Genomic DNA, 288,358 nt, shown 5'->3' with positions numbered 1-288,358 from the left:
TGTGGTGAGAACAGTTTTTCAGAAATGATAACATGTTTTTCATATAAGGACAATAATGAAATCATTGTAGTTACACTCAGCAGATAAAGATTAGCAAGTAACTTGAGCACATCATTTTTTTTTTCGAGCGTTGACAACAATGATGGAATATAAGAAGATATTCTGCAGGGAAGTTTTGATGTGGAGAGTGCTAGAAGCTATATTGTGGACCATCTTCTGTGAAGCACTCTACATGTGTACATTTCTAATTATTCTGAACTTCAACCCCATCCATCCTATTACGTGGATTAGGTACTCGATAGGTACGACTGCATCCTTTTCCACTTGGAGTTGGTTCTTGTTCTTAGTGCTGGGAATATTTGGACTTGGTGTTATGCTAAGTAATGAATTTCTTGGACCTAAACCATACTATGGTACTCGATTTTCTGTATTATGCAGTACATTCTTACCAAGTAAAATCTTTGTGCACATTTTACACCTCCTTTTAGGGGGACTTACTGTTCGAGTTTATCTTTCACTTTTGGGAGGACCTTATGGAAGTTTGACAACTTCCAACGAGGATGGAAAACGAAAGATTGTTGAGGCTAACTTCTTTTTATTGCTGTCTGGAATGTGGACAGGTCTTTGTTATTTTTTGTACGAACATGTTCTTCACCATTATCAAAACCGTATTAAATTCCCAGTTATACAGCAATCCAAGTTTTTACAAATAAAGTCAGGAATTTTATCAAAGTTGAAATCAACAATGCACAAAGCGATATATCCACCATTGTGCTTCATTTGTATATATTATTGGAATGGTGGCTCAGCACGTGACACATTGTGCAGTGTTATGCATTGGCAAATGGAGGATAGTCCCATGGATTCAGTAAGTGGTATATTAAACCCAGTGTTACTGTTTTACATGTGGATATTTAGCTTCATAATATTGCTTACTCTTTACACTATGGAACTTATTTTTCAAGTTTATCTAACAGAACACTGTCTTTTCCCAATATCCAACCCTGTGAAAGATGTAGATTGTGTTAGATTGGAAGATGCCTTGTCGATGATGGAGTTTCCAATCTTGCATTATTTGGGGTATTTGGACTTTGTGGTGGTAGCGGAAAAGAGCCCCAATAGACGTCAAGAGGTGTTTTCCCTGAGTCATCCTGGTGGTCATCCACATAACTGGAATGGGATCGTTCAACAGTGTTTGGAACTTCTGAACTTGTTTTCTATAGAACTGACCAGTTCGTATGACACTGAAGTTTTGGCTAATCTCGATGGACATCCCGAATTGGCTGTTAAAACAGAGACATTACCCATAGGTCTTCTTCCCCCAAAACGAGCTCTTCACGGCATGAGAAATTTAGTTCAGGAGTGGGGCAGTGAAAATGTGGCGCATGATCCTCAGCAGCGGAAACAGGTTCTCCCGAGATTTAAGGTTTCCCTCCTAGTGGACGTTTTGAAAGACAGGGGTTTCCTCTTTTGGTATTGGCTACGAAGGAAACCTGGCTTTTCGTACCTGTTCAGCGAGCTTCCCACTGCACGTAGCCGGAGACTCTTCTCGTACAGTCAGCCAGTCATTTGGGCATGCCGCGGCTTGAGCAGCTTAGCAGCAGCGTCATTCACAGAAGACCACTTCGGCGTGCTTCAAAAAGATTTGCCTGCAATAATTTCCACCATTCTTCAGTTGAAACTAGCACTGGACAGGCAGCAGAAGCTGGGAAATTCATTCAGAAGATCACAGACTGATTATGATCTGCTCATGAAAGCAGCACTGAGATCCACTGTCAAGAGAAGTATATACAAAATCTGTGTTGTGTTTGACGAGTATGTGAAAGATCTCCCATTGTCAAAAGAAGCTCTGGATCAACTTCAGTTCTTTCTGGATTTCAAGGAGGGATAAAGTGATGTGTCTGCATGTGAATATCTAAGGGAGCATACATTGTAGTACTGAAACAAAGACACAATGTTCATAAGTATTTAAGATTGCACATTTGTTTGTGATAGGTAGGTAACATGACAAACCAGTGATCTATTGGTACTATTTTTTGTACTTAAAAGAAAGGAATGAGTGTTAATATGTCATCCTGTGTGCTCTCCAGATTGTGCCATTGTGTTGAGGATTAATTACGAATTTTGTGTTTTTTTTAATATCAATCAAAATAAACAAACACCATAATTGAAAATATTTTCTTCACCAGGTTTTTGTAAAAAAAAGCTCATATTTTGAAACGTTATTGTGATGAAGTATAGAGAACATATGAGAAAACCTAGTAAGAAGTAAGGATAATAGTGTTGACATTATGAAAGATAAGCATTTTGTATGAGAAAAGGTGTGGTTATTGCGTGAAAAGTGTTTTTGAGGGACTGTTAACATAATTTGTACATTTCAGTAACTCTTTCTATAAGCGTATGAAACTTGTATTAATACATATCTACTTTTATGTTTTGTCGCCGAGTTAATGCATTGTAGTAATTTAATTTTATGATAAGCATGCAGGGAATTTAGTGTGCATAATTTTTTTTTTCACTAATAAGACCACTGATATCAAACGTGTTGTTTTTCTTTTAAGTTTTGTACTTTTCTTTGTGTTGCTCTTCTTGACTAACTTAGACCATGAGGATGAATGATAATTGGATGATTTTGAAGAATTGTTTTTGAACCTCACACCTTTGGTGGTGAGGTTGTGGGTTACCTCCTCAATTTGTGGTACCCTTGAACCTCTGTTCCACTGCTAGAAAGTGAAAATTTTTGCATGGTTTGAAGATTATGTTGTTTATGAACATGCTTTAAGCTCGCGGAGATGTGTTATGGTTAAGGGTAGTATCTGCAAAACGTATTTCTTCAATTTTACAGGAGAAAGTACTTACCAAACTGACTTTCCGTACACTTTTGAAAAGGTCCTGGAAGTTTTTATTTCCCATCGCTTAATTTATTTCTCTGGTAAATCATGTATTTTTGAAGATTAATGTCTCCAATACACGAAAGCTGTTGCCTCTATGTCCTACTACGTGAACCAAATGTTGCATGCGTTCGACGATAACCCCCGGTCAGTTTTTCCAACCACGCTGTTGTTTTGCAAGAACATGACAATTTTCAAGATGACAATTTAAATGTTTGCCTAACCTAACCTTGCCATGCATGGTTCGTGGGGCTATTTATGAATGGTTCGTGAGGCTTTCCCTGCATGGTTTGGGGGCTATTTATGAATGGTTTGTGGGGCTATCCGTGCATGGTTCGTGGGGTTTTCGAACCTGGAAAAAAAATACAAAATCTGTAACATGAAAGTAGGTATTTTTTTGTGAAGAAGGTTGGAAACACTGCACACCACTGATCATAGACAATGCTAGTCAAGATTTGCCTGCCATATTGTGTGTAACGCAACTGAAAAACCAACGAACAATAATTACTCGATATGTGGAAAATTGAAATTATTGTTGTGAAAAAAACAAAATCCCACCTTTAACAATCCTTAGCAATGCAGAATACGTAAGTACCAATGTGAAAAACAAGAAAATAAAGGAATTTCAGATGTTTGGCGGATACTAAAGTTTTAATTAGTGAAGTAATGTATGTCTGTTATCTTAGTCTAAAGGTTTCACACAAGTGAATATAGCACCTGACATGACAATCCAAAACAACACCAAATGGAACGTTACCTACTACTTCATAAACACAATATGTTAGAGAAAAGTCAATGAATTTACAATAAATGTAAATGTATTATAAAATTAGGTAAATCAAGCACAAAGAATTGAAAACTTGAAATCAAAATAGAAGCAAAATTATCATTAGGAGTGTTAGATATAATGCCGTTAATAATATTAAAGTGTTTATTTAGGTGTGTTAGCTTTGATGTTGATGGTAATTTTTGACATTTTTATTATGTTAGAATTGCTAAGTTCAGTAAAGTTGTACTTGTGCTGTGCATGACACTGTTGATGCAACACGTGAGGAGCTTTTAACCTCTCTCCTACCAGGCACCCAATAGGGCTTATGCAGTACCATAAATATAAGCCTAACATCCTCCACCAGGGGGATTCAAATTCATATCTCTGCATGGTGCTCTAAAGCAGTTTTACTGACAACCTATTTACACAATTATGAGTAAAATAAGGCTGTAAATACAAAATAGCATTAACGCTAAGTTGGTACATGTGAACTTTTCATGGTTAAGGATAAGTTGTGTTTTTCTATATGTGAGGTTGCTTGCCAGCAAATAAATTTCCGAAAATTTTTCTTCAGAGAAATCACTTGATATTCCAAAATTTGAAAAATTACATCTGTTTAGAATTCCTTCTAGAGTAGTGGTTCTCAAACTGTGGTACGTATACCCCCAGGGGTACATGAACGACTTGAAAGGGGTACGCGATCAGCTCGGAAGAGAAATGTCAAGAATACCCATACAACATTATTTTTGCTGCAGGTGTGTAGAGCTGACTTCATAGCTTTAAGGCTGATTTTGTCTGTTTCATATGTTTTGAAATAAAATACTCATTCGAAATCTGTAATATACTAAATTTGGATCCGAATCTCAGCTTAAAAGTTTCAAGTGCACAACGAGACCTCAAGATACTGTGTCAGGCTATGCAGGCACATCCTTTTCACTAGAAACTGACGATTTACAATAAAAACTCCAAAATCGTGCTTGACTGTTTGTTTACAAATATCTTTTTGATCTTTACTTTTTTTCAACAAATCTGGAAAAAAGATATGAAAATTGAAGTTTTTTATATGCATCTTAGCATACATGTGTTTCCAGTGACGTGCACTGAGGAGTAACTAGTCTAGCAGAGATAGATCAATCAATCTCACAGCTCTAATTATTTTCAAATCACAATATTTATTGTCTTGTTAAAGCCACAGTTCATATCAGAAACGACCGCCTGAAGGGAAAGGGAAGATTTCTGCCTCTACCTCCCTTGCCCCGTCACCCCCCTCCCCTGCTGCAATGGTTGAAACCCCTTGCTTTCAGGTCCTCCAGTCTATCTCCTATAGGAGATTTCTTTGTATATCCTCTAAAGAACCTAGGGGAAAATTATCTGCAGTACTTATGTTCTCTGTATTTACACCACAACTTTTTACATGTTGTACAATATGTATGTACAGGGAAAGTCAAAATGATGGACCCGATTATAGAAATTTATTCTGTGAAATCTAATAAACTTATGTTATTGTGAGACATGCGCTTCGAAAGGTTAACTTTCAAAGTTTAGTTTCCATGCAGTGTTTCCACTTTCTACCGCTAGGAGTCAGCAGCGAGCAGGAAAATGGCGTTGACTGGAGAACAGAGATCTTTCTGTGTGCTTGATTATCATGTGAACAAGTCTGTGATTAGTGTGCAACGGCATTTTCGTACCAAATATCGTAGAGAACCACCTACGGGGAAGGCCATTCGTAAGTGGTATGAACATTTCAGAGATTCGGACTGCATCTAAACGAAAATCGCCTGGCCGTCCGTCGACTGGGGAAGAGACAGTGGAACGAGTGTGGAGTCCACAGAAGTCCACCTACCGGGCAGCGAGATAACTTCAACTTCCACAGAAAACTGTCTGGCGGGTTCTGCGGAAACGTTTACAAATGAAACCCTACCGCTTGCAACTAGTTCAAGCCTTAAAAGACACTGATTATGCTTTGCACGTGTCCTTCTGTTCTGATTTCCTTGCATTAATGGAAACGGATGGGTTCTCTGAGAGGTTAATTTACAGTGATGAAGCAACTTTTGCATCACCGGAGGATTGACCTCTCCTTCATTGGCCACCTCGTTCTCCCGATTTGACCCATGTGATTTCTTCATGTGGGGTTTCGTCAAGGATCATGTTTACGTACCACGACTTCCAACAACACTGGATGACCTGCGTGCCCGCATCACAGCAGCCATTGCTGATATTGACCGCAACATGCTACACAAGGTTTGGCAGGAGATAGACTATCGGCTTGATGTGTGTCCTATTACTCGAGGTGCTCACATAGAACACTTGTGATTTGTTTGAAAAAAACTTTTGACACTTTACCTTTCTTTGCACATGTCTCACAATAACATTTGTTTATTATATTTCACAGAATAAATGTCTGAAATCGGGTCCATCATTTTGACTTACCCTGTATAGTATGGGATGTATTTTTATTATTTATGAAATGGAAACTTATTATGTGCAGACAATAATGTTATGCTTTATTTTTTTTTATGAAATATATAATGATTAAATAACAAATATTTGCTCAGGCTTCCTCTCGCTCTCGTAAACTAAACAGTCGTAAATACGGACGTATTTATTTGGGCAAGAGAACGCATGTTCATATGGTTGTTGTTGGTTTGGTTAATTTTACTTCGCTTCTCTGCCACATTTGGTTATCGCAAAAAGGAGGATGAGTGATGTGATGAAATTGATGAAGGGACCTCACAAAGAACAATCCAGGCCGGGATTCGAACCTGTGATGAGCATGCATTCTTGTTCCTATGTGTTGTACTCTGCATTGAATAATGAAATAATTTGGAATGAAAAATTTATCCCAGAACTCAAAAAGCAAAGTGAATATTATTGAAGAAACTACAAAAAAGTGTCTTTTGTTTCCGGTTTATCTCCTCTAATATGTTGAATTTTTGCCACTTCCCATCACTTTTTCTAGCTGTATAGATTTAATCGCAATAAGTAGCTAATGAGCTTAAGGAAGTCATGAGGGACAATCGTAAACAGAGAACTCTAGACTCCTGATTTCACATTGCCCTGCAGTTGCACTGGGAGTGATTTTTTATTTTAAAAAAAGCGTTGCTCTTCCATCACTTTACCTACCTTCTGCCATGACGATGGACTTTGATTAAATTGAACAGGTGAAGAGTAGATACAAAGGAACACTCATGCACGGGCCAGGGCTCGATCCCGGATCCTTCAGTAACGAAATCGTGGGATGGAGAAATTAGGGAAATCGAGTAATGTAAATATTTGGAAAAAAATGTTAATCATATACAAAGATGATGTTTCAAAAATCCAATTGAAAATTACCACTGAGGAAAAATTCAGTTTGTTTTACCGATATGTATTTCCACTCATCTTTGTTGTCAGCGGACCTCTGTGGGTGAGTGCAAGTGGTCCCGGATCGGTACCCGATGGAGGCACATATTGGTTCGGATCCCACTTTAAACTGTAGGTTCAGTTCCGATTAGCCTTTCTGTGCATAAAGTGGACTTAAAAGCACCAAATCGACAAATAAATCAACCAACCGTTGGGGAGTGGTTATCACAGCGTGCTACGACACCAGGAGTTCCGGGTTCGAACTCCAACCTGGGCATAGATGTTATTTGTTCTTTGTCCCTTCATTAATTTTATTGCGTCATCTTCGCAATTAATGAAATGTGGCAAAAAAGCGACCCTAAGTAACAAAAATCAAATCATTGATTGATTGCTTGATTAGGTATATTTTACTCCGCTTTTCCGCCACTTTTAGCTATTCGCGAAGATGATACGATAAAATTGATGAAGGGACACACACACAAAGAACACCTATGGCCAAGCCGAGATTCGAAACCGGGATCTCGTTTTTCATTTTGGAAAGGGTGTGGGAGTTGTGTACTTTTTTTTAGTACTCATTCATCAATTTGCAATCATTTCCTGTTTTTGACTTTTTTTTTTTTAGGAATACCGGACCCTAAAGGGGGAGGGGTATGACCTACACCAAATCCCCTTGGGCACGCCACTGATTGCTACCCCAAGTGTCGACGTCACCGCACATCACTGTGTGTTCCCCATTTTTATTTTTGAAACTAATCATAACGATTAAAAGAGTAGGAACACCCAATATAATAATAAGCATAGGATTCTAATGTTTATCATTTTTCCATATATAGCCCAAATGCCATTTTGCTCTATTGCAGATACATGCATGCATCCAACATATCAACAATGCCCCACCAATCAGGCAACCAAAACAAAATCTCCAAAACCCAGTATTCGGAGAAAACCTATGGTGGGGGTACATTAGACATTTAGTTACGACTAAAGGGTACAAATAGAAAAATGTTTGAGAACCACTGTTCTAGATCATTTTTGTGAATATTCATGTGATTTGCTTTCGCTGTCTAGACATTTTATTTGTGATAGTTTATTTTATATCACGAACGGTAATCTACATAACTGCTGAAGAAAACTACATGTTAGAATTGCAGTTTTTGAGAATTAGGAATATCATGGCAGTTTTTCTAAAGGAGAGGGATTTTAGAAATGACTTAGTTGGTGCAATCCGAATATCCAGCGTAGTCTTGATATTCTCTAAGTTCAGAACTTGGTATTACAGAAAGCAATTGTTACTAATATGCTAGTTTGTTTGCAACTGTAGTTGTAAATTCCACACAATTTTTCTTCACATGGGGGATGTGTAAAAATACATTACTTTAATCCTGTGTTGGTCGCACACGGTCTCTAGTTCCAGGTGTGTGGTATTAACGTTGCCATTTATCAGTGATGGTTTTGTCAGCACTCTCCCTCTGTCTAGCTGACTTTTTGACGTTCCGGTTTTGCATCACAATTTTGTGTTCAGTGTAAGTCAGATCTGTGAGCCACTATGTGAGGTTCATTGAAGCCCCCTGGTCTCAGAGTCCATGTACGACTAGCAGTGTACCTAGTTTTTACTGAAAACCCGGTCTGTCGTTCTGTGCACAACTAAGGAAGAGTGTCTTTTTTTTTTTGTTGTTGTTTATTTGTGATTTCTATTAAACTGTGATAATTGTGCCATAACTGAACAGTTGATGTAATAAGATGGACATAAGGGAAGAAGAGTGGATAAATCAGCTATTCCTGAAATTCCGAGAGAAAGTGACTCGATAGAGGGACAGTTTGATTCAGATGACCATTGATACCCATCAATCTAACATCTGTAAGAGTGCTGTGTAAAATGAAAAAGATTTTCAATCACTAGTTATTTTATTTGTAAAAGATATATATTTTTTCCAATTGCCTCCCCGATGTTACAGTGATAACATCTTGACATTGTAATAGAAGTGTCCTAGGTTCGATACCCGGTGGAAGCACATAGTAGTTCTACTCTCTTTAAGCTGTAGGTCCAGTTCCGCTGTGCATGCAGTGTACGTGAAACAAAAACTGAAAAAAAACAACTCATTTTTCCAATTTTATGGTCGCACATGTAACACTGAAAATTTTTTGCAAAAAAAGATATAAACAAAATCATTGAGGGTTTGGTGTTTTAGTTCTTTAATTGAACATATTTGAGAACCTGGTCTCCGAGACTGTGCACGACCATTCACATAATTTTTCTCGCGTGACCCATGGAAGGTTAACGTCACAATCTGAGGTGGGTTCAAAATTGATAGCTATGAAAATCAATTGGACTATTTTGTTTGGAGTCTATTTTGAATTGTACTGTTTTTGTAGCATTTCTCATCTTGATACCTAACCCATTAGATAATCTGGAAAGATTGCCACCATTTTCGGTGCAGGTTGGTGGATGGAACAGTTTGGCGTATTCCTATGGCTTAACTAGAAATGTAACATGAAAACGAAGAAAAAGAATGCCATTTAACTCCACAACTTTGCAGGTAGTAATGCTGAAGTTTACAAACTAAAGTAGCCTGGTAAATTAATATTCAACTTTTGTTACAGATGGGACGAGATTTTTACCTGCCTTTGTATTGTAATGATGATAACTTCACTGATCTCCAGTGCTAATGAATATTTTAATCTTTCATGGTTTTTGAACCTAAAAATCAGAGGTGCTTTAGTACTCCTGTTAGAGATAGGGTGACCATACGACCCATTTTGACTGGGACAGTCCTGTTTTAGAAGCATGTCCCGGTCATCCTGTTGATGATATTAAAAACCCACCTTTTGTCCCCTTTCATAAAAGTCTAGGAGTTATCTTGAAAACCTAGTCTAAATTTAAGAGACATTTGATGCTAAAAAAGATGTATTGTTTTGTGTGTGTTCCTTTATTTGTAGAGCAATGAATAAGCATGGCCAAGATGTGTACATGGAGTTTCAATACGGAATTAAATTCCTGCATCTTGACAAGCTGGAAAGACAAATCTCGCGTTTTGTATCTGAAATGTGGGGCAAGGTTTTCGGGGAGATTTATAAACTGTTGGTGAAGAACAAAACTGCTCTCGAGAAGATTGGTTCTTCTGATAAATATTTCTTGTACTCTTCAATTTCAGTGTAGGACTAACGTCAAAGGTTGATCAGAAGGAACCAGAAACACTGTGCAAGTCATCCGAGATTATAATAATTAACACCTTTCGACAACGAGTGATCATATTTCACTTATTGTTTATGATGTATCACTTACATGATCCATCCTTTAATAATAATAATACGTTAATTATAACATTATTTTTTTAGTTAGCACTAACCGAATTTTCAGGAGGGTGGGGGTAAACTGATCTTGAGATGTCCCATTTTTGGGTCAAAATATTATGGTTACCCTAGTTAGAGATGAGATAGAAAGTTACATTACAATTAACTTATTTATCAATATGCACTTCTGTACATTAGGCATTAGGCTTGATTTCTCCTAAAAAGAGACCATTATAATAATTGCAACTTTATCAATGACACTTTTATTCCCAACTCAAACAGTAGTGTGCACACACACACACACACTCCAACTTTCGTTGTAAATTTTAGGTTACTTCATGCACATGTCAATAGGCTGTGCATTTGTTTTTGCTTGTGCACATATTTGACCATCAGTCTTTTATTTGGTTTTTGTTATTAGTAGGGAGACAAATTTATGGTAAATAAAAACTGAGGAGAGCGGTAAATAAAATGTTAGATCAGCGGTATATACCAGCGGTTAAAGAAAAATGGCACACACTTTTTCATCAAGAGAGGAAATCTAAATTGCATATTCGGGGGAAGAAAGGAATGCAGCTTGACAGGGAGCGAAGCTTTCGAACTGAGATGATGTGCATGGGAAATCCCAATTTGCAGCATCTTCCTGATGTGATGGAAGATAAAACGTTCTTCAGCTGCAAGTGGTAAGAAACGTTAGGCAAACGTTTCGTTACAAATCGACAGTTTGCGTTCACAACCTCGATTGCCGGTTTTTGCATGTTTTCTACTTTATTTGATGATATTTCATGCTTATTTCGCGAATAAAACTCATGCATATTTCATCATTGGGGGTGTAGTTACTTGCAGAATGTTCATAATTGCATCTTTCTTTTTTTTTTTTTTTTTTTCCACATTTTGCGATTTCGTGAATCGCGAAAATTTAATGTCCCTAGTTATTAGTGTTCTCTTTTACAGGGTGTCTACCAGTCAAGAAATCAACAAATAGGTCAAGAAAAAGTCAAGAAATTCTGCTTGTGGTTAGGAATTTTTGCAATTTTTTACAGTAAAGTGAATTTACATTGTTTTATTCCTGACTGGGATTTAATAAAATTTAATATTTGGAAATTAAAATTGTATTGAGTTGCGTTTGTTAAGATTTGTTCACTTTTTTGTTTCTTAAGAATTACATTCTTGCATGTATAAAGTTTTGAAAAATATCAAATACAGTAATGTGTCCATTCCCCATCCAGGATGAAGTCTGAAGCATTAATTTTTACATGCCTTAATAATTAAAGCAATTCTAAATCTCTGCTTAAGTACAGCTTCATTGTTCATTTTAACCGGCCTTGTGGTAGGGGTTTTTCAATGAATAAAAATATATATTTTCTTAATTTCCAACTGTACCTAAGCAGGGGTCAGGGGAGGGATGATTAAATAAATGTTGAGAAAGGAAAACTGCCAAGAAAAAGTGAAGAATTTTGGATTTGTTATTTCAGTAGACATCCTGTTTTATGGCTAATCTGACAGTAAGCATGAGTGATGAATTTGACAAGGAACACTCACAAAGACCATGTCCAGCCTGGTATTCAAAATCTGGACCCTTGGCACTGTAGCACACTGTGCCAACCATTCTGCTCGGTGTCCATCATCAGTCATTTATAGTTGGACCTCCCTGATGACATAGTGGTATTGTCATAATCAAGGGGTTCCAGGTTCAATACCTGGTGGAGGCACATGGCACAGTTGTTTGGATCCCACTTTAAACTTTAGGTCCTGTCCTGATTAACATTTTTGTGCATAAAGTGGACTTAACAACAACAATAATTCAATCTTTTCTCATTCTGCAGGGTGAACATGACTGCACCACACTAATTTTGCACCAAAGAAGGACAGCATCAGTGATCCATTTTTTGTGGTCTGAAGGTGTGCCAGGGGCTGAAATCTGAAGGCCTGTATCGCTGTTCGCTTTTCATTGGTGAAAAGAGTGTGTGGCATGGCCATGTTTACCCTGCAACAAAATAATTGATGAAGGTCAAATATGCACTAAAGGAATGACAAGTGCACATAGATAATTAATGATTGACCCGTGTGTGTGTAGGCTATTATTTGTTTGAAAATCAGGACATGAAAACACAACACAGATAAAAGGGTACAAAAAGTTTCAACATTTTGAGAACATTTCATGCCTTTCAGTAGGATGTAAAAAGTGTAAAATCTCAAAACACTGCAAATTTTACCTTTCATCCATATGATACATATGCGGTTATGTGCGCTAAATGAATTACTAATGAATTAGTAAAAAGAAACTATTAACTTGAATGACACTCTTGTAGCAACTTTTTGTAGCATTCTTTGAATGTTAATGTCAATGGTTCTTTATTAGCATGTAATGTTATTGTACTTTATCTATTGTCTAGTGCAGTGGTTCCCAAAATGTGCACCACGGTGCCCTGGGATGCCGTGGCTGGCTTACAGGGGCACCGCGAAATGTTCCAATATTTTCACTGAAATGACCCCTAACTTGTTAGTCTGCACATTGTTTTAGGATTGTAAATTGAATCAATGATATGATTGTTCAAAATGTGTGCTCTTTTTTTAGTACTTTTTACATGAAAATGTTTCTGAATTTGGAATATATGTTTATTTTTTAACGTAAGGCAAGCAACCTAACCGCATTAACTGAGCATTGCAAGTGTTAGACAGGCCTACATTCTTTGGGTGCCGTGGAAAAATCTTGATACAATAAGGACACCGTGAAACAAAAAAGTTTGGGAACCACTGGTCTTGTGCTTCTACTATACATATGCAGGGTGTACCAGAAGTGATAGTGCAAACTGAAACAGTGAAAAGTACAGAATAGTAGAAGCAAGAAAGTCTCTGTAAACGTGGGGTCGGAAACAAACCGATTGCAATAATTGGAAATGTATGGTTAGAAACCACCACTGACTTGATTGTTTGAATGCATTGTACGCTTGTCTCCTTATGCGCTCGGAGTTTTCTCTGTTTAAAAGTGAACATGTAACATATTGTACAGTACAATAGTCCTTGGTCATAAAAGGAACAGTAATGTCTAGCAAGGTGAACTTTTTAATTCTGTTATTTGTTACTAAGTAGGACGACGGCACCTCACATGTGAAAAGCATACGATGTGTACAAATAAACCAGTGTGTATCTCCACTTCAATTTTAACCCAGGACCCTTGGAAAATGTATGAGAAGCTAAAGTTATATATTTCACGCAAATAATTTCATTTCAATTATGGTAGTTTATATTATTATTTTGGTGTTTTTTGAGGGAGCAATGCTATTATGGGGACAAATATGCCTCACCCCCCCCCCCCCCTTTGCTGTGAAAGGAATCTTGCAGGTGCCCTCATACACATTTATTCTAGCACTATGTTTCAAGTCCCACACCATGGCCATGTGGTCTAAGGCTCAAGCTTTGGTCTCCGGCTATGCGATACGTGCAGGTTTGAGTCTCCTAAGGGAAGTGGAACAACTTTTCCTGAGATTTCGGCCTGTGTATGGTACCAGTGGCCACCCATCACCGTGAGGAAATTGGGGAGCTATGAATGAGTAGCATAACTGAGTCATAGAAATCCTACAACAATGACTGGTCATGCTGACCACACGTCACCCCATAACTGGTTGGATGATCTCCCACCTCTGGTGCCAGGATCAACAGTCGGTAGGTAGGTACTGGCCTTCGTGAGCTGTTTATTATTGTTTACTATGTTTTCAGAGAGTGTCTTTTCTCATGTCTTGAGGTAAAGAATTTCTTTGTGCCAGGGTGGGGATTGAACCTATAATGAACCTGTGATTTTGTTATAAAGCCATTGTACAGTCATGTTCAAAAAATCTGTCGCATGGATTTTTTCTAAGTCCAACGTCTTACGAAATTATGTTGGTAGCTCTGAAACAAGGAAGTGTTGTGAAATATACAATCCTCCAATCAGAGTGAAGTTTGATTCGGAGGCGCAGGAGGCGTGACTCACGGTCTTGTACACAGGAAGTTCAACCAATGCAGCATTTCCAAATATGAGATAACATCCCCATTGGTTAAATATTGTTTCAATAATGCAAATCTGCAGAAAGATTGCGCAAAAGTTTACTTTGTCGTTTTAATTGCCTTTAAAAGTTTCAAATTAGTATTAAATTGTCCCAATTATAGTTCACGAGCTTAATATAATGTATTCATGTATGTGTTTGACAATCATATATCACTCATTAGAACAATTTTCACATTGTTTTCACTACGTGAGATGACATTCCATTTACATTTACGATAAAATAGTGGTTTGGGTGTAATAACAGTTTTCATTAATTAATTTAGAGATGCATTTTTATTTGTTGAGTTAATGATTAGGTTAATTCGTTATTTCTCGCAAAAAGAGGGAACCACAGCTGAAAGAAAATACACAAATTGCATTATTGAGGTCAAGAGTTCGTTTTAACATCACTTTTTGCACACATAGGCTAATCACGACTCGGGATACATTTAAATTGGAATCTGAAACATTATGCGACCTGACTGGAACTTGGAAAAGGACACACTGATTACAAGACGTCGATACATTACCACTTGGTCTGGCGAACGCCAATAATAATGAGGGGTTGTGGGAGTGGGAGAGGGATGAGAAAGTAGAAAATAAATAGTATTTTTGGGGGTATTTAATGTTATATTTGTACACATACAAACCTAAGAAAATATTTATTTTGATACATGTGTGTGGGGGGTGGGGAAGGGGGAAAAGAGAGGGACAGAAAGATATTGGGAGAGATGGGACGAAGAGGTGATTGTGGAAAATGTTTTATTTGACGTTCAGTAATAAAAACAATCAAATCAATGATGATTATCTTATAAATACCATATTTAATGTAAATTTGTTTTAAAAATGGGGGCGGGGAGCTGTTTGTTTTACGTTCAGTGCAGGATAACAAGTGGAGACACATAGTGGTTCGTATCTCACTTTAAACTGTAGGTCCAGGCCCCATTAGCCTATCTGTGTATAACGTGGATTTAGAATTCAGTAGAAAATAACGTCGATCTAGTATTTTGGATTTTAGATGCGTTGAGACCTCTAAAATTTCCAATTTTTATAATAATAAACCTGTCCTCATATTACCATTTTGAAAGAGAGAGAGTTAATTGTATAATCTTTCGTTGTTAGTTTCATAGAAGACTAATGCAAATAGTAACAATGGGAACGAATAAAGCTTACGAAAAGTTTTTGCCACCGTGGGGATTTGAACCTACGACCATTACAGTGACAACCCAGTACGATAACCACTACCCCACGAGTTCGTTCCTTCTCATGGCATGATTGTGAGTTAAGACCAATTCGTTCAATATGCATTAGAAATATAATCTCCACCTGCCTATTTATAAACAACACACCCAAACGCTCCTTTGTAGCAAATGAAATAAAGGTGGTATGAATGTCACAAAACATTTAAGCAAAATCTACTATATGGCTACAGCTTCGAGAATTGAGGTTGTGGTTTGACTGTAATTGTAGGATACCCCATAGGTATCGATAAGCCAAGATTGGTTCATTTGTAGTGACGTGCTCAGGAATTTGTAAAGAGGTATGTGAATATAAAAATGTGTTAATGCTTATTTTTTAAACAGTGAACTCATAATTTAATATCTCTCTGTCCATCTCATTATCCTACTTAGGAACTAATTAGTACTGCAGGAGTCATACTGAAAAGAAATCTCACGTGCCAATGACGAGAAATTAGATTTACGGAAGGAATAGTTTTCATATTTTAAAACCTCGAAGGGCGATGGGCTATCTCCCGACTGTCAGTCTCCCTTCCACAATCCTACCTAGAGTTATCTTCAACTGGCAACGAGGTGACGTTGGTCAGCACGTCGAACCCTCAGCCGTTATAGAAGATATCTGAAACCAGGATACACCAGTCACTCGTAGCTCCCCAATTTCCTCACGATGGTGGGTTGCCACCGGTCCTATACAGATAACAGGCCGAGAACCCAGGACAACTCGAATCCTTGCCGTCCCCCTGCAGTCGGAGTCCAAAGCACAGAGTCTTAGACCGCACCGTTACGGAGGAGGAGAGTTTTCATATTTTGTTTCTTATAAATGTCGACAATACATTAAATATATTGTGCACCAAAAATTAGTGTCAAAAAATAGCCGGTTCTATAAGAGATTCGAACCTTCGATCTTCACTCAACTAGGTGCTATTTTTAACAATTTCCCATTTTCTCACTCAATAACCTTCGTTGAACGTTTGTCTTAAGAGTCGTTAGGAATCTTGTAAACCTTATTAACCTATCTGCTGTCTATCACAAATGTATTTTACAACCTGGAGTAGATTTTGATGTCTGCAATTTAGAACTTGACTTTCGTGGTAAGTAATTCTCTACCGTCTACTATAATAAATAAATCAAAGTCTACATATCTCATATTTTGTAAATGCGAAATGTCATTGTTAAATGTTACAAACTATTTCTTATTCCACCGTTAGTTCCAGATTTAGCCACAGCATTCTGGAAACCAGCGTGAAACGTGTTTCCCACACTTCCAAGGTCAGGTGAACCCTTATCAGTTGTATTGGATGCCTGTGAACATGTTACTTCATAGGTCATGGTACTGTGGTGGATTTCTTCCCCTTCCCCTTTTACCTTGAACGGAAGTAATCCCCGACTGGGCACGACGAATCAATCACAGAAAAGCAGACTGTCTAGTAAATCGCATGCCATGTATTATTTCGAGCTCCTAGGTTTTGGAAAGTGAAATTAAAAAAAGTATGTAACATTAATTCATAATGGTTGACTTCTTTGGGTATTATTTCATGACTCTTTTCTACTTACTCCAATGAAACTTTTGTCTACTGTTTTCAGTAGATCAATAGGTGTTTTGAAACATCTACTGTGTTCAGATTTTCAAAAAGATATAAATACAAAAAATAATAAGGGGGTATGAAATTAATATTTACAGCCAAAATATTAAACTTAACATATTATACACTATACTGAATAAATTATTTTCACTTGCAGTTTCTCTACTGTACTGGTTTCAGTAGATCAATAGGTGTTTTTAAACATCCATGTTAAGATTTTTTAAATTTGAATTACAATTTGTGTGCCTGAAAACTTAGGGTATTTTACACCCATCACGCTATACGGGGTCCAGCCCCTTATCATGACAAAAATGAAAGCGTGTCTGAAAACTAAAATATCCTTACCTGGGTTAAAAGCTGAGCCTGTAAAGCGACAGACATACAGCACAAACAAGGACAACACACACGCAGTCCTACAAAGATTATACTAACAGTAGGTCCAGTCATCAGAGCCTCGTTAGTCTGCAAAATGCAGTTCAGGGTGTACTACATGGAAGTGAGGTTGGTTTAAATGTTAAATAGATATAAAAACAAATTGTTAGTGAGGAGGAATAAAAAGTTACATTTACAGCTAACACGCCGAGCTAAACACACTACATGGGTGTAAGGGATGACCTTCCACGAAGTATGTACACCAAATTGTTGCTTCCACATAGTACACCCTGGACTTCAGTTTGCAGACGAACGAGGTTCTGGCGACTGGCCCCATGGCCAGTATAATTTTCTGTGTTGTCCTGTGTTTGGTCCTTGTGGGTGCTGAGTGCCTCTTTACAGCCTCAGCTTTTAACCGAATTCAGAATATTTTAATATTTTAGTTACAACACGACGTTACAGTTATGTTATTTCAGTTCTGGTAAGGGGCTGGACCCCGTATAAAGTGACAGGTGCAAAATACGGTAGCCTAAGTGCTGACGCACCCAAAATTTTGAATTCAAATTCAAACACACTACATGCAATATTACATGTAGTACTGAAGATAATATTTCACTTGTAGTTCCTCAATTGTAATTGCACATTAGGCCTACTGAAAGTGTTCAGTAGGAAATCATTGATTTTGAGTAGATTTCCGAGAGACACAGTAGAGTACTACAATTGATAACAGTAGATTTTGTCCACTGTAAACAGTAGAAATTATGTAGGTTTATAACGACGATGAGAATGAAACAGAGGTAAAAACAATGATAATGAAATGCAGAAGCGACCTGGAGCAAACAGGAACGTAGAATGTCTGGGAGCGAGACGCAAGAGATGATCAAGCGATTTAGCTTAGAGCTCATAATTGATATTTCTACATGAGCTCAACAAACAAGTTACATACAATGAGAGAATTGAATTGAGTTTACATCTCACATGATATGAGTCGAAACTATTGTTGAACATTGAACTGTGAAGTGAATCAATATTCAATTCGATTAACTAGTGAATGGTGATGTGCTGAGATTTTGTAACGAGATGTGCCAAATGGCTGACAGTATAATAACTTATGGACACATTGATTTAATATATTTGAACAATCTTATAACGTGCGATTTTGCATGAAATTTTATTACTTGAATCTACATCACTTCATTGCAAAGGCTACAAGGCATTTTATGGGTTGTAAAATTCTGTGTTCGATTCACCGTTCGGTTAACTCTGCGATTTTTATTTCTTATTAAACCGAAAAATTATTTATTGCATTTTACTTATTACGAAAATTCGTATACAATACAACTATGCTTATTGAACAAAAAATAATGTAAAATAAATACTATTCACAAAAGGATGTCACTAGTATTTATTTGTTTTCTTTCTTGATAATTTTCCCTAAAATAAAAATGTATAACTTTCGCTGTACATGACATTTCGTCGAATATGACACATGGATCATTTCTATGCAAATCCTAGTAAAATGATGAGAAATTCAAAAACATATTCTGAAAAATTATTTTCAAAAATAACATTCAAAAATCATTAGAAAGGAGTGTTATTTTTTAAAAAATATATATAACATTTTTATTTCTTTCAATTATTAATTAAATACAATACTTAGTTGCTATATATAATAATAATAGGGGTAATTGAACAGAAGTCAAACCTATAATCTTCGGCGTGTAATACTGATAGCCTATCACCGAACCAATTTACCATCATAAAAAAAATTGAAGTTTTTTTCTCGGAAATTACTGGCTAGTGCACGCTGGAACCTTGCCATACGAATATCTACCCTACCACTACAAGAAGCCACGTCACAACCTCAATTTTCGAAGCTGTAGCCTCTCCATGTAAAACGATTGCGTCGTAAATATAGTAGATTTTGCTTAAATGTTTTGTGACATTCATACCACCTTTATTTCATTTGCTACAAAGGAGCGTTTGGGTGTGTTGTTTATAAAGAGGCTGGTGGAGATTATATTTCTAATGCATATTGAACGAATTGGTCTTAACTCACAATCATGCCATGAAAAGGAACGAACTCGTGGGGTAGTGGTTATCGTACTGGGTTGTCACTCTAATGGTCGTAGGTTCAAATCCCCACGGTGGCAAAAACTTTTCGTAAGCTTTATTCGTTCCCATTGTTACTATTTGAATTAGTCTTCTTTGAAACTAACAACGAAAGATTATACAATTAACTCTCTCTCTTTCAAAATGGTAATATGAGGACAGGTTTCTTATTATAAGAATTGGAAATTTTAGTGGTCTCAACGCATCTAAAATCCAAAATACTAGATCGACGTTATTTTCTACTGAATTCTAAATCCACGTTATACACAGATAGGCTAATGGGGCCTGGACCTACAGTTTAAAGTGAGATACGAACCACTATGTGTCTCCACTTGTTATCCTGCACTAAACGTAAAACAAACAGCTCCCCGCCCCCATTTTTAAAACAAATTTACATTAAATATGGTATTTATAAGATAATCATCATTGATTTGATTGTTTTTATTACTGAACGTCAAATAAAACATTTTCCACAATCACCTCTTCGTCCCATCTCTCCCAATATCTTTCTGTCCCTCTCTTTTCCCCCTTCCCCACCCCCCACACACATGTATCAAAATAAATATTTTCTTAGGTTTGTATGTGTACAAATATAACATTAAATACCCCCAAAAATACTATTTATTTTCTACTTTCCGTCACCCCTCTCCCACTCCCACAACCCCTCATTATTATTGGCGTTCGCCAGACCAAGTGGTAATGTATCGACGTCTTGTAATCAGTGTGTCCTTTTCCAAGTTCCAGTCAGGTCGCATAATGTTTCAGATTCCAATTTAAATGTATCCCGAGTCGTGATTAGCCTATGTGTGCAAAAAGTGATGTTAAAACGAACTCTTGACCTCAATAATGCAATTTGTGTATTTTCTTTCAGCTGTGGTTCCCTCTTTTTGCGAGAAATAACGAATTAACCTAATCATTAACTCAACAAATAAAAATGCATCTCTAAATTAATTAATGAATACTGTTATTACACCCAAACCACTATTTTATCGTAAATGTAAATGGAATGTCATCTCACGTAGTGAAAACAATGTGAAAATTGTTCTAATGAGTGATATATGATTGTCAAACACATACATGAATACATTATATTAAGCTCGTGAACTATAATTGGGACAATTTAATACTAATTTGAAACTTTTAAAGGCAATTAAAACGACAAAGTAAACTTTTGCACAATCTTTCTGCAGATTTGCATTATTGAAACAATATTTAACCAATGGGGATGTTATCTCATATTTGGAAATGCTGCATTGGTTGAACTTCCTGTGTACAAGACCGTGAGTCACGCCTCCTGCGCCTCCGAATCAAACTTCACTCTGATTGGAGGATCGTATATTTCACAACACTTCCTTGTTTCAGAGCTACCAACATAATTTCGTAAGACGTTGGACTTAGAAAAAATCCATGCGACAGATTTTTTGAACATGACTGTAAAAGCCAATTACTCCATGGTGTTGGAACATAAATTATTTTCTTCTTTGCATTAGCTTGTCACTCAATTCTCAAACATTATGTTACATAAAACAAGTGAATGAGCATGGATGTTGGACAATTTGCCTACTATTAATATTTGCTGCTAACTGTACAAGAAAGTATATGAAGAATCAGAATAATTCATTCGTGAGGCATTAGAGTGAAACGAACGTTTAAATTAATGGATTTTTTATAATTAATCTTGATCAATAACCTGTTTCCATGTATGTATATTGCTAATATAATGCCTCTACATAGTAATAGTTTTGTGGTATCTGTTTGATGTGTTGCCAAAAATTGGAGTAAAATGAAATTATCAAGAAACTAAAGGTGTCTTTATACCTGTTTCATGTCATGGTAAAAATTGCAGCCTTGACCAGGACTTGACCCTAAAAGCCTGGATAGCTGTCTGTGTGTGTCCCTTTAATTTTATCTTATCATTGTAGCATCATTATACATGCTCATCATTGCAATTAACCTGGCTTTTCCAGAATTTTCCATCTTTAAGGGGGAGGGGTGTAGGCCATAAATTATACCTCTAGGAAAGATATTAGAGGTTATGAGCCGATAAATTACTGATGTAGATACAGTATGTAACATCCTTATTCGTACACACGGATTTTCAAAGAAAATGCTTTAATATCTGAAAGGAAATACACTCTTTTGAAATTGTTTCTTTACAATTCAATAACTAATATCATTAGGAACATAAAATATTGCCCAAATTCTGTATAACCAATGACAATACTAAATTAAATGAATCTGAAAGAGAAACATGCCATCTTTTGTACAACTTTTCTATTCGTACACTTAATAATATAAAAGAAAAAAGTATATTCAGAGCAAATTGACTGAAAGTTCTAATACTTTGATGCCTATCCTTTGGCTTTAATTACTGCTTGACACCTGTTCTTCATAGAATTAACCAGTTTCCGACATGTTTCAGAGCTATTTTTTTTTCTTTCGGGTTGCACAACAGTTTTCAACTCTTGTTTGGACTTGACGTCTGCTTTATGGACTCGCCTCTTCAAAATTGCCCATAAACGCTCAATGGGATTTAAGTCTGGACTTTGAGCTGGTGTTTGTAGTAGTTTGGGCACATTCCATATTAGCCAATTCATGTTAACTCGCGTCTTATACTTACTGTCATTGTCTTGTTGGAATCTGTAGATAGGTGGCATGTCCATTTTTTGGGCACTCTGCTTTACATTGTTCTTCAATATGTCCAAATAGACATATGCATCCATGATAACATCAATAAACTGGATGGTACCAACACCTTTGGACGACATACAGGCATAAATCATTAATGATCTACCACCGTGTTTAACTGTTGGAACTGTGTTAATGTGATCGTTGTCTTTATTTGATTTTCTCCAGACCCTATTTATCCCATCTGACCCGTATATATTAATCTTGGACTCGTCTGACCATATGACACTATCCCAAAATTCCTGGTCCTTGTGGATGTGCTCTTTCGCGAATGAAAGTCTATTCCTGCGATTCACCTTATTTACATACGGCCTCTTTCGTGGTATTCTGCCATGATATTCATGCTTCCACAAGGCACGTCGGACAGTTTGATCGGACATCATTTTGCAAGCAACATTTTCTACTAACGATCGTAACTGAGGAACACTTCGTCTGGGGGTTTTCTCGCACTCTTTTTAAAATAAAACGTTCATCACGTTTATTCAAGAGTCTCTCTTTTGGTTTTCTCGGCACATTCTGTGTTGAACTTTCCTCTCTAAATTTGTTTACTATGTATTGAACTGTGGAGTGTGATTTATTGACTGTTTGTCCAATTTTTGTTAATGAATAACCTCTAAGGGTCAAATTTGTAATAACATCCTTCAGATCGGAACTAAGTTCCTTCACCTTGTCCATTTGGAACACGCTGATAGATAGACGATAGGCCTACAACAATACCTACGCTAGCATTCCGCTTGACGGGGAGCGCGCCTGCATGTTCAAACTTGTTACGAAGTTGCAAAGTGCACGAAATCGCCCGAATAGCGGTGGCGCTGTATGCGAGGAAGATAGAAACTCTTGCCTGTACGAATAACAATGTTGCATGAAACAGCGTGTTTTTCTCTTTTCACACAAATTATATGCTCTGTTTATACACTTTGAACATACAATTTTATTGACATTTGTTTGTGAAACCTACATTAACATTAATTTCCATTTACATATGAAAATGGTTATATTTACTAGTTGATATGACATTTTTTCCTCGTAAATTCTATGTGTACGAATAACAATGTTACATACTGTATACGAATGCTTATATCTTGTATACAGTATGTAACATCCTTATTCGTACACACGGATTTTCAAAGAAAATGCTTTAATATCTGAAAGGAAATACACTCTTTTGAAATTGTTTCTTTACAATTCAATAACTGATATAATTTGGAACATAAAATCTTACCCAAATTCTGTATAACCAATGACAATAATAAATTAAATTAAACTGAGAGAGAAACATGCCATTTTTTGTACAACTTTTCTATTCGTACACTTAATAATATAAAAGAAAAAAGTATATTCAGATCAATTTGACTGACAGTTCTAATACTCCCCTCTTCAAAATTGCCCATAAATGCTCAATGGGATTTAAGTCTGGACTTTGAGCTGGTGTTTGTAGTAGTTTGGGCACATTCCATATTAGCCAATTCATGTTAACTCGCGCCTTATGCTTACTGTCATTGTCTTGCTGGAATCTGTAGATAGGCAGCATGTCCACTTTTTGGGCACTCTGCTTTACATTGTTCTTCAATATGTCCAAATAGACGTATGCATCCATTATACCATCAATAAACTGGATGGTACCAACACCTTTGGACTACGTACAGCCCCAAATCATTAATGACCCACCACCATGTTTAAGTGTTGGAACTGTGTTAATGTGATCATTGTCTTTATTTGATTTTCTCCAGACTCTATTTATCCCATCTGACCCGTATATATTAATCTTGGACTCGTCTGACCATGTGACACTATCCCAAAATTCCTGGTCATTGTGGATGTGCTCTTTTGCGAATGAAAGTCTATTCCTGTGATTCACCTTATTTACATACAGCCCCTTTCGTGGTATTCTGCCATGATATCCGTGCTTCCACAAGGCACATAGGACAGTTTGATAGGACATCGTCTTGTCAGCAACATTTTCAACTAACGGTCGTAACTGAGGAACATTTAGTCGGGGGTTTTCTCGCACTCTTGTTAAAATAAAGTGTTCATCACGTTTTATTCAACCGTCTCTCATTTGGTTTTCTCGGCACATTCTGTGTTGAACCTTCCTCTCTAAATTTGTTTACTATGTATTGAACTGTGGAGTGTGATTTATTGACTGTTTGTCCAATTTTTCTTAACGAATAACCTCTAAGGGCCAAATTTATAATAACATCCTTCAGATCGGAACTAAGTTCCTTCACCGTGCCCATTTCGAACACGTTGATAGATAGACGATAGGCCTACAACAATACCTATGCCAGCATTCCGCTTGACGGGGAGCGCGCCTGCATGTTCAAACTTGTTCCGAAGTTGCAAACTGCATGAAATCGCCCGAATAGCGGTGGTGCTGTATGCGAGGAAGATTGAAACTCTTGTCTGTACGAATAACAATGTTGCATGAAACAGCGTGTTTTTCTCTTTTCACACAAATTATATGCTCTGTTTATACACTTTGAACATACATTTTTATTGTCATTTGTTGGTGAAACCTTCATTAACATTAATTTCCAGGTACATATGAAAATTATTATATTTACTAGTAGATACTATGACATTTTTTCCTCGGAAATTCTATGTGTACGAATAACAATGTTACATACTGTATATATCCCATACCAGGCTATTCTCACATAATTTTGTAATTTTATTCTGATTTTTTATTTATTTTAAATCAATAAAATTTAGTAATATAAATGACCACAAAATTGCATTTGGGTATTGTTTTTTGAAAGTTTGAGTTCAGGGACATTGCATAGATAAAATAAACTTAGAGTGGTGTGGACTTTCTAGGTAAAGATTTACAAGATCTCATAATGCAATGATGAAAAGTGAATTAGTACGTATACACTTGAAAGAGAGAGAACCATTTTTACGTTGCATTAATTATTGAGAAAAGTGACATTTTGATCAGCTCTTGGTTAGCAGTGTCTGCTGCCACGTTCTTTTTCCGCTAGGATCTCAAAAGAAGAAGAAGAAGCCAGGCCAATCATATGATGCGTAACAAAATGTGGGCGTGTACAAGCCGCAACGATAGAACACGTGATTCAAGATGGCGAAACTAGGATCGACGGCGTAATGAGCTCCTGCTCGCTCTCTCTCTCTCTCTCTCTCTCTCACTCTCTCGCTCGCTCTCTCTCTTTGTCATGCGTAAGAAAGTGGTCCCTCTCTCCTAGGAAGCCAAAGTTTAGGGTGACATGATTTCCGTTCTGTAATATTGATTGATTTAGTTTATTTTACTTCGCTTTTCTGCCACTTTTGGCTAATCGCGAAGACGAGGGTGAGTAATATGATGAAATTGATGAAGGGACACTCATGGGTCGACCGGCATTCGAATGTACCATTTGATTTTAACTAAATCTGGGATTAATTATTAGGAAAGAACGTGTCTCATTGAGTTTTGAGTTGTTTTTTTTATTATTATTTTATTCACAGATAGGCTAATTGGGACTGGATTTACAGTTTAATGTAACTTCGTTCTACCATCCTTTCCAGCGGCTCTGCAAACTACTCTTTTGCTACTTGATGTTGACTAACGCCACGTCATACCTTTTTGCTAATATTTGTCATCAGTCAGACTCATTTCAATGGCACAATAACCCCCTTCCCCCTCCGCTCTCCTTCAAGTAACTTTCTCTGCATTCATGATGTGTGATTTGATTTATTTTCATCATATGTGTGCAGTGGCGCAGGAACGTTTTTAATTTAGGGTGGTACAAAATTCAGTCTCCCATATATATATATATATATATATATATATATATATATATATATATATATATATATACACACACACACTCCTGCACGTATGTAGAAATACATTTTGGGGGTCCAACCAAGTGTCGCAATAATAATACATAATTAGAATAATTAAATTAAAATATTAATTAAATATGTAAATTAATTAATGTTAATTATTATTACATGAATAGGTAAAAGATAGTAAAAGAATAGATGTATAACAGCACGTACTCATTATCTAGCTTTCGTGTAGTTAAGATCGCCAAGATTTGCATAAAAATAACTGCCTTGGTAAGCATTTAATGTCAAATAGAAAAAGAATTGAATATTTATTGAATAACAAAAAAGGAGTTAGATCCAATTAACGAAAAGTAAAGTTGCTGATCAATATTTTATGGATATCATCATTAGTATTGTGCATAAATATTTGGAACCCTTCAAAGCCGTATCAGCGAAATTCCTTGCCTTCCAATAAGTTGAGCGGAAATAGCCATCGATTATATATTTAATGCTACACAATTATATTTTGATTATTTACTTTTACTACATGGTAAGTCTTTCGGGGGTGGGTCCGGACCTCTTGGACCCCCTCCAAATAAGTCCTTGATACCTAGGTATAATGTGAAGCCATGAGAAACATTCTATTTTAGAACAGCACACACGAATGTCCTGTTATTTAATGCAAAATTTGCATAAATATATTTTTCTTTGTTTTTCTTAGATTTTTTTAACAGATTTTAAAACCTGATAACAATTGTGAAACATATAAAGCTCTGGACCTCGTTCTGGGGTTATTTGGATTTAACGGAACGGAAAATCAGGAGTTCGAAATGTGAAAATTGCGAACCAAGATACATGTATTCATACATCTTCATATCGTCTCCTGTGTGGTGAAGTCCTTCTCATTCTTGTTTGTGCTTATTTTTGTTTCGGATTCCAATCTGAAGTTGTTAGAACATATTCTAGATTCACTTCATGCTCAGGTACGCTAGTCTGGACTCTATTTTGCAAAAAAAAATCTCTTAATATATAAGTTTAAGTATAGTTTTCCGAACACCCCCTTACAAAGTTATGAAAAATATGGGTGAGGTACAGGAGTGTATTGTACCCCCCAAGTTGGTCTGTCGTGCCTCGTCTCGTTCTGTAAGTATTTCGTTTAGGAAAATTCCATTTTAAATATTCAAAAGAAAATGGGGTCAGTCATACACTCTTCTGATGAAGATTTGTATTTCATCTTCGAATCGACGTGACCACTTCTTTAGAAAAGTGTACCCCCCATACGCAAAGGAGCATTCGTATGCAGCGTGATTGTCTGAGAGCAAATCTGATTCCATCGTTCCACAAACATTTTAAACAATTTTCGTCTCCTTAAAGAGGTATCCAAGAACATAGGTCAATGAACTAACTAGTATCAAGAGCAATGTAGTAGAATCAGTTTACAATGGTTTGAATTTCTGTGGTAAAGATAATGCTTATCAGTTATAAAAAATATTCACTTTTTTATTGGGCAAATTTAAAGTAGGTTATTTTAACAGTAGTACCTTGCGTCTGTTGTCAAATTACCAAAGGGGGGTACAGGGGGTACAACTCGATTTACGGGTTTAGGGGGGTACAGTACCCCCCTTCAAAAATTTTGGGAGGTACAATGTATCCCTGTACCCCCCCCCCGTTCCTGCGCCACTGTATGTGTGCAATGCATTTGTAATATCGGACATGTCAATGAATAGTGCAACGTGGGGCGTATTATTGAGCAAAGAACTAGGTACATGACCATCAATGACCCCTGAGAGACAATAGACGTATTAGAAGTTCCAGAATGAACCTGGCTGGCTTCCCAGCGATCTCCACAGTGTGTCTCTTTAGTCGAGCTGCGAACCATCATATCATATTATCTTGAAACGGGGATGTAGAAAGCGCAGTAGACCTACTACAGCACATTGTAAAAAGAGCGGAGAGGGATGAATACACGAGACAAGACTGGTTGTGCAATTGTTATTTTACGTTGCTTTTCTTCCTGTTTAGGCTAATCTAGACAACGAGGACGAGTGAGTGTTGATATGATGGAATTGATGAACATTTACAAAGAACAATCATGCCCGGGCTGGGATTCGAACCCGGGGCCCCTGGCCTCGTAGCGCGATGTGCTAACCACTAAATCGCGGAGGGTCGGCACGAGACAAGAATTGGATGGTAAAATGGAAAATGTAACCAAATCAAAAATATGTTTGTATGTTTGTTTAGGTAGAACTTAGAGGAAAAAAATTAAAACAAGTAATCAAGCAAGCAAAGCATCACCGGAAAACATAGGTGCCGATTTCTAGCGATATTAGGGGAGCAAAGTTAAGCAAAGTATGAATACAATTTCTTTCCGCGTGCGGGTAGGTACACTGAAAACATAAAAACATGTATCAGCAGGGCCGGATTAACCTATGGGCAACTGGGTCAATTGCCCCGGGACCCCCACCAAGAGGAAGCTTTGAAGGGCCTCCACCAAAAAAAAATATTTTATCCAGATGGCTAGGTCTTTCGAAAATCTACAAGGAAAGAGGTCCCGAAGGTAAATGGCTCAATTATATTTTTGGTTTGTCTTACTTACCTCCCCATGATGTCTCTGATTGCTTCGCAATTGACATGTTCGAAGATAAGCCATCAGATGAGAAAATTACAAAGTTCTGTGATTATTTGGTAGAAAACTATATTGCAGAAGATTCTACGTACCCTCCACACATATGGGCAGATTTTTCTGCCTCGGCCTATCGCACAACAAATGCATGTGAAGCCTTTCACAGTAAACTGAATGCCATGTTTTACACCAACCATCCTGATATTTTCAAATTTGTACATGCATTGATTAACCTCCAGACCGACACTTACCTTAAAATAAATGGCCTCGAAAACCCCGCTCGTAAGAGGAGCGTTTTAAGAGAAAAATACCTCAAAATTGAATCTTACATTGATCAATATAATCGCAAAGCAATTTCACGCATGCATTACGTGAAATTGATCTCACATGCCACAAAGGTTCCATTGTAAGAGACTGCAGTTTGACAAGTGCAATTTTGTATACTTATGGTTGGTGGTGCATAAATTTTAACCACGCCATCTCGGTGACTGTCCGCAGCCTGTTTAAGTGGGACGGAAAATCATGCTTGCCAACCTAAGTCATTGAATTACGATTTTCTGTAGTGGCGGAAAACCATGTACGGAAAGATAAGGATCCGGTAATTATTGGCGCAAAACCAAACCATTTTCCAGAGTGATTGGCGCAAAGCCGTACACCCCGTATAAGTACCGGGTGTCCCAGAAGTCTTTCCCTGATTACAAACTTTATTCATATCCGCTATATGCAATGTAGAGATGTGAAAGTGGTGCCAAAATATTGGTAAACTAACCAAGTTTATTTGTTGCAGGTTTCAGTAATGTGGCTGTAGTGTAGCAGTCAGTGCCAAGGAATCCGGAATTAATGCTCTTGACATCGGGTGGCATCTTTCCCTACAATGTTTCTTGGACTTGACAGGATTTGGGAATGAAGATAAATTCCATTTTTTTTAATACCAACTTATTGATGGCAGATATTCTAGACGAAATAATTCTGTACATTTGAAAGTTCCTCTGCACTGTTATTGGTGACCGGGTCTCGTGATACCAGAGGACATGCTGAGCTTTCTCCTGATTTGTGAACATTTCCGGTTTTCTGGGCACTGACACTGCTACACTACAGCCACGTTACTCAAACCTGCAACAAAAAAACTTGGTTAGTTTTCCAACACTTTGGCACCACTTTCACATCTCTACCTTGCATATAGCGGATATGAATAAAGTTTGTAATCAGGGAAAGACTTCTGGGACACCCGTACCTATAACACTGCCACTTCCAGCTACACACACATGTTTACAGGTATAAATGAAAACAACATTGCTACGTAATCTTGATTAAATAACAACAGTGGCATATTTCAGCAGAACATATACTTTCAACTTCTACTCGACTTTTCCGAATGAGGATATTCTTCAATCACAATTTTCAGTGCAATCTTCCATTACTTCTTTAGTGCCAAATATATCCAGATTTTCCTTATGCAGTTGAAACAGTGCTACAGAGATAATACGCTTTGGGTCACCGTACTTCATTAGTAGTTCTTGAAGCGATGCAAAGGATTGAAGCTAATTGAAGCCTCGGAAGAAGTTTTTCTTTTTATTTTTCGACATAAAATCTTATCTGCTCTGTCACGTAACCATTTTCAAATTGATAGTACGTGTAATATATCCCACTAGAGTAAGCTATTTTGCAGTACATAAATAAAAATTAACAAATAGCTCCTTTTAGACCCTGCAGTCAGGGTCTTTTACAATCTCTTTTTCGTTATTACATGCAGGAGTGGATAATGAATTTTCCATCTGGAGGAGTGTAAGTTCATATTTCGGGGGTGTAAGAGTAAGTTTTGAATCAACGTTACTCATAAATTTAGCGCTGGTGAAACCTTATAGGGGATGTTGAGGAACTTCTTGAGGGCGTGATGTTTGATAAATTTTAATTTTGTGGGTGGGGGGGATACCAATAAATTCTTGTGAAGCATGGAGATGTAAATGAGAGGTACACGTTGATCCTTTTTCTATGGTTGAAAGTTTTGCACAGAAGTGGAATGCATTTGTTCTGTGATCATGCAAGCATGGTGCGAAATCCTGTGAGGGATTTCCCCTCACCAATAATTTTGTCCTAAGATATTTCCAAGAATTTCGTGGGGGAGAATTTTTCTTACAACAACAAAAGATAAGCAATTAGTCTTCATTTCAAATACTTTACTAAGAATAATATTGATAACGCATACAAAGTAGTGTGTTTGGAAGAATGACACAATGTTTGCTACATTCCAACTGCAAATTATTTATCAGTATCTGCAAAAATAAAATGCGGATAAGGATTACGTGAAATGGGTGAAAGGACAATCACAAACACAAATAGACAACCCAACATGAGTCCCACGGAGGATTATCCTGGCTACAAGTCTAGGTGCCAGAGCCTCGTTAGTCAGCAAATGCAGTCCAGGGTGTAGTGGAGAACAGGGCCAATTGTAACACAGAGCAAATGCAGCATTCGTTACTGTGCTCCTGTCGTGAGGCATCTGCAGAAAGAAGAACTCAGTCGTGAGTGTCTCATGTGGCGGCGTTGCCTATGTCATGATTACTGCAGCTATTACTCGCATTTTCTCCCAATTTAAACATGTAAGTAAAAACGTAAAGCACTCCTTTATTGTTTAATAGTACTTTCTCGATGTCGTCTGATCAAGGTTTGTCTATACCATTGCAATACGCCTTATTTTATGTATTTGTTAATATAGATATGAATTTCTGGTGTCGTGGTCGTGGTTAGTAGCTGCAAGCCCGCAAACAATATGGCGTCAAACCGGCCCCCGTGACTGAGTGGTTAGCATATCGCGCTACGAAAGCCAGGGGTCCCGGGTTCGAATCCCGGCCTGAGCAGGATGTTTGTAAATTGATTGATTGATTTATTTATTTATTATTTTAAGTCTACTTTATGCACAGTAAGGCTAATCAGGACTGGACCTACAGTTTAAAGTGGGATCCGAACCACTTGTGCCTCCACCGGGTATCGAACCCGGGACCCCTTGATTACAAGGCGACGACGCTGCCACTGCGCCATTCATGAATTTCATCATATCATCGCTCATCCCCATCTTCGCAAATTAGCCAAAGTGGCGCAAAAGGCGAAGCAAAATAAAGCAAATCAATCAATATGGCGTCAGGTGGGGCAAAGGTAACATTTAATTGTGACAGTTGTAACACTGTTACAATTGCCCCTTGTCCTGTCCATTTCCCATTTAAAATATTCGCTTGTTTTGTAATATGAAACATAGCTAGTACAAAATTTTGAAATATTACATTCTATTTGATTGAGAATGGTAAGAGGTAGAAAAATAAAGGACGAGGCCCTTCACAAAATAACATAAAATAACAATGAAAAAGCTGTAAAGTTAGTTCTGGAACACAATGTTTCAATCACACACTATTTGTCATGTGACATTGACCCGTTTTAGTAAGAAGAAAAAGGGACAAAAATGGAGTTTACACCTTTGAGTTTACGTGGACTCTTGTAGCCAGAGTATCATGTATGTGTATTGCATAAGGCAATAATGAGAAAAGGAGAGACTGAGAGAAAGATACCGTGATAGAAAGTTAAAGAGCAAGAGCATAATGAAAAAATGGGGGAGAAAGTGAGAGAAAGATGACGAAACAGAAAGAGATAGGGAGGTAGAAGGAACAAACGCATATATATACTATATATAAACACACACACACACACACGTACATACATGTATGTATGTATGTGTGTGTGTGTGTGTAAAAATAGAAATATGCTGTTTATAATGATGCAGATTCCTCATGAATTTATTATCATTGTCGGAAATAATTTTAAATGTTTTTGTCATAAGACGTAGGTAAGGTAACCCATTAACATTAGACCATTGCAACTATAATTTCTGGATCCGCTACTACGTACGTACGTAGGCAACGCACATTCCAGGAAAAAGTAAAGTGCTGTTTTGAAGGGAAAATGTCGGTTTGAACAATGTCATCTCCTATTCAGATGAGTGCAAAGTCAAAATTCTTAATAGTGCACAGCTGTTAGAAGAGGAAGTTAGTAAAAAGGGGAATAATAATGGGGATGAGTGATGATATGATGAAGGGACACCCACAAAGAAAACCCATGTCCAGGCCGGGATTCGAACTCGGGACCCCTAGCGTCGTAACGTGCTGTGCTAATCACGCTACCATGGTGCACACAGGTGACGTCGGCAACCGGTTGGAGACACAAGAAAAACTTTCAATATTAATTTTCAATATTTTAGCTTGTATAAAAATACATGTTAATTTTTAAACACGTTTGATTAATTTCAAACGAGGGAAACTTTTTCATCATTCACGAGTGTTATTGGAACTGTTAGCATTATCCTGTTATAGCTATTAGGGAACGGGTTTTTTAGTACATAATAAGTATAAACTGTAATACCTGGATGGAAGCTGCACGCAATACTCTTTCAAACGATAATGACTTATGGCCAGGCATGGATTCACGGGGAGGGCGATAGGGGCTTTTAGATATATTATTATGCCCAATATTTTTGAAGATTCAAATGATTACCAAGTTTAACATATCTGGTCGTTCAGTTTACTGTAGCAGGAATTATGATAACGACAATAAAAAACATCTATTCCAGCCTTGGAATCCTATTTTTGCAAAACAATAAGTCTAGTCTCTAGAACTTGGTTCCTATTTATAGTATGATATCTCGCTTATATAATACAGAGCAAGTGTCGGTTAGAATTGATTCTGGGTGAGGTGAGATACCCGACTGAAATTCGCCCCTCCCAACTGTAACTTCTGGATCTGGATCCGCCACTGCTTATGACTTGAAACTTTTTGGAACATTGAACAAGCAAGCGTCCTTTCTCTGGGATGTGTTTTCTTTCAGGAAGTAAAAATAGAAGTATCTCCAGATCTTTATGAGGACATGTTTATTACAAAGGGAAGAACAACATACCCAATGTGGTGAAGTTTCCAAGGACACGAGGGACGGCATGTCCTCAAATTTGGAGACCATATTACGGTACCTGCATCCTCTCGAGCAGTGGTTTATGACGGGCAACCAGTAGAAATCGGCAGGGTCACAAACAACAGAAGTGTCGCTTATTGCTCCTTACCGGCGAACTTGAACTAACTGGTAGTGGTAGCATGCCAAAAATGAACACCGTTTTCCGAATCAAGAAATTCAACTGTGTTGCGGATAAAATTTTAATTTCGCATGTTTTTATAGCAATAATGTTGATTTTTGGCTGTTGCCATATCTTGCTGTACCCGTTTGAAATCACTTCTACGTGGCGGAGTGGTTAGTAGAGCGCGCTACGACGCCAGGGGTCCCAGGTTAAAATCCAGGCCGCCAGGATATGTGTGTTCTTTATGAGTGTCGTTTCATAATTTCACCATCCTCATCTTCGCGATTAGCCAAAGGTGGCAGAAAAGCGAAGTAATCAATCAATCGTTTTATGTAGTAGTAGGGTTGCTAACATATGAATGTTGTTGTTTTTTTTCCTCGTTTTTTTTCCCTCGTTCTATTTGAATGGGATCACGCTTTCACAATAAATGAATGAATGAATGAACAATTCGATAGAATTGTACTTTGGGAGCGCGAGGCCCTGTGTTGTGACACGCGTCGCACATCTAATGGCGGCGCTGACTGTTGGACAGAAGTTGAACTACGCCATCATTCGAGCATCGCTGCTTTATAAATAGAATTGTGCAGACTGCCAAGGAAATTATAACGGGTAATATGTATTATTTGGTTGTGGTGGTGGTGGCGACCTATTAAGTCTTAAATTGTCAGGCGAATTCCGGTGCGAGAGATTGAGTATTTTTTCGATGGAAAGAGGGGAATATCAATGTTAATCTTAGGTTATATCGGGAATTTTGGTAGGGCGACTGAACATCAAATTTGGAGCACTAACTAAAATTTAACCAACTCTCTAAGACTCTAACCTTCTTAAATTCGAAGGTTTATGGCTCCAACAACCAAAGCTTTCCATCTGTCCCTATCCTGGGCAAGATCAGTACAATCTTTTCCATCCCATACATATTTCCCTTAGGTTCTTCTCAACGTTATGCCTCCATCTTCGTCTTGGTCTTCCTACAGGTCTCTTACCATCAGGTTTTCCCAACAAGAATTCTGTAAACTCTTCTTTCCTCTCCAATTCGTACCTGATCGCGAATGTTTTCTTGATTTAATTATTATAATAATGTGGACATGCATACAAATTATGCAGTTCTAAATTACCTTCTCCACTCAGCTGTCTCCCCTCCACTATGGAAAAATTGCTTTCAAAGAGGCCACACAACGAAGAAAAATGGATGATATTTGAACTCTCATGTAAAAAAAAATTACTAACGATTTGACATAATTTACCTTAGAAGTAATAATTGACTGTAGGCAGTGCTCGAATTGAAGAAGAGGAGGGAGGGGGTTGAGTCATGGAGTTTTGTCGTTCCCACATTTTATTTTCCAACCTCTGCAGGTTTAAATTAGTTTCGAACGAGGGAATGACTTTTTCTCCATTCCGCCATTGTTGTTATTAATTTTATAAATTGAAGTAATAATTATCGTTTAATTTCAAGTCAATTCACAGTAATAAAACAGACTACATTGTAACTTTTGTACTACATTTTACATTAAAAATCAATGATTGTAAAAGAAATCTATGTAATATTACCCTGGTCTGTAGGTGAAACATTTTTTTCTTCTAAAAGTTATACGAAAGTATTGACGCCATTAAATTACTATTTTTGATGGTTTACCATATGCATAAATAGCAAATATCTTACTGTGAAATTTATCTGATTAAACAAAAATTTCGATAGAAGTAATAGTTCACAGAAACCCTCGAGATATGGAAATAAGCAGGCCATAAAGTTTGAGATAAAGAATTCTTGACACCTCCAACCTCCGAAAAAAATTCTGCCTGTACCTTTGGCTTCCGAAGAACTACATATTAGGCAACAATCTCAAAATGTAAAAATAGGAAGCTCTGAAAATTTACCCTCCTTCCACGTTTACTTCTAATCGAACACGGGGGAGTAGGGGAGGGGGGGGGGGAGGGCTCACGTTAGCCTCCACATAAATCTGGGCCTGGCAATGAGTGAGTTGAAGTGAAAACGTTGGGACTGTCTTCACAAATGCATCTTCATGATGGGCATCGCGAGTCATCTCATCTACAATGTATGCAGGGAATCTTCTGGAGCAAGGCCGCGCATAAGGGTAAAAAGCTAGTGCGAGGAGCGAAGCAGTACGCGCTGCTGCAGAGGCTGGTAACTGCAGTTGCTTCTCTGCCCTCCACGAAATCCCGTTCCCTGGCATGTTTTCACTGGTTGAGCCCTTTCACGTCATGACTTGTGCAGAGTTGCTTTCCTTCGCTCCTGAGATTCCCTGGACAGAGCATAATGTATAGGTTATGCGGCGGCATACGTTAGAACAATTATCACCAAATAACCTATGCCACCAAATTACGTTACTTTATCGTGTTATTGTATTATCGATTCCTGTAAAATGTAATAATTGTACTAAGTACACTACATAGTAGAGCCTTGTATATAAATTACTCCATAAAATTAGAAAAATAAATAATATTTGTGCCTTCATGGCGTGTTGCTATGCACAGGGGAGCACTTTTACTTTCTTTTTTTTTTATTTATTTGCATTTTCCTTGTGCGAGCTGTACGCTGTACGCACTAGATAAATTTTACTTTACACACACTTTCTCTTCCCTTACAGTCATGTAATAATATTGTACTCTCTTTACGTTAATGTAAAAATACTCTTAGTAGTTGATCAGATATAAGAAAATTAGACATAATAAGTATAGTTTAGCAATCCAAATCTTGTACATGCAAATAAAGTTGTATATCTGGTTTCATTACGCAGAGTCCATTTCTAACTTCTTGTCGGGTTACACTTTTATTTCAGGAAGTGAATTTTTCGCTTGAAATAAAACACATGTAATTTTTTCTACAGATTACCAGAAGCAGAACGCGTGAATCTGTACAAGAGACACCAAATTCTATTCCATTTTTAGAAATCTGAGTACGGCACTATACTATATATAAGATGTATGAAACAATATTTGAATCAGTCACACAAGCAATCAATGTGCTAAAAATAAATTTTAACTCTGTTGCAAAATAATAATAATAAAAAAATATCTGTGCACCCTATGTCTCCAACATTGCAGCATGTATATTTGTACCTACAAGTGAAAGTGAAGGAAATCCTGACAGGGATTCTTCAGGTGCGTAGCTAGTTCCCTTTAGATTAGTACAAAAGGTATACAGAATTCTTCTCACCATTCGTTCTTCACTCTTTTATTCCCACGAGAGTTGAGGCTGCCTTCTACCACAACTGTCACGTCCTATTTCCGATGATATATCGAGCTAGGCGTGCAAAATGGCCACATGTGCCCACGCACCCACTAATTTTAAAACAATCAATCAATATCGAGCCAGACATTTACTAGATTCTCAAAATATACAGAGAATGAATAAACGTAATGTCCATTATTTCCCACTTTAAAAATTATAGTTTTTGATTCTTCGGCAAACATCAAACGTACAATAATCGGTGCTGCTGAAAACGATAGTTATCATATCCTAAGATGAAACCATAAATACACAAGTGAAATAAAATAAAAAATCAAGTAGCGAAATTCATGGAATTAATACTTGTTGCTTCTCTTAACTATCTTATTTAAAGTTTATGATATGGTAGTAGTCTGTGTAATTCATGGAATATTAGAGAGAAAACCAAAGCTTTGAAAAAATAAATTATAAAAATAATTTCTAACAATTTATCTCAATAGATAAGTTTCAAAATATGTTATTTTGCAGCACAATCTATGTTATTTTTCGCTGTTTAGTGTGAAAATAAGGGTTATTATTATTTTTAAGTGACCTTATTTTAGTGTTATTTCTATTATTATAAAACACTATGCTTTGAGTCTGGAACACTGAATCGCGAAAATGAGGAAGCAAAGGCTCTGAGGGCCAAAATTGAAAACATATGGTACCGTTGTGGCTATACTACCCGTTCCAAAACCTTTTGGAATCATTTTCCCTCCTTCAGATAACAGGCTCAAAGATTCCAACAAAGACGCAGGACACAACTGATCATGTTTCCTGGGAGCTCTGTACCCGAAGCTTTCTAGAGATATGGCTTTGAATTCACTTTAGAGGTCGTTTCCAAGTCATTTGCAAATCTGTTCCATTGAAACAGACAGTACGTGACAAGGAAGACATGTAAGATATGTATTATTCTTGTCAACATCTATGTTATTCTTTTCCATTATTATTTCCAGCATCAGGCGTTGGAATGGTTCATTAGCGGCAGCGGGACTTTTCTGCCGATCCCTCACTTCCTACAGGAAGTAGCCAACGTCCAGCATTTCCATCTCCGCAATGCACAATTGAAATCTGATGAGAAAATCATTCCTTACTCACTGTTATTTTGTTTAATACGTATTAATTTTCTGTACGTAATTCCGTACTTATGACTGTAAAGCTGTGTCGGTCTCAGAGGAAAGTTGAAAATGACGGCGATATCCAAAATGGGTCTCCGGCAAAAATAAAATAAATAAAATATAATTAAATTAAAAACAAACTAGGTAACAATGGCGACGAGACTCTATGCACCGTCCACGGTTTAACAAACAAAAAAAAACGTATCAATAGATACTGATTTTCAAAGGAGTTTTATCACTGAGTTAAATTTTGCGTTTCTGAGTTAAAAAACAAACAACCAACAAATGATAATGTAGATTTTTGCAGAATGTATTATTTCGTTCACTGACATGTGGTTTAAGGTTAACCCATCAGGTCCCAGTGATCTCATATGAGATCACCTAACAAAACTGACATTTTAGTAAATATTTTGCAATAATTTTTTATAAATGCTCTTTCATATCTTTTTCAAAGGTCCATGAATTGTGTATAATGTAAATATAATTTACTAGTTTCTACTAAGACAATGATTTTTAGTGTTCAAAAATTTCATTCTATTAAGTTTCACAGAAGGGTTACCGAGAATTTTTGTTATTCATTGTTAATGTGGTATACTGACGTATTTCTGCTTTTATTTTATCATCAGTAGTTTGAAGTATATATAAAGCAATTTTGGTCATTCTATATTAAAAACATCCTAGATATTTCCTCGCCAAGAAAACGGTGATCTCATATGAGATCACTGGGACTTCGACATTTCGGAACTGGCAACAATGATGTTTGGTTTATCATACTCCGCAGTTGTTTTCGTCGAACGATTAGCAACACGTACTGCTGCGTTTATGTACACAGCCAGCTGTTGCATTTATTGTTGGTGATTGTTCGAAGAACAATGTCGTGTTTTTCGCACATACAAGCATGTACAATTGACGAAATAAGGGCTATCCTAAGTGATCTTAGTGAAAACGAATCAGTTAGTGATACCGAAGTTGTCGTTCTTCCACCGGACAAAGTAGATTATCTTACTGATGAAGATGAAGGTGACGATGATGAGATTGGTGCAGCTAATGTCAGTGAGGTGTCAGGGCCACTAGAAGTGTGTTATACCCATTCTGTTAACAGAGATCATGCTGGTACGTGCAATGAAGAAGAGGAAGTCAATGAAGATGGTTCTAATGCAGTTTTAGGGGATCCAGTTCAATCATTATACCTAGATGGCTCAACTGTTGAAAATGACGCAGTGCAAGTGAAGAAGAGGAAATGCGTTGACACCCTAACCTGTGCGAAGTGGAGGAAGTGCAGCCCCAATTATAATGATTTGCCACGTAAATCTGATATTGCATCACAGAAGCAGGCTGCATTAGTATCTCAGTGTAAGAATTTGTCTCCTGTAGAAATGTTTGAACTTTTTTTTTCTCCTGACTTGTTTGATCATATCGTACGTGAGACTGTCAAATATGCAACAACGTTTAAAAATGATACCGGTTTTGAGTGTAGTGTAGAAGAAATGAAGGTCTTCTTTGGCATTTTGTTATTTACAGGCTACCATAAGCTCCCAAACTTGAAACATTATTGGAGTGAGAAAGAAGACTTAGGCATTCCGTTGATTAGGGAAAGCATGACTCGTAATCGTTTTCAGAAATTGAAATCTGTTGTGCACTTCAATGATAACAGCAAACTAAGTGAAGAGACAAACAAAAGAAATGATGACAGACTGACAAATCAAAAAACTGTTGACAAATCTTTTAAAATACGTCCCCTGCAAGACATACTGAACCGAAATTTCATGCAGTTCGGTGTCTTTCAGGCTAAATTGTCCATAGACGAAATGATTGTAAAATATTTTGGGCACAACACGCTGAAGCAATTTATAAAAGGAAAACCTGTGCGTTTTGGATACAAATTGTGGGCAATATGTGATTCAAATGGGTACTGCTATAACTTTGAACTTTACCAAGGACGAAGAGACAATTATGATAAAACTCCTCTTGGACCAAGTGTTGTGGAGTCACTCTTGCTTACTACCATTGATGAACCAGAAGGGTATGAAGTCTATTTTGATAATTTCTTTACAACATTTCCACTTCTGATTGAGTTAAAAGAAATAGGATTCCGAGCAAGTGGTACAGTTAGGGAGCAACAGATGCACAAGTGCCCAATTACAAATGTTAAGGATATGAAGAAGATGAAACGTGGGGATTTTGATTATCGTTTCGACAAGAACAATGACATTTTGGTTGTCAGGTGGAATGACAACAGCCCAGTTACTGTTGCCACAAACTTTGATACAGTGGAACCACTTGGTAATGTAGTTCGATATTCCAGGAAAGAGAAGCAAAGGATTACTGTGCGCCAGCCAAAACTAATCCGGAGTTTCAACAAGGGAATGGGAGGGGTGGACCTCCATGACTGGTTGTGTGCAAAACATGCAGTAAGTGTTCGAGGGAAAAAATGGTACTGGCCTCTCGTGATTAGAGCTCTGGATATGGCAGTGGTAAACAGCTGGCTCATATATAGAACTGTCAACAAAAAAGAAATTTCGCTTTTGGAATTTCGCAGGCAAGTGACATTGGCTCTTATAAAGCAACACCGCCCAATCGCTCTGTCATCAAGAGCCACTTCCAGGCTGGTTTCTCTAGCAGAAATACGCTTCGACAGGAAGGACCATTTGCTGACGAGAAGAGATCAACAACGACGATGCCAGAGGCAAGGTTGTTCTGGACGACCTCGTACTTATTGCATGAAGTGTAATGTTACCCTATGCGTGGAATGCAATGTGCCATATCATACAAAGTTGTAGACGTTTCAGTAAAGCTGGAAAATTTCTTTGATATTATTTCTAAAATGAATCTAATGTGTTAATTTACTTTGTCATAGATATACTGTATTGTATGACTTGTATTATTTTAAGACTTCAAATTACATCAAATATTGGGTAGATGAGGTATGAAAAATAACATTATAATATTCTTTTCTTACTATTCCAATTATTAATACCATAAATGTGCTACTAATTTGAATAAAATAAAAACAATAAAATTCTAAAATGCATAAAATAAAATTAATCTAAGTTGTCCTTTTGTAACAGCGCGCATGCGCGCGCGCGCATACTCACACACACGCACGAACGCACGCACACACCCCTACACGTGCGCACACACATACCCACACACTGTATATTATGCATAAAAATAAAATGTCAATATATATATATTGTGTTACGTTTTCTATTTCTCATGTTTAACTTTAACCCCCGAAGTCCCAGTGATCTCATATGAGATCACCTACTCCCTAGGGAATAACGCATGGCAAACAAAAAATTTCGATTAGGTAGCTTATATTCCATCTTCAGAAGTATATATACGAAAATAAATTAAAATCCAAGCAAAAAAAGTTCTCTGGGACTTCATGGGTTAAAATTTAATGTATGGGGAACTTGGCGAGGGAAAGGGTCATTTTCCTTCCCTGAAATTTTCAGGCCTAGTAAAATTTACAAGTTCAGGGCATTTTCTGATGAACAAAGAATGAAAGAGTAATTTTAAATACCAAATAGTAGTTGACGCTATTTCCACAGATAAACGTATATAGGTTTATGTGTCTAGGTTTATAAGTTTATCTGTGCTATTTCTATGGGGTAAACAACTTGTCGATTCTGCCCCTCCCCCTTTCCAAAGTTAATCCCGAAGTTCGATTTTGCCTCCCCAAACCAAGTTTCGCAATGCATTTCTGCCTAAGGCTAAAGCCGTACGGCCTCCCCTTTAGACAGAAATCTGTGACTTTGATGAATAATTCACATTCCTTCCATATCTGCAACAATAGTTAACAGCTTCCACGTTTGGTGAACGAAGGGGAGTTTCATTGCTTCGGCCGGAGTGTAATGTACAGTATGCACTAGAATTCAATACTGTACATTTTTCTTGTATGATATAGACATATAGATATCTGTATCATCAAAAGTGGTCTGGAGTGTGTAGTAAGGGATGATGCCAGTTGATTTTGCATTGCTTCTATTCATGTAAATATTAATTATTTTGTTGTAAATGCACTGAAAATAGTACCTGCTTGCCAATAATAAAATTAAGGAAGTTGAAAAAAGTTTAAATTAATTCCATTTCACAGGTTTTAAGCTTCAGGATATTTGCAACGATTTTCGTAGCCTTTCTTAGTAAACTAATCCTGCATCAAAGAACAGCGAAGATGCCTGTTGTGAACATTTTTTGAATCGACAACATTCGCAAGGATATTACGCATGAAATCGAAACCAGATCACATCTTCCGAAAATAAGAATTCGTTTTGAGTAGGCAGTTGCCCACCCGCGTCCACACCTGACGCCGATATAACATGAACAGCGGTTTGTGGAGGCTGAGGTTGATCCTTTATGAAATGATAATAAGTTACACATTCGCTATATTTCTGAATGTTTGCACCTGTGTTCAACAGAGCACATCGCTCTATCTCAAGCACAATAGAGCCTATCTTAAGACATGAAGGTGTGTTCTGTATGCAGGGATAATTCATTGGCTGAATCTAATGAATGTATGCCAGTGATCAGTGGCGTAGCGCAGTTCCCTGGATCCCCCCTTCAAGTATAATATTGGGGCCCCTCAGTGAAAAAATAAATAAATAGACGTACAATAACAATAGTTAGGTACCCCTTCCCCCGCCGTTTAAATCAAATTAACTTTTACCGCAAATACCCTGCCTTCCCATTTTTTGTCATCGACATAGGCTATATATCAGTGTTTCTCGGAACTAAATCAAGATGGTCTAAATCTCTGATCAATAACTTTATAACGAATTTAGAAATATTTTATCTTGCAGTGGCACAGACAGGATCAATTTTCGGGAGACTTCACACAGCCAAATATTTTACTCGTGATCATTTGTATTTTTGGCTCGAAACATTTTTAAAAAGAAACAATTAGGTTACATATAATACACATGTATAAATACTGTTTATGGAACGTGATTAATAGATAGTAAGCCCAGAAGCCCTCCTCTTTTGGACTTTGAGGTGGATGCGCCTTCAGCCCCCATACAAATAGTTATATACTCAAGAAAACTTATGATTTCAGTTTTGGGGGTTGAACCGGACCTCTAGATTGTCGATGGTGACCTAGCGCCACAAGGTCAATTGCAGTCTGCTACGAGAAAATAGCAACGGACTCCAGTCTTGAGAGATAGATAATAAAGCGGCGATGGGACTTTATTCACTGAAAATTTGTCACTCAATGAAATGCCGATTGGAAAGACTGGGCCACTCACAAAAAACAAGTTGTTGCCGCACGGGCAAGGTGTTTAATTTTGATGTTAATGGACATATATTATTATTCATAGTTTTAACGATGCCATTTCTTTCCGATAGACCACTCATATTTCTTTGAGACGTTTTCATGAAAGAAGAACCATTTTGTTATTAGATCATCAGTGCTCGAAGAGCGTGTGTAAGGGGGGAAGGAGTGTAAAAGACGCAAAAAATAATAATCATAAAGCATCCCCCAGCTAGGGTAATTTGCATAAGCATCCTCCTCCACCTTCTGCATTGTCTTCACGTTGATCCATGTGATGATCCTTCCTTCTATCCTCTAACTCGAACAAGAAAATTCGCAGCTAGGAATTTTCACTTCGAGCACTGTATACACCCTTTGCGAAATAAGGGCAACTGGACCTCAGAGCAAAAGGGATAATTGCCCCCGGGCTCCACCTCCTGATTTTTTAGGCCCCTTTGAAGTAAAACATAAGGGGTGTGGACAATGTGGGATATTTATCTCTGATCTTATTGCAATTTCATATTGAGGCTACGTTTACGATAAACTTTGTAACTGTAAAGGTACGAGACGAGAGAATTTTCCTACCGATTGCCATATGTGAGTAAGTTCATTCTGTACTTCGGTAGAGACCAAGTTGTCAAGTTGCCCGGGTCCCTCAGGCTGAGACAATACCGCAGACGTCGTCATATCATATATTACTGGGAACCAGATTTCTGTTTCTTAAAACCATTTTTTATTTAAAATAAACGACACAACCTGCTGAATTTTTGGGATTATATAAAATTTCAGATGCACAGAGAGAGAACTTAGCGGGCCCCTACAATTTAGAGCTCCCGACATTGCGGGGGCAGCCGCTACGCCACGTCAGTGATCGACAAGTTCAATCTGACATGTCGATAGTTCCTTTGACATTGATTTTGGAAGATACTAATACGCTTATTTATGTATTTCTAATTTATTCCATTTGCGTTGACGTTCTTCACCATTTAGTTAACAGCGACGATGAGGATGAATGTTGATTAGACGGAACTGCTGAAGGGTCACTCACAATTCACAAAGAACAAATTACGCGAACCCGGAAACATCAGGAGATAGGTTCTGATTACCAGCGAACCAGTTATTGTGCGTGTCATAGCCCGGGTCGCCGATAGGGGTGTGCGACGCGTGCCACCGCGAAAAACATAATTGTTGTGAAAAGAAAAATTGCGTCATAACAAAGTTGTATTTCTGCTAACGGACAACTATGTCCCCTTTTGTCAAGCCACCAGTGAAAATTCACCGACCCATTTGTGACTCCAACTTTCCATGATTTCGTGCCTAATGTTCGACCCAGGACAGGCATCATAAAATGGTTATTTGTCTGCAAACTGAGGCCCAACAAAATTCAGGGTGTGCCGTTCTGCGAAAAGACAAAAACAAGAGTCGGCATCAAAGCCTTGAAGGTCGCCTGAGCTCTTTACTACAACCTCTCGTGTTTACAACCGCAGCGGCAAGATGAAACCGTCTACCGAGTGTGTAATAAATACTCCATTAGTGCAAAGCACGGAACGCTTTTGTTTTCGAGAATAATGGGTAGGGTTGTGGATTTGTAGTCAGCGAAAACCTCTGAATCAAATAGGCAAATAGGCACCCAAAGGATAAAAATGCATTTCTCTGTTTTCTGGCCTGATCGTGGCGACGATGATGAATGATGATTAAATGAAATTAGGATAACGTTATTTTATATTAAGAAATAAATTTAAGCGTACCTATTACTGTGAAGAGGGCTCCCGCGAAGTCTACTGGTTAGCGCTCTAGATTTTGGTGCGAGTGGTCCCGGGTTCGATTCCCAGTACGAACTCTCAAAATTTCGGTGTCAACCCAGCATCGTGAGAACAATTAAGGAGCTACTTGAAAAGAAACAGTAGCGGGCTCCAGTCTCGAAAGCCAGAAAATAGCAGCGATGGGATTCGATGCGCTCACCACGGGTCACCCAAAGAAAAGCTGAGTGGCAGGCTGTGCCCCTAAGACGGCTCTTGCGCCACGGACTTGTTTGTAGCAGCATTACTGTGAAGAATTTCTAGATTAAAGATAAGTTCAGTTCGTTTGCTTCACTCACATGATCCCATTTTTTAATTCCTACTATTCAAATATCTAATTCTCAAGAAATGCACTCGCTCGAATCCTGACGTGGGCTTGGATGTTCCTTTGTGAGTGTCCAGTCTTCAATTCTATATATGCGTCATTCGTGCTCATCGTTACGATTTAACTGAGGCAGAAAAGTGGCGTAAAATAGAAAAGTAGCAATAAATATAGTTTGATTTGCTTTATTTTACTTCGCCTTTTGTGCCACTTTTGGCTAATCTGCGAAGATGGGGATGAGTGATGATATGATGAAATTGATGAATAAACACTCACAAACATCCATGTCCAGGCCAGGATTCGAACCCGGGACCATTAGCGTCATAGCGCGATGTGCTAACCACTCCGCCACAGGGGTCGGCAATCAATATTTTGCCTGCGTGTTCGCGATATAGTCCAAGTCGTATGTATCAGTGGCGGCGGTAGCTCGTCTGTGAACCAGATGCCAAACTACTTGTACCCGAGGCGGGTGGGGGGGTATGCTTCATGTCATCTACTGAGCCAGGTGACAGATCGCCTCTGCTTTTAGATCAAGGTGAGTGGACCTCAGTTTTAAACAGTTCCGAATTTGACTCAATCATTCAAAAGGACCCTGTTCGCATCATAAATCATGATTACCCAATTATTGGTGATAATTTACACTTTTCACCTGGATATTATAAGCGTGTTATGCAAAATGGGGATACGGTCGACAGAAGGGTTGGTGTACTCGAAGAGGAAAGATAAAATTTTCTCTCCTTTTTGTTGTAAGCTGTTTGGGGAGAAAGGTGGGGGCATGCTGGCAAATGAAGGATGCGATGATTGAAGGCATTTAAGCTATCGACAACAAAACCATGAAATATCAGATAGTAAAATTCAATGCCTTAAAAAATGGACCGAATGTGAATTTAGAATGCAGAAAAACATAACTATTGATGAGCAACAGGGACTGTTGATTTCACAGGAAAAGCAGGACTAGTGTGAGATCTTCAAACGAATACTGTAGTATGTCCTTAAGTATTTGGCAGAACATAGTCTTGCATTACGGGGCCTGGGGCATAAAATATTTGCGGGAAGTATAATTAATTTCTTTTTATTTTCAATTTTTGTTCCTTAGTCTGAAGTACAGGCGTTGTCCTACAAAATCATAATGTAAACACTATTACATGTCCATTTCGTTTTCATTCTGATGTATGTCGTTGCCTTATAACCAAGGGGTCCCGGGTTTGATACCAGGTAGAGGCAAATGGCATAGTGATTAGGATCCCACCACTTTAAACTGTAGGTCCAGTCTCGATTAGCCTATCTGGGCATAAAGTGAACTTAAAACAACAAATCGATCACTCAATCAATCTCATGTACCCCTAGTACATATTTAATTGCAAAACCGGAAAAGCTCAAGATCATATTGTTAGTTTAACTAAAAAAGTAGCAATATTTATTCATATCCAATCACATAATTGTTTTCTTTACTCTTCATTGAATTTTGACACTGTAGTGAATTTGCATTGTTTCCATAAAATAATACTTTCATATATTTAATTCTATAAGTAAACAAACAATATATGTTATGTATGTTTGATACAAACATTTGGAACACTATATATATGTAGTAGCTAGTTTGTCAAAATAACATACGAATGCAGGCGATATCAGATTAGTTACTTAATTGGAAACACCAGCATCCTATAAACTCGTAAAAAACTCACATAAACTATTATTTTTATCTAGCGCGGTGTCCCCTGGAGGCCGGGGCTTCGGGTGAGCGCCCGAGTTGCCACACTCTGGGGCTGGCTCTTGCTGTCATGATCCCCTTTTCGTACTTAGTGCGTTTTCTGGCAGAAAAAATACATATCAACAACAAGAGTAAATTTACAATACATGGCTGCGAACACACAGGATAACATTTTTTTTTCCTAGGGCATGTATCGCTAAAACAAGGCCTCAATCAGCAGTCATTAAGAAAAGCTGGTTGCCAAATTTTAAATTTTATTACTGCTAAAAGGCGATACTGCGAACGGTAATAACCAGGTTGGCGCTAGAGAAGAATTTTACGAGAAACTGTTGTTATCGATATTTTAACATTACATAACACAAAGGCCTCGCGGATATAGTTCGCACAGGGCCTCGCGTTCCCTAATGGCGGCATAGGCGTGCGCACAGGCGGTAATTGCCCCCCCCCCCCAATCATAGACGTCCGCAGATTTTTTTTCTCCATGGAGACAAGCAGGGTAATTTTCCATGGGGGCATATTACCCCGATAATAGTGTTGCCCCCTCAAACTTCCCTTTTTTTTTTACTTGAATTTGAAGCTATCGCATTAATGTATGTAAATTACTGTGACTGAAATCAAATTATACGTGTGAAATATATACTTTTTTGGTTCACATTCGATTTCTAAGGGGGAGGTGTGGTCATCCTTGCACCCCCCCCCCCCTTCCAGACATCCATGTTTCTACATTATTATACTTTCACCTATAAATTTGCAATTTCCCAGACCTGTACAAAATCCGCAGAAATGACTCCCCTGCGAAGAATGTGTAGCTTGCATAATGAATGGTTAGAGAGGGGCGTACACTTGGACATATTTGCTAAATTTTCTGAGTATAAACGCTATTTAATGGACAACACTCTTACTTAATTTTATCTTTTCCGTTTTCTTTCTTTACCTGCTTTATGTGTGTATATATACGCACACATACATATATGAATGTAATTGTGTAAGATTTGATTCATTTTTATCCACGGTAATGTATAAGAATGATATATGTAACCTCTATATGTATTTTTTTTATATCTGAAAATGTGTATAAATATTATTTTAAGTGTACTGTGCACTGTAAAAGGGCAGATGCCTGTTGTGCGCAGGATAATAATAAATAAATAGTGTAGAGGAATCTTATCGCCTTTATTAAATGATAATATACTCTTAAAGAAAATGAAGTATTTTCAAGCCGATTAAATTTAAAGCAACAACGGGGGGAAGGGGTGGAATGGCGCAACTTCAAGGGGGCAATGGGCATTGCCCCTCCCCAACCTTGGATGGAAATCAATTCTAGAGGGGCAAGGGGGGGGGGGGGCAAACATTGAGGTAAAAGTAAGCAAGACTAGTATAATCTAAGAGTAGAAGACCAAAAGAATACTCAAGATGGAATTAGTTTTCACGTCTTTCTTGTATTATTTCTTCCAGACGGCCGAGCACCTGCAGGGGCAATTGTCCCCCTCGACATCAAATGTTATACACATAAAAATAGATTTCGTAAAATTTTCTTGCTCTCTTCGCAAGCATTATCTTCTTTTCTTGCAGTCTTGTCAAGTTCAAAGTCGTAGCTAGGGGGCGGCGGGAGTTGGCCTTGGGCGACGAACGATCGAAATGAAAAAAATTGAAAAAAGAATGCCATGGCGCCCCATGATATTTGTTGTGCCATGTTAAATCAATATTGTTTTCAGTTTGCAAAAATTTGGATCTAAATTTCTTTTTGCTCGCTTTGCTAGCAATTTTATTGTTTTCTATAATGCATTGTAAATTACCAAAGAGGGAAGTTTACCTCAGACTCTTGCTACTAAACAGTTTTGTGTTAAATGCATGAAAACAATTGTTTGGAAGAAAATGAGCGCGGCACATTTCAGGGACAATTTATTTATTCGTTACGGTGCGCCTATGTTGCTGCATATATATATATATATATATATATATATATATATATATATATATATATATATATATATATATATATCGATGCAATGCAACTAATAACAGTGAGATAAAGTGAGGTCTAATCAGAGGGTCTGCGCACGCGTATGGTGTGTGTGTATTTTAAAATAGAAGACAATTACAAAACGGTTTTGATAAATTGGTGTTATTTTACTTTGATTTTCTGCCACTTCGAGCTAAGCGCGATGATGCTGAATGTGCTCCACAGGGGGGCGTTGCCGTCAACCTTAGACGGAAGTCAATTAATGGGGAGGTCAAACACTGACTTCCAAGGGCCCCTTTGATCTCAAATCTTATGCAAGTAAAAATACATCTCGTAAAATTTTCTTGTTTGCTTCGTTCGCAATACCTGCTTTTCTTGATCTGATAAAGTTCAGACTGTAGTTAGGATGGCGACGGGAGTCGGCTCTTGACGGTGAACGATCTAAATGATAAAATTGTAAAAAAGAGAATGCCATAGTGTCCAGTGAAATTATTTGAACTCTATTAAATCATTATTGTTTCCTGTTTACTAAAAATTGGATCTAAAAATTTTTTTGCTCGCTTCGCTCGCAGTTTTGTTTTCTGTAATGCATTTTAAGTTACCAGAGAGAGAAGCAAGATTTATCTTCATTGATTTTCTCTTCAATGCATGAATAATTATTTTGAGGAAAAGGAGCGTGCGCATCTCAGAGACAATTTGTATAATTTTGGGGTGGATGAAATGATTATGTAATGTATTTTAAATAATATATGTTGAATATATATGTATTAAAGAAACGTTGAATACGTACACGTAGTGTTAGCGAATATTTTTCTAATTTTACGTCGCTTTATGTTGCATATGTGGTACATGAAAGTTATGCATGTTACTAGGCCCGTACCCAGGGAAGGGGCCCCCTCGAGTCATGAAATTTTAAAATGCGAACCAATAAAATGCTACGAAAATAACATCGACGATTTTTTCAAACTTGAAAAAAATTCAATTTTGTCCTTGCATAAATGAGTGTGTTTGTTGTGTAGAGAGGCAGTCTCCAGAAGTCTGCAATCATTGATGCAAGGCTACCAGCAGTGGCGGCGATTGGATGGGCAGTGCTCCCTCCACATACACACACAGTGGCGCAACCATAGGGGACAGGGGGCATTGCCCCCAACCTCGGACAGAAATGAGTTCTAGGGGGGCAAACATTGACGTCCAAGTGTACCTGCAGGGGGCAATTACCGCCCACAACTTCAAATTTTATGCAAATAAATAAATTTTCCATAAACTTTTCTTCTTCGCTTCGTTCGCAATGCGTGCTTTTCTTAGTCTTATCAAGATCAGAACGGTAGCTAGGGAGGCAGCGGGAGTCGACCCTGGGCACCGAACGATCTAAATGAAAAAAGCTGTAAAATTGATTGACCGATTGATTTACGCACAGAAAGGCTAATCGAGACTGGACCTACAGTTTAAAGGGGGATCCGAACCACTGTGCAATTTGCCTTTACCGGGTATCGAACTCGAGACCCCTTGATCACAAGGCGACGATGGTACCACTACACCATCGGGGAGGCACAAATGTTGTAAAAGAGAGAATGTATTGACGTCCCGTGAAATTATTTGCGCCCTATTAATTCAATATTGATTTCAGCCTGGAAAAAAATTGGATCCAAAAATTTTCTTGCTCGCAATTTGTTATTGTTCTTTGTAATGCATTGTAAATTATTACCAGACGGAGAAATAAGACTTGTCTTAATTGATTTTCTTTTAAATGCATGAATAATTATTTTCAGGAAAGGGAGCGTGCACATTTCAGAGACAATTTATGTAATTTTTGCTGTTGGTTTATTGTGAAATGGATGAATTGGTTGTGTAATGTATTTACATAATATATGTTGTATAAAATATGTGTTAAATAAACTTTGAATACATACACGATTTTATGTCCACTTTGCTCCATGTTGCATATGTGTGAAACATATATCGTCCATGAAAGTTAGATGTTAATGTAAAAAAGAATAATATTTGGAATGCATTTATCAAGCATTTTGTGTCTTTATAAATAGTTTGTGTACTTGTTTTCCATTATTTATGTGAAATTGAACGTGTTGAAAAAATAATTGAAATAGTTTGTTCGAACACAAATGCTATGGCACCAACTTCTACCACCTTTTTGCATAATTTACGAGGGCAATAACGTCTTTGATACTACTACTACAACTAATAATAATAATGTTGGTCCTGGGTTCAAATCCCGGCTTGGGCATGGATGTTTGTGAGTGTCCATCAATTTCATCATATCATCACTCCTTCCCATCTTCGCAAATTAGCCAAAGTGGTACAAAAGCAAAGTAAAATATAGCAAATCAATAATTACATTATTAAAATTATTATTATTGGTACGTTTACCCTGATACTTGCCCCCCAGACAAAAAATCGTGGCCTCTGCCCACACACATACATACATACACACACCTATTTCCACTTTGCTCCTGCACTGTGGCCTCTTAATGCTATGCCTTGTCTACCCAGACCCGGTGGAGGCATATAATGGTTCGGATCCCACTTTAAACTGTAGGTCCAGTCCCAATTAGTCTATCTGTGCATAAAAGTGGACCTAGAACAAAAGCTCAAACTTGTCTAATAAGAGAACGTAAATTGTCCTTGGTCCCCAGTTTTGGCACCCAATCGCAGCTACTGGCTACCAGGTGAATTATTATTTTTTCTTTAACCTCACTACGATTCTTTGTAGCGAGGTTAAGCAATTGTAATAATAACTGCTAATGCGTATGATTTAATTAACTTGGCTATTCAATGGTTCTGGTTTAAGAAAATAAAGGAAATTTGAAAACATTTTTAATTTGTGGAACTCTCAATTATCTGAATAATTCTGATCAGTAGGTATCGGCGATTAATTGCCAAAACTGGGAAAGGAGAGGGGAACACGGACAGTTATTTCAAGGTGGCAAAAGAGTAGGAGCAACTGCCTCCAGGTGCCTAGAAGGGACTTTTTTGTCACATTGCCTTGATGGGAATATACAGGGTGATTCAAAAGTCCCAGGACACCCTTTTTCTTCTGAAACGGATGCGGTAATGGCAAATCTAACTTCACCTGGGTACATCAGGGTAAGGGACCCATGTGAGGATGCTTCCAGGACATGGCCGCCATCTCTAAGTCGGCCATATTGGATCGAGGTCAATTTTTTTCAAATGGCATGTTGGGAATTAAAATACATTAGAATTTTCCAAGGAATGCAATGCTGTAATTAGTTTTGTGATAACTGTAAAGGTACAAGAGTTATTGACACTGAAAGCTAGCAACTACATGCTGTGGTACCCATCGGTATTTCTTGAGGATGTGCTCAACGTGGTTTTCATTGTGCCGAACACAATCTTTCAGGCGTGAGATCCACTCTGCATGGACCCACATGAGCATCTGTGGAGGTATTTGATAACAGGCCCGCATGATAAGGTAGTGAAGGTGGTGTGCATCACGGATTTTCTTGGCATACTCAAGCTGTTTCAAAGTAACACCATACAAAAAAAGTCTAGGGGTGTGTGTTCGTCACAATGGAAACCACCTTGAGCACATCCTCTTCAACATACCGGTGGGTATCGCAGCACTCCGTTGCAATTTTACAGTGTCAATAACTTCTGTACCATTACAGCTATCACAAAACTAATTACAGCATTGCATTCCTTGGAAAATTCTAATGTGTTTTGATAATCCACATAATAATTTTGATAATGCCATTTGAAATATTTGATTTCGATCCAATATGGTGGTCGTCCCAATAGTACCCTCACACATGGCTCCTTACCCCAATGTACCCAGGTTAAGTTGAATTTGCCATTACTGCATCCGTTTGAGAGAAAAATGGGTGTCCTGGGACTTAAGATGTGCACATTATACTCCCAGTGTTATGCCTGCCCCTCCCGGAAAAAAAAAAAATATCTACATCCACCTGTGCAAAATGGTACCTAGTACCCTACCACTTTTCTCACTTGTTTCCAAATTCAATATTGCAGACTGAAAACATAATTTTATAAATAAATACTTTGCAGTTTCTTAATATTCTCTTCTTTACCAGAAACACATATAATTAAATTGACTGGTTACACATTAAATAACCCAGAAAAAAATTGAAAATGCTACCACCGATTCAGATTTTCATGAAACTTTGTGCATTTTTAATACTACCAAGGCATAAACACATGCAAACTTTTTCTTCTCTACACCTCATAGTTACGGAGTAACAGGAGGCTAAAGTTTCAGAATTTTGCACAGATCGATCATTGTCGAGGCCATGGCAGTGCCCTGCAGTGCTTAACAGAAAAAGTTAATCTGAGAGAGAAATCGATATATCACTTCGTTTTTTATTCTAAATTTCATAGATATATGTATCTACCATAAAACTTGTCACCAAGATTCCCTTGCACTGAGAGTCAGAAAAAGTTTTGTGTTGTAAATAAAGTTGATTTTTTGGTATCAACATCTGGCGTTATTAAAATTGCATTGTCACTAGCAGGTACTGCAGTAATCATGCCAATTTTTTTTTTTTTTTTTAAATTGAAGCTTCAAGTATGTTCTAAAAGGCTATAAAATAAAATTAGTTTGCTTTTTTACTGCTTATATTAAGAAATCTTCATTAAAACAAATTTTATGTACATTCATATGAGTTATTCCATGCCAAATTATCACACAAAAAATAATAATTAAGAATTACTGTATTAATGTACCCTGGATTTCATTTGGCAGACTAGAGGCTCTGACATCTGAACTCGCAGCCAGTATTACTATATGTGGAGCTCGTGTTGTCGTCCCCATCTTTTTGCGCAATATATAGAAAAATAAGTACACCAGGGTTCCCATGTGAACTTGAAATGTATTTTTCCGGAGTTTTCCAGAATCTTCAATTGTTTTCCAGAGTAGTCAATACACAGTGTAGTATTATTTTCTTTTTTACAATAGCCTCCATTTCCCCTTATAGCCATATCATCACCACCTTGTTCTTCTTATTATTATTAGAGACAAGTTGGACTAGCTGATTCATTGACTTAAAATTTTTGGGTGCATGGCACAATGGCACCATTGTTGTATGCAGGGGCAGTATAAGGCCTTCATGGCACAGTGCTATATACACAGGACAGGGTGCTATATACCTTTACCTATTATGAAACCCTATACTATTATTATTCAATCAGTCACTGTGATAGGAAAAAATTCTTGACCACAAGCATAATTTCTTGACTTTTTATTGACTTTCATGAATGGTAAGTTAATGTCTGGGCTCTTTTCTCTTCTTTATTAGTTCTAGGTCCTTTATAGAAAACTTAAAACTATAAAATAAGTTAATACTTAGAAGTTGTTGACAGTTTTTAGGTTTAGGACCTTTACATAAAATTAAAAACATAAAGTAAGTTGATAATTAGTAGTTGTTGATAGTTTCCTGATTACATGGCTTTTGTTACCTACTGAGAAAAAAAGTTCATGATGAATAGTTGATAATCTTCTCTTCTGTAGCAACAGCCTCCTCTTCCTATATCTTGTGTAGTTATTGGAGACTCACAGGTGAAGTATGTGTCCCAGGTGTTGGTTTGCTGGATACAAGTTACAAGATCTGGAAGAAGTATTTGTGGAGATAACTCCATTATTTTATGTTGTTGTCTCAACATGGGGACCAACAATATACCCTGCTATTCCTTGAGGAGAATTCTGGATATGTACAGGCAGTTGGTGGCAGCTGTCCTGATGTTTCCATTGTCGTCCCAGGGATTTAACCCCACCACAGCAATTTGTTTACTGCAGAAGGTGACTGGCACGTAACTGTTCTCAATGAAACAGCACACATTTTCAATAAAGGTCTTTCACCGTTTGCCCAGGAGCTCTCTTGTCAACGGAAAACATTTCTGAGTTGCAGAAAAATTTCCCAGGATGGACTCAATCCTTCTTTTTCTAGATACAAGCTTCTGACAGATGCAGTTATGCATTCTGTTCAGAAGATAGATTCATCAGATAGGTTTCGTGCGTCAGACCTACAACAGTGTATCCTCAGTAAAGAATGCTGAACACCCCCTGCTCATCACATCATCACTACAGATAGGTCTAGGTATACACACAGCCATCAATCATATAATAGAAAACAGAACACACATGCATCATCTGTTAGTTTGTAGACCAGATATTTGTATTGTGAGGATGACACTGCAGCGATATGCTAAAGTGGGTTACCTTGCTATACCGCTGCTTTGACTCACGTAGCTGCCACGAATGGTGACATGTCTGGCAAGAATAGTATTAAGTACAGCTTCTGTCATTCTTCAAGAAGGATGCATAAAAATAACCAAAAAATACCAAGGAACATGTCAACGGATTGCCAGTCTTGTTATATACACCAAAATTTTCAACAAAAATAAATCTTCCAGTTTAGAAAAAAATGCAAAAAAGAATTGCAACTCTCATCATAAGAAAATAAACCCAAACTCAGAAGCAACTTCCATAATTTGCCAGTCCTTCAAGTTGCCCCTCACTGTTCACTTAACAGGGAACCACCAAAACAGACTATGAAGCACACCAAAAGAGTAAGTTATTGAATAAACATTTGAAACAAATAGCAACGAAGTAAGTAGAAATCGAAACTACAATGTCATAACTTTATGTAATTGTTACTGTTTATGGCATACTCATTTCATTTTTTTCAATTTTGAACTGTAATTTGATTTTAGAGCACATTACGGTTTTGAACATTTTGCCTCAAGGTCTCGTCTGAATTTTAAGTAAAAAAAAAAGTGGCATCCTTCTTTCACCAATTATATTTATTGTTAAGGCCAATAACCATTGTTTCGCGAGTGATTAAAAATGTCAAAATGTGATCCACCATGTGACTGCATGAATACAGGAATACTATGGAAGTTCATTGGGAAGAAATTTTACAGCAGTTAAGAAAAGTATTTCACAGAGTCACTTTACCTTCTGTAATGTCACTTCAGCTTTTCACAGGTACAGCTGACAATAAAATCACTCCTTTCAGGCTCAACTTTCATTATTGGTTTCAGAAGTTCAGATTTGTTTTCTTTGCCCAAGTATGTGCGAAGGAAGTGTTCCTTAACGATTTTATTAATTGCGTGAATGGCTCTTGTAAATGGAAGACAGACAGGGGAATGAACAGAAAGAGGAAAGAGAAGGAGCTTCCTCCATCACACACACACAATTCTCAAATTTTAGTGAATCTTACAATGTGGAGACAAAAATAATTATTTTTTCAAACTATCACACTTGGTGTTGCATAATGCCTTTGACGGCTCCATATGAATTTCACAGAATATCAGAGAAAATTTTTTCCTGGTACCCTGTCCAAAGTTACAGAAGGTGAAGAATATACACATGTAACAAGATCTAAATCTTCATTAGGAATTATTTTATATGTGTATTAGGGACCATACCAATCAATAGCCAAGAGAAATTAACAACTCCAATATTGAATGACGGTAACGGCTCTGAATGTTTTATGATTTCTCCTAGCACAAAGACTAATTATTATAGAATTCTGGAAATCATTGTCACATGAAATTTGAACCTTCCTTAAAGTAATGAGCACTGTTTGGACTCGAAAAAAGTTATGTATGTTGAAAAAAAACAACTTGAAAATTACCTTATGCACTTCTCATGGACAAAATAGTCTCAGTCGACAAGCGACAGTAAATATCGTAGAAGCATGGGAATGAATGTAGAAGTAAATCAGAACCTTAGTATAATGCATTTAGGGACTTTATGTTAATGCTAAGGGAACCAAACATACCTGCCTAACCTAAACACGAAAGCATATATTGAACAAAATCTTAAGTAATTGCTAAAACTCCGCAGTATGTGTTAACAGATATACATCGAAATCGAACCATGTAAAAATTGCATTTGTAGCATGATGAAATCGCAATAAAACCAAATGAACTTGGGCCGCTCTAAGTCCCAAATTAGTAAATACGGAAACACAGTGTTCGAGTGCCAATTTAGAAACAGATCTGCTTTTAAAGAAAATAATATGCAGAGCTACAGAACAATCCATTCAAGTGTAGACAACAAGGTGCTCGCAGCCGTATGTCAGCACTGTAGACTGTCTGTGAATCAAGTGCGCAAGTTTCCGTAACTAGTTTAAAGAGTAATTTATTTACTTATAATTTATGTAAGAAGGTGTTGAAACTGGGAGCCTTCCTTGCCCACACATTTTTGATGGCTTTTGATGAAGTTACCCAAAACTCGCTCTTTGCATTGATTAATGTTGGTAATTTCTTGTGAATGTCACGTTTCAGTTCTTTCAACATGCGCGGATATGACTTGTATACAGCATTTTTTTAATCTACTCCAGAGATAAAATACTCCTCCATGGCCGTGTGGCATAAAGGGCTGTGCTTTGGACTCCGACTGCGGGATGACATGGGTTCGAGTCCTCCTGGGTTCTCAACCTGTGTATAGGACCGGTGGCAAGTCACCTTTGTGAGGAAATTGGGGAGCTACAAGTGAGTAGCGTAACCCGGTCTCGGAAATCTACTATAACTGCTGAGGGTTCGACGTGCTGATCCCACATCATCCCATTACCAGTTGAAGATCTCCACACCTCCAGGTAGGATTGTGGGAGGGAGACTGGCAGTCAGGAGATAGGCCAAGGCCCTTTGAGGGCTGTTGAGTCATGGGGGTAGAGATAAAACTCACAATATGTAACAAGTATCCAAAAACTTCACAGTCGCCAGACTAATAAATAGGCACACAATAAAAAACGTCTGTAAAAACCAGTTTCTAACTCCCCTCACCAGCTTATTTAGTGGATGTCTTTATCAAGAATGTGTGCGCATCAAAGGTGACTAGACACGTACAACAGTTGTGTCGTACTGAAGACAAGAATTAATTCAGTATTTGAAAAATGTAAATGATTGTATTATGATATGGAATAAATGTATAAATTTAATATATCTAGGAAAGATAAGCTTGTTTCACCAGAAAAGCAAATAATCTCACGAGATAATGCAATGCAGTGGAGAGACATTTTGGTACAATCACAAGTTTGCAATAGATACAGTGTGTGACATTTCACACATAAGATATAAGCTTCTAGACATGTAACTAAATTAAAACATACATAATAGAATTACTTTGTGGTGTTTGCTAACAAATGAAAACAACTTGTATATGACATAGCCTGAATGGATTAAGGAAAATGTATTATTTATTTATTTTTATTTATTTGAAAAGTGTTTTAAAACTGCCGAGAACAGCTTTTCAGCCTTAATACAGCAGAATTACATGTTACAAGGTATCCAAAACCACAGTATTGGACAAGAGAGCATTCCAAAATATTTAGCAAACATAACCTAAAACTACAAGAATTTTAAAAATGCATTAAAAAATATACAATATGTGTATGATCTTTACAAATGTAGTAAAATTTGGCTTCAATTATTTGTGAAGCATTTAGGCTATAGAATATACTTATTTTTGTTTGCAAAATGTACAAATTATAAACACTTGCAAACATTTAAACTTTAATGTAATTAAATACAACAATAATTTCCAGAATGATTTACTTTGGTTTGGTTTGAGTTGGTGTTTTAAGTCCACTTTATGCACAGTAAGGCTAATCGGGACTGGACCTACAGTTTAAAGTGGGATTCGAACCACTTGTGCCTCCACCGGGTATCGAACCCGGGACCCCTGGATTACAAGGCAATGACGCTACCACTGCGCCATGGGGGAGGCCCAGAATGATTTACTTTACATGAAGAAGCACCTCTTTTCGTGAAATGTTCCAATATGGAAAACCAATAGATTGATTTGCTTTATTTTACTTTGCTTTTGTGCCACTTTTGGCTAATTTGCGAAGATGGGGATGGGTGGTGATATGATGAAACTGATGAATGGACACTCACAAACATTCATGCCCAGGCCATATTCGAACCCGGGACCCCTGGCATCGTAGCATGATGTGCTAACCACTCCGCCATGGAAAACCTATTTGGCCAATAGAATTATCAATAGTTTCCAATTATGTAATATGGGAAAAATAAATTTGCTTCTATTTACATTCTTGAGACATTTATCACGGAACAATTACTTGCACCAAAAGTAGTAACAATCCTCATAAATTCTGTCAATATGCACTACATGAACCAATTTGCTTATTTTGTTTTATATTTTTCAAAATGCATAGAAACCGTCACTACTGACAAAATTCATGAATACATGGACAACATAAGATACCTATTTATTCTTTTACAGGAAAGGCACACGCTCATTTACATATCTGGTATAAGAAGAAACTAGGTTAGGTAGGAGAAATAACTCACCCTGCAAAATGTTTATGCACAAAAAGCATTTAATTCTGTGTAGAAATGGGTGACTTACAATTATGAAACCGATTATTCTTCAAAAATCTTACTATCCAAATCACACTCATGGAGATCTGAGGGAAGCTAATTAAGCAGATGAAATAATTTTCTCTCATAACAGAATGTAAGTGGGTTAGGTAGGTTGTGTAAGATTGGTTTAGAATGTCTGAACCTTTTATTGTAATTTATGTGTATAATATTTGTTAAAAGCATCACATATGTGCTTCTAGGTGCTAAAATTTACAAGCACGAAGTTCCCCAATGTATTTTTGGTGCAAAATTACTGTCAGATGTGACAATTAGAAAACATTTTTTTTTAGGTTTATTTATCTATTCAAAGTACATTACAACAACAAACACTTGGTCATAAGTGCAGAACATAAAAAAAAGAATTAAATTGAAGTTTGGCATTAAAATTACCCTGCACGCTGTTACTACTGTATGAAGACATTTTTTTTATTATTTGGTTTATTTTACTTCATTTTCCTTCCATTTCTGGCTAATTGAAAGATGGGGATGAGTGATGATAGTGAGGCATTTCATGAAGTGCCCTTACTCCATGTAAATAACAACATGAACTAATCTGGAATAATTATTGTTTTTAATTGCATTATTGTTTGTGAATACGTATTTCACAAACAAAAAAATATTAGCTTCTGAAGTCAAACGTTCTAACATATCACATTTTCATGCATTCAGGCTAGATCATCAACTCCAGTATTTTTTAAAATTCGTTAGCAAACAGCAAAATGTACTTTATACTTCTATGTGAAATCAGTTCGTTATGAAATATTTTAATCCGATCACATTGCTAGAGCCTTATATTATACAAGTGTGAAATGTCACACAAGAACACTGTAATGCCCCTGTAAAATAAAATTGATGACAGGACACTCATAAACAACACACATGCCCAGGCCAAGATTCGAATCCAGAACCCAAGACCGAATATTGTCAGTTTTCTAGTCAAGAGGGTTGAAGTGTCAATTATGACAACATTATAATAACCTAACCACTTAAATTACATTTTATGGGCACTTAAATACAAGGATATAGCTACTTTTACTTGAAAATTAAGCACAAAAAAAAAGGAACCAAACTAAAGTTTGAGATCGAAAAACAATAAACAATCCCAAGCTTGCAATGTAATTGCCAGCTTTGATTTAGAACTTAATAAAGTAAAAGGATTTCACCAGCAAACATTCTGGCCCAAGTTCCTTTTGTTTTGTTGCAATTTCATCATGCAATTTTTACATGGTTCGATTTTGATGTATGTCTGTTAACACATACTGCGGAGTTTTAGTGATTACTTAGGATTTTGTTCAATATATGCTTTTGTGGTTAGGTTAGGCAGGTTAGGTTTGGTTCCCTTAGCATTAACATAAAGTCCCTAAATGCATTATACTAAGGTTCTGATTTACTTCTACATTCATTCCCACGCTTCTACGTTATTTACTGTCGCTTGTCGACGGAGAATATCTTGTCCATGAGAAATGCGTAAGGTGGTACTACTTTACTATACCGGAGACACCTATCAATGATTTATTTCACAATTTTTTACATTGCTAACGTACTATTCTGCATTGCGGAACATTTCTTTAGGTGAAATAATGAATTTCTAACGAAAATAATGTCTTGGTAAAAATTTACTATCCTTTGGACACCTCTAATTTTTTCGTTTCGTCAATTTTTGACATTCGTACTTACGTATCTGCTTCGCGGAACATTCCTGAAGGTGTATCAACGTTGTTTTGATGAAATTAATTGCAATTTCTCACATTACCAGTATGTCTTTCTGATAGGCCTTTTCGCTTGCCTGAGACGAACTAACCTAACCACGCGCCAATGGTTCGCAATTACTTCCAATTTCTGGATCCTGATACTAACACGACACCAAATTTTAACTATGTTTCCTAACCTAACAGAACTAACCTATCCACGTGCCAATGGTTCGTGGGGCTAGCTATTCTCCGTCGGAGAATTAATTTTCAACAAACAACATGAATTTCAGCTATGAAACATTCCCACATCACACAAAACACCTTCCCGATATTCGACAATGCTACAGGAACTTATTACGGTAAGTAGTTTCTTCTGTAAAAATAAATAAATGTATCCAAAGGATAGTAAACAAGTACCCCAAAAACCATTGATGTTAGCCCAAAAATTCACGATAGCCCCAAGAAAAATCACGGGGACGAGGTATGCCTACTATGTTAGGTTAGGTTCCATTAGCACTCCTTTTGTTCAATTTAGCATACACGGACAACATCGGTTTTTCTCGATGAAAGAAAATAGCTACATGGAATTCTTTTAATTTTAACCTTCCACGTCCTGCACTCCACTTCTTTCTTCAAGATTCCATGTTGAATTACAAATTCTACAGCATCTTCCACACCCGGCAACAACTTCACGACGCATCCTAGACACGTCATCTTGTAAAAGCAGCAATAGCGCGTATTGTGCTCTCGTGCAGAAAGCAAATGGCGGCAGCAGCAACAGCGCGTCGGAAATAGATTCTCGTAGAAAACCACATGCATTCGCATTAAAATTGTTCAAAACTACATTCCCGAACATCAACAACGCTACAGAAAATATTTTGCGTAAGTACTTTCTCCTGTAAATTTGAAGAAATCCGTCTCCGGTATAGTAAAGTGTTACCCGTACGGTAATTTTCAAGTTTTTTTTTTTTTTCAACATAAATAACTTTTTTCGAGTCCAAACAGTGATCATTACTTTAAGGAAGGTTCAAATTTCGTGTGACAATGATTTCCAAAATTCTACAATAATTAGTATTTGTGCCGTTACCACGTTTGTTACCTTCCTGTGACGCAGAACAGTCTGAAGACTTCCGAAAGGGAACATAGCACCAAACATGATATTCTACAACAGCAACTATTATTTTACATCATTAAGTTTGGAGTTGTTAGCATTTGTCGACGTGTTCCTTCACTACTTTAGTGTGGATACAACGTTTTTTACAAACCAATTTATCTTTGTTTTATAGCGATTTCATCATGCTATGTATGCAATTACGTCTGTAACACATACTGTGAAGTTTTAGCGATTACTTAGACAAAAACGTTTTAAGATTTTGTTCAAAATCTAGTAGTTCTGTTACGAGAGTCAAGTTTAGGTCCCTAGTAGGTTACGATCTGTTAGAATTACCTAAAGTAATATCGCTAAATGCTTTCTAAAAAAAAGTTCTAAATTACCTGTACATTCATTCCAACTAGTCTACGATACTCCGTGTTCTAAATACATAATAAACTTGCATTTTTGGGGGCAAAATTTTCACTTCAATTAATGTAAGAAAACAAAAGTGTTAACTGAAACTCATTTTGGGAACACGTTTGTATCATATCGTCAATTTGTGACAGTTCGGTCACTCGTCTTCATTTGTTCTTAAGATTTGTAACATCCTCTGTCATTGGTTAGCATTGGTTAGCAGACGAATTACGTGGCAGCAGCAAATTTGAGCCTCATTCCTGCTGCTGCCACGCGCGTGGCAGCAGGAAATTTTTTTCAAAGTGTAATTAACATTTTTACATTTTTTTTTCTCCTGAAAACAAGAATTGGCAGCAAGAGTTATAGAGTCAGTGGCGGCGATTGGGTTACAAAACTCGGAACGCGAAATTCCATAACAGGGGGGGGGGATAGCATAGTGCGGGGCAATGGCTCCCTCGCCCCTAATCGCAGACACTGGTATGAGTTGTTTGTGAGCATTATAATTCGGCCATTTTCCTACAATATATGACCATGCATTGAAATAAACACGTCAATAAGCAGAGGTCAACATATCCTTCGCCTCAACAGGATTTCATATCTTAAAAATACAACACAGGATATATAGAATGAACGTGGCCGTTCTTTTGTGAATATTTACTGTACCGAGCCAGCCGTCGTCAGAATTCAACCCCTCCTCCCCCTCTGATTTTTGTGGCAACGCCATTTAGGTGTGGAAAATTATGTAGTAACATTCATTCATATCATTTAGTCTAATTACAGTTAGTCTTTTTATCAATATATTTCTTCTTTGAAATACTTTGCTTGACTAGGGAAGAGAAGATATTTGAAGATATAGTGATGTATATATTAGTTTTATCTTCCGTTCAGGCAAACTGGAGAGTACGCTGTGGTCGCATGCATTCTGTTTTTGTTCAAATACGTGTTATGAAACGAAATAAGCATTTGACACTTAAATTAGTGGTTTAGTCTGCGGAAAATAAGTTGATTTGGAATAAAAGGAAGGTGTTGTGATATTGTTGAACGTTGTTTATGTTGAAGCAGGCGAAATATGCTTAGCGTCGAATGTTCGTATTATAATTGTAGGAATGGAAACGTATTCTACTCTTTTCCTGTAGACGACAAGCAAAGGTATTTTTTTCTTCTTTATAGTTTATTTCTCTCTCTTTCTGTGTGTATGTGTGTGTTCGTATGTGCGTGCGTGCACGCTAAAATAATTACAGGTGTTGAGATAGAGTGGGAAATGGTCCACCATGGGGAGAATGAAAACTTGTCAATTCTGGAATGGTCGGACTGTGTCTTTGAGACTCGGAGGTTTGCTACTACTGAAACATCTAATAAGCATCGCCTCATCGCTGATGAATTTCAGTAGGTACTAGTTTACCATCCTTCGGACAGATTTCTTTATTTCTACAGAAGAAACTACTTACCGTAATAAGTTCCTGTAGTATTGTCTAACATCTGGAAGGTGTTTTGTGTGATGTGGGAATGTTTCATAGCGGAAATTCAACCATTGATGCATAGCCCTACGAACCATTCATACATAGCCCCACGAAACATTTCCGGTAAGGTTAGGTTAGGTACGGTCACAATAGGTTACAATAGTTAAAAATTGGTTTCGAAAAAAATATGCGTAGCCCCACACCATTCTCGCATAGCCCCACACACCATTCTCGCATAGCCCCACACACCATTCTCGCATAGCCCCATGAACCATTGACACATAGCCCCACAGACCATTTGCGGAAACGTACGTTCTTCAGTTACAAAATCACTTTTTTTTAAAAAAAATGATGAAAATAACGTGAATACACGTTAAAAAATGATCCACGAAGCAGATAGGTAAGTAGAAATGTCAATAATTGACGAAACTCAGAAGTTATAGGTGTCCGAAGGATAGTAAACATTTACCGAAATAATACATAGCTGGCAAATAGAAAAATATGAATGACAAAGAAGTAATGTAGTTTCCTTGAAATTAAGTGACCCCAGGTTCGGTACCCAGTGGAGGCATATAGTGGTGCGGGTTCCACTTTAAACTGTAGGTCCAGTCCTGATTAGTCTATTTCTGCATAAAATAGACTTAAAAAATGAAAAAATCACAACTCAAATAAGATATTTGGAATGTGTTACTTGTTAACCAATTTCATCAGATTAGTTCGCAGCTCAGTATAGTTGATACGAGGACCCGGCATGGGTGTCCTCAGAAATTTTTGCAAAAGGGGAGGGGGGGCAAATGATAAAAGTTGAATAGAGACCCCCCTCCCCTTTTGCAAAAATTTCTGAGGACACCCATGCCAGGTCCTCGTATCAACTATACTGAGCTGCGAACTAATCTGATGAAATTGGTTAACAAGTAACACATTCCAAATATCTTATTTGAGTTATTTTCTTGTAGTTTACGGTTATTACAAGCATAAGAAAACAGTTTTTCTTTGTGACGTTTCAGGAGAACACACGCTCCTTTCATCAGACATTTATTTTCATTTTGACTAAAGATACAGTTATAACAATGGTTAGTAATTTTTAAACAAAAAGAATCCGTTATATAATGGATGTTGTCAATGTTACATTGTTGTAATATAGCAACTTAACTGTGAAAAAAGCAGTCTGTTGTATTTTTATTTGAGACTTTTTAAATTATGAATCCAAAATATCATCAGGCAATTCAAATTCATCATTGTTTTCACAAAGTCTTTTGATGTTTTCTGTTACATTAAATTTCAAAGATGGTGGCTTACTCCATTTGTGAAAAAGAAAACTCCATACTGGATCTACGTTACCATTTTCATTATTTAATTTATTCCAGTGTTCTTCTGCAATGAACGAAGCTTCCCAGACATTCAACTCTGTGTTTCCCGTTAATCTTTTTAAAACCCTTCTCTTTTTAATCAAATGTTTCTCTTCGATGATATGAGTTGACAAACCTGTTCTTGGGTTTAGATTTATAATGTCCAAATCATGTTCGTGCCATCTTATTGCCATTTTCCTTGCTGTTTGTCCCACATAATCCTTTGAACATGAACAACTTATATTATATATTCCTGTGGTTTCTGCATCTGGTAGAGAGTTTCTCATTTTGAATTCATTAAATGTACCTTCCAAACTTCTTGGTGATTTAAAAACAATTTTGAAATCAAAACTTCTGAAAATTTTTGCAATTTTATGTGAGAATCCCTTGTGGAATGGAATGCACACAAATTTCTTTTCAACAGATTTTTCATCTTTGTCTGTATTTCTCTTTTCCTTTAGTTTTCTTGCTACTTGTTTTTTGATTTGGTTTATTCTGTTAGTGTGAAAGCCATTTTCTTTTGCTATATTAAAAAGCCTTTCTTCTTCATTTTTGATATCCTCATTATTAGAACAGAGTCTTTGTGCTCTCAGGAAAAAATTTAAAAATATGTTATCCATTGTTATACGTGAATGTTCTGAATTGGTATGGATGTATTTTTCACCCGCTAATTTTTTTCTATGGACTGATGTTTGAATTGTTGAGTCAGTTGTCTTAATTTGCAGATCAAGGAAAGAAATTACATTGTTATTCATGGGTTCACAAGTGAATTTTATGCGACGATGTGATTCATTTAACAATTTAAATACGTCCATGATGGTGTTATCATTTTTAGCAATAATTAGCACATCATCTACATATCTGATGTAGAGTTTGATATTCGCACCTATTGCATTAACAATTGGAGATTCTATGTAATGAAGGAAAATGCTGGAGATGATTCCGGATACTGGGTTTCCCATTGATAGACCATTACTTTGCTGATAGATTTTGCCATCAAATATAAAGTAATTGTAATTTGCACATACAGTAAACCATCGAACCATTTCCCATGATTCTACTGGGTTAACTTTCATCTCAATAAGCCATCTGTGTAATGCATCTGTGGCACCTTCTATTGGGACACTTGGATATAAATTTTCAACATCAAAACTTGCAATACGATACTCATTATTCCAAACAATATATTTTTTTTTTTTTATATATAATGCAAGCAATGCGTACATACAAGAAAAAAACTATTAATCTTATTTGAGTTGTGATTTTTCATTTTTTAAGTCTATTTTATGCAGAAATAGACTAATCAGGACTGGACCTACAGTTTAAAGTGGAACCCGCACCACTATATGCCTCCACTGGGTATCGAACCTGGGGTCACTTAATTTCAAGGAAACTACATTACTTCTTTGTCATTCATATTTTTCTATTTGCCAGCTATGTATTATTTCTATTTTTGAGAATTTATTTATCAATATTTAATTTCATGGTACATATTAATTCATACATAAAATCTCAAATACTGGAAAGGTATTTACAAGGAAAATTCTTGGACTGAGGGCATTGACTTTAAAAAAAATACCGGGACATGGTGTCGCGTGCAGCTTGTCCCTTTGGTGTGAAACTCTTGTGTGGCTTGTCGCGTGTCGCCTGTTTCTTCGGCGTGAATTCTCCCTTAGTCTAAGCAAACTTGAAAAATTTGAAAGGAGTGGTCAGTTGTACACTCTTCTGATGTAGATACATATCTTATAAATCAGTAGACTACTAATTTAGAAAACTGTACCCCCTCCCCCACTTTACAAAAAGAGGCATTAGCCAGCAGCATGACGTCCTGAAACTAAACTTTATCTTATTCCATCTCTCACTCTCCTTTTAAATAATTTTCATCTCCTCAAAATGGTTTCAAAGAGTACTGATGAAGTGAACTAACTAAGAGTATCACAACATACTGGAATAGGTTTACAGTGGTTCTATTTTGTTCCTTTTTTGAAAAGGAAGGTAATATTTGTAAACAATATAAACTTTGTCGAGTTATTAGAAAATAGGTTTCTCTTTACAGCAGCACCTTGAATCTTTCAAATTATTTTAGGGGGTTACAGGGGGTACAACTCAGATCCATTTTTATGCTACAGCTCATGGGAAAGGAGTGTGTGATGGTCTGGGCAGTACTGTGAAAAGATGTGCAGGAAGGTCAAGCCTGCAGCGGCCCTATGATGATCAAATAATTACACCATCACAGCTGTTTACATGGTGTGAGGAAAACATCGACTCCATACAGTTCTTCTTCAATGAAAAACTACACAATGAAGAATAAACAATACTTGCAGATAGATTTCTGTCTGCAAAACCGATACCAGGTACACATAAATTCCACAGTTTCATCCCGGTGTCTGATACAGTGTTGGTGCCAAAGGTATTTTCAACAAGTGAACAGTCATGCACTTTTACTATGTTAGGAGCAGGCATGAAACAGAGGCTGCAACATGCAGAAGTGAAAGGATATGTGACATGTGAGTGAGAACAACAATCATTGGTGGCTTGCTGTAGTCTTGGACAAGATTGAGAATAGCCACAGGCTGAACCTCACCCTTTAATAAAGAAAATTTAAATTTGAAATACGGTGGAAGTTCAGTTTCTGCACCCTGCTGGTCCTTTTCCATAATTTAATTTCAAAAGCGACTATGCATATAAACTACAAGTGCCTGTCTCTCAGATCCTCACCCTTGTGGAAACCAGATGTCCCACTGGCACAAGTTACTACTTCATTTCCTACAGTTTAATTTATAGTTATCCCATTTTTGTACTTTTTAAGAGTTTAATGAGCGTTATAAAATTTTGAGCGCAATCAAGGTTCGCTATTCGACTGTCAAGAGTCAATGTGCTAGCTATCACCAGCTCATTCCAGATCTGTTGCAAAAAAACCACCGACCTTCTTTGCCTGCCGCTGAGGAACTTTTCTCGTCATCCTACAGGCAGATGTGTGAGGGGCAGTGCAAGGGAGGGTGGGGGTTGCCCAGTACGGTCCACGAGGAAGGTCCCGTGGGTTCCTCAACAATGATGCCAACTCTAGCATAATGGTTCGAAACCTAGCAAAATTTGAACTTCGTTGGCACCTAGCACTCTGTGTTTGGCATAATGGAAATCCAGTATCATCTCAAAAACGGGCATCCCTGGGAAACAGAGAAATTGAATTCTAATGAAGATATTTTGAGGAAATATTTATTTTTAAAGAAAATCTCCAGATCTTGTTTGTACTTCTCTAGCGGACTTGTTTCAAACAAAAGGAAGTATGACCATGGGACAAGCTTTTACAGGCCCTCATCCATCCTCTTATTTTCATCTTTTCTTTATCCTCCCCAATTTAACAAGGGAGGAACATTTCATACAAGGAAATCGGTAGAAAGAGTTGGAGGTCACAAAAAAACAAAGGGATGCCGTTACCAGTCATGGAATTTTCTTAAACTTTTTTCAAGCACTATGCTAAACCCATTTTATTGAATGGTCGAAATTCCTAATGTTGCTTAACTACAATAAATAATCAATAATGCAGTTCACAACTCCAAAATAGTAATATAAAAATTGAACTTTAAACTACTACAGTCATCAGAAAATGATGATAATAAATTAATAATAATTGTATTATAATAATAATAATAAACCGTAGCATAATTTTATCACATTTAGCGTAATTTATGAGTTGAAACAGCACCTTTTCTTATCAGGAGGTTGGTATTGGCAAAGCTGTTCTTAATCCACACATGACAGGCAGGGAGGGCCTGCAGCTAACATTACAAATCCAATGGCTAATCCAAGGTACAGGTGATACATGTCACTGTATAATTTAACGCATTTATGAAAACTTTCCTCGGTCTGTTTACCATAACTTCCTACACCCCAAAAATTCCACGAGTCGCCACTGTTATACCTTTTCAAAGGAAGAAATGGATGCAGCAACCATGGCTCTTGAATATTACAGTACAGTAAATTAAAGTTGTTGCCATGAAAGAGAGTTTAATGAACTTTTAGATTTAATTGCAATATTCCCATGTCATAGGTCTTACCTAGTGTATAGTATTTGTTTATACATGCCAAAAACTATGATCCCATTGCAATCCCATAACAAAACTTCTAAGACTTGATGTTGAAATATGTATGTTTCTATTTGTATTTTTTAAATATTTTCAAAAAATTTTCAAAATATAGGTTTTTGAAAAATTTGATTTTCAAAAAAAGTTTGAATGACCTTGAAACGAAAAAAGAAAATTGAAAAGTAGTTATGTGATATATCTAATTAAAGCTCATAGCAAAAGCAACAATTTGGTTCTTATCCCAACCTTCTATGTCAATTCTAGCTTGATTTATGACTTTTTTTGTGATTGCATGTATGCGGCAAATTGTGCTATTAGAGGGCTCTTACTAGAAAAGTACGACAGATAAAAATCTGAAATTTTGCATTTTTTCCTACCTTAGGTAGTACTTCATGACAATTAAGTATGAATAAAATTAGAGATGGTCAGGTGTTTTTCATTGGTTCACTTTTGTAATCAAGGGGTCCCGGGTTCGATACCCGATGGAGGCACAAGTGGTTCGGATCCCACTTTAAACTGTAGGTCCAGTCCCGATTAGCCTTACTGTGCATAAAGTGGACTTCAAACACCAATTCAATCAATCATTGGAGCACTTGACATGGAATGACCCAGTACTCACTCAGTCCAAACACCCTGCTTCGTATATCAGATGTTTTCCCTTTCCGCTGTATCCGTATTATTACTGTAGTCGCTGCGTGCTTTGTAGTTAACTTCCCTCCAAATATTGAACAACATTAAATATTACGTATATTCTTTTGCTGTGTAGAGTTCTCACTTTCATCATGAAGTCAAACACTTTGCACTGAAACAGGAACGAGCTTTTGACAGTGTAACAATTTTTGCAATTGCAACGCATGAATGGGTACACAATGAAAACAGCTGACTGATCAACGATCTCCTCTCCGCGCGTTGATTGACTACAGCGCCATAAGGACAGTTTATTTTGACCAAGCTCCTGCACTAAGCAAAGGCAAAGCAAGAAATTGTTTAAAACATGCATTTTGCTCTCAGTTTGTTCCCCTTCTTTCTTGCGCCTGCCATGCTCGGAACAGTGTGAGCAAAGATACCATAGAAATGTCTCTTTTTTAAAAAAATCCCTCAATTTACAATGATGTTTGGGCTGTCTCCACTCTGCCACACGATCTCGAATGGAATGGCATTGCAACACTTGTGAACACAGCACTAGTAGTGCTCGTCAAGCCCATAATACTGCAAGCTACAAATGCCAATCTGCATGCTGCAAACAGCAGCATCTGAGCACACTGCGACTTGTGCGAAATGAACGCAGCTGAATCTCCAGGCGCTCATAATGATCACCGATGGAGCATGGGAACGTTTGATGTTTTGAAGGATATAGTGTTCAGTGAATAAGTATAATAAAAATTGATTGCATTACAGATGTATTTGGGTGTGCATGTGCAAATAGGCAAAAGCTGCTACTGCCTAGTTGTTAAATTGATTTACATTGTCTGGCCTGGGCCAATTTTCCTTTTTTTTTCTGAACTAATCATGGCATTTTTAACACAGTTTGAGTTCTATTTATATCTGCTAACATATACTTCATCAGCTTAGCGATTACTTTCTGTGTGTTTTCTGGAAAATTATTTTTTTTCCTGCTTACTACAGAGCATTCCCTGACATTCGCTACGAGACTCGGCGGCAAGCAGCCCAGCGTTAGCGCTTGTCTTTCCCGTTGTACGGGTCCGCGACAGTTGCATGCTGCAGTCTGTTTTTTTTGCTCTCCCTGCCTTCGCTCTCTTTCTGTTGACGTTGCAGACTGATGCCAATATAATCCTCCCTCGGAAGTTGTGTTGTGTCCGTGTGTTGAAGATTGAAGATTGTGGCTTAATATGGCATCAGAAAAGTTTACATTACAACAAAGGATTTATCTTGTCGAGTGTTACTTCGGAAAGAGGAATTGTGGAGAAGTGCGACGACGTTTTGCAACGAAATTTGCTGGTGTTCCCGTTCCACATAGGACCACTATATTAAACCTCGTAAAAAAGTTTAGAGTAACAGGGTCAGTTCTGAATAAAAGTGAAAAAAAAAAAAACCCACGTGTACTTACTGAGAAAAAACTCGATGAGATAGGACAAAGGTTAGAACAGTCTCCTTGGAAATCTATCTGCTGCCTCTCACAAGAAACGGGTGTTTCATAAACCCTCTAGGTCCCCCGATTTGTCAGCCTACGATTTTTATTTATGGGGAAGTCTAAAAAATAAAGTATACAAAGACAATCCGCACACCATCCGTGAGTTAAAAGAGAGTATTGTACGAGAAATCGGGAGAATTACAGTAGACGAACTTGCACATGTAAATGCCAATTTCCTTCGGAGATGCCAGGAATGTGTTGCAGCACAGGGACATAATTTTGAACACCTTCTGTAGTCAAGGTTAGTACACAATATGAAAACTGTAATTTTAATAGCCGACGCTACTGACTGTCGTCGACTCCGTTCGCCGGGAAAGACAAGCGCTGACGCCGGGCTGCTTGCCGCCGAGTCTCGTAGCGAATGTCAGGGAATGCTCTGTACTTTATGTGTATTTGATTGCAAGCACCAATACAAACGGCTTCTGTCATCATCTTCATGCGCTGGCCCCCGTAGCAGAGTGGTTATCACATCGTGCTACCATGCCAGGGGTCCCGGGTTCAAATCCTGGGCTTGGCATGGATGTTTGTGAGTGTCCATTCATCAATTTCATAATATCATCACTCATCATCATCTTCGCAAATTATCCAAAAGTGGCACAAGTGAAGTGAAATAAAACAATTTAATCAATGAATCATCTTCATGTGCATAGGGCACCAAGATGTTTTCTGTTTCAGACATGCTTTCGACTTGACTTGGGCAGGTCAGATTTAGGGCTCTTAGCATTAGAAGAACACCCATAAATGCTTTCAACAGCTGATCATGTGGTATCTAGTCCCAAGCGCACTCAGTGGAGGCGATTGGGTCCCAAAGCTGTGGGGGGGGGGCAAGGTGCCAAAACTAGGGGGCAAGGACAGTATATTTCCTTTTGTAGATAAGATTTAGCATAGTGCAAAGGCAAACGTGCCGAAAATGGGGGGGAACAACTGCCCCCCCCCCTCGCCGCCACTGGTGACACTGCTAATATGACAGTACCCAGTATCCAAGGTGACTGTAAATGTGGAATGGCTAATTGCTGGGAAGCATGGGTGCTTGTGCGAGAAACTTTTTTTTTACATTATATTTTTGGCCGTGATCACTTTCACCAGGTGTTGAGAATACCATCCATGACTATTTTCACCAGTTGGTAGGAATAGCATGTGGAGCTCCTTTCGCAGGGTGGTGAGAATACCAGAAAGTGCTGAAGACCAGAAATCAGATGTTGGAAGTATTTACGGAAGTAATTTTAAAGCTAACAGACCCAAAACTGACCTGCCTAACCTAACAACAAAAGCACTTCGGAATGTAATACTCCTTCATACCTACGTCACATGATACATTAACAGTAGCAGTCCATACCAGAAAACCTTCCAGTAAATAGTACTGATTGCCTGCACAAAAATAAATACACAACATATGTTTTGTACCTGCCAACAACTAAAGAACACACAAATTGGTGTACAGACCAGAGTAGGTCATAGTTCATGTGCATTTTGAAACCTGGTGAAAATAGCTCAAATGCTAACCTCACCACCTGGTGAAGCTAGTGAATCTGTATATTTTTTCTAATAAATAGTACTTGCGAAACACTAAACTGCACTATTTACTTTTCTGAAATTTCAAATTTACTTTTACAATTATTTCCACTATTCTCTATAAAATGTGTGAAAATCATTACATGGGCTGGCATGCTTAAATGATGGACATGGATTATACGTATTTTAAACTGAAAGTTTAATTGTGTGCATAATTTCTATGCTTCATTTTTGTTTGTTTTCAGGTGCAAACAATGGTTACTGAAAAGTGGAAGAAATGATTTACTACAGTCTCCTATAGAAATTTTGAAAACTAAATACATATGTCAGGGTCATTTTGAAGGCAACTGTAAGTTGCCAAATACGCAAATTCTATTGGAAGATGCTGAGCCAGTGGACTGTGGAAGCAACAAATGTTCATCAGGTTAGTTATTAACAGTTGTTTGATTTGATTTTAATTTCTTATTTTAAGTCAACTTTATGCACAGAAAGCTAATCGGGAATGGACCTACAGTTTAAAGTGGGATCCGAACCACTATGTGCCTCCACCGGATATCAAACTCAGGACCCCTTGATTACAAGGCAATGGCGTTACCTTGTGTCCATCCTCCACCCACCCACATTTGGGGGTGTGCTATTATTGTGCTGGTGCCATAAATTTAGACCAGGATGCCTGTTCCGCAAAAGTTGTAGGATTCCCCCATTTGTTTTTATTAAATACCTATTAATATAGTTACAATATGTTACAATATTTTTTTTCTAATTAATTACCGAATCTGTTCTGGTAACCAGTACAGGCTTGGTTTACATGAGGCTTGAAACTTGTTTGTCTCAATTAAGTAATGTGAGATTTTTAATTTTTTTTTTATTGTTGGGTAGGTGATTGTTCGGGAAAGGGACTACGTTACAGAACCTAGATTCAGTAAGGGTAGGGAGTGAAGTTTAAGTGGGGATGGAATAGCTAGTACTGGTATAACCTAAGTACAGTTTATACCAAAATTATTGAAATGTCAATATTTTTTTCACTGTAGTACTTAAAGTATCAATCTAAAAATTAACTCCCATGTTGCAATGACTCTCTGAAGGCTAGGGCATGTCAGAGTGTCTTTTTCATTGGGCAACGTGTAGTCAATGCATTCAGTCTCATCGCCACTGTTTTTGGCTTTTGAAATGAGTCCGCTACTTTTGTTTTCAGGTAGTTCCCCAATTGCCCTCATGATGTTGGGTCAACACTGAAATTTTGGGGATTCCCACCAGGAATTAAACCTGGGACCTTGCACCAAAGGTGGAAGTGCTAACCATTTTGCTACGCAGAGCCCAGTGTCAATCATTTTGTGCAGTTTACATGTTATTTCACTCATTATCACTTATTTATAATTTAAATGACTTGCAAGGGACCATAAAGAATGGATCAATAGAAAGATAAATATTCTTATTCTTAGAGAGAATCATTAAACCTAACTGGCAATTAAGACCGAATCATACTAAATTGGATTTTCAGTAGGAATGTTCTAGTTGGCGCTGGACTGGCTACCCATCTGCTAGTTTTCGCTTCACATGATACTTGTTACTGTACTTATCGGTATACTTTCGTTCCCATAAGATATTGCGCATAAAAATATGGGAGAGCAATTTGAGAAATGTTGTAGGAGAATTACTGCTGTTATTAAAAATTAATAAACATAAGTATGAACTAGAAATTGACTCGAAAGAAAATATCGTAATCAATGCGTACTGAACAAGCTTTTTAGTGAACTCGGATAGGCATATGAGATTAGCAGGATTCATTCATAAAAGAATATATTTTGTTCAACTAAATATATCAAGCATTTAATACACTTTTAATAATAAGGATTTTCATTATTGGCTAATGATATTTGTCATTTACAAATCTCATCGCTTTGCACAAAATACCTAAATATTAATGAACTGAACATGAATGCACATTATCTCTCTTACTCTTTCTTTCATCGAGAAGCGAACAAAAACAATCAACACACTGAAACCACAGACAAAAAACTTTCCTTTGGTGAACTCACAGATTATCTTCATATGGCCAAACTTTGTTCCGATTGGCAATTCCACAGAATCCAGTCAAGGAAACCCAGTTGCAATTAGAACATGGCCTATTCCTCAAAACCAGTCAAGCAGCCAGCCCGGTGGTCATGAATTCCACCCAGGTAGCCAGTTCATCGCTAACTAGGGTGTTCCTACTGAAAATCCAGTTCCGTGTGATTTGGCCTTTACTCACGTAGTAATTAGAACCAATAGTTTCTAGGGAGAGGCATTGATTGTAGCTGCCTAACCTCGTAACTGATAAAAATAAGTGTCTTAAGAGATAATCCTTATTTAAATAATAGAATAGCCTAACTGGGGTGTTCCTACTGAAAATCCAGTTCCGTGTGATTTGGCCTTTACTCACGTAGTAATTAGAACCAATAGTTTCTAGGGAGAGGCATTGATTGTAGCTGCCTAACCTCGTAACTGATAAAAATAAGTGTCTTAAGAGATAATCCTTATTTAAATAATATAATAGCCTAACTGGGGTGTTCCTACTGGAAATCCAGTTCCGTGTGATTTGGTCTTTACTCACGTAGTAATTAGCACCAATAGTTTCTAGGGAGAGGCATTGATTGTAGCTGCCTAACCTCGAAACTGATAAAAATAAGTGTCTTAAGAGATAATCCTTATTTAAATAATATAATAGCCTAACTAGGGTGTTCCTACTGGAAATCCAGTTCCGTGTGATTTGGTCTTTACTCACGTAGTAATTAGAACCAATAGTTTCTAGGGAGAGGCATTGATTGTAGCTGCCTAACCTCGTAACTGATAAAAATAAGTGTCTTAAGAGATAATCCTTATTTAAATAATATAATAGCCTAACTAGGATGTTCCTACTGAAAATCCAGTTCCGTGTGATTTGGCCTTTACTCACGTAGTAATTAGAACCAATAGTTTCTAGGGAGAGGCATTGATTGTAGCTGCCTAACCTAGGAACTGATAAAAATGAGTGTCTTAGGAAATAACCCTTATTTAAATAATAGAATAGCCTAACTGGGGTGTTCCTACTGGAAATCCAGTTCCGTGTGATTTGGTCTTTACTCACGTAGTAATTAGAACCAATAGTTTCTAGGGAGAGGCATTGATTGTAGCTGCCTAACATCGTAACTGATAAAAATAAGTGTCTTACGAGATAATCCTTATTTAAATAATAGAATAGCCTAACTGGGGTGTTCCTACTGGAAATCCAGTTCCGTGTGATTTGGTCTTTACTCACGTAGTAATTAGCACCAATAGTTTCTAGGGAGAGGCATTGATTGTAGCTGCCTAACCTAGGAACTGATAAAAATAAGTGTCTTAGGAAATAACCCTTATTTAAATAATAGAATAGCCTAACTGGGGTGTTCCTACTGGAAATCCAGTTCCGTGTGATTTGGTCTTTACTCACGTAGTAATTAGAACCAATAGTTTCTAGGGAGAGGCATTGATTGTAGCTGCCTAACCTAGGAACTGATAAAAATGAGTGTCTTAGGAAATAACCCTTATTTAAATAATAGAATAGCCTAACTGGGGTGTTCCTACTGGAAATCCAGTTCCGTGTGATTTGGTCTTTACTCACGTAGTAATTAGCACCAATAGTTTCTAGGGAGAGGCATTGATTGTAGCTGCCTAACATCGTAACTGATAAAAATAAGTGTCTTACGAGATAATCCTTATTTAAATAATAGAATAGCCTAACTGGGGTGTTCCTACTGGAAATCCAGTTCCGTGTGATTTGGTCTTTACTCACGTAGTAATTAGCACCAATAGTTTCTAGGGAGAGGCATTGATTGTAGCTGCCTAACCTCGAAACTGATAAAAATAAGTGTCTTACGAGATAACCCTTATTTAAATAATATAATAGCCTAACTAGGGTGTTCCTACTGGAAATCCAGTTCCGTGTGATTTGGTCTTTACTCACGTAGTAATTAGAACCAATAGTTTCTAGGGAGAGGCATTGATTGTAGCTGCCTAACCTCGTAACTGATAAAAATAAGTGTCTTAAGAGATAATCCTTATTTAAATAATATAATAGCCTAACTAGGGTGTTCCTACTGAAAATCCAGTTCCGTGTGATTTGGCCTTTACTCACGTAGTAATTAGAACCAATAGTTTCTAGGGAGAGGCATTGATTGTAGCTGCCTAACCTAGGAACTGATAAAAATGAGTGTCTTAGGAAATAACCCTTATTTAAATAATATAATAGCCTAACTGGGGTGTTCCTACTGGAAATCCAGTTCCGTGTGATTTGGTCTTTACTCACGTAGTAATTAGCACCAATAGTTTCTAGGGAGAGGCATTGATTGTAGCTGCCTAACCTAGGAACTGATAAAAATAAGTGTCTTAGGAAATAACCCTTATTTAAATAATAGAATAGCCTAACTGGGGTGTTCCTACTGGAAATCCAGTTCCGTGTGATTTGGTCTTTACTCACGTAGTAATTAGAACCAATAGTTTCTAGGGAGAGGCATTGATTGTAGCTGCCTAACCTAGGAACTGATAAAAATGAGTGTCTTAGGAAATAACCCTTATTTAAATAATAGAATAGCCTAACTGGGGTGTTCCTACTGGAAATCCAGTTCCGTGTGATTTGGTCTTTACTCACGTAGTAATTAGCACCAATAGTTTCTAGGGAGAGGCATTGATTGTAGCTGCCTAACATCGTAACTGATAAAAATAAGTGTCTTACGAGATAATCCTTATTTAAATAATAGAATAGCCTAACTGGGGTGTTCCTACTGAAAATCCAGTTCCGTGTGATTTGGCCTTTACTCACATAGTTTCTAGGGAGAGGCATTGATTGTAGCTGCCTAACCTAGGAACTGATAAAAATAAGTGTCTTAGGAAATAACCCTTATTTAAATAATAGAATAGCCTAACTGGGGTGTTCCTACTGGAAATCCAGTTCCGTGTGATTTGGTCTTTACTCACGTAGTAATTAGAACCAATGGTTTCTAGGGAGAGGCATTGATTGTAGCTGCCTAACCTAGGAACTGATAAAAATGAGTGTCTTAGGAAATAACCCTTATTTAAATAATAGAATAGCCTAACTGGGGTGTTCCTACTGGAAATCCAGTTCCGTGTGATTTGGTCTTTACTCACGTAGTAATTAGCACCAATAGTTTCTAGGGAGAGGCATTGATTGTAGCTGCCTAACATCGTAACTGATAAAAATAAGTGTCTTACGAGATAATCCTTATTTAAATAATAGAATAGCCTAACTGGGGTGTTCCTACTGGAAATCCAGTTCCGTGTGATTTGGTCTTTACTCACGTAGTAATTAGCACCAATAGTTTCTAGGGAGAGGCATTGATTGTAGCTGCCTAACCTCGAAACTGATAAAAATAAGTGTCTTACGAGATAACCCTTATTTAAATAATATAATAGCCTAATAATAAAATGTGAACATACACAAATTGGCGAGACTTAGCTAGCAATGATGCTGCACTTATCACTATCCAAGGAATATACGGAAATATACACATAGGGATGGTGTGGTTGTTATGTTTCAGATTACTTTCTAGATATGGGTTTGGTTTGGTTTGAGTTGGTGTTTTAAGTCCACTTTATGCACAGTAAGGCTAATCGGGACTAGACCTACAGTTTAAAGTGGGATCCGAACCACTTGTGCCTCCACCGGGTATCGAACCCGGGACCCCTTGATTACAAGGCAATCTAGATATGGGTAGGAGGGAGATATTCTCTCTTTCTGGTAAAAATGTTGAGAAAATTGGTGATTTATAAGGTGATTCTCAAATACTCTACTCTTTTTTTCCTGTTGGTTTGAATTTACAAACATTAATCTGTGCAATACATACATTTTGCAAGTGCATAAATTTTATACTGATAATTACAAAATTAGTTTTGTTATAAAAGTACTTAAAACATATTATATCATCGTGAGTAAATCACACACGCCTTAAATATGAATTAGTTTTGTTTTAGACGTGTGTTTGCATGCACTTTTGTTTGAAATATTTGGTCTAGGAATTAATTCGTGCTCCTGGACAAGAGATGGCGTAACGAGCGTATCGTTCCACAGTTCCGTGTAGCCACACATGCGTTGAAAACTCCTGTCATCGCGCATCGTTCGTAGTATAGGGCAGTTGATTGTCACGTCAACAACAGCATTTTGTAGTCAACTGAACATGGTGCAGTTCGTGCCAGATAAAGTGTTTTTGCAGGGTGTTCTGCTTCATTACTTTAACATGCAGAAAAGTGCTACCGAAAGTCATCGTATTTTGGTGGAAGTGTATGGTGACCATGTGCTAGCTGAGCGAACGTGTCAGAAGTGGTTTGCACGGTTTAGAAGTGGTGATTTCGGCCTGGAAGACCAAGAGCGACCTGGACAGCCAAAAAAATTTGAAGACGAAGAATTGAGAGCATTGCTCGATCAGGATTCGTGTCAAACGCAGGAAGAACTTGCAGAAGCATTAGGCGTTGATCAAACAACAGTTTCCAAACGCCTCAAAGCCATGGGAATGATTCAAAAGATGTCACATTTTGTTCCACATGAATTGAAAGACAGAGACGTTGAAAGACGAAAAACCATTTGCGAATTGCTGCTTCAAAGACAGAAAAGAAAGGGGTTTTTGCATCGCATTGTTACTGGCGATGAGAAGTGGATCCATTACGAGAACCCGAAACGAAAAAAGGCCTGGGTGAAGCCAGGTGAACCAGGTCCATCACAACCGAACCGAGATATTCACTGTGCAAAGGTTATGCTGTGCATATGGTGGGATATGAAAGGTGTGGTGTACTATGAGCTGCTGCAACCGGGTGAAACTATTAATGGAGAACGTTATCGACGACAATTAATTCGTTTGAAGCAAGCTCTGGCCAGGAAACGACCAGAATGGGAGAACAGACATGATAAACTTATTTTTCAACATGATAACGCTTGCCCACATGTCGCAAAACCGGTCAAAACCTATTTAGAAAATGTCAGATGGGAAGTTTTACCCCACCCGCCGTATTCACCAGACGTTGCTCCTTCGGACTACTACTTGTTCGATTGCATGAATAACGATTTGATTGGACAGCGGTTCACTTCTTCAGAAGATATCGAAAAATGGGTCTCTGACTGGATCGCTTCAAAGGATGAGGACTTCTTTTGCCACGGAATCTGTAACTTGCCTGACAGATGGGCGAAAGTGGTGGCTCGCGATGGACAATATTTTTCTTAAGGTATTTATGTATTTTGTGTTTGAACTACAGCTTCAATGTGTGCGTAACAACTGCACGAATTAATTCCTAGACCAAATAGCATTGAGTTAATCAGTATGAATGTGTTGTTCTTAGAGAAATATGATTTTTAGTGATACTGGTTGTTTCAGAATTTCTGCAACTATTTTTTTATGAGTTTGATGTGGACTGTGGACATTTTAAGATATTCATACTTTTTCTTTGTTTTTTTTTGCCATTGTAAAGCTTCTCTTTTTCTTTTTCGAATTACTATTATTATTATCAGGGTGGCGACAGACCTGGAAAACTGGGAAAAGTCACGGAATCTGAGAGGTTAAAAAAAAGTCTGAGAAATGTCAGGGAATGTTGTCTTGATTGACTTTTTTTTATGCAATGGAATGAATGTGCCAGCCATTTCCTTTGAAAGATGTCATTATTGAAGTGCTGCATGGGAACAGGAAATCTTGTTGCTTGGTCTGAGCATCAACTTTTAGGCCCCTTTTATGCAGAACACAATTACAGTGCCAGAAACTAATGATGGTAGGGGGAGAGAGAGAAATTTCCGGAGGGACAGGGAAATTGATAAACCTCTAAATATTACGTGGAAAATACATTGAATTATAATTTCTTCTTGTCTGTGTGAGAGCAGTAAGGGAACAGGTCTGTGAACAAATCGAGGTGATGGATGAGTGGGGTGGGGGCAGACTACTGGCTCCGTCCGATAGCTGTCGGACATCGTAGTACGGCATTTTGTCAAATATTCTGAAGGAACATGGAAACAATTAGGGGCACTATGCAACCCTGTAATTTGTCGAATGTCGTGGTACAGCATTTGTCTGATGAACATTTTAGGCTCAATTCATGCATATTATTTTTGTCGAATATTCCCGTCCAACTATCGTTGAAGTTCAACAAAATGTCTCACTACAACATGCAACAAAAATCTCATGCATGGCACTCTTATGGAATTGATTGTTTTTGGATGTCTTCAGACTGGAACATCCGACGAAAATGGCATACATATGTAAACAGAGCCTTGCATATCCAAGTTTGTCTGCTGTGGTACCACATTTCATTGAACGAAGTTTTTCGCTCTGTTTATGCATGAGATTTTTGGCGAACATAACAGTTCGATATTTGTCATTCTGGGACATCCTACAAATATTTGCATGCATTGCACAATCCGATGTTTCTTGGATGTTCCAGTACGATATTTGTTGAAGTTTACGACGTTTGTCGGATGGAACATCCAACAAAAATCCCATGCAAAATTGGAGCCTTAGCCTGCTGCACCACTGGAATTTTATTACTCTTTTTGGCTCACTTAACCTTTTTTAATGTAGCAATCCGTACGAAGGTTTTCTTTGTTCCCCTTGGCGTAATACTGGTTTTGCACAAGTTGCCATGCATTTACAATGACATTGAACTATTCTTTGATATCAAGAAGAATCCAACAAATCACGATATATGTTGAATAGTACCACAAAAAGTGAAACAGAAATCTGCATTGGTAAACGTTATACAAATTTGACAAGCGCATGATCCCAAGTTTTCTGCAATACTCGTATTGCAATTACGTTTCCTCTGTCCTGTCTGTTTAAACTCTTGAGAGTTGGATATTAATCTGTCGCGAAGTTCAATGTGCAATGTTATGAAATATCATACTAATAATAAATACATAAATATTTTAATATTATAATTACACAAATCATTCAGTCCTAAAAGCTTATATCTTTCTTCAGTAATTGACGTTTCATTGCCAACCCTGCTAAATTTTCATATTTCATCTACTGATTTATATGAGGGGCATCCAGAAAGTACGTTCCAATTAGCAGGGACCCGCAAAAGCGATAACAGTGTACAATGTTAATTGCTGTATAGTAGTGTTTATGAATGTGCAGAGATGTCTGGACACATTTTACACCCATTCAAAATTGCGAAATAACGCGAATATGGCATAAAATACATTGTTGGCATTTTCCGCCAATCTTAAAGAATGTACGAGGTGCATCGAGAAAGTAAGTTTCCCTATTTTTTTCCCGTGAAAGTAAACATAATGAGCCGTGTAAATTGCGCATGCGCTGCAGAACTAAGACGTATCAATCATATGCCAGGCGGACAGATCCCGCCCGGCAGCAGTAGCGAGGCAGCAGTGGTCCGAAGTGGAAGCTCGTATTCCTTCTCCCGCCGCATGTGAGGTTCGGTCGGTGATAAATTTCCTGAATGCACAAAGCATTGCGCCAATTGACATTCATCGTCAGCTCTGTGAGGTCTATGGGCCGAACATTATGAGTAAGCAGATGGTGCGTCGCTGGTGTCGGCAGTTTTCGGAAGGTCGTCAAAGTGTCCATGATGAAGAGCGCAGTGGGCATCCGTCCCTCATCACTGATGATCTGGTTGAGCTGGTGCGGCAGCGCATCGTAGAGAACCGTCGCTTCACGATTACGGTGTTGAGTAGCCTTTTTCTGCAGATATCGCGATCCGTGTTGCATGAGATTGTCATGCAGCACCTGCTGTTCAAAAAATTGTGTGCCAGGTGGGTGCTGAAAAACCTGACACCCGAACACAAAATGAAACGTTCAGGAGCAGCACTGACATTCCTGCAACGGTACCATGATGACGGCGATGATTTCCTCTACAGGATTGTCACGGGCGATGAGACGTGGATTTCGCACTTCACCCCGGAAACCAAGCAGCAGTCAATGCATTAGCGGCATAGTGGATCTCCGGTCAAGAAGAAATTCAAACAGACGCTGTCGGTACAGAAAGTGATGTGCACCATGTTTTGGGACAGGAAGGGCATTTTGCTCATTGACTTCCTCCCCAGAGCTGAAACGGTGAACTCTGACCATTACTGTGAAACACTAAGGAAATTGTGACGTGCCATTCAAAACAAGAGGCGTGGCATGCTTACTGCAGGTGTTGTGCTCCTCCATGACAATGCTCGTCCACATACGGCTTGGCGCACAGCAGCTGTTTTGACGGAATTTGGCTGGGAGTTGTTTGATCATCCACCTTACAGTCCTGATCTGGCTCCCAGCGATTTTCACGTTTTCTTGCACCTCAAGAAATTCCTGTCCTCCGGTGAGCATTTTGGCAACGACGAAGAGCTGAAGACGTCTGTCACACTCTGGTTCCATTCACAGGCGGCAGAGTTCTACGACAGTGGGATCCAAAAGTTGATACCACGATACGACAAGTGTCTCAATTCTGGTGGTTGCTATGTTGAAAAATAGCTGAACCTTTGCTGTACCTGTTGCCAATAAATGGTTTCCTGAAACTGTGTTGTTTTTTTTTAAAAAAATAGTGAAACTTACTTTCTGGATGCACCTCGTACTTAAACAACAAAAAATGCAACGAAATCTAACATAGGCCTACTTGCATTTTTTTAGGCTTATAGAAACAAAATGTGCCATATTTGTGTGTATAGAACATGCAAGTTTTCCAACATTTTATCAAAGAGAGAACTATATTGCATGTTATACATGGAAAAATTCCGATATACAAATTAGATCACCATGAAAGTGTAATTTTAGGTATATTCCCCAGAAAATGCACTAAAATGAAAATGTGAATTGGGGGGGGGGGGATGGCACCAATTTAGAAAAAATGACGAAAATCAAGATCCCTACCAATCAGGCATAAGTAAAACAAGAACATCAGTAGTAGTTGATTTTATTTAGTTTATTTAGTTAATTGTCAGGGAAAAATGTATAATTTTGTCCTGGAAAATCTGGAAAAGTCAGGGAATTTCATTTCTGCTTGTTCGTAGCCACCCTGTATTATATATGTGTGTTTGTGTGTGTGTGTGTATATATATATATACACAAATGATTAAGGAGACTGTAAACACTTACCACACGAAAGGAAATAAGTTGATATTTTGTGAGATTACCGTATTGTCATTCGAGAAGAAAGAGATGCACAGTTTCACGTAGTACAGGAGCACAGAATATTTATTTTTGTGTTGTGTTTACTGTCTCCTTCATCATTTGTGTTTATCTGCCCTTCTGGCACTTTTTCTCGTTATATATATATATTCCGGCTGTCGGCTAATCGGGCCTGTCACAGCCTACACCTGGGTGGTGTGGCTGCCACCTGTGGGTTCTCAGCCCTTGTTTTTCTGTCGGGATTCCAACTCCCTTAGCCTTTCTGGATCCCTGCAGGCCCACAAGCTGTCCATGCCACTGGACACTCTCCCACACTCTGATAGCCTTGCCGGTCCAGGACTGCTTATTTGGATTTCCCCTTGTTCGCAGCTTCCCCTCATATCTGAGATAGTGAAGAATATTACGAGAAGAGGACAAGATTGGAACTCCGTAGAAAGAGAGGAGTGGTGGAAGACCAGAAAAAATTGGAGAGGCTTGACTTCTATGCTGACCCAGGAAGATGCAGGAAACGGCGAAAGATGATGATGAAAGCTACAGCTAATTAAAAGTATTTGCTTTATTTGGCAACACCGTTCATAAATATTTAGTAGTTAATAGGTCATAGTGCAATTTTCTCTCCCAATATGTGCAAATAAATAAAAGAAACCTCAAAATTTTCACAGTGGTGGAATTTGAAGTGCCATATGATGTAATACTGTGGTTTACCATGTAAAACTACCTGGTATGTTGTCTTTTGAAATGCAATTATATGGGAAGAGGAATGTTCTGTTTTAGTGGAATATAATATAGGCTGGAAACACTGCATCTAACATTTATTCATGGGTATATGTAGCACTCTATTTGGAAAATATATTTGCACGCAGAATTGTAATGTTACAATCATCATAGGCTTGTGGGTCTGAAATGGCAGTGTGGAAGGTATTGACTTGATTAAAATAATGCATATTATTTGTTTGAGAGTTCTTAGGTCTTTTCTTTTCTTTTTTAGTTGAACAAGAAAGTTTAAGTGGGGAAATTTTCTGTCGCCTGTGTGCTCAGAAATCTACTGATACTGTTTCAGTTTTTAAAATGCACGAGGGTGAAGTTTCCTATGATGCAATTATCAATATGTGTTTACCTATCAAGGTAAGTTATAGTATTTGATCTATGGTAATAAATAGTATTTCACAATATATCGTCCAGACGATGTATCGTGATATTGAAAAAATATCGTCCAGGCGATATCAACTAGACGTTATATCATTTCGATATTTTGGTGATATACTGGGTGTCCCACGTACAACCAGCCTGCCTGTTTTACATGGAAACGCATACTGGCTGGTTTTATGTGGGACATCGTGCTATACGAGGGTCACTATTTATATTTTTAGCCTAACAATGAAAAAACAGGAATTTGGCATTGAAAACTGCTTTAATGTTTTTCGAAGTATTCTCCTTTATGGTCAATACACTTTTGCATTCGTTCGAACCATTTGTCAAAGCAGTTTTTTCAATCTTCTTGAGACACCTCCATAATATTGTTTTTGAACGCATCAACGGCGTCTTCCGCCGACGAAAATCGTTGTCCACGCAATTTATTCTTGACATTCGGGAACAAGAAGAAGTCATTGATGACCCATCAATTCGATTTTTTAACTGTTCATAAAGTCGGTTGTTAGACGAGATGTGTGACAGCTGGCATTGTCTTGATGAAGAATGATCCGACGGCGTTTGTTTGTTTTCCGTATTTGACCGAAGACCTCTGGCAAACAAATTGTTGTGTACCATTCAGAGTTGACCGTTCTACCTTCCTCTAAAGGCACAGTTGCCACATGACCAGTTTTCCCGAAAAAACAGGCGACCATTTGTTTCGATGTGCTTCAAGCGCGAACAACTTTTGTTGAATTGGGTTCATCTTGAAACACCCATACAATCGACTGCTGTTTACGTTCCGGCTCACATGCATATATCCATGATTCGTCACCTGTTACAATCTTATATACGTCTTTTGAAGCACCACGATTGTATTTATTGAGCATTTGTTTGCACCAATTGACGCGAGTGTCTTTTTGAGTTTTTGTCAAATTGTGTGGGATCCAACGAGAACATACCTTTCTCACAGCTAAATGATCATGTAATATTTTATATATGCTGGTGGAACTAATGCCTATGGTTGCCTCAATCTCACAGTATGTCACACGACGATCTTGCAGTATTAGGTTTTGCACAGCATCAATGTTTTCTTGAACAACAACTGATTTTGGACGACCTTCGCGAATGTCGTCGGTGAGCGAATGGCGGCCACGATTAAATTCGTTATACCAGCGTTTCACAGTGGCCAAGGATGGGGCTTCATCGGCAAATGTGGAAGTAAGTTGATCGATGCACTCTTGTCTTGATAATCCACGTCGAAAATCATAAAAAATCATCGCACGAAAATGTTCACGAGTTAATTCCATTTTACTGTTGTCGCGCAATCTCCAAGGCAACATAAGGAACACAAATGAAGCTATTGACAAAACATTTGAAGTACGTTATGGTCAATAATGCCAGACGACTCCGTGCAAACGTCAAATCGCGCCTAACTTCAATCAGTGTTGCCAAGGCTCAAAATATAAATAGTGGCCCTCGTATCATGTGTTATATCATCATGATATTTTGGTGATGTATATCATGTTGGCGATATGTCATTACAATATTTTAGCGATATATATATAATGTTGGGAATATATATCATGGATATGATATATCGCCGATATCACAATATGGGAAAAAAATATCGTATCGTCTGCGACGATATTTTCTTGATGATATATCGCAATGTCAAATTTCCGATATTGTCCATCCCTAGTAATTAATTTGCTTGTATCTTCTTTGCTACAGATGTTGATTATATTTTTTTTACTGAATTTATTAGCAGGGAATGGCAAGTAATGTTTTCCGATACTAATAACGGATGAACCACCAAGGTCTAGTCTCTAGGGTGTTTTGACTGTCATGCGGGAGACCCTGGTTTGATTCCCGCTGGCTGTGATCTAAGGTTGGAATTTGCATGACAAATCACAAATCATTATTCAAAATGGCCACCCTTAGCACGCACACATTCCACAAGTCTTTGTGGCCACGCATCAATTGAATTACGCAACACATCGACTGGAAAATCAGCAACTGCCTTCAAAAGAGACCGACCGCTTTAAACTTTCAATATTGGGATCTCTCTTCTTCCAAGCCATCTCCTGAGGCTTGGACCACAATTTGTAGTCCAAAGGGTATAGGTCCGGACTTGCAGAAGGCCAATCCGAAGTGGAAATGAAGTCTGGAACATTTGCCTCCAGCCACTGTTGTGTTGTTCGGGCCTCATATGCTGGGTCTGAATCCTGCTGGAAGCTCCAGTTCTGACCATGGAAGAGAGTGTTGTTGAGATTCTTGACTAGTCTCTCAAGCACTGTCTGCGGGTACACTTTGGCTGATGTTTTTACCCCTTTTTCACAGAAATGGAGCGTGCCCTCATAGCAAATGCTCCAGACTTCATTTCCACTTCAGATTGGCCTTCTGCAAGTCTGGACCTGTACCCTTTGGACTACAAATTGTGGTCCAAGCTTCAGGAGATGGCTTGCAAGAAGAGACATCCCAATATTGAAAGTTTAAAGCGGCCGGTCTCTTCTGAAGGCAGTTGCTGATTTTCCAGTCGATGTGTTGCGTAATTCAATTGATGCGTGGCCACAAAGTCTTACGGAATGCGTGTGTGCTAAGGGTGGCCATTTTGAATATTGATTTGCGATTTTGATTTGCCATGCATCCATTTCAGTAATGTTATTAGGATATTAAAATATCTCTCAGCATTTTGTGTCAATTTACTTAAAACTTTGTGAGAGTATTTATGGTAAGACTAGGTATATTATATTGCTTTTGTGCCACTTTTGACTGATCGTTACAGTGAAGATGAGTAGTGATGAGATGAAATTGATGAAGGGACACTCAGAAGGAACATTCATGCCCAGGGTAGGATTTCAACTCTGGAACTTTAGTGGTAACATCCTAAGTTTACAACTTAACATGCTCTGCCACAGAGCCAGCAGGGTGTATTGTTATCTAGGACAAATAAATAGAGAAACTATTTGCTATTTAACACCATGCAACTGAACAGAATTCTATAGATAAAGCTGCAGAAAGTAATCGTCCAAAACCATTGACCCCTTCAGAACTTGTTTTAAATTCTAGCAGAAAATATTCAAAGTGTGCTTATTGTTTTCTTTGTGTTGTCCTGGCTGCCCTTACTGATTTATAGCCCTTGGTTTTGATATGAAGTTTCTGTATAACTATAAATAAACTTTAAATGTTGGTTAATTTTAGGTTACGAAAGCTGACGATTTGCCACTGACAATATGCAATAAATGTTTGGGAAGATTAGTCATTTGTCATAAGCTTTCTCAAAGCTGCAAGATGGCACAAGATGTTCTGAAGAAAGTTATGGAAGAAGGAACAGAAATTGCCAAGGTAAATAGTTGCAACTGCGTAACGGAGCACTTTACTTAAAATCCACCATTAAAATATTTCAAAAATCGAAGCAAGATATTGATGTTTGTGCATCAAATTAATTGTGTATTATAGACCCAAGACCAACAGTGTTGCCTTAGAACAAAGTTGTATTTTTTAAAAAAGTAACTTTATAACATCTATATTTTTATTTCACATTTCTAAGGACCTGTAACTAGGGCTGCCATAGCCACCCCATTTTCCTTTTCAAGTTGCAAATTTTCCCTTAGTGTGTGCAAAATTTCCCTTTTACAAGTTAAAATTTCCCTTCGAGAGGTGCAAAATTTCCCATTTAAAGATGAAAATTTCCCCGTGAAAGATGTAAAATTTCCCTTTTTAATCCAGATTTACCTTTCAACTTAGAAAAATTGAAATTATGTTCACAACTTTATTTTGTATTGCTATTTTTTCCATTGATTTATAGAAATATTATGGTTGATTGAATGGATGGAAATAGACATGAGAATACAAGATAATGAAGGTTATTGAAAGAAAAATGTGTACTTTCAGAAAAATAACAAAAATTGAAAACTGATAAATATTATATTTACACTAGCTGTGTTATTCCAATAACTGTAAAAGTGGAAATATATTAATTGTTTGAGGAAAATTTTAATTGTAGTTTATTGGGGGAGAAGGCAAGGGGAGTAAATTACAGACAAAGAATTAGAAATGTATTTCGTCCTAAGTGAAATTGTGCTTTCCCTATTTACCTAAAATTATGCCTCAATTTCCCTGAGGGGAATTTACCTTTATGTGGCAACACTGTCTCTGACTGGTCAAATGGAATTCACAAGGTTATTTTTATTGCAGTTTGTCAATTGAAAGTCTTTCAAAAACCCCAGAAAATTACTTATGTGTAAGAAATGAATTTGCGTTAGGCAATGAATATATTATACAAGTACATCTAACAACTGTTTGTACTTCCAAGAGACCAAAACAACTGGGTTTTGTCAGCAACAATTAACGATCTTGGTACTGATTCAACAAGCTATGTAATATGTAGTACAGTTGTTTTTCTTACAATTCCATTGGGTCTGATCATCCTAATGAGAGATTTGTGAAACCCAAAAAAACTGGATTTTTTTAAAATCCATGTATTTTTTCTTTTTTACAAAACAACCTTATCATCTTCAAAGTACTCTCCATGACACTTAATATATTTGTCCAATCTGTGATTCCATTCTCGGAAAACATTTTTTTTTTAAACTCATCTGTTGTGACGGCTGACAGCTCATTCCTCGTCTTGTCTTCACCTCTTCTACGTCGCCAAATCACTATCCCTTCATGTCCCTCTCCATTCGGGGAAACAAAAAAAAGTTGCACGGAGCGAAGTCAGTTGAGTAAGGGGCGTGGGGCAAGAGAGTCATGCTGTTGTTTTGCCAAAACCTTGCTTTTGGAGCTCTTCTTTCAAAGCACTCGACACTCTTTTTGCTGGTCACAGATTCCGAGGCACAAATTTCGCAGCGACCCTTCTCATTCCCAAATCTTCTGTTAAAATTCGCTGAACCGAGCTCCAAGATAGTCCAGATAATGTTCCCAGCTCTTCAATGGTCCGTCGTTGGTCTACGAGCACAAGTTCACGAATTTTGTCAACATTTTCGTCCATTCTGGAAGTTGACGGACGTCCAGAACGAGGTTTGTCATCAATCAATATGTCACCTTTTTTGAAGCGAGAAAATCATTTGTACACTTGAGTTTTCCCTATTTTGCTGTCCTTGTAAGCTGTGTTCAACATCTCAACAGTTTCTGCGGCATTTTTCCCGAGCAGGAAATAAATTCTCTTACATCAGCCATCACAAAAAACGAGGTGCGAGTAAAACTGCTTTTACGAAAAAAAATAAGCGTGAACAGAGACGACCTTCCCCGGCGAAGCCACTGGGTGCACTGAACTCACAACGAGTTGCTCGACGCTTGCCTAGCCGGAAAAATTCGTACTACGGAAGCTCTGCCCAGCGCAGCGCTATTCCATTTTTTTGGGTACCCCCTCGTAAGGTGCTGTTTATAAATATATAGGGAATAATATATTTTCCAGCACAACACATAATACAGTTTCTTGTGTCATATTTTCTAGTATTTAATGTTGTGACTTAATTCAACTTTCTGCTATTGCAGGGAAATAAGACCACCTTGGTTTCACAAGATCCAAGTGCTCTGGAATCAAGTGATGAAGTATCAAGTAATTCATCTGGTGAAGACGAAGCAGCTGTAAAGAGGTGAGTAGTGAAGCAACGAGAATTTTCGCAATGCTCATGTTGGTGGCATTTTGCTTTTCATTCAGCATTCTTTACTTTCTTCTGTATGGTGCAGCAGGCCTTTCAACACCACATCTTAGCTTTTCGTTGGATGATGCATCGTCCCATTTCCATCCTCTGTGTCAGAGTGGTTAGCACAGCATGCCACGGTGCTAGAGGTCCTGGGTTCAAATCCTGGCCTGGGCGTGCGAGTGTTCCTTCATCAATTTCATCATATCGTGACTCATCCTCATCTTCGCAATTAACCAAAAGTGGCAGAAAAGCAAAGTAAAATAACAAGCGAGCATCATCCCATTACTACTGTTATCTGCCTCTATATTGTTCGTAAGAGCTCTGGAAAAGTAGGTGTGAATTTATGGTATGGTGCCTTTATATTACGAGGGTAAGTCATTAAATAACAGGAATTTTATTTTAAACTTTATAGAGATTTATGCACAACAAAAATTTGTATTTCGGGACTTAAAATGGTTCCTTAGCAACATGCCATAAAGGTGTCATGACGATCGAGCAGTATGCACCTGCACAGTAGCTCGTACAACATGACCACTCCACTGTTGACTTGAACTGTAGAACAACAAAGTGTTATTAATTTTTTGTGGTCAGAGGGAGTGAAACCTTCTGAAATCTACAGCAGAATGAAGGTTCAGTAGGGAGACAATTGTTTAAGTCGGGGCAGAGTATATGAATGGGTGGAGAGATTTCAAAATAGAAGTTGAATTGTCAGTGATGAGCAACGGAGCGAGAGACCAGTTTGCGTGGCAATTGAGGCAGTGAAACAGCAGATTGATCAGCGAATCTGTTAATTTAGAACGTTCTCCCCTGACAAACAATTGTCTCCGTATTGAACCTTCATTCTGCTGTAGATTTCAGAAGGTTTCACTCCCTCTGATCACAAAAAATGAATAACACTGCATTGCTCTTCTACAGTGCAAGCCAACAGTGGAGCGGCCATGTTGTACGAGCTACTGCTCAGGCCCATACTGCTCGATTGCCATGATACCTTTATGGCATGTTGCTAAGGAACGATTTTGAGTCCTAAAATACAAATTTTCGTTGTGCATAAATAAATCTCCATAAAGTTTAAATAAAATTCCTGTTTGTTAATGACTTACCCTTGTATTATAACTTGAAGAGCAAATTTGAAGGCACTTATGTAGAGACAAGACTTGACACTCAAAATGTTGACCAAGACAGAATTTATTGTAAAATAACACACTATAAATGTAACGTTTCCGTGCTCTAACATTGGGTCTTCTTCAGACATAGATTCACACACACACACAAAAACACAAAGGACAAAATATAAATCACATTTCATGGATTTTGTAATTAAACATGCAGTTCTTTATCAAAAGTAATATCCTATGAACCATTCATGTTTTTCATGGAATATTTGCGATTTCGTATCAGATTGGTAATTATCGGTAATATTTTTATTGGTAGTTTTATCAATATCAGAAATTTCATATCAGTCCATCCCTACTACAATGGAATAAAATAAACAAAAATCCACTCATTAATTATAACCATTAAAGTTCAAGTATTATTTACAGGTCCGAGGGGATACAGTCAACTGTAGATAATAATAAGGAAGCTAATAAGGATATTAATGAAGACAGTAGTGTAGAGGAAGCATCAGATGGGAAAATAATAGATAAAGCAGATTCACAAGTAAGTTTTTAACAATATCTTTGGGTACATTTTACCTGATTTTTACTTCTGTTGTATTTCTGTCAATTATAAGTTCTAAAATCAATAACAATTTGGAGCTAGTCCTAGCTGGTTGGAATTATTGTCTATATAATAATTTTGTATTAGCCAAAAGTAACAAATGACCATGCTGATGACATAGTGATAACATTGTTGCCTTATCATCATGGGGTCCCAAGTTTGATACACTGTCCAGTGGTTTGGATCAAATTTTAAACTTTGGGTCTAGTCCTGAGTAGCCTATAAAGTCGGCTTAGCTTTGGCTTTCAACTTGTAATTAAAGGGCCCCGGGTTCATTACACAGTGATTCATTTCCCACTTGAAACTATATGTCTAGTCCCAATTAGCCTATCTCTGCATAAAGTAGATTTCAAGCAAGCTTTGGCTCTTAATTTTAAATCAAGGTCTCCCAGGTTCAATCCCTGATGCACATGATTCAGATCCCACTTTAAACTATAGGTCCAGTCCTGATTTGCCTATCTGAGCATCGAGTGGACTTAAAACAAACTTTGGCTCTTCTCAACTTGTAATCAAGGGGTCCCAGGTTCGATTTCCAAATGGAGGCAAATTTTTGGATCCCACTTTAAACTTATTTTCCTGTAGTTTACGGTTATTACAAGCATAAGAAAACAGTTTTTCTTTGTGACGTTTCAGGAGAACACACGCTCCTTTCATCAGACATTTATTTTCATTGTGACTAAAGATACAGTTATAACAATGGTTAGTAATTTTTTAAACAAAAATAATCCGTTATATAATGGATGTTGTCAATGTTACATTGTTGTAATATAGCAACTTAACTGTGAAAAAAGCAGTCTGTTTTATTTTTATTTCAGATTTTTTTTAAAATTAAGAATCCCAAATATCATCAGGTAATTCAAATTCATCATTGTTTTCACAAAGTTTCTTGATGTTTTTTGTTACATTAAATTTTAAAGATGGTGGCTTACTCCATTTGTGAAAAAGAAAACTCCATACTGGATCTATGTTACCATTTTCATTATTTAATTTATTCCAGTTATTAATTATTATTAATTAATTTCATATTTTAATTTATAATCTGATGGTTTAGGAATCCAGAACAGCGGTATGGAGATAGTCATTTTTGTAGCACAGCCGAATTCTGCACTATGTTCTGGCAGATGTTTTGCGGAGACTAATACAGGATGACATAAGTGAAGGCATCTTCCACAGCTGCTCTTAACTCTTGTGTTGTGCGATAACTGTTATTTCTGGCTCTATTAATCATGAGGTGAGATTAGGACTTCTTTGAGGCCAGGCTAATGTAGATGGGTAATCTTCAGAACCTCTTCCAATTCACTGCCTTGGAAAGTCTTATTCAGATAATGACACACTTGCAATGCAAAGTGTGCCAGAACATGGCACAGAATTTGGCTGCGCTACGAAAATAATGGTCTGCATACTGTTGTTCCAGACTCTTAAACCATCAGGTACATGTCCATGTCAAGCATTCAACCATATAACCATCGCAGTGTCAAAAATAAAGGCGGGTACGCCCACTTTGTGACCACTCTGTACATTAGATACATAGATAGAGACTTTTGCCAGTGCAATTTACCTGGACGGGCATCCTGTTTCTTAGTTCTGGGGTTTACAGCAAATTGTCTCTTTGTTTAGCAGTGACTCTTATGCCTAACTCCACTTCCTCACTTTTGCCTGTATTGGGTTATCACTGTATCCCATAATTGGTTTTTGGGCAATTAGCCTTATTTTATAACCACATGATTCACAATACATCTCTATTTCCAGAGATCATTGAATACATGTGAGTTCACCTTTTATGGTTTAGCCACTCCCCTCTCTCTTCCAACCTTGGCTTTTAGCCAATGGGCTGACTTCGGGATGAAAGGGTTTCCAGTTGATATCATGGCTGTCACTTGCCAATGTCTAAGAGCTCAGATAATTCAGTAAAGAATTTATTATGTAAATGGCTCCTTGTAAGGATGGTTGGTAAAATCCATCTGTTACACTTTGGCTACATAGAACTCAGTTTCTTAGTAAATATTAGGAATGCACAAATTCACCAATATCATAAAAATCCTAACAAATATTCCATTTTGTAGGAAGACTAACCTGAAGGTAGAAAAACAATATTAAGATGGATGTGAAGGAAATGAGTAAGGATGGTCTTTTCGAGGATGGAAACAGATCGACCACCAATTTTGCTACATCAATAAACCTTTGGGTTTTAGAATACAAGAGGGGTTTGCTACTTTTGAATATATATATATATACACAGGGTGTTCCAGGAGGAAGCGGAAATACTTTGGGAACTGGTAGTATGGATGATTGTAAGCAAAAAAGTTCATATGAACATGGGTCCAATTTTGAACGATAACAGAGATATGATCAGAAATAAAAATTATGTAGGAAAACGTAAACAAAAACAGTAACAAGTAAAACATGGCAATGTAATGGTAATTGTGTAAGTAAATACTCATGTTATTCGATGCTGGATAGATGCCGGAGCCTCTTCCACCGTCAGAACAATTCCAGATTTCCACGGTCAGGAGTCGAACCCATGACCCTTGGAGTGGTAGTGGAACGCCGTACCGATCGAGCTACCATGGCCCCTTAGTAAACCATACCATTACCTGACAATTTCGCAAGATTGCCAACAGGTGGCAGCACACGTGACACAGTTACTCATCGAAGAGTCTTACCTGCAGTGCTGCGAGAGTGTGTACTTGGAACACGTGCACATTTGTGAGATGCTGTTATCTGGGTTGTTTCCGTAGCAGTTCACAGACAGTTACTGTCAAATGGCATATGCGGATATGGTGTTTGTGTACGGGTTTTGTAATGGAAGTGCGCATGTGGCTGTTAAAGAATACAGGAGGCGTTTTCCATTACGAAGGACACCAAATAAGGTAGTGTTTACTAATACGTTTCGTGCATTGAGAGAGTGTGGAACACTTCCCAGTGCTAAAGTGACTTCCGAACGTGAAACCAGACAATCTGTTGACAAATGGGAGGAAATACTTACCATGGTGCAACAAAGTTCTACCACTAGTATCAGACGAATTGCAACATGTCTGGGTATTCCACATGACATTAACTGGGGAACATTTGTATCCATTTCACAACCTAACAGTGCAAGACTTACGTCCTGGTGACTACGCTTCCCACCGTCGATTTTGTCATTGGTTACTTCAGCATGCAGTACAAGTGCCATACATTTTATTCACTGATGAGGCAACCTTCACTCGTACTGGTGTGAATAATACCCGTAAGAGAGACACTTGGGCTCGGGACAACCCTCACGAAACCCTTGTCACAGGGCACCAAGACAGATTTTCCATAAACGTGTGGTGTGGCATGGTTGGCGACATTCTTCTTGGCCCAATTATCCTTCATGAACGCATGAATGCACAGCCGTACCTTCATCTGTTACAAAATGATTTGACGGACCAGTTAGACGATGTTCCTTTGCACACAAGGCGGAACCTCATCTTGCAGCATGACGGAGCACCTGCTCATTCCAATCGGTTGATCATTCAACATCTGAATTCCACCTACCCTAATCGATGGATTGGTTGTCGTCGTCGTCGTGGTAGTGTCTGGTTCCGTGACCACCTCGTTCTCCCAACCTAACCCCTCTTGATTTCTGTTTATGGGGGTGGATGAAGCAGGAGGTTTACCGGGAAAGGGTGAATACAAGGAATGAACTGCACATTTATTTGCATTATGATTGCTGCTGCGTTAATCCGGGAACATCATCGGGAAATTTGTAGTGCAACACAAAATGTCCTCTGACGTGCTCAAAAGTGCATTGATGTTGGTGGTGGTATTTTTGAGAATGTCCTCTGACCTGCTATCATGTCTGTGGCCTTTTCCCTCCTTACATTCGTTCATGTGAGTACTGACCAGCAGGTGTTAACATTTCATTTTTCTACATTTATTGCTTGCTTCATCACTTAATTATCGTGTACTAATACTGCTACACCACAAATTCATGCAATAAAGATTAGTATCAGCATGTCCCTTCTCGTATTTACTTACACAATTACCATTACATTGCCATGTTTTACTTGTTACTGTTTTTGTTTACATTTTCCTACATCATTTTTATTTCTGTTCATATCTCAGTTATTGTTCAAAATCGGACCCATGTTCATATGAACTTTTTTGCTTAGAATCACCCATACTACCAGTTCCCAAAGTATTGCTGCTTCCTCTCAGAATATATATATATATATGTGTGTATGTGTTTTTTTTGCAGAAATTGTTCAATTTTTTCTACAATTGTGGCACATCTCATTTTAGGAAAAGCAGACCACTTTCGTTGCAGAAGATGAAAATATCATGCTTACAAGTGATTCTGATAATGATGATGATCATTTGTCAGTGGATATGGCTGTAGAAAATGACTATGATGTGGAGAAGATTGCTGTCATACATAGGTAAGTGTTGATGTGACGTTTCCCCAGAACCCTCCACTTTTTTCCCTTACATTTTGGATAATCCAAATATCTGGATAATTTGGATAATCAAAATATCCAGAATATCTGGATAATTTGGATAATTAGAAATATCCAGATTATTTTAATATCAGATATCTGGATAATTCAAATATTGGATATCCAGATATCAGAATATCTGATAACCAGATAAAATTTTATCTGGATTTGACCATTCCTAGTAGGAATTTCACCATGGTTTTCACTCCTGCTCCATGCCAAGAAGTCATCTAGGGGATGCGGAGGTAAGGCTGCACACATTCACGATCTCTGTAATTTTTGGAGATCATATGATCAATGCCATGCTCTGTCAGGCTTTACTCTCCAGAGTTACCCGCAGGTACTAATTTATTAGAGGCTGGGTGAACTCCAGAGCTGCTCCTAGCAGGGGCACTGCTGTAAAATTCCCCCATTACCTTTAGCCACCGGAACTCTCGCGTTCCTGTATTTTCGTTCATGGCGGTGCATTTTCAAGCGCGTGATTTTCAAAGTTGCCGTGAAGTACAAAAATAATCATAACTCAAGAACTAATTCTCGTAGATAGATGAATTTTTTTTCTTTTTTCTTAAAGACAGGGCTTTCAGCAGAGGTAAAATTTGTACATTGTGCCTACCATGAACAAAGTAGAAGACGAAAGTTGATTTTTTAAAAAAAAATTGGCATACAGCATGCCCTTGTCTTCCCCTCAATAGACCAAAGTGAATGAAAAAGTGTAGTATGTAGCGGTGGTACATTCCTACAACCGTACAAAGTTTCATTGAAATCATACTGATACCTCTTTAGTAAAAAATAATGACATAATATTAAGCGGCAGTGTTGCCAGTTTCATGACAATGTCCAGAATTTCGCCTATGGCCCTATGGATGTTATATAGACCAAAGTTAGAGGGAAGCATGGCAAAAGACCACTCTATGAGGATATGTAATGCATGTGCAGCAACTTTTAAAAAAATGAAATTATGCGGTTCGGAAATTTTGTGTAATTACTGAAAATTTCGAACTTTGGGCCTTTGCCCAGACTTCCCCCCCTGGACCTTTAATTTTCTTACTTAATTTTTTGAAGTTTTTCTTTTTACTCATTCTTACATATAAAGTTTAAATTGTTGAAAGAGATGCAGTGGTTCATTAGTTATATCCTTTTATCTTCAATTTATCCCATAGCAACAAAAGGGAAACAAAGGGCTTTTTCAAACGGTGTTTGCTAGTAATAGTAAAAATGGATGTATTGTTTTTGTGATTCGAGTATAGGATACATTTAGACGTAAACTAATGAAAAAAAAAAGACAGAACTGAAATATAGTGTATAGTTTTCAAGAAATGGCGGGTTAATAGCTGCCATGTGCTAACATGTGGACGGGCCAAATTTCGACAATCGGTCCTTTGCCCCTGCAGCTCCCCTAAATCCTTGATTGTCGGATGTTGCTTAAATTGTTGCTTTTTACTCATTCTTGCTTGTAGAATTTAAAAGTTTCAAAAAGATCCAGTAGTTTAAAAGTTACACTTTTTGAAATCTATCTCATAATTCAGGTACTCATGTTTTCCGCAAAGCTGTTTTAAGTAATTTTCTTTCTATTTCGGTAGTGAGTACCTGAATTATCTATTACAGCATCTCTCATTCCCATAGTGTGAATATCCCATAATAATATTGCAGTAACAAAGGGAAACAAATTGAAACAAAGGACTTTTTGAAATTTCAACAATATTTTCAAAAACAAACAATATTGCAGGCTTCTACTATAAAAATATTTTATATTAATTTTTTTACCAGTATTACATGAACTATATTTTTGTTACAGCTGTGAAGAAATTGCATCTGACTCTGCTTCTGATGAGAAATGTATGAAGGATGTTGGCCTTACTAAGAAGCAGACATTACGACTCATTAGAACAAGGAAGTTAGCTTCCCAAGTGAGTTTGTACAATTCATAACTGTCTGGTATTTTTCTCTTTTTTTTCTGTCCGGTAGTCACAGAATGTAAATTCGACAGTCCTCAAAATTTTGATGTTTCAAACTGGATGCACCACTGTGTTTGTCCCATCCCATTGTCATGATTGTCATTCAATGCTGATCAAAAGCTGAGTATTCTCTCCAGGTGCTGAACATTTTTGAGTAACATTAATATTTTTTTTGGAACTGATGTTGACTACAATAAATGAGAAACTCATTTTTGTACACACTAAAGGTTAACGTTAATAAAAATAATAAAAATACCACTGGTGTTCTTAGCACGTGGCGTCCACTTCTACAGAGCATTCTCTGCCATTCGCTACGAGACTCGGCAGCAAGCGGCCCGGCATCAGCGCTTGTCTTTCCCGGTGAACGGGTCCGTGACAGTCGCTAGAGTCGGCTATTAAAATTACAGTTTTCATACAGTGTACTAACCTTGACTACAGAAGGTGTTGAAAATGATGTCCCTCTGCTGCAACACATTCCTGGCATCTCCGAAGGAAATTGGCATTTACACATGCAAGTTCGTCTACTGTAATTCTCCCAATTTCTCGTACAATACTCTCTTTTAACTCACGGATGGTGTGCGGATTGTCTTTGTATACTTTATTTTTAGATTTCCCCACTTTTCTTTCCACTTTTATTCAGAACTGACCCTGTTACTCTAAACTTTTTTACGAGGTTTAATATAGTGGTCCTATGTGGAACAGAAACATCAGGAAATTTCGTTGCAAAACGTCGTCGCACTTCTCCACAATTCCTCTTTCTGAAGTAACACTCAACAAGATAAATCCTTTGTTGTAATGTCAACTTTTGTGGTGCCATATTAAGCCACAGTCTTCAACACACGGACACGACACAATACAACTTCCGAGGGAGGATTATACTGGCGTCAATATGCAACGTCAACAGAAAGGGAAAGAGAGCCAAATCAGGGAGAGCGAAAAAAACAGACTGTAGCGTGTGACTGTTGCGGACCCGTTCACCGGGAAAGACAAGCGCTGATGTCGGGCTGCTTGCTGCCGAGTCTTGTAGCGAATGTCAGGGAATGCTCTGTATATGCTGCTTCCTTGGTAATTTTTGCTGTTGATGTCTTTCATAGTACATGGGACCATGTATTATTTATGAGTAAAATTATGAAAATCATGATTGATCTGATATCATCAAGTGCTTTCTTCTTTATTTTGTGGAAAGCAATTATGACTATTTGCAACACAGAATAACTTTGATTACAACGTGCACTCTTTTTAATTTGAATTTCAAGGGGACACGAAAAGAGCTCCAATTATCCAAAATTCGAATTAACTAAAACATGCATTATTAAAGAAAATAAAAAGATGAAAACTACTCTTCTACAGTAATAACAAAAAATAAAAGAAAAATGAACACACCATTAAAATTGCCGTATTTTGTGTGTGGTCCTATAGTGCAAGCAAAGAGCAATTCCTCTCATAGTGGTAATTAAGCTACAAGTAAGTGGAAATCATGTTGAAGTAAGTACAACTGTGCTAACACACAAAATCACATATTTGTGAGTAGCTACTTGTTCTCACTTAAAGAAGTTCGTGATTTTTGTTTACTTTAGTTTGTTTATTTTTACACTTCCTTATGCCTCTCTCCACTTCTCTTAGAACTTCTATTTTTTTTTCCTCTAATATTAATCTAGCATATGCACAATGCTTCAACCTTGTGAAGCACGTACCCTGACTAAGTACCACTGACAACTGAGGGAAGATGTGGAGACTTTCATAAATCATTGACTAAAGTAAGAATCACGAACCTTCCGACCCTCTGTAAACAACCGTCTCACTTCGAGTAACGTATCACTCCGTGCCAGCTGTTCGTGAATGGTGCGGCCATCATATGCTGCTCACTCGCAACCTTTAATTTTACGTAACATGGAAAAACGTATTCGTATTTCAACTGATAATCTACACATTGAAGTATAATACATTTTCTACAAGTGATTAAATACGTGTTCTTATTCAAGAATGAACATATTTTTCTACGCCAAAAGTCCGATTTATCTGACACTGGGTTAACAGATCCCCCTTTTCCCCCTCCTCTCTCATTATGACAGCGCCAAAGTTATACAAGAGAGTGAGATGAGAGATTCGTTTCAGTAAATTCAAGCCTTTTGGTTTTATTGCTTCCTCTTCCACCAAATTATTGCCGAACATTGTTGACATGTAGAGTATTGTTTTCTCCTTTGTGCAACAAATATGCTGCCAGTTTTAGCAGAAGCTAAACAAAGATAAGCCGGGGAATAAAAAGAGATTGTTTATCTTTCTCTCTGTTTCTCGTGCACTAGAAAACAAGAAGACAATAATAAGCACATTATTTACGCACGTCTCATGCAAGTAACGTATTTTCTTACCTTGATTCAGCAGTTCCTTTTTGAACTTGAGGCATTTTCGGCGCTAGACATCATCCTGTCAGAGTACGGTCTGTCAAATTTGCTTCCCAAAAAGGAACTCAACATGGCACAAGAGGTGATTTAACGTCAACTGCTAAAATTGGGGAGATTGTCATCAATCATCACTATCAACATCTTCCCCACAGTGGACAGGACGGCTCTTTGATTGAAAGAATACGAAAGCACCTCGCATTGTATTGCGCTTATCTCAAAATCGCTGTACTTGTTTATACGAGCAACAACGTGTTCTTTTACGTGGGACTCCCAACTTGACCGGTCGTTTTCCTTTCTTTCACCACACCAAAAACACAAAGACGCAGACACACAATTACACTTGGACACCAACTTCACAGTTTGCTCAGGATAGCACTGACACAACGTCACATAAACATTAAGAACAACCTGCTTCTTGCCACTTTTCAAATGGCTGTATTTCCGAAAGACTACTCTGAAAACACGGAAGACCTTCCTGCATGCATGGAAGTTCGAAACTGGCGCTATTTTCTTGCTGTTCACGTGATCGATTGTAATTTATACAATAATCACGTATTATTATTATAAACAGAAACCTTTAATGAAAATATATTTTAAAATGTATAATCCAATGCAATTTACACGTTTTTCTTCCATTAGTGTACTTTCATAGAACGGACTACATGATGCGGAAGAAATCACAGTAAAAGGAGGAGGGGGTCATTGTTGTCAAAAGTGTTTGCGGCGATAACTTTTCATCAGGTGAAATCGATTTTGCACAATGTTTGGTTCAGAAGACAACCACTCCTTCGGAAGGAAAATGAAAGGCAGGGGGGAGTAAGAGGTAGGATTGGGGCTAAGAATAACTCATGTAGTTTTTCCAGCTGACTGTCCCTTATATTTTGAAATGAACGCTTCATTTGAGTTCACAGAGGCATTGCAGTAATGTCGTTTGCATAGTTTTTGCATGTTTGCGAGTGGAGTGAGATATTTTTTCATGTTTTGGTTGTCATGGGAGTGAAGTGAGAGGTATTTTTAACTTCTTTTTGTGTGTGTGTTGTGCGAACATAAGTTTGGCTAAAGGATTTGGAGCAGGAGGTAAACAATATACTAGATGGTTTTGACACAGATGGGGAATTGGAATGGGACGAGGAGTTTCAGGAAATTGCACATGATCGGGGTGAACATGTTAGTGACTCAAGTGAAAGTGAATCAAGCCATTCAGAGGATGAAGAACTTCTTCCAGAGACATGGCAGCGGGCAGTGTGGGGCAGTGTGTGTTGCCAACCCTTGTCGAAAATAACTCATGCACTTCATTGTGCATATTGGCAACTCTTGTCGAAAATAACTCATGCACTTCGTTTCTTTTTCATTTTTTTCTTTGGATGGCAAAAGGCATTAGGAACAAAATAAATATTGAATTACGACGGCTATTTTTTTTTTTGACCTCCGATAGGGCACGAAATAAAAACCACAGTGAATAGCAAAATGGGTTTATTGACAAATATTACGTACACGTATCATCTACTTTTCAAGTAAGCACCAAGAAGATTCAAGGCATTTATTGTATTTACTGATGCATCAACTTTCTAATACCCTCTGCAAAAAAAGGTGCTGCCTGTCTGTTGAGCCAGGTCTGCATGGTGTCCCAAAGCTCCTCATTGCTGTGGAAGCACCGTCCTCCCAACCACTTCTTCATCGCTGGAAAAAGGTGAAGTCACTCGTACCAGGTCTGGTATGTAGGGAGGGTGAACAAACACTTCCCAGTGGAATCGTCGAAGAAGGCCTTGGGTTGATGCAGCAACATGTTGTCGGGTATTGTCATGAAGCAAGAAAATACCTGAAGACAGCATGCTTCTCCATTTGTTCTGGATTGCTCTGCGTAATCTGCGCAATGTCTCACAGTATGCATTGATTGTGGTCGCCGGCTCCATAAAGTCGACCAGTAAAACACCTCGTGCTTGTCTGGAGAGTCTATTGTAGCAGACATCTCTACATGCCCGTCGTTCAGCTTCAACTGAAGCATTGGCCTTGGCAGTGGTGGTGGTAGTGGCGGGAGAAACACCAACCATGCCCTCATAAAATGTAGACATGTGGTTGCAGATAGGACATAGAATTTGTTCCTGTCTCATGTCTCAAAAGGGAGGGGCAAAATTTTGTCTTTTCTTTTTTCAATTTTCACATTTGAAGCCACGAATAATAACAAATACATACAGCTAGCAACACTTTGTCTTTTCTATGTCAAAGTAAATTTTATTCTTAGTAAAATGTTTCTTGTTTCACTAATTATCTGCCATAGGAAGGAAGCTATAATGATTTTTGGTAAACCTTACAAAAATCGTTTAAATGGCCTGGGTCATAGATAAAAAATGCGTAAGCACCATGGGACTTTAAAGGTTAATGAGTTAAAACGTGTTGAGGCTTTCATTCCAGAAATTGGTTAAAGCCGAACGTATGTCATTTGAAAGTCATTCTAACTAAACGATCAAAATTTGACATCCGTAATAGTCAGAGTGTCTCGTAGTTGAAAGTATTCGAAGTCTCAATTATATCATTTGCTTCTTAATTTTAAAATCTGTTATTCTGTATTTCACGTATTCCTTTTCTAACATGCCAACTACTTCTCCTTTTTACTATTATGTATATCTTTTAGAAGAATATAAATAACAATAGTATATACCTATTTATAATTAGTAATATATTTTGCAGGATTTAGAAAAAGATGTTTCAAGAAAGGACATGAAGTCATCAAATAGTGTGTAAGTATAATTATATGTAATTTTTGCTACTGATATTCTTTCGCATTTCTAAAGATTAAAAATACTAAATTATTTATTACTTTCGTAAAATGAGTATCTATTTTGTACACCGACAACGTTTCGGGAGCCACTGTTCCCTTCTTCAGATCCTATATCTCGGCATGGATCACTATTAACAAAATATGGTTCCTTAACCCTTAGTCCGCCGCTGTTGCAGATATGCAACAAAACAAATATGTCCGTTGTCGCTGCCATTGCAGATGTGCAACAAACAGCTTTAGATACAATTATCGAGGGTTTGCCACACTTATATTTGTATATTGAGGTTGAAACACTGACAGTTCGTTCGGGAACATGTTTTGCAATCGTGTTTACGAAAATTCCAAAATTCCTCCCCCACCCCCTTCTCGGAATATGTCACGTGTTTTGGCTCCTCAGTTGACAGACACAATAAATGATTGGTATTTACGATGCTGTTTTCCTCCAAGCTTCCAACGATGTGATTTAGCACTGATAAGGCACACATTCTTTGTGTTTGGACCTGGTGATCCAGCTTAAGTGGAGTCGGGGGAGGGGGTCCAGGAGAGGGGGGATTGGATGAGGTTTGGCAGTGTCAGCTTTCTGTCGCCTCTATGTTAGAAATGCAATGAAGCTTGACGATAGTCAGAGGCCAGAAGCGTGAGTCTATCCAGAAGTATAGACAAAACAAACTATTGCAAAGGCTCCCTCCTCTCCTCTGTTAGGAAAGACCTTCGCCATAGCCATAATCTTTCTGAGCAGTGGCTGTGAAAGACCGTATCATATAACAGCTCATCGATCTCCCTAACGCACAATCGTTTCCTTCCGGACATATTTCCACAAAGAGCCGAGTCAACAGGGTAGAAATAGATTCACAGTAGCTACACAAGATGCAAGTGCGAACGAAAAAGAAGCAAAAGTTCGGGTTTTCTCCCCAAAGTAGCTGGAGAAGAGGGGGCAGACTCCACATTTTTATGTTTTTTTCATTGAAATTCGGGGGATGCAGCCCCCGCCCGTAACCCACCCCCCCCCCCCCCCCCCCCCCCGTGGTTGGGGCATCCAAATTTTACATGGTTGCATGCACTGATGTTCTACCTGCAAAACAATAGTTATCTGAAGTAGATTGGTCCAATAGTGTCCAAGTTATAACAAAATTTTATGAATAATATTCAAATTGGCTAAAATTCGCTGTTTGAATAAAAAAACAGAGTTTTACGTTTTGCCTTATTATTCAAATTGTATTGCACCCACAAACATGAATCAAGTTTCATTCTGTTGCAGAAGGTCCATTCTTTGAAAAAAAAAAAAAGTTCCAGTTTTCTCCGCAAAGTAGCTGGAGAAGAGGGGGCAAACTCCACATTTTTATGTTTTTTTCATTGAAATTCGGGGGATGCAGCCCCCACCCGTAACCCCCTCCCCCCTGCGGTTGGGGCATCCAAATTTTACATGGTTGCATTCACTGATGTTCTACCTGCAAAACAAAAGTTATCCGAAGTAGATTGGTCCCATAGTGCCAGAGTTATTACGTTTTTTCTCAATTATATATACGAATTGAAATTTCACGCTCAAAGCCTCGGCGACACTGGGCTTACTTTCGTCAGACTGCACGGCGTACTAAGGGTTAAAGAGTGTAAGAGGTTGGGGGTGGTGACGAAATTTCTCAAATGGGGGTTTCAACCTTTAAGCATTAAGGGGCATGATCAAAAAAAGAAATATCAGATGGGAATGTTAGGTAACTGCATAAGAGAAGCGTAGGCAAAGTGAATACACTTAACAATGAATGTTTAAAGCTACATTTAGAGCTAAGCTCTATTATGGAGGGGGGTGACATCATAAATATGTTAAAGCAGCTAAGAATGAACATAGAATAAAAATTCAGAACAAATTGGCTAGGATAAGGGGAAATGTGAATGAGGGCAACAGAACAAAGGAAGACTGGGGGGGGGGGAGGAAAATGAAAGGAAGGATATTGTGCTTAACTTGACAAAGATTGAATGACCCTCTGATTTGAATATAATTATGGGAAAAGATAAAAAAATTTGCAATTGGGAGGGGTGAAATTAAAAAAGAAGAATTTAGCATTGCACCGGAAGGGATAGGGACCATCTTGGATGAGAAAGATGATAAAAGGGAAGTCAAGAAGAAGATACATGATATTATCGAACAACAAATTAGGAAGGAAAATATAAAGGGTTATGATAAAGGAGATGAAAAAGAAAGGAATAAGTGGTTTAAAAAGAAGTTAGATAACGTAAAGAAATGGGTCAAAGAAAATGACGTATTTCTAATACGGTCCGACAAAGAGAACAAAATGGTTGTCATAGACAAAGGGGATTACAAAAGAAAATTGGAAGAATGTTTCTTAAGTAACGACCTCAAAGAGGTAGACAAGGATCCGATCAATAAAATAAGAAGGGAAACAAGAAGAGAAATTGAAAATAGTATCACGTTAAGTAGGATAGAGAAAAAAAGACTAATCGATGACTGTAAAAAGGGGATCATCCCAGTGGCTTTTCGAATACCAAAAATGCATAAAGAAGGGACTCCGTTAAGGCCGATCATACCCATGTATATGCACCTGGGGTACAAGTTGGCAAAAACTCTGGTTGCGAAAATCAAAGAAGTCAGGGATAACACGGAATAGTGTTAAAAATTCATGGAATGTAAAGAGGGACATCCCCACCTAGTGGTTGCAGGACCTTGGAGTTGGTGGTGGGGCTTGCGTGCTCTGATGATTCACTAGGCTATACCGGCGGTAGCATAGCTACTGGCAGGGTCTCCCATGCCGGGCAGGCTAGTGAAGAGGAGCCAGACTAAGAAGCAACCTATCGGTCAACGGCTCCAAAGGCGGAAGAAGATGGACGATCATCTCAACGGCGGAGGAGGCGGATGAACCAAGAGGAGTAACACCTCTTTAAAAAACCATGGTTCAGCTGGCTCCGGCTGATAGTACCATGTAAGGGCCCCTTGCCAGGGTTACGGCGAAGTCCTCAACGGCAGATGCGGCAGAGAAGGAATCCTTCGGTACGGCGCAAACGGCGGAAGAGGCAACCCATTCTCTTGGGAGTAATAAAGAGAAAACCACTGCCTTGTGGTGAAGAGGGATCTTCAAAGGTTAAGGGAGAAAACCCCTACAGAAAATCGTCCTGCTTGGAGGTCCAGGTAGCAGCCCTACCACCAAGATCGGGTGCTGTGGGTTAATAACCCGCACACCTTAAACTCCACTATTAAAGAAACATCCACGAAGAATAGCCGGACTGACTCTAAGATGACGACTTTTGGCATGAAAGGGAAAACGAGAATTGGGTGTTGGAATGTGAGAACTTTAAGAGAGAGTGGTAGACTTCAGCAAGCAGTAGCCCAAATGCAGGCCTACAGGTTGGACATATTGGGGATCAGTGAGACAAGATGGAAAGGATTTGGAGAGATGAGAACTAAAGATGGATTTACATTCCTATATTCAGGAAGAGAAGAGGAGGAACAACATCGGGATGGTGTAGGTATTCTCTTGAGTAAGATAGCAAAGAAAAGTTTATTGGAATGGAACCCTGTTTCTGAAAGAATTATAACTGCGAAGTTCAAAGCAAAGGTGAGAAACATTAAAATAGTACAATGCTATGCCCCAACAGAAGTTTCAGACATAACAGAAAAAATGGAATTTTATTCAAAATTGCACCAAGTACTAGTACATAATAAGAAAGACATATGCATCTTGATGGGAGATATAAATGCAAAAATTGGATCAGATAATGAAGGAATAGAGCATATTATGGGTAGACATGGACTGGGGGAAATGAATGAAAATGGCCAGTTATTTGTTGATCTTTGTGCAGAAAATGACCTGATCATAGGTGGAACTGTTTTTCCCCACAAAGATATCCATAAAGTGACATGGGTATCACCTGATCATGTGACAGAAAATCAAATTGACCATGTTTGCATTACCCGTAAATGGAGAAGATCCCTTCTAGATGTAAGAAATAAAAGAGGAGCCGATATTGGTAGTGATCACCACTTGGTAATTGCAGTCTTTAAAGTTTGGATAATGGCAGCATGTAAAAAGTTTTCAAAAATGGGAAAGAAATTTGATTTGAAAAAGTTAAATGATAAAGATACAAGAAATAGATTTGTATTGGAACTTAGGAACAGGTTTGAAGGTTTACAAATGGAGCAAGATGAAGATATAGAAGAAAGAGAAGAGGATACAATAGAGAGAAAGTGGAAGAAGACCAAGAATAATTTGATAGAAATAAGTGAAAACATTTTAGGATATAGGGAAAGTAATCAGAAAGACTGGATGTCAACAAACACATGGGATAAAATTAAAGCTAGAAAAATGAAGAAGGAAGAATTAAACACTGCAAAAACAAGAACCCAAAAGAGTTCGCTACAAAGACAATGTAAAGAGCTTGATAGAAAAGTGAAGAAGAGTGCTCGAAATGATAAACGCAATTGGATAGAACAGCAAGCAAGAGTAGCAGAGGAAGCAGCAAGTAAGGGTGATTTAAAACAACTTTGTTAAACAACACGCTTACTATCAAAGCGACATTTTAAGAAAAATATACCAGTCAAGGATAAGAATGGCAGGCTGTTAACGGATAAACAAGAACAAATGAAGAGATGGAAAGAACACTTTGAAGAGGTATTAAATAGGAACATCAGAGAAAATGACAGAACGAGAGAAATAGAGAGTGAGGCTGAAGAAACTGAAGAAAATGAAGAGCGTACAGAGATGAGAATTTCAGACCTTCCTCCTTCAATTCAGGAAATCAAACTAGCACTTAATCAACAAAAGAATGGGAAAGCAGCTGGAATAGACCAAATTCCACCAGAGATTTTGAAGGTAAATGTGAACTTGATGGCAGAAATATTATATGAAGTGTTTACGGCAATTTGGGAAAAAGAGAAAATGCCAGAAGATTGGAAAAGAGGTCTTATAATAAAAATTCCAAAAAAAGGCGATATGACAAATTGTAATAACTGGAGAGGAATCACGCTGTTATCGGTCCCAAGTAAAATACTAACTAGGGTTATATTAAATCGCATTCAAGATAAAGTAGAAGCCAAGATTAGGAGAGAGCAAGCAGGATTTCATTCTAGTAGATCCTGCACAGATCAAATCTGTACATTAAGGATTATCATTGAGCAATGCATAGAATGGAATACTAGATTGTATACCATCTTTGTAGATTTTGAGAAAGCCTTTGGTTCTATAACAAGGGAAAAAATGTGGCAAATATTACAGAAGTTTGGAATACCACTTAAGATAATAAGGATAATTCAGGAGTCATATCGACAATACAAGAGTCAAGTTATTCATGAAGGAGATGTTACAGAACCCTTCGAGACTGAATCTGGAGTGAGGCAGGGATGCATTCTGTTGCCTCTTATTTTTCTTCTCGTAATAGATACAGTAATGAGGGAAACCGTAAAGGGAAAAAGAAGAGGAATGCAATGGGGCCTTATGGATAGATTAGAAGATCTAGATTTTGCCGATGATGTGTGTCTGTTGTCAGAATCTTATAGAGATGCAAAAACTAAATTGGAAGATTGGTTGTAGAAGCTAAAAAATTCGGACTGACATTAAATAAATCAAAGACTAAAACAATGCGAATAAATGCAAGAATCCAAGATTACATTCAATTAGAAAATGAAATATTAGAAGATGTAGACAATTTTACTTACTTAGGAAGTGTAGTTGCAACAAATGGAGGAGCAGAACATGATGTAAAACAACGCATCAAGAAAGCAAATGGGGCCTTTGTACAACTCTGCCCAATATGGAAAAGTAGGATTATAACTACAGAAACAAAGTTAAAGATTTTTAGAAGCAATGTTAAATCAGTATTGCTGTATGGAGCACAATCCTGGAAAGTCACAACTGAAATCACAAATAGACTACAAGTTTTCATTAACAGATGTCTCAGGAGAATATTAAATGTACATTGGCCAGAAGTAATCACAAATCAAGAACTTTGGATACGAGCATCAGAAGACCAGATTAAAAACCAAATTAAAAGAAGAAAATGGAACTGGATAGGACACACACTAAGGAAAGCAGACAACACAATTGAAAAGCAAGCACTTTACTGGAACCCTCAAGGTGCTAGAAAAAGGGGAAGACCCAAAAACTCATGGAGACGTACTGTTGAAGAAGAAGGAAAACAACAGGGGAAAAGTTGGAAAGAAATGAAGAAGATCGCATGCAATAGAGTGAGATGGAGACACTTCGTGGATGCCCTATGTTCAAATAGGAACAAAAGGAATTAAGTAAGTCAAAGAGAGACATAGAAGGATTGGAAATTAATAGTACAGATATGATATCGAGTTTTGACGTTATCAACTTGTACCCCAGCGTACCAAGGGAAAAGGCCGCTGATGGTTTACAGAGATGGCTGATGGGGAATGGAATTGATGTGGTAACCGCATGGGAGTATGTAAGATGGTTAACACATTCGGGTCTGGCCTCATAATACAGCATTTTTACCTCTGGACTGCGGTTTTTCGTTGCTTTTCAAAAAATCATAGAAAAAACATTTTTAATTTGTTTTTATCTACCACACATTTCTTAAATCTACAAAACTTCCTCTTTTCAATGAACAAAAATTTGTTAAATTTTATTTTCATTATCAGACATTTTTGAATATTTTTTTTCAGCAATGTTTTGTGAAGAAAAAAAAAGTACAACATTGTAACAAATGTTAATATAGAGATATTTTAAGTTCGTAATCTGGAAATTTCAATAATTAACTACATAAACTATCAATACATCTTTTGAATCTTGCATAAGAATACTTCTTATGTGCACATAACAAAAAATAATTACAAAAATAATTACAAATTACAGGTAATTAGCTTTTGTATGAAAAAGTGGCTGCAGGACAGGACCAGACGATGTATCAGTTGGTTCTGCGTCATCTGTAAAAATTAAACAAATAAATAAATAAACTAAATAAATCAAATAAATTTTGATTTGACATACACTATCCAAAATAATAAATGGAAAAACTAAAAATACATCAGTGCATGTAGGAGAATCAAGCAAGAGGCAAGATGAATAGACCCAAAAAAATTACCTCTTCTAACTTCATTCATAAAATACTAGAGTTTGCAACACTCTTTATATTGTCAACAATTAATTATTACGAATATAACCTACCTTCCAAATCTTCAAATTCATCTGCATCATCAAAATCGTCGCTAACTTCAAACTCTGAGGCGGAATTTCCACTATGCAGTCTGGATCTAACGACGCCATTCTAAACAATGCAATGTACATCAACCCGAACACAAACAGTCCCAGGTGCGAGATAAAAATAGCACATGAGTCACCTAGCGGTCGGAATTTCAACAGAGCAGCTTGAATGAACAAGCACATGAGACGAAGTACGAACATAGCCCGTAGTTAATCGGCGAAGCGATTCCATACTGCAGGATGGGCTATGCCCGTCGTTCGTCCACATTGACTTTAAATGCCCTGCGGGCTATGCCCGTCGTGAGACCCCAATGTGTTAACATATGTACGGAGTACAATTACTTTTGCTGTAACGGAAAAATCTTTGTCCAAAAAGAGGGATTAGCTATGGGGAAATCCCGTTTCAGGGATAGTATCAAGTATATTCCTTCACTTTATTGAGAGTACAGCCTTGAGCTTAATAGGAAATGAGGTTAAATTCTATGGGAGATATGTCGACGATATTCTGGTTATCGGAAAGAAGGAAAGATTAGAAAGTTTATTCATTGCATTAGGGGAACAAGAAGAAAGAATTAAATTCACAGAAGAAGAAATGAAAGATAATAAGATAAGTTTCTAAGATCTTGAGATTGCAAAACAGACAAGAAAATTAGGATGGGTGTATATCATAAGCCTTTGTCAATAGAAATGTATATCAACAGGGAATCCGTTCACGCAAATAGGACTAAGTATAATGTTTTCGTTTTTTTTTAAATTTCTTTGTGCGTGCAATAAGATTATGTAACTTTAAGGAGAATTTAAGGAAAGCTATTGAATGGATAATGATTGTAGGTAGAAAGAATGGCTACAAGGAGACTGAAATGAGGAAGAATTTAAGCAGGGCACGAAAGATATGCGAGAAAGATGATAGCAACAAGAGAACGGACAAGGATGTAAAGGAAGGGATAGAAAACAAAAGGGAAGAGGAAGAGAAAATTAGTTACGTAGGAATCCCATATTTTAGAGAAGTGTCAGAGAACGTGGAAAAAATAGTAAAGGAGTACGGAATCAAATGTGGGATGAAAGCGCCTAGAACCTTGGAGAAATATTTTACGAATTACAAAAGGGGGGGAATGGAAAAAGAAGATAATAAAGAAGGGAAGAAAGGGGTGTATAAGATTAAATGCCAATGCAATAAAGAGTTGTACATATACAGGGTGAACAAAACTTCAGGAGGTGATTCCTGACAGGTAATGGAACAAAAAAGTTCATATCAACATATGTCCGGAAATGGACGGTGAGTCTGGAATAAAGCAATTAGTACCGGTATACAGTACATGGCATGACTTTCATCCATGTTACAACAGGTGTTGAAAGTGGCCTCCATGGGATACAATCCAAGCATTCACACATCGCACATGGATTGCCTCACTTGTTCGAATGTTCCAGCCTGTACCCGAATAGCATCACAGGCTACACGGACACGCTGTTCAAGGGTCTGCACTCCAGGAACTGGCTCAGCATACACAACACCTTTCAGATACCCCCCACAAGTAAAAATCAAGGGGGTTTAAATCTGGTGATGGAGCGGGCCATGCCACAGGGTCTCCTCGTCCGATCCATCTTCTGGGAAAGATGTTGAGGTATTGATGAACAATAATGTGAAAGTGGGCTGGTGCTCCATCCTGTTGTATTGCCAAAGGCACATTCTGAAGCAAAAGAGGCAGTGTTCTGCAGGAATTCCAGATCTGTCTGTCCGTTAAGGCGTTGTGGAAGAACAAATCCCAATAGGGTGGTGGCCTGTTGAAAAAACCAGCGACAAAACCGTTCCCTTGGAGGAAAATCCAATGGTGATAATCCCTGCACAGGTTGCAGGTGATAGGGATAGTAGCGGTTTTCATGCAGGATACACAACACCGTCGTTTGGCTTACACCATGCTGGCAGGCCACTTGCCTGGAGCTTGTGCTGGGTTCTCAATATTGTGTTCGCACATGCTGCGGCCGCCCTCCATGTTCGCCTGTATGAATGGACCCATGCTCACACAAATGCCCATAAATGGCTGCAAAGGTTTTGTGGTTTGGGTGGTGCTGTCTGTCCGGGTATGGGGCTCTATAAATCCGTGCGGCCTCTCGACCGTTTCCATCTGCTTGACCGTATATGAAGACCATCTCGGCTTGTTCCTGGTATGAATAACGGACCATGGTGCTTTGACGTAGCTCCAATTACACAATCTGCAACACAAAAGGCACACTGTGAGTGTTGTTATGAGAGGATGATGTTGTTCTTCAGTGCCATCTACCTTGGCAAATATGCGTTTCCGGACATATGTTGATATGAACTTTTTTGTTCCTTTACCTGCCAGGAATCACCTCCTGAAATTTGTCCCTATAGTTTCTGTTCACCCTGTATAGGATAAACAGGTAGAAGCATGAGCATACGTTGGAAGGAACATGATAAAGATATAAGGGAGGGGGTTCCACGTACCGGACTACCAGAGCACATTATAGATGAAGGACACCAAATAGAAGCACGAGAAATAATAAGGGAAGAGGAAAAATTGCTTAGGAGGAACGTCTATGAGGCCACGTACATTTGTAAAAATAGAGAGACTAAGCTTAACAGAGAAGATGGTAATATTGATGAACTATGGATTGATATGCTCAAAAAATGGGAGAAACGGGAATACGAGAAAATTAGATTCCAGATCACCTCGGACGTAATACGCGAAGCCCAAGTTATTCGCGATTTTGATCTTGAAATGACGTAACGAGGAGGAGAAATGTAGGGGCAAAGTAGGGGAGGGGAGAGTTGACATGCCCGCAACCTCACGCATAATATAAGGAAAGCACAGGCAGACCGCATGGGAATAGTGAAATAAGAGGGCATCTTTTTTTTTTTTTTTTTAAAAAAGTTTTAACTTCCACTGGTTTTTTAGCGGAAGGTTTTATAGTGATTATTTTAACAAATAACAGTGAGCATGGGTTCAGCAAAGGTTTTAGCCTTTTCCAAATATTTTACCTTTACCATATTGTACCAATTCCTTTTCCTGACGAGTGTATGAATTGTCGAGTCTATGGCAATTTTTTGATAGCAGTGATATAGGACCTGAAGAAGGGAACAGTGGTTGCCGAAACTTTGTCGGTGTACAAAATATATACTCATTTTACGTAAGTAATAAATAATTTAGTATTTTTAATCTTTAGAAATACGAAAGAATATATATAAAAGTGAGTAAGTCGCACAAACCTGAAGTATGGATGAAATTCTAAAGATTGTAACTGATAAATTTTTCTGTTAATACGTGGGCGAATCAAAAAGTAAGTTACACCCGAGCCGTGTTCCTGTTCTAAAAGAGATAAAATAATCACGTTTGGTGGCAACACTGTCTGGAATGTATTCTCCCCATACCCAAAGCAGCCATGCTGCAGCTGCTTTAATATGAGAGTAGTCACCGTATGAGTATGGCGCATCGTATTGAGGTGGCGTCCAAAATTAAGGTGCGCTCTGTTCTCCGACTGTTGTGGACATGAAGGCATAATCAGAGTGAAATCCATCGCCAAATTGTCGAGGTGTATGGTGAGAATGCAATGTCACACCCCATGATCAGGAAATGGTGCCAGATGTTCGAAGAGGAAAGAACAAACGTGAAAGATGAACAGTGTGGTGGGCAGCCTGCAACTGTGAACACTATCGAGAAAATGGAGTGTGTGAATGCAATCATCCTTGCACCTGCCACGTGAAAATTAAAAGAGATTGCAGTTGAACTGAACATATCCTACGATAGTGTGTCTATGCTGGTTTATCACCAGTTGGGTGTATCGTAAACTGTGCTCTCGCTGGGTGCTGCAATTGTTAACGGATGAGCACAAAAGTAAACTCAATTGAAATTGGACGGAATTTTTACACGCAAGAAATAAAAAAATGGTCACACTATTCAAAAGTGCTTGAAATACTTTGGTGACTATGTTGAAAAAAAGTTAAATGTTCATACATTTTTGTACAAAAATTATTTTCTTCCTAATGTGTTTTGTTTGTTATATACAGGGGGGATGTAACTTACTTTTTGATTTACCCTAGTGAAACTATTTTTTTTGTATAGTTCAAAGTTTATGTATATATTATATGTGATTCACAACATTTTTCATTCCCTGCAATATTAATATTTTTTTTTTTTTTGTGTTTTCTTTCAGTGTAGGAAGTTCCTTGACAAAAGTATTGACAACCAGAAAATCCACTTCTAAAGTTTATGAGAGGAAGAGATTGAACCTGTCAAATCAGGATTCCTCGTCTGTTGACAATGAATTAAATCAGGTGATTTTTTTTCTGAAATTATACTTATGTGTTATTGTTTTCTGACTCCTAGCTTTTGTAAGAAGGGTGTCTACCAACCAGGAATTTGCTGAATTCTGGAAAGTCTACATGAACGTGAAAAATTACCATATTTTAATCAAAATGCAGTTTTTTTTGTTTTTTTTTGGGGGGGGGGTCCCTTTTTTTGAGTTGTTTACCTCTAGCTTAATTGAAGGTTTATATTATTAAGTGGAGACAGTGCATGTGGGGTGTTGGGCAGTCAATTTATTTTAGGATGGGGGACAGCTTTGCCCAGTCCAGTTTTGCCCCAGTTGAAACCACCTCTAAAAACATTAACAACAAAATATCACATGTAGTTAGGAATTTTCAGTTCAAGTTTGGCAGGATTCTGGATTTTCTGGTTCATCTTGACTCCCACAGAAACACATACATAACTACTACCACGATGCAACTTACACAAAAGCTCTTGGACAGCTGACTCATACCAGGCTACCTTGGATGCTGGCTGCGTGTCCTCCAGCTGACACAGTATCCTTTGTAAATGGACTGTTGCAGAAGCGTATGACAAGAGTATACACAAACTTGTCTTCTGGACGTCTTTCTGGACATGACTCGTATGTAATTTTAGCCTGATGTTTATTTTCCAGGGTACCCATCTGAGATGAGTATGGCCTCTTTCTGGCCTCAGCGGTCATGTGGTTAGTGAATTAAACTGTAAATACAATAATGAAAGGGTAACTCGGAAAGTTTTACCTGGCAATGCTGTTCTCCCCACATTCGTGCCTTGGATATTGAGACTCGCATGGAAACTATTCAAGAAAAAGCAGTGTGTGTACTTTGGGTTTGTACGAAACTCAGTAGGGAGAAGCTCCATCTTTCGATATTTCAACCCAATGTTGATTCAAGAAATTTCAAGGGAGTGACAGTGTTCATCATTGTTGGATCAAAACTAGGGAGTGTGTTCTAGAGTTATTTTTCATTCCACAGCGTCGATCTAATATGTAATAAATAGGAACAGCTTTATACCATGTTTACGTGGGTATGATACACACCCTGGGTTTTTTATGGGGAAAAGCGACTAACAATTATATCTCATATATAATGCACAGTACAATTCAGGTTCAAGAAATGGCTTTCTTAGTTATATGTCTTAAAGATGCTGCTATGCCAATCAAGGGACCAGCAAGTGTGTCTAACATAACTTGTAGGGCCTATATGTTAGCCACATTGATGTGGTTACATAAGTCACAGCTTTACTTGGTGCTTTGGAGCAATATTTCCAAATATAGTTTGAGGTCATTTATTGGTTATATTTAGGCTCTAACTTCGGTGTAAGAATTTTACTCGTTCCTTTACTTTTTTCTAAAAAGAAAAATCTTGAAAATATTTTTTTTCTGTGACTAACGTAACATCTATACTTGGCACATTCAGGACCCTCAAGCTAACAGTTAGCAGCACAAGATTTCTTCCATTAAGGCATTTCCACACTCCATATATGTCATATTATTTGACCAGTAATACATTTTAATTGTTCGTTTCTTTTTCCGTATCTTTTCTTTCATACAAAGTATCATAACAATCAGGACTTCATTTTGTGATGAGCTTATTTCAACCGCATTGCATATTAGTGCCACTATCTTCAATGGATACTGTTACCATATTCAGAAACTGTAGAATTTAAGCTTTACAATGATATTTAACATGACAGTATTCCATAAGTATGAAAAATCAATGCAAGTGTCACAAAATCATGGAATGACCCTGTATGGTTCCATGTTGACTGTCCGAATTATTCCATGCATAATACGCACTACAGTTTTTGGGGGCAAAAATTTTGGAAAATAATGCACATTATACATGAGTAAATGCAGTATGTACTAAAAAGACATAAATGTGAATACAAATATGCATTAAAACAGATAAAATGTAAAATATAAATTTTAATAACATGTTCCAAAAATTGTGTATTGTATTTACGCGTGTATAATGCACACCCTGGTTTTTGAAGGGGAAAAGTGACAAAAAATTATATCTGATATAACGCACAGTATAATCCAGGTTCAAGAAATGGCTTCCTTAGTTGTAGGTCGTAAAGCTGTTGGTATGCCGATCAAGAGTGAATGACATCCTACCTATTCAATTAGCAGCCTGTGGCTGTGTGGACCAAGAGGAGAATATCCTCTTGTGTAAACAAAAAGTCATCATGCAAACATCTGTCCCCCAGTAATAAAATATTCACATTTACTCTTTTATTTGCTGAAAAAATATTTATAAGGCCAAGCAATAATTTTGAATAACCATATATATAAATGGGTTGTTTGTACATGATTTATTAATTTTAAGTGGTTATGATTATGGCTTGGAAGTTAATGGAAAATTGTTTTTCATTTTTCCAAACTTTAAGCATAGTGCTAAACATAATGTTGGTCGATTTTTCTTTAAGCTAGAACCAGAAAACATTGCTATATTTGACTTTCCAGGGGCCTTTTAGGGGGATATTGCATGTTGCTCTTCCATGGTCAGAGGAACAAGGAGGGAGACGGATAAATTCTTTGCAATATTAAGATCATTTTATGGTAACTTTTTAGAGAAATTGTAGTTATCAAATTCTGAGCTGTGATTCTACCATTGCATATGTATAATCCTTTTCTTTCAGAAGTTAACATTTATATTTATCTACACAAATATTTAGATATAAAAAAACTTTCTTTCCACAGGAAACAAGTAAAGAGGCATTGGCACCTGAAGAAGCCTCAGATAAAACAAAAAACACTGAGGTTTCTGCAAGAATTGACTTAGCACCACAAACTGATGATCAAAGCTATAAATTAGAACAGTTGCTATACCCTGCTATTCACAGGTACGATTATCACATTATGTATTACCTCCTGTATATTTTTCTTGTAACAGTTGTATATAATTGGAAACGCCACGTTTTCTTGGTTACATGATATCTTTTAAGAGTACATTGAGATTTTAAACAAACTTAATTCAGTAGTAACACTGTTAAGCCTTGCTTCCATGTTAATAAAACATTAAAATACTGACCAAGGCAGAATTTTTTGTATAAAAAAAATGTATACACTAAAAAGGTAACGTTTCCACCCTCTAACATTATCTTCTTCAGACAAATATTCAGACTAGAATGATGAAAATTACAAAACATCATCTTATATATACACACTCCCAGACAGGGTCAATACACAAAACAACATGAAGGCACCAGTCCTTATCTTAGAACATTTCCTGTCAGGAATTTCTGAGTGTGGAATCTACTGACAGGTAATTGACTCTACCTGGTGACGTAAACAGAAGAAGAAAGAAGATAAAGAAACAGGAGAGGGGGAAAAGAAGGAAAAAGAGAGGTGGTTTGGTATAAGGAGTATTGGGAAAGCCACAGAGATGATAAGCAAAGTGCTTAGAAAAGTGGGTATAAAAACATACAGAAAGAGAGGCTGCAACATTTTAACGATAGCGAACAAGAAGGAGGAAGAGGAGAGGATTATATATGAGGTTCAGTGCAAGGAATGTGATAGTGTGTACATAGGGGAAACAAAAAAAAGATACTGAAAGACAGGTTGAAGCAACATAAGGATGACGTAAGATTAAAGAGGGAGAAAAATGCTATATTCAAGCACACAAAAGAAACAGGACACGACATAGAATGGGAAAAGGCTAGGAGGATAGGGAGGGAGAAGAGGGGAATAGTGAGAAATTGGAAAGAGGCCAAGGAAATAGAGAAAAAAGGAGAAAAAGAAAGAATGAATTGGAATGGGGGGCTGAAAATCAACAAGGAATGGAGAGGAGTGTTAGAAAGAGTTGAAAGGATGAGAGAAAGGAAGGAGGAAAGAAGAAGAAAGAATAATAAAGAAAGAAGAGAGGGGGAAGGAGTCTAGGAGGTAAGGAATCTGTATAAGTCCATTAGTGGAGGAATTGATAAGGCACAGACTCTCACCAGGTACCTGTCAATTACCTGTCAGGTAGTGTCAATTACCTGTGAGGAGATTCCACACTCAGAAATTCCTGACAGGAAATGTTCCTAGATAAGGACTGGTGCCTTCATGTTGTTTTGTGTATTGATCCTGTCTGGGAGTGTGTATATATATGATGTTTTGTAATTTTCATCATTCTAGTGTGAATATTCGTCTGAGAAAGACCCTGTTAGAGGGTGGAAACTACATTTTTAGTGTATATTTTTTTTTATAGAATAATTCTGCCTTGGTCAGTATTTTAATGTTTTATTAATTCAGTAGTGTTACTTTTCTTTAATAAACTTTTACTTGTGCTGTTGCTCCCATAGTTGTAAATAGTTCTGTCAAGGTCCCTAAGAGCTTGGCTGCAATGGTGATTGGATTTGAGCAAAGCATGTGTACTCCTGAAATGTTACATCAAAAATTGTGTTCATGTTCTTGTTAGAACCATAATCTTCCGAGAGAAATGTGCAAATATTGTTGGCAACCTCAACTTTTGTGGATGTAGTTTCTTGATTTGATCACTGCAGCAAATTGTGCTGAGTATGGTGTGAAATCTTTAAAATATTGTTGAAATTACCTTACAAATTTTGCATTTGCTATTAGTTATGATGAATATAATCTGAAATGTATTTTTGCAGCATTGAAAATAACGAGTCGCAACCTAAGAACATAAAGAAAACTCCTACAAGGACATCACCTAGAAAGGCAGCTCGCAAGCAGGTAAGATTTTTAACATTTCATTTTTCTTGTATTTATTTTGTGAAAATGAGGATACGAGCACTACAAATCAGCCATCATTACAGGATCATCTAGCTAATTCTCATGTCAAGCAACTCATTCCCATACTACTCACCCTCACACCCCATTATTTATACTACTGGAGCACTTACCCACACTGAGAATTCTGATATCATTTGGCTTTTGTACACACAGACTTATCCTCCACCACCAGTTAACATTGTCACCTGGTAATCAAGGGGTTCCAGATTTGGAACCCTGTGGAGAGAAATAGTTGTTTGGGTCCCATTTCAAACTGCAGGCCCAGTCTTGATTAGCCTATCTGTGCATAAAGTGTGCTTAAAACAAAAACTCAAAAAAAACTCCCAACACTTTCAGTATAGCCAATGCTGCAAAATAATTTCATTTTATTATAGTGTGTTCATTTTCTCACCCTGCCACAGGAAGCAACCTGGAAGTGGACCACGATCATCAAAGAAGAACACGAACATCATCTTACGAACAAAGTCGACTTGTCTACTTTTCTTGGGTCTCGGGGACGATGGGTGTTTCCACTCCTTGTTGTCGCGTTTACTCTTTGGCATATACCGGCTGAGAAGATCTCGTCCATTGCCACAATGCGCTCGAGGAAACCCTCGCCCTCTGTCGAGTACCGCAGGAGATGTGTGAGACTCTTCCCCATCCGTGTAGCCTTTTGCTCCTCTGTGAGCATCTTTGGCACCCAGGCTGCACACACCTTCTGGTATTGAAGGTGTTCATGAACAATAGTGCATGCTGTACCATGACTAATGCCAAGTTCAGACTAATCCCCCCGACACTTCTGTATGAGTTCAACGGCAGAAATGGACTCATCCGTAATGGCACATTTAGGGTGCCCACTACCCGCCGCATCAGACACTGTTGTGTGTCTTGTTCAAAACCGACCCGTCCACTAATTCCTTGTATGCACTCACCACCATACACAGCAGTCATACACTCGTAAATGTTCCCTGGTGTTTTGCCCTCTGCTGTCAAAAACTGTATTACGGATCGCTGAGGTGCCATTGGTGGCACCTGACACTGTGAACGCCTCACTGAATGACTGACTGGCACCTTGGAGGCACATTGCACATACACAACCTCCCTTCCCTGCCAGTGCTGCCACCTAGCGACGTGGTCTGGAACTCGTTTCTCAGACATGTGGCGTACCCCAGCCTGGCCTACATATCCCGTAAGTTTCATCGCTCCGTCACTTTATTTCACTTTTTCACGGCATTAATCCAATTATTTATTGACCGTACCAAATACAAATTAACACTCAGTTTAGTTTGGTGCATCTCAAAGGCATTAGCGGTAGGCACAGAATCAGATGTAGATATGTGCAAAACCATAGAGATCTGTTTCATAATTTAATCATGGTGTTAATGCTTTACTTATTTAATTTTATTAAATATTATTTATTTAATGCTTTACTTATTTAATTCCGTTTTGGTTTCAGCCTGCTCCCAAGAGAACTGTATCCACACCAAAGGAGAAAGCAAGATCAGGCCAATCCTCAGAAAAGAATGTTCAAAAGGGAATGAAGAATGCATACCTGGTTGGAAGTCATACTAGCCCGTAAGTACTAAATTAATACACACCAAACTATCTTGCTGCATAAGATTAAAGTATAACTGATAAAATGGAATTAAACTCTATGGTGTGAGTGCCATTGTGAGCTGAGAGGATTTTCATGGGGTGATGAACGAGTGGAAGTAGTCTGTCAGTCCCCCCCACTGGCCAAGAAATGTCAAGGAAATCAATTTTGGAATTAAGAATGTCATGTAAAATTCTTCCGACATCTTTCATCATCTTGTGGGTTTATTGAAGACACTTTCTGTTGTCCAATTTTTTTGTGAATACAAGATTTTGGTGGTATACTTCCTTCGCCATACATATTCTGAAATGCCCTTTGACATTGTTTAAATGAAGTAGTTCACCAGTATTCATGAACAATAAAGGTGTACTGTTCAACTAAGTACATCTTGTGAAACAGACCGAGTAAACCTATATTTGGTGTTAGGAGTGACCCTTTCCCAAAACACCCAAATGAGGTGTTCAGAGCACAAGTGGTGTAACTCCACTTTTCATGGAAATAGAGTTACGCATATAACTTAGAACTGTGAGGTATCAACATTTCAGTGCTAGAAGTAAGTATCTCCTAAGTTCCAAATTCTTGCTCATAGAGGTACCACTATGTCTCTTCTTCCACGTAGTACAGCCTGGACTGCATTTTTCAGACTGGCGAGGCTCTGCCATCAAAACTCACAGCCAGTATAATTCTCTGTGGGACTCGTATGGTATCGTCCTTATGTGTTTGTGAGTGTCCCTTCATCCATCTCATCTTAGCACCATTCGTCCTCATCTTCGTGATTATATCCAGAACTAGCATAAAAGTGAAGTAAAATAAACTTAATCAACCAGCCAGATGCATGTCAACATTATGGTAGAATCCATTTGTTTGAGAGGTGTGGTGGTTCTGTAAGCTTTGCCTATGTAAATTTCACAGCAAAATTTAGAGTTATTGAGGAAATATTCATTTTTCTAGTGAGAGAACCACCCCTTTCTGATGATGAAGCAAGTGGTAACTCAGATTTGTCAAACACAACTTTTATTTCTTCCTTGCAGTGTATTGAAGTTTGTTGTGGCAGTTGAATCAAAGTCAAAGAAAGCAAGATCAGGAAGCAAGTTGCCTGTTAAAAAAAGCAGCCCAGTTTCTAAGAAGAGGAAAGAAGCTTTCAGAGATGCTAGAAAATCTGACACAAGCGATAGTGAGATGAGCGATTCTAATGCTTGCAAAGGTTGCGATGTTTTTGGTCCTGATGTGCATCAGGTAATTTCTACTCCTTTACGTAAGAATAGTTAATGTAATGCATAAGCACTCTTAAAGATGTTGATAAATGGTGGTAGCATTAAAATTCGGAGAAATTTCAAGGGTGGCAAATGGTCTATAACGTTATTTTTTAAAAATATGATCAATACAGTCGTGACTAGAATTCATGAATTCTTGTTTTCATTATTTGATTTTGTTGATACATGATTTTCCAGTGAAATTACAGATATATCAGGCGCGGCTCGTGCATTATTTTCCTGGGGGTTCACCGAAGTCATATGACACATATTCAGTTTCTGCAAATAGAATTTCTTCGGGAAACAAAGAGATGGGGGGGTGGGGCTTAAAAGATTAGTACATATTTTTTTCATAGAAATTTCGGGTTTTATGGACGTCCTCAGGATTTGTTCCAGGGATGGGAAGCAAGATCATTTTTTTCCAGTGGGGACAAACAAGGCACATTTTTCCTTGTAATAGAGCTGTTCTCTCAAAAAACACTCCTTCAGTCCCTGCAACGTCTTTATAATAATCATCATAAATTACTGTGACTGAAATGAAATTATATGTGTGTAATAAATAGTTTTAGGTTGACATTAATTTTCCAGGTGGGTGTGGCCCCTTTTCCCCTTCCGGACATCCATGCCTGCAATTATAAAACGACTAATCACAATGGTCCTACAATTATTAAAGGGAAATGGCAACCAATGGCATGTACATACTAGAAACCTGAGACCCTTTCATTGGAACGCTACAGTTTTTTTTTCTTTCTTCAAATTTGGAGTTGGTCGACCAGCACGTGCTTTATCTCTAATTCTCTTTCAACAGACGAGAAGGTATGTTTCCTTTAATTGTATGAATTTTAGCAGCTGTTTCTTACCTGCGCTGCGCAGACAGCAACACCTACACTGCATCAAATGACGTTACATAGTCCATCCTTTGGAGCATCAATACTTTGCAACAACTGTCCAAGCACTTTGAAAACTTACAACCTTGAAACATTGACACCGACAGGGTTTGTCACATCTTCGTTTCTTGTCTAAGATCACGCCATTCTTTTACTTTCACATATCCGAAGTGTTTCCATCTTTAAGGAAAAAGTCTGAATGCACGCACCAGTTATTTTAGTAATGTATTTCTTTTATTTTAATTCAGTGTGTCTAATTCCAGCTTTCATTATTTCTACTCATCCTTCTCTGTCACAATTTTGCATTTATGCCAAGAAGTTCGGCACAAAAATTATTCAACAGAGAAGATAGAATATGTAATGAATGCGCTTCAAAGTTGAACCTCACAGGGCAACACTGGAAGGAAGGAACCAATTGGGTCTCACTCGCAGCGAGGACTGTGCCTTCTGGTTTCTGCTGCTGCTTCTAAGAGAGCACAAACTGCGCATGACCGTTGGTTGGAGATCGAGGTTCCTCAGTATCCTTTGCCATGTATTTTGCCCATATAATTACCCCGAGCTTCTGCCTCCTGCCTGAACCTTCACTATGGCAGGAGCCCTCCTGTGGGGGTTCAGCTGAGGGTCTGCACGAGGGCGGCCGATTCGCGATTTCTCTTTCTCAGCAAAAGAATTTGCCGTGTTACGGACACAAATACATGACTTCTTGTGTAAAAATTTTAGCGAAAAATTGTCAAAAGTTGAAGACATTGTTTATTGTCCATTCTTGAGGTAAATGCCGTATATTACTGGAGGTTCACTGATCCTGTGTGCTATAAGGCCAACCACGCCTGAGGTATATTTACAGATCAATTAAATATAATATATGCCTTTCATCAATTTTTCTTAACCTAGTAATAACTATTACTGAAATAGTACATTACATCATTTATATGAGCAGCAGCTTACGTATGTGCAGTATAGTTCACATTGTGGCTACCTTGTAATGAATATCAATGTGTTACACTTGTCAATTCTAAAGGTTATTGAAAAACTTTTCTCTTTTCCAGCATGATTCAGTGGAAGATTCCCACAGCAAAGACGCTACGGAGGCTAACATGCAGCAGAGGTAATAGTCACCTTTGAAAACAAACCTTGAGTTAATAAACACCTACTTATATGTAAATATCTGTATCTCTTATGTAAGCTATCAACATTACAGGAAAATGAATTGCATAATCAGCATCACAAAATTGATCAGAAAACCATGAAAAAGAAACAAAAACGTAAAAATTTTGTTGTGTAGTTTTATTTTTGGTATATGGTTCAATACATCTTCTGCCACTAGGAAGAGTCAAAAATTATCTGCACTTTTCACCACAACTTTCTTTAGGCTGGCCACACTTACTTCAGTGCTTGAATGCTGAAAGGTGGTACTCTGTGGTAAGTAGCTGAGGTTTCATATTAATTATTACATTTTCTTTCCTTTGTAACAGATTGATGGCAGCGCTGCTGGCAGTGTGCACCAAGGAAAAACAGATACCAGTGATCTGAAGCTTATCGTGGATGCTTTCGCACACAGAACCAACCATGACTAACAATGGCGTGCCAAGAATTTTCGAAAAAGGGTTGGGTTTTTTAGTAGTCTGTCCTCATTTTGCCATCTTACCATGCCTTTGTCGTTCTTTTTGTTTAGGAATACTGGGTCAAAGGGGAAGGGGTTATAATTCCCTCCAACACCCTCCCCCCTTCAGGCATGCCACTGATGACTAATTTGCAGAGAGCATGCTACCTCATCGACTGCCACCGTGAGACCTGTCTGTTTGTCAGAATCATCTCTTGAACTTGTTGAATTTTCCTGTCAGTGGTGGAGATTTATTGGCATCCTGCTCCTGTTTCGTGCTTCACGCTTGAAAGGCAATTTTTAAACCTCTCGATCCACTCATACACACTTCTGCGTGGTAGAACCCTGTCCCCGTATCATACTGAAAGCGTGCAGTGAAATTCAGCCCCTGACACCTTCGGAGCAGAGAAAGCATTGCTCTGTTCTACCTTGGTGCACACTGCCAGCAGTGCGGCCATCTTTACACCGTTACAAAAGAGAGAGAAATGAGCGATTAATATGAAACCTTGGCCACATATCCACAAGAGTACCACCTTTCAGCACGTGAGCACTGAAGGCAGTGTGGCCAACCTAAAGAAAGTTATGGTGAATGTGTGTATAATTTTTGACTTCCCCCTCTTTATACAAATTTAGTGATTTGTTGAAAGAGTATTTGCATGTTAAAGTACATAGGTAATTTATTCTTGATTCATGCTTTCATAACCAGATTAGTAAAAAAAAAAAATCTTCATTGGAATTTTGCCCCTTTACTATAAGCTATATTAATTATGTGAATTATAATATTGTATTTATTTATAATTTCAGTGCAGCAAATATGGCCAAGAAGGTTTATCAGGGAAAGAAATCCTCTCCAAATCAAAAGTCTTCTAATCAGGTAGGCGTGTATTGTACAATGCAATTGAGGTTAATATTGACAATGGGGTGCTTCCAAATTTAGTGACAATAAGATTGTCTGTAGATTTTGATTTCTATGATGAACATGTACATCCAGAGGAAATTAAGGAGGTGAACGATTAAGAATTTCTTCATTAAACATTGGTCATTTTATATTGGATGTAAGAAAATTTTATGTCAGTATTCTAACATTATTGGTAAAAACTTCCAATTTGTTCAGTCCTTAGTTTGAAACATTAATCATGGGAATAATTTTTAGTACTCTTAATAATGTTAAATATAGGTTTCTCCATTCAAAACCAAAATTCTGATTTATCAACAATTCAGTACATACATACAAATAAAACATGAATTAACAATAAAAAAGGAATGGGGTATTTGATCACTATATATTTATGTCAAAGTTCATTCATTACATGAAGATTGGGTGTATAACAAGTATGTAGTCTTTAGAAATTAGTATCAGAGAAATGTAATAAGTGTGTGTTTAGGGTGTCCAGAAAGTCACGCTACCGACATGTTAAACATATGTAACTTTTGTGCAAAATGTCATAGAGACATCAAACGTGCACTGAGTATTAACTTTGTGTGGATATTTTTTTAAACAGTAAACAAGAAAATTATGCTCTGCATGAAAGTTCAGTATGCAGAAAAAGTTACTAAGGTGTCAAAAAGTTTTTGTTCGAAGTAAAAACAATACATGAATTATAGACAGCTGTGGAGTTGTTTGCAATAAATTTTGATGTGTGTCAACAGTCTCTCTGAATATTTATTGAATTGGAAAAAGAACAGCCTATTTTTTTGTACGATAAACTTCAAATCTTTTCTTTAATTTGGGCAGATAGAATAACATAGCCAGATGTCGGGCACACCTGGTACTGCCTTCTGACACAACCAATGTTACCAGTGCACCTCATAATCTTAAAAAAAAAAAAAAACACCACTTTTTATGAGTATGTCGTAGTTCACCCCATAAATCATCTGTATTACATAAAATGCGTAAAAAAAATACCGAGAGAGACCATCAATACACATTTAAAATTATTACAAACGACTCGAGCTGTCTGTTATTCATGTTTGTTTTTACTTCCTACAAAAACTTTTTGACAACTTAGTATCTTTTTCCACATACTGAACTTCCATGCAGAGCACGATTTTCTTGTTTAAAAAATATCCACATAGACAAAGTTTATATCCAGTGTGTTTCATTTGCTCACCTAGTTGTTGCATGACCTTGTACTAGGTGGTGGGGCTTGCATGCTCTGATAATTCGCTAGGCTATACCGGTGGTATCTGCTACCAGTAGGGTCTCCCGTATCGGGAAGGCTAGCGAGGAGGAGCCAGACCAAGAAGCAACCTACTGGTAAACGGCTCTAATGGCGGATGGTCATCTCAACGACAGAGGAGGCGAATGTACCTAGAGGAGTAACACCTCTTTAGAAAGAAAAACAAAAACATGGTTCAGCTGGCTCCGGCTGATAGTGCCATGTAAGAGCCCCTTGCCAGGGTTACGGTGAAGTCCTCAACGGCCGATACAGTGGAGAAGGAGTCCTTTGATATGGTGCAGATGGCAGAAGAGGCAACCTGCTCTCTTGGGGGTAATGAAGAGAGAACCACTGCCTTGTGGAGAAGAGGAATTTTTAAAGGCTAAGGGAGAAAACCCCAACAGAAAAATCCAGCCTTGGTTCCAGAGGCTGCAAACTTTACCCACTGGACATCTTATCGCCTGCCAATGCCGGTCCCAAGCCCGGATAAGAAAGGAGGAGGGTTGGAGTGAGTAAAGAGACTCCGTAAAATAGAAAAAGAGGAGCACCAAGATCTAATGCTCCGTGCAAGCCAAGAGGCAAAGAGGAGGCAGCCCCTCCACTGGGATAGGATGCTGTAGGCCAATTCCCTGCACATTCATATTTTACATGATTAAAAGAACAAACAGAGAGCTAGCTAGATTACAAGGAAGATGAACTGGAGAGGACATGGTACGACGACTTTTGGAAATGGAATGTTAGAGGCATAAATGGTAAAGAGTGTGAGTTAGTTAAGGTAATCAAAGGGACAAGAATAAAATATCTAGCCCTGACAGAAATTAAGAAAAAGGGTAAGGGAATAGAAGAAATAGATGAAGGCTTCCTTCTGATATATACTGGAGTAGATCGAAAGGAATGAGCAAAAGCAGGGATAACATGCATGATTCACCGAGACAAGAAAGAGAACATATAGGAATGGAAATATGCCAACGAAAGAATAATGACTGTAGATATAACTGAAAAAAGGAAGAGATAACATTAGTTGTTATATATGCTCCAAATGAGGATGAAATAACACAAAACAACAGTTTTATGAAACATTGCAAGGAACAATAGAAGAAATTGAGAAACAAGTCATTCTTTTAGGTGACATGAATGCCAGAGTTGGAAACAAACCAGAGGACTGGGAAGGGGTAATAGGAAAATATGGGAAAGAAGCAATTAATATCAATGAAAAAATGTTGCTGGAATTTAGCTTCATGAATGACTTAGTTATTTTAAATACTATGTTCCCACAAGCATGTACATAGATATACTAGGGAAGAACCACGAAGGAATGGTAAATCTATTATAGATTACATAATGGTAGAAAGAGATAGGAAAAAGTTTGTTAGAGATGCTAGAGTTAAAAGAGGAGCAGAAATAAATAGTGACCACAAGTTATTAATATTAGAGAAGGTCTTTACAATGCATAGGCAAGAAACCACCAGAACAAAGTACAAAAGAAAAGGAAATGAAAGAGTAAACACACAAAGGAGGATTAAAGGTTTTAAATTAAAGAAGGCAGATATACAAAAAAAAGTATAGAGAAGCAGTAGAAGAAGCACTCAAAAAATGTGAATCCTGGGAGAGAGAAGAGAACAAAGTTATGGATTTAGCTGAAAAACACCCTCCTCATGAAGTAGCACGAGATTGTGGAACAAGTAAGGGCCTCCCCTATGGCGCAGTGGTAGCGTCATTGCCTTGTAATCAAGGGGTCCCGGGTTCGATACCCGGTGGAGGCACAAGTGGTTCGGATCCCACTTTAAACTGTAGGTCCAGTCCCGATTAGCCTTACTGTGCAAAAAGTGGACTTAAAACAACAACTCAACTCAAACTGTGGAACAAGTAAAATAAATATGAAAAGAAAAATGACAAGCTGGCATTAAAATGAAAGTGGAAGATAAGAAAAAGAAATGGAAGAAATATTTAATGATACGAACATTGGAAACATTTGAAGAGTACAGAATTCAAAGAGATAAAGTAAAGAATATAGTCCAGAAAGAAATTTGGGAAGATTTTGGAAGAGCTATGGTGAAAAATTACTCAGATAACCGAAAGCTGTTCTATAAAGCCTTCAGAAAACCTAAAGAATGCCCATTAAAATGTATATATTATGAGAGGAAAAACTCCCAACAAATTCTGAAGAAATTATAAAGAGACGAAGAAGATATTTCCAAGAATTTTTGGAAACTACTGATGAACAGAATGTTACATATGATGGCGAAGATTATAGAGAACAAACAGTAAATCAAGAAAATAGAAGAGACGAAGAACAGGAAATCACTGGAGATGAACTTCAAAGAGCTGTAAGAAAAATGAAACTAGGGAAAGCACCAGGACACGATGGTATGCACCTGAAATGATTAAACTGTGGGACGACGAGGAAAACAATTATTATTGAAGATAATAAACATATGCTGGAAGGAGAAAAGAATAGTGAAAAACTGAGAAGCCTCAATTATAATCCCTATTTTTAAAAAAGGGGACAACAGAGTATCTAAAAACCATAGAGGAATTTCCCTGTTGAGTGTCCCCAGTAAGATATATTCTAGAATTCTATAAACAAGACTTGAGGAAAGAAATAGAAGATAACTTGGAAGAAACAGAAAGGGGATTTAGGTCAGGAAGAAGTGTGCAGAACCATATATTTACTTTAAGACAGATCATAGAAAAAGTCATTGAATATGATAAAGAATTATACTTATGTTTCATTGACTTGTCTTTGATAGAGTTCCTCGGCATGTGTTATGGAAAGTATTAAGAAAAAAGGGAATAATCCAAGAACTAATAAAAGCCATACAAAGTATTTTCAAGGAATGCAGAAGTTATGTAAGGACGAGCAATAATAAATCAGAGGAGTTTGAAGTTACAGCCGGAGTAAGACAAGGCGATATACTATCACCTTACTTGTTTACCAAGTGTAATACTAGTGAAACTTGGCCTATATCTATATCTACAAACCAATCCAACTTAAGTATGCCTAACAACATCATCAGTATCACTTCTTCATACTCTGAACAATCAGGTGTTAATTTTGGTTTTGAGAATTCTCATGGGGAAGTTAGAGCATGTTGTTCTCTCATACTTCATTGGATTTAAAGATAGGTTATCTCAATATACAGGGATTTGGCAAAAAACATGAAATTATTAATGATTTTGCTAATGAAAATAGTTTTGATGCTGTTTGTCAAAGTGAGGAAACTTTAACTATGTGAATAATAAACCTACTAGGGGTTCAGCATGCCTGGACGATATATTTACAAACATAAAAACATCTCGTATAACATGTGATGTAACTTATTTGCATACTCAGATCATGATTCTCCTTGGCTAAAAATACATAACTTAGAACCGTGTGACTGTAACTGTAAGGAATCTAAAATAGTGATCTCGAGACCAATAACGGATGATAAAATATTAAACTTCAGGAACTTGCTCTGTAATATAAACTGGTTAGATCTGTTCAGTAAACCTCAGTCCTTGGATACAGAACACACATTGGCTGATGTAACATTTGAAAAGTTTCTAACGGTATTTTTAGATATTTATGATAGGAGTATTCCCCAGAAAAAGTGTAAAGTTAGTCTCAAAGTTAATAAGAAGAAAATACCAAAAAGGAATGCTGATTGGTACACTCCTAAGTTAGCCGGTATGAAATGTAGGGTTTTATTATACTTAGATTTATGTAAGATGGATAAGACAGATCTGGCTAAATCAAAGAAAGGAATACAAATGGGCTATAAATGAATCAAAGAAATTGTATAATCTTAACTAATATTGAGGCATCCAGGAATAAATGCAAGACTGCCTGGAAATTAATTAATTCGATTGCCAAATACAGCAAAAAAGATGTTATAGAAATCTCCCCTAATGACTTTAATAAGTTTTGTATTAATTCTGCTGAGAAAATTCGTAACAACATTGTACGACCCTCTGCAACAGTTTCCGACTTACTTGAACAGTATAGCGTAAGACATTCTGAAATAACTCCAGAGATATTATAGATGATATGAAAAAGCTGAAACAATCAGATAGTGTGGATATCTATGATTTATCCAGTAATCTTGTTAAAAATGATCATAGATTGTATAAGTCTTCCACTGACCTTTTGTATAAATATGTCTTAGGGAAGGAACCTTTCCAAATGTATTGAAATTATCAAGGGTTGTACCAATTTATAAAAAAGGTGAGGAAAATTGTTTAGCCAGCTACCGTCCCATCTCACTGACACTAGTGTTTTCAAAAGTTTTAGAATCAATTATGCAATTACTTGGACCAATATAACTTCATTTGCCAATCACAGTTTGGTTTCAGGAAGGGTAAGTCAACAGTTGATGCCATGGACTCTTTAATCAAAAATGTACTTAAGGCCTACGAAACTAAGGACTTTGCTCAGGCCTCTTTCTGTGACCTGAGCAGGGCTTTTGATTGTGTAGAACACACTTCACTTTTAAAAAAGATGACATACTATGGCATTGGTGGTACAGATCTTAAACTATTTCATTCATACCTTCAGAACCGTAAACAAATTGTCTGCATAGGAATGGAGAGGTCAAATGTAGCTGAGGTCAAATGCGGTGTACCTCAAGGTTCGGTTTTGGACCTTTATTGTTTGCTCTCATGATGAATGATTTACCATTTTGCGTCACTGCTCACACAATACTATATGCAGATGATACTACCTTCTTTAATGCCAGCTCTGACTTTAACACTCTTAAAGCCATAACTGATAATACCCTGTATCAATCTTCTTTATGGTTCAGAGCTAATGGTTTTTTGCTGAATGAAAGTAAAACCCAGCATATGTTTTTCAGTCTTACAGACATCCTGATCGATAATAGCTCAGACAATGTGAAATTTCTAGGTATTGTCATTGATAATAAATTATCATGGGAGACACATATTAAATACACAACTGCCAAGCTCTCCAGGGTTATATATTTGTTAAGGAATCTAACCAGTCATGTACCTGAAGATTATGTAAGATCAACTTACTTTGCTTTCTTTCAAAGCATTATTTCATATGGAATTTTACTTTGGGGGAACTGCAGTTATGTACAAGAAATTTTAATACTGCAGAAAAAAGCCGTGAGAATAATTACAAACTCACACAAATTAGTTCATTGTAAGCCACTGTTCATTAAGTTAAAATTTATGACTGATAAATCTATATATTTACACTGTGCTGTTGTATGTAAAGAAAAATTTGTCACAGCTATAAAGTAGACAAGATGTACATTCCTATACTACAAGAAACAACAGACATATAAATATACCATATCATAGATTCTCAAAATCCCAGAATAGTTATGAAGCTCTAAGATTAAGACTATTTAATAAGCTACCTCTTGATGTGACAAGTATTCCTATGAATGTATTTAAACATAAACTGTATGCCTGGTTAGTTGCTACACCATTGTACTCAACTCAAGAATTTCTTGAAATTAAAAGTATTGTATTTTAGTGCAACTTAAACATAAAAGGGGTTATAATTTTATAATATTTTACAATATATTTCACATGTATTTTGCTCTTGACGTTGTCTATTGCTGTACAAGCTTAATGGCAATAAAATATTATTATTATTATTATTTATAATTTTAATGGACGATGTGCTAAAAGAAATTAAAACAAAAATGAGGAAGTTTCAAGTAGGATATTGAAGAATGAAAGCAGTAAATATTTCAGAGCTGCTGTATGCAGATGATATAGTTCTCTTTGCTAACTCACAAGCAAACTTACAAAGAAACTTGAACATTATAAATAATAGCCTATTTAATAAATCAATGAAAATAAATAAAGATAAGACAAAAATTATGAGAATAGCCAAAGATGAGAAACCATGCATAATAGAATTTGAAAATGAAGAACTAGAACAAGTTAAGAGTTTTAATTACCTCAGAATCACCATCAACAGAAATGGAAGAATAGTTGGAGATTTAAATATAAGAATACAAAGCACAAACTGCTATCAATCAGGGGTTTCTAGGAAAGAAAGAAATCAGCCAGAAAACAAAAATGGCAAGATATAAATCAACATATTTACCAACTATGCTATATGGGAGCGAATCGTGGGTATTGACAAGTAAACAGATACAGACAGTGGAAATGAAATATTTAAGAAGAGTGGTTGGAAAAACAAGAAAAGATAGAATTAGAAATCAAACGATCAGGATAACACTAAATTCTAAACCAGTGGAACAAATGTCATAGAGGCACAACTGAGATGGTTTGGCCATGTTAATAAAATGAAGGATGGAAGAATTCCAAAGGAAATATGGGAGGCAAGAGCAAGAGGAATGGGAAAGAAGAGGCCCCAAGGAAGACCGCGGCAAACATGGAACAAGAACATTGAACACACCCTGGCCAGAAGAGTCATTAAATGGGATGAAGCAAGCAAGATAGCAAAGGAGAGCTCTCTGCAAAACCTCAACACCTTTGGGTTGAAGAGGATCGGAGTAAGTAAAGTAAGTGTTTCATGTCTCTATCGCTTTTTGTTCGAAACTTATGCACTAAAATTTTCTTTTTCAGAGTACAAAATATAGCATTTTAGACACATTACAAAATGTAAATAGTTCTGCAATCGATTTGTGTCCAGAGAATGAGAAACATTGCATAGATGAGAAGGCATTACTGGAAGGGGACTTGGACAGGTAAGTGCTTATCCTTACATATCTTTATTTACATTTATATTAACAGTTATTTCAGAATAATTGGGGGCCTTTGAATATGAGATGAACACATTGGATTGGATAAGATTTAAATGACAATTATTCAGATACATTTTTTAAGTACAGTTTTAAAATTGTAAAGATTTTCTATCAGCCTGTCTTCATGTTTTGACATGTTGAAAGTAATGAAAAAGTCAAGAAAATTTGTTATTTTGGTAGACACCCTGTCATGGCATTTATCACTAAACAAACTTGTACATGTCCTCTACCTGTTGGCGCACTTTCATTTGTGTTCGAGTCTGATATTGCATGGCCATGATTCAAAAAATCGTAGAGGGACTTTTGAAACACTGTGTGTGTGTGTGTGTGCATTTCATTTTGATTTGGTTTTGGTGTTTATTGTCACTTTTCTGACACTTTTGGTTAATTGCAACAATGAGAGTTTGAAGATATGATGAAATTAATGAAGGGGCACTCACAAAGAACACCCATACCTAGGCCAGGATTCCCAAGACCTCTGACATCGCTCATTCTGTAATAAAATTTGGAAACACAATTGTTTTTACACTGAAATATCTATTGAAACAATACAGTTTAGATATTTTGGTAACACACAACACCAGGGCTGAGGGAAAAGGGGGGGGGGATGAAAGGGAGTGGCATCTGCCGCCACTGCCCAGGGTGGCAAAATAACTAGCGCCGGCCCTGCGCAACACACAGTCATATTTTTAATGTAGTACCTAGTTCTTATTCTTAAATGATTAGCGAATAACTCATTTAAAGTACAGTAACCTACGTAATACGAGATATATAATAATAATAATAATAATATACATATAATAATAATAATAAATATTGCAGTTTCTTATGAAGTTACACTTAATCAATTTACAAATTCGACTTCCGTAAAATTCAAGTTATACATGCAACTCCATTTCCACTTGTACACTGAACCCTTCATATTACAAAGACTAGCGACTGACTATGACACCTTATGATCTATTAAATCCAATGATATTCTCTTCATATAATTATCCATGTACACTTCACTGTGTTCTTGGTGTGGTGTCAAGTGTTACTTCTGAACATTCCTTTTACCCCCACACCCCCTATACGCCTTCATGGCATGGTGCTAAGCACAGGGGAACACTTTACCTTTTTTTTTTTACCTTTTTTACCAATTATATTCGATGTTTTTAACTTCTTATAAACTTATGTTTATGTGCACATGTTTTGAACAAAGGATTTCCTGGGCATGGAGATTTATAACTATGTCGAGTATACAATACATATCCACATATTTTCACGTGTGACAGCTTATAATTAAATTCATATTTATTTCTATTATATTACTAATATCATTAATAATATTATAAATAAAACATCCATTATCAATAGGAATCATACTACTAATACAAACCATCCTGGCTTGCCTAACTACCTATATCAACATTTCTAAAATCCACATGACTTTGCCATGAATTATTCTTAATTATTTTTAGGTGCAATACAGCAGTTTTAATTATTTATAGGACAAGTCTTACTCGAAATGAAGTATTTAAATTAGGAGTAAAATTATTAATAATAAATATAATTCCAATAATATTAGCAACACTACATACATTTATAGACCCATTATTAATTCCATCTATTAAAATTATACAATGAATCTATCATAATAATAACCATCATAACAGTAACATATATATTTATTACATTAATTGCAATTGTTAATATTACCAAACTACTACAAGGTCCATTAAAACCAATTGAATAAATTACAAATGACAAAGCCAACACGAACATATCACCCCCAATTAAAATAGTAGATAACACCTTAGTAGACCTACCAGCCTCATTAAATATCTCCTACTGATGAAATTTTGGATCATTACTAGGAATGTCATTCAATTCAAATTTTAACAGGATTATATCTAGCAACGCAGTTTACTTCAAGAACAGATCTAACTTTTATTAGAGTAATTCATATTTGCCGAGATGTAAACTATGGATGATCATTTCGAACCATTCACATCAACAGCCCATCACTAATTTTTTTTATCTGTATACAGGGTTTCTATAAATTAGTTATACAAAAGTAACCGTTAATTGTGAAGAAAGTGTATGTGTAACAGAAATGGTTTGTACGTTAATGAATACAGCATATCTTCAAGTTTATTGTCACACGTCATTTGCTTCCAGTTGTTAGTTTCAGATGCTGCCACTGGAGACGTGAGAATTTGCTTACCTTCCCTAGTATTGCACCAGTCATCATGGACTGTCTGAGCCATATCATACCTGGACATGCTTGAGAATTATCTAATGCCACAATTGCGTGAAGATATGGGTGCTGATTTCATTTTCCATTTTCATTTTTGGTATGCATTTTCATAAAGAAGTAACCACCTACTTCAATCGTGAAGTACGGATTTGGATTGGTCATGGTGGAATGATTCCGTGGCCACCTTGTTTGCCTGGTTTGACCCCATGGGTTTCTCTATCTGGGGTTACATTAAAGAACGTGTGTTTGTTCCCCCTCTTCCCAGCAACATCGACGAGCTGCGGGTCTGGATAATGCAGGCAGCTGCGACTTTCAATGAAGACATGCTTCAAAGGGTTTGGCAGGAAATGAAATACCACTGGCACATTTGCCGTGTGATGAAAGGATCACATATTGAACACTTGTAGAGAAAACTTGAAGATGTGCTGTATTCATTGATGTATAAAACATTTCTGTTACAAATACACTTTCTTCACAATTAATGGTTACTTTTGTAGAACTAATTTATAGAAATTATATGTTGGATGAGGAATATGGTATGGATCATATTTATATGTTCATACCTGATCTATTGGAGTAATTATTATAACAACAATAGAAACAACATTTGTTTGGTATGTATTACCCTGAGGACAAATATCATTTTGAAGGGCAACTAACTAACTTACTATCCGCCATCCCATATTTAGGTAATACTTTAGTACAATGAATTTGAGGAGGATTTGCAGTAGATAATGCTACACTAACCTGATTCTTCCCTTTCCACTTTCTACTACCATTTATTTTAAGAGCAATATCAATAACAGATCTACTATTTCTTCACCAGACAGGATCTAATAACCGTTCCATTTCAGTGGACAACCAAACTTCTTATTCAAACAAATCACACCAACACAAAACATAGTGCTGTAAAAAATGAAGGTTGCTACGCCCCTAGGGGTACGTACTTAAATGTTATTTATGCCACGGCTACAGATATCTTAATCTCAGGGGATAGGTTCTTTATTCAAGAATTCCAAATAAGAAAGCGTTTTATAGCCAAGAGGATATAGTTAAATGCAGATCTATATTCTGAAAACTATACACAATACAGAGAAAATATATAGCGAAGCTTTGTATATACATTGAAATATAAATATATGCTGATTCCAAATTTTACGTCGGTTATATTCTTCTTGAAAGGAAATCTTCTTCTTTCTTCTCGTAATTTATGGAAAAGGCTTCTTCTTCCTTCCTATCTTTGATTTGGGAAAAGGCTTCTTCTTCTTTTCTTCCTTCTATTTTGGAAAATACTTCTTCTTCTTTTCTTCCTTCTATTTTGGAAAATACTTCTTCTTCTTTTCTTCTTTCTATTTTTGGAAAGGACTTCTTCTTTTTCTTATCTTTGATTTGGGAAAAAGTCTTCTTCTTCTTTTTGATTTGGGAAAGGCTTCTTCTTCTTTTCTTCCTTCTATTTTGGAAAATTCTTCTTCTACTTTTCTTCTTTCTATTTTTGGAGGTTTATTCTTCTTTTCTTTCTTCTAATTTGGGAAAAGGTTTCTTCTTCTTTTCTTCTTTCTCCTTTTGAAAAAGACTTCTTCTTCTTTCTATTTTTTTTGGAAAAGACTTCTTCTTCTTTTCTTCCTTATATTTTGGAAAAGACTTATTCTTCTTTTTATTTAGGAAAAGGCTTCTTCTTCTTTTCTTTCTTCTAATTTATTGTCTTTCCTTTTAAAGCGTAATCTTATTTATTACATATATGCGCTCGCTTTCCCCGCTTCTTAGGCATTATACAAACGACACAAGCTATAATTGTAGAAAGATTAGGGTCGACTAAACTGACAATAGCGCCACCTCCTATGTAACGACCAAAAGGGGAATAGCCCAGGATCGCTAACAGCAAGCGCTGCCTATGGCCCAGTGTGTCTAATAAGAAGCGCAACCGTAAGTGCTTCGGGGCATCTAATTTGACCACAGTGCCACCGAGGTACAGACAAATACAAAAGCTGATGATGTTCTCTTCGTCAGAGGTTCAAAAAGGAGAGAGAGATACATTTCTGAATTCATCTGCTCACTTATTAACTTTCCTAATAGTTTCATATATGAGCATATTCTTAATTATCTTAATTTGCTATATACAACATTTCATTCACTCCTTCTATAATTTTTATACTCTTTCTTTATGTATTTTTCATTTACTATAATATATATAATCGCTCTTCTCCGCCCCAAGTTTCTACAATGAACTCTGCTCTTATATGGCATGCTGCCATCTGTCGTCGCTCTCAGGAAACATTTCTTCCTTGCATTTCTCATTGTGTCTTCCGAACTGGCACGTGACAAGGTTGTTGCTGGTTAGAGTTTTCAATATTTTTTTTTCAAAACGAAATTAATATTCAATATTTATACTTCCACTTACCTGCAAGGTTTCTTTTGTACTATTTATGAAATATAATTGTACGTTGACTACCGTTTCACATGAGGCACAGAATAACCCAAAGGACTATCCTGTGTTAATTTGATGTATCCAGTGCATTGGTACCCTTGCACTGTAGTAGAGGTATTCCATCTAACAATTGCAAAAAATTGCATTCATTTATATTTGCACTTGACCATCAATATTATATTATTTAGCAAAGCCTTATCTGTGTTTAACTTCTGTACCTCACATTTATACATAACATACAAGTCCTAAAAAGATTTTTTTTAAAAATGTAAATTGTTAATTAATTATGGATGGTTTATTATTTTTTTTCTAGTTGTCATATTCTTCTCCATTTAAATTAGGGATGGGACCGATTAATCTGTACTCTATCTGTATCGGCCGATATAGGCATATCGGTGTATCGGTTTATCGGTAAAATTACCGATTATTTTACCGATCCGATATATCGATAAATATCTTATAATTTAGTGCAAAATTCTGCCATTTTGTTGACATTTTTATGGATAATCTCTATGCCCTTCTTTCTAAAAAAGTAAATGTCTAAATATTCAACTCCTTTTGCACTGCAGTCACCTCGAAACACACATTTATTAAGGAGATCAATGAACATTTCAGGTTCTTCAAGGACCATTTCTAATTTTATATCGGATCGGTAGAATATCGGTTATCGGTATCGGTAAATTTTATATCGGTACTTTATCGGTATCGGCCAAAATTTCATATCGGCCCATCCCTAATTTAAATTAATTTGTATGCACTGCTTTGCATGGAGTTTGAATTCTATTTAAATCTATAAACAGCATATTTCTTCTATTACAACAAGTGATGTTTCACAAACTTCATGTTTGCATCATCACACCCAATTGTTTTAAGTACATCAAACTATATTACATTGTAGTTTTACAATATACTGATTTCTTCTCTTGAGTCCAATGTAATGTGCTGTTTATAATTTTAAATAGTAAATAAAATGTATTTTCCAACACAAGAGAATATATTAGCCTTTTTTTTCCACATGCAGTACTCTTTTTCTATATAATTGACTGTTAAATTCAGTTAAAGAATGTACTAAATTAGCTTGTAAATAATTCGACTTGTTAATGGAAAACAACAATATCAGTTGGAAGAATTTTAAAATATATTTGTTACTGGGCAACTTCTCTTGCATGTAATTTGAAACTAATAAGTAGTTTCAGAAGTTGCTCAGAAACTATACTTAATTGTGTGTTGATAATTGCAATTTTCATAATTATTTGTGTAATATTAATGGTTTTTATTGCATTCTTCAGCTCAGTGAATGACAGTAATACATGTTCTGTGCCATAAGATATAGTGTAGACATTTCAGGTACAAAAAGTTTAGTTCCCATCATTATGTGATATGTTTACAAAATAGTTAAACAATCTAGCTCAATTAATAAAACAGTTAAAATTTAGTTAGTTTTTTGCATGATTTCTTTCACATCATCATTGTTTCCAATTCTCGGTTGAGTTGGTATAGAAGTTAGTGTGTGTTCCTGTACTCTTATTTTCCTACTGTATTCTGATCCTGCTCTCATCTTACGCTTTCCACACCTTCACCTTTTGTTATTACAATTCACCTCTCTTTTTACTGTTTCAATCCTGTGTTCTTCTTCTTACACTATCCACTCTTGTCTGTCTTCATTTCTTGTTTGTGAACCCTTTTTGTATTGCATTTTGAACCTGCCTCCTCCTTACACTCAACACTCTTCTTTTCTCAGTACTTCTGTCTTCTGAGGATTCACTCTTACACAATATATTCTTCTCCACCATCTTCTGTTATTCCACCACTTCTCTCCTTCCACTATGTTCCAATCGTGTTCTCACACTCTCCATTCTTCTCATTTTCCATCACTCTTCTCTTCTCTCATCCTCCTCTTGTCAGTTTTCATTACCTTCTTTGCTCTGATGCCTTGGCCTTTTTCTTAACCCCATTCCCCATTTTTGAAGTGTATGCTATCACGGGCATCTTGTCCCATTCTTGTTGTACACCCTCAAACAAATCATGAACAGTCTATTCTGGTTTGTAAACTTCACACTGTCAAACATCCTCTTTCCGTAATTTGTCTCTTATGGTCTTCCCTAACATTTTTCATAAGAATCTCATCTTCTGCATGCATCCTGCTTCTGTTCCTCTGCTTACCTTCTTATATTTCATTGCCTTATCCTTGTTCCTTATCACTCAATCATCTTGCATTCTGATAGAATCCTTCTCCCAATTGTTCCTTTCATTATGCTTCATTTATATTTGTAACTTTAAGTATGCTAAATAGCGTTCTAATTTCCTTTATATGTAATAGGTATCAGGAAACCACCAATGTACCTGAACCATCACAGGATACTAATGAAGATCCAGCACCACTGTCCCAGATACTAACCACATGGAAGAAATTTTCTTCCTCAGCTGAGATCACCACCAATGCTTGTGTAGTTCTTCTGGATGCACCGAACAAGTGTCCAAGTTGTAGAATGGAGGTGTCTGGAGACGAAAGTGAGATGAAGCGTCACTATAAAGAATGTACAGCAAAAGAAAACATCACCTGCAAGCACTGTAACACATATTGCAAAACGAAGATTTTCTTTCAGAAACACATGCGTGCTTGCTACAGGGCAAGGGGCTATGTAAGATGCAAAGGTTGTACAGAACATTTCGCAAACCGAGCAGAGCTAAAAGATCATACTTGCACTTTAAACCCACCAGAAAAGTTCACTTGCATGTATTGCGATAAAGTTTTCACTTCTGAATCAGGCCGTTCGAAACATATGAATTCGAAACACACCTTCATTTGTTCAGTTTGCAACAAACAGTACAAGTCAAGAGAGGGTCTTATAGCACACAAAAAACTGCATCGTGTTGCACAAAAGTTGCCACCAACACACAAAGAGGAAGTTTACTGTTTCCTGTGTAATAAGAACTTCTTTGTGCCAAGCAGGCTGAAAGAACACCTGTACACGCATAGCTTAATTAAACCGTATTCCTGCAACAAGTGCAATTGGGAAGGTGCTACAAAGACACTTTGGGATCGTCACAGGAAAAAGCATAGTGACGTGAGACCCTATGCTTGCGACATATGCAAGAAACAGTTTCACTCCCGTGCACATTTAGCTTCCCACAAGAGGCACCACGTGAATCACAAAGCGTTCGTTTGCGAAGTGTGTGGGCTCACCGTCTCCTCTAGGAGTTATCTCGAAAAGCATCAAGAACAGCACTCGGAGATCAAGAAGTACGTCTGTGAAGCATGCCCAGAACGTTTCAACACGCTGGAGAAATTGGAAAAGCATAAAGTTATTCATTTTGGAAAACCTTTCGTCTGCAAGATGTGCGGAAGAGGATTCTCTAGATCTACAAACCTACAAAAGCACATCGCAACCCACGAGAAAGAGAGAGCAAGGTCTTTCACGTGCGAAATCTGTCAGAAATCCTTTTATGTTCGTAGGAAGTTCTTAGTGCACAAACTCTTACACAAAGAGGGAGCAATAGTGTCCTTGTCTTGCAGTTCTTGCAACGAGACCTTCAAGGACAAGAGTGAACTCGAGAACCATAATACCTTGTTTCATACATCAGGAATCACAGTGGAAAACAGTAGCCAGGAACAGCAGCTGCCACAAGTTCTGACACAAGGAGAGTTGGATCTAGCATCTACCATCACAGTTACAATGCCCAGTGAGTATTTTGATTCTGTTGATAATATTTTGTCAAGGGAAGAGATTATTTAATTCTAAAAACAGATTAATATCCAGAATGTTTATATAATGTAGAGCTACCAAACATTGACAAATTGAAATGACATTTTAAAAATATATTGTAACTAAGCCGACAGTTTATTAGGACAAAGGTAAAAATTTTCAGAAATAATTCCATGTCCTTTTTCTAGAGCTGTACATATGAATTTAACTGCCATGGGACATGCTTTTACAAATACCATAATTCTAGTAGTTGTATGTATATGGATAAAGGAAGGATGGATTTGTTGTAACTGAAATTGGAATGGCCTTTTGTCAGTTTTTTGAAATGTTAGTGATTATTGACCTGTTGTGATTTTTAGATGAAGAGATCAAATAACTCCAATTAAAGTAGAAAGTTCAAAAAAGTTTTAGCCATCAAAAGTATGAATATGTTGATATCATAGTCAATTGTAACTTTATTATAAAATGCCACAAAAGTACTTTGAAATTTACTTCAGAATACAATAAAAAAAAGAAGTGTGTGTGTGTGTGTGTGTGTACAATGGGTATCCAAAAGTATTATCAAACAAATTGTCCATCACCATGTTTATTCTCATTGTTTTCCATAGTGAAAGAATGAAAGAGTGCATACATATACAGGTGTCAGAAAAGTCATGCAACCAAGACTTTGGCCATCTATAACTTTTGAACAAAAATCAAGAGAGACATGAACCCTGCACTGGGTTTTATAAATTTATCTATGTAGATACTTTTTTAAACATTAAACAATGAAACTACTACATCAATGTTCAGAATGGGGAAAAGTTACTAAGGTGTAAAAAAAGTTTTTATACCAAGTGAAAAGTAATATGTGAAAGATATGTAAAAATAGGTTATATTTTTTTGTACGATAAATTTCAGCTCTTTTCTTTCATCTCGACATTGATTGAATAACAACCAGATGTCTTACACACCTGCTACTGCCCTCTGACATGACCAGTGTTGACAGTGCACTTGGTAATTTCAAAAAACGTTTATATGAAAATGCCATAATTAACCCCATAAATCCATTTATAATGCATAGATTTTTAGCATTCTTTTTCCAATGCCAAATCATTTTTTTTGTATTGAAATAAATGTTAATGATAGTTACAGTCAATGCATATTTATAAAGAAGAATCAACTGTTCTTTTTGTAGTGTGATTCTTTTTTCTCAACATTTCAATGCCACAAAGTCAACTAGCAATGAAATACTGTTCTAAATGCTTAACAGTTATTTTGGAGGCACAATAGGTATTTTTGTAAGCAGTGACCAAACAAAAATCATTAAAATATCTGCATTTCACATGAAATTTCAATGCTTGTGGATATTATATTATTGCAGAGACCCTCCATCCTCTAGTGGAATCTGTGTCCTGAACTATGTACATCATTTCAGAGCATAGAACACAAATATATATCCTTTAAAATATGCTTGTGCATATGCACACACATGTATGAATTTTTCAGTTTTTCAAAACTGTAACTTAATTTTGCAGTTTACAAACTGGTAAAATAAGCAACTGCAAAGATTTCCCCCCATATTTACTGCATTCTTGTTGATATTTATGGAATGCTTCCAGAACCAAAAATATATGTTTGTGCACTTTTATACATATTGCTTCTTTGAAATTTCAGGTTATTGAATAATATAATATTGCATTTCCTTTATGCTGTTGCAATGTGTAAATAAACACTTGTTAATATTATTTGTATTTTTATCCTTAAAGTACTGTGTATTTTTCCATGAGTATTGTGTAGTTTGATGAATTTAGTGACTAATAAAATAATCATGATGAATTAGTTAAAAATGGCATACTTAGCGATTTATTAACATTATTTTTTTTTAACAATTACCTATTCAATTACTTTTGAAATGCACCCACAATCATTTCTTCAGCTCTCTTCATTGTAAAATTGTTAATGTCTACAAGTATTGTGAATAAACACAGTTTGGGAAAAACAATGCATGAAATTTTGAAAGTGATATCCTTTGTGTATGATAATTTTCAGTAATGTACTCTTCGCAACATCTTATTTGACCGCCTCGAAAGAATTCTAAGTCCCGAATTCATAAACTTAGCAACATTGCACTTTGGCTCCAGGTGAGAGTAGCCAACTTTGAGTTGGTCCTTCCACTAGATGAAAAACACTGCGGTGATATGTTTTTAATTTCGCACTTTCCATGAATTTAGAAACTATAAACCGCTATTATAACACACAATCAAACAGAGATAATAAATTGAAAAAGAACCTTGAGGAATTTTTACGATTCTGCTTGCTCGAGTTAAAATTAGAGGGGTTTGAAAAACTGAATACAGTTTTTCTCCACCTGCAGGAAATCGCCATCAATTTTGTGCAGAAAGAAGCAAATTTATGAGGAGTTTATGCGACATTTTATTTACAATACCTTGGATAATATCGAACAGTTCTCAAAAAATAATATATTTTTCAGGACTTGTCGAGAAAATGTGCTTGGAACACATGAAGGTGAGAGTCTTCATAAACGTCAACATGTTTTTAAGGGTATATCATTGTGAAGTTAACGTAGAGCAGTTGGTTAGATGCTACTATCCTTATTTTTCATCAAGTGTGAAATGTCGTGGGTTCAAATCCCACCCTCTCCTCTTTTTTTTTTTTTTGGTTTGCTGAACAGACCGTTGATAATAGAATATTTAAAAAAATGAATCCAATGCACACTGCGTATTTTTCCCCTTAGAAGTTGCAGATTTCCAGGATTTAAGGTTAAAACTTTTTTTTAGTTATTCTTCATAAGTTGTGTTAACACACACACATCATGATTAATTCACAAATCACATATATGTATTCAGGATGCAAAATGTAATGTTATTTAAGTTATGTATTGTTTATGTTCTTCACTGACACCTAAAAAATTTGATTATTTCGATATACTAAAAAAAACACATACAGTTATGTTAAGTAGTGATGTAGTGCATTAGAGTGCCACACACGTAAATTTGCCGTTGCGTAGAAACGAATTTTCGTTTCGTCTCCCTCTCTCTTAGCATCACGTGTTCTACCCTGCTCGAAAACCTTCGCTATTGTTGCCATATTGTCATTCCATTCCTGGACACACTCGCGCAAACTTCATTGAAAACAATTGAACAGCGCTCCAGCTCGCGGTTCCCACCGGTCAGCAGGGACGGCAATGTGGCAATATAGCACGGCGTAGTCGTTGCTTCTTTTATGCAGTGCATGTTCATTGGCTAGCTAGTAACTAGTGTTGCCAACTGTAATAATGAAGCACTATTTCTGTCACGGAAGGGGAAAGCAGGTAAAGTGGCGGTGAGTTTTGTTGGATTGGAAGCACCATATTTTTATTTTATACTAAGTATTTGACCGGTTTGACGTTGTGTGCGTGTATTGCGTGTGTGTATGTAAAAGTGTGTGTTTGCTAATGAACGTTAAATTCCATAATGCCTCCAGTTCTGTCGAAGTTGAAATCAAAAACCTTGCATAGCCAAGCTCGGGAAATTCTAAGCAATTCAACTCTGGCTCCGGCAGGTGTTCTTGTAGAAATTGCATAGAGGAGGCTGTCATTTTTGCTGCTTAATGCGATACATATTGTTTTCTGTGTTAAAATTGCCATGCTTTGATGGGTGACCAAGTTCATAGCAGGGCCGGCGGAAGGGGAGGGCGAACCGAGCGGCAAAATTTGAAGAGAAGAAAAAAATAAGCCTATTGAAAACTGTGATCGAGCGAGATATTCTTTTGCGCTGAATAGTATTGAAATAGCATAAGAAGTCACATTATTTATTTTATATTTTGATGTTTTAGTTAGGAATATATTGATTTTCAATTTTCCGTTGCTGCGTAATGACCGGGGGGGGGGGGGGGGGTCGAAATAGAGCGGCATCTGACTAGCGCTGGCCCTGGTTCATAACAAAAGAAAAAGCCGCGCAGCTTATCCTCTAGTGGCAGTATATGTACTTGTTATTGTTGTCGAAGCCGGCATCCTTTGTAAATGTACAATAAAGGCAACCGACTGTCGCAGATCTGAGAGAGGAAATAATAATACTGTTTGAGGAGGAGTGTTATGGTGCAATTGTAGCGGTTTAACACGTTGGCATGTTATTATCTGCCGTTGCAGTTCCATACCAGTGTATACGGGTTTTGGGAGTGAAAAGTTAGAACGCCACCAGTGCATTAATGCAATGAAAAATAATATATATATATTTTTTATTTTGTTTGAAATCACTCAAATAAGGAATCGTATGAAGAAGTCTTCTTTGCAGCATTTTTGGTAATTTTACTTATGTGTTAGTTCATATTTTGCGAATTTTTAGTCCATATGTATGTAGCTACATACAAAGCCACTTGTTAATACATATTAATCCTAGTCCTGGTATAATGCATGACGTTTAAAACTCAACGTTAGATAGACCTGAATTCTCTAATTTTATTGTTGTACGTAACAGCTGTGCATCGGCGCACTGCAGCGATTTTTCTATCTGCTCCATTAGCAACACTGCTTCCTTAGTTGTTTCGCGCATCGCACGGCAGAATTAACTGCGCTGGACTCTACTGTAATGAAGGAGAGAGTTCAATCAGTTCAAATTGCTAAGATTGGTACTTTTCTGTCCGTTCCTTCGCAATGACTGGTGTCAATCTCCTCACCACCATCTTACCATGCGTCTAAAACTAATAGTTAATCACCATGGCCGTATTTAGAGGGGGGGTTTCTAGGGTTCAAACCCCCCCGAAACTTCGGACATGTTGGATTAATGGAAGTTCAGAAACCAAAATCTGTAACAAATTTTCAATTTTTTTTTCGAAGCATCACAAAAATACATGGAGACAATGTTGATCGAGCTAGAATTTTCATACATTTGGAATTCTGAAACTTGAGTGAAACAGGATTTATTCTCAGAATCATGGCCCACCCGCGACCCCTCCATTATCACTTCTGCTGTCATCTTTCCAGTGTTGCTCCTGCATCACAAGGAATATAGACTGAAGATTCCCTTATGATTGTCCCAAAATTCCCTTTCCAGCTTTTAAATTCCCTGTCCGATAAAGTCGAAAATCCCCCTTGATAGGAGTTCAAACCTAGGATCTCCAGTTTTGTAGTGCATTACGTTCGCGATTGAGGTTACAATCCATGCACCAGGCTAAGTTTTTAAAAAGAATAACTGGTTCCACACTTTTCAAAATTCCAAAAATTTAATTTTAAAGTCAAACAAGAAAAGCTTTATGACTAAAATTTCCATCTAACTTTTAAAGCTTTTCTCTTGAAGGTATCTAAAGTTTAATGATGAAGTATAATAACGGTGCATTTCAGTACACACTCTATGAAACAGAAAAAAAACAAAATCAAACTTGTGCTGGAAATTCACTCATCTGCTGGATTGAGTAAGCCCCCTCAAGAATATAACAATAATATAATAATTATTATTATTAGTATTATTATTATGGAATAAAATTGTTTGTTATGAAATTTTAATTATTATTGTTATTATTTCTATTCAAATTTCTGGCGACGCCCATGGGAACAATTATGAATGAACCCCCCGAAATTTTTTCCTGCACCATGTTATTCACCAATTAACATAAGTAAATGGTTATTGCGACGGAGGCTGATATGATAAGAAACTACTAATAAGTATTTATATAGTGAGTGACAAACAAAAAATTCAAAACCTCAGAATGATCGTTAATTCGTCACTGCTTTGTATCTAAAATGTTTGTCTATTTGAACAGAAAGTACGAGTATCAGATCTAACAAACTTTCCCCACTAACTTTGCAATATTCGAAACCACCATCACAGACTTGGCTCTACATAACTTGATTCTGCACATTCCACGTGGCATGTGATTTCCTCCCATCATCGAAATAACTTCCTCCTACTATTTCATTTCACCTCGTGAAATACAGAGACCAATGTTAACTTCTTAGCACAGTGGATAAACTTTACACCCAACGATATACTCCTGAAAAAATCCTGCCTAGGTGGAGAATCGAACCTACGACCTCCCTCGTGAGAATCAAGCATGCTACCGCTTCTCCAGGTAGCTCATGTTAAAATTTGCTACCAGTTTGAAGAAGCCAATTCACATATAATGTCATGTCCATAATTTCCTCATGGCAATTTTTATGACTAAACAAATTCAGAAAAAATCGAGACATGCTGAAAGGGAAAATTTCTATTGGTGTTTTCTCATATTTTGTAAATTGTGTGGAAATTCCATGTTTTAAACAAGCAATTGTTTAGTTACGAAGTCTTTTGTTGTTTGTTAAAGTAGGAACCGGAGAGCGAAAAGGAGTCATTTGAACCAGACCTCGGTTGCCAAGAAACTTCCAGCTTTTTTCCAAAGACTGTAGGAAAAGAGAGAGGAAAGGGATATTCAATGTGTGAAATTAAAACAATGGAAAACCTTGCAAGTGCATCCTAACGAACATCAAACTATGAAAAACATATTTTCGTGGTGGAAAACTGCAAGTCATTTTCGAAATATGAACCTGACTTTTTTCTGCATTATAAAGTAGAGATATGGGACGATACCATCCGTCAGCAAGCAAAATTTAAGTAAGCCATCTCTTTCCATCGAACTTTTTCAATGGTCATAATTAGTAATTAGGGTCCGGAATTTGATGAAAGATCAACTTTTTTTTTCTGACCCTTAAAAACAATGCTAAACCTTGTATCATGTCAGTTACCCTTCAGTTAGAGCCTGAAAACATTTTCTATTTTACACTTTTCAGTCTTTCTTGGCTTTTAGTTTGTCAGTATTGTTAACAGTTTCTGTTGCATTTTTATTTATTTTTGAGGTTTATTTTTCTCCTCCCCTGTTGTTTTGTGCTTTTACTAGTAAAACTTACATATTTAAATTCCCTGATATGGTCCTTTTAGCAAATTCACCATGAATCGAAAATACAGTCAATGGAAAAGCACAATATTATTCTTAACTCAAAAGTTTGGCAATCGATAAAAATATTTTGTGTGAAGACTGCTTTGAGGTTCTTTTTCTGGACACTATTATCGCTTTAATCTGTGGTTTTAAAGTAAAATTAGTCAAAATATTAAATGAAATTATACTCTGGTGTACGCGAAGCAGACCTGTATTTTCGGATGCTGGCCGACTACAGCATCGTAGAAGGCCCACTCTGAAAGGAGATGAATTTATTGATTTGGTGTTTTAAGTCCACTTTATGCACAGTAAGGCTAATCGGGACTGGACCTACAGTTTAAAGTGGGATCTGAACCACTATGTGCCTCCACCGGAAAGGAGATGAATGATTTATAAAGAAAAACTTTGAGGTATATTTTATGTAACCTTGAAGTAAACAAAGAAAACTACATTATCACTTAGTTGCTCTTTTCCCTTTTGCTTCAGTACTTCCAACCACCAAACAACGGGCTTCAACGACTTATTAGATGACTATCTTGTAATTTATGAAAAAAATCCAGGTTTAATTTTTACAGCGAAAATTATTTTATAATATTTTTTTTTTACTATTTTTAGGTCATCTTTTGAATTTTTTTTAGGTCATCAACTTCCGAACCCTAGTCATAATGTTTAATCCTACAAGCATTCCTCAGCTATCCTATCGAGCAAACACCTACTAAAACTTTCCACTTCACAGTGCACTACACCACAATGGAAATGTGTACGTCTTCATCCCTCGAACCGAAGGCATAAAATAACTGAACTGTGTGGTGTAGGGGGATCCTGTTTGCTTGCGGAATGCAAGGTCATGGGTTCAAACTTATTTCTTTGCAAAGTCTTTTTTGGAAAGTAAACGGCTTTGGACGAGAATGCTTATCTACGTTTCTTGGATATTTATACGATTTACGTCCATCATTTGCAGATGCAGAAACATGTGATGTAAAATCTGAGGGGGTTAGTTTCATACGTAGAATATAGCATAATATTTGTGGTCGTATCATTTGAAAATCTGACGTATATTTTAGGTCCGCAGTGAAGAGCACAAACAAAGAACATCATATTTGTGTGTATGTGTTGTTGTTCTTGTTTTAAGTCTACTTTATGCACAGATAGGTTAATCGGGACTGGACGTGCAGTTTAAACAGGAATCTGAACCACTGTGCAAAGATCCTCCACCTGATATAAAACCCAGGACACATTGATTACAACATCCTGTTTAAGAACATATGATTACAACATCCTGTTTAAGAACATATATTTATGACATATAAATGTTTAATGTGTGTTAACATAACTTTTGGCAGCTGAATGAATAGAAAGGTCTTGCCAAAAATACTGCCCATCACTGAAAAATGAAGAAGTTGAGTAGAAACATTCCCAAGGTATGCATTGCATAAATATTTACAGTGATTTAATATAATCTTATATTACATTATTACAACACTTCGTACTTGGTAAATAAAAAAAAGAATCAGGAGTGGGTGAGATTTGAACCTACGATGTTTTGTTCTTGACGAAAAAGTAAACAAAATGACCATCTAACCAACTGCTCTAGGAGATTACTAACGTGAAACTCTGTAAAACAGGTCAATCTTAGTTGAAAGAACATTTTGCCACAGATCAGGGAAAAGACGCACTTTGTAGAATTGTCCGGTATTGTGCAATTTATCTTTACTGTAATTTTGCCTAAAATCGAGAGAAATTTACTTCATTGCATTCATATGTGATGTCAATTCTCTCCAGGTGGTGGAGAACAAGTTCAGTGTTTCCAACTGCACATAAATTCCCCTATTTTCTATTTTAGAACAAATACTTTTATAAAATATCAACATTTGTATTTCTAATTTACGATTTTAGTTTAATTCCATATTAAATGACTGATTTAGAGTTTCTAACTTCATGGAATGTGAAAAAATGAAAGATATTCACAAGTGTGTTTTCATTTAGAAAGTTGGATACTATTTGTGGAATCTGAAGTGCTATGTTGCCAAATTTACGAATTCAGGACTTAGAATTTTTTCAGGGTGGTCAATTAAGATGTTCCGAAGAATACATATCTGAAAGTTCACTCGCATAAACGTGCAGTTCAATTTTCTGCACACAGAAACTGCACGGAAAAATAAACCGCGAGTTCATCAGAGTGAATTATCTCTCTCCGCATAACCGCCAAATGGATACCTTTAGATACAATGTACAAGGGGGCATCAATAAGTTTTGCCTGTTGAGGTGTAATTTGTTTAATAATGGAAAGATTGAAGCAATGAACATACATATAGTTTGCCTGTAGTGTCCTCTACTCAGAGTTACCCTTCCACATAGTTCCCATCATGTTCAATGCATTTGCTTCAGCATTTTACCCAGGCCTCAAAACCAGTTTGGAAAAATTCCAGAACACACTCTGCCCCACCATTTCAGAGCTGTTTTAACCTCCTGTAGGTCGTCGAACCTTGCGCTATGAATGTTATCCTTCATTGAAGCTGGGTAAAGAAGTTCAAAAGAGAGAGAAACCGAAATTGTGGACAAGCCAACCAGTGACAGGCCATGAACATCGGTCACTGCCACAAGGTTGATAAGCTCATTCAAGCAGATCGATTCGTCACCATCCAGGAAATTGCTGATGCAGTGCACGTGTCCTATGGGTCAGTGATGGATAACATTCATGGCATAAGATTTGAGAACCTACAGGAGGTTAAATCAGCTCTAAAACGGTGGGGCAGGGAGTATTCTGCGGAATTTTTCGAAACTGGGTTTCAGGCCCAGGTAAAAAGCTGGTGCAAATGCATTGAACATGATGGGAACTATGTGGAAGGGTAACTCTGAGTAGAGAACAATAGGCATGTTCATTGCTTCAATCTTTCCATTATTAAATAAATTACACTACCTCAACAGTCAAAACTTATTGATGCCTCCTTATATACCTAGGTATCTGAAAGCATTTCCAAATCCGAGTCACAATCATGTGCTTTTTTGAGTCGGAATAATTACAAAGTAATATATTTAGTATGAATTGAACTTGTGTAATTGTTGTCATAAAACCATCCCTAATTAGTTATCAATAAACATCAAGCACCAAATGCTTGTACTTGAGACAAGCAAATAAATTTGAAATTGAAGTAAATTGACTTTCGTTGATAACATGTTGCTTGATGAGGCCTAAGGAAAAGCATATTTCTTGTCTGGATGACATGCTAACAGTAGTACTATAGAAACACCATAAAGGTGAATGAAGTACTTTTTGCTTATTCCCTTCCTTAAAGTATGCATTTGTCACTTTTTGGTATTTTTTATTTTTAACTGTACTCTGCTCCGTAACAGTGACGAGAGAATAGAGCCGATAAAAGGCACCTTAAATCACCGAACTTCCTGTCAATTCAGTTATTCAAGTACTTGAACAAACCCAGAATTAACACCATGTATGGAAAATTCAAACCTAAATTTTAAGTGTCCAAATTCTTGTACAGGTAATTTTCTTACAATTTTAAGGATTTATAAGTCAACTTCCAAGCTCTAGTGATAATATAACCGTCATGTTGTTACATATATTCAGGTTAAGATGGCTTGTGGCATCAAAATAAGGATTCAACAAGCTAAACGTTTTTATAAAGAGCTGTATTGGTCAATATATTTTCTTTGCCAAAAAAAATAGTTACACAGATGTTTGTAATTACATCCAGTCTTACCATAAATATGATCCAAAACTTTGAAAGGTGGCTCTTCACCTGGTGTTCAGTTAACAGCTTCCTGTAACAAGAATGGACATGTAACTCATTGTTAGTGGAGCTACAGAAGTGATAGAACGTTTTTGTTTAGCTTCAATGATGGAATTTATGAAAATTGTGTGGTTGTTATAACACTCCATAAGATAGGGAAATCAGCAGGTGAAATTTTAAAGATCCTGGAGAAGCTTTGAATTTCCAACGGGTTTGTGTATTATACTATCCAGCATTTCATTGACACTGGAACAGTGACAGGCACAGACAGGAATGGCCAAGCACCAAGGACTGCAACTGGTGAAATCAGTGGTGGCCTCTATGTTCAGAAATATTGTGTGAAAGCAACCCCCGATTGTGGTTTGTGATTAAAGATGACTCGTAAGAAGACACCCCAGTATTCCCAGTCTGAAGCACTCTTATTGTGAAGGCAGTGGCAGATTCCTTTCAATACAATGCAATTTGAGCTGCCACAGAAACTGTGTGAGAGCCATAGGTGGCCATTTTTGAACAACGATTAGTGCTTTGTGTACACAATATACCGGTACGAGGGTCACTAACAGTTGGGCTGAAAAGTTCGTAGGCTGACTCATAGATGGCGTTACTAGAATTAAATCCATGTGATTTTTACTTAGTACTTACCTTCAAAAGATACGTGTATAAATTTCACAGCTGCCGGATAATTAGTTCGTGAGATATAGCATTGTGAGTGAAGCAGCTTTTGTTATTGTGAAAAATGGATAAAAAAGAATTTCGTGTGTTAATAAAGCATTGCTTTTTGGCGAAAAAAAATACTGTTGAAGCCAAGGCTTGGCTTGATAAACATTATTCGGACTCTGCACCAGGAAAATCAACCGTTGAGAAGTGGTTTGCTAAATTTAAACGAGGCGAAATGAGCATCGAAGACGATGCACGCAGTGGACGCCCCAAAGAGGCTGTTACCAACGAAAACATCAAAAAAGTCCACAAAATAATTTTAAATGATCGTAAAGTGAAGTTGATCGAGATAGCTGAGATTATTACATAGCGTTGTTGGAGCGTTTAAAGGATGAAATCACGAAAAAACGGCCCCATTTGAAGAAGAAAAATGTGCTGTTTCATCAAGACAATGCACCGTGTCACAAATCAATGAAAACGATGGCAAAATTATATGAATTAGACTACGAATTGCTTCCCCATCCACCATATTCTCCAGATCTGGCCCCCAGTGACTTTTTCCTGTTTGAAGACCTTAAAAGAATGCTCGCTGGAAAGAAATTTAGCACTGATGAAGAGGTAATCGCCGAAACTGAGGCCTATTTTGAGGCTAAAGAGAAATCGTACTATAAAAATGGCATCGAAAAATTGTATGACCGCTATAATTGTTGTATCGCCCTCAAAGGCAACTATATTGAATAATAAAATCGAATTTTGTCAAAAAATTATTTTTTACTATGTTAGCCTACGAACTTTTCAGCCCAACTGTTATTTATATTTTGAGCCTAACAGTGAAAAAACAGGAATTTGGCATTGAAAACTGCTTTATTGTTTTTCGAAGTATTCTCCTTTATGGTCAATACACTTTTGCATTCATTCAAACCATTTGTCAAAGCAGTTTTTCCAATCTTCTTGAGACACCTCCATAATATGGTTTTTGAACGCATCAACGGCATCTTCTGCCAACGAAAATCGTTGTCCACGCAATTTATACTTGACATTCGGGAACAAGAAGAAGTCATTGGGTGCCAAATCAGGACTGTATGGTGGATGACCCATCAATTCGATTTTTTGACTGTTCGTAAAGTCGGTTGTTAGACGAGATGTGTGACAGCTGGCATTGTCTTGATGAAGAATGATCCGACGGCGTTTGTTTTTTCCGTATTTGACCAAAGACCTCTGGCAAACAAATTGTTGTGTACCATTCAGAGTTGACCGTTCTACGTTCCTCTAAAGGCACAGTTGCCACAAGACCAGTTTTCCCGAAAAAACAGGCGACCATTTGTTTCGATGTGCTTCGAGCACGAACAACTTTTGTTGGATTGGGTTCATCTTGAAACACCCATACAGTCGACTGCTTGTTTACGTTCCGGCTCATATGCATATATCCATGATTCGTCACCTGTTATAATCTTATATACGTCTTTTGAAGCACCACAATTGTATTTATTGAGCATTTGTTTGCACCAATTGACGCGAGGTTTTTGTCAAATTGTGTGGGATCCAACGAGAACATACCTTTCTCACAGCTAAATGATCATGTAATATTTTATATATGCTGGTGGAACTAATGCCTATGGTTGCCTCAATCTCACAGTATGTCACATGATGATCTTGCAGTATTAGGTTTTGCATAGCATCAATGTTTTCTTGAACAACTGATTTTGGACGACCTTCACGAATCTCGTCGGTGAGCGAATGGCGGCCACGATTAAATTCGTTATACCAGCGTTTCACAGTGGCAAAGGATGGGGCTTCATCGCCAAATGTGGAAATAAGTTGATCAATGCACTCTTGTCTTGATAATCCACGTCGAAAATCGTAAAAAATCATCGCACGAAAATGTTCACGAGTTAATTCCATTTTATTGTTGTCGTGCAATCTCCAAGGCAACATAAACAACACAAATGAAGCTATTGACAAAACATTTGAAGTACGTTATGGTCAATAATGCCAGACGATTCCGTGCAAACGTCAAATCGCGCCTAACTTCAATCAGTGTTGCCAAGGCTCAAAATATAAATAGTGACCCTCGTATGTGTAAAGCCTGGTCCACATGTAATGTTTTGCAATCAGTCTCGCATGATCATGCCCAAGAGGCCAAACAAAACATTGTGTGTGTGGATATCAAGTTTGAAGTCTTGTATGAACTGAATGAGATTTGACGATTGCTCAAAAGGTGGATTTTAGTTTTCAAGCAAATCTGAAGATAAGTTGTTGCCTATAGATGCATTATTACTAGCATTAATAATTTGCAGTATGTGTCCATATCCATACTTAAATAATAATGTCCATCTTCAAATGCAGCAAATTGACCTGAGAATTTAACCCTCTTAAGTAATTACTCTCGATACCACCATGAGGGATATGCAAATTTATATTTTCCATCTCACCGCATGCACTGAAATTATACTGGGTAGCGCACGAAAAACCGAAACCCGCCACGAGCAGATACAAACAAATGAAAAACCGGCCCATGTACAGGCTATTTTTCTCCCATCTATTGTTCCGAAGCTGTTGCAACCATGTATACTTTATTGTTGTCAGTACAAAAGCCGTGAAGACTTGGTTCAGACATGTGTAGATGAGATGTATTCTCTTCAACAAAGCATCGCAATAGTGGAGGCGTACATGTCTACCGGGTCATTTAAGGAAACTCAGGATATGTTTGCAAATAAGTTTTTTAGCACTTCCATACCAGCAAATAGCAGTGTACATGATTTGGTGAAAAAGTGGTGTACTACAGGGTCAGTTGCAAAAAAGAATCTAGCCCCATCCGTTCGTACATCTGCTGTGATTGCACAAATGATCCAAAGTTCTAAGAAGTCAACACACAAATTGTCGCATGAGGCGAATGTTTCACGTAGGTCTTGTCAACGTGTTTTACACGATATAGGGTTGAAGCCCTACAAAGTGACATATGTCCCAGAACTGAAGGAGGAAGACAAGGAAAAACGTGTGAAGTACTGTACATGGCTACTTGAAACAATTGTGAGTGGATTGTTGGATCCCCTGCTGTATTTCATGAGTGATGAAGCCTGGTTCCATCTGACAGGACATGTAAACTCCCAGAACACGAGATACTGGTCAACAAACAATCTCCATACGATTCATGAGGAACCTCTTCAGGATAGAAAAATCTGAGTGTGGTGTGCTGTCTGCAAGTCGGATTGTGGGTCCCATATTTTTTGAAACAACAGTAAACACCAATGTGTATATGGGAATCTTTAAGGAATTTTATGCACAGTTGTATGAACGCTTGTATGCTTTCTTTCAACACGATGGGGCAACCTGTCACACTTCACGTGAGTCAATCTCACGAATCCATGAGAGATTCGCAAAAGAAAGGACTGTCAGCAAAGGATTCTGGCTGCCGCGTTCACCTGACAACCACTTGTGACTGTGGGGCAGTCTGAAGGGAAAAGTGTACAGAAATAATCCAAGGACATTAGAAGACTTGAAGGACAATATTCGTAATGAAATTTCGAGAATTGATGCTGCAGAGTTGTCCAGAGTGTATGATAACATGTTAAGGCATGCACAACAGTGCATTGAAGCCCAAGGCGGTAATTTTCAGCACCTACTGTAAAAGACAAGATTGTTTCAGTAAGTAAAGAAAGACCTTTGCATTAGCTTATTTATTTTAAAAAGTGCAGACCTTTGCATTTCTTATTTGTTTTATTTATTATATTTCTTGTTTTCATCTGCTCATGGCAGGGTTCGGTTTTTCATGAGTCACCCAATACTTGTCAATACTACTTGATTCATGGTGTTTTGGACTGAAGAAAAGACAGGGGGAAAGCATAAATAGTGTAGCTGCGTGTGGACCAGGCTTAACATACATCCATGCGATATTACAGTATTTTCTGTTATTTTGTTCAGAATCTTTTGACAGTATTCATGGTAAGACTGGGTATATGTATACATACATACATATTATATGGAAAGCACATACGAATGCAATGTTTATTGATGCATTATCAGGAAAACAACAAAGATTAATGAAAGGGACAAAATTGCATTCTTTGATGATAATGTAGCGATGTGCATGTTGTTTTATATTCATTTTAATTCTCCCTAACTTGAAGTAACATTCCATAGAAAATGAAGTTTATACCTATATATCATGTTAACGCAACAAATATCCAAATTATGAATGTTTTAAGTAACAATTTATATAATAAACCACATTTAATTATTGGATCAGGTTATGCAAATTCTTCGGAAAAGAAACAATACAACAAAAAAATAATTTTTATTTTTAATATTCAAAACTTAAAACAATTATTTTATTGTACAAAATCTATACAATTGCAGTCAATGTACAAACTGTGACAAAAAAAAATACAAAGAAAAATATAATTTAAAATACAAATTAAGACTACTAGGGCAATATTAGTGCTACTTCCCTTTGGTCTGGACATGTTTACAAAATAAAATTCATTATATTTACGTGCTTTTTTTATTATGCTTTCTCCTTCCATCCTATAAAATGTTTTGCACTGTTTTCCTACCAGGAAAATTAAATATTTCTTATACTGCACCTTTGTAATAAATAAACAAAAGTTTTCAAAATGAACAATGGAAACCACTGAAAACACAATTTCCATTCACATACACTTTATCTCACTACTATGATGAAATATTTCAGTAAACAAACATTACAAAAATAATATGCAGAATGACGATTAGGACGAAACCTTTATAAGTATGTTGTAATTTCTTTCTAAATGAGCAAATAATGGAATGGCACAGAAAAAATATTTCCGTATGCATGTTCCACTTTATAAGCATATTATGCACAAGAGTGACTAGGGCAACACACGTGTAATCAATTATGCTGCAAACATATGACTGACTAGGGTAAAGGACATTCTTTTGGACATTAAGAAAAAAATAATGGCTGATCTACTTGGAGCTAACCCTGTTTGCAAATGCTTGTATGCTAAAAACTTAATTATAAATTTCACTCAAATTTGCCACATGACACATTTGTAATAAAATTTGAGACCATCAATTTGAATATGAAAGAATCTTAATATACTGTCTACAGAAATAGTATGTAGCCTTGTTGAATAAGGTATGCTATCAAAAGTGAAACAAAACTCTCATTTAGATATTGCAAACAGTAGTAGTATAGTGTGGAGTATGACAAAGAATAATGCAGCAACAATAGTGTCTATGTAGAACAAAACATTAAAGATAATAATTGGCAGAAGTTAGAATTTGGTACACACAAACCACAGATATGAAATGTACCTGTCTGTATGTTAATTTTGCACAGTACTAAGAAAGCACAAACATAAAATATGAATGGAGAAGTGTATTAAAACATTGCCTGAATATTATTTTACATTCATAGGGGCATGATCATTGATGGATAAATAATGTACTAGCAGTGGACAATACCGCTCACTTGATTTGGATTTAAAATACATAACATACATGCATTTGTGAGGAGATTGAAAACATCATGCTTCACTAACAATGTAGAAGCAAGATTGAAATTAATAAGTCTAAGTAAGAAAGCACTACGAAAGATACATTTATCACTGTAGCAAGATCTCAATAGTCCAATAGTAATATGGGTCTTGCATATCTAAATAGTCTTTATATTTGACTTAACTCCGATATCACTCCCAAATATCCTTCATTGTGAAGAGTTACATTAGTAGTTGTTCAGAATTCAGAGTTTTGTGCAGAATTTAAAATTACTACAAATAACATTGTTTATTACACATAATCTTGATATACACAGCACAGAAACTGAAACAGTGTTTCACAAAGTTGTTTATATTACCAGAAACAGGAGTCGCATGTGAAGGTGATCAATTTCTCATTGAATGAATGCTAACAAGTTTGTGAAACAAACAATGTTTCCATTTCTATTCTTTGTACATCAAGATCATATTAATAATATTACAGTGCATGCTTGAACTGGAGATAATTTTGAAAACATTACTTAGCCAATCATTCTGTACATATTATCCATATTTGAAAGTTTGATGCATCATCTCTGTGGATCGAGTTATGCATAACTCAGACAAACTCAATGATTCCTTACTTTAAATCCTTTTGTGTACAAGTGTATTTTAACACTTCTTTGTAGTTGACAAATGATGCATTCTGCTTTATGATTAAAAAATCATTTAATTCTGTCCTGAACAAAGAATCTGCACAAATGTACAATTTCTGGGCATTTTTCATTCATGATTCTAATAATAAATATTTTTTTCCACATATCTGTTTGGCATGAAAATAATCGCACGATTATTCAGATGTAATTTTCATTCTATAAATAGTAGTTTTCTCTATCCTGTTATACTGTGTAAATTTCTGCTAATTTTGCAACCAGCTTGGACCCTGCTTATAGCACAAGACATTCACTCATCCATCTTTTTGGTACTCACTCTGTCTGAAGGAGACTGTACAGGAGGTAGGCTTTGATTTTAGCTTGAGCTGTTGCAGCTAAGTGATTAGAAGTTATGTAAATACTGCTAAATGCTTCAACATATCAAAGACATATCCCCCTTGGTACAAGAATGTCTTTGAACATACCTCACACTTTTTGATCTTTTTGTGATGATCATGTATGTGTTTCTCACAATTGGTGGTTACAACTCTGCAATTTCCACACTTCACTGCAGTCTCGCCATGTGCATGGCGTCTGTGGGATATCAATCCGATTTTGGATGTAAAAGGTTTGTTGCACACATCACACCTACATAACTTTCTTGTATGGAAGCTCACGTGCTTGCGGAGTGATGGGAGGGACTGTAAGGATTTCTGGCATATATGGCATGGCCAATTCTTCCTTCTCTTGTCAGGTTTCATGTAGCTAATGTCATTCAGGTGTGAACCTGTGCCATCTTCAAATTCCTGGGAGTTTAGTTCTGTGGTTGCCAGCACGGTGAGATGTTCTTGGCAATGTTTCAATAAATCTGGCAACTGACCAAAAACCTTTGGGCATAATTTGCATTTGTAAATTTTCTCTTTTATACATACCTGTAGTTTTTTTAATGGTTTGATATCCATGTCATGTGGTTCCTCACATGCATGTGACATTGTCATCTCAAACGTAGGGAATGATGTCCCACATAGAGAGCACGTGTAGAGGTTTTTGTGGCATTCCATATGCTGGTGTAGGTCGATTCCATTTGAGAACTCTTGTTGACAAATATCACATCTGTAACACATGTGAGCTTCAATGTCAGAATACGATTCTTCATTAGCATCTACATAGTTGCTTTCATCTGCCTCCTCCACAGATAGTTCAGGACACACTAAACTCCGTTCACTATCCACAGTATTACTTTCATTATTGGACAAAATATCATTATGGTGCTTTTTTGCTTGTGAAAATTCAAGGTTTTCGACAAACACTTTACTGGAATATTTACGCTTGTTGAAATTGTGTTCTGAGAAGTGGTTAGAGTCATGTTCTTTCATATGATCCCTATATGTGTGAGCACTGCAGGTCATATCACAGATTTGACACACAACTAAATCTGACTCAATATCATTTCTATTTTCCACGCCTTGTAGAAATTCACGAGATGAAGTACCCCACACAGTGTTCCTTGTCTGCTTATCATGGTACCTGAAAAGAAAAAAGGTTCTCCAATAGAAAAATCCAGATACTAATAACAGTGGACTGACATTTTGTACACTGGCCTCAATTAGTACTCCGGCAGTTTGTTTCTTTATACAGCATATTTGCAGAAGATACAATTCAATCTACACGTGTATCAATATACGCTGTATAAAACACTTTATTACTAACTTCATTGACCCTATACTTACTGCAGAACTTAATTATAATAAAGTCAAAACAATTCAAGTCACAACAGGACTTTATCTTTTATTTCAATAAATTGATAAATATTCAGTATATTTCTACAAACATAAAGTACGATATGCTAGTCCTTACACTATTTCTCCACATAAGGGAACCTGGGTTTGATTCCTAGGATGGGTAATCTCAGTTTCATCTTCTTAGTTATTATACTTGTTGGGATTTAGACTAAGTTAATTACTGTACAAATGGAATAATAATTTATTATACATATACAAATTTTTAAAAAAAAAACTACCACTGTATGTTAAAGAAAACTTAATATGTTACAGACATTGTATGTGTGTGCGTGGTTAATATATTTTGTATTGAGTATTATTAATAATGAGATTGTTAAGTATAAATTAGTTGTCCAGGAAATTAGGTGGCCAAGAGAAGGTAATTGTAAAACTAAAAATTATACTTTTTCTATGGTGGTAATTTTGGAACAGGATTCTTCATAAATATTAGAATTATCTTGGCCCTTAAAACAGTAGAATTTATTAATGATAGGATATCATATGTAGTTTTACAGGGTAGGTGGTGTAGAATTATTTTAATAAACATTCATGCACCAACAGAAGATAAAGATGATAATACTAAAGATGATTTTTATGCAGAGTTAGAACAGGTCTTAGATAAATTTTCCCAGTATGATATGAAAATTCTGTTAGGTGACGGTAATGCACAGATTGGTAAAGAAGAGACATTTAAACCCACGATTGGTAAAGAAAGTCTTCATGAATTGACTAATGATAATGGTATAAGATTAATTACTTTTGCAACCTCAAAGAATTTAATTGTGAAAAGTACCACTTTTAAACATACAGATATCCATAAATATACCTGGTCTTCTCCAGATGGTAAAACTCATAATCAGATAGATCATATTCTCATTGATAAGAGAAGGTATACTAGTATAATTGACGTTCGTTCACATAGAGGTGCTGACTGTGTCAGTGACCATTATTTAGTAATTGCTAAATTAAGAGAAAGACTCTTGGTGATAAATCATAAGCAACAAGATCTAAAAACTCTAAAATTTAATACAGGAAAATTTGCTGATGAAAGAATTAAGAAAGATTACCAAATTAAACTGTTAAATAGATTTGATATTTTGCAGGATTTAAACTAAGTAACTAACTAACTCTCTAGGCTTCTTAAACCTGAAGGTTCATGGCTGCAGCAATACAGGCCTTCCATCTGTCCCTATCCTGTGCAAGATCTATATACTCTTTCCATCCCTACCAATTTCCTTTAGGTAAATCTCAACGTTGTACCTCCATGTTCGTCTTGGCCTTCCTACAGGACTCTTACCATCAGGTTTCCCAACAAGAATCCTGTAAACTCCTCTTTCCTCTCCCATTCGTGCCACATGGCCTGCCCACCTAAGTCTTCTTGATTTAATCATTCTAATAATATCTGGACATGAATACAAATTATTAGGGACATTGAATTTTCGCGATGCGCGAAATGTGAAAAAAAGATGCAATTTTGAACATTCTGCACGTAACTACACCCCTAATGATGAAATATGCATAAGTTTTATTAGCGAAGTAATGCGAAATGTGTCCTTTTCCACAAAATGAACGCTTTTTCGCAAAATAACTGTAAAATATAATCATCTTAAGTAGAAAACACGCAAAAACCGGCAATCGAGGTTGTGCGCGCAAACTGTAGATTTGTAACAAAATGTTTGTCTAAAGTTTCCTATCACTTGCAGCTGAAGAACGTTTTATCTTGGATCACATCAGGAAATGCTGCAAATTTGGATTTCCCATGCACATAATCTCAGTTCGAAAACTTCGCTCCCTGTCAAGCTGCATTCCTTTCTTCCCCCCGAATGTCTACTCAACTTTCAGTTTCATTGAACGTGCTAGCTGTAGCAGCGATAAGATTAGTCTGTTCCCGCGCATCAAGGGAAACAATGGTGTCATTTGTGTTCAGTCATGAATGAATTTTGTTTGTCATCATGTGATTTTCAGCATGTGTTTGTGTATGTGCAGTAGTGATTATTTTATTTGTTGGACAGCAAGGATATCCTTCAAATACATACAATGATAAATAAATCACTTGAGATATGCAATTTAGAAATGAAGTGATTTTGTGTTGATGTTTTCTTTTTGGTTGGACAGCTAAGTACTTGTGTATGTGTACAGTGTATAAAATGAAGTAGTTTATCAATTTATAGCTCTTTTGTATGTTGTTTCCTCTCATGATGAAAAAGTGTGTGCCAATTTTTTTTTCCACCGCTGGTATATACCGCTTATCTATCATTTTATTTACCGCTCTCCTCAGTTTTTATTTACCATAAATTTGTCTCCCTACAAATTATGTAGTTCTAAATTATGTAACCTTCTCCACTCACCTGTCTCCTCATCCCTTTTAGGTCCAAATATTTTCCTAAGGATCTTATTTTCAAATACTCTCAATTTATGTTCCTCTTTGAATGTAAGGGACCAAGTTTCGCATCCGTATAATAATACAGGCAAAATTACTGTTTTGTATATTTTAATTTTCAGTTTCTTAGATATTAAATGAGAAGACAAAAGTAACATGCATTTCCTGAATTAAGCCTTCTTTTTATTTCCTCTTTAATATCATTCTCATTTGTTAGTATTATTCCCAAGTACGTGAATTTGGAAACTGGTTGAAACTAGTTGTTATCAATAATTAGATTTTGATTATTACCTAACACTTGGTTTTGGCCTGGAAGCATATATTTAGTTTTCTCTTTGCTAGCTTCCAAACCTATCTCTTTAGCTGCTTTGAAAAATATTTTAGCATTATTCTTAATTGGATAAGTCTATATCATCTGCATATGCTAACAACTGAGTCACACCGTTTAATTTTAGTCCTTCGTTAGTTTCTTTTACCTTCCTAACAGCATAATCTAAGGCAAAATTAAAGAGAAATGGAGATAATGCACCTCCTTGTTTTAACCCATCATGAATTGTAAATTTGTCACACACATTAACACCCACACGAATTTTACCTTCTGTTTCACTGTTGCATAATTTTATCATTAACAAGCTTCTTAGGTATTCCAAACTCAACTATTATACAATTTTATCTCTTTTGACCGAATCATATGCTTTCTTGAAATCAATGAATAGCTGATGGACGTTTTGATTATATTCCCACTTTTTCTCAAGTATCTGTCTGATGTGAAAAATTTGATCTGTAGTTCATCTGTTATGTTTAAATCCACATTGATAACACTGGGGAACAAAAAAAAAGGTTTTATTTTGCGGCATAAAGTTTAATAACAGTTTCAGCACACAAAACAGCTGTTATTGACAATTGTATGATTGGTTCTGTTGAATTGACTCCAGTTATAAAAATAAACACACCATGGAAAATATAGGAGGTAAAATTACTCTACGCTTTTCTCGGTAATATCAAAATTTGATAATGGGCTGAAATTCCCATAATAAACTTATTTATTTATTTGTAAATTGTTGCTAGGCAACTTATGAAGCATTGCTAGGCAATATATCACACACTCAACAAACCTTAAGGAAGAATACCAAAACATAAAAATGGTTTTAGAAAAAAATTGAATATGCTGAACATAAGTGGCTCGTGTGTGTAAATTTGAAGATGGTGATTTTTTTGCTAGGACAACAAAGTGGGTACACAACGTATCCCTGTTTCCTATGTTTGTGGGATAGTCGTGCTAGAGAAAAGCATTGGACGATAAAAGTTTGGCTCCCAAGGGAAAATATTAGTGGGAAAAGCTAATATCATTCATGAACCGCTGATAGATAGGGACAAAATCATCCTTCCTCCACTGCATATTAAACTTGGGTTGATAAAACAGTTTGTCAAGGCCTTACATACAAGTGGTGATTGTTTCAAATATATATGCCACACTTTTCCAGGACTAAGTATTGAAAAATTGAAGGCAGGAATCTTTGACGGACCACCACAAATTCGTACACTCATAAATGATGCCAATTTTACAACTTACATGTCTTACATCGAATCTGAGGCCTGACTGAGCTTTGTGTCCGTCGACAAAAACTTTTTGGGGAATCACAGAGCAGAAGTGTACCCCGATATAGTTGGAAATATGTTGAAAAATTTTGAGAAATTGGGAGCTAATATGAGTGTGAAGATACATTTTCTACATAGCCACATTGACAGATTCCCTGAGAACGTTGGTGATTTTAGTGAAGTACGGAGAGAAAGGTTCCATCAGGATATAAGGATAATGGAAGAAAGGTACCAGGGACGGTGGGATCGCCACGTGATGGCCGACTACTGTTGGAGCTTACAGAGGGATTGTCCTCAAAAGCAATACAGCAGGAAATCGTATAGAAAACGTTTCACATAGTTTGTTACTTCATTGTGTACATATTTTCTTAATTATTTTGATCATAGGCCTATATACATTTATTTTTATAATAATGATTGTAATCACAAAAAGAAATATTAAATTGTTGTTGGAAGTTCATTTATATATATATGTCTTATGTTTCCGCCATTTTGGTTTAGTTGCATTTATTTCATAAATTAGAGCCAATTCAGGAAATATATTATTATATCATTATTCAGCAGCATGAAATTGCCCTAAATTAGCTCTCAAACACTGTGCCGCAATTTCACTGTTCCCCAGTGTAATCACCTATAATTTCATTAGCATATGGGGTTAGTCTTGTTAAAAGAATGTTAGATAATATTTTATATATTGTCGAGAGTAGAGAAATTCCACACTTATTATTGCAGTTCATTTTATCACCTTTTTTGAACACAGGAACAATTATCAATTCTTTCCACAGTTGAGGGATTTCTTCTTTATTCCATATTAAACAAATTATTTATGAATTTGATATATTAATGAATTCTCACCATACTTAATTAACTCAGCTGGTATTAAATCAATGCCAGGTGCTTTGTTATTATTTAGCCTTTTAATAGCATCTTTAACTTCAGTCAAGTTAGGTCCTGGAACTAAAGGTTCTGATGTGTGTACTTCTTTTTACTTCTGATTTATCTCCTACATGAACATTTAAAAAGGTCATTAAAGTAGTTCTTCCATCTATTTAAAATATCGCCTGGGTCAGCCAAAAAATTACTGTTTATATCTTTTATCAAGTTTACTATATGTTGCCCCCTTTCTAAATTAATTTATACCTTTATATAAATCATTGATATTTTTATTTTTGCTGTTTGTTTTAATTTCGTTAATTTTACTTTTCAAATAATATCTTTTTTTACTTCTAAACCTGTGGTTAACTTCTCGCTTTATTTTATTATAATTGCTTAGATTTGTATCATTCGAGTTATTTAACCACCTAAGTCTAGTCTAGCCTGATTTGTTATTTCTATTACATTATGACATTTGTTTATCAAACCATGGTTTACTTTTTCTTGGTTTATGGTATCCTTTACTTTCTTTAGCTGCTGATTCTATTGCATTACGTATGTGCTCCCAAATTCTTATTTATGTCGGTTTCATTTATATTTTCATCATCATTTAAATCCTGCAAAACATCAAATCTTTTTGACAGTTTAATTTGGTAATCTTTCTTAATTTTTTCATCAGCAAATTTTCCTGTATTAAATTTTAGAACTTTTAGATTTTGTTGCTTTTGATTTATCACTGCTAGTGTTTATCTTAATTTAGCAATTACTAAATAATGGTCACTGGCACAGTCAGCACCTCTGTGTGAATGAATGTCAATTATACTAGTATGCCTTCTCTTATCAATGAGAATATGATCTATCTGATTATGAGTTTTACCATCTGGAGAAGACCAGGTATATTTATGGATATCTTTATGATTAAAAGTGGTACTTTTCACAATTAAATTCTTTGAGGTTGCAAAAGTAATTAATCTTATACCATTATCATTACTTAATTCATGAAGACTTTCTTTACCAATCGTGGGTTTAAATGTCTCTTCTTTACCATAAAAAACATCTTTATCTTCCGTTGGTGCATGTATGTTTAGTAAAATAATTCTACACAACCTACCCTGTAAAACTGCATATGATATCCTATCATTAATAAATTCTACTGTTTTAAGAGCAGAGAAAATTCTATTATTTATGAAGAAGCCTGTTCCAAAATTATGATTATCAGTACCACCATAGGAAAAAGTATAATTTTTACTTACGTAAAATTTAGAAAATTTCGCACTTCCGCACAATTTAATGGTTAAATCCTATTAATTTCGAAGATCCACTGTCCCATTCACAAAAAGATACGGTGTTTGAAACGGAGATGGTACCGCATCACTGCATTGTTTGTTCCCGGGTGGCGGTAGTTGTGATGCTGCGATACCGTAGCCATAATGAGTATAATTTTTAGTTTTACAATTCCCTTCTTCTGGCCACCTAACTTCCTGGACAGCTAATACATCTAATGTATACTTAACTATCTCATTAACTGTACACTGAAATGGCCCAGGCCGGTAAAGGCTCAGAACATTCCAGGTGCCTAATTTAATATCCTTATTTCTAATGTAGATCTTATCCTTAGTCCAGGGACCTCCCAAAGTAGTCCCCACCCAGAGATCCGAATGGGGACTATTTTACCTCCGGAATATTTTACCTTGGGAACATCCATGGCCTCATGTTGCTGTGTCTGGACATTCATTTTATACAGTGCAGAGTTGTCAGCTCTACGCCTAACCTCCAATATGAATAGAGGACCGCACCTGTCGTTGGTCAGCAGATCCCTTGGATCTAGCTGGGAGGATCACATACTAGTCCACCAACCATATCCCACTTCTGCCAATTGTGGGACGCTCATAGAGCCATGGCAGGACAGCTCTGTAAATCCCAACAGAGCAAAATGTTGACCATTTCACTCTGTTGGTTGACTAACTGCAGTGAACAAGCTAATGGGCAATGATGTCATCACATCCTTATGCCAAGTAGGATTTAAATGATGATGAAAATATAAATCAAACAGACATAGATAAGAATTGGGAGCACATGCGTAATGCAGTAGAATCAGCAGCTAAAGAAAGTATAGGATACCATAAACCAAGAAAAAGTATGCCATGGTTTGATAATGAATGTCTAATCTAATAAAAATAAGAAATCAGGCTAGACTTTGGTGGTTAAATAACTCTGATGATACAAATCTAAATAATTATAATAGAATAAAGCGAAGTAAAAAAAAAAAAGATTATTTGAAAAGTAAAATTAACGAAATTAAAACAAACAGCAAAAATAAAAATATCAGAGATTTATATAAAGGTGTAAATGAATTTAGAAAGGGGTGGCAACCTAAAGTAAACTTGATAAAAGATAAAAACGGCAATTTTTTGGCTGACCCAGGCGATATTTTAAATAGATGGAAGAACTACTTTAATGACCTTTTCAAATGTTCCTGTAGGAGATAAATCAGAAGTAAATGAAATACACACAGCAGAACCTTTAGTTCCAGAACCTAACTTGACTGAAGTTAAAGATGCTATTAAAAGGCTAAAGAATAACAAAACACCTGGCATTGATTTAATACCAGCTAAGTTAAATAAATATGGTGGAAATTCATTAATATGTCAAATTCATAAATTAATTTGTTTAATATAGAACAAAGAAAAATCCCTCAACAGTGGAAAGAATCAACCATTGTTCCCATGTTTAGAATAGGTGATAAATGAACTGCAATAATTACCGTGGAATTTTCCCTACTCTCAACATCATATAAAATATTATCTAACATTATTTTAACAAGACTAACTCCATATGCTAATGAAATTATAGGTGATTATCAATGTGCATTTAAACATAAGAGACCAACTGTAGATCAAATTTTTCACATCACACAGACACTTGAGAAAAAGTGGAAATATAATCAAAATGTCCATCATCTATTCATTGATTTTAAAAAAGCATATGATTCCGTTAAAAGAGATAAATTATATAATAGTTGAGTTTGGAATACCTAAGAAGCTTGTTAATATGATAAAAGTATGCACCCGTGAAACAGAAAAGTAAAATTCGTATGGGTGTTAATGTGTCTGACAAATTTTCAATTCATGATGGGTTGAAACAAGGAGATGCATTATCTCCATTGCTCTTTAATTTTGCCTTAGAATATGCTGTTAGGAAGGTAAAAGAAACTAACGAAGGACTAAAATTTAACGGTGTGACTCAGTTGTTAGCATATAAAAGGTAAAGGTAAAAAAGGTAAAGTGTTCCCCTGTGCATAGCACCACGCCATGAAGGCGTATAGGGGGTGTGGGGGTAACGTCCCACACTTTCTTGATCCGGTCATGAGTGGGGGTGATGTGATCAGCATCACGCCCCTGACCACCTTTACCCCCCAGGGTTTCCCCCAGGTACCCATGTTATTCGACGCTGGGTGGGCACCGGGGCCGCTTCCACCGTTAGAAAAGTTCCCGGATTTGAACCGGCCGGGGATCGAACCCGGGACCTTGAGCATGGTAGTCAAGACGCATTACCGACTGAGCCACCGCATATGCAGATGATATACTTATTAGGGGATGATATAAATACAATTAAGAGTAATGCTAAAATATTTTTCAAAGCAGCTAAAGAGAGAGGTTTGGAAATTAGCAAAGAGAAAACTAAATATATGCTTACAGGCTGAAACCAAGTGTTAGGTAATAATTAAAATCTAATTATTGATAACAACTCGTTTGAACCAGTTTCCAAATTCAAATACTTAGGAGTAATAATAACAAATGAAAATTATATTAAAGAGGAAATAAAAAGTAGTCTTAATTCAGGAAATGCATGTTTCTTCTCTCTTCATAAACTTTTGCCTTCTTGTTTAATATCTAAGGAACTAAAAGTTAAAATATACAAAACAGTAACTTTGCCTGTATTATTACGAGGTGCATCCAGAAAGTGTTTCCCTAATTTTTTTTTAAAAAAGAACAACACAGTTTCAGGAAACCATTTATTGGCAACAGGTACAGCAAAGGTTCAGCTATTTTTCAACATAGCAACCACCAGAATTGAGACACTGTTGTAGAACTCTGCCGTCTGTGAATGGAACCCGCGTGTGACAGACGTCTTCAGCTCTTCGTCGTTGCCAAAACGCTCACCGGAGTACAGGAATTTCTTGAGGTGCAAGAAAATGTGAAAATCGCTGGGAGCCAGATCAGGACTGTAAGGTGGATGATCAAACAACTCCCAGCCAAATTCCGTCAAAACAGCTGCTGTTCGCCGAGCCGTATGTGGACGAGCATTGTCATGGAGGAGCACAACACCTGCAGTAAGCTTGCCACACCTCGTGTTTTAAATGGCACGTCACAATTTCCTTAGTGTTTCACAGTAATGGTCAGCGTTCACCGTTTCACCTCTGGGGAGGAAGTCAATGAGCAAAATGCCCTTCCTGTCCCAAAACACGGTGCACATCACTTTCTGTACCGACAGTGTTTGTTTGAATTTCTTCTTGACCGGAGATCCACTATGCCGCCTATGCCGCCATTGCAATGCATTCCGGGGTGAAGTGCGAAATCCACGTCTCATCGCCCATGACGATCCTGTCAAGGAAATCATCGCCGTCATCATGGTACCATTGCAGGAATGTCAGTGCTGCTCCTGAATGTTTCACTTTGTGTTCGGGTGTCAGGTTTTTCGGCACCCACCTGGCACACAATTTTTTGAACAGCAGCCGCTGCGTGACAATCTCATGTAAGACGGATCGCGATATCTGCGGAAAAAGGCTACTCAACTCCGTAATCATGAAGCGACGGTTCCCTACGATGTGCTGCCGCACCAGCTCAACCAGATCATCAGTGATGAGGGACGGACGCCCACTGCACTCTTCATCATGGACACTTTGACGACCTTTCGAAAACTGCCGACACCAGCGATGCACCATCTGCTTACTCATAATGTTCGGCCCATAGACCTCACAGAGCTGACGATGAATGTCAATTGGCACAATGCTTTGTGCATTCAGGAACTTTATCACCGACCGAACCTCGCATGCGGCGGGAGAAGGAATACGAGCTTCCATTTCGGACCACTGCTGCCTCGCTACTGGCATGTGGCGGGAGAAGGAATACGACCTTCCACTTTGGACCACTGCTGCCTCGCTACTGGCGCCGGGCGGGATCTGTCCGCCTGGCATATGATTGATACATTTAGCTCTGCTGCGCATGCGCAATTTACACGGCTCATTATGTTTACTTTCACGGGAAAAAGATAGGGAAACTTACTTTCTGGATGCGCCTCGTATATGGATGTGAAACTTGGTCCCTTATATTGAAAGAGGAACATAAATTGAGAGTATTTGAAAATAAGATCCTTAGGAAAATATATGGACCTAAAAGGGATGAGGAGACAGGTGAATGGAGAAGGTTACATAATTTAGAACTACATAATTTGTATTCATGTCCAGATATTATTAGAGTGATTAAATCAAGAAGACTTAGGTGGGCAGGCCATGTGGCACGAATGGGAGAGGAAAGAGGAGTTTACAGGATTCTTGTTGGGAAACCTGATGGTAAGAGACCATTAGGAAGGCCAAGACGAAGATGGAGGGACAACGTTGAGATGGACCTAAAGGAAATCGGTAAGGATGGAAAAGAGTATATAGATCTTGCTCGGATAGGGACAGATGGAAGGCCTGTGTTGATGCAGCCATGAATCTTCGGTTTTAAGAAGGCTAGAGAGTTAGTTAGTTAGTTAGTTATGAAGAACCTGAAGGGATCATCAACCCACTGCTTATTTCATGCATGTAACCAGGTCAACTGCAAGGAATTTTGTAATTAGACATTTACAAAACCAGGGTACATGTTTGTTTTATGTTCATTTTGCATTATATTTTAAGCTTTATTGATGTATCAGAATAGTAAAATTTATCAGCAATGTTACTAGTATGCAAACCTTGCCAGATGCTAATTGAGTTCTGGTAATATGTTCCAGATAATATGCCAGAAACATAAATAAAACCCTTCTCCTCGATATGTTACATGTAGTTACATGAATTCAGTCCTCCTTTGATTTGCAATGACGTGGTGTCTTATTTCACACCCAAAATAGAGGGAAAAGGATAACTTACAGGTTTGAACTTGTCCCAGGTTGAACTGATAGCTCCATGTAAGGTTCTATCTGTTCACCTGCTTGATCTTCTAGAGCAGATGGTCTTATTGGACTGTTGGTTATTCCTTCGGGATAGTTGTGTTCTACCTCTTCCTTAATCTCAATGACAGTCTGAAAGTATAAGATGATAACTTATTATTAAAGAAAGGAAAGAATGAAGAGACAGGAAGAATCATCAAAATGGAGGCTAGAGAGAACAAATGGAAATGGAAAGGGAGAAACTAGAATGCAAAAGGAAAAAAGGGAAGAAATGAAAATTAACATTATGCAAATTCACATGGAAAAAGAAAAGCAGAAAAGATAAGAAAAAATATATAAATGTAAAAATGACGCTGATAGACACATGATAAGAGGATGAAGAAGAATTTGTATTTTATACCATGTTATTGATTGGTTGTCATAGTAACAATGTGTAAGATGGCTTCTAGGCATTAAAGTTATGTTGTTTAATTTGAACCTACGTATTTTGTATGTCTTGTGCATGTATAGATAAGGAATCATACAACACATAACAAGGCTTACATCTATGGCGCAGTCGTAAATGATATGCTTGTGATTCTTCGTAAGAAGAAGAATGGATGAAGACGTCACGAAGAGTATGTGACGATCATCATTCCAGCATAGGTTTATGCAAGAAGAAATTGTGTTGGCTTGATCAATTTCTACGGTAAGAACCAAGATTACATGGTTTGTGTATTATTTACAATAATTGTACAAGGGCAAGGTTCAAATCAGTGAGATACAAATTGTGTCTACGGCGTAGATTACAGTAATTGTACAAGAACAAAGTTTAAATCATGTGATACGTATTGTGTCTACGATATTGTGATATTAAGTTGTCCACAATTATAAATATGTTCGGTTTCAATTTATTCTCTGAGTTCCGGCCAGATGCGGAAGAAATAGAAGATTATTTAACGAGGTTTGAACGTCTTGTTTGGCTCATGATGTTAATGAAGCCAGAAAAGTGCCCATACTGATTGCAGTTATAGGATCCGAAACTTTTAAAGTGCTGAAAAGTATTCTTGCACCAGAATCAGTCGAACGGCAAACTTATTCGACCCTCAAGGACAATCTGCTTAAACATTATGGCCAGAGAATAAACAAATATGTGGAGTGTTTCAAGTTTAGGCAGTGCATGCAAGAAAGTGGCGAGAATGCAACACAATTTATGGTACATGGTAAGCAACAAGCACTTAAATGTAGTTTTGGACAATACTTACACAAAGCCATTGTAGAGCAAATAATTGTAGGCGTTTGGTCTGACACCATTAGAAAGAAATTACTGTCTGAGCCTACATTGACTCCTGCAAAATGTCAAGATGGTGCTTCAAATGGAATTAATTGAACGGGAAACACAAATGTTTGTACATCGTGAAAAGAAATGTAGTCCTAATCTAGTTGCATTTGCTGGGACATGGAAATTTAAAACAGGTTTCCAGTCCTCACAAGCACAGAAAAATAACTTCATTAATCCTCAGTATAGAAGTTATAAAAGCACCGAAGAATGTGATAGATGCTCTAGAAAACATGATCCTGGACATTGTCCAGCAAGATATTCGATATGTTCATTTTGCAAAAAGAAAGGTCATTGACATGTAAAAATGCAAATTTTGGAAAAAGAACCATGAACTTACGAGTAATATAATTACTTTGAATCAAACTTTTAAGCCTAATATTAAATCTTTAGACGGTATTGTTGAACAAAACATACATAACGAATTTCATGGTTTATCTTTATTACACGTTGAAGTTACTGATTTTCATCCATCAGATGACAGCCCTTGCACTATTTCATCGAACACAGAAAATACACAAGTGGAAGATGCAACACTCATTCGTTCAGAAGCAAGGAGTGTTAGTTGCAATCCAAAAGCACAAGCTATAGATGGCACTAATGTTTTTGTGTCAGCAGAACCATGCATAGTTGATCTGTGTATCGATAAACGAATTGTACAATGTGAACTAGATACTGGATCTACAGTTACTCTGTTCAATGATAAAGTCTTTCAAAAAATTGTTTCCTCATCGGCGAACACAATTCACTTCACTAACATTACGAGGTGTGAATAATGATACGTTAAAGTTGAAAGGTCAAACCTTAGTGGATTTATCATTGAATGATGCATTGTATAAATTACCGGTTATTCTGTGTGAAGAACTACTGCGTTATCCATTGATTGGATGCTAATGGCTCGACAGTATTCATCCACTGTGTTCACAAACATGGGATCTGAACAAAAGAATAATGCAGACATTAATACTAAAATACCTGAAAGTGAAGGTTTGAGAGGAGATAATTTATTATCTAGGACCACTTTTTCTTCGGAGGAAAGAAATTTCTTATTCTAGTTGATGCATTCAGTAAATGGATTGACATATGGCCAATTCATTCTCTGGATTCGGCTGAAACCATACGTTGGATATTATAGTCTTGTTCTTACTTAGGTCTACCAGATGATATTGTATCCGATAATGGTCCTGCGTTCAGTAGCCTAACTTTCCAGAACCTCTGTTCACAATACAGAATAAGGCACTTAACCATACCTCCGTACCATAGTCAGAGTAACGGAATGGCCGAGAGATATATTCACATCGTTAAAGACCATTTGAGAAAATTGGTATTGAAACACCCTAATTTAAGTTCATTACAAATGGACGCGAGGATCGCAAAGTTCTTCTGTTTTTGAGAAATTTCAGATTAGGAGAAACTCAAAGTTTGCCTTCTGCTTCCGTGTTGGGATTTCAACCAAGACTCTGGTGGATGGTAACAGATATGACTGAGTCAGAAAGGCGAGTGGAACGCCCACCATTTCTTGGATCACGACAGGGCCGAGTAGAGAAAAAGAGACTTGAAAAAACTGCATATCTTCCGAATGATCCAGTCTGGGTGCAGACCCCAAACGTAAATTCACCAAAGCATGTACCAGGAATGGTATCGTCTAGAGTTGGCAACAGCCTAATATATGAAGTGCAGTTGTTGGACGGGTCGATATGAACGGTACATGTCAGGTGGCTAAGAAAATGTGAATGTGAACCAAACTCCTCATCAACAGATCTACCCGATCCAAATCTCAAATCGACACCAGCAGGACAGCCGGAGGATGCAGAGAGGATGCAGAAAGAAGAGATAACGAAAACCAACCAAACACAGATGCTGGGAACGCACCACTCAGAAGATCGCGTACACTTAGGGGGCCTCCTGATAGATATGGTGAGACCAGCGGGGGAAAAAAAAAACCTCCAGGAGATGATAGACGCATAATAGGAAGAAGAATAATTTGTATTTTATAGCATGTTATTGATTGGTTGTCATAGTAACAATGTGTAAGATGTACGTGAATGGCTTCCAGGCATTAAAGATATGTTGTTTAATTTGAACCTACATATTTTGTATGTTTTGTGCATGTATAGATAAGAAATTATACACAACAACAACAAGGCTTACAGACGCATGCTTATATAGCATCAAAGAAGAATGGCACACACAAACCAGTGAATATCCTCCTGGAAGTGGGCACTGGGAGAAGGAAAATGACGACTAGACCTTTGAGCTTAGGTTTAAGTTACAGCAGCATTTCATTAAAAAAAATGCAACTGATGAAATTTTATAGTGCCTAAAATAACCTTTTTAAGGTTTGTGCACCTAAATCAAACCTTTTTTTTTTCTTCTTCTTTCGATATGTATGTTTAACGTTTTACAGGATTTTTATATGAAGCAGAAGTATTTGCTCGGTTTGGTGGCGAAAAAATTCAATGACTAATTTCCCTCCCTCCATGATGCTCTTCCAAATCTCTAAACAAAGCAAAGTTAATATTTGGTTGTTATGTGTAAAAAATAACCCATGGTGCAACAGCCTGTGAGGGCCAGGGCCTCACTCCCACCTGCTGAGGTGTGAAATCATTGAACCAGTTACAGGGTGATGTGTAGTCAGCATGACAAACCCCCAGTCGTTGTTGTAGGTTTCCATGACTGGGTTATGCTACTCATTCCTAGCTCCCCAATTTCCTCATGATGGTGGGTGGCCACCAGTTCCATACACAGGCCAAAATCTCAGGAGAAAAGTTGTTACACTTCCCCCATAAGACCTGTGCACGCCTCACAGCCAGAGCCAAAAACATGACACCTATAGATGTGCAGGATGGTAGTTATATGTATATGTATAAACATTTCTTGCAGATCTTTAAAAATTTTATTTTTAACAATTGTACCTAATCAGTATTTGTCAGGAACTTTTTTTTTAGAACCTATGTTATTTTGATGATAATTATTTGTTATGTATGTTGTTGAAAAAATGCATGTTTCAAGTATTGTTAACATATATACAAAAGTTGTACCACAAAAACATTTTTTATTTATAAGTTAAAAGTTCACAAAATCAACATTGTGGTACTGTAACATTTACAAAGAATTCTAGTTTTCTCCCTGATGGTGTAGTGGTAATGTCGCACCTTGTAATCAAAGGTTTGATACCCAGTGAAGGCACTTACTGTGTCGGATCCCACTTTAAACTGTAGGTCTAGTCCTAAATTCTAATGTGCTCTTCCAAATATAAAGTAACTTGCAGTTGCATTTTTCGTTATTATGCATCATTTTTCTACCTCTGGATGTTAATCATGCTAATGAGGAATGGGGAATTTACTAAACACTAAAAGGAACAAGCCCAATAAATCGTCCATGCATTACCCAGAATTTGAAGCTAGTAACTTGGGCCTTGCAGCATGCAATGCTAAAAACTTGGCTGTGACAGCTGCTATGATATAGAAACTAAAAACTAGCATGTTATGTACAAGGGTCGTTCAAGGTTGACCGGGACTTTTATTTCTGCAGAGGAAATAGGTAGCAGAAGAAACACCAAACTATGTCTGTTTTTCAAAGTATTCTCCGTGCGCGCCGAGGCACCGTTGCCATCGTTCTGGCAGCTCCCGAATTCCTTTGGCATAGAAAGCACTTGGTTGTTGTCGTAGCCACTGGAGGATATCGCTCCGCAGTGCTTCGTCTGTCATGAATTTCTTCCCTCCCAGATGGTCTTTAAGGGGTGCAAACAAATGATAATCACTGGGGGCTAAATCCGGACTGAAGGGGGGATGGGGCAGAACTTCCCAGCGCATCTCGGCCAGAGTTGTTGTTGTCACATTGGCCGTGTGAGGGCGGGCATTGTCATGGAGAAGAATGACATTTCCAGACAACATCCCAGGTCTTTTCTTGCGAATGGACTTTTGTACAGCACCACTCAACAATGTGGAGTAATACTGGGCATTAATTGTGCTCCCTTTGTCCAGAAAATCCACATGGATAATGCCCTTCATGTCCCAGAAGACACTTGCCATGATCTTTCCAGCGGACGGCTGCGTTTTGCTTTTCTTGGGGGGCGGGGAACCTTTATGCCACCACTCCATGCTGCGTCTTTTGGTCTCTGGGGTTGAATTGTGTAACCATGTTTCATCACACGTGATGATGGATTGCAACAATTCATCACCTTCTGCTTGAAACCGATTCAGAAGCTGTTCACAGACCGTCCTGCGTGTCCACTTCTGATCGAATGTCAGCTGGCGGGGAACCCACCTTGCACAGATTTTGCAGAAGCATAAGTGGTTGTGAATGATTGTCTCAACACTCCCAACACTGATATTCACCTCGGCAGCAATATCCCGCACTGTTACTCGCCGGTTCTCAAGAATCATTTTCTCAACACGTGCGATATTCACTGGTGTGACTGCAGTTGGGCGAATGTGTCCATGCGCTTAATTTGTCACCAGCTCCCGTCCTTCGCGAAACTGCTCACACCATTCGTACACTCTTGTCCGCGACATCGTTTGTTCACCATACTGTGCTTGCAATCGTCTGAAAATCTCAGCTGGTTTCACTTTCTCCTTCACGAGAAATTTGATTACACACCGCTGCTCCACAGCCACAGACACACTGCTTGCCGCCATGTTTGCTGCAACTGCTGCGCATGCGCGAAATAACTCATGCCGGGCGCTAGTTACTTGCGAAGGAATACATTACGTCACCCGCACGTTTCATCATGATCCGGCTATTCATCGATTTTTTACGTACGAAAATCCTGGTCAACCTTGAACGACCCTTGTACATCAATGTGAAATTAATCTCTTACAATAATGGAAAACAGAATATGGAATTAGGAACATGAAAAATACTAATTTTATTATCTGCATGCATTTCAAAGACAGTCTATGCTTTGTTACACACCAAACAAACAGCAATGTTTATATTGCATTAGAGTTCCAGTGTAAAACATGAATAACTTCCATACCTCAATTGATGTTGTGCTGTCTACAATAGAACAGTTCCATGCCGATTCTGCATATTTTGTTAGCAATTTCTCGGCTTTCAAAGATGATTTCCAGAAGTCATAAAAAACACTCAAATAATGCGAACACTTAGCACAGATCAGTTTTGGAAGAGCATCATTTTTATCAATCTGCAAAAAAATGTAACACATATTAGAGATATACCAATTAAAAAAATACAATTTTAATTCAATTCCCGTGCATCTTTTTCAAGATCTATAAAAAGATTGTGTTCATAGCTCTCAAAGAAGATATTCTACAATGGCAGTCTAAAGAATTTTAAAACACACTTTATGTGTTATTAATATTATTAACTCCTCCAAACATTAAATAACTGCATAGCTGAATGGCTAGTGTTTCTTGCAACATATTACTAAAAGTTATCCATAGAAAATTACACACACATTTGTCTAACAGAGCTAAAATCAAGTTAAAGTTTTTCATGTAGTATTTCTTTACAAATCACTTGTGGATTGAGGGCATTGGATACAGTTATGCATAAGGTGCTCATTTGCTAAATTTTATCAATTTACTTGATATTGAAAAAGATCCATTGTACTCTAGTCTATGTACTTCTCTTTGAGGCAGTTGCAAGCAGCTCCTTGTGTCAATTATTAGGCTAGATAAAGTCTATGAAAAATATCAATAAATATGTTAGACTCAAGCGTGCTTTCCTTGCAGAATGGGAAGAAAACAGTCCATGTTAACATTTTCAAAAATCAGAACAGTGCTTTGTCATTTTTTTTTAGTCCGACATATTATTCTTCAACATTTGTTCATTTCTTTGCAGTTATACTAACACTTGAATAGAGCAAGAAATAATACTGCCATAAGTGTCCTTGTAAAATTCTAACCAGTAAAAGATCTGGCACCAGCCCATGTAGATCGATTTCCCTCCATGGAAATCACAGTTTCTTTCATACATACACCACGTGATTACTAAAAGTAGGCAGGAATTAAGAAAATTCCAGAATACTGCAAAATATATTACATATTTGATTATAATTATATAATACTTTACACATTTCACATACATATTTTAACTACATAATCTAGGATTCTACATAAATCACCTAAAGTTTAATTATGTAGTGAACAAAACAACAAGTTTTATTCTCAGGAAACAAGAAAAAAGTTGTTCAAGACTGTACTAGAATTTTTAATTAATTTCTCACGCAGTTTTGAGTTAATATTTATGCGAGAGGCAAAAAATCGCAAAAGTGTGTTCCAAAACCTAGGAAATACATTTCAATGTTTGCAGATTGATAAAAAAAAACTGACAAGCTTTAATTACAAGAACAGACCAAGGGGGGGGGGGGGGGGGGGCAAGCTGTTACTGCTAAAAATTTATTTCCTACAGTGAACCCTCATTTTTTATTTTGTAATAATTCAAGTACAATAAAAATAAAAGAAAATGGATTTAATCCACAGACAATGAAATGTGTATTTTAAAATATTTATTTCACAGATCAGTTGTGCCAAGAATATTAACAATTACAGGTTGCAATACTGAAAATATTTTACAGAAACTTGTTTTACTTCTTGTTCTGGGAATAAATTACTGTTCACCACATATAGAGCGACTATAAGGGTCATTCCATACCATTTTGACCAACCCGTGTCACCTCATCGTTTAAAAAAAAAAAAAAATTTAACCAGTTATTTCTACATCTTTCAAGTGTTCAAAACAGACATTGATCTTTTATCTCAGGCTTGCGTTTGGATTTGGCAGACATTTATAATCGGCAGCATTTTCAGACCTTTACGAAAATCGCTTTAACTTCAGTTCTGCAATTCCAAGTGTAATGATTCAAAACCTATTCTCTTCGAAAATAAACTCTCTTTCTTTTGGTTTCTTACCATTTTTGTTTCCAGATTAGTAGTTTACATGCTATAATATATTAGATAATTTCTTTTTTCATAATTTCTCATCTTTGGGGCCCAAAATAACCATGAATGGGATAAAACACCTTAACCATATTCTTATATTTACTGTGTGGTGCCAGGCAAGTCCGAAAATTGTTAAACATATAAGGTGCCTTGGTCCCCCTTTTTCCCTAACTACCACAAATTGAAAATTTTGAAAAAATCCAAGGCTGATGCTCTGTATCCCAAAATGGGAAACAGAGGAAAGATCTGAAATTTGCACCAAAGTAAGATCTCTTGAGGCTCGACATATTAAAATTTGGCGAAGGTGTTTTTCCGAATATGAAAAATATTTAAGATTAAATTTACCCAAAAATAGCCCATTGATTATACTAAATAAAGTATGTGTAGAAGTGGGAAATGAAGATATTGCAACACAAAAGATAAATACCTTTGAAATGTACACTTATTATTAAAAATGTATATTAAATATGAAACTATGTACAGGGTGATTCAAAAGTCGTGAACCACACGATTACCTTTAAAATGATTGGAGTAAAAATGTTCAAAGCATTAGATGTATCTTGGATTTTCCTGGCTAAGTTCTGGAGTTGAAAACCATTGGATGCTTTTTTTATATCCATTGAATTCATCTTTGGATCTGTAATGGACACTTTCATTTGGTTGAGATTTGCTATGGATAAGAAAATGTATGTTCTGGAAAAGAACTGGACCTAATCTGGATATTTATATTTATTAGGCATGCTCTGGACATTGTAAAGCCTTTCCGAGATAGACTGATTCAACTGTTCTAGAGTAGGCCATTATTTGGGTATTTTTTTTACACATAATTTGGATACGAAAACATTTCTAGGATTAGATTTAGATTTATCAAGAGGCTTATCAGGATGTGTTTTTGTAAATATGGCATGCATATTTAGTTTTTTGACAAAAACACAAAATGTGAAATAACACATTGAAATGTTAATTTTTCATGTTTCTGAAAGGTGTAAGGTGAATTTTCCTACAGTTTTGTCACGAAATAATGCGAAATTTTGAGTTTATTTACCGATGCGACATTTTCTGAAGTCAGAATTATTATGTGTGTTATGCAATTCATGAGAAATTGATTAATTCTGCTGTAAATATTTGAGAAGCAAAAATGGACCCCTTTATATAGCAATAAACTTAATATTCTGGTAACTACTTAAACGTGCAATTAGAAGGGATATGTTTATTTTGTGTAATATGTGCAGTTTTTTAATCAAATTTGGGATTATATACTCTTCTACAGTAAAAACTGCATATCCCGGAACCTCTATAAGAAGGAAACCTTAAATAAGGAAAAAAAATACCCCAGAAGGGACCAATTTTATACCTGAAAATGACCTGCTTAAGGCGGAAACCGCCTTAACGTGGAAAAGGAACACCATTTAAAGACAAACGAGATGTTTTTATTCTCAGTAAGACTGAAATTTCTTCCTTTATTTGTTCGCTCGCAAGAAAACAATGCAATACTGTAAGTGGAACACGTCTCTGTTGCCACTCGCTTATCGGTAACATTGTCGATATGAAAGAATGCGCTACAATACTCATAGCTGTTACGATTCAGTTTCTTTCTTTCATCTCTCATCCTCTTTCTCCACCTTTCTTTGTCTATTTCTCCTCTGTTCTTTCGTCATCTTTCTATTTTTATTGTTATTTATCTTCGTTTCTTTCTTTTATCTCAATCTTTCTCTTTTCCTCTATGCACATCGCGCTAGGAGTCCCGGGTTTGAAAAGATACACAGCGAAATTTTATTTCATTTGCCGCTTTTGAACCCGAAATTGACTGTTTTTGTACCAAAATATTGCATTTTTATTTACCAAAAATATGTGTGTCTAACAATAGAACATAAGTTTTATTTAACATGTGCCCTCTTCTTGCTTTCTTAGGAACGTACAATTCTGAAAGGTACTTCATATTTATGCCTCATATGCAGAAGCACGTACACTGAACATTACGAAAACAGTTGCCAATACATACGCAATATAGAATCGAATACAGTGGATCTGCTCTATTGGTCAGGTAATTGATAAGCAAAAGAATGTTTCAGTTTCAACTCTATTACTACCTCATGTAATCTTAATTAGTCCATCAATACTAACTCAAAGACTGCTAACTTTTACCTAAATGATCAGTTGTGTGGATCAGACAATGGATCCCTGCCAGTGAATTATATGACTGTTTATCAAAATTTTATTGTAAGTCGACTTTATGTTCAGGAAGGGTAATTGGAAATGAAAAAAGTGTAGAGCGGAATTCAAACCAACGTACAATGTCTCCACTAAGGAGCAAACCAGAGACCTTTAATTACAATGCTACGTTGTTAGCATTACTCAATCTGGGAGGCTCGTGTTGCCTTCTCGGGTGATCTTCTGGCAACTTGTAATTTAATACACCTTTATATTACAGAGTTTATTATACCTAATATAATGTACATAGCGTAATGCTTATGATGTAAATAAGTGTACATAAGACTTCCATCCTAAACAAATGATAAAGTGCTCAAATGAAACATACATCTAATATTTTGTGTGATAAATACTATGATTGAAATGCTGGAACATCATGCTATAATGTATAATTTGAGCAATAGATACATAAATTACAATCAAATTCATGTTTAATGCTGAAAAAATGACAAGGATGTAAAATATTAATGTCCATTTTTGAAAATGATATGACTTTATATTGGATAACCAGCATTGGACTTTCTTTATAGAAGAAACATTATGTCCAGAAATATATATCTCTAGTACTGGGCATTGTGGATATCCAATGCATATCCTCAGAGATTTGTGTTGCATGTTCGAGTTCTGTGGTTTTCTTTCTTTCTATTCCTCTAGGAATAGTTCGATGTAAAATTGTACCCTTGAGTTCAAAGTGATTCCTTCCGAGGAGGAGGGATATGGTTCCATAATCAAAGACACATAATTTAATCTAATACATAACGAAAATGCTTTGAACTTTATACTCCAAGTATTTTAAAGATAACCATGTGGTTTACGACTTTTGACTCCCTCTGTACATATTTCATATGTAATACACATTTTTAATAAGTCTATATTTCAAAGGTATTTATGTTTTGTGTTGCAATATCTTCATTTCCCACTTCTACACGTGTTTTACTAAGTATATTCAAGAGGTTGGTAAATTTAATCTGAAATATTTTTCTTATTCAGAAAAACACCTTTGCCAAAGATGAGAAACTACGAAAAAAAAATATCAAATATAAAGGGTTTTTCAATAAGAATGATATGATTTTACAATGAAATAAAATAAAAATTATTTCAGATACAACCAAACTTTTTATATTATTTTGAAGCATAGTTTATTACATTATGTTTTGAATAACACATCATTTAAATGTCCACCTCGACTTCGTGCACACGAGTGAATTTGATTAACCCAATTTTCGATGACTTTGTGCAATAACTCCGGCCTAATGTCACTATGTTCAATCATAATGCATCAAGGTTTCGTGGTCTGTTTGCATAGACTACAGATTTCAAATAACCCCACAAAAAGCAATCTAAAGGAGTTATACAGGTGTAAACCCATGTCTTTTCGCAAAATGCACCAAGTTGTCATTCTTCTAAGCCCTAATTCTTGAGCACGATGAGGAATCGATAAATTTGGAACCTCTGCAATGATACCTCTTATAGCAGCAATGTTCTCTTCACTTCTTGCATTTTGACCTCTTGCTGGTATATTTTTGCATCGTGTGAAGAGTAAAATCCCTTTCAAATTTTTCAACAATTCGATGAATAGCAAGCACAGAAGGGCGATTATATGGACCATAGTTTTTGCGAAGTGCACGTTGAGTATTTAGAAAAGAACGTCTATTTTCATAATTTTTTTGGATAAAAACCAAACGTTCTTGAAGTGTGTATTTAGCCATTATGAATTGTCGCACTATACTAAACACAATGACAACTAGTGACAGTTATAACATTTGAAGCATAGTTGCCAGTTAATTTCAAAATCATGTCATTCTTATTGGAAAACCCTTTATTATAGTATAGCATGGAAACTACTAATCTGGAAGCAAAAATGGTAATAAACCCAAAGAAAAAGCATTTATTTTTTAAGAGAATGGTTTTTGAATCATTACATTTGGAATTAGAGAACAGAAGGCCTGAAAACGCTGAAATCACCGCACTCCGTTCATTGAAAATGGCTGCCAAATCCAAATACAAGCCTGAAAAAAAAATCAATGCCAGTTTTGAACACTTGAAAGATGTAGAAATAAGTGGATAAATTATTTATATATTTTAAAATGGTAAGGCAACAAATTAATTCAAAATTGGTTGAAATGGTATGGAATGACCCACAAAAGAAATGATTTCTTTCAGTTTTATAGGAACCAAAACTTTATTGAAGTAGTCAAAATACTTTCATGTTTCTTTTATATAGGCTTCATCTGGAGGGATGTGCACTGGGCCAAAAATACCCACAATCAAAATTGCTCCTTAATTCCGAATTTTAATTGTTTTAAAGCATGTATATGGAAATACCATCATTGATCATTTTGCATTGAATCACACAATTGATAAAAATGAGTAAAAAAGAACATTTTGAAATACCAAACTGAAATGTATGAGCATATGTTCGGCAAGATTTACCCACACGGTGTTTCTACTACCCTGCAAGAGGAACTAACTAACAACCGATTCAAGGTCCCGATACACTCAAGGGTTCAGTGCAAAGATACTGAGAAGGGTGGCCTGATACTCATCGGAAGTGATAAAAAAATATATTTCAAAATCGACTGGAAGTTTTACCCATACATGCATCCATATGGGTTATGTTTGTACATTTCTAAATTACAGATTTTCTGTGTATGATCCCCTTTTTCACATGGCAGTTATTAATACCATAATCCAATTCATTCACAAAAAAATAGAGCACATTATTGTGTATTTTCCATGTGAAACCATTAGCATTACTTATAAACTTGCGCAAGATATACAAAATATGTAGCTTCCGTCTCCAGTGTCTGTATTTTTAATGGTTTTCATTATCTCTTCCTTCTGGCGCCTCAGGCTGTCCTGATGGTGCTGATTCAAGATCTACCCTCATGTTTCCATAGCCATCTAACATGTACTACGCATGTTGATGTATTCAACAATTGCACTTTACATGTTAAACTATTGCCAAGCTTTGATAAAACTGTTCCTGGTAGCTTCAGTGAATTTATCTTCAGCATCTGCACCCAGACTGGATCATTTCAAAGATATATATTTATATTAAGCCTCTTCTCCTGTACTCTGCCTCTCCATGATCCAAGGAATTGTGTTCTCACTCAGTAACATATGTTACCATCCACCAGAGTCTAGGGTTAGAATCCCAACAGAAAAGAAGATGAAAAACTTTGTACTTCACCTAATCTCGAATTTTTCAAAAACAGAACAACTGCATCCATTTGTAATGAACTCAAGTTGGGATGTTCCAATGCTAGTTTTCTCAAATGGTCTGTAACATATCTCGCAACTATTCTGTTGCTTGGGCTATGGTATGGAGGTATGTTCAAATGCCTTATCCTGTACCGTGAGCAAAAGCTCTGGAAAGTTAGACTGCTGAACTCAGGGCTATAATGTAATACAAAATTGTCAGGTAGACCCAAGCTAGAACGAGACTAATATGAAATGTATTGTCTCAGCGGAATCCAGTAATTGAACAGGCCATATGCCAACCCATTTCTTTCCTCTGACGAAAAAAAATGATTATGTGTACTCTCTATGCCATGAGTGAAGCTTCTGACCACTCATTCATCAGACACTATCCTACTTTTCTGGTAATCTAGGATTTATGTTTGTGTTTTTTCTTTGGTTCAGATCTGTTATTTGTCAGCAGTGTTACACTGCGATAACACTTTTCTCCAACCTGGATGAATACTGTCAAGCCATGAGCGCTCAATCAATGGATAATGCAGTTCTTCTTCATACAGTATAACTGGCAATTTATCAGATACATCATTGAAGAATCAACCAGGGTTTGACACTTTAACATCAATAATTACACCTCATAATGTTACTGGAGTGAATTGTGTTCGCTGATGGGGCAAACCATTCTTTGGAACACTTATTAGCTAACATGCACTGTTCTGCTGACACAAGACCACTGGTACCATCTATAGCTTGTGTTTTTGACTTGAAACTGACTCTCCTAGGTTCTGAATGAGTGAGTGTCACATCCTGAACTTGTGTGTTTTCTATGCTTGATGAAACAGTACAAGGGCTATCTACTGGTTGATGATAATCAAACTTATGCATACAATGAAGACAAATCATGAAATTCGTTGTGCATGCTTTGTTCCCCAATAATAGCCTCTAAAGATTTAATATTCAACGTAGAAGTTTGATCAGCGGTAATTGTCTTACTCGTAACTGCATGGTTCTTTTTCCTAAGCTTGCATTTCAAATGCCAGTGGCCTTTCTCTTGCAAATTCAACTATGTTACGGCTACATTCCTTTTCATGTGAGAACATTTGTGTTTCTAGTTCAATTAAGTCCAACTGAAGTGCAATAACTTGACATTTTGCTGGAGTCCATGTAGGTTCAGACAGTTTTTCTTTTTTCTAATGGTGTCAGACTGAACACCTACAAGTACTTGCTCTATGATAGCTTCCTGTAAGTATTGTCCAAAACTACATTTAAATGCTTGTTGCTTAACACGTACCATAAATTGTATTGCATTCCATTTTCTACACTATCTTGTATGCACTTCCTAGGATTGTAACGCTCCTCAATTTGCTTACTCTCTGGACATAATACTTGACCAGATTATCCTTGATCATTGAATATGTTAGCTGTTCTAGTGCAAGGACACTTTTCATCATTTTTATAGCTTCAGATCTTATAACTGAAATAAGCATGGATACCTTTCTGGCTCCATTAACATTCTGAGCTAAACATATCACACTAATTTAAACTTTGACGTCGACCAATCATTGTAAATGATACACATGTAATCTTGGGTTCTTACGGTTGAAATTGATCAAACCGACAAACTCTCTCTTTGCATAAATCTATACTGGAATGAAGATTGACCAGTACCCTTTGTGACATCTTCATCCACAATTCCATCGGGAATCACTGAGAATATCCTGAAGAACTGATAGATGCAGTCTTGTGTATTCTGTATGTGAATGCAGTAGCATTACCATAAATTGCACAGGACATACAAATGTACTGGTAATGGCAAAATAAGTAAATCCCGCACATGCTTGTCCATGTACCTTGTGTTTTCTGTTCCACATATACACAAGTTATGTTGCTGACTTTACCACAAATGCAAAAGGTCAATTAGTCACCGAAAATGTACAGGTCGAAGAAAAACATCTTCTTGACTTTGCTGCATATCCATACAAAAAGCGTGGCGTATGATTTTGCTGTTACTTAAACTATGCACTAACTTACGCACATAAGTGAATCATTTCCAAATCTTGCAGCTACATTTCTCACACAGTCTGTTGTAGAATCTGTAATTCTAAAGTTGCATGCCTTGATTTCTTAGGGCTCCATATGTAGGTCTTCTGAACATTATCAACTGATGTATGTGGTTTTCCAGAACGTTTGCCTTTGCATAACAAACAATGTTCTGAAACTTCTTACTCCAATTGCACATGACTGACTTGTCACTGAAGGTTAAATGTGGTTAAATTCTCCAACCTGGATGAATACTGTCAAGCCATGAGTGCTCAATCAATGGATAATGCAGTTCTTCTTCACACAGTATATATAACTGGCAATTTATCCGATACATCATTTAATGATAAATCAACCAGGATGCTGTACGGGAGAAACAGAATTTGTTTTCACTAGTTGCAGCACATCAAATAAAATAATGTTTATGAATATACAGTGAAAAATATTATCACTGAACAAGTACCTAATTGGTACTATTTGTAACCAGTATTTTCTGCTCACCTTAAGATGTGGAAGACATGTCCTTATTTTGATTTCAAAGTCCTCCTTTTCATCAAATATATTGGCAACATTATTTTCATCCCTCCATGCACAGAAACGGCAAAATTTTGTGTAGTCGAAGAGCTCAGCATCCATTTTGACAGAAAAACTGCAAAATAAATTAAGAAAAATGGTTTTACAATACATGGGTAAAGCATCTATTCAAGTTAAAAAGCATATCAGAAGCAATTTTGCTCATCACACTATGACAATAACATGTATATTATTTTACAATTATTCTCTGCTCCATCGTGTTAGTCATGATGAATACTTTCGCTTCATGTAATTTAAGCCACGAATTCACATTGAAGATATACTGTTCTTCGCTGCTGCTGATGCTTGATTATTTATTTTCCAATGCAATCTCGCACATTGCAGTCTCAATATCAGTTACAATGATATTGAGAAATTAATTTAGTACAATTACATTTCTTTTTACTCCAAGAGAAGTAAAAAAGCATATAAATCAGAAATAAACACATATTAGACATTTATATATGCATACATACATATTTTTTACACATTGCACTACATTTACGTAATTCAGCGGTTTTGCTGTGTATTTTGCTTGTTTTGGCTACATAAAAATCCAGGCTTTAATTATAAGGTTACCATCAGTTGCATGGTTGAGTGGCTTGTTCACCTTCGATCACGTGGTCACTTTTATGTTTATTTTTAACAGTTACCACACACTTCTGTGACACTGTCTTCAATAGTAATCCACAGCCGTATAACACCTGAATCTGATGTGTACTCTGTCTTTCAATACAAGCATACAACTTATAAAATTTCATCGCTTAGAAGCAACAGAACTACACAGCTGAGTTTATAACAAAGATAAAGAATATTCAGCTACACAAAACCACATCTGCACAGTATAGTTCACAGTGTTACAATCTCACAATGAATATCAATGGGTAACACTTGTCACCTGCGCACAAAATGGGGCTTAAGCTAATTAAGGCAATCAACATAAAGTGACCAGTGAACACGGCAAACTGGCATATTCAAATTGTGATCACATTTGCATGCAAATAGTTTCAGAACATAACATTAGTGGAGTACCTTTGCACTCTGTAAAACTAACTGTGATTGGCATTTTTTAATATACTTACATCCTGAAATAAAAATATAACTAAATATTATAAGTAGTACTCCATTCACAAAATACGATTTCTGAAAGCAAATTAATTTCACACTTTAACAGATGAAACTAAATAATAAAAAGTCCAAAAATATAACATTTTCTAAAAAAAATAAAACTTCATATGTCACACACTAAATTTCTGATATGGATTACTTTTTGAAAGTTATGCTCAAACATAGTTGTGCATATGTAAATAGAAAACCGCAAAAGTGATAATCACAGTATCTTACATAGATAAAAGAGAAAAAAGAAATGAAGCTAGAATATATTTTTCTTACATGAAACATTGGTGACATAGGTGTAAGTGCAAGTGTCTAGAATGCTAGAAGATAGCAGCAACGGGACTGTATGTAATAGTAGAAAATTAGGTGATAGCTACTTGATTAAAAATTTTGAACAAGATTAACTGCATGCATATTTAGTATTGCAAAGTGCTGTAACATCTTTTTTGCAATTTTGAATTATATTTAACATATATTTTTGGTGGAGAACACAGATTACCATTAAAATATAGCAGTATAGAAAAGATCCATCATATCATTAATGTGAACATTTAAAACTATAAATTCATATTTCAAATTATGTAAAGTATATCAAATGTTACTATATATTGCACAATAATTACAAGGAAAGTAACAATATATATTTGTACATATGATTGATTTGTTTTATTTTACTTCACTTTTGTGTCACTTTTTGCTAATTTGCGAAGATGGGGATGAGTGATGATATGATGAAATAAATTACATTGTATTAAAAATATTGGTAAATGTCTGTTATATCGGAGACACATTTCTTCATTTTTACACAAGAAACTACTTACGGAAATGAGTTTCTGTAGCATTTTGAAAGTTCGTGGAGGTATTTTCTCACCGCAGAATGCAGCACAACAAGAAATAAGCACTTTTGCATTTTGTGCAAAGCGACAACATTATGTCGTAGTTTCCATTATGTACCTGCAGATGGCACGAGCGTTGAAAGTCACACGGTCTCGCCAGTGTTTCCAAACGTGCCTTTTTTTACGAGAATTTTTCTTTTTAACTATGCTTACATAACCTAACCTTGCTGTAAATGGTCCGTGTGGCTATCGTGAATGTTTTTTGGGGCTATCTGTCAATGGTTCGTGGGGCTATCGTGAATGGTTTTTGGGGCTATCCGTCAATGGTTTGTGGGTCTATCGTGGATGGTTTTTGGGGCTATCCATCAATGGTTTGTGGGTCTATCGTGAATGGTTTTTGGGGCTATCCGTCAATGGTTTGTGATGACACAATGAACACGAAAGTGGGTATTTTTCGGTTAGGAAGGTTGAAACAATGCATACCCACTCCAAATCGACAAAACACAAGCACGACGCATGATGATCCACAGCTGTGCGCACCATATTGTATGTTCCGCAATGGAAGAAAGGAACCAAAAGAATTACTCGTAATGTGAAAAATCGAAGTTATTTTCGTGTACAAAGCATAATGGCACCTTCAACTATGTTCTGCAATACACAATTGGTAAGTACGAACCATCCGAAACACAAAATCTGAGATTTTAATGTGTCTTCGATATAACAAGACATTTACCAAAATATTAATTGAAGGTTGTCTGAACATGGTGGTAGTTCCCTTTGCAATGTAAGATAAAAATATAATCTATTTGCACATGGAGTAATTTTTAAGAATTTATACTTCAATAATAACAATTCTGCTATCTAAAAACCAGATCTGGGGGGGGGGAAGGGTTGGACCCCCTGCACCCCTAAATACATCCAACACAGAAGTGATAATCGACCTAACAGATAACATTTTTCAATTGTCTTATTTTCGAGGATGGACAATTGTTCACTGGAACTATATTTCTTATTTAACGGCAATGTAACTTTGCACAATTACAATAGCTGGGTTGTAACACCCATGCTGAATATGTAACATACATATTAATTAGTTGCAATAGGAATGAAACACAAATGCAGGCATGCAAGTAAAATGAAAACAGAAGTCTGACAACATCAAATTTTCCGGCATTTCTACATGTGTGAAAAAAGTTGGTGTACTGGCGGCAAACCAGAGAACATGGGAGAATACGCCACTGAACATAGTTGACCTTACGATGTCTTCTGTACAATGTCGATAGTTTTATTGCAATTCACCCTACTTTGTAGATATTTTCCCCATGTTCCATTAATACGCTTTCCACACCAAAATGGTAGCAAATCCACACGATCCAAAATATACCAATTCTTATGCATTAATTCCTAAAAGAAAACTGTTAAGAAGTTTTTTGTTTATCAGGACTGACTCTTGCTACTGGAATCTTCTTACTTCACGTACCTGGAATATAGATCACAAATAGAGAATAAGAAAATTCTACACTCACATTAACAAACAATCTTCTCAACAGACCGCTTCCCGCCAATTCGCTTGCCACTGTTGCCAATTCTCCTTTTCGTCCGTACAGTATTTCCCTTTTCATTAAGGCAGTGTTGTCACTTGAAGGGAAATTTCCCTCAGCAGGGAAATTCTAAAAGGGAGAAGGTAATTTTGGTAAAATATTCAGACTGAATAGTACCATAGAAATGTTTAAAAAGTTTACCATAAAACAAAGTGTTTGAAACATGTTTTTCTTCAGACTCGATTAAAACATATTTTGATACTTGATGTTTGATAGTTTATGGTTATTTGCTTGTTTTGTAACTATGCCCTTTCATTCAATGCATGTCATTCTGTTTATTGTGCATAGAAATCTGTTCAGTGGCTGAAAATGTATATTGAATTAACAAAGAAATACATCGTGATGAATGGGCGCTATTCACCGGATGTTTACATTTCTGTGCTTCCTTGGCGCTGGCGGAGTCTACACTTCCGGTTTTGAAAAGAATAACATTGAATTCAAAGGTGAAAAGGCAGTGTCTTCGGAAAAGGCGACAATATTTGTGTGGCTTTTGGTTTCAACATGAGATGGGGAACAAACCATAAGTTACCTTGGGAACAAACAATTGTTCTCGGGTATCTATGCATCGTTTTCAGACAGACCAGGGCGACCAGGGACACAAACACGAGGGAGTAGGTTCTGCAGTCGGCACTACATCAAATAAAATGAAAATATTTACGTATTTCCAAAATTATAATTGTCTAACGCACATGTGTTGATTAAATGTAAATGTTGGAACTATTTACAATCATATTTTATAACACATTTGCCTTTTGGTTGTTGATAAATCAGCGCTCTCTCCATGGGCGTCGGTAGGTCAGTCGACCCCTTCTTCTCCCTCTGGAAATTGGCATCATTCATTTCAAGTTGTAAAAAAGCAGGAAGTTTGTTATTTTTATTGTTAATAACAGAAATAAAGTTCACTTGGTTAGTATTCGAACAGAGTAATGAATTTGAAATATTCATTAGATTGAAAAAAATTGTGAAAAATACAGGAACCAGGATATTATTTTCATATTCTACCATTTAATTCAAAGAATAAATGGTTCCACAGTTTTCAGAATCGAAAAATTATAATTTTAGATGAGGTCACACAATATAAACTTTGTGAGTATTTTTTCTAACTTCTAAAGTCCTTTGTTGAACGACACTTGCTGATTACCCGAGAAAACCTTTTCAATATTCGCCGCCAGGAAAGCTTCAAGAATTATTACACTTGCAAAAGTTAATAACAAAATACAATATGTGTATTTCAGTATAGTAACTATGAAATGTAAAAGTAGTAATGGAAAATAGTTGTGCTGGATATTCACTCGGGATCGAATAGCAAGAATAATAAACAAACAACAATAATATAATAATTAAATTCGAATAAATGTATTTAATTAGGTATTAGTGTATAACAATAATTTTAACCTTAGTAATAACTATTATCTCTTTTACTGTTGTGATCGAAGTATTTCAATGTTTATAATTAATGTAAGCTTCATTTCAACCCGGAGAAGTCTTTTCAAAAACGAAACATGGTATAGCCGGTATAGCCTGACAAGTTAAGTCCCGATATGCGCAGATCGCTGCGGAGCACTTCCAATTATGTTATCCTCCCCACCACTCTTCTACGTACTGATCTGGCCTTGAGACTACGAGTGGTGCCAACTCAGCAAAATTAAGCTAAAATAAATATGACAAACTATTTTTACTGTGCAGATTGTCGGTGCCGGCTCATATCAGTTTATCAATGGTTCGTTCGATTCAATCCGGTCTTTGAAAATACGTGCTGTTCGCGGATCGTAAACTGTAGTATTACGCACGCGCGTTAAGGTTTATAACAAAGAGAAACTACTGAAAGAATGACTTCATTTTCTGAATGCGACATCGAGCAGTGGCTGTTTTTTTTTTTTTAAAAAAAAAGCCGAGTGGGGCCGGGGTTATTTTGTTTATCGTACAACAATCACTACAAGAAGGCAATCTGATAACACGCTTGTCTGTGTTCTTTTTTAAAGCACTGAAATGTTGTCGCTCTTTACTCTTGGCTGCATATTTTTGAAATGCAAAATTCAAATCATTCCGGGTCCAACGAAATCCACAATTTGCTCTGGAAAGCCCCTTAAAGGAGAGGCCAGATAAATTGTTTACAATGTTGCAACATATTTGCGAAATCAGAAGGAGTTACATAAACTTAAGTATAATGTTGTCGAGTCCACAAGCGCCGTCACGGGAGTATCTAAATGGATGGTTTCTCAAGTTTTAAAGAATTGGATTGGATTGATTTGTTGTTGTAAGTCCTCTTTATGCACAGTAAGGCTAATCGGGACTGGACGTACAGTTAAAGTGGGATCCCAACCACTATGTGCCTCCACCGGGAATCGAACCCGGGATCCCTTGATTACAAGGCGACGACGCTACCACTGCGCCATCGGGGAGTTCAAGTTTTAAAAGAAGGAAAACGAGTCGTTGCCGAAAGGTGACCTGATGTTCTGTACTCCGACAGGTAGAAAACAGCGCAGGAAAAGCGAATACAAATTTCGTTGAAAATCCTCGGACCATTCCGCTCCCTCCAGGCTGCAACACTGCAAACCAACGTCGCTGCTGAGAATGCAGTGGGGAAATGTGTTGTGAGCTGCGCAACGCAACAGCTATTTGCAGCGTCTTGTTCTTAAACTTGTCAAGTTATACAGGGTCCGGCAGAGGAGTTAGACGGTTTTGAAATGTGAATAACACACTTAATTTTCAAAGGTACAGAAATGTATTACTACAGAAATACAGGTTATTGTATGCCATTTTTATTTACTACGACAGTTCGTGCAAAAAAGAAACAAATGATGCCTTCAATATACTTCTACACACATTCGAAGGCCTTTTTCCTTTCCTTTTAAATGGCCTACGTAAGATCTTGAGTCTGCACTTTGTCCGTTTGAACAATTGAAAGAAATCAATCGGTGATCCGGTGAGAAGTTGGTGGCAGCCAACTTCTCACCGGATCGCCGATTGTTGATTTAAATTTCTTTCAATTGTTCAAACGGACAAAGCGCTGACTCAAGATCTTACGTAGGTCATTTAAAAGGAAAGGAAAAAGGCCTTCGAATGTGTGTAGAAGTAAATTGAAGGCATCATTTTTTTTTTTGCACGAACTGTCATAGTAAATAAAAATGGCATACAATAACCTGTATTTCTGTAGTAATACATTTCTGTACCTTTGAAAATTAAGTGTGTTATTCACATTTCAAAACCGTCTAACTTCTCTGCTGGACCCTGTAGAAGATCAACATTGCCTTGGAAAATATTAGTATTGTCCCTTATATCTGCATCCAAAGGATCCGGGAAATTGCCAATCCTTTCTAGGTACCTTTGTTTCTCTATATCACTCAAAAATTTCAAAGTGATCCATTTTGTTTCCGATATTTTATAAGAAAATAAGCTCGGTGACTATTTGTATTCCACTTGTTTACATTAGAAATTTTGCCAAGCCGGAAGTTGTTTCCCCGCCATCGATAATCGAATTGTCTGATCGATCATTTTTTTGTTTACTCAGAAATAACCCCCATACCCGTGGGTCACGTTTAAATCACCTGGCTGTTTTTTTTTTTTTTTTTTTTTTTTTTTTTTTCAGGTGTTTAAAATATGGCCGAGTCTGCTGCCACGCGCGTCAAGAATAAGCGTCAAATTTGCCCCTGCCACGTAATTCGTCTGCTAAAAGGATGTTACTAATCTTAAGAACAGATGAAGACGAGAAAAATGCAAGTTTATGACTAGTGGGAATGAATGTACAGGTAATTTAGAACCTACTTTTTAAGAAAGCATTTAGCGATATTATTTTAATGCTAACAGAACCTAACCTAACTACGAGAGCATTTAGGTTTATTATTAGAAGAATGCTAAGGGACATAATCACATTTTTGTGTAAGTAATCGCTAAAACTTCACAGAATGTGTTACAGACGTAATTGCATATATAGCACGATAAAACAAAGACCGAGTCTGCTGCCACACGCATGTTTCTTTTGAGGTTAGCAGAAAAAGAACGTGGCAGCAGACACTACCGTAAAAATTGAATACTACATAGATGAATCCGTTTTGTTACTCAGTTAACACACTGCAAAATGTGCACATTGTTTTTAATGTCAATATTAGTTGCATTCACGATAAAATGTCGTATTAAAAAAACAAAGAAAAAACAGTAGCTACCACGTGGACTCAGTGGGCCTCGCAACTGTGAATTAGATAAAGCTCTCGTGCAGCCTACATGCGAGATTTAAGACTAGGGGTGTGCGGGACAGAATTTTTTTGCTCGGGACGGGAAATGTTCGAAATTTTCCGAAGCTCTGAAAATCTCCAATTCTACGTTATTTTCAACTTAAGTTATTGTTTTTGCATTTCTGGAATAAAAACAAACAATTTCTGATGAGTTCCAGAGACTTGCAATGCAGAAAAAGTTGAGAATTAACAACTTTTTAAAATGACCATTCGGTATTTCCCGACTGCTCGGGATCCCGAAAAGTCGGAAAGTTATTTCCCGAAGTCGGGATAGGAACGGGAAATTTTTTTTCCCGATCCCGGTTCCGACTTTTCGGGATCCCGCATTTTAAGAAGCTAGTCAATCGTTTACATTATAATATGAACACAGTCCACCTTTGAATGATTAACAGATTCCTTATTAATAACTATTCTTAGAAAGTAAGTCTTCTTGGCATTATGTTTTAAACGTTTTATTTGTTTTAAACACTTTTTTCGGTTCTTGTTTAAAACATGTTTAAAACAAAAAAGTTTGTTTCGTTTCTTTTTTAAAAAAACATAAATTATGCCAACCCTGCCATCACCATTTTCATTCGGTCTGCATTGCACAATATGATGATAATGAATTGAAATACAGACTTCAATAAGCAGAGGGCAGTGCCTGTTTCGCACCAACATAATTTCATTACTTAAAACAACACAGGGTGTAGAATAGACGGTGTTAAAGGCGGAGCTACTGCAAAGCATGCGCACTCGTCTGGTCCCCCTCGAACATCCGGTTACGCTTACGGTGCTATGGACTTTAATATGAAAGGACAAAGTGGAGATTACTTTACAAGGAAATGGGGTGTCAGCTGTGTAGCATATGGTCGTACAGTTCGATCGGGAACAAATTTATTGAGTCAAGTATCACTTCGTAGGTTTCCGAAGGACGTAGAAAGACTAAACCTGTTGATACGAGCAAAACGAAGAAAGGATTGGTACCCGGAAAGGATTTGTACGACTTGCATTTTGTTACAAACATGTTGATCGTTTATCTGCGTATTGTGTTGTGATGAAAAGCACGCCTCTTAGTGAGGTTTCAAACCGAAGCGACACGCGACAGCAGTGGTTCGTACCGAAGTGACAAGGGACACAGGCCCATTTAGTCTATTAATAAGCAATTCGCGATTAAAATTACCACCTGAGCGCTAGTGTCGCTTCCAATATGGCCGCTCTAAGTAGGATAAATCTTTGTTTACATTCAGCAGTAGTACAAAATAGCAGCGTGTTGTCATGACTGGTATGGTAGAAAACGTTTAAATTACGCATTATTTTTAAATATTGCGAATGCGATGTGAATTCCAGGTACTCTAACAAACTTGAAGCTGTACTGAGAACGAAGCATTTAATTATGATAGGCAAAAATAACACGGAAAATGCAGACGAAACTAATGTATACGCACTGGTTGTCCAAAGAAGTGCTGTATCATCTGCACGTCAAGTTGTAACTGGGGTTCTCGGAAATTATTTGAAAATAAAGGAATTGAAATTGACCTGTACTTTAAAAGCTAGGGCAGGAGAAAATTGCGAACATATCGTTGCAGTTCTTTCTCGAAAGAGAAAGGCTGGTTTAATAATAATATTCCCGATTTCATGACCAGGCTATACTCACTGAAAAAGGATATCGTACTGAATGAAACAGTAACATTAGCATGTCCACTTTTTTTCTGGTTACATTTGACATTAATTCATTCTCAAACTATTGTCATCTTCTCTATTAATCGACTTGCACCAGTTCCAAATGTCACACATAAGTAATACCGGTAATACATGGACGCATTGGGTAAAACGCTTCATGATTTTTCGAAAAGAAAAAAAAGCTTTATTTATAAAGTACAATTTAAAACTTTACTTTCATGGTAATATATATTTATCTCTCGAAAAATAAAGTAAACAGACTCGTGCATTCTTCGTAATTTCCTTGCCGAATTACAGTGTTATATCCCCCATACCAAGCTTCTGTCAATTACGTTATCCCTGATTTATTAACAAATTTCATTTTGTTGATTCCACGGGATGGAAACACATGAAAACTTTTAATTTGTTCTGACCCATAAAACGATTTGGAGCAAAAAAAAAAAAAAAAAGAAAACCTGAACAGTAGACCCTACTCTCTTGCATATTTAAACGACTTCAACAAAACGTATCCTACTTAGAGTGCTTCCTGAAAATCCCACCAGATGGCATATCGGTTAATTTTAATCGCGAATTGCCGCTCATTGGAAATCAAGTCTCAGGCGGCACAATACACGCCATTGGAATTCTGAGCGACATGTGCAGCTTGTCGTGTCTCTTCAGTTCGAAAAATTTAATTGATCACTGAGGATTCACTTTTAAGTGGCACGTAGATTACACACCGAAGCGAAAAAGTAACGGTCCCTTTACTCTAAAGGAAACAATTCACCTTGCATACGAGTATAACAGAGGCGACAAGATGCATGGTACTGAGAAAACAACAGTCCAGTCCAAGCGACACGTGCATTTTCTCGTGGTGAATTGATTCGAAAGGAAACTTTCACACTGCAGCGATACGTGTCTCTTGGAAACCAGCATTAAAAAATAAACACCTTCCGAATTAAAGAGACATGACAAATTGCAGGTGTCGCTTGTTGCTCAGAATGGGCCGTTTTATCAATATCGTGCATTGTGTTGTCCCGGCCTGTTATTTACGCAAACGTGACTGGTGAATGGTTTGCTTTAGATCGAATGCTTCTGTGCGAAATCCCGATATCGCTTGTCGCTTCAGTCTGAAAACTCCCTTGTTGCTTGAAGTAGATTCGTGCAAGTGAAAGTGGCATGCCATATCATAGGCTTTTCAGGCGGAAAGGCGACGTTGAAAGCACATATGTTTATTAGCATTTGTTATGTGTCATTTCATTACTTCTGCAGATTTGTTGGCAAAGATTCACTTAAGCATACTTTATAATATAATAATATCACTAGAATTATCTTTCCCTCACTTTTCAATTTACAAAATAATTGAATATATCTAAACTTTCGTACTACGTTTTGAGTTCGTCGTGCGTGTACATGAGATATTTGTATGTAGTATGCTATACAACTGGCGGCCACAAAGACACGTCATATTTTAATAATCTGCTCTGCAGTTGATCATCCGACGGATTCTAGACGCCCACTCCTTCATAGTAGAACTTTAACAAATACCTTTCTTGACTATCGTCGCACAACTGATGAAAACAAGCGCTCATTTCTTAATTCGTATGCCGGTGAATCTGCACTGGCAACAACGGGGACGGATCTAAACCGGAAGTTCCGGGGGGACCGGGCAAGACCTCACCAATGTTTATGTTTACATTTTTAACACGGTCTATAAAAAGTAATGAAATTAACGATGGACAATTTGCCTACCATTACCTTTGCCGTTGATTGTACAATAGGTTCTATGTGGCCGAAGGTTCTCTTGTTTGTGGTGGCTCTATACTACTTACTTATAATAATATTAATATTATTATTGATGTTATTATTTATTATCAGTGCTAAAAAACTATTATTATTATTATACCTGTGATTTTTTTAGTTGAAGGGAAAAATTAGTTGGAAAGGGAATTTTTCCCCTTGAAGAGAAATTGTGGGAACAGATTGTGCCTACACTGCATAAGGACGCATCGAGTATGACCATTGCCTTGTCTTAAGTCCTTGCGTGAAGATTGTGAAGTTCGTCATGGCATTCTTTAAGCAGACTTTCGTGTGCGTGAAATGTTTTCTCGCAGGAAAACCCCGATAGCGTGTTTTTTTCCTTGAAAATCGTATGTTATTTCCATACAACGGGCATGTTCTGAAAGTCGCACGAGTTTAGCATGTTAAACAGTTATGGTTTCTTAAATCTTTTGAATTTCGCTAAAGCGTGGGTCTTGTAGACCAGTTCAGACCTTATGTACTATGAAGGAAGTCTTCCTGCACACTATAGACATTGTATTGATTGCATAAATAATTTTGAAAACTAATGCGTGCATTGACAGAATGAATTTGACACGCAACATAAGATAAACCCCTTGATAATGTTTTTTCCGATTGGTTTCATTAATGTGTAATATTAATTTTCAGATTAAGTTTCAAAGAGGGGAATTTTGTATGTCTTTACATTGTGGATCAAAGGTACGCTATGATTAAATCAACAGCTTAAGGGGCCACCACTTAGCACAAACTTCAACTTCTTTCCCAAACACCACTCTTTTTTTCTATGTAGGGGCACATGAGATCAGGAAAAAAAACCCTCCCCATACTGCCTTCGGGAATGATTTCTCCACTTTTCGGTATCCTGTGCAGTTGGGAAATCCGAAATAATCGTATTTAAAAGTGGTTAATTCTTTAGTTTTCTGCAGATCAGCAGATGTCCGTACACGATCAAATGAACCATGAGCAAGACATAATTTCAAGCTTATCGAAGAAGAAAAAAGCATCAAGGTTCTGAATGCTATTTCCATACATGGATCGATGTAATTAATTCCCAATCAGCCGCTAAAAGTGCAAATATTGGTGACGTTTTGTCAGGGACTTCTGGAACTTTTACTTTTTATTTTCAGCAACTGCACGGCGATGGTCAAGAAAAATATGTCAAAGCTTCATCATGAAGGTACTTGCATACGCAGATGAGGAGCTGATGGGGCTGCAGTTCCCTCCGAATTTTTGAGAAAGTTTTCAAATTAGAACAGTAAAGAAATCGAGGAAAACAAATGTCGTAAATGCAAACTCTACTTTAAATGACTCCCTCTGAACAATTTTCAAAACGAAGGTTAAAAGTGATAATTACGAAATATGTTATTGTGTATCCCGCACCCCGTAGAATGCAGCTTCATTGAAAAAAAATCATTTAATCACCCAAAGATTTCAGCAAGTCCACTCAGTCATTGTAAAACTTTGTCACACAACTGCTGAATACCAGGTGGATGCACACTGTGGCTCGGACTCCATTTTAAACTGCAGATCCAGTGCTGATAACCTATCTGTGCATAAAACTAGACTGAAAACTCAACTCAACAACTGCTGAAAATAAGTGCTAATTTTTTAATTCGTACGCCACTGAATCTGCACTGCAAACAATGGGACTGGCCTAGGGTCAGACTGGAACTGCCAAGAGGCCGGTGGCAATTTTCCTCAACAGAGCGCAGACTGTGAGCAGTTGAGGAAAAAGGCATCAAATGTGTTTTTTCGGAAGGGCATTGGATTTTACCCAGTGCAGCCTTGAACTGGCCTAACCTGAAGTTGCAGAGGCATCAGACAAAACACCTGAAACATAGTGTCAATTTTGTTGTGAAAAGTGTCAGTAGTAGACTTCTGTCGCAGAATGGTTATCACAGCACACATTGGCACCAGGGGAGCCAGGATTGAATCCTGTCATGGGCATGTTGTAGAATGAAAAAAGATCACAAGTTAAGAGGCCAGGCTGGGAGATAAGACAGGGAGAGTACAACCATGTACTCAGTGGGAAAAGTATGTGAAAACAATTGGAAGAAAGGGAAAACAAAGCTGAAAATACAAAGAAACTAGCCTTGGACCAAAATGTACAAGAAATGGATGGAAGGACACAGCTTGTAATAGCAAAAGGGAACGGGAATCCTGTGGCAGTATGTTATGCCCACTCAGGAACTGTTTCAGCCTAGTCTAAACAGAGCCATTTTTATTCGCATGTCAAGTGTACTATATTTTAGAATGGACATACACAGTCAGCTTTCATGAGATGTACTTGAAGTAACAAATATGTTTTTACAGATATTTGTTTGTACAAAATGAACTTTAAATCTTTACTGACCATTATTGCACACACAATTACAGTATACATTTTCATTTAGTGGATATCACACTATAATTTGTGAGAATTCAGAAATTAACTTCCACTTTATAGTGTAACAAAAAACACACAAATAAAATATCTTCTCAAGAGAATTTTGGAAAAAATTACCATGATATTACACATTGAAAGAAGAATCCATGTTCGGGTTAATAATAGATGCGGTTGATAACAATTAGATGTAAGCGAGTCGCTAACTTCTTCTGCGAAACTTACTTGTAGAAGTTCTATTAATTTTGGTCGCCTCTGCCACCAAGCAACGAGTTCCCAAGCAGAAGGGGCAAAGTTCATCGAAATTAACAGAACCTACAAAAAGTAAGTTTTGTGGTAAAAGTTAGTAATTCACTTGTCTAATGAAAGAAGAATGTTGTGTTTTGCTCAACACACTCATGCAATTAATTTACACAAGTGCAGTTCCTGTTGTTCTTTTCCGTAGCCCACTGACTTAAGAGACTTGTGTGTTTTCTACTATTATGAGAATGTAAATACATTGCAAAACTGAATATTTGTATCTGTGGTGTTTATTGCAGCAGTAATAATTACAAAAAAAAAAAGAGAAAGAAATATCAAATTGTGTTTATTTTCCTATGCGAGTTTAAGGCTAGAACACAATGCAAAAGTATGTAATAAATAATAATCCAGAATCCTCATGAGAATGAACCTCCTCCTAATGAAGAGGAGTAGTACTTACATTCCGGATTTTAAGGTAGTGAATTACTTATTTATATGTGTATAATCCTGAGAAAGTAGTGAAATACATAGGAACTGTAGATGTAAATTCTCTTTAGTTGGTACATCAGGCTGCAAACAAATTGAAAAATCTGTTGAGTATTTTGACACAATACTAAATTAAATCAAGTCCTCTCTTTTACCAAATAATTTCCCTGACTAACAGTAATATTCCTTTCAAGTGTCAAGTGTGCACATATATTACCAATGGCTGCATGTACAGAGCATTCCTTGACATTCGCTACGAGACTCGGCAGCAATCGGCCCGCCATCAGCGCTTGTCTTTCCCGGTGAACAGGTCCGCGATAGTCACTCGAGTCGGATATTAAAATTAGTTTTCATATTTATTTATTTATTTAATAGAAGATTCCAAATACAGCGTTAGCCATTTTACATAGGAACAATTTTATAGAGCATAAGGACAAAAAAAAAATAATAACATAATACAACAAAAAAAATAACAAAAATTACATGTGGTTAAGAGACTTACATATTCTAGCTAACTTTCTTCTAAAACGGTCCAGATTTTCAAAAATGTCTATTTTGCTTCCTAGATTATTGTATTCACTGGGCAGTCTATGGAACAGAGAGCGCTGGATGAGGCACAATCTCGGCTTCTGAGAAGCAAAAAGTTGAGTGCTTCTTGTTGAGCAGGCAGGCACACGAAAGTGAATTTCCTGAAGGAGGAGGTCACTTCTGATGTTGCCATTCACTATTTTATGTAGAAATATATGGTCAGCCAGTCTATGTTTCTCTTGATGAGTTTGGATATTTAACATTTGCAGGAGGATGGACTTTTGCAAGTGTTTTGTGGACGGAATTCAGTGACGAACAATGGCCAGGAAGAAATTTAGGATGGAATTTAGTCTATCTGAATTTGAGGGGCATGCCATAGACCAGATCGGAGAACAGTATTCAATTTTAGGTGACACAAAAGATTTGTAAAAGGTGCTGAGGGCAGTCAAGTTGTTTATTTCCGTGAAACGATAGAGAAGACCCAGCATACGCATTGAACCCCTTGTGACTGTAGAGATGTGCTCAGAAAAGGAAAGTTTCTCGTCAAATATGATGCCCAGGTCCTTTTGTGCGGCAACTCTTTGAACACAATTATTTTTTATGAAATATTTAGTGTTAAATGTGTTTTTCTTTAAGGAGAAGGTCATCATGGTACATTTTTAAGGGTTGAGTTTTAAATTCCATAATTCACATCACTTTATTAGAGAATCTAAATTATTTTGCAGAAGTGTCATGTCACTGAAATTGGAGATTTTACTATATATTTTGCAATCGTTTGGAAGTTAACAAAGATAAAACTAAATATATGCTTACAGGCCAAAACCAAGTGTTAGGTAATAATCAAAATCTAATTATTGATAACAACTCCTTTGAACCAGTTACCAAATTCAAATACTTAATATTAATATTATATTATAATATATTAACAAGTGAAAATTATAAACTTTTGTCTTCTCGTTTAATATCTAAGAAACTAAAAGTTATAATATATAAAACAGTAATTTTGCCTGTAGTATTATATGGGTGTGAAACTTGGTCCCTTACATTGAAAGAGGAACATAAATTGAGAGTATTTGTAAATAAGATCCTTAGGAAAATCTTTGGACCTAAAAGGGATGAGGAGGCAGGTGAGTGGAGAAGGTTACATAATTTAGAACTACATAACTTGTATTCATGTCCAGGTATTATTAGAATAATTAAATCCAGAAGACTTAGGTGGGCAGGCCATGTGGAACGAAGGGACAGGAAAGAGGAGTTCACAGGATTCTTGTTGGGAAACCTGATGGTAACAGACCTATAGGAAGGCCAAGACGAAGATGGAGGGACAACGTTGAGATGGACGTAAAGGAAATCGGTAGGGATGGAAAAGAGTATATAGATCTTGCTCAAGATAGGGACAGATGGAAGGCCTGTGTTGCTGCAGCCATGAACCTTCGGGTTTAAGAAGGCTAGAGAGTTAGTTGATTAGTTTTTGCAATCGTCAGCGAACAAGAGAAGGTTTTTGCATGAATCAGAAAGATATTCTGGAAGATCATCAAGGTACAGGATGAAGAGAAGAGGTCCGAGAACACTGCCTTGAGGTCTACTAACCTTGACTACAGAAGTTGTTGAAAATTATGTCCCTCTGCTGCAACACATTCCTGGCATATCACACGGAAATTGGCATTTACACGTGCAAGTTCGTCTACAGTAATTCTGATTTCTCGCACAATACTCTCTTTTAACTCACGTATGGTGTGCGGATTGTCTTTGTATACTTTATTTTTCAGTTTTCCCCATTTTTCTTTCCACTTTTATTCAGAACTGACCCTGTTACTCTAAACTTTTTTACGAGGTGTAATATAGTGGTCCTATGTGGAATGGGAACACTAGGAACATTCGTTGCAAAACGTCGTCACACTTCTCCACAATTCCTCTTTCCGAAGTAACACTCGACAAGATAATTCCTTTGTTGGAATGTAAACTTTTGTGCTGCCACATTAAGCCACAATCTTCAACACACGGACACGACACAACACAACTTCCGAGGGAAGATTATACTGGCGTCAGTCTGCAACGTCAACAGAAAGGGAAAGAGGGCGAAGGCAGGGAGTGAAAAAAAAAAAAACAGACTCTAGCGTGCGGCTGTCGCGGACCCGTTCACCGGGAAAGACAAGCACTGATGCCAGGCCGCTTGCAGCAGTGTCTCTTTGTGAATGTCAGGGAATGCTCTGTAGTTAGAGGCACTATAGATGTTGGATGATTTTTCAGTTATCAATCTCTTTTTTTCCCTCTGTATCTCTCTCTGTGTGTGTGTGTGTGTGAGTGAGTAAATTTGTGAAAAAATAAAAATGCAGCCACAAGAATCGACATGGCATTTGTTGTTAGAGAATACAAAAACTCACTGCCTACTGTGTTGTCTTTCCACCATGCCATAATATAATAATAACAGAGAGCCAGTGCCTACCTACCGACTGCCAGCCTCTCTCTCATCTGCCAAGCTGCGAGATCATCCAACCAGTTGAGGGGTGAAGTGTGGCCAGCACGACTTTGAAGGTTTTCTTTGACCAGGTAACACTACTCATTTAGAGCTCCCCAATTTCTTCACGATGGTCGGTGGCCAACAGCCCCCCACACACGCTGAAATCTCAGGAAAAGTTCTCAGGCTACCCCCAGAAGACTCGAACCCTGTGCTTGTCTTATAGCTGGACCCCAAAGCTTGGTGCACTCTAGACTGCACGGCCACATTTTCTTTTATTGATTTGGTGTTTAAGGTCCACTTTGTGCACAGTAAGGCCAATCGGGACTGGACCTACAGTCTAAAGTGGGATCTGAACCACTATGTGCTTCTACCGGGTATCGAACCCGGGACCCCTTGATTAAGCGTGGCCATGGTGCGGGGCACCATGCCATAATATAATGTATGTACATTTTTGTGTTGTTTTTCGGAAAGTGCATGTAGTAATTTTTGTAACGTCACTTTAATTAACCTATAGAGTCATTCCATATGAAATCAACACAGCTCACAACCTGACCATCTCAAATTTTCAAGAAATTTGGGCAGTTGAAACTATGCATATAACTTAGTAGCTATGAAAATTTTGAGTCTCGTGCGTCTTGTAATTGTTAAATTATTTAAGGTCAAAGTTAGCATAAATTGCCCTTTTTGAGCCCGATTAGCTATACTAAATGTGCTGTAATTCCGCCCCTATCTTGTGTACGAAGCTCAAATAAAGTGTATTGTACAGGGAATTGAACACGCTTTCCAGTGATATATAACAAGCCTACCTTTGGATAAAATTATAATTTTGTCACGTGACCTTGAATATCTCAAAACATGTCATCACCAAAAATCGTGAAAAAAAATATATTTGGTCCCTTATGCCATACTCTAAAACATATCAAAAAATCATTCTGGGACTGTAAAGGGATGAGAAGATACAAAATAATGTGTGTAACTATGTGACTGATAAAAGCTTCATTATATGAACTATGATGAGTCAAATGCCCCTTAACACCCCCTACAAAATGTAAAGGAGTTATTCTGGGTATAATTGGTCATGAAAGAATTAGGTTAGGCACAGGGGGATCCCTAGCCATGTGTGTCAAGCGCAGGTCCGGCATATTGTTGACCGCCATATTGGATTCAACGCAAAAATTTTAAAGGAAAGGGGGTGATGTGATATATCAAATCAGGCTAGAATTTCACGAGAAATGAAATGACGAAGGTTTTTCCAACGTATCTTTAGCCAGCAATAAGTTATAGCCCTATCTTTTACTTACGATATATGCACATTATAATATTGTCAATGTTTCTGTGAGCACACTCGTTGACGTTTCTCACTCACATATACATTTGGCAATGTAGCAGGTGCAACATCATCGTAAGCAGCAACTATGCCTTCTCTCAGATGGTCAATATCACAGACTTTTAGTCCATGGACCATTCTCTTCAAATGTTTCTGAAGGTAAAAGTTCTCCTAAGATGTTAGATCTGGGTAATGTGCAGGCCTTTTAATAGATCCCTGTCTGCCCATCAATCTACCTAGAAATTTACCATGAAGGAATTGCCATAATGTCCACATAGTGTGGTCACACTCTGTCCTGTTTCAAAACTCTGGAAAAGTGCCATATCCCGTAAGCAAGGATTAAAAAACTGTTCACTTAACAAATCCAAGAAGCACTCACCATTTAAGGTTCCGTTGTTGAATATGGATCAACCATTCCCGTTCTCCATACACTATAGCACACCATTAGCTTACCAGCAACAACCATTCAGCTGGAATCTGTCTACTGTAGATTATCAAATCACAGGTATTGCATATTATTTTTATTAACTTCACAGTGAACATAAAAATTAGCCTCGTCACTGAAGAATTTTTCATTTCAAAGGAAGTGTCACGTAATTGTTTGAGATACTTTTCCCAATATTCTTCACTATTCAACTATTTGGTGAATGTTGCTGATTAAAATCATATGCAATGGTGCATATACTTCTTTCTCTCCCGAGATGTCAGCGTGATCTCGATGAATTCCTAACACGTTAGGAGCATTCTAATGCTTTGTTTTTAACACCTCGAAAAGGAGGAAATGGTTATACAAGCATGCAGTAATAACTTTTTGCTGGCTAAAGATACGTTGGAAAAACCTTCGCCGCTTCATTTCTCGTGAAATTCTAGCCTGATTAGATATATCACATCACACCTTTCCTTTAAAATTTTTGGGTTGAATTCAATATGGCGGTCAACAATATGCCGGACCTACGCTTGACACACACGGCTAGGGATCTCCCTGTGCCTAACCTATTTCTTTCATGACCAGGATAGCTCCTTTACATTTTGTAGGGGGTGTTAAGGGACATTTGACTGGTCATAGTTCATGTAATGAAGCTTTTATCAGTCGCATAGTTACACATATTATTTTGTATCTTCTTATCCCATTGCAGTCCCAGAATGATTTTTTGATATGTTTTAGAGTATGGCATGAGGGACCAAATATATTTTTTTCACGATTTTTGGTGATGACATGTTTTGATATATTCAAGGTCAAACGTCAAGGTCACATGAAAAAATTATAATTTTATCCAAAGGTAGGCTTGTATCACTGGAAAGCGTGTTCAATTCCCTGTACAATAAACTTTATTTGAGCTTCCTACACAAGATAGGGGCGGAATTACAGCACATTTAGTATAGCTAAGCGGGCTCAAAAAGGGCAATTTATGCTAACTTTGACCTTGAATAATTTAACAATTACAAGACGCACAAGACTCAAAATGTTCATAGTTACTAAGTTCCATGCATAGTTTCAACTGCCCAAATTTCATGAAAATCGGAGATGGTCAGGTTGGAAATTGCACATATCTGTGTTGATTTGGCATGGAATGACTCCATAATTCTTTCTTGAGTGCAACAACATATCAAATTTTGATTGTTCTTGTGTAATTACAGTAACTAACTTAGCTGTGTTTTTCTCTTCATGTACTGAATATGAGTTTGGTACTTTAAAAATGATAGTGGCAATCAGATGTTTTAATGATGGCACTAAACTAGCAGTAGGAACACTACAAATCATGACTAACAACTTTTAGTGAATAATAAAAGTAATTAAAGACTACATGTTTACTACACAAAATACCTACTTAATGTCATGGTGATAAAACATTAATTTAACACCTGCCAAATTTAATACACATACAGGTATGAAATTATCAGATGAAAACAGAAAAACAAAAATAATATAACAGATTTTTCTATATAACCGAAATTTTAATTTCGATAATAATGTGTAAGAAAAAGCAAAGGAAATAATATTCTTTGTCATTTGCAAAATAACAGCCTCTAATTTTTCATTCTAGATACATAACATTTCTTTGAAAAATAAAAATAGTAATAACCAAACCTTACATCATTATGTGTTTTTAAATACAAAGTCTACAGTAACTTAAACTAACAAACCTATTACATATTAAACAAAAAATATGATGTTAATCTTTAAAATAAAGTGTACTTATTTCTTCTAAAAAAAATTGTTATGCACTCTAAATTTTGTTTCAGCAACTGAAGAGATACTCTTAATATCTTGGGCTAAACTAACTACTACATTTTTAGTGAAACTCATCACCCAGCACAACAGACATAATAGTGCAATTTCAGTGCAAGATATGACAACACATACATGAAACTCATGACAAAACATTCTACTCGTACCAAGTTTTCAACTTAAACACAATTACATGTTGTAACATTACATATGAAGAACAAAAAACATACATAACAAAAAAATATTTTACAAAAATAACAGATTGCTTATGCACTACTATGTAATACATTACATTAAATGTAACAAAATTATTTTTCTTTAAAAAAAAAAAAACAGCAAAAATTAATCTTTGACATTCAGCATCAAGTACAGGGAGGTTATTTCAGTCGTTCACCGCCAGCGTGGCGGCCGGTCGGCGGACTCTTCATGCAACAGGTCCCGGCAAATTGCGTTCATGAAGTCCGTAACAGAAACCGCTTGTTTTGTAATGTTTCCACTTTTCACAATTACAGTTACAATTACAATTGAAATAAGCACGTACCTTGTCGCACGGATGCAGGAAAAGGTGTCCTCCCAAATACAAATATTTCCGGCACCTTATTTCTGACATCTAATCTTAGATTAGACATCGCTACTTTATCCTCAGTTGACAGAAAGGGAAGACAGCATCCCGGCGCATAAAGCAAACCGAAAGCGTAAAATGATATTTAAAAGTAATAATAATGATCACTAACCTCCTGTGTTATAAGAGATGTTGAAAATGACCTCCTTCAACAGCAATACAACACGTTTCTTAGGTTCAAGAGATCCTGTCTCTCGTAATTCCCTGAACACTTTTCTGCAAGAATTCGTTTTCACTTAATTATCGTACATAAAAACTCTCTGTTCAAGACTATATTTGTTTAACGGCATAAGTAATGAATGAATAACAATTAACACACAATAAAGCACTGGCCATGAGTAGCACATTATAATAACACGGTATAAACAACACGCGTACTGATAAACGCAAACAGAACGTACACTGACTAAGTCTGGTAGCCGACAGTGTTGCTAACCATTTTTCGGGAATGTCCCTACAGACGTAGTCAAAATGTCCCTACAACTGACCAAATGTCCCTACGCCAAGTAAAGTGACTAAAAAAAAAAAACCACCTCATGAGCATGGAAAACAGAAGATAAAATATACACATTTACTTACCAAATCTTTCTGCTCGGTGCTTTCACAATTAATGAAGGAGCCACTTTACAATACATGACCCCTCCCGGATTTTTGTAATATTTGGCATACTCATTAATTGAGGCCTCTTAATCACGAATTTGAAGTTAAAATTTGGGGGTCACGTGTAGAAATTGCAAAATAAATGAAATTGAGTGGTCCGCGATCGGCGTGATTGCTCATTATTTACCGGAAGATTTTGTGTTTCCAATACTTAAAAAACGAAATATACATTCCTGATATTACTACGACCCCAAATTTTAACTATGTTTGCCTATCCTAACCTAACCTAACCGTACCTGAATGGTTCGTGGGGCTATCCGTCAATGGTTTGTAGGGCTAACCGTGCATGTTTTTTTCGAGCCCAAATTTTAACTATGTTTGCCTTGCCTAACCTAACTTAACCTGACCTTACCGAGAATGGTCAGTGGGGCTATTCCTGAATGGTTTTGCGGTAATTGTGATTACGAACCGATAAAAAAATCTTATTTTCGTAGCACTTTAACGGCAAACGTTCATCATCGAAGACGCCATTTTCGTATCCTGCAATTTTGTGATTGATGTACTGTTGCCTAATTTACCTGTAATCAAATCAGTTCTTCTACATCGTGATTGTCGCTGTCACATGTAAGCACGTTCTTTGGGCAATATACTGAAATCCATAAGTTTATTAATTAGCCCACTCCACCTAACAATCTGTGCAACATTAACAATCTTTTTACTGTTCTCTTCCGCCATTCTTACACAATCCATACTCTCCAAGTATGAAATCAACAGTGTGGCAACGCTGTAGACAGCGTAACTAATTGTAATTTGTTCATATCAACAAATATGGCTGCCATACTTGTATACGGAGAATCATTGCGAGAATTGAAATGCTTATTTTACAACTTCTACAGTTAATGAACAATTTTTTCACCTCACTCCAACATGTTAACTTGAGATAAATCATCACGACTAATTATTTCGTGAGTATAAGACGTAGCATAGAAATTACAGAAGGGTCCGTTATTGTAAATTCTTGTCTTAATGAATAATAGGGGTGTGCTGGACAGAATTTTTTGGGTCGGGACGGGATCGGGACGGTAATGTTTTTTTAAAATCCCGACATTCGGGACTGAAAAATTTGCAATTTCCCGACCAAGTCGGAAAATTTTCGGGACGGGAAATGTTCGAAATTTCCCGAAGCACTGGAAATCTCGAATTCTACAAGTCATTTTCACTTAAGTGATTGTTTTTGCATTTCCAGAATAAAAACTTACAATTTTCGATAAATTCCAGAAACTTACAATGCAGAAAACGCCGAGAATTAACGACTTCTTAAAGTGACCATTCGGTATTTCCCGACTATTCGGGATCCCGAAAAGTCGGGAAGTCATTTCCCGAAGTCGGGATTGGGACAGGATTTTTTTCCCGATCCCGGTCCTGACCTTTCGGGATCCCGCACACCCCTAATGAATAACGTTGAGTCGTTTACTGTTGATTATTTTATTTGAAGTCATACATGTTGCTGCTGTGAAGAGATAGATGTTGGTTGGTGATATATGCTGTATTTCCTGCAGTCTTTAACAATTTTGGTCCCATTTTATTTCCCTTTTTTGTTTTTGTATCACTTAACATTGAAAATATTCTTTTCGTTTCCGTGTTTGAATGTGGCAATGTTAGCACTATTTTCGCGAGAGTGGAAATGTTTTCAAAAAAGAACTTGCCTTGAAAGTTTTTTGTAACCGATAACATGTTCCAAAATTCTGATGGAGATTTGTTAGTTAGTTCTTTTTTCTCCTCCTCGCTAAAGTATCCAGATAAACTAATTCATAAAATGTCATTTTTCAAGATCTAAAAAAGTACCTACGTTTTCTCTCATTTGGCAAATTCTGTCCCTACGTCCCTACGCGGGCGAAATTTAGTGAAAAGTCCCTATGCGTAGGGACATGTCCCTACGGCTGGCATCACTGCCGACACGTGCAGTATGAAGCACCCTCTCGCGGCTGACAACTCCCCCAACCCCCGATAAGCTGCCGGCGCTGTCGCGGCAACTGAGGATAAAGTAGCGATGTCTAATCTAAGATTAGATGTCAGAAATAAGGTGCCAGAAATATTTGTATTTGGGAGGGCACCTTTTCCAGCATCCTTGCGACAAGGTTATTTCAGTCGTTCACCGCCAGCGTGGCGGCCGGTCGGCGGACTCTTCATGCAACAGGTCCCGGCAAATTGCGTTCATGAAGTCCGTAACAGAAACCGCTTGTTTTGTAATGTTTCCACTTTTCACAATTACAGTTACAATTACAATTGAAATAAGCACGTACCTTGTCGCACGGATGCAGGAAAAGGTGTCCTCCCAAATACAAATATTTCCGGCACCTTATTTCTGACATCTAATCTTAGATTAGACATCGCTACTTTATCCTCAGTTGACAGAAAGGGAAGACAGCATCCCGGCGCATAAAGCAAACCGAAAGCGTAAAATGATATTTAAAAGTAATAATAATGATCACTAACCTCCTGTGTTATAAGAGATGTTGAAAATGACCTCCTTCAACAGCAATACAACACGTTTCTTAGGTTCAAGAGATCCTGTCTCTCGTAATTCCCTGAACACTTTTCTGCAAGAATTCGTATTCACTTAATTATCGTACATAAAAACTCTCTGTTCAAGACTATATTTGTTTAACGGCATAAGTAATGAATGAATAACAATTAACACACAATAAAGCACTGGCCATGAGTAGCACATTATAATAACACGGTATAAACAACACGCGTACTGATAAACGCAAACAGAACGTACACTGACTAAGTCTGGTAGCCGACAGTGTTGCTAACCATTTTTCGGGAATGTCCCTACAGACGTAGTCAAAATGTCCCTACAACTGACCAAATGTCCCTACGCCAAGTAAAGTGACTAAAAAAAAAAAACCACCTCATGAGCATGGAAAACAGAAGATAAAATATACACATTTACTTACCAAATCTTTCTGCTCGGTGCTTTCACAATTAATGAAGGAGCCACTTTACAATACATGACCCCTCCCGGATTTTTGTAATATTTGGCATACTCATTAATTGAGGCCTCTTAATCACGAATTTGAAGTTAAAATTTGGGGGTCACGTGTAGAAATTGCAAAATAAATGAAATTGAGTGGTCCGCGATCGGCGTGATTGCTCATTATTTACCGGAAGATTTTGTGTTTCCAATACTTAAAAAACGAAATATACATTCCTGATATTACTACGACCCCAAATTTTAACTATGTTTGCCTATCCTAACCTAACCTAACCGTACCTGAATGGTTCGTGGGGCTATCCGTCAATGGTTTGTAGGGCTAACCGTGCATGTTTTTTTCGAGCCCAAATTTTAACTATGTTTGCCTTGCCTAACCTAACTTAACCTGACCTTACCGAGAATGGTCAGTGGGGCTATTCCTGAATGGTTTTGCGGTAATTGTGATTACGAACCGATAAAAAAATCTTATTTTCGTAGCACTTTAACGGCAAACGTTCATCATCGAAGACGCCATTTTCGTATCCTGCAATTTTGTGATTGATGTACTGTTGCCTAATTTACCTGTAATCAAATCAGTTCTTCTACATCGTGATTGTCGCTGTCACATGTAAGCACGTTCTTTGGGCAATATACTGAAATCCATAAGTTTATTAATTAGCCCACTCCACCTAACAATCTGTGCAACATTAACAATCTTTTTACTGTTCTCTTCCGCCATTCTTACACAATCCATACTCTCCAAGTATGAAATCAACAGTGTGGCAACGCTGTAGACAGCGTAACTAATTGTAATTTGTTCATATCAACAAATATGGCTGCCATACTTGTATACGGAGAATCATTGCGAGAATTGAAATGCTTATTTTACAACTTCTACAGTTAATGAACAATTTTTTCACCTCACTCCAACATGTTAACTTGAGATAAATCATCACGACTAATTATTTCGTGAGTATAAGACGTAGCATAGAAATTACAGAAGGGTCCGTTATTGTAAATTCTTGTCTTAATGAATAATAGGGGTGTGCTGGACAGAATGTTTTGGGTCGGGACGGGATCGGGACGGTAATGTTTTTTTAAAATCCCGACATTCGGGACTGAAAAATTTGCAATTTCCCGACCAAGTCGGAAAATTTTCGGGACGGGAAATGTTCGAAATTTCCCGAAGCACTGGAAATCTCGAATTCTACAAGTCATTTTCACTTAAGTGATTGTTTTTGCATTTCCAGAATAAAAACTTACAATTTTCGATAAATTCCAGAAACTTACAATGCAGAAAACGCCGAGAATTAACGACTTCTTAAAGTGACCATTCGGTATTTCCCGACTATTCGGGATCCCGAAAAGTCGGGAAGTCATTTCCCGAAGTCGGGATTGGGACAGGATTTTTTTCCCGATCCCGGTCCTGACCTTTCGGGATCCCGCACACCCCTAATGAATAACGTTGAGTCGTTTACTGTTGATTATTTTATTTGAAGTCATACATGTTGCTGCTGTGAAGAGATAGATGTTGGTTGGTGATATATGCTGTATTTCCTGCAGTCTTTAACAATTTTGGTCCCATTTTATTTCCCTTTTTTGTTTTTGTATCACTTAACATTGAAAATATTCTTTTCGTTTCCGTGTTTGAATGTGGCAATGTTAGCACTATTTTCGCGAGAGTGGAAATGTTTTCAAAAAAGAACTTGCCTTGAAAGTTTTTTGTAACCGATAACATGTTCCAAAATTCTGATGGAGATTTGTTAGTTAGTTCTTTTTTCTCCTCCTCGCTAAAGTATCCAGATAAACTAATTCATAAAATGTCATTTTTCAAGATCTAAAAAAGTACCTACGTTTTCTCTCATTTGGCAAATTCTGTCCCTACGTCCCTACGCGGGCGAAATTTAGTGAAAAGTCCCTATGCGTAGGGACATGTCCCTACGGCTGGCATCACTGCCGACACGTGCAGTATGAAGCACCCTCTCGCGGCTGACAACTCCCCCAACCCCCGATAAGCTGCCGGCGCTGTCGCGGCAACTGAGGATAAAGTAGCGATGTCTAATCTAAGATTAGATGTCAGAAATAAGGTGCCAGAAATATTTGTATTTGGGAGGGCACCTTTTCCAGCATCCTTGCGACAAGTTACGTGCTTATTTCAATTGTAATTGTAACTGTAATTGTGAAAAGTGGAAACATTACAAAACAAGCGGTTTGTGTAACGGGCTATCTGTTACGCAATTTGCCGGCACCTGTTGCATGACTGGGCCGGCAAGCGGCCGACGCTGAAGCGGTGGAATGCTGAAATAACCTCCCTGTATTTAGTGTTCATCATTGTAGATTAGGAGCATTTCAATATTAGCACATTTTTACCTCACTTATTAGATTTAATGAAAGTGGACGTTCCACAGTTATACTGTAGAATTGCTAGGTAATCCAACTTTATATCATACATCAAAATTAGCATGCATATACATTGTGTGTCCTGTAATGGCCCCTGTTTTAGCTTTTTTTTCCAATTTTTCCTAACAATGCATGGGTGTTTTCATTTTGACACATTTTAGGTAACATTTCTGAATAAAAAAGAACAGTTCTTTGCAATTTACACATACAACTTGAAAATACACCTTCAGTATTCACAGTGCTACTACTATTATTATTAACTACAAGTACTTGATGAAATTACTTTGTTTTCAACACATGAAAATTATTACATAGAAGACAGCAGATGACTAGATAAAAAATAGAAAGAAATGCAATCACTCATGCCATGATTCAAACATACGATACATACGTACCAAAAGATTTCTATGAAAAGTGCAAAAAGCTACATGTCGAATTGATGAGCAGCAAATTCTTCTACCACTATGGAGGATAGTTTCATTACTCCTACACATCTGTATTGTACATAGGTTTGGGGGTGAAAACCAGTATCATACATACAAAAATATATTCTTCAAATCAAAGAACTTAAAAAATAATACACATATTAGTATCATTTATAGGTTTCTATTATTCATCATCTGAACAATAGTCACTGAAATTGTGGTCCATAGATTGTTTCTCAGCACTATGGTTTCTTTTCCTTGTACTTCGTCGCGTAGGTGTATCTGTATCAATTTCACGCAAACGTCTTCCTTCAGTTGGTAGCCAAGCTTCGGCAGCACTTAATTCATACTTCATTCTCTTTTTTACTCTTTTACCTTTCCCTTTCACATAATCAGGGAAGTCACTTTCACTATTACTATCTTGTTCCTCCCCACTTGGGGACGACGGCTTCATGTGAGTTTCAAGATGGGAATGCAATTTTGCAATTCTGCTAAATTTCTGATTACACACGCCACATTCGTACGATTTCTTGCTTGGCGACTTGTTCTTTTTGTCTGGCGAGCCTGTGGATTTATTACATATATGATCCATTGCCTTCTCTTTACTGAGATAGATATGTTGGCAAGTGGAGCACATGTAGATAAATCCAGTCCCTGGTATGTTTGTAACATGAAATCTACTTAGATCCAAGCTCTTTTCAGATTTGTCCGAGTCACTTTCACATGACTGGTTCACCTCCATGTCATCATCACTCTTTGGATTCTTTTGTTTTTTGATTGCAGTCTTTTTTGTTTTTTTCACTTCCTGATGCAAATTTTCACTGAAATGGAAAGAAAAGCACATGATATAGGCACATCACTGATCTATCTATAAATTTAACCAGAATTAGCCCATTTATGATACTGAATAAATCGTTGTGCAAGAACCAGAGGGACATAACCCCAATTTATCAAATTTACAGGAGTGAGGAAATGATGTATTCTTAGGAATATGTCTGACTCTTAAAAAGAATCAGTAAATTGGAGATATGTTTAAACAGCTTACAGTGAAAATGATCACCATTATATGATATTCACTCGCGATATCAACAAGGTCAGTTCCAGATATGCTTCTGAGCTTTTGAGAGCAAACAACATTCTCATCTTCAGGGATTGAAGGGCTGAGATGCATGTGAAACCCATTTTTTATGTAAATGGTGTGTCAGGAGACCAGCATAGGTGGTGGGCCATTCGAGAGTCATCTCTCCTATGCCCATGCTCTCAGTCGAATATCGCCAGTCAGGCCAGATTCAAATTCAATCCTGTGTCCCCGTTCAGGCTTTGTTTTCCCCTGTGTGTGGATGACTATTGCTTTCCTTGATGAAGCAGCCTCAATCAAACGGGTAGGAAAAAAACAGCCACAAAATCATGGACAGTTAATAGGATCTGACAAGGTGTGCCATTAGTCCATCCCTAGAGTATAACTCGTAAACTGATCATATAAATTCAAATGATTACACTTGATTTTTTTCCCTACGGTGTTGTAATGATATTAGACTTTCCTGGGCATTATGAGAAATTGTGAAACATTTCGCTACTCTTGAAGTTTGTTACTGTGGTATCACACAAGGGACCAAGGACATTGAGTTTTCATTTTGAGTGTTTTTCATTGAAGCAATATTGTGAAGGATTAGGTTGAAACTAATTGTTGAAATTACACAAACCCCACAAATACTTTATAATATCAAATTGAAACTGCCTGTTGAAATATTTTTTGTTCTTTGAATTCTGACAAATTGGAAGTGGTGTCACTTATCTTTTGTATATGTTGTTATGCATTTACATGAAAAAAAAAAGATATACAGTGGAACCTGGATTTTATATTTTCCCGCTTTATACATACAATAGTAAAATGCTATAAAATTTTCCTCACATCAATGTTAATTAGCGATAGTAAGCTAAAGTTCAGGTTGGCAACAATTAAAAATGCCAACGTGGAATTTTTTACATCACCAAAAACACGTAGCGTGGTTCCCCCACTCCTAACATAAACAGCCAATAGGAAAACAATATTTTATTGAAAACGAGGGCTTGATTTTACATTTTCCCGCATTTTAACTTTTTCCAGCTTGGTACCCTGAAAAAAGTAAAATCGATGTTCCACTGTATCTGTTAAATGATGAACAAATTCTCTTGGACTATCGACCAGTCAATTCTGGAACAGTTTCCAAGCTCTCAAGAGCTAACGTCACTCTCATCTTCAGGGTAGAAGTAGAGTGATGAGTGTCAACCTGGTTTATATGCATCTGGATTTGAATGTACCTGGTGTAGATGGCGGACCATATAAACCGGGTTGACACTCAACACTGTACTTCTACCCTGAAGATGAGAGTGACGTTAGCTCTCAAAAGCTCGGAAACTGTTCCAGAATTGACCTGGTCGATAGCCTGAGAGAATTCATTCATCACACGAAAGTTTCAAGACCTACTTCATATCTGTTAAATGTTTGTTTACATATGGAGACTGATGTTGAGAGAAACTGAAAGACACATTATTTAAGGATATTTGTAATAATAGGGGCATTTGTTACTATTGTTATTTGACCTAGAATTATTATTTAAGGCAGTTACAGGTTATCAACATACTACACTAGTTGTCAAGACTACCCACCTATTAATAAACTATTCAAAATCGAACACCAATTGACAATTCGTCATGACGTGTGTGTGGATTACTTTCGTAGATTTAATTGAGGAAATCACTTGTGAGAAAATTCGGAATGGGACAATATTAGTGCATGTCAGCATAGCTTTCAAATGCCTAGTAATGCAAGTGTTCATAATGATATTGGTATAATTAGTTACTGGATTGCTAAAAGGTTTGCAGCTAAAAGCTTGCATGGAAGCACTGGATCTTTTCTTCTTTTTTGGTGATAATATCCTCAGCATTTATGAATTTAACTTTTTCTTTTTTGATCCAACAGATGAAGACGTATAAATGCTACATTGGGTTATTAGCAAACCTGTCACTTATAGTATCGTCATAAAATTGGGACATTTTTGAATGATTTGAAATTTGAGTTATTGTAATGTAAGAAATTGTAGAAAAGACAATTGTCAAATTAGTATTAATTTCAAAGATATATTAATGATCATTCCTACATAGCTGATTTTTTTGTGAAATCATGATTTCTTACATTTGTTCTTAATCATGAAAGTGTAATATTATTGTGCCTAATACAATACAAAGAACATACTTCTTGTTGACACACTTCCGGTAAGGTATTATTACTTTGACCTTGGTTTTGAGTTGGTATTTTAAGCCCACTTTGTGCACAGTAAGGCTAATCGGGACTGGACTTATAGTTTAAAGTGGCATCAGGGAACACTTCATTAAAAAGCAATGATGCAACCACTGTGCCATCAGGGAGACCCCTGGTATTATTACTACTTGTATCTACTTTAATATTTAGTGCATGATGAAGTGGATTTTTTTGCTACTTGAAGTATAGTGATTTCTACAGTATCTTATTTACATTTATTTCCGATGATATTTCAAATCAAAATGGTGTGGCAACCATTCATGGACTCCAATACCCACATGGAGGGATATGGAGAATGTCAAAGGTGCATCAATTAATCCAACACATACTTTCACTCTAACCTTTTTAAAGGTATCTGCGTGGTTCACAAATTTCAACTCACCTTGTACCTGTTTTAACAGAATAAAACTATATTGAATATATATATATATATATATATATATATATTTAATAAAGCTATGTTTCAAACTTGCAATTTCTCTATGAATTCTGCTTATGATTGATTATGTGTTGTAATAACTGGGTTAGCTACTCATTTGTAGCTCCCCAATCACTTCACAATGGTGGGTTTCTACTGGTCCCATACACAGGCCAAAATCTCAGGGGAAACATTGTTAGGTTTCCCCCCACAAGACTCAAACCGGGAATCTTATATTATAACATTTGGATTTACGGAAGTTCAATGGCAGATTCAAACACTTAAAGGATACAGAATCAAATTATTATTATTTTAAATGGTCCAGCAACAAGGTAGTTGAAATGGTATGTAACGACACAATGTTTTTAAAAAGTATCAAAAGTACTTCAAAGTTTCCACCACGTAAAACCTAACTAAGCCTTACCTTTCTACTTTTTTCACATTAACATCTTGAATTGTGTCTACACGTTCTTCTACACTACTTGACACTTCGTTTGTTGTCTCGCTATTTTCCATGGTACTAGTACTATGTGGTTTCCCTGAATCTGAAGTTGTAGACTGTGGAAATGGAGATGTTACCTCACTTTGGTTTCCATTTTCAATCATTGAATCTGGAGTTCTAGACTCAGGAGCTGAATAAGTTACCTCACTTAGGTTTCCATTTTCAATCATTGAATCTGGAGTTCTAGACTCAGGAGCTGAATAAGTTACCTCACTTAGGTTTCCATTTTCAATCATCAAATTTGAAATTCTAGGCAGTGGTCTGGGATAGGTTACCCTGCTTTGGTTCTCAGTTTCAATCTGAAAAATAAATTTGTAATGCAAGAAGTCAGGCACACTACTAAAATACAACAGATCACAAAATTATTTTTCATTATGTTCCAAGGGCATGCTTTTCAAACTTGTACGTGATGTACAAAATAAATTGTCCTGGAGAGAGATGACATTTCGGGGGAGATGAAATAAGATATGTATATTGAGCTGAAGTAAGATATTAGTTTTATTCTCACCTATAAAAAGGTGCCAGTACAGTGCATTGTTTCATTCTGCCAGAAAAAATCTTAAAAACCTTAATTAAAATATATTATCAGCAATAATATATTTTCTCAATATACATAATATACTGATGCTATTGGTGTTATGATGACTATTTTTATTACTTGTGAAATGATTGATTAGCACATGAGGATCCCTTCCTAGATGTATTTCTTGATATGTGCCTGATTTATATATATATATATATATATAAAGGACAAAAAGATAAGGATGAGTTGCAAATATATAAAGAAATGAAGTAAGACTTGAAGCTTTCCTGGCGATGAATGATGAAAATATTCTCTCAGGAGCTAACGTCACTCTCATCTTCAGGGTAGAAGTGCCCGAGAGAATATTTTCATATAAATAAATGTCAATAGCTGCAGCAAAGGAGTTTGGCTTAATTTTCAGCCAAGGAAAAGAAATAAAGCCCTTCCCATACGTAGAATTAGAAGAGAGAAAGTTAAAAAAGTTTGCACATGATAAATTGTATTGCACGATTCGACTCTTCAGAAAAATCATTGTCTGGTACTACCCATTAGGTTGAATTGTATTCGCATCAATTGTCTAAATATTAATAGAAGGTTCATATCTGCCCAATTCCTGGTTGTGCAATGCTCCTAAATGGCTAGGTTAGGTTTGGCATTCTTTACATTATAATAAGATTCCCACATGCTTACATTGTTATTTAAAAGTTCTGAGTAGGATGGTATTATCATATTTATCCCATGCTGGAAAAAAGAAAACACTTTAGGCAGCTGTACAAACTACTTTGGAAGGTATCATTTCTCACAAATCAATCTTTCTTCAACTTAAGTGCAAATCTGTTTAAACTTATAAAAAATTATATGTTAATATACATTTTTCTATTTCTGATACTGTACGTATATATGAACCTTCTATGGAAATGTTTGTTGAGTGTAAAAAAGAGCTCCCCTGTGCATAGCATCACGCCATGAAGGTGTATAGGGGGTGTGGGGGTGATGTGATCAGCATCACGCTCCTGACCGCCTTTACCCCCCAGGGTTTCCCCCAGGTACCCATGTTATTCGATGCTGGGTGGGTGCCGGGCCGCTTCCATCGTTAGAAAAGTTCCCGGATTTGAACCGGCCGGGACCTTTAGCATGGTAGTCACACGCGTTACCGACTGAGCCACCGTGTTAATGAAAATATAATAATTTCGGTAACCTTTCTTCTAGTAAAAACAAAACATTTTGGATGTACTATATCATTGTAGCTTAAAATATTTTTTATAGTCATTGTAGCTGAATTTTGGCAATTTTTTAAATGATAGTTTGCAAATTATCAGCTGCCATGTTTATTTACAGTGTAATGATAATGACACTATTTATGGTTTAATATGATTAGTATGTACATCTTTCTACACAAAATTTTTGCTATATTTGCCCATAATAATTAATGAATTTTATATCGAGAGAAATTTAATGGTGCGTTCACAGTTTACATATCCTTTCGTATGAGCTTCACCCCATCAGTACATATATTTTGTTTCCTTTCTTTTCCATTCTTAGATGCTAATACACACCATTAAATGATTACAAGATTAATGTACTTTCACCAAAAGCGATTCTGATATCTATTTATTTATTTATTTAATAGAAGATTCCAAATACAGCGTTAGCCATTTTACATTGGAACGATTTTATAGAACATAAGGACAGAAAAAAAAGTAACATAATACAACAAAAAAATAACAGAAAAATTACATGTGGTTAAGAGACTTACATACTTTTAGCTAACTTTCTTCTAAATTTGTCCAGATTTTCAAAAATGTCTATTTCGCTTCCCAGATTATTGTAATCACTGGGCAGTCTATGAAACAGAGAGCGCTGGATGAGGCACAATCTCGGCTTCTGAGAAGCAAAAAGTAGAGTGCTTCTTGTTGAGCGGGCAGGCACACGAAAGTGAATTTCCTGAAGAAGGCGGCCACTTCTGATGTGTCCATTCACTATTTTGTGTAGAAATATATGGTCAGCCAGTCTATGTCTCTCTTGAGGAGTTTGGATATTTAACATTTGCAGGGGGATGGACTTTTGCAAGTGTTTTGTGGACGGAATTCGGTGTCGAACAATGGCCAGGAAGAAATTTAGGACGGAATTTAGTCTATCTGAATTTGAGGGGCATGCCATAGACCAGATCGGAGAACAGTATTCAATTTTAGGTGACACAAAAGATTTGTAAAAGGTGCCGAGGGCAGTCAAGTTGTTTATTTCCGTGAAACGATAGAGAAGACCCAGCATACGCATTGAACCCCTTGTGACTGTAGAGATGTGCTCAGAAAAGGAAAGTTTCTCGTCAAATATGATGCCCAGGTCCTTTTGTGCGGCAACTCTTTGAACACAATTATTTTTTATGAAATATTTAGTATTAAATGTGTTTTTCTTCAAGGAGAAGGTCATGATGGTACATTTTTGAGGGTTGAGTTTTAAGTTCCATAATTCACACCACTTTATTAGAGAATCTAAATTCTTTTGCAGAAGTGTCATGTCACTGAAATTGGAGATTTTACTATATATTTTGCAATCGTCAGCGAACAAGAGAAGGTTTTTGCATGAATCGGAAAGATATTCTGGAAGATCATCAAGGTACAGGATGAAGAGAAGAGGTCCAAGAACACTGCCTTGAGATACACCAGAAGATACAGCTTGATAAGAAGAAGACATTCCGGAAATAACAACAATAAAATCCTTATGTACATTATTCTATATATTATTTATTTAAAGTGATTTAAATCAACCCACCTTGCTTATTATACAATAATAACTATTACAAACTAATAAAAATTAACCAATTTTATTATTACTATTATATCCTTGGGGAGACTTTGCTGCTCGATCCACCAAATAAGTGAATATTGAGCACTACCGTTTCTTCATTATTTTTTTAAATTTCATACAGTTGGTGCATTGAAATGCACATTTATTCTATTTTGTTATAAACTTTTGCACACCTTCTTTAAAAAAAGTTTTTAAAAGTTTGGGGAGAAATTTATTCACTAAGTTTATGTTGTGTGCCATGTCATATGAATTCTAATTTTCGTAATTTCGACAACTGTGGATCATTTTATTCTTTAGTGCGGGTTATGATCCCCCCCTCCCTCTCCCGATGCCAACTAAATTGCAATAAAAAGTAGAAACTACCTTTCTCTTTAATCTGTCTGCAACCTTGTTCTTGAACAATACTTCAACTCTCATACATCTCCTGTTGAACTCATCAAAGTCCTTCAAACGGTACATACACTTGTGACATATTTTCTTAGGAAGAGGATCATGCTCTTCTACCTGCAATGAAAGACAATACAGAATAACAAGACATATAAAATAGAAATTTGGAATAATTATTTAATAAATTATATGTATAAATTATGGTGTCAAATCAATTTGTGGCAGACAGATGCAATTTGATACTTACTGTATTATACCAAGGATGGGGATTGGAGACCACCAAAACCAATATCAAAAAGTTGATGATCTACCACCTTCTAGTATCTTCTATATATTTAGATTTTTAAAAAAGTTGCAGTTAATGCTATCCATGGAATTATACAAGAATTAATACAGCAAACCCTCATAGTGCACACACAAAGATGTTTCAAAGTTTCAAAATAAGTGTGATTTAATGTTTAAAGAATATGATGTACAAGGTGCTTTAAAGTTGCGGGAAACTGAAACTTCTTTCTGAAGAACATATTGTAAAAGAAATTACGCTTTCAAATTTTATGAGCTAGATTTGTGTTTTCCGGGGTTCAAAGTTGTTTTACTTGCCTAACCTATTCACATAAGATATTTCTTTGGATGAAAAAATGTATAAACAAAGTGGGAAAATGCTAACCTAACCTACTTATGTAAACATTTTTGGTGAAAAGCACAAATGGATGAAAGATTGGAAGCAAACATGGGCATCTGGAAAAGAGGGGGGGGGGGGGTGGAACTCACCTGGAAAATGAAAGTGAGACCTAAAATTATATATTTCACACATAAAATTTCATTTGTCACAATAATATGTGTGAATTATTGCATGAATATGTTAAATTCAAATTTAAGCAATGTTTTTCAGAGGAAACAACACTATTATTGGTGAAAATGTGCCTTGTTTGACCCCCTGGAAAAAAATCCGCAGATGACCATGGAAGCAAAGTGACTTTAATTATACATACGCATCTCAAACCAAACATATTCTAATTTTGAAGGAACAAGGATAATGCAAATTGCACTAAATAACATGACAGTACTGGGCAACAGCCAAAAATGGTTGCTTTGTATAAAACATGTATATACAGAGCATTCCCTGATATTTGCTACGAGACTCGGCGGCAAGCGGCCCGGCATCAGCGATTGCCTTTCCCGGTGAACGTGTCTGCGACAGTCGCTCGCTAGTTCTGTTTTTTTTTCGCTCTCATTCCCTTTCTGTTTACGTTGCAGACTGACACCAGTATAATCCTACCTCGGAAGTTGTGTTGTGGTGGTGTGTTGAAGATTGTGGCTTAATATGGCACCACCAAAGTTTACATTACAACAAAGGATTTATCTTGTCGAGTGTTACTTCAGAAAGAGGAATTGTGGAGAAGTACGATGACCATTTGCAATGAAATTTCCTCTGAAAAGAAAAATGGGGAAATCTAAAAAAATAAAGTATACAAAGACAATCCGCACACCATCCGTGAGTTAAAAGAGAGTATTGTACAAGAAAACGGGAAAATTACAGTAGACGAACTTGCACGTGTAAATGCCAATTTCCTTCGGAGATGCCAGGAATGTGTTGCAGCAGAGGGACATCATTTTCAACACCTTATGTAGTCAAGGTTAGTACACAATATGAAAACTGTAATTTTAATAGCCGACTCTAGCGACTATCGCGGACCCGTTCACTGGGAAAGACAAGCGCTGATACCGGTCCGCTTACCGCTGAGTCTCGTAGCGAATGTCAGGGAATGCTCTGTATATGTATATGAAACAGAAAATTCGTTCTAGAAGAAATGCGCAGATTATGCACGTATTCATGGAGCAAAATGTCATCAAAGATTGACTATTTTCTCAAGACGCTAAACAATTAAATTTTACCTTAAACATTGCTACCCCCTATGTTATACTACACTCGTATACTTTACGTTGTCTATTTAGTCAACATAAGTTACACGATTAACACATCACTGTTTATCATAATAATAGTAATAACAAAATCGTCTTCATTTGTGTACAAGTTGACAATGTGCCACTCACCTTGATGGGTAGGTATTTGTGAATTCGATATAAAATTTCGGCTGTGGACTGAAAAATATCCAAAAAGACGCCACCTTCTTCTGCACACAACCTGCATATATTAAAAAAGTTCTTATCAGTCACTTCGATATCATCCATTTTTAAATATACGTTAGAGGAGATATTACTCAAAAAATAATAATTTACGAAAATGAAAATAATTATATCAGTGAGGTCGCCTGTGCCACACGCATAACATTCTCTCTCCCCACGATAATATGAATTTCGATAATAGACAAGTGATCGATCATGTCTCCTTACAGTAGCATAACATACGTAAATATATATTGACAAAAACTCAACAACAGTCCACAATTTACAATAATTTGCACTTCCGCACAAGTATAATCTGTGGACGTAGAAATAAACATGACAAATGACAGATGTTTTGCTTCCATCAGTGTTGCCATAACCTGCGGGCACAATTTTCCTTGGCAAGGGGTACAATTTCTCACTCCAAGACGCTTTCCGTGAAAAATCCCTCTTCACACCAGTAGCGAAGCGTAGTCTTACGAAGGAGGCAAGCAATGGTTCAGTACAACAAAACATGTAGTACAATGGCTCGCCAAGAGGGGGATTAAAGGTTTATAGCCTCATTGGCCCGGTCGCTGGATTTGTCAAAATATCATAATAAAGTGACGGTTCTAAAAATAAACCATATGATCCTCAAACGTCACATTTACTTTCGAAATTCCAGATAACGTTATTCGTATGGTAGTAAACGTCTTACATATGCGAACTTTCCGCATACGACTAAAGGGGTACGTATTTTCTTATTTATATATTAGTACTTTTATTTGTTCATAATTTTTTAATGTGGACAAACGGTGGCCAAACGGATTTAGGTAAAATAACTCATTTATTTAATTTACACTGCGTGATTGTAATTTAGGATTTGTGGGCACCCTAAAAATCGCATTCGGAGTCAAACATTAAAATAAAAAGTTAAACACAAACTTTAAAAAATCCATTTCAAACAAAAGAAACACATGCATAGACGATGTACTCACCACAAAGAATTCCAAACTCCTTTGCATATATAGGAAATTTCCCGCTATCGAACAATTCAACAAATCTTAGGGCCTCAAGGTTCTCAAAACGTGAAGACACTCCCATGCTCTTTCCACAACTGGAAAGCATCCACGCAAGATCACTTTGGAAATCTCTGAAACGACCGAAAGTGATACCAACCTATTTCCTTCATTTTAACCCTCATGGGAAGGAAAGATATATCAGTATGGAGATAGAAATTAAGCGGTGGAATCAGAATTATTACAGCAGAAAGAGTATATACATAATATTTAAGTAATAAAGTGTCATACAGAGGCGGGGCCGGGGCCGGGGGAGGGTTGCCCCCCCTTTGGCCCAGTATTCCTAAGAAAAGGGAACAACAACAACATAGTTGATCTGTTACGTTTAAATCCACATTGATAATCACCTATAATTTCATTAGCATATGGGGTTAGTCTTGTTAAAAGAATGTTAGATAATATTTTATATGTTGTCGAGAGTAGAGAAATTCCACGGTAATTATTGCAGTTCATTTTATCACCTTTTTTAAACACAGGAACAATTATGGATTCTTTCCACTGTTGAGGGATTTCTTCTTTATTCCATATTAAAAAAATTAATTTATGAATTTGACATATTAATGAATTTCCACCATATTTAATTAATTCAGCTGGTATTAAATCAATGCCAGGTGCTTTGTTATTCTTTAGCCTTTTAATAGCATCTTTAACTTCAGTCAAGTTAGGTTCTGGAACTAAAGGTTCTGCTGTGTGGACTTCATTTACTTCTGATTTATCTCCTACATGAACATTTAAAAGGTCATTAAAGTAGTTCTTCCATCTATTTAGAATATCGCTTGGGTCAGCTAGAAAATCACCGTCTTTATCTTTTATCAAGTTTACTTTAGGTTGCCACCCCTTTCTAAACTCATTTACACCTTTATATAAATCTCTGATATTTTTATTTTTGCTGTTTGTTTCAATTTCGTTAATTTTGCTTTTCAAGTAATCTCTTTTTTTACTTCTAAACGTGCGGTTAACTTCTCGCTTTATTCTATTATAATTGTTTAGATTTGTATCATCAGATTTATTTAACCAACTAAGTCTAGCCTGATTTCTTATTTCTATTAGATTATGACATTCATTATCAAACCATGGCTTACTTTTTCTTGGTTTATGCTATCCTATACTTTCTTTAGCTGCTGATTCTATTGCATTATGTATGTGCTCCCAATTCTTATTTACGTCTGTTTCTTTTATATTTTCATCATCATTTAAATCCTGCAAAACATCAAATCTATTTGACAGTTTAATTTGGTAATCTTTCTTAATTCTTTCATCAGTAAACTTTCCTGTATCAAATTTTATAACTTTTAGATTTTGTTGCTTATGATTTATCACTGAGAGTCTTTCTCTTAATTTAGCAATTACTAAATAATGGTCACTGGCACAGTCAGCACCTCTATGTGTACGAACGTCAATTATACTAGTATGCCTTCTCTTATCAATGAGAATATGATCTATCTGATTATGAGTTTTACCATCTGGAGAAGACCAGGTATATTTATGGATATCTATATGTTTAAAAGTGGTACTTTTCACAATTAAATTCTTTGAGGTTGCAAAAGTAATCAATCTTATACCATTATCATTACTTAATTCATGAAGACTTTCTTTACCAATCGTGGGTTTAAATGTCTCTTCTTTGCCAATCTGTGCATTACAGTCACCTAACAGAATTTTCATATCATACTGAGAAAATTTATCAAAGACCTGTTCTAACTCTAAAAATCATAGTAGTGTAATTGATGATATTATAAACTCAGGAAAGTATGAACCCCCCTCAAGCAGATTTGCTTATGCTTAAAACTAGCTCAACATGAGCATATGAGCTTTTTGCTCAAGTGTGGAACCCTGTCTAATCCAAGATTTTTGTAAAAAATGCCCTCGGGAATTTCTCGGAAAGTATGAACCCCCTCAGATTGATGAGGCTATACTTATAAAAGGCACTTCTGTGAGATTGTTGTCCATAAATTTGTTAAAAATATGCTCTTCTTGATATTTTTTTTGGCCACACTTAAAACTAGGCCAAGATGCTCATAAGAGCTACCTATACCTACCCACACATATTTACTTCTGGTCTACTTCCGGTCTATTTCTGGTTATACAGTGTAACTTAGAATAAACAAAATTCAACAAGACAGGACAAGAATAGACAAAATTGGACAAGACAGGACCAGTCCAAACAAGATTCAACAAGACAGGACAAGAATAGACAAGATTCAACAAGACAGGACCAGTCCAAACAAGATTCAACAAGACAGGACCAGTCCAAACAAGATTCAACAAGACAGGACCAGTCCAAACAAGATTCAACAAGACAGGACAAGAATAGACAAGATTCAACAAGACAGGACCAGTCCAAACAAGATTCAACAAGACAGGACAAGAATAGACAAGATTCAACAAGACAGGACACAATATTACAGGTTAGGACCAGTCCAAACAAAATTCAACAAGACAGGACACAATATTACAGGTTAGGACCAATCAAAACAAAATTCAACAAGACAGGACAAGAATAGACAAGATTCAACAAGACAGAACACAATATTACAGGTTAGGACCAGTCCAAACAAAATTCAACAAGACAGGACAAGAATAGACAAGATTCAACAAGACAGAACACAAATTTACAGGTTAGGACCAATCAAAACAAAATTCAACAAGACAGGACAAGAATAGACAAGATTCAACAAGACAGGACACAATATTACAGGTTAGGACCAGTCCAAACAAAATTCAACAAGACAGGACAAGAATAAACAAGATTGGACAAGACAGGACAAGAATAGACAAAATTCAACAAGACAGGATACAATATTACAGGTTAGGACCAGTCCAAACAACATTCAACAAGACAGGACAAGAATAGACAAGATTCAACAAGACAGGACACAATATTACAGGTTAGGACCAATCAAAACAAGATTCAACAAGACAGGACAAGAATAAACAAGATTGGACAATTAATAAACAGAAATTTTGATTAGTTAAAACAAACAAAGTTTTGATTGGCTAAAGCAAGCAGTGTTTCTATTGGCTCTGTAAAACTATATAAGGCAGGGCACAGTGCAGATTCTTCACCATTGCTGGATCGGCAGTGGAACCCACAAGTGGGGGGCAGAACCTGAACAGGCTCCACCAAAGTATAGGAGACTTGAAGCATATAATTTGGCGGAATAACCCAAGTAAGGTCATAGAAACAATATACATTGATACAATAAAAGCCAAATTTTTGGCAAAAAAGGGGAAAGGGGGAAAAAGGGCCTGCGGCACGGCCAGTTCCACTGCACGGATTAATACTCGGGGCAGTTCCTCAAATTCTCGCAGAGTGGAGCTGCGGCACGGCCAGTTCCACTGCACGGATCAATATTCGGGGCAGTTTCTCAGATTCTCGCCCCGCAGAGCTCTAGAATTAATATTCCCCGCCCGGGCAGTTCTATTCTCGCGTCGCGGAGTTGTGGGATCAATATTCGGGGCAGTTTCTCAGATTCTCGCCCCGCGGAGCTGTGGGATTAATATTCCCCGCCCGGGCAGTTTTATTCCCGCCAAAGTGGTTCCTAAATACAAAACTCAAGAACTAATTGACATAAAGCTATGCAGTTTTTTTGTCTGCACTGAACCCAACTGATATTTTTTATCCAGTATAGAGTTTTGATTTGATTCCCAAGAAATTTTATATAAATACCAAAGCCAAAAAATATTAACACACACACACATATATACACACACATACACAGAGCACAGTGCTGAACCCAACTGATATTTTTATCCAGTATAGAATTTTGATTTGAACCCCAGGAAATATATATAATAAACCAACAACAAAAATGCCGAATCAAAAATATTGTAATCAATGCAATAAGAATATATCCAGCCCCAATTGGGCAAAGCACCAAAAGATTTGTAACCCAGACAAATACAGAACTCCCACAAAAATTTGCCCCAAATGCAATAGAAAATACAGCATGCAATACTTCACATATACACATAAAGATACTTGTTCTGTACAGTCATCAATATTGCCCTCACAACCATCTACATCTGGTCTGAAAAGGAAGCATGAAGCACCTCTTAATGCCAGAGCAGCAAAGCAGCCACGCTATGAACCCATCCATAGCAGTTTTAATGCCCAACTTAGGGATTATCGGTTTGTATCAGAGCCAAGATGTGGTATTCAGAATTTTTTGAGCAGTGTAAATCCTGATCTGCAGGCAATTCTAAATGCACAAAATGGCTCTTATAAGCTCTCCCTCAAATTGTATACACAATATAAGAAGCCAAACGGCACAAAATTTATACAGCCCCACAAAACAGAAACTGTACCGGTATATTCAAATGCAAATTCAAACAAAATAATAAGCAGTTTGATAGATCAATTAAATATTAAACACTCTGAATTTGCGGCAAAAGAGTCTGGATGGAGCCTATGTGGCTCTCCACACAAGTTATATGTTAATATTTCTGAATTCACTCCATTACAAGGATCTACATATCTGCCATTACCTGATAATATTAAAAACAAAAGAGCTGTGGTTAATATTGAAAATACCGACCAGAAATGCTTTTTGTGGTGTATATTAGCTGCTTTGTTTCCAGTTTTAAGAAATCCTGAGAGAATAACTTATTATAAACAACATGAACATCTTTTTGACGATGCAATGGAGGGTTTAGAATATCCAATGTCTGTTCAGAATATTGATAAATTTGAAAAAAAGGCCAGGCATATCAATGGCAAACAATTATCTATTAATGTATTTACTTGTTCCACTGGCCATTGCCCGATAGCACCTCTCAGAATCAGTACATTTGATGATGATTCTGCTGTTCCGATTGATCTGCTCTTAATTGAAGGGGATGGCAAATATCATTACACTCTGATACATAATCTTCAAGCTTTAGTGAGAACACAACTAGACAAATCTAATAGAATATTTAAGTTGTGCAGAAGATGTTTAACTGTACTTGATGGTCAAAAAATGGCAAATAGGGTTCGGGAAGAAAATACAGAAATTGCCAAAAACAAGTTAATTGAGCATCTGAAATATTGTGGCAATCATAAACCTGTTCATATGGTGATGCCTAATCCAAGTGAAAATTGCAAATTCAAAAAGTTTGAAGCCTTGTTGGAACACCCAGCATATATAATCTTTGATTTTGAATCAATCCTCAAACATCTTGCATCCTGCAATCCAGATCCTGAAGAATCTTCAATTACACTATCCCAGCTACATGAACCTTCCAGCTTTTGTTATGTGGTTGTACAGGATGGTGTTGTTACTAAAGAATATTCATACTTGGGGCCAGATGCCATCAAAATATTTACACATAAAATAGATAATGAGTGCTATGACATAGCATCTAATATCTTATTAAAATCAAAACCCATGTTGCCTTTAACAGAGAAACAGATTGAAGATTTCAACAAAGCAGAAAAATGCCCGGTATGTGATTCTGAATTTTCAGATACAAACATCAAGGTGAAACACCATTCTCATACAGATGGTAAATTCAAAATGGCCCTGTGTAATAGCTGTAATATTCAGATCAAGAGACCAAGATTTGTCCCCATATTTTGCCATGGAGGATCCAATTATGATTTCCATCATCTGATCAGGTACAAGGGGTTTGACAAGCAGAATTTAAATATTTTAGCTGAAAATGATGAAAAATATATATCTATTAGCAAAATAATTAAAGTTAATAATGTTCCTATTCACATAAGATTTCTTGATTCATGCAGAATTTTATCTGCTAGCCTGGCTACACTGGCCACTCAATTATCTGATGATCAATTCAAAATCACACGTGCATTGTTTCCAAATCAGGACCTGAAATTAATTAGGCGGAAGGGTGTATATCCATATGATTATGTTACAGATTTTTCTAAATTTAATGAGTGTTCCCTGCCACCACAAGAAGAGTTTTACAGCAAAATCAGAGCATCTGGAATCACTGATGATGATTATCACCATGCCCAATTGATGTGGAACAATTTAAAATGCCAGACATTTGGTGATTATCACATGGGATATTCGAAACTTGATGTGACCATCTTAGCTGATATATTGCAGGCATTCAGAAAATCTTCCATGAAAAAATATGAGCTGGACCCAGTGTATTTTTACAGTGCCCCAGGCCTAGCATGGTCTGCAATGTTTTTAAACACCAAAATGCAATTGGATCTGATCCAAGATCAAAATAAGTATCTGTTTATGGAGCAATGTATAAGAGGAGGCATGGTGCAATGTTCTCAGAGATATGCCAGAGCAAATAACAAATATATGCCTGATTATAATCCAGCATTACCATCAAATTATATAGCGTATATAGATGCAAACAGCTTGTATGGCCATGCCATGATGCAAAAACTGCCATATGCAGGGCTTGAATGGGTTGAAGATTTTAATATTGAGGATCTTCAGGACTTTGATGACTGTCACTATGGACTCTTCTTAGAGGTTGATCTGACAATTCCTGATGATTTGCACAATAAATTTTCTGATCTGCCCCCAATTCCTGAGGTTCAGTGCTCACCTGGCTCTAAACAGAAGAAGCTCATGATGACTCTAGAGCCAAAACAAGGCTATGTCATATATTACAAAAACCTCCAGTTCCTGATGAAACATGGTGTTCAAGTGACCAAACTTGGCAAAGTTTTGAGGTTCAGGCACTCAAGATGGTTGAAATCATATATTGATACAAATACAAAGCTTCGAACATCTGCAAAGAGCCAATTTGATAAATCCTTGTTTAAATTGATGGTCAATTCTGTATATGGCAAAACAATTGAAAATGTCAGAAAACATACCGATGTTAAAATAATTACTAACCCCAGCCTGAGCAAAAAATTGGTTGCAAAGCCTAATTTCAATTATAGAAGAATTTATGATGAAAATATGGCACTTTTCAACATGAAAAAAACAAAAATTAAGTTTGATAAACCTATTTATGTAGGGGCTGCAATATTGGATTTGTCCAAATTACATATGTTAATATTGTATTATGATGTCTTGAAACCTTTTTATGGTGATAGAGTAAAATTGATGTACATGGACACGGATAGTTTTATTCTTGATATTAAAACAGAAGATGTTTATAAAGATATGTCCCAGCCTGAATTGCTTGAATATTTTGACACCAGTGAACATACAAGGATTCAACCCCACAACAAAAAGGTACCTGGCAAGTTAAAAGATGAGACACTTGGTGATGCTATTGTGGAATTTGCTGGGTTAAGTGCCAAGATGTACAGTTTTATAACATGTAGTGGTGTTGCTGCCAAAAAAGCCAAGGGCATTGGCAAAGTAACTGTGGAAAAAGAGCTCCAATTTGAAGATTATAAAAATTGCCTCAAATCCCAGAGTTCAATCAAAACATCAGAATCCAGAATCCAGAGTGTGGATCACTTGTTGACTACAAATATTGTAAGAAAAGTGGCTCTGGACCCACATGATGATAAGAGATGCATTTTGTCATGTGGCATACATACTCTACCATGGGGTCATTGTGATTTGAAAAATGGCAAACAATGCACAAGTACAGAGCATGATTTGAAATAAATAAACATGCCTATGAACTTATTTGGGTTCAAAAAACAAGCTGTTATGGAGCTGCCAACACCACAACCCTCTTTTGATATGCTGTCTAAACTGAGTGGCTTGTTAATTATTCATCTGAACAGCATACTTACAGATATTGATGATGAAACAGGTAAAACATTGTACATATTTAACAATAATTTAAATCATTACCAATTACCTGTAGGTGGGCAATTGCAATTTATTACAACTCCTGAGGGTGATGTCAAAATTTCAGTAGGGAGAAATATTTACAGAATTAAGCACTCAAACATGGTTTCTGGCACTGTTTATACTGTTTCTGCTGGTGACTGCTTATATATTGAGGTCCCGGGATCATATGACAAGCTTATACCCTTTTTCATAGAATTAAGAATCAGATACTCTATAATAAATAACCACTAAACAAAATGCCCAATGATATATTTGGCCATACAAGACATGAAGATCACAGTGATGAGATTCTGATGCTTGATGTCAGAGTCAAAAAATTAAGAAGTGATTTACAAGCTTTACAAACCACACTCAATGCCAGTCTTCAATTAGAAATTACAAATTTGCAATCACAATGCATGGACCCTCTTCTTAAAATTGATTCTGAACTCAAATTATTGCTTCAGAAATATACTGACTTGGCCACATTGGATAATTTTCAAAGTTTAGAAGAAGCCGTAGCAGCTCTTCAAGCCAAATTTAAGACCCAGGCCACCATCTCTGAGCAATTGAAACAACAATTGGAAGAGCAAATAAATAATGTCCAGGGACAGCTCCAAACAATTGTCAAAAGCATAAAATCACAAGAAGATTTTGATCTAGTGATTTCCACTCTAAAAGAACAGATTCAGTCACTCCAGATACCTAATCTGGACCCCTTGAACAATGCCATAGCCGAGGTTAAAGAAAAAATTGAGACACTTGAAAATTTTATGAACAATTTGCCATCTTCTGATGCTTTGAGTGCAATAACTCGGAGTGTAGCCAATATTAAGCTGCAACTTGAAACATATGAAGATTTTGGAAAAATTCAAAGTACCATAACCCATCTTGAGGGTACAATAGCAGCAGTGCAAAGTGATTTGACAAATGTACTAGAATCCCGATTGCCTGGGATTGTAGATACCCTTGCCAGTGTCCAGCAACAAATCACAAAGCTTGAAAACCTCAACACTGAATCTGAGCTATCTCATTTTCATCACTTGATAGATGATATCCAAACAAAACTTGAAATTTTACAACAATCCACACCCACTCAGGCAGATATAGCTCTGCTTCAAAATGCTATGCAAAATGTGGCTGATGCTTCTGAATTAAACACTGTGAAATTGGCACTTGAATCTTTGCAAAATACAGTATCAAATCTGCCTACATCACAGGAACTTAAAAATATTAAGAGAGCAGTGAATAGGATATTGAAATCAGAAGATATCAAGAATATCCAGGCAGAGATCAAACATCTCACTCAGGCAGTGGCCACTCTTCCAACAAATCAACATATTAATGAACTGCATGCCCTGTTTGAGGATATCAGAAGACAGGTCCATGATCTTACAGCTCAAAATTCAAAATTGGCAGTTGTTGAAAATTTGCAACAAATTGTAGCTAATATCAAGCAGCAGCTAGGAACCATGGAATCCAATCAAGCAAATGCTCTGTCTGTTTTTGCTACCCAGCTACAAGAAATTGTGCAGCAATACAAGAAACTTGCTGTGGACATAAGAATCAAGCCTGGGCACGATGAGATTGTTAGGACTATCAATGAGCATCTAGAATCTGTAACAAGCAGATTGCTCACAGCAGAAAAGGAAATAACAGGCATAATTGAAAATCCTAAACATTCAGTAATTCTTGAATTGTACAGCATCCCCAACAAAGAATATGATTCTCCATTTACACCAGGCGGCAAAATATATATGCTGTCCCCTGCACAATTTTATTACCAATTTTTTGTTGGGGGCACATTGAGACCAATCAAGATCAAATATTGGCTACAACCACAGGCACACCACTACCCCACCTTATCAATAACAAATGCTGATAACAAAGTGAAAATCACCAGTGTAGAATTGGAGGATTTTACAGATCCCAATACATTAGAAACAACCTATGCGGAAGATGATGGCTCTTTGGAATTTCATATACAAATAGGGGACAAATTATATTTAGAAAATCCTGCAGTCTCAGCTGCTGAACACCCTATAGTTGCAATATTCTTGTTTACATATTATGTCTAGACAAATTATTGTTGATGAATTACACAGACAAGCCCGACATAATTTTAAGAGACTCCCAGTAGTCACAAAGGGCATAGATGATTTATGGCAGAGCGACTTGATTGAAATGGCAAGTGGACAGTTGAAAAACTTAGACAAAATCAACAAGGGCTACAAGTATCTACTCACTGTAATAGACACATTTTCAAAATTTGCCTGGGCTGTGCCACTCAAATCCAAGACTGGGGCATGTGTTACAGAAGCCCTCAGGACAATCATCAATCAGAGTGGAAGATCCCCGCGCTATTTGCAAACAGATAATGGCAAAGAATTTTATAATTCAGTGTTTCAACAATTTATTAAAAGCCTGGCAATACAACATTATTCAAGTTACAGTGACCTCAAGGCCTCAATTGTAGAGAGATTCAACAGAACCTTAAAAAATCTTATGTATAAACAATTCACACTTCAAGGTAATTATAAATGGATTAATATTCTTCCAGAACTTCTACAAAAATATAACAACTCGGTCCATTCCACAATCAACATGAAACCCTCTGAAGTAACTTCATCTGATGAGCAAAAATTGATCAGCACTGTTTATTATCCTAGATATCAGCCAACAATAAGAAAGGCCAAATACAAGGTGGGGGATCAAGTAAGAATCAGCAAATATAAGCACTTATTCAAGAGAGGCTTTACAAGAAACTGGAGCACTGAATTATTTACAGTGGTTCAAGTTAAACCCGGGACCCTTAACACATATATAATAAAGGATCACCGAGGAGAAATTCTCAAAGACAGGTTCTATGAACAAGAGCTCAGCAAAACTAAACAGCCTGACACATATCTCATAGAAAATATCATCCGCAGAAAAGGCAACAAGTTACTTGTCAAATGGCTAGGACTTCCAGAACACAGCTGGATCGATGCAAACAAAGTGATAATATGAACACCTGGGATGTTATAAAGAGGCTGCCAGAACCTGAACAGCAGAATAAGAGAAATGGAAAATTGCTGCCTGATAATATTAGGTGTCTCATTGTTGGGCCATCTGCTTGTGGTAAAACTACACTAATGATTGATAATTTTTTATTGGCACCCAACTGGTTAGACTGGAAAAACAGGCACTTGTATGTTTTCTCTAAGAGCTTGGAACAATTAAAATATCAGCAGCTGATGAAGCTATATGATGGATTGGATATAGCCACTTTTGAACCAGATGTTAAGCCACTTCATGAATGTCTCGATAATTCTGTTGTTGTGTTTGATGACATTATACTGGATAATCAAAACAAGGTTAGAAATTTCTTTACACAGGGCCGACACAAAAACATAGATTGCTTCTACCTGGCACAGACTTTTTCAAAAATACCCAAGCAACTGATCCGAGACAACAGCAATTTTATTTGTGTGTTTCATCAGGATCATACCAACCTCAAACACATACATGATGAATATGTAGGTGGGGACCTGAGCTACAATGATTTTTCCAAGTTTTGCAGCAGGTGCTGGAGCCAGGACAGTTATGGGTTTGTCACAATTGATATGACAAGAACACCTAATACTGGCAAATACAGAAATAAAATCAACAATTTTCTAGACATTGAAACATATAATAAACATGAAAAGGCCAATCATTGATGATCTTAAGTTAAGAGATTATCTTGTAAAAAGATTTAAGGGATGGAAATCAGAAAACCGAGGAATTTATGAAAAACACAAACAAACAGAACAGCCTGTAATTGATGCTATTAATAATTTAGGTAAGAATATCAAAACTGTTACAGAGCAAAATCAAAATTTGATCACAGAGCTTGTACCTGTAGCTGCTAGGAACATATTAGATTATCCATTCACCCCACTTTCCAGTATTCATACACCTAGTCCTATTGCTCCTAGAAGAATTGAAGCTACTCAGGATCCTATTGAATTGGGTCTTCTTGCTCAAAAATATTTAAGCACATCTAAAGACAATAAAGATGAGGTTTTTGGCTTATATGCCGACACAGAGCTTGATGGCAGCATCATACATAGAATTGGCAATTTCAGAGTAACATTTATGGGAGATGATATAATTGTATATTCAGAATCTCGTCTCGGAGAAAAAGGTGCTTTTGTTAAGTACACCGGCACACCTGGATTGTGGGAATTGATGACTAGGAAAAGGCCTGGCAGCTATACAGATCAGGATTATGAGGATTACAAAGAAATATTAATAAAATCAGATGCTCTATACCAGAACAATGATCCCACACAAAAAAGAGTCAAGTCGAGCAGTGGGGCAAAATACAATAATTTAATCAAGCCCATATGGTCACAAATTAAGACTGGCAGTGGAATCAAACAATACAACACCCTGCCCAAAGAATTTGTGTGGGTTGATGATGTCAGGAAACTTGTAGATAGGTTATTGGTGATATCTGGGGAGGAAAATGCTGGCAACCACAATTTTTACAATGAAAAAGTTGGAATTATGGACATGATAAGCACAAAATTGTCTAATTTTATAGTGAATGACACTAAGGGGATTGGATATCTCATAAAAATTATTAATACTCTACCACCTAAATTTTGGAATATTTCTGAGGGTCGGGGCCTTGTTAATGACATTATAAACAAGCTGCCATTTGAACTACACATTCCAGGCTATCAATATTGTGGTCCAGGCACAAAATTGGACCATAGATTAAACAGAGGGGATCCTGGTGTTAATCCTTTAGATGCTGCTTGTAGAGACCATGACATAGCATACAACACACATTCTGATCTTGACAAGAGACATGTTGCAGACAAGAAATTAGAAGAGGCTGCATTTGGCAGATTTGTAAGCAAAGATGCTTCTTTGAGTGAAAAAATAGCAGCATTGGGAACCACCATAGCTATGAGCACCAAACAAAAACTGGGGTGGGGGTTGTAAATATGTATATAATAAACCTACAATGAAGGCCAAGGGTGTTATGTATCAAATACCTTATGCAGGTCTCAAATCTCTTAAAACTATTGACAGTCTTTTGACTAAAAAGCAGCGCAAGAAAAAAAATTCTTGTATTGCAAAGGGGCATGGTATGAAATTGTTGCTTAGTACCCCCCAATTAAAAAAATTACAGCAATCAAGAAAAAAATCACATGTGGGGGGATTTATATTTACCATCCCTGCCATCTTAGCTGCTCTCGGGGCTGTTGGGAGCTTGGCTGGGGGTTCAGCCGCCATAGCAAAAACAGTAATAGATGCCAAGAAGAATAGGGCAGAATTAGATGAGCAGAAGCGCCATAACCTGGCAATGGAGAAACAGGGCAAAGGTGTTAAGAGAGCCATGAATAAGTTTAAAAAAAACAAGAGCCGCTTACAAACCAAGATATTGAAGCTTTAATCAAGCCACTGGGCATCAAACATTTTAGAGGTGTGTACATGTCTGATTCTTTGCCAGAACAACCACTCAACAAAGAGTGTGGCATTGTTAATTTGGATGAGTACAAAAATCAGGGCACTCACTGGATCTGTTATCTTAAATATTTAAACAATAAGGCATTTGTGTTTGATTCATTTGGAGGTGTTCCACCTGAAAATTTAATAAAATATTTAAAATCAGCTAATCTTTATTACAATAATGCCCGTGTTCAAAACTTCAAAGATGTTAATTGTGGACATTTGTGTTTATCAGTTCTTAGATATATGTCTCAAATAAATAAACCATCAATTGAAGATTTTCAAAAAGCCTTGTGGTATTTATAACATCATGGGGGTATTCCATCTCACCAGCCAAAATTCAATATTGAAACTCAAATTGCATGATGACATAGTGTATCCCAAAACAATAGCTCTCAGAGCATTTTATGGCATGTACCTAATCCCCAATATTACACACCACAACAATACAATTGCAGTTGGGGATCAAAAAATTGTCATCACTCCAGGGCAATATAATCTATCCACTCTAAATGCTCAATTACCCAGAGGTATAGTGTTAAGTCAAAATTCTGTCACTCACAGAGTAGAAATTGTATCTGCCACAGAAACAGTGGATCTGGGTACTATAGGAGAGCTGTTAGGCTTTGAGAACAACACAAAACTTGAACCGGGCATCAAACACACTGCTATGAATATACCTAAATTCTTAGCCATAGAGACTCTGAATATTCACTGTAATGTGGCTGAGGGTATGATCACCAAATCAAATGGCATAGCCACTCACAAACAAACCGGCATCATTGCAACATTCAAACCTAATTCTGAATTCATGGAGCCTATTATCTACAATCCATCCCCAACATTATATTTTCCTGTGTGCCATAACAGAATAGATAATATTGAATTGATGGTCACTAATGAAAAAGAAGAATTAGTTGATTTTGCTGGAGCCACAACAACTGCAATCATAGAGATTAACATTTAAATAAAAATACATACAATGGAAAATATTGAGAGTTATGAGCTACAATCATTCCCTCCAAACAGGAGGACATTTGCAAATTTAAATCAACCTAACACAGAGATTGAGGTTGATCTTGATGTAGGGGATGGCTTTATACACCCCCACAGAGCAGATCTATACATCAAATTTGATGTTGTAAAGCTCGATGGTACAGATTATCCGGCAAATTCAAATATAAGACTTGTAGACAATTTTGTGCCGCATCTATTCTCTGAAATTGAGATCAGAAAGCATGGCGTTGTTATAAACAGAATAGATTATCCCGGCATTACCTCCACAGCTTTGGCCACATTAAAATTATCCAAAACCGAGGCTTCTTACTACAAAATAGGTGGATTTGAGGCTGGTGATAAGATATTATCTAAAAACCACACTGTGCTGTTCCCGATGCGCCTATTGCCAGGATTCTTCTCAGATTACAAAGATATTATGTGGAAGGGTGGGTTAAGAATTACATTTAGAAGAGCTGCAAATGATAATAATGCCTTGATGAGGTACAGTGCAATAAACTCTACAGGGGAAGCTCTGCCTAATACCCTACCAGATGCAGGCAAATGCATTATTCAGACTATGGAGTTAAGAATCCCTGTTGTTGAATATGAGGCCAGCTATGCTCTTAAATACAAAGCTGATATTCTAAAAAATCCACAGGTTCCTCTGCAATTTTATACATATCAATGTGTACAGAAGCCCGCATCTGGTACATATTATGAATTTGATGCTACAAATTCATTCTCCAGTATACAATTTGACATGCCTGATTTTGTGGTGGTACTGTTTCAGACTGGAAGACACAATAATCAGGAAAAAAATTCAAGCAAATTTGATAACTGCAACATCAAGAACATATATCTTAAAAATGGCAGAAATGAGGTATTCCCTAGAGAAAATTACAATTTAGACATGTCCAAGGATGATTTCCTCAAATTATATGAGGCATTTTCGGCTTTCAAGAGGGTCACTACTGGCAATACTGACATGTATTACACACCAGATGAATTCAAAGCACAGAGACCCATGTTTGTAATCAACACTTCAAAAAGGAAACAAGTTGTGGTGAATGACAGGACAAATATTAAAATTATCTGTGAATTCCATGAGGCATTACCTGATGACACCATATGTAGTGTTATTCTCATAGGAGAAAAATCATATGTTTATGATGTAAGAAATGAGAGGGTCACAGAGCAATTCTAGAGGGGCTCTGCATATTACATTATTTTAATATACAATTTGAACCTAGTATCCAATTGAACTTAAACTAGAAGTAAATATGTATGGGTGGGTGTGGGTATGGGTGTGTAGGTGGGTGTATCTTGGCCTAGTTTTAAGTGTGGCCAAAAAAAATATCAAGAAGAGCATATTTTTAACAAATTTATGGACAACAATCTCACAGAAGTGCCTTTTATAAGTATAGCCTCATCAATCTGAGGGGGTTCATACTTTCCGAGAAATTCCCGAGGGCATTTTTTACAAAAATCTTGGATTAGACAGGGTTCCACACTTGAGCAAAAAGCTCATATGCTCATGTTGAGCTAGTTTTAAGCATAAGCAAATCTGCTTGAGGGGGGTTCATACTTTCCTGAGTTTATAATATCATCAATTACACTACTAATCATCTTTAGTATTATCATCTTTATCTTCCGTTGGTGCATGTATGTTCATTAGAATAATTTTACACCACCTACCCTGTAAAACTGCATATGATATCCTATCATTAATAAATTCTACTGTTTTAAGAGCAGAGATAATTCTATTATTTATGAAAAAGCCTGTTCCAAAATTACGATTTTCAGTACCACCATAGAAAAAAGTATAATTTTTAGTTTTACAATTCCCTTCTCCAGGCCACCTAACTTCCTGGACAGCTACTACATCTAATTTATACTTGACTATCTCATTAACTGTACACTGAAATGCCCCAGGCCGGTAAAGGCTCAGAACATTCCAGGTGCCTAATTTAATATCCTTATTCCTAACGTAGATCTTATCCTTAGTCCAGGGACCTCCCAAAGTAGTCCCCACCCGGAGATCCGAACGGGGGACTATTTTACCTCCGGAATATTTTACCTTGGGAACATCCATGGCCTTATATTGCTGTTTCTTGACATTTTGTTTTACAGTGCAGAGTTGTCAGCTCTACGCCTAACCCCCAATAAGAATGGAGGAACTACTACACAAGACAAACACAAACACATTAGACAGCACAATTAATACACAAGACAAACACAAACACATTAGACAGCACAACTACTACACAAGACACACACAAACACATCACAACTATAACACAATATAAACACAAACACACCACAACTATAACACAATATAAACACAAACAAACTACACACCACAACTACTACACAAGACAAACACAAACAAATTAGACAGCACAACTACTACGCAAGGCAAAACAAACATACTAGACAGCACAACTACTACACAAAACATACTAGACAGCACAACTACAAGACACATACATACACATCACCGATACTACACAAGACAAACATTACACATTACTACATTAGACCTCCCTTTCTACTACTACAGAATAAATAAGGTGGTTAAAGAGTTAAAGCTTTGGGATGCTAAACACAATGGAGGAGAGGGGGGGAGGTGGCTTGGGTTGGCGACATTGTTTACACATGAGGATATTCTCTTCTTGGTTCACATAGCAACAGGTGACTGACTCATTGAATAGGTGTGATGTTACTAGAGTCGCTTTCACGTTCAGAAGACACAACGGCGCTTATGGAGAAACCGCACAGTGTTGCCAATACAGCGCTAGCTCATGTCGCCGGGAAATGATGACCTTCCTTCACAATGAAGGTGTTACGTATTTTGTATATACAGGGTGTCATTTCAATGGCGCCCACGGACCACGGAAACGCATAGAGGACATCAAAACAAACAACCCCCCCAGCAACACCCCCCTCGCCGGTGCATCGCTTCGGCGCCACAGACGTTAAAAAAAGCCCGTTTCGCCGCCTGAACGCTGGCAACCACACACAACACCTGATTGCATCAGTGACGTCACATCCCGCCGCGAAGCGATGCGTTCCAGGGTTGCCAGCATACTCTGTGAAAAATGACATAGCCACAATCTGCCACATTATGTACCATGACACAAAACGAGAAAACACGTTCTGTAACCTAACAGGAAGTAAACAAACGATACGAAAAATAGTAGAAAGAAAATAGAATTCAAGTGGAAGTGGTCATATCGAAACTTGTCTCAGCTTACATGTCAAATACCTGCAAATCCAGTTACCAAGTTGGCATCTACAATTCACTCTATCCACTTCGTTCTTCTGATACTAGTTGTCTGTGACACACTGAACAGATGACAAAATAGAAATGAAAACTCAAAATTCCAAAGGTAAGCAACAGATAATATAATGTATATTCAGAGCATTAAGAGGCAAGTGACAAAGATGGTTGAAAATACAGGGATATAACTAGAAGTAATACAAGCTCTGAGACAACTATGTGTTTATCTATGCACCGGATACACATGTAATAGTTTGCAAATGTGAACAGGGCAGTATATTCGTTACTGATTCATCATTACGTTGTTACTGTGGTTGTACGTGTTTTAGCCGTAATGTAACAACGTGAACCTCGGATACTTCCGTTATCAGCACAAAAGTACCGCATGGCATCTGGACACAAACCTGTAGTAACAACCCTGCAACGAGACTTACAAATATTCGACATGTAGTTGGGCGTAAACAGCCACGTATAAGCTGTAAGTCCAATAAAATTTATTGTTATTGATATTTTAGATGTAGGCTGAGACAAAATCCGACATTGACATTTCATTTTGAATACGTTTTCTACCATTTCTCATATCATTGGTTCACTTCGCCCTTCCCCTGAGATGACTGCTGATCTTCTGGCTGGTAGGCTATGATGTTCGGTCTTCTGGACGTGTTTCTCGCCCTGTTTTACAGCTAACAATGTGGTTGGCAGTTTGTCATTCCTCACAAAATTTGTGTGTTCCTTGCAACCCTGCCGTGCGCTGCTTCGCCGCAGGATATGACGTCACAGGTACGATAAAATGTTGTGTTGGGTTGCCAGCATCCAGGCGGCAAAACGGTCTCCCTTGAACGGCCGTAGCGTCGAATCGACGCACCAACGACAAAAATGTTACTGGGAAAAGTTGCTTGTCCTGACGTCCTCCACACGAATCCGCGGTCCGTGGGCGCCACCAAAATGACACCCTGTATAATGATAATTATATGTAAATATTAATATTATACTGTGAACGTTACAGTTACCCTTTTTACTATGATCCTTGCGATCACTACACACGCGAGTGTAATGCACGAATATGACACTTCAGAAATCACTTAAAAAAATAAAAATCACTGAGCGCTCACACAACTGAAAACACTTTTTCGAGAGGAAAAAGTCTAAACAATCCAAAGCAGATCTTTCGCTATCGCTGTTTTACCTGCGTGGAATAGTCTCTGCCAGTGCTGCTGCAACAGAATCTGTTGCCTTTGAAATACGGTAGACTTCGATGTTGCTATTTCCTACCAGCGTAGAGATGTTAATTATTGAAGATCAGGCACACACAGTAGTTGTACTACGTAGAAATTTGCAGTGAAAAATGTATTAACATCTCTACGCTGGGAGGAACCAGGCAATGTCAAAGTCTATTGTGTTTCAAAGTTAACAGATCCCGTTGCAGTAGCACTGGCAGAGACTATTCCACGCAGGTAAAACAGCGATAGCGAAAGATGAGGTGAGGCCAGGCCGGCTCGGTAGCTCAGTGGTTAGAGCAATGGCACGGTATGCCAGAGACCCAGGTTCGAGTCCTGTTCGAGCCTGCATTTTTTGCTGAAAAATTTCTACGTAGTACAACTCCTGTGTGTGCTTAACCTACAATGTTCTTCCAAGTCTTCTTTAAATTCTTCTTTCTCCTCCCTTGTACATTCTGTTTGTGGGGCATTCACTTGAATTGTTTTTACTACTTTTCCTCTAACATTCATTTTTAGTTTTACTATTCTGTCATTTATCCTTCTATTTCCTCACTTATTCAACTTCTGACTACAAATCCAACTCCACTTCTCCTTCCCTCTTTGATGCCTGTCCAGTACACTTCATAGTCTTTCCTCAATTTCATTTATCCTCTTCCTTTCCATTTAGTTTCGCTCATTCCAAAGATGTCGATTCCTCTTCTCTCCATTAAATCCACAATTTCTTCAGACCTTCCTGTCAGTGTTCCAATATTCAATGTTCCTATTCGTAGCCTGCATCGTCTCCAATTTCCAGTCTGGCTTGCTTCTCTCTATTTTCGATTTTTTTAATGTTTTCGGCTTTTGGGTAATGGGGCCTGTCACAGCTAACACCTGGGTGGTGGGGCTGCCACCTGTGGGTTTTCAGGTACCCCCTTATTTTTCTGTCAGGGTTCCAACTCCCTTAACCTTTCTGGATCCCTCCAGGCTCACAAGGCAGTGGGGGCAAACACTTTTATGATGATGTTTATTCGCCATGACACAAGGCTGTCAATGGGTATCTTTGATATGCTTAGTATGTCTATGCCACTGGACACTCTCCCACACCCTGATAGCCTTGCTGCCTCAGTCCAGGACTGCTTATTTGGGATCCCTCTTATTTGCAGCTTCCCCTCATATCTGAGTGGATTTTCACTATCCGCCACCTGTGATCCATCCAGTTGCTGAGGCTTGCAGTATTGGTCCTAATATAGAGTCATGTGGTACTCCGTGTGTTATTAATTTTGGTCTGGGTTTTACTGAGTTTACTTCTATACACTGGTATCTGCTTGTAAGATATAATTTGAACCATTGATGTGCAATTCCCCTTATAAAAAAGGTAAAAAAAGTAAAGTGCTCCCCTGTGCTTTAGCACCATGCCATGAAGGCGTATAGGGGTGTGGGGGTAACACCCCACACTTTCTTGATCCGGTCGTGAGTGGGGGTGATGTGATCAGCATCACGCCCCTGACTGCCTTTACCCCCCAGGGTTTCCCCCAGGTACCCATGTTATTCGACGCTGGGTGGATGCCAGGGCCGCTTCCAACGTTAGAAAAGTTCCCAGATTTGAACCGGCCGGGGATCGAACCCGGAACTTTTAGCATGGTAGTCAGACGCGTTACCCACTCCCCTTATTCCTAGATCATTTAATTTTTGAATTAAATATTTACAGTTTTCTATATCAAAAGCTTGTGTGAGATCTAAGATGATATTATGTGCATGTTCTATTCTCTGTGGCCTTGTCTCTGTGTGAAAAGGGTTCTGCAGTTGGAAAAGTTTGAGTACGTCTGAGCTATCCTTACACTAGTACAGTGTGTTTCAATAGTTGTGCAACCCAAATTATTATGGCTTGTAACATGAAAACCGTAAAAGATATTTACGCGGGTTTTTCTGCATAATAAAGCCTCATCCATCTAGTTTTTTTTTTTTTTTTGCTTAACATTATCAGTGTACTCCATACAAAAAATTCTATAAATTAATCAATGGCAGAAGTCAATGCCACCTTTGGGTGAGAAACACATAACAAATTATCGAAGGGTCATAATTAGGTCTTAGATACTGATGCAATGTTCATCTGTCATTTGTGACCAATGTGGGTCATGTGCAGCATTTGATGGGTTTGGAACTGGTGATTATATGGGATAAGTGAGAAAGTGCCATTTTAGAGCCTTATCTCAGTGACTGGCAACACTAGTATGTCAAAACTTTGTCAACAGATACAGGCAACATACGTGTATGTCTAAGTGTTGGCCGTACACAGTGGCAGCAATTGGGTTCCAAAACTAGGGGGGGGGGGGGGGGGACAAAGACAGTACATATTTCTCTTTATAGATAAGGTTTAGCATAGTGCAAGGGCAAAAGTGGTGAAAAGTGGTGGGAAGGGGCAACTATCCCCCCTAATTGCCGCCACTGGCCATACATCTACATGAAAAAATCATGTATTATAACTTTGCACCAAAATTTGACTTCTAAGTGTAAAATTCTATGCACCTGGCAACACCATTTTGCATGCCAGCTAACAGCCTGTTTTGAAATCACAAAAATGAGCCATAAATGCAGCTACCAGATTTTGTCAGGATGGGGCCCTAATTGCCACAAATTGAAACTGTCTCATCTCATAAAAGGAGCATGTATCAAACAAACTACTAAAATTTCGCCCACTTCCTTCAATAACAAAGAGCCAGCAATGAAGAAAAGATTATTTTGTAAATGTCACTAAATAAACAGTATTCTGAAAATTTGTTTGTTGCCCCATGGACACAAGTAGGTTGAAATTTTCAGATAATCACCATGAAGGACCATTTATTGACTACATGTCACTTGCTTTCCCATGTTTTGAAAGAAAAGGAAAAAAAAACCTTACCCTACCGGCACCTTATTATTGAAGGGTTGAGGGTGAAACGTTGGTGATTTGTGTGATGTACTATGTGACGCAGTGTCCATGTAAGCTGTGTGAGTTGGGCTTTCACTTTAATAGTTCTAGTAAAATGTAGGTAATAATTCTATGGAAAATAGACAAAATGACAAATAACAGTTTCTTTGTATTTTTTTTCATTAACTCATTTTTAATTTACATAAACATAGTGAGAGGTAAACCTGCGGAAAACATATTCAGCTGTATATTTGTATTTGGCTTTAATTCATACATACAATGGAGAATATATTACTTAAAAAAATATTTTTCATTTGTTAAATTTGACCATATTTTCAAGATACACCCATTCATTTTATTATTATTACTATTACACATTGCAGCAAGGCAATAACAAACATTTTTCTGAATTTTAGAAAGGCAATGGCAAAGTGTGATAACAGTAATACAGTAAAAGTTCATTGATAAACAAAAAAAAAAAAAAAAAATTACAAAACTTCTTTCTTCTCTCAGGTCAGCACGAGTATTACTGTGTTAATAATTAGACATTTGCATCCAGACCAGTAAATACTGACTCATTTTTCTTTGGAAATTATTTAAAGAAATTTGCACAATATGAACAGGAAACTGTGTTTTCATATATCCATGGCAATACTTGTTCCACTCTTGTGTATAGACCTGAAAGAAAATTGCTGTGCTATATTAATGCACATCTGAAAGGGCTCGCATCATTTTTATATATATATGAATGTTCAAACATGTATGTGCATTAATTCAGTAGCCTCAACAAGTCATGTAAAAATAAAATTGTAATATCTAAAGGGTATCTCCAAAAGATGGGAAATTTTGAAATGAAGGTATAGAAAAGAGCATAAATAGTTGCAAGAGATTTAATCATGGAAATGAATAGTACACATACTGCTGAAGAGATGTGTAGGTTTATGTGTTGAAGATGACGTCCAGTAGATGACGATCATTTCTGTGCAAACATTCCTGGAGTCGAGGGACATCCTGCATAGCTCAACATAACATGTCCACAGGAATCTGATCATTTCTTCAGTTGTAGCAGGTGTAGTGGAAAGCATCCGTGTGATGATAGCCCAGATTCCTGTGGATATGTTATGTCAAGCTGTGCAGGAAGTCTCTCGACAACTTCAGGAATGTTTGCGCAGAAATGGTCGTCATCTACTGGACATAATCTTCAAGACATTAACCAACCCATCCCTTCAGCAACATGTAATGAATGTAATGACATCCTCTGTACTATTCATTTCCATTTTTGAATCTCTTGCAGCTTCAATGTCTTTCACGGATGAGGTGGCTAGCATGCCGAAAAGTAAAAGCTCATCTGCCAGCATTTAGACCAACAGCTTGTAACCGATCTTAACACACCCCTTATAAAAGTTGACCCGCCCTCACTGGGGAAAAAAGGGCGGCAAGAGATGTTAACGTCTTTTCTGGGGGACGATTGATGTGCGTTGCAGAGAAGACAGTGAGAGTTAAGCATTGATACGGTTAGGACCCATATCATGTTGGTTATTGGTTTCGCGGGCAAAGAACAAGCTGCGAGTGAACTAATGGCCATGATCTCAGCCGGAAAGAGATATAGAGTCTATAGAATAAACTGTGAGTGAATTATCGTTCTGTGCAGTATCTCTACCAGAACATGTTACTAAAGAAAAGAGGCTACATGTTTATTATGAACCAATGACAGGAGGATTAGAAGATTGAAGACGTCAAACTCGGTGTCAGCAAGATTTGTGTTTTCCCCCCCAACTCCCCTTAAGTGTTCATCGTTAGTGATTTTCAGCGTGTTTATCGCCAAGTGAATTGAATACCTAAGAAGTTACATCGAAGACGTAAGTACTCAGTGAAGTAACCACTAAGTTTGGTCTTATGTCTCAACAAATTCACATCGGAAGCTGACTAATCTGTGTATTCCGGAATCGTTTGTAAACCACAGACGTCAGGTGCCTGGGCCTTTAATAAATATTAATACTGTATTTTGTGGTGTATAAATACTTAGATAGTTAAATGTAAAAAATTCACTGCTGGTCTCCTTTTGTGTTATTGACTTTGTTCGAGATCAGAATATAAATAGCACTATTAGTAAAAGCAAAGAAAAAACAATATAAGCTGTCTGCTGATCTTGTCACTGGACGCGTTATTGCTTTAATATCCAGATAGTTGGTGTCCAGTTTGTATGTGTTTGTGAAGTGTTAAGGTGTTAACAAGTGTTTTAGATTGTTTTGTTTTAGTTTACATGTTACTGGTGCTTTCCTGCAGTCTAATAATGCCACTCTATTCCTACAATTTAAAACAACAAATTTTTATGTACGACTCTTAATGTCATTATGAATTCTTGTAGGGAAAGTTAGAATGCGTTTTGCAGCAGAATTCCAAATGTTCCTGTTCCACACAGAGAAAGTGTCCGTGTACTTGTGAACAAATTTAACGAAACAGGGTCTGTTCTTGATAAGGAGCAAAGGCTAAAACAGAGTGTGTTTACTGAGGATAAACTAGACGATGTTGGATCATGATTGGAACATACTCCTCAAAAATTCCTCCCATGCCTTGCACAAGAAACAGACATTTTGTTGACGTCTGCGTGGTGAGCTACCAAGCTTTTAAACCTGAAGCCATACATTAGAGGAATTGAAAGAACATACCAGGAGAGAAATTGAAGCAATTTTGGAAGAGGAACTGATACGTCTTAGTGAAATTTTCCTGTAAATATGTGGATGTAGGAGGACATAATTTCCAACACCTCTTGTAACAAGGTACATGCTCATTTTAATTGTAACTGTCAATCTAATTGCACAAGCTTATTTTATTACATAGCTAGCGATTCCAGTTACGTAGATGTTGGATCCAGTTTGCTGGGAGGTGCACTCTTACTTGCCGTTGTGTTAGCTGCCACTCCATGGCCACCTTGGCCGTGAAAGACACTGTATTTACTGTCTTCCCTATACATCCATTTGAATATTTCCCATCTTTCTGAGACACCCTAGATACTACTATTATTGTTAGAAAACTGTGTATATACGAGGTTTGGCTAGAAAAAAACTGGATTGATGTTGCTATTGGCAAACAACGAATGCGCGAAGGTTGAGCAATGCATGATTCTATACTACCATACCCTCCCTACAGAATGACTAATTGTCCTGGGTGCAGGCCTCTCAGTTTCGCTGTGGCACTTGGACAAAGCGGAACGTGCGTCTGTGCTCCATCGGAAAAATGCTGAGTATTAAAATGGAACAGCGTGTCAATATGAAGTTCCTTTACAAACTGGGGAAATCCGCAACAGAAGCGTACGACATGTTAAAATCTGTGTACGGGGATGAGTGTTTATCATGCACACAAGTGTTTGAGTGGTTTAAATGGTTTAAAGAAGGACAGGAAATGATCCAAGACAACCCACGTTCAGGACGACCATGCACGTCGAAAACGGAAACAAACATTCAAAAATTGAGTGATGTGATTCGAAAAGATCATCGATTGACCATTAGAGCAGTTGCTGAAATCACAGGAATAGACAAAGAAAGTGTTCGACAAATTTTACACGAGAATTTGAACATGAGTAAAGTGTGTTCAAAACTCGTGCCAAGGAACCTGACATTGGAACAGAAGGAAGCTCGAGTGAACATTTGTACGGACACTTTGAAGAACATTGAAACAGACCCTACATTCTTAGAGAGAGTGATAACCTGTGATGAATCGTGGTTTTTCACGTACGACCCTGCCACAAAGCGCCAATCAATGCATTGGAAGACCCCGAGTTCGCCACGTCACAAGAAAGCTCGCATGAGCAAGTCCAAATTCAAAGCCATGATGATTGTCTTTTTCGACATTTGAGGCATTGTGTACGTTCATTGGGTACCCGAGGGTCAAACTGTAAACCAACATCATTACATTAATGTGCTGAAAACCCTTCGTGAGCGAGTAAGAAGACGACGACCTGATTTGTGGCAACGGAAGTCATGGATTCTGCATCAAGACAATGCTCCTGTCCATACGGCCCTGTCAGTGAAGACATTTTTGGCTAAATATGGCATCCCAGTGTTAGAACATCCTAGTTTTTCTTGTATGTACGCATTGCTTGCATGATAGAATTATTTTCCTGTAGTTTACGGTTATTACAAGCATAAGAAAACAGTTTTTTCTTTGTGACGTTTCAGGAGAACACACGCTCCTTTCATCAGACATTTATTTTCATTTTGACTAAAGATACAGTTATAACAATGTCACAAAGAAAAAAACTGTTTTCTTATGCTTGTAATAACCGTAAACTACAGGAAAATAAAAAAATAGTTAGAACATCCACCGTATTCGCCGGACCTTGCTCCCTGTGACTTCTTTTTATTCCCCAGAGTGAAGTCCGCCCTAAAAGGAACCAGATTTGAGACAGTAGAAGCTGTGTAAAGGAAAGCAACGGATGTAATGAACATTATCTCCGAAAATGACTGGCAACACTGCTTCCAGCAATGGAAAATTCGTATGGAGCGGTGTACAAATCGTGCAGGGGAGTACTTTGAAGGAGATAAAGTTCCTGTTGTACAAAATACCGAATAAAAGATTTCATAGCATCAGTCCAGTTTTTTCTAGCCAAACCTCGTATATTGTAATTCTTTTGCAAGGATGTATTTCTTAGCATTTGTATAATTTTTATTTTTAGAAAATTAAACTGCATCACTTATACAAATGTTAAATGTAATATTGATGAAACCATGGATTGCTGTAATCCCTAAGTTGACACTACTGGAAGTTCCTACTGTTCAAAGTAGACAAAATTCACTGTTAACTGCTTTGTTCTCGGAAATCTAATGAATCCAATGATTTTCTACTGAACACCTCTAGGAGGTCTCATGTACAACTACAGTACATGTACAGTAGAAGAAATTACAAGTTAAATTATTCTCTTCAGCATTATATGTAATGTGGTATGTAGTTTGTGTGTAAATGTAACTTTTCATTCCTCCTGAGTAACACTTATTTAAATATATATTTGCTCTCAGCAAAGTAGATGTTTCAAAATGCCTATTGGGCCTCCCCGATGGAACAGTGGTAGCGTTGTTGCCTTGTAATCAAGGGGTTCCGGGTTCGATACCCAGTGGAGGCACAAGTGGTTCGGTTCCCACTTTAAACTGTAGGTCCAGTCCCGATTAGCCTTACTGTGCATAAAGTGGACTTAAAACAAGAAATCAACAACAACAAAATGCCTATTTCTATTGATTTACTGAATATAGTGGACAGAATTTTCACCAAGGGAATCAATCATCAATTCTATTCATAGATTCGTACACCATTTGCTAAGAATGTGATATCAAATACACATATAGTGAGACTTGGTAGCAGAGGATCATAGCAATATTTAAAATTTTGTGTGCCTTTGTTAAAGTCAATCAATTTGGGGATTTCCACATTTGTCATCATTGTACAGGGTTCGCTGTACAACTCCAACAAATGTTTACAGAGTGTACAGGATATCAAGATGAACAACTTTTCTCAGTAATGTTTATCTTACTAGGACCCTATATGTGTACAGCCATGTGGCACAGATTCACTGACGTTTATTTTTTGTGGAAACAATATTTTTAGTATGCTACACACAGACTGTAATGCCGAATGTCAATGGGTCAATGACGAATACAATACTGCTCCTGCCCGCAGCAAGGTCAATTGTGTTGTGGTTCAAAGCAAATCAGGTGGAAGTACTTAACTGGCCCGTTAAGAGCCCCAACTTGAACCCAATCGATTGTCTTTATGATGAACCGTAGCATGCCAGACCCACTTCATAACAAACACATGTCAACTATTCACCATGCTACAGGAAGGATGAAAACAAATTCTGCTAGCATTTTACCAGAACTTGGTATCTGAACTATCAAAATAACAAGTCTTTTTCTAATTTGAAATGAAGGATGTTAATTTGACCCCTTTTGTGATGTCCATGTCAGCCAAATGAAAGTATCTGTGCATCAAGGGACTTAAAAACACTAAATCAATCAACTAACTAACTAACTAACTCCCTAGCCTTCTTAAACCCAAAGGTTCATGGCTGCAGCAACACAGGCCTTCCATCTGTCCCTATCTTGAGCAAGTTCTATATACTCTTTTCCATCCCTACCGATTTCCCTTAGGTCCATCTCAACGTTGTCCCTCCATCTTCGTCTTGGTCTTCCTACAGGTCTCTTACCAACAGGTTTCCCAACAAGAATCCTGTAAACTCCTCTTTCCTCTCCCATTCGTGCCACATGGCCTGCCCACCTAAGTCTTCTTGATTTAATTATTCTCATAATATCTGGACATGAATACAAATTATGTAGTTCTAAATTATGTAACCTTCTCCACTCACCTGTCTCCTCATCCCTTTTAGGTCCAAATATTTTCCTAAGGATCTTATTTTCAAATACTCTTAATTTATGTTCCTCTTTCAATGTAAGGGACCAAGTTTCACATCCATATAATACTACAGGCAAAATTACTGTTTTGTATATTTTAACTTTTAATTTCTTAGATATTAAACGAGAAGACAAAAGTTTATGAAGAGAGAAGTAACATGCATTTCCTGAATTAAGCCTACTTTTTATTTCCTCTTTAATATAATTTTCATTTGTTAATATTACTCCTAAGTATTTGAATTTGGAAACTGGTTCAAACAAGTTGTTATCAATAATTAGATTTTGATTATTACCTAACACTTGGTTTCGGCCTGTAAGCATATATTTAGTTTTCTCTTCGTTAACTTCCAAACCTATCTCTTTAGCAGTTTTGAAAAATATTTTAGCATTATTCTTAATTGTATTCGCATCATCCCCCAGTACGTCTACATCGTCTGCATATGCTAACAACTGAGTCACGCCATTTAATTTTAGTCCTTCTTTAGTTTCTTTTACCTTCCTAACAGTATATTCTAAGGCAAAATTAAAGAGCAATGTAGATAATGCATCTCCTTGTTTTAACCCATCATGAATTGTAAATTTGTCAGACATATTAATATCCACACGAATTTTACTTTCTGTTTCACTGGTGCATATTTTTATCATACTAACAAGCTTCTTAGGTATTCCAAACTCTACTAATATATTATATAATTTATCTCTTTTGACCGAATCATATGCTTTTTTGAAATCAATGAATAGCTGATGGACATTTTGATTATATTCCCACTTTTTCTCAAGTGTCTGTCTGATGTGAAAAATTTGATCTGTAGTTGATCTGTTACGTTTAAATCCACATTGATAATCACCTATAATTTCATTAGCAAATGGGGTTAGTCTTGTTAAAAGAATGTTTGATAATATTTTATATGTTGTTGAGAGTAGAGTAATTCCACGGTAATTATTGCAGTTCATTTTATCACCTTTTTTAAACACAGGAACAATTATGGGTTGTTTCCACTGTTGAGGGATTTGTTCTTTATTCCATATTAAACAAATTAATTTATGAATTTGACATATTAATGAATTTCCACCATATTTAACTAACTCAGCTGGTATTAAATCAATGCCAGGTGCTTTGTTATTCTTTAGCCTTTTAATAGCATCTTTAACTTCAGTCAAGTTAGGTTCTGGAACTAAAGGTTCTGCTGTGTGGACTTCATTTACTTCTGATTTATCTCCTACATGGACATTTAAAAGGTCATTAAAGTAGTTCTTCCATCTATTTAGAATATCGCTTGGGTCAGCTAGAAAATCACCGTCTTTATCTTTTATCACGTTTACTTTAGGTTGCCACCCCTTTCTAAACTCATTTACACCTTCATATAAATCTCTGATATTTTTATTTTTGCTGTTTGTTTCAATTTCGTTAATTTTACTTTTCAAGTAATCTCTTTTTTTACTTCTAAACGTGCGGTTAACTTCTCGCTTTATTCTATTATAATTGTTTAGATTTGTATCATCAGAGTTATTTAACCACCTAAGTCTAGCCTGATTTCTTATTTCTATTAGATTATGACATTCATTATCAAACCATGGCTTACTTTTTCTCGGTTTATGGTATCCTATACTTTCTTTAGCTGCTGATTCTATTGCATTACGTAAGTGCTCCCATTTCTTATTTACGTCTGTTTCATTTATATTTTCATCATCATTTAAATCCTGCAAAACATCAAATCTATTTGACAGTTTAATTTGGTAATCTTTCTTAATTCTTTCATCAGTAAACTTTCCTGTATCAAATTTTATAACTTTTAGATTTTGTTGCTTATGATTTATCACTGAGAGTCTTTCTCTTAATTTAGCAATTACTAAATAATGGTCACTGGCACAGTCAGCACCTCTATGTGTACGAACGTCAATTATACTAGTATGCCTTCTCTTATCAATGAGAATATGATCTATCTGATTATGAGTTTTACCATCTGGAGAAGACCAGGTATATTTATGGATATCTTTATGTTTAAAAGTGGTACTTTTCACAATTAAATTCTTTGAGGTTGCAAAAGTAATTAATCTTATACCATTATCATTACTTAATTCATGAAGACTTTCTTTACCAATCATGGGTTTAAATGTCTCTTCTTTGCCAATCTGTGCATTACAGTCACCTAACAGAATTTTCATATCATACTGAGAAAATTTATCAAAGACCTGTTCTAACTCTGTATAAAAATCATCTTTAGTATTATCATCTTTATCTTCCGTTGGTGCATGTATGTTTATTAAAATAATTTTACACCACCTACCCTGTAAAACTACATATGATATCCTATCATTAATAAATTCTACTGTTTTAAGAGCCGAGATAATTCTATTATTTATGAAAAAGCCTGTTCCAAAAATTATGATTTTTAGTACCACCATAGAAAAAAGTATAATTTTTAGTTTTACAATTCCCTTCTCCTGGCCACCTAATCTCCTGGACAGCTACTACATCTAATTTATACTTAACTATCTCATTAACTGTACACTGAAATGCCCCAGGCTGGTAAAGGCTCAGAACATTCCAGGTGCCTACTTTAATATTCTTATTCCTAACGTAGATCTTATCCTTAGTCCAGGGACCTCCCAAAGTAGTCCCCACCCGGAGATCCGAACGGGGGACTATTTTACCTCCGGAATATTTTACCTTGGGAACATCCATGGCCTTATATTGCTGTTTCTTGACATTGTTTTTTACAGTGTAGAGTTGTCAGCTCTACGCCTAACCCCCAATATGAATGGAGGAACTACTACACAAGACAAACACAAACAAATTAGACAGCATAACTACTATGCAAGACAAAACAAACATATTAGACAGCACAACTACTACACAAACCAATCAATCAAAAAAAAAACAATCAACCAATCAATAAAAAGCAAACTTTAAAAATTATAATCATAATAATTATTATTATTATTATTATAAACAGGAAAATATGAACAATTGAAATATCTCTGAGAGTAGACAAGATTGAATATTGAAAAAAAAAAAAGAAATTCAACCTGTGCTTTTTTTTAGACTGATTATTCACCTGAGATCATAGGCAATTGCTATTCAGTAACTTTCTGACTAATTTTTGGAATAGTATAAAAGTTTTAAAATATACCTGGTGTTTCATGTGCACAGCCATATCCAGTAGATGTGACTCCTACAAGGATGTATGAGTGACTACCTTTATAAACCAGAGGTCCTCCACTGTCCCCCTGCAATATGAAATTCACTCTTGAATTATCATGTTAGGTTAATAGGCAGTTTTTAGTGCAGCTAATTTAATTAAATGATAATCTTTCTTTTATAGAATAACCTCTCTTTCTTTCACAAAAATTATTTTCTCGAGACAGAGGAGTAAGTCCAAAGAAAATTAGAGTTATATATGCATCAAAACAATGAAGAAGAAGAAATCTTACTTGTAAGATGAGAATGAGTGCTTTTGGAGCAGGTGAACAAATGTGAATATTTTATGACAAAAACAAGAGTATATTGAAAAAGTTTGTCTTTCAATTTACAGTTGTTACTAGGAAGGAAACACGTTTTTTGAAGTAATCTTTCTGAAGGACACACTCTGTAAAAATAATTTAGTTACCATTTAAAACATTAGTAACTTTAACTGAGGTACTTTTTTTTGAGAAATAACTGTAACTCTAATTTTCCAAACACTCACTTTTGTTAATGCAAAATTATTCAATTTGAAGTTCATGTTTAATATTTCTGTACCCTATCATATAATTACTCACAATACATGTATCCCTTCCCGGGGCTGCAGCGCAAATGGAACTTGGTAGAATTCTACCATGCTTCTCAGCACAAGTTCTTTCATCAATAACATACAATTCTACTTCCTTCAGGGTTTGAGATACAGGGCCCTGAAATTGACAATTACAATTGTACTATCATACAAATGATACAAGTACTATCAGGCTATCTCCACACCTCTGCATAAGCCTTCATGACACAGAATAATGCACATGGGACAATTTATTATTTTTATTTTTATCAGAGGCATAGCTAGGCTGATGTGTTGGAAAGGTAGGGGGTTGCAAGTTTGATTTTATACATGTATATTTGTGTGTGTGTATGTATGTACACACACACACACACACACAAATATAAAAGTTAATATGGCTTGTAAATTATATATTGTTTTCTGTATTTTAATAATACTAACTAACTCTCTAGCCTTCTTAAACCTGAAGGTTTATGGCTGCAGCAACACAGGCCTTCCATCTGTCCCTATACTGAGCAATATCTACCTACTCTTTTCCATCCCTACCAATTTCCTTTAGATCCATCTCAATGTTTTCTCCATCTTCATCTTGGTCTTCCTACTGGTCTCTTACCATCAGGTTTCCAAACAAGAATCCTGCAAACTCTTCTATCCTCTCCCATTCATGGCACATGGTCTGCCTGCCCACCTAAGTCTTCTTGATTTAATTATTCTAATAATATCTGGACCAGTGGCATCTCGTGGCCTCAAATTTGGCCGGGGCTTATTTTTTAAAGAATTTAAAATATAATGACAATTCACATGAATTACAAAAAAAAGGTATTTTTTTCTTCTAGACTACAAAACTGGACTTACTTTTTTGAAAGAATTTAAAATGTAATGACAAATTACATGAATTACAAAAAACGGGTATTTTTTTCTTCTAGACTACAAAACTGGACTTACTTTTTTGAAAGAATTTAAAATGTAATGACAAATTACATGAATTACAAAAAACGGGTATTTATCTTCTTCTAAACTACAAAACTGGACTTATTATTTTAAAGAATTTAAAATATGATGACAATTCACATGATTACTAAAGAAACAGGTATTGTTGTGAAACATACCTTTCTAAGAACGTTGACTCCTGTTCTTCTGCTCAGCAAATTTTGTCATTACTTTTTCGTTGAAGCCCTCTTTGTTTGAAATGTATTATATCTCTATTGTAAGCAAGTGCCAAGGCATTTGGTCTGTCTTGTCCCATTGCATTTCTTAAGCAGCTTTTAATACGCTTCAATGTGCTGAACCATCGTTCAGATTCAGCTGTTGCCACTGGAGTTATTAAAACTATGTTTGTCATTTTTACTGTTTCTGAAAAGGTACCCTCTAAATCATTTTAAATAAAAAATGAATGCAATCTACTGATAGAGTTTATATTTTTCAACTCTTCACTACAATAAAGAACACGAAGTTACCTCTTCTATGAAGGGATAATAAATCTGGGAAGATGCCTCTGTTTAAAGATTGTTCTCTTTCATTATGTCCTCGTAGAGCAAGTTCATGTCGACCACAGAATTTTAAGCAATCGATAATTCTATTTAATATATGCCTATTTTTCCAGACAAATTCATTGTGTCTTGTAATTGACAGCCTATGTCCTTCATCAGTTTGTGTTCGAACATCAACCCTGCCAAACTCACTCAAACATAGCGAATGAAAGCCACCAAAACACTACAGAACAACACGCGAGATCGAATGCAATGCAACGGAGCTAGCCCCGAATCAGCACTCAAATCCATTGCACTCTTCCCTCCTCTCTCTGCTAGCATGTGACCTTCACTGTAGCGTAGGTGGGTGTAGGCCATGCCTTCCTTTGCGACGTGCCCCGGAAAACGATAATTGACATCAATGCCGCTAGGAGCGCTGTTGTATCCATTGCAACAGACAATGAATTTACGTGGGTAAAAATCGCCTTTTAAAAGACTGTGTGATAGTTATGCGTTATGGTGATTGATAATTACGTGAATACATCCGTTTTTCTTTAGGGGCTAAGCCCCAGAAGCCCCAAGGGACGAGACGCCACTGATCTGGACATAAATACAGATTATGCAGTTCTATATTATGTAACCTTCTCCACTCGCCTGTCTCCTCATCCCTATTAGGTCCAAATGTTTTTCTAAGAATTTTATGTTCAAATACTCTTAATTTATAAAACATTCAAATGTTGACCAAAGAATTTTTTTTGTATAATGAAAATATACACTAAAAAGCTAACATTTCCACCCTCTAACAGGGTCTTCTTCAGACAAAGAATAATTTATGTTCCTCTTTCAATTTAAGGGACCAAGTTTCGCATCCATATAATACTACAGGCAAAATTACTGTTTTGTATATTTTAACTTTAGTTAATTAGATATTATATACAAGAAGATAAAAGTTTATGAAGAGAAAAGTAACACAGATTCCCTGAATTAAGCCTGCTTTTTATTTCCTCTTTAATATCATATTCATTTGTTAGTATCACTCCTAAGTTCTTGAATTTGGAAACTGTTTTAAAAGTGTTGTTATCAATAATTTGATTTTGATTATTACCTAACACTTGATTTCAGCCTGTAAGCATATATTTAGTTTTCTCTTTGCTAACTTCCAAACCTATCTCTTTAGCAGTTTTGAAAAATATTTTAGCATTATTCCTAATTGTATTTATATCATCCCCTAGTAAGTCTATATCATCTGTGTATGCTAACAACTGAATCACACCATTTAATTTTATTCCTTCATTATTTGCTTTTACCTTTCTAACACCATATTCTAAGGCAAAGTTATAGAGCAGTGGAGCTAATGCATCTCCTTGTTTTAACCCATCATGAACTGTACATTTGTCAGATACATTAATACTCACACAAATCTTACTTTCTGTTTCACTGTTGCATAATTTTATCATAATTACAAGCTTCTTAAGTATTCCTTACTCGACTAATATATTACATAATTTATCTCTTCTAACCGAATCATATGCTTTTTTTAAATCAATGAATAGCTGATGGACATTTTGATTATATTTCCACTTTTTCTCAAGTGTCTGTCTGATGTGAAAAATTTAATCTACGGTTGGCCTCTTATGTTTAAATACACATTGATAATCACCTATAATTTCATTAGCATATGGAGTTAGTCTTGTTACAATAATGTTAGATTATATTTTATATGATGTTGAGAGTAGGGAAAATTCCACGGTAATTATTGCAGTTCATTTTATCACCTATTCTAAACATGGGAACAACGGTTGATTCTTTCCACTGTTGAGGGATTTCTTCTTTGTTCTATATTAAACAAATTAATTTATGAATTTGACATATTAATGAATTTCCACCATATTTATTTAACATAGATGGTATTAAATCAATGCCAGGTGTTTTGTTATTCTTTAGCCTTTTAATAGCATCTTTAGCTTCAGTCAAGTTAGGTTCTGGAACTAAAGGTTCTGCTGTGTGTATTTCATTTACTTCTGATTTATCTCCTACATGAACATTTAAAAGGTCATTAAAGTAGTTCTTCCATCTATTTAAAATATCGCTTGGATCAGACAAAAAGTCACCGTTTTTATCTTTTATCAAGTTTACTTTAGGTTACCATCCCTTTGTAAATTCATTTCTACCCTTATATAAATCTCTGATATTTTTATTTTTGCTGTTTGTTTCAATTTAATTAACTTTGCTTTTCAAGTAATCTCTTTTTTTTTACTTCTAAACATGCAGTTAACTTCTCATTTTATTCCATTATAATTGCTTAAATTTGTATCATGAGAGTTTTTTAACCACCTAAGTTTAGCTTGATTTCTTATTTCTATTAGGTAATGACATTCATTATGAAACCACGGTTTACTTTTTCTTGGTTTATGGTATCCTATACTTTTTTAGCTGTTGATTCTATTGCATTACGTATATGCTCCTAATTCTTATATACATTTGCTTCATTTATGTGTTTGTCATAATTTGAATCCTGCAAAACACTGAATCTATTTGACAGTTTCATTTTGTAATCTTTCTTAATTTTTTCATCAGGAAATATTCCTGTATTAAATTTTATAACTTTTAGATTTTGTTGCTTATGATTTATCACTGAGAGTCTTTCTCTTAATTTAGCAATTACTAAATAATGATCACCGGCACAGTCAGCACCTCTATGTGAATGAACGTCAATTATACTAGTATGCCTTCTTTATCAATGCGAAAATATGATGATAGTTACTTACATTTTCCGAAGTGAGCCCCCAACCTGTAGCTATGACAGGCTGTCCAGTGTAATCATTTCCAGGCTGTGGTAAACATACAGCACAGATTCCAGATCTGTACAAAATTGGCCTGTCAAGTTTCAGTAATGCCAGATCAAAATCATACATTTTCTCTTCAAAACTGAAAAGAAACCAAGAATTGTTAGTATAGAATAATGTTCATAAATGAAAATTTCAATGTTATAATTTATTTTCTACATTTGATATTACATTTAGCAACCAGATCCAAGGAGAATTAGAAGTTAAGAAGGCACATAATATAAGACTTCTCCTTAATGTTTTAAATAATCCCTACTGGAAATTTCTGTTGTACAGTAGACAAAATCTACTGTGCTCTTGGAAATCTTCTGAAACCCAATGGTTTTCTTCTGAACACTTTTTAGTAGATATAATGTATGCCTGCAGTACATGTACAGTAGAGGAACTACAAGTGAAAATATTATCTTCAGTATTATGTTTAATATAGTATGTATAGTGTATGTAGCTTAACATGATGGCTGGGAATTTAACTTTTCATTCTTCCTGATCCTGATTAACATTTTTCCATATCTATTTGAAAATCTGACCACAGTATATGTTTTATTGAAAATAGTAGGCAGAATATCATCAGGTGTACATATTAAGACTAATATTTACATAATTTTTTTGTGACACAAAAATACACACACACACACATACATATATATTTGTGCAATATGTGTCAAATCACTAACAAGACAATTGCTATACTTGTTCCAAAGATCTGAATATTTATACATATTTAAAAGAAAATTTAAATTCTGAACATAACATATATTTTTTAAATAGATATTTTGAAGGCAAAATAAATGTATCGGGTTTAATTATATCAAGTGCTGTTTTTAAATAAAATTTTCAAAATAAGTTCTCCTCTATTTGAGTATATTTTATAGATTTTTGAATTGTTAAATATTGAATAATAAACATGCATAAATGTTTTATTAAATTACATACGTACTTTGGATGGCCTATAATTTCAGTGACTCTATATTCTTCAGCATCTTCACGAGATCTTTTATTTGTTCCAAGGAAAATTTTTATATTAGATAAATCGATGTTACTGGAAGTAGATAAAGTAGATCCAATAAAGAAAAAAACATTTTATATTAAATGAAATAAAATACTTATTAACTGGTGATAAATTATCACTTACATGTAAAACCTACTATCAGGGCTTTAAACTACATTCTTTACTACTTCATAGCAGAATGCAATGATTTTCTGATACCTTGTCAAATATGATTTTTTTTTTTGCAAATTGTTTGTACAGGTTCTATAATTTGAGAAGATATGTAAAATGATCACGGAGTTGCCTGGTGGTTGCAACAATGCATATAATTATAATTAAAGGCATTTTTGTAGAGATATAAGTAGGTGGTCAGGCAGGTAGCAAACTTGACTCACTGAATGTTCCCTTGAACCTTCATCTATTTTTATTATTTCTCATCAAATTAGCCAACAATGCCAATGTAAAATAAGATGTAAAAAAAAAGAGAAACAAAGACAAACTGAAAGAAATGTACTAAGTTCGGCCTTTAGTTTAAGAACACTCTAAATTATATTCATGCTCCTTCTAAGTCAATTTAAAATAGAATGCAACAGTAATGAATGTTCATTCCATATTACCCCAGCTGGAATTTTCTATTGGTTCCAATTGAAATTTCAATTGGATTGAATTGGTTTCAATTGGAATGAATCAGATTCTATCCGATGCCTAATATAGGTATTAGAATGTATTGGTTTCAATCTGAATCTCAACTGAAACCAATTGGAAAATCAAGACAATTTCCAATTGGTGAATTGTACCCCATTGTAAGTTTGTATATATTGTAGAATAAATATGTTATAAATTCATTTATTGACTCAAAACATAGTTAGCTTAATTCTTGAAACCACATTTCCTGTGATTTGAAGTTCATTGGATAAACAGCACACTTCTACTGAATTCTAATGCATACTACTGAAGTTAGATTTATCTTAATAAATAACTAAGAAGAACTCTTTCTTAAGAACCAACTCAACCTTAAAGCAGGTAGTAGTTGGAATAAATGTACATATTAGTTCTTGTTTCTTGCTATATGTAATTTCAATGGTTATTCTTATGTGTATGTAATGCAATTGGAAAAATGAGCAATCTTTTGATCAATTAAGTCGATCTTGACAGGGTTTTGTTTGTTTATCACTTTTTAAGTGTTGTGGTCCAAACTCTTTGTTTAACCTAATTTGTTGCTGTTTTTGCAAGTATAAAGGAGAAACAACATGTCAATTTATGACTGAAGCACCATGTTTTTTTATTTTCTATAAGTGTGTTAAACACAATGAAGCTACAGAGTTAAAAACGTGTTCATATATTTGAAAAAAATTTGTGTGTGAAAGTTTTTCTAAGTTACAAATTCCACATCCCTGTACCAGAGATTTATTTTAGTTGTTTATCTGATTTCTTCATTGCATTTACAGATGTATATACCCTGTCCCAACTAACTGTGGAGCAGGGCTGCAGATAGCGGCAGAGGAGGAGGAGGAGGAGGGAAATCGAGTGGTGAAAGGGCAGCATTGCCAACCGTACGATCCTGATCGTACATGTACGGAAATTTCATGGCATGTACGGACTTACATTACAGACCTTAGTCCATACGCTACAGACCTTAGTCCATAGACTGTTGTTCGTAAACTCCAGCCAACTCAGCCCAGGGCTTACGAGTGGATTGCGCACACGTCATAGAAAACATCACGTCGACGTCACTAGCGAAGCTGTTCCATGCTGCAGTTTACGAACAGCGTGGATTATGGCGTGGTGGATCGTCTGCTTGAATCTTGAGCATGTTTAAAAGCAGTTGACTCTCTTTTAGATGTAGTATTAGGTGTAAATGGCACTAAATCTCACCTTTATATAAAGCTCGGCTATCAATAGAAATTAATATGATATTTTGACAAATTTTATAAATTGGCACAAAAAATAACCGAAAAAAACGAATCAACTGTATGCCTACACACACGGCCGTGCTACATATCAAAAATTATTTTCTAGTATTTTATTGGATGGTGAATTTAGTTTAGTGTACCGTGTATTAACACAAACTAATAACGTTGAATTATGGTAAATGAAATAGCTTTAAAATATTTATTTCATTGCAGTTCAAATGAAAAACAACTTTTTTTTATTGTTTTATTCTTTTTTCTTCGGATACCAGTTTTTGCATATTTTTCCCATATATAACATCTACGGAAAACATTATAAGATAATATTAACTACATCTTTTCCTTCAGTTGGCTTGTCTGACTTACGAAGGCATCAAATAAATGATTGCCAGCCATTGAAAGCTGCTGCGTCGTGTTTTCTGCTAGTTTTCGTCTGCAGTCAGCCAACTCAGTCGCATCGAGAACGGCTTACGAATCTTACGAGCCAAGTAAGCCGGATACGTCACCGTGACGTCAGGGAGCCGGAAGTGGGCGGAGCTAGCCGTACGTGGATTGAGTTTAAGAACAGATGTAGCCAGCTTCGGCTGACTTGGCTGGAGTTTACGAACAGCCGTTATGCTACAGCTTGTCAAAATTTGCACTTGCTGTTTTATCCCTAATATTTCTCTAAGAAATTCTTAAACTAAGCGTACGGAACTGGAGGCAAAAATGTGGTCTGTTTGCCATGTGCGTACGGTATTTTCGTTTTTAAAAGTTTGCAATGCTGCAGATAGAAGCAGGGAAATCAGGTAACTCCAGTCGTCCATTACGCAATTCCAAATTACAGAATTCTCAATGTTCATTGATGGAGCCATCTCGCATCACTACTTGTGCAGAGACTTGTTCTCGTTTGCCTGGTCTACAGTTAGCTGGTACAGGGTTTAGATAAGATTGTTTCATAAGCAATATATTGAAAACAATAAATTACTTTCCAATAGAAACCAATTCATTACAATTGACCAAATCAGTTCAGATTTACCAATCTCTTCCGACAGTGTCAAAAAACTCACATTGGCTATTGGAACCAATTGGAATAATTTCCAGCTGGGACATGTATCATGTACAAGAAATCATACAAATGAAGTGATATTTTATGTTTTAAAAAGGAATTTAAAGTGACTACTTAGAAGCGTGAATTGCAGGAGACTAAATGACATGTAGGATTTGGATATGTATTCTACATACTGTTAAATAATTAGAGAATACTTTCAATTTGCTATTTTTGAGACAGAAAATTTACAACCAAAAATTCACTTTGCACGAAGCAGATGACACCCTAAAGATCTTTCTCATACCGAAAATCTAACAGTCCTTACTTTCAGTTTCTGTTCAGATGCTTTGAATGTTACCAAGGCCCTGTTGATGAAATTTGCTGAACTACAGGAGGAACCAGTTCAAATCTGTAATGAGAAAGAAGTTACTTACGTAGCAAAACACTGATGTCAGGAGTACATTTCCAACTTATGAATTTGAGATGATATAGTGTACTGCTGAATGTGGATGTGATTATATAAAATGATAAAAACTAGCTGATTATAAGATGAAGAGAATATTTGGAAAAAAAGTTAACTAAATTATATACTTCAAAAATCTATCTACACACTTTTGAGAGTAAATTAGCAAAGAAAGTTCTAAAATTACAGTAGCTCATTCGCTAAATATTTGCTTACAGTTTGCAATTCCATATTAACTTCTTCCCTGGTTATATGGTAGTTGAAATTAACTTGTGAAACTTATTATAAATTATATTAACAAGCCAAAATTTCAACATAAAAGACAATATCATAACTTCAGGGATCAGCACTTATGAGACTTAAATCAATTTGTGTGTTTTTGCTAGCTTATTAATTGTGCATAGTGATAAAGTTCTGAAAGATTATCCAATTATTTTTTATTTCATGTCAGAAGATAGAAAAAATTGGAATCAACACTTTGTCTAAAATTTTGAATTCTTTTAAGTACTGATATAAATGCTAAACACAAGAATTTGATGTAGCTGTAATAATAGCTAAACAACCCCCAAATACTCTAGAATTTACCCAAATTGTGAGATAAAGAATAATGATAGTATTTCATGCATACAAAAAAAAAGTTCCATCAAATTTTCTAGCACTACACTTCACTCAAAATCCACAAATAGTATTGTATACTTACACAGTTATTTTAGAAATTGGATTGGTTTATTTACATATTTGGAAAATACAAATTAAAGCAGGGTTGGGTGATTGTTCTTCAAACACTAAAATTGACGTAATAAACACAATTTTAATCTGTTAGTAGTAACAATCTGTCCTTAAGTCTCCAGCAATTTACGTTTCATATAGTTACTAAGATATGCAAAATTTTGAAATTCTCTATAAAAATGACAAAAAAATAATGGATTACATATAGACCTCTCTGTCTTCTTTCATGTCACTGAATTCAAAAACATTTTTTAGGTAAGTTGTTTTGTATGTTCAAAATGAAATGATTTTTTGGTGTTTATCCACATCCCATTACCTCACCATCCTTATAATCAGCCATACCACTTTTTATCATAAGAGTTTGCTTCAGATTTAATTTTCTTATGGTGAAGAGTCAATTTATTTTATATATTTTTTGGAGAATACTCTTTTACAAGTTTCCTTTCATACAAAATATGTGATGATTTTAAAATGGCAATGAACAGTACTATTCTGTAGTTTCCTCTTGTATCTTTCTAGTAAAATGCTTTACATTTATTTGGATACCTCAGATGACAATTTTTTCAATAGGTTTCAATAACCAGTATGCATTTTTTTAGACATAATTGGAACCAATTGGTTTACTGGAATTCAGTTGGAACCAATTGGTGAACTGAAAACAAATGGTAGCAATAGATGAACTGGAACGCATACATTTCACCATTTGGTTTAACTGTTCATTTCAACTAATTCCAGGATCTGACAAAACTCATTCTAATGCCTTCACTGGACATTCAGTTGAATAGAGTTGACATACCAACTTAATCTAATTGAATCCAATAGAGGTGACTGTACACCAACTCAATTTAATTGAATTTTGTAGTGTTTTTTTTATCGATTTTTTGCTTTTCTGCTCTTTTGACTAATCACAAAGATGAATTTCATATTGGAAGCAACATACATTCCCAGCTGCAATCACCACAGCATCTACTGTGAGATTATCTTTTCAGGTTTGGCACTAGATGTCTGTAGCTAGAAAAAACAAAACAACCCAGAATACATAGAAAAATAATTTTCACACACACATACATAACGTAATAGACATATGCTTCCTGTATCATTACTCACACTTACTTTTGATTCACACAATGCCTTGCAGTTATGATGTACAGGTCACATATTATGGAACCACCACAGCCATAGGCATGAGTTTCATTGAATTGAGTTTTAACCATTGCTTGCCAGCACCATTTTTTCTCTTGTGCATCTACCCCTCCAATGATACGAAGAGTTGATACACTTCCACAAGCTGCAATAGATATAGTTTCACTCTAGTTATTAATAATATTATTAGCACTAATGTCAGTGTCAGAGAGAATTATTATTATTATTATTATTATTAACAATATATTTTATTACTATTTTCAGATGTATATTGTATCCCACCCTAAGATCTATTTATTTTAAATCGCTTTTTTGCCTTATGGCCTCTGGGAGAGACAATGATGGTGGATGAAGAACTGATGAAATGGTCTATGGACTATGAGATGGATGGAATAAAAACATAATACATGTCCATACCTTACCAAGGGTCGAACTAGGTCATGTGGCTCAGTAAATTTGTAAAACTTCTTCACGTATCTTTTCTAGCAGATGGGTAGAGGGTAGATGACATGACACGGTATAAGCGTTGTTACCTTTCAATTACTGCCGGGGAAGGGGGGGGGGGGTGTATAATCTATGACATAATTCACAAATATCTTTCATATACTACTGCATTTTTTTTTAGCTATATGTAAGGACGTATTAACCCATTTCCACCTCCAACAACACCCCGCTAGACACACACACTTTTGTGCTAGTTTTTTACAACTTTCAAATGCTCATACAATGCATTTCTATGTAAACTAACAACATTTCCCCAAACGAAAAGGGAAAAAAAGGAAAGGAGAACAGGTACTCACCAAATGAACAAATAAAAACTGCCTCTTTCCCAATCCTTCTATATTTCTGAGCATACGACTCCCATTTCTGGTTTAAATCTCCACGGTCTTTTTTTTAATTATTATTTTCAGGAGTTTCACAGTTACTTCTTTTGCTATTAGTACTCATTTTCGAAATTGTTCCGAATATATTTTACAAAAAAAAAAAAAACAGGGGAAAAACACTCACAGATACACTCAAACACACGCTCAAAAATACACTGAAAGACGCACGCACGCACGAAGAATTAAAATCATACACACGAACAACGCATTTTTCGCCGCGGGAGACAGCTTCCGAAATGGTAAAATGCCGACCGAACCGAACAGAACACAAGCTGAAGACAAGGATGGTCAAAATTTGCCGACAAAGGAGGACGGACCATGAGCTTTACTTGTCAATCCAACTATCCTTGCGAAAATACAGGCAACGCAAATGGCACCCCGTGTGTTGGTACCAGGCCCATAGCCAGGAATTCTTAGTGGGGGGGGGGGGAGCAAAACAATCCTAGAGGGGGCAAATTTTTAATATATTGTGTTGCATTAGCAGATATAGCAGGGTACAGAGGAGCACTTGCCCCCCCCCCCCCCCTACTCCAAAAGTGATAAGTAACATGAAAGGGATGATATCTTGAAACTCCAATGAACAAAAAAAGTTCGAGCAACATCAAATTTCGATAATGACCTTTCCTGACTGCCAGAGAATACAAAGATAAAGTTTAACATAAATAGGCTAATCGGGACTGTATCTACGTTATATTTACAGGTCAATAATGTTAATAGACGATTAATATGTACCAACAGCTTTGAGTTTCACTGCAGAACTGATCAAGGAGGTCCTTTATAAATCGTGCTTCATAATGTTTTCCTCTAGTTTCCAGTATGCAAGATTTCTACGCATAAAGGAATCTAACGAGAATCCAAGAACACCATTGTGTTGTGTTATGCAAGAAAAATAGAATTAATTAAATAATAATGGTTACATATTATCTACACTTTGATGAATTGTGTAAACATTTATAATAATTTCCTATTTAGGCCTACTTGCTAAAACATTAAAACATGGGTCACTTACTCCACCACGGATTCTATCTGCTTCAAATGAAAGATTCTTGCATCACTTCAGAAATACATGTGTTTGACACCTGACAAACAAATAGGAATCCCTTGATTGATCAATGACTTCTTGGATTGCAGTGTCATCTTTAATATTTCATATGAAGTTTTATAGAGGGAAATGCTGGATCCTCTTTACATTATGAAAAATACCTTCCTTAATGACTATGGTACGAAACCGAACGATATGAGGCCTCCTTCGCCTTATCCCATTTCCGCGGCACGAGGTCTCTGGGCCGCTTATCGTCACCACTTTTTGAGCAGAAGCGTACAAACCCCAAATATCAGGTTTTTTTTATGCTGATACTAATTTTTGCCAGTCACACAATGGCTTAAGATATATGAATAAAATTAGGAGAATCCACCCCTTAGCAGAAGAGTTGACATAGTTATTTGTCAAAAAATTAGGTTGTGCCTGAGGTACTTTAACAGACGTCTGCTAGACACAACGTAATATTATAAATATAAGAAAGTAAATAGAACATAATTTGAGAGATTTTCAATCGTATTTATTTCACTGCAGCCTTTTTCCACTTGTCATTTTCTTAAGGTGCTGCCTGATAACACCAACAACTTTCACAGTGTGTACAGGACATCAAGGCAAGCAACTTTTCTCAGTCACTATTTGCTAGTTTAATTCTTCTTTCGATGTTACAAGCAATTGAAATATGGCATCTTCTGTCCTTATGTATGCGATCCCATTGTAAGCTTCGTAGTTGCAAATGTCATTTATTTTTTCTGCCGTTTAAGATTCTGAGAGCAATATATAACATGCTATGGAAACGATATCATGCAAACAGTCAGGGTTAAAACTTAACTTTTCCTTTATAAAATGGATATCATAACACACACCTATGTTGCTTATCAAATTCATGCATTTGCATGGAGAAATGATTCATAAGATTTGAAATTGATATTTACACTCCATAAAATGCTTTGTGTAATCCGTATCAAACTACAAATTTTATCGCTTTCTAACCGAAATAATAAATGTGAAACACTGTCACATTTTCATCGTGTTTGATAATAATTTGAGCCAGTAAGCTGTCCTACATCTTTCACTAGCCAACCTACATGGTGGGATGGTTACATAACACACTACGAAGCCAGGGGTTCCAGGTTCAACAGGCGAGAATAAAATTTTGCCTAATTCCTCTAATTAATTAATTAAATATACTAATAGAATCATAATTTCTGAATCAAATAAATTAAAATACACAATTAGGTAAATATAGTGTTCTTTGTGAGCAGAGGCGAAACCACAAAGTTTTATCTGGAGAGGGGGTGAAGTACCGGGACAAACGTGCCAATAATAATAATATTAATATAGTGGTGGTAGTGGTAGTAGTAATAGTAGCATTAAAATACGTTATTATCGTCGTAAATCATGCAAAATGGGGTAGAAGTCGGTGCTAAAGCATTTGTATATGAACAAATTATTTGAAATATTTTTCCAACACGTTCAATTTCATGTTAGCTAATAATGGAAAACAAGCACACAAACTGTATTTGTCAAAGACAGAATAGTGACGAACATTATTCTTTTGTACATATGACACATATAACTTTCATGTATACAACATATATTTTAAACGTATGTAATAAGGAGCGACATAAAATAAGAAAATACATATGCAACATGTTAACACTAAATTGTGTATGTATTCAATTTTTTTTAAATATATATATATATATTATTTAAATACATTACATGATCAATTCATCCGCCAAATTGTATATATATATCTGGCCTTACCTCTCTCTCGGGTAATTTAGAATGCATTACAGAAAATAATCATATGGGGATCGAAGCGAGCAGGGAAATCTTTAGAACCAAATATTTGCAAACTGAAAACAATATTTATTTAATAGGGCGCAACAAATTTCACGGGGAACATGGCATTCTCTTTAACATTTTTTTTAAATTTAGATCGTTTTGGCTCTCAGGGCTGACTCCCGCCGCCCCCTAGCTATAGCTCCGAACTTGGGACTATAAGAATAGCAGATATTGGGAATGCGAGCGAAGCGAGCAAGAAAATTTTACGAAATGTACTTTTATTTGTATAAAATTTTAAATCGAGGAAGCAATTGCCCCTCTTTGTCCCCTGCAAGTGCCCCTAACCGTCTGGAATCAAAATGGAACAAACACTTGAAAACTAATTCCATCTTGAGTATCCATTTGTCCTACTATTCTTAGATTCTGCTAGTCATGTTTCTTTACTTCATTGTTTGCCCCCCCTAGAAAGGACTTCCGTCCAAGATTGGGGGGGGGGGAGTCCCTGCCTCCCTGTGGTTGCATCACTGTTTGTGAGTGTGTCTTCATCAATTCCACGTCATCACTAATTTTCACGATTAGCTAGATGTGGCAGAAAAGCAACGCTCAGTAACAAAAATAAAATATTCACTCCCTCTCTCTATCACATGAATAGCTATTACCAAGAGGTAGACTTGGGAAACAAAAAATTATGCAGTTCAAACTTCATAGCAACACATCCAAGAAAAAACATCCAAATGCATTAGGCCCTTTTAATACTCAAACTACTCAAAATGTCACAACTGTTCTAGTTACTGAAAATTGAGAAATCATTTCCCGAAGTTTGAATCTGGAAGAGAATTTTTTCCCCCAAATCCTGATCCGACATTATACGGAATCCCACACACCTTCATAAATCACAAAATCAATAAATGTCTTTGTTATGTTGCTAGAGTAATACAGGATATAATTGTAAAGATTAGTGAGAATTCCAGGTAGATATGTATTCTGTATGTTTTACAGGGGGGGCAAAGCAGGCTCTCAGGGGGGCAGTTGCCTCCTCTAGCTACGGGCCTGGTCGGTACTGAGAAAGGACAAACTTTTGAGGGTGGGCCGCCCAACCCTCCTCTTCGATTTTATGGCAGGAAGATGCGGAAGAGATGAAAGGCGTTGGTGAGGGACGGGATCACTGGTCCGGCTTGCTCTCTTTTGTTGGAAACATGTCCACTCCTGAAATAGAGATGTGCAGTTACTTTTATTTTTACTTCTTCAGAGCACTTTCCTTTGAGGTCAATATCTGCCGACGTTGCAGATTATGCCACAGACTAAGATTATGCTAGATTTGGCTGATATACCAAACACCGGGTGCTAGGTGCCAAAGACGGTTAAATTATGCTAGGTTTAGCACCATTATGCTAGGGTTGGCATCGCTGACTGTTAGTCGCTACTACCGATAACAGACAGCTTCTGCCATCTGTCGCGAATAGGTAGAACTGCGTGGTGTCCGCGGCTGAGTGCCGTCCGAGGCTAGGGACCCTTCCCCTATATCGAGAGGCTGTTTTTCTTCTTTAAAAACCATGCAGCGAAGATTTGATTTTACGGTATGTATGCACTTCACACACTCAAGCCCGATACTTCACCATTATGCACATTATTGTAAGTAGGGATGTGTGTAGGCCTATATTATATTTGAAATTGTTATAATTAACCGAAACGAAAAATTAACCCATCGCTTGCCTATCACGAAAGCTCACGGTACGCCCCTGGTAGGCACCTGCAAGGGGGTTAGTGTGGGGATTACCTCCCGTTCGATTATCTCCCGTTCCGCCGAATCCTCTTTCTCCGAATGCCCTAGAGCAGTGGCGTCGCGTGCTGTTCACATACGGGTGTTCACAATAAAATTTTTATACTGATTGGAGATTTACTACTCTCCCTTGTAACTTCATCTTCAATATTGAACAAGTAAGAATAACAGTTCAACTTATTTTCAACAATTTCCCCTCAAAATCACGCTATATCTGAAGTAATACAATACTTTTTTTATTCAATTAACACCCTTTTAATTACGTTATTTACAATTATTGATAGCTAGTGCAAACTAATTAGTATAACATGCAATCTCAGGTATGTACAACGCAAGATTATCATACTTCGCAATCTACTTTCTATTACACCGACCATATGTTAACCAACAACATTCATTCAGCATTGAAAGCACGTGCATCGTTAGCGGGACAGAGAGAAGGACGCGTCCAGTCCAGAAAAAAAAAATGTATATAGTATAAGATATTTGGGTATTGTACAGAATGTCCCCTCGCCCCGCCCACAATAACTCGGTTGTGATGCTTGTGATTGAATTATCAGTCAATGTAACATTGCTTGTATTACTTCTTTCCTAGTGTTTCGTATTTTTCCTCCTAGCCATGGATCAGAGAGAGATTGATTTTCGACCATTTAAAGCAAGGGTTCCCAAACTTGTTTGCTTCACGGCTCCCTTAGTTTTTTCAAGACTTTACCACGGTGCCCAGAATGTAGCCCTCTCTAACACTTGCAACGCTCAGTTACTTGTAAGATTGGTTGTCTTAAGTTAAAAATTAAACACGTATTTCAAATTCAGAAACATTTTGTATGTAAAAAAAAAGTACTAAATAAGCAGATATTTGAAACATTCATAGCATTGACTAACGATTCAGTGAAAATATCGGAACATTTCGTTGCGCCCCTGTAAGCTAATCACGGTGCCCCAGGGCACCGCGGCACACACTTTGGGAACCACCGATTTAAAGCGTATAGTAACATCTGTTCGTCGTTGTCATTAACAAATTTACTCGTCGTCGACTCGTAATCGTGGGGTTCCGGTTCGAAACCCGGTGGAGGCACACAGTGGTTCGGATCCCACTTAAAACTGTAGGTCCAGTCCAGATTAGCCTTACTGTGCATAAAGTGGACTTAAAACACCAAATCAATCAATCAAACATATTTACCATCCTTGATCTTATACATTGCACGAAACGAATCGTTCCAATCCAGGTGCAGTCTCTTTTTAAGTGAGTCGCATGTGCAAATGGTAACAAACGCCCAGGATATGTCCTGTGTTTGTCCATGAATTGCCGCCTCCGAACAATAAACAAGGAAAACAAAATTGCGCGTTCTCAACGTTGCACCCACATAACCAATTGTACTTCGTGTACCAGTAATTTTTTAATGTTCTTTTAATAACGCATTTGGGAGTACTTACCTCTTGTACAATGTAGAGGTCGGCTGGTGAGGGCCCATCCTTTTTACTTGAGTTCGTTCTGCTTCGCTCAATCGCAAAAATTACTTTTCTTTCAAACTCCTATATAACAGTATTCATAGTGTACAAAACACAACACTACACTACACTACACACACACACACACGCACGTCTGAAAGCCAGTGCACATAAATTCACCCAACCGCTTGTCAATAGATATCTTGCTCTCGACATAGACACTAACCGCCTTTTACCCGCTGCCGCCAAAGAGCATAGGCTTTTTTGTTGCCCCGAAAAACTAACGGTACTTGATCTTTCCAAATCAAACGTGCTCCCTTGCAGTTCTTCCACAGCAGCAGTGTTGCCAACAATTGAAAAACAGAAGTTTCTAAATCTTCAACATGCGCTAATTAAAAATCGCTGAATCAAATATCCTGGTGAAAAATACAAAATGTAATTTTAAAAAATGCTGTGCGGAACAACTTACACCAGGTTTATTGAATATATGTGCGTTTATATGCACATTAAAAATGCATTTAATTTCAATTGTGATAATTTAAATGCATAAATTTTTTCAACTTTCTAACTTCAAAAAAGAAAATATATGTGTAGCAAAAGTACACCTCTAGTTTTCTGAAAGTTATATTTTTTTCTTTACAATAAGCATATTCTAATAACGTAGAGAATAGTAAAAATGATTTACTAATATCAATTGATAACTTTTTTCGGTAACAACTATTTAGGCCATACGACCCCATACTATTCTGAGTATAGTTACCAGAAAAATGCGCGTTGAATTGATGTAAATGTAGTCAGCACTTTCCTTTGCAATTAAAGTTGGTGAGAGTTATTTCCTTGGCATGAAAAACGTCGATTACTAAAGGAAGTTGCACAGTCTGAATTGCCCTTAGACGCACATGCGAAAATTATACATAATATCTTTCAAAGTTTATAACTCCTGCAGACTAGTTTCTAAAGAAAAATCGCTCGTCACCAGTAGCGTAGCGTTATAGTACGCCCGTACGCCCGGCGTTCCCAGATTTAAAATTTCAAAAATGCGTAAATGCTGTGAATATAAAGTAAAACGTGACTAATTTCATCGTATGTTTGACCTTCATGGAATTATAATAGCTAGTTTTCGCGATCCGCTTGCAACGCTTCACTAACAACACTCGTTCTAGCATTTTTTTTTTCAATGCCTTTCCTTGCCGGACGCCGAGCAGGTTCGGCGTAAAGGACTCTATATTCCATGCTGCATTTCTGGAGGGAAAGCTTGGATCTCTACAGCACGCGCGTAAATGCTCTCTCGTACGCCAGCGTATGGAGCATAAGGCTACGTGATTGGTTCATGTGACCCTTCCTGCCTTCTGAAGCAGACGACAGCGGTAGAATTCCTACCTGGTTCTTCGTGCTGACGCCACTCGTGCTATGTGATGTTACAATACGCAATATTGACTGACGTAACTTTACCAAACTCAAATATACCACTTCTTAATGGCCACTGCATTGTATAATTTATCGCGATGTGCGTTAAAAACTAAAAGATCAACACAGGTTTTGTCAAATAAGTTGGTGAAGACTGAAGACCTCGTGGTAGAAGTTCAGCCTGTGACTGCTCTACCACTTAACCCGCAAAACTATTTATTTATTATTATTATTTTTTTCGTTATTATCTAACTGCTTAATATTGTGTCAATGGAAATGTTTAGCATTCATTTGAAAACTCTTAACATCGAATGGTCTCTGGACAAAATTATTTTAAAATGTTTATCAACATTCTCAAGATGTAATAAACAGTGGTCTGAATTACTAATCGGCACTGTTACGTCAGTTGAGTGTACGATAGTTGGATCATCCACGCACCTCCGTGTCACAGTGTTTTGCACAGCGCGCCAAGACGACAGAGGCCCCTGATTCGAATCCCGGCGCGAGCGTGGGTGTTCTTTGTGAGTATCTCTTCTTCAATATCATCACTCGTATTCATATTCGCAATTAACCAAAAGTGGTAGAAAAGCGAAGTAAAATAAAGCAAATCAATCAGTAGTTGGATCATCCACAACAATGACGTCTACTGTTGTGCAGAGGCGCTTGTGATTCAAGTAGGTTTTTAATGACTTGCGTCATGCAGAAAGGTATAAAACACCAGAGTTCAAAACATTTGTGGCATAGTGAGGCATCTAATTTTCTAGCTAAAACATGCATGGATGATCTTTTATTGAAAACCCAGCTGAGTTCAGGCAAATGAACAATACCTGTGGCGACTAATACCATAAGTAAATTATTAAGCAAGAAAAGGCCGACCCTTCCTTCGTACTTGGCGTTCCCACCCGAAATGACCATGCTACGCCACTGCTCGTCACTATTCCGTGAATTTTAGCGCCCACTGGAATTTAAAATCCGCCAGGTTTAGCGACTTCTCACTAAAGGTTGCAACTATGTAGCGCCGATCTTTTCGAGTCCTCCTAGACGTGCCTTGTACGTATATGCTGTGCCCTGGTGCCGAATGTAAGAAGTATTGCCGCTTGGATCAGGGTTCGCACCACAATGTTCGCACAGGGCAGTGAACATTTTCGGGGTATAGTGGCCAACAGCCCCTTAGCTGCCAGTTCACAACACACAACACAGACATTGTGTTCATCGTAACCGTGGAACACAGTGGGAGTCAGTGTTACCAACTATCTAAAAAAGTTATCAGACGTGAAAGACGTCGTATCAGACTAAATTGTGTGTGTATACTCGAATATCAAAAAAGTATTATTTTGAAGAAATATATGTGTGTGCATTTAATATGTACGTAATTTAGAACATATACATGAGTGTTCACGTGCTCATGCGAACATTATCAGGCGACGCGCCTGCCCTAGAGACAAATATCTCACCTAAGGAAAATTTTCGGGAAAATGGGAATTCCCGTTTTGCCGAATCCCCTTTCGCCGAATGTTCTGAGACGAGGGAATTTTCCCTCTCTCGGGAACTTTCAGGAACTGAAGGGAAAATAATAGCCTATGTCAACCAAGTCAAAAACTCATTATACATTTTCATTGACGATGAAAGTGAATGTGTGCTAGGTTTAGATAATCGGATATCAGAAACTCGTTGTAAATGTTGAATGTTTTTTTTTTTTCAAAGGGTAGCAACGCTAGATTTCTTGTGGTGAATTAAAGGGCAATTCGTTTATGACGGGTGTGACATTCAGACAAATTTACATTCATTCTTTAATTATTTTCGTAGCACCTTCAAATATGTAACTCTCAATTCATGTAATTTCATTTTTCGTGATGAAAGGTATTCAATTTCAGAATATTTGCCCTCCAACTCAATTTTCCGCTACAGAAAATACATATTTTTTTTTGTAATTGTGACAGGTGTGACACTTCTGAGACGATTTCATTTTATTTTCACAATGCAAACTTTACTCGACATATAGATGCTTTTAGATTCTAAAAATATTACTACACACTTTTTATATGAACATTTTTTGCCTGTGACGTGTGTGACAACATGCACATTATTTACTTTGAAGGATTATGGAACAAAAAGATATGCAAAGTGCTTAGGAAAGCGGGAGTTAAAACTTACAGGAAGGGAGGGAGAAGCATCTTAGGAATAGCGAAGAAGGAAAACAGAGAAGAGGAAGAGGAAGGGATTATCTACGAAGTAAAATGTAAAGAATGTCAGAGTGTGTACATAGGAGAAACGAAAAACAGGCTGAAAGACAGGTTGAAACAACATAGGGATGATGTACGACTTAAGAGAGAGAGAAATGCAATATTTAAACACACGAGAGAAACAGGACATGACATAGAGTGGGATGAGGCTAAGCAGATAGGAAGGGAGAAGAGAATGCTAGTGAGAAAATGGAAGGAAGCCAAGGAAATAGAGAAGAAAGGCGAAGAAGACACAATGAACTGGAATGGGGGACTGAAGTTAAACAAAGAATGGAAGAAGATGTTGGAAAGAGTGGAAAGGACAAGAGAGAAAGAGGAAAGGAGAAGGAAGAAAAATGAAGGGAAAAGAGTGTGAGATTAAAAGCCCAACCACATTCTATATGAAAGAAATTGTGTTTAGCCTTTTAGGTGAAAGTAAAGTTGGCAAGTGAAAGTCATCTGCTAGAAAGTTCCAAACAACTTTCTAAATAGTCTGGAGGGAGTAATGTTTGTGTATATATAATGGTCTTTTGTGGTATCTGGTTACTTTTGTACTTGATACAGAGTCTGAAGAAGACCTTGCTAGAAGGTTGAAACGTTACGTTAGTTTATGTTTTTTTATAAAATAAATTACTGCCTTGGTCAGCATATTTTAGTTTTTCATAATCATGGAAACAAGGCTTAATGGTGTTATAAATGGAACAATACAATGAAAATTATCATAAATAGACTCTTTAAAGTAAGGTTTGTTTCAGGAATGAAGTATGATACTTCAGAGCTTAAGATATAGAAACAATCAATGAGACAATTAGAACGAATTTAGAATTAATATTGTTGTCTTATGGTAATGAAACTAAATTAAGTGGAGACACCACACATATAATCCCGCTTCTACTGTAATGGCTCTAAATCATAAACATAACTTTTTTCTTTCTAACTCTTACTCTTTTCTCAGAAGAATTTCAGCAAAGAATCTGCCAATTTAATTAATTAGGGGTGTAGGCCTCGACCAAGGAAATCCTACCATCTACCTTGGAACTTATGGGTAAAAAATGTGGAGCGACATTTAAATATTGAAATGGAAGTTGTTCCCATTGCTTGAAATTTTCTGAGTTCTTAATGTTCTCATCAACCAGATACCGTAACATTTATTTATAAAAACAAGAGGCACCCAATATATAATTTTGCACTATCCTGTTACAAGCAGGGAGTGAAATAAAAATAAACATATGTTAGTGAAAATTTCAATTCATGGTTATATTTTAAAGCGCAGAAACAAGGAAGACTTCCTAATTAAATTAATTCTAATACAAAATGACAAATTTTACATTTTACTGAAATCTTATGAAGGCAATTAAGCACAAAATAAATGCCTATCATTAAGCATACACCACATAAATTTTCAATAAATGATGGATTAAAGCAGTAAATGCATTTCATCTCTTGCTTTATAATTTCTCCTTACAATATACTCTTTGGGAGGAAAGACAAACTAGTGACTAATTAAAATTAAATATAGAAATTCAGCATATGCAGATGATCTTAACGGTTAGTAAAAGCAAATCCTAACGTTTTACATTTTAGATTACACCATTATGTTTTGTAATAATTAGGTAAGCCGAGGTTCGCCTTGAACTGTAGAATTCTTAACCCAGGTAAAACCCAAACCAAGGATAGCCTAGATACTTAGCTTTTCATAATCTTTATATTTATCTAATTGATTGTTCAAAAACATTTTAGTGTTATTACTACAAAAGTGGAAAGAAAGTTTTTAAAAGAATTATCGATTCTCAGGATATTCGCACCATCCTTTTAATGCAGAGACTTCAATCCCCTAGCAAAAACATAGTATTTTAAAAATGACCAAGTATTTTGGAGGTGAACTCATTATGAACAACACAATGAAACAGGGTGAAAATAAAATCAGTACTCCCCTGATAGAAACTATGATATGGAAAACAATAAGAAACCAAAGACATTACGCCACTAATAATATCCGAGGCTGTAAATGCAGATTACAAAAGTTAAACATGTGCGCTTTTGCCTTAAACACCTGAAATGTTCCTGTGGAGGGAAAAATTCCTTCGTTCAAAATATTCGGCGAAAGGGGATTCGGCAAAACGGGAATTCCCGTTTCGCCGAAAATTTTACTTAGGTGTGAAATCTGATATAGCTTCTGCGCTCTGGGCAAAGATGCTCTGGGGCATGTCTTCATGATGGTGGAATCCGCTGGAGGTGTTGGTGTCGTTAGTTGTATGAAGAATTCGTTTAAATGTCCCTTTCTTTTCCTTGCAACATTTCAATGAATGCGAAAATTGCTATGATGTTTGTTACGTGGTCGCGCACGACAATATTAAAATGAAATTCTGTTAGTGTATTATAATACGGGATCATGGGCGTTCGGAAGGGGGGGCAAGGGGGGCCGTGGCCCCTCCCTGGAAAACGAAAGTCAACCAAAAATTACATATTTCACACATATAATTTAATTTCAGCCACAATAATGTGTGTTAATTATTGCACGAACATGATAAATTCAAATTTAAGCAATGTTTTTTGAGGGATGAATACTATTATTGGGGAAAATATGCCATGTTGTCCCCCCTGGAAAAAATACTTTCCTTGCCCCTCCCTGAAAAGAATCCTGCGGACGTCCATGTACGGGATGAAATGTAGATATGGAATAATGGAATGTTTCTCGTAACTCTTAATATGGCAATAGCCCCTGGAATTAAAATCACGTACGCATTGCACAGAAGGTTCATTATTATTGTCATCAATACTTATTTTTAAATAAATAAACACTGAAGTGATATTTTTGATATTTTCCACCACTCTTCTTTCATCTTGACGATGGAAATCAATGTAAAGATGATATTTCGGAGAATACATCTATGATCTATGTATTACACACACCTTACAGAGGGTAAGGTAAAGAATAACTGGAGTAAGGAAATCATGCAGTTTGAAAGATAAAGAACATTCCGGTTCCGAAGCAAAACTGCAGCAATGACTGCTGGGAGCTCAGCAGCATGTGACTGCAGCAGCACCGCCTATTGGCTGCGTTTTCGGATCGAACGTAAGCTTTGTTCGATTTCGTACTACAGTATTCTAAACTTCTATGTCGTCGCCTTGTAATCAAGGGATCCCGTGTTCAATACCCCATGGAGGCACATAGTGGTTAGGTTCCCACTTTAAACTGTAGGTCCAGTCCCGATTAGCCTTACTGTGCATAAAGTGGACTTAAACACACCAACTCAAACAAGTAAATTGTATTCTGAACTTGAACGAACCTCGTACACTATCAGCAATTTCAAAAGAGTCCATCGCTTACTGCAGTGCTCGAAAAATTTTCTTCAAAGCTAGGCGCCAGGAAACCACCTACTACCAATTGTGCATACTACAGTATGTTTCAAAAGTCGCGGAATCTAAACTTTGAAAATGTATATCATGAAAATCGTAAGAGATAATTACACCGGGTTTTATGCACGAAACTAATCCTGTAGGCTATAACTGGGTTCATAAATTTATTTTAGCATATATCTAAATAAAAGCAATTACATTATTTTCAAATACATTGTTAATTTGCTGAAAACATCTGAGAACTGATTTTCAACAATATATACCAACTCTTAAACAATTTGTGGGATCATTTGTTGGTGTTTGACTGGTTGTAAAATCGTTGCTTTGTGAGATACAGCAGAAGCAGGGCATCTTTATTGGAAAACATCTTTCACGTGAGTGTAAGAATGAGTAGTAAAATAAATACTCTTCAGCAATGCATACGCACTGCTCCAATGAATACGCCATGCTGAATCAATTAAAAGAACAGGCACAGCAGCGGCGAAAGTGGGCGAAGAGTATTCAATGTAACCAGGGGCAGCCTAGGATTCTCTCAAAAGTCCAATTTCTGCACAAAATCTCGATTTTTCACGTAAATGTATAGCCAACACTTAGACACATGTTACATGCGACTGTTTGCAATATTTCGACCTGCTAGTGTTGCCATATACGGAGATATGTCCCAAAAATGGCACTTTTCACTCAACCCATAAAAACGCCAGTAAAAAATTCATCAAATGTTGCACATGACCAATATTGGTCGCAAATGACAGACTGACATGGCATCAGTCATCAAATGTCAAATTATGACCCTTCGATAATTTCTTACATATTTTTCTTACTCAGAAGTTCATTTCTGGAAATATTTGAATGCTGCTTTCCGTCAGTTATTAATTTATATAATTTTCTGTACGGAGTGAACTGATAATTTTAAGCATTGAAAAATATCTCAATAGATGAGGCTTTATAATGCAGAAAACCCGGTGTAAATATCTCTTACAGTTTGTATGATATACATTTCCAAAGTTTGGGTTGAAACACTCTGTATAAGATGCTGAGCATCACGGTATTCAAAACATCGCTAAATTATTTGAGAAAGCAGGGAATGGGGTGTTTGGGGACAAAGGGTAAGGAATTGTTACGGACTCTATGGAATATTCACAACGTTGATATATATATATATATATATATATATATATATATATATATATATATATATATATACACACACACACACACACACACACACGCACGCACGCACGCGCGCGCGCGAGGACCGACAATTAAGTAATGAGAATGATTTTATATTGTCCCACATGTGCATTCTATCTCTGAAGTAACGCGTCCCTGATGTAGTGTGGTCCATAATCCACAACCTGGCAACACCTCATGAACTTGCGATAGGCATGCTGGGAATTATGCCGCCATGTCGTGAAGGAGGTGCAAGGGTGTCGTCACGTAATAGCTATGGAGCAGCGAGTGAACATCAAGTTTCATGAAGGACATTCTGAAAACTGCCTGCTAGAATAAACATTTCTTGAATTCTATTGTTGTGGAGGACAAAACAGAGCATTTTACTACGGTCCTTGTACGAACTAACAAATCGCTGAATGGAAGTCACTAAATTTACCAAGAGGCAAGAAAGTGCAGCTCGAAAAGCCAAGGTGAAGAAAATGTTGTGTTTTTTAAATGATAGCAAAGACATTATTCATCATGAAATTGTTCCAGAGGGTGAAAGTGTAATTGGTTGTTACTATCGTAGTGCTCGGATTGATTATGGATGAGAACTGACCGTATCAGACCTCAGTATCCTGAACCAGGCAGTTGGTTCCTGCTCCACGATAATGCACGGTCCCACAGAGCAGTGGTTGTCTATATATTCCTAGTCCAAAAACAAGTGAATGTGTTGAATCATCGTCTTTACTCCTCTGATTTATCCCCCTGTGATTATTTCCCGTTCCCGAAAGTGAAGCTGCTGCTGAAATTATGCACTTTTGATGAGCACAGGACCAGTCAACAGGTTGTGACGTCCAATCGTGAAGTCATACCACATGAAGACTTGCAGATGTCGTATCGATCGTTGGCCAACCGTGCCAATGTCGTATCGATCGTTGGCCAACCGTGCCAATTGCTGTATTGATGCAGGAGGGATGTACTTTTAGTAATAAACAAGCAATGTTCAATTATTTTGTTTCCTTTTCACAATATAAAATCATTCTCATTACTTTATTGTCTGACCTCGTATATATAAACATTTGCTAACTTACGCTGTACTGCAATTTGAACTTAGAATCATCAAAATTTCGTACATATTACAGAAAAGGTCACAGTCGCCAGGCTGCAATTTTTAGTCGCCATGGCGACCTGTCGACCGGGATTTTTCGAGCCCTGGCTTACTGCATTCATGTATTTCTTATTTAGCGTCGTATTTCTTCCACTTGTGGCTAATCGCTACCAATGAGTTATGATAAGATAACATTGATGAAAGGGACTCACAATTAACAGCCTACCGGGACTCGAACCCGGGAATTTCGGTGTTGAGATCAAAATTCGACCTCCGAGCCGGATAGGCCCATCTCTTACACTTGTAGCTATAAAATTCCCCATTTACTTAGATTGTTTAATAAAAATTGACATATTGCTACTTACTGCAATTTGGATGAAAAATATTAGCCTGTATCGGGATCATATTCTGGTTCCAACCAATATACGACTGACTGTCGGTATTTGCCCATCTTGCTATCTTATTTTCGACATCTCCCTTTTGTTTCACTTTGGTCGTATTCTCTTCTGGTGGCGTTTCAGTGTTTGAAACTTGCTTCTTTTCCAAGTTTTCTAGTATCATTATCTTATGATTTCCTATTTGATTCTCGTTTTCTTCTTCTTCATCACGTTCGTCTGTTTTCTCAGTTGTTTCATCCTCATATGAATCAGATTCTTGTTCCTCTGTGTCGCTACTGTGTTCCTCTTCCTCGCTCGAACCATCTTCATCATTGCTATCTACCTGAACAGCGAATAGAAACACACAGATCAACAAAAATACAGACATAGTGACCGCCTATAGCACGGAATACAATTGCTTTGAGTTTCGTTCAGCAGAGTGTGCTGATAACAGTCGAAACATACATTCTGTACTAACTGTCGCGAGACGTTGCATCTGATAAGCATTTTTGCTTGTTTTATGGAAAAAATAAATATTTCAAGTACATTTTATGTTATATTTCTTTTCCCACGTACTGTAGGAATTTGTATGAATTTAATGATCGGAAAATATAGACCATTGCACTTCTTTACGACCAGTGTGCTAACCCTAGGAAAA

At 36.8% G+C, this 288,358-nt stretch overlaps 5 protein-coding genes and 1 non-coding gene across 7 annotated transcripts in view; 3 read left to right on the top strand and 3 right to left on the bottom strand.

Moving 5' to 3' along the window:
• The window catches only part of LOC145997417 (nucleoporin NDC1-like), a 2,860-nt gene extending 75 nt beyond the window's left edge, over positions 1-2,785 (top strand). The window contains exon 1 of the mRNA XM_083134442.1: positions 1-2,785. This exon is cut by the window's left edge and continues 75 nt beyond it. Within this exon, the coding sequence (XP_082990568.1) occupies positions 140-1,891 (1,752 nt within the window). The 5' untranslated portion in view covers positions 1-139 and the 3' untranslated portion in view covers positions 1,892-2,785.
• Positions 2,786-63,695: 60,910 nt separating this feature from the next.
• LOC145997416 (uncharacterized) lies at positions 63,696-145,136 on the top strand. Its single transcript, XM_083134441.1, has 18 exons — positions 63,696-63,935; positions 73,590-73,768; positions 85,447-85,583; positions 88,791-88,934; positions 91,089-91,189; positions 92,782-92,899; positions 97,226-97,362; positions 99,215-99,326; positions 104,465-104,514; positions 115,898-116,018; positions 118,736-118,878; positions 120,631-120,712; positions 122,208-122,326; positions 123,377-123,581; positions 125,532-125,590; positions 126,890-126,959; positions 134,797-134,918; positions 141,963-145,136. Exons 1-18 carry the CDS (start codon positions 63,856-63,858, stop codon positions 143,377-143,379), a joined length of 3,396 nt encoding a protein of 1,131 aa, XP_082990567.1. The 5' UTR covers positions 63,696-63,855; the 3' UTR covers positions 143,380-145,136.
• A 13,865-nt stretch (positions 145,137-159,001) lies between these two features.
• On the bottom strand, positions 159,002-193,328 carry LOC145997414 (uncharacterized). Of its 2 annotated transcripts, none has more exons than XM_083134439.1 (5): positions 193,265-193,328; positions 189,715-189,862; positions 179,838-180,005; positions 173,519-173,670; positions 159,002-162,282 (listed from the first exon to the last, which is right to left on the bottom strand). In XM_083134439.1, exons 2-5 carry the CDS (start codon positions 189,847-189,849, stop codon positions 161,166-161,168), a joined length of 1,572 nt encoding a protein of 523 aa, XP_082990565.1. In that variant the 5' UTR covers positions 189,850-189,862; positions 193,265-193,328; the 3' UTR covers positions 159,002-161,165. The 2 variants fall into 2 exon arrangements, with proteins under 2 accessions (XP_082990565.1, XP_082990566.1); XM_083134440.1 differs by having other exon boundaries at positions 193,219-193,297.
• Positions 193,329-217,027: 23,699 nt separating this feature from the next.
• LOC145997413 (uncharacterized) lies at positions 217,028-228,109 on the bottom strand. The gene is made up of 4 exons (XM_083134438.1): positions 227,686-228,109; positions 225,607-225,747; positions 221,835-222,211; positions 217,028-218,512 (listed from the first exon to the last, which is right to left on the bottom strand). The coding sequence occupies exons 1-4, from the start codon at positions 227,821-227,823 to the stop codon at positions 217,876-217,878; spliced, it is 1,293 nt and encodes a 430-aa protein (XP_082990564.1). The 5' UTR covers positions 227,824-228,109; the 3' UTR covers positions 217,028-217,875.
• Positions 228,110-247,789: 19,680 nt separating this feature from the next.
• Positions 247,790-247,861, top strand: TRNAT-GGU (transfer RNA threonine (anticodon GGU)). The gene has a single exon. It is a non-coding gene; the product is annotated as a tRNA-Thr (tRNA).
• A 2,754-nt stretch (positions 247,862-250,615) lies between these two features.
• Positions 250,616-288,124, bottom strand: LOC145997042 (trypsin-1-like). Its single transcript, XM_083133664.1, has 7 exons — positions 287,689-288,124; positions 271,102-271,276; positions 265,806-265,907; positions 264,791-264,950; positions 260,564-260,692; positions 259,936-260,032; positions 250,616-251,078 (listed from the first exon to the last, which is right to left on the bottom strand). Exons 1-7 carry the CDS (start codon positions 288,086-288,088, stop codon positions 250,993-250,995), a joined length of 1,149 nt encoding a protein of 382 aa, XP_082989790.1. The 5' UTR covers positions 288,089-288,124; the 3' UTR covers positions 250,616-250,992.
• Positions 288,125-288,358: the final 234 nt, after the last annotated feature.

The sequence above is a fragment of the Lepisma saccharinum genome, chromosome 13 (genome assembly GCF_977018435.1).
Source record: "Lepisma saccharinum chromosome 13, izLepSacc3.1, whole genome shotgun sequence".
Classification (NCBI taxonomy): domain Eukaryota; kingdom Metazoa; phylum Arthropoda; class Insecta; order Zygentoma; family Lepismatidae; genus Lepisma; species Lepisma saccharinum.
The sequence above is the reverse complement of the archived record's forward strand: the minus strand, read 5'-3'. Positions and strand labels throughout refer to the sequence as shown.

Excerpts from the sequence above, each read along its gene's own strand:
- LOC145997416 (XM_083134441.1), top strand. The coding sequence starts at position 63,856 with ATGCTTAGCGTCGAATGTTCGTATTATAATTGTAGGAATGGAAACGTA. Across the intron at positions 85,584-88,790 it reads ATATGTGTTTACCTATCAAG|GTTACGAAAGCTGACGATTT; the intron begins GTAAGTTATAGT and ends GGTTAATTTTAG. Across the intron at positions 91,190-92,781 it reads GACGAAGCAGCTGTAAAGAG|GTCCGAGGGGATACAGTCAA; the intron begins GTGAGTAGTGAA and ends TATTATTTACAG.
- LOC145997414 (XM_083134439.1), bottom strand. The coding sequence starts at position 189,849 with ATGGATGCTGAGCTCTTCGACTACACAAAATTTTGCCGTTTCTGTGCA. Across the intron at positions 180,006-189,714 it reads CATGTCTTCCACATCTTAAG|ATTGATAAAAATGATGCTCT; the intron begins GTGAGCAGAAAA and ends ATTTTTTTGCAG. Across the intron at positions 173,671-179,837 it reads ACAGCACAACATCAATTGAG|ACTGTCATTGAGATTAAGGA; the intron begins GTATGGAAGTTA and ends TTATACTTTCAG.
- LOC145997413 (XM_083134438.1), bottom strand. The coding sequence starts at position 227,823 with ATGGATGATATCGAAGTGACTGATAAGAACTTTTTTAATATATGCAGG. Across the intron at positions 225,748-227,685 it reads ACAAATACCTACCCATCAAG|GTAGAAGAGCATGATCCTCT; the intron begins GTGAGTGGCACA and ends CTTTCATTGCAG. Across the intron at positions 218,513-221,834 it reads AATGTGAAAAAAGTAGAAAG|TGAAAATTTGCATCAGGAAG; the intron begins GTAAGGCTTAGT and ends TTTCCATTTCAG.
- LOC145997042 (XM_083133664.1), bottom strand. The coding sequence starts at position 288,088 with ATGTCTGTATTTTTGTTGATCTGTGTGTTTCTATTCGCTGTTCAGGTA. Across the intron at positions 265,908-271,101 it reads AGGCATTGTGTGAATCAAAA|TAACATCGATTTATCTAATA; the intron begins GTAAGTGTGAGT and ends ATCTACTTCCAG. Across the intron at positions 260,033-260,563 it reads CGGGAAGGGATACATGTATT|GGGGACAGTGGAGGACCTCT; the intron begins GTGAGTAATTAT and ends TTCATATTGCAG.